The sequence below is a fragment of the Melospiza melodia genome, chromosome 8 (assembly GCF_035770615.1).
Source record: "Melospiza melodia melodia isolate bMelMel2 chromosome 8, bMelMel2.pri, whole genome shotgun sequence".
NCBI lineage: Eukaryota > Metazoa > Chordata > Aves > Passeriformes > Passerellidae > Melospiza > Melospiza melodia.
This window is the reverse complement of record NC_086201.1, coordinates 30,854,062-31,142,419: the sequence shown is the minus strand read 5'-3', so window position 1 is coordinate 31,142,419 and position 288,358 is coordinate 30,854,062. Positions and strand designations below refer to the sequence as shown.

The 288,358-nt window shown below is 38.5% G+C and overlaps 1 protein-coding gene and 1 long non-coding RNA gene across 7 annotated transcripts; one reads left to right on the top strand and one right to left on the bottom strand.

The window, feature by feature from the left end:
* Nucleotides 1-15,675: 15,675 nt before the first annotated feature.
* On the bottom strand, nucleotides 15,676-29,895 carry LOC134421018 (uncharacterized). The gene is made up of 3 exons (XR_010028494.1): nucleotides 29,857-29,895; nucleotides 16,835-16,910; nucleotides 15,676-15,715 (listed from the first exon to the last, which is right to left on the bottom strand). It is a non-coding gene; the product is annotated as an uncharacterized LOC134421018 (long non-coding RNA).
* An 89,826-nt stretch (nucleotides 29,896-119,721) lies between these two features.
* Nucleotides 119,722-262,970, top strand: GULP1 (GULP PTB domain containing engulfment adaptor 1). Of its 6 annotated transcripts, XM_063162547.1 has the most exons (14): nucleotides 119,722-119,816; nucleotides 138,910-138,963; nucleotides 186,871-186,958; nucleotides 199,151-199,212; nucleotides 222,026-222,097; nucleotides 231,148-231,246; nucleotides 233,393-233,530; nucleotides 234,885-235,001; nucleotides 235,381-235,473; nucleotides 244,587-244,811; nucleotides 247,625-247,763; nucleotides 254,356-254,450; nucleotides 256,223-256,233; nucleotides 260,954-262,970. In XM_063162547.1, the coding sequence occupies exons 3-14, from the start codon at nucleotides 186,931-186,933 to the stop codon at nucleotides 260,973-260,975; spliced, it is 1,101 nt and encodes a 366-aa protein (XP_063018617.1). In that variant the 5' UTR covers nucleotides 119,722-119,816; nucleotides 138,910-138,963; nucleotides 186,871-186,930; the 3' UTR covers nucleotides 260,976-262,970. The 6 variants fall into 6 exon arrangements, with proteins under 6 accessions (XP_063018617.1, XP_063018619.1, XP_063018614.1 ...); XM_063162549.1 differs by lacking the exon at nucleotides 244,587-244,811; XM_063162544.1 differs by lacking the exon at nucleotides 256,223-256,233.
* Nucleotides 262,971-288,358: the final 25,388 nt, after the last annotated feature.

Sequence of the window (288,358 nt, the reverse complement as noted above, 5' to 3'; positions counted from 1 at the left end):
CTGAGAAATTGTGAAGGACACTAGAAAATGTTAAATGCCATCAAAAGAGTAAAGTGGAGGGTGGGGTAGGAGGAAAACTAAAAATAAAGGACGATAGAAAACCAGATAAGGACTAAGAGACTGAAAAAGGGACCCAGAACTCCTTAAATCAATGCTTAGCCTGTGAGAAAGCAGCTCAGTGCTTCTCTAAATGACTTGCTCCTTAAGGATTCCAGTTCCTGCCCAGGGAGCTGTGCAGTGCTTTTCTGACACTTTTCCATGCAATCTTTCTCTCCCAAGTGCCACCTGCCCAAGGCTTCATATTTCCACATTTCCAAGCCTCTGGTTAGGTGCACACATTTGAAGAGACGAAATCACCATCAAGTAATGAAAATATAAAACCTACACCTCTAAGGTGACAGGTCATGCTTGACTGAACACCAGAATATACTTTAATGGCAGATACTTTAACTCATACTAGAATCAACTTGCTTTAGTTTTAGCCATACCAGACCATAGCTACTGATTTTTGGAGTGCTTAGGCAGATAATTTGGCTGACAAGCTGAATATTAATCAAGACAATTAAACGACAAATATGATGAGAACATGCAAGTCTGAGTTGATGTCTCAGGCTGTGTATCTCTGATTTTGGAATGAATGCCCTAGGCTGAATAAACAATTTATATCTGCACTACCCCCAATCAGAGACATCAAAACTCATTAATCCTTGTTAAGCAAAAAGAACCCTTCCTGTCAATTCCTTGCTTGTGTTGAAAAGCAAGTTCAGCAAAAGCATTATTGAGCATCCATGCACCTGTGCAATAGATGATTGTAGGAATTCCACTGCCTCTTATAAAAGGCAGTGACTTACAGGACAGCTGAGGTCGAGGAAAAAGCATACAGAGAAAAACATTAAAAGGTCCTTTGGAAGATATTGGATTTTTCTTCCTGCTTAGAGTTTTAGCAAATGCCTATCTTGCTCATATTATCTTGATATTTGGTAATCTGTGTACTATTCTTGATTCATACAGTAGTGTTTGTTTAAACCACCACCTTGAGCACACCACAAGACACATGTTTCATCTGATAAACTCTGTGTCGGACTGATGTTGGCCCCAATCCAGAGTTTTTCCCTCATCTTCCTGAATCCTGCTCATTTCATATTTAATTTAGCATAAAGTCTAGCCCTGCATCTCAGCTGCCAGCAGCAAGGAAGAGCTGCAAGACAGAAAAAGGCAACCTCTTCACCCACCTGTGTGACAGCTCCTGGTACCAAGCTAAAGCAGATTTTCCAGCACTGCCTGACAATGCAGGGAGAGCTTAGGTGGGACAAACTGCTCACTCTGAGCTGGAATGGGAATATTGACAGCCCATACAAAACCAGGAGCAGGCTTAGTGTCTCAGTGGGGACATTGAGCAGGGCTCTGTGAGGGCTGTGTCAGCACTCCCACACAAAGCACCCACACAGCTCCTCACAGCCAAATCACTTCACTGGGAATTAAAGAAGGAAGAGACACTCAGAAGATCAGTAATGCTTAATAATGTGAGCAATGGCTTTCACAAACCAGTACTTAGTGTTATTTTCAGCCTGAATTTCTGATGAATTTTGTGTTATTCCATCACCTCTTCTGACCTCCTTTTTAATATTTTGCAAAGTGCCAAATACTAAAAATTACAAAATTACATGGGAAAGTGAGTAACACTGGCTCATGTTCGGATGTGAATTTAATTGTACATGAAGACACCAGAATTACACATCTCTCTCATCAGTACCATTATGCTGAGACAGAAGTGAAAAGAGATTTTCTGACATAGGATTCCCTGAAGCCAACAGAAACAGTAGCGATCATTCAGCCCCTAAGAACATTTGAGAAAAAATACCAAAGCGTCAATAAACTTTGAAATTACAAGCTTATCTGCTGCTCTTTCAACTATTGTTTTTTCCATAGCAAAAGCCTATATGATGAAAGCTGTCCCAAAAAGCCCATCCATGGTGACAGTGAGCAGAGCAGCACACTTGGCTGCAGCGAGGCAGCCCCAGGAGCAGCAGAGATTTGTCACTGCTCACAGGGAGAGCTGAGAGCCCCTTGGTCACAGATGGCAGGGCACAAAGAGAGCAGCAGTGCTCTTGTCACCTCTGGGTGCAGCCCAAAATGTGCCCAGACTCACTCCCAGCAGCTCAGCTGCCAGGTAAACCCTGAGGTTTGTTCGTGCCTGTACCATGTGGATACTCAATCCCAAATTGAGAATAATTGGATTAAAGCTAAATTGAATTTGGAATGTATCTATAATCCTTCTATTGCCAGCAGGAATTACCAAGGCACTCACATAGACTGCTGCTCTAATAATTGCTATGACATTGTCCAAGAACTGAAGGTAAAAACATTGGTAATGCTGATAAGAAGCATAGAAACCACTTGAGATTTAACTCATAGTAAAGAGTGGCAGTCTAAATCTCTTACTATCATGTAATTTCTTTTTGTTTAGATTATTCTTTTCATAAAATATGCTCATTAATGTTCACAAGGTTTACAGTCAAGGTTTATGAACTTATTTTCTCAGTTTCAACATCTGATTTTTATTTCTTCATTTAATTAAAAACAGTGATGCTTTTTTCTATCACAAAAGATAAGAAGTGGGAAATGCAAGAAAATATATAGAGAATAAAAAGGTTATTTCAACCTGTCATGAACAATGTCTAGTAAAAGGCTAAATTTTTTTGTAAAATTTTTTAAAGCACTTTAATGTGTTAAAGTGGCTAATGGATGCAGAGGTGAACAACCAATGCTGTGCTTCTCAAGCAAAGTGAGGCACTTACATGGGAAGAATTTTTGCAATAGAAAGACAATTACTTTTTTCATATCCTCCTTGGAGCAATAAGGTTACTCTAACAATCTTGAACACAGAAACCACTTGTTTTATCTTTTATTCCCTATTGAATTTAATTTGCTACATTCTGGCTTAAAGTAGATAAAGAGGAAGGAATTTCACATACAAGTTTTCAAGCAAATTACTTCTGCTGTGAAAAGAAATTTTCATAATGTCAGTAGCAAACATCTTGGTTCATAAAAGCTTTCCAGGTCTCTACTTTTAAGTAAAAAGCAGTTGGAATCATAGGAAACTTCTGAAAATGTAGATTTTCCATAGCACTTGGCAGTGAAGTATGCATTATTATCTATTATGCATTTTTGCTGCATTCATCTTTGATATAAAACCAAATCACACATATATATATATATATATATATGTTCCTTCTCTTCCTGCATTTATATTTTTGACAGAAGATGAATGACCTCTTTCTCCCCAGTTCCATCTTTTATTTTTAATATTAAAAAAACACATTAAAAGCATGGTTGCTGTTTTCCTCCCTGTGAGATAGAAAATCATTTGCACTCACCCCTGGAGTGTCACAGGATAAAATTAAAGCTTCATAGTGAAAAAAACATAGAGAATTCACTTTTCCAGCCACCCAGCTGGAAAGATTTTTCTATGCAATCAATCATTAGAAATAGAGAGTTTGGAATATGGATAATTTCTAGTCAATTTCTAGCAAGAGACAGGAAGTATATTATGAGTATAGGATATTGAGAAAAAAATGTTTAGCTCTCTGATATCTAATTCTCCTGAAGTAGGCCCCCATAAGGCTGCTCTATCTGGAAGGTTTTTTCCAGTTTTGAATGACAAAGAAAGTTATTCCAGGGCTATAACTGAGGACAAAACCCTGTCCTCTAAACATTTATGCTTATAAATATGCTAATCTTGCTATCATTTTGCCTTAAAAGGCAGCAGCCTTTCCTTTACAGCTCCTGACATGCTTTGATGTGCTGCCCATTTAACTGGTTTAGATGGTATTTTAAACCAGAATTTAAGAGCATCAGACAACACTGTCACTGCCTTCAAAAAGAAGCTGTTGTTGCTGTAACCAAAGTTTAATAACCATGTGGAAGGGAGATGAGTTCAAAGCAGAGATGGGGAACCTGGGACCTCAAAAACATCTGGTGCCTTTTGCACAGGTCATGGGAGTTAAATTGCACAGCACTTCAGAGAAACCATTCTATTTGCTTCAATATCCAAAGATAATGCCAGCCACAGAGGATGACAGTAAGGTCAGGGATCCTGATAAATCAAGTATTTAGAACAGTCTATCTCTGCCTACAGTACCCATCAAAAACTTACCGGAGCTCTTGGGCAGAAAAAAACAAGATGTTTTTCCAAGTGCAAGGATCACTTGCACTAAATACTCCTGACAAGCAAATTTATCCCAGCATGAATATTCACAACACGTGACTGTCTGAAAGCAACCAGTTTTAAGAAGAGTTAAATACATCTTCAAATTAGTAAACACGTCTGGGAAGGTATCCATTTATTCAGTGAGAAAGAAATCTGATCCAGGGACTAATGGGGAGAATGAGATCCTTTCCTTTGAGTTCAGGGAATTTTTGTTTAGACCCTTGATTTAAGTTATTCTTTATCCTAAAATAATATCCAGTATTTAGAATTTTCCATGCTGCTTGGGAAGTATGATTAAAATATATCATAGAAAAAACAGTCCCCTCCCCTCAGAGATAATGGCTAAAAAACTCCAAACTCCTTTTTCCAAGTTACCTCTCTGTTACCCAAAAAAATGAAAAAAACCAAATTTTGTTAACTCAGATTAGTCAAACCCAACTTTGCACCTTTATCTTCGTTTCTAAAGAGAGAAAATAAATAACACTTAGTGCTTTCTATTTCTCCTACTGCACCTTCTCTCCTCTCCCACCAAAGCAAGCCAGAGCTGATAGGAAAAGCAGGTGATACAGTGAAAAGTGAGAAGCTTCATATTTCTCTCACTCTCAGGTTGGAGGGTTTATTATTTTCATACAGCTTCCTCCCCCATTTGTGGGCCTCTCTTACAGGAACAAACATTCAGCCTCAGGCTCTCAGACAGGCCTCAAGAGGAAGAGTGTGGATGATTCTCAGATTTGTTCCTTTCTCCCAACAGACAAAAGCCTTTTTATTTTTCTGATCATTCTTTATAGCAGTACTTGCACAACATTGCATTTTTGTCTCACTGACTGTCAGCTAGCACCAAGAAGCATCCTTCTTTTTCCTGGCCACTCCTAAAGCCAAATGGATTATGCTCAGCCTCTCCAAATTAGCTCCTCAAAGCTTATTGGTTGATTTTTTTGCTTCTAAGCTTTCATCTACAGGGAAATTTCACTTTTGGGAATTTATTCCAGCTGACTGAGCCAAGCATTCTTAATCATTAATTTATATTTCTGTTTCTGATTAAAAAGCCACCACAGAAATCAGGTCTTCATAGGATGAATCCTCCCTTAAGCCCCAGAGCACTGAATGCCATCACATCCTGACACTAACAGTCCTTTGAGGTGCATTTTACTGGGGAATAAAACCTGGTTAATTGTCTAGGTCTGATTAAAACTCTGGACTGGGACCTTCACTTACGAAAGACTTTTCTAGAGGAAAACCCTTTCAGAATTGAAAATCTTGTGAAAAAATAATTTAAACTATTTTCTAAAAACCTTAAAACTACATTTTCATAAATAACGTTGTTATAATATGTTATTTATTAACATATGATCTACAGTATGAAGAGCTTAAGAAATGGATCCTTCTCAATTCTTTTTTTTGCCATTTTTGGATCCTTCCCAATTCTTTTTTTTGCCATGTTTAGTCACCTGGGACTTCAGAACCGTTTGAAAATAAATTTAATATTTTCTTATTATCCAAACTGCTGTCTGGAATTAGAAAAAAATAATTTGCCACATAATAAATCTAGATCTATTTTTTCCTATTTAATAGACATTTAATAGCAAAAGCTCACAGAGAAGAAAACCTTCTGTGGCTTCCCTACATGAAGGAAGTTTAGGTTGGTTGTTGGAAATGGTTTCTCACCCAGAGGGTTGGGCACTGCACAGGCTGCCCAGGGAAGTGGTCAGAGCATGAAGCTTGCCAGAGTTCCACCAACATTTGGCAGTGCTCTCAGGCACAGGATGTCATCCCAGGGCTGTCCTGTGCAGGGCCAGGAGTTGGACTCCATAACCCTTGTGGGTCCCTTCCAACCCAGCATAACATAGTAAATAAATTATAAACAAAACGAAATAAAATGGAACCATCACATTAAATTCTTCAGGATGCTATCAGGGTTTCAAATACCCAGAAGCTGTAAAAGAATAACAGCGATTTTTCTCATTATAATACCACAAATATCACATAAAAGTTTATATTGGTCCTCTGGTGCAGGCATGGGAACGCAAGCACTTTATTACAGATGCAGTTCTCACTGCTCACAAAGCCCACATTCCGTGCCAGGGCTGGGAACTGGATGCCATGGCAGCCAAGGATTTATTCTCACACATACAATCGTTTGCACACAACATGATTAATAAGGTACAAGGAAGACTGATGCACATCCAAATGGGTACCTACTTTATTTTTTGCTTCTTCCTATTTTCAAATCAAACAGCACCATATGATTAAAGTAACTTTAACTGTTGAATGCTTTTGTTTGTTTACTTAAAAGTTTGTTTACTTAAAAGTTCTAAATTAATTAGAATTTAGGTTTCTTTCACTTTTCTTTAGAGTTTCAGTTCACAAACAGCATTGCCACTTGGAGTTCCTGCAGTAATCTGTGAAGACTGTAACAGAAAGGGCAAAACAGGACATAAGAGAAATTGGCTTTAACCCTAAATAAATCAATGGCTCATTCAAGGAAACACCACCAAGACACATCCAGCGCAGCTGGAAAAAAAGGGGTCACCAAACAGAGCTAGCCTGGGGAATTTCTAACTACAGAAAAAGGGTTACAGAAATATGTGGTGAACTAGAAAAAATTTTTTTAATTAAAAGCCTGAAAGAGTTTTCAAGAATAAGCCAGGGTTTATTCATGTGTTTCAAGTATGCTACTGGACAAGAATAGCTGCCGATGCTTTGTCCTTACTGTGTTCCTTGTTGTTATCCTTAAATTTGATCTTGCATTGATCAATGTAAGGCAGGACAGAGACCAAAAGCATCAGGATGCTTCAAGGACAGACTTTATGGAAATAGAGGGAGATAACTTGCAATAAATTTTATTCACATCACTGCATATGCTTAACATTTTTTCCAGACAACAATTTCCATTCACACACCCCTGGATGTAGGGAGAAGCAAAAACCCTGTGACCAAACTCCTTGTTTTCTAAATATGAATGGCACTTTGTCATGGACTTGTGAAACCACAAACGTGACTTCTTCCTCTCTTTTTTGTTTATTGTGCAGAAGCACATTTGATTCCTGACACTTTAGAATGTAGTAAATTGTAAGAAATGTTCCTCCATTTTGTGTTACATCACATGAGCCTGCTCCTACAAGGATGAATCACTGTGTCCACTGCAGTTCAAACACTTCCATCAAAACTGTTCAAAGCATGGCAAATCTATTTTTATGTTAACCAGAATCAAACATGTTCAGGGTAGGTTTGCATTGGACTTTCCTTAGGCCATGCTTTTTAATCCTTTGAAAATGTATTCACTGTCATTTCCAAGCATTTTCAGCCAGCTGATATTACACTGGCATTTTGCCTTCTCATGATGCCATATGCCAGTTTATGGAGACTATCATGCAAATTGCAAGAATTTAAATGATTTGTTACATCCTAAAGGCTGTAAGTCCCTTCTATATGGCACTGTCATACAACTGCCAGCTTGGCTGCCAGCTTGTTCTTGTTGATTTAGGAAGTTAGAAAATAAGGTAAAACGCGAATGCTAAAGAACTAGAATGATAACAAGTAAAATGAGATTATTACAATGACTGAAATTGAAAGGTAATGCAATTTTTTTGTCCATCACAGGCAGAGAAGGATTTAACCTTGAAAAATAAGTAAACACTTACACAGAAAGCAAAGGTTTCTATACTCACAAGGGCTGAAACCATACCACAGGGAAAGAAAACACAACTCTAGTTTTTACAACATCTCACAAGGCTATCCACAATCCTATTTTGACAGTCTAAACCATTCCAAAAAACTTTTAATCTAGTAGTTTCAGGAGTTTCTCTTCCCTGCCCCCTTCCAATATTGAAAAATCACATTGCTGGCTTTTTTCTTGAATAAATATCTACGTAACTAAACATCAAAATTAAGATGAATTCACAGTTCTTATCCTGACCCTCAAATACATTTAGCTGTACATAAGAAAAAAATCCAGCTTGTCTAGTATGGAAGTGAATATGATAAGGAAAATCATATATAAAAGAAGGAAAAAAAGCCATGAAATAAAGAAAACCCAAATCTTAACACAGCTGATCCTGCAATGGACAACAACAGAGGAAACCATCAGAAATATGCTAAATGCCAGCATATTTCAATCACTTGTACATACAAACACCAGGCCTATGCTAGAGCAGCAAGCAAAGCATGGAATATGACAATTGATCATATCTAGAGCAGCAAACTCGGTAGTGGCTCTGCCCTATTCTCCCCACCATTATCTCCTGCAGAACACATATTACCCATTTTAAAATAGCAACAGTATGAATATATCAACTCATTCACCCTCTTTGAACTTTGTATGACCATTCCTGAGGGGAAAAATCAAACCCCTCTAAGTGGCCTGGCCCCAGTTCACTGCTCTGTGCGTCACACAAGGGGGTGCTTATGGTGAGATGGATTGGATGCATTTCTAAAGCACACAAGGAGCAATGTCAGGGAGGTAAGATATTTTTAAAAAGAAAGTAAGCTCCTGCTGAAAATGTATCTGCTGCCCAAAAACCAAAACAGCATAAATGAATGAATTCCTATGGGTTGTTTACTGATCCCAGATTTACTCTAACAGTTCATCTCCCTGAAAGGCTCTTAGAGCAGCAGTAAGGGCAAAGCAGCTCTCTCTACATATTGACTCTGGGATAATGATACAAATTCAGCTGATAAATGGTAACACTTAACTTGCTATTGTCTGCATCCACTGGAGACTTAGTTATAGCTCTGAATATCTGCAGTAAATCACCACTTTAACTGGGGTGCTTCTTCACATTGATCTTGGTGGGTTACTTTTGAGTTTTCATTTTTTAAATAAGCCCCTCATTTTGTAGCTAAACAGATAAATCATTGTTCACTGATATCAAGAAGCAGGTCACTGTAATTGACCTCACATGAAAATAGGAGGGAAATATCCTTAATTACAACATTTATCCTGAGATACCATTCACTCCTGTCCTTGTGCAGTTCCTGAGAGCAGCCAGCATTATTTCATAGTTTAGTTATTTTATTAGGTGCTTTCAAGCATCAGTTGGTGAAGATATAGGTACAACTATACAATTCTGCCAACTCTTCAAAAACTATTCTCTAAATAACAAAAATCAGGAGTATGTGACCTCATCCTTTTCAAAGCATGTAAGCAAAAAGAGACTAATAATAAACATTTGTGTGATATGGTAATAGGGATAGGATGTTAAGCATTAAAAACTCAGTTATCTTGATACTCTGATATCAGCACTTATCTAATCAAAATCTCAGATTACCCTGCTAAATTCTGTAAGGGTTACTTCTTGTCTGGCTAACATCTATCATTAGAATAGATAAAGCAAAATTTGTATCAGTGAAATATTTCTAAATTCTAAGTCTCAATCACTGAGGAGTTAAGGTCAGCTCCAATGACTCTGTGATTTGATTCCCTAAGTGTCATAGTATAGACTGCACGGCAACAGTTCAGTCCTAAATTGCCACTGAAGCAATGACAGTATAAAATTCATTTATGACTGAAGAATGGTAGAGATGCCAAGTGCCCATTTAGCACATTTGTTATCCAAAAAATGGTGGTGTCTATTCTATGCTTGAATACATTTCCTTAAGTGGCCTGACTATTTGAGTGAATTGAATTTTAATTACTTTCTGATAGAAGATGATGAAACGTATTTAGGCACAGAATTTAAGTGTATGTTTTAATATTTCCCTTTCACTGAGGAAGTTAGTAAAATGAGACTTGAAGGAATACTTTCCAAAGTGTCTACTAATTTCAGGAATCACAATTTGAGTTACTAGGTTAGTGTATCCTGAAGGAACTTGAACAGTTGTACCAAAACCCAGCCAATATTATCTGAAGCATAAATAGCTGCTGCCTAGATTAGAGTAACCCAGTCTAAAGTTAAAAAAGAGAAAAAAGATCTGTTGGGCACCAAAGGATGACTTTCTCTGATGAAAGATGCCAGCTGAATTCAGATTGAATAAATGCAGCTGGAAACTATTGCTTAGTCAAGTAAGATAACTGCAGTTCATAGGACAGGAACCCAGTGTGATTCATTAGTCACATTGCAAAATAATTGATTCCACACAATTCCATTTCTAGCAATAAACAATTTGAGGATGAAGATATTAACCTTTTGGATCAAATAGAAAGCAGACTGTACTCCAGCATGCTAAAGAGGTTAGAGAGTGAGTAATAATTACAGAGAACTGAAAGAGACTGAAAATATTTTCCCTGAACTGCTTCATGTGTAAACAGAAAACCAGTGTTGGGGTTTTAAAATGATCAGCAAAGATAGCAATTACTTGTTTCTTCCCAGTGGCTGAGCAGTTTAAGAGCTCTTTTTGAGATGCAAGCCTGTGCAGAACTCTGTCCCTCAGTCCAAGAGAATCACAGCTGAAATTCTTAATTCTATAGTATTTTCCTAAATAGTAAATTAGAGGACACAGCACTGAGCAGTAGTCCCCATCACTGAGGGGTTTCCATTCCTCATCACAGGTGTGAAATCAAGAAAGAAAATCACTCCTTCTGCATCCTCTAGCAAAGGCATAGCCAGGGTAAAGTGGAATGCTTCAGCAAGAGAATTCACATAACCAACCTGACACTTGTCATGCCACACTGAAATTTTACCAGTGGGGACAATATCCAGTTCTATGAAGTAGCACCAAAATCTTTATTAACTGTCCAAATATGTCCAACTCCAGACTGTCCCTGGAGCCATCCATGCCTTATTTCTGTCCACCATGCTTATTAAAAAAATACCTCCTTTTGGAACAAAGTCAATCTGTAAATAAAAGCATTATGCAGATTGTTAAAGGTGCATTGCTTTATGAGTTCCTATTGGGTTTTCTTGTGGAATTTAAACTGCAGTGAACAGAATTATCCTGGGAATTATGGATTAATATGTGTATTTTGCTTCTGACACCTTTATTGAACTTGATAATGGCAGCACATGCTAGCTTTTCATTTCAACACCATGTTACAGTAATTCTCCTGATTTATTTTGCTAAGTGTGCCTTCAGAAGTTGACTCAGACCATTTTCTCTTTTCATTACCAAATACAACAAGGAAAGGGAAATAATTCAAAAATAAAATACCATCACATGAAACATTCCTGATGAACTCTTTTCTACCTCACTTCTGCAATCAAAACATAACCAACAATGTAGCTCAGTTTCAAAGAACCAAACTTGATTTCTAAAGTTCCTAAGGCTGAGTAAGGAGCTCTTTGCCTCCATGTTTTGATTTTTGCATTGCATAGAGAACAGAGAGCCCTAACCCTGAAGTGCTCAGCTGTACCTACTTACAGATTCACTACTGAATGCAGTATATATTGCAAAATTTAATCATGTATCAGAAAAAGCCAGCACTGCTTTTCATGCCAAAGTACTTCCCCACAAAATTGTGTTTCAGATTAAAAAAAAAGTCATTATCTTTGGGCAATGACATCTTCCCTAGCTGAATTGAGCCTGTCCTACAAAACCAAGCTGCCTCAGCGTCAGGATTACAGAGGCAGAAGTGGATAAAACCTTGCTCCTGGTAAAATAGTCAGTGGAACATTTGTGCCTCTAGCCTGGCTGCAGGAAAAGCAGGAAAATGCCAAGGGAATATGTCCAGTAGATGAAATTCCACGTGTTAACAGTGCTTAAAAATGCATTGAATTATTATGTGAATTATTGCCTTTCTGGCAAGTTGAAACAGCTGTCGCTGAAAAAAAGATTTCATCATGTGTAACATGATGAAACATAACAGAGGGGAAGTTAAAAACTCACTGTTCAGGTAGGTAAAGGTAATTTCTGGTACACTGCAGTCATGCAGTTACACTTCAGGAGTGTAAGACAAAACCACTAACTCTGTATGCTACAAATGGTGTGGAAAAAAATTCCTAATGCTCGCAGTGTTCCAGGGTACTAAAAACTAAAACAAAATCAAAAGCTTATTCATTAAAACTAAACCAAATTATTTTTATCAGGAAAATATACTGAACTTTAAACTTGTTCTTAGAGTATGAGGATAGAAATACAATTGACAGAAATACAATCTACCCAGGATTTAACCAAAGACATTTTTAGGGGGGAGGCTGGGTAGGGCTCTCATTTGCAGAATGCCAGGGACACATTTGGGAAGGAGTTCACCCTGTGCTTCCCTGTCCTGTGAGCAGCTTTGTGTCCCAGGACAAAGCAATGGGAACAAAACCTGCCACCCCCTAAAAGAGATGTCTGGATGTTTGGTTATTACAGAATATTGGTTATAGAGGGAAAGCTGTTGGATAAGATTGCTCTCACCTGTTAGATATTGAAATGCCTTTGCTTCAGCCTGATAAGATGACTTAAATCTGGATGGACTTTGAATCAGAATACTTACATAAAGAAATATTCTGATCCTATCTAGTTTATAGCCTTCTAACAGAATAAAAGAACTAAGAAACATCCTCAGAACTAGAAGAAAAAGAAGTATTCTCGCAGCACATTCTGAAAACTTCCATGAAGAAACTGTCCCATGAGTACATTGCTCTACCAGTCTGACATTTCTGTTCACTTGCAGGTGATGATTTCTGAGCAGAAATACATTTCAGCATTTAAACATTGGGGGGAGTTTTGAGACTTAATTTTTCATACACAAATCATGGCTGTGATGTGTACCTAGAAACATAAAAGAATTGAGGGTGGATGGAGGGTGATATTTAATGATCTGTAGCACATCTGTGGATGATCTAAAGAAAAAAGGACTTGGTTTTGAGATAAAGAAAGCAGGCAAAAGGATTGTATATGATGATTCACAATAGTAATGAACAAGTAAATTTATAGACTCTACTAATGTGATCTGGAGGAGATTTACACAATATATTTAAAGAAGAGGAATAGAAGTTGGTTTTGCAGTCTTCCTCAAGTACTTCTCCAGTTTGGCAGTTTAGAGGTGGAAGGTTTTTGTTCCAGCCTTGGGCCATGACCACTGAAAGCTCCTGCAAAGGAGCCCAAGAGCCCCAGCCCTGATGCTGATGAGCAGGAGCTGCCTGCACACAGCAGACACCCAGAGTGAATCCAAAGGGACTGACACCTGTGGGGTCTGGGGACATCAATTTTCACCTGGGCTGCAGTGTCCCTGTGTACAAGGGTGGCACTGGTGCAGCCTCTGCTGTGCTACAGCTTCCACTGGTGGCACATTCAGTATCAGCAGGCTCTGGGAGCAGATTCCTGTCCTGCACCACAACAGCAGCAATCTTTGGGAACAAGGTCACCAGGCAGTTAAATGCCAGATTTAACAACCCATCTTAAAATTGTTCAGTTAAGAAATTGTTATGTTTCAGCTCCTCCTGACTTTCATAAGAACTGGAAGGACTCAGGAAAGATAAAAATGTGCAGACATAAATAAGAGACTGGTTGTATTTGTTACAGCTGAGAATTTATCATGGTACACTAGGATAATTTCATCTGCAAAGAATATTGACAGACTTCCACAGAATTAATATTTCAAATCATTTCCTTGTTCCATCAGCACTTCTCTGCATTTGCCACTCTCCCACATTTAATGTAGTAGTGCCAGTCTGTAGGAAAAGATGCAGCTAATTTGTCTAGTGACCCTAATGAAAGAAACAAATTATTCTATTTACTTGAGCAGCATTCTGATTCAACAGCAATTTTCTCAGCACAGCAATTTCACTGCAGTTCCAGTGCAGAGAAATATTTTCAGCCAATGTTTAGTCATTCTCACAAGTGTTATTAAACACTGTTAGTCATACACCAGCCATCCGTATCTTAAAGCACTCCAATCTTGTACTAAGAATTGAGTTTATTATGGGGAAAGTCAGGGAAAAGAAGAGCAGAAAATATTACAAAAAATCCAAGACAGTCTATAAACTGAATAAGATTCCATAAGATTAGCTTGGATATTCTTTGAAATAAAATGTTAAGACTATTGCACATTGTTTATATTTGAAATTTGAGTATTTTCTGCAGTGATGTGCAGATAACCCTCATTTGTCCAAAATCATATCATTACAGAACAAGACAAAGAATTAATGAATAAAAGCCTTAATACTTCACTCAGTTTATAATCATGAAAGCAGAAACAGCATTGCTATATCAGAAATGATCTATAGGGGAACACATTTGTGAGATAGATTTAATTGTATAACCACATTAAAGGGTAAATTCAAGGTTAACTGCTTGAATGCCCTCATTAGAAAGAGTTTGTGGTAAATAGCTATCATAAAGTCACTGCTAGAAATTTGTTGCTGTTGTTTTTGTGCTGAACTAGATTTCTGATATTGTTGGGTACCTCTCTCATAATTCAGTATTTGACTGTTCTCTCTGCAATCTGATTAAGGCTTAAAAATTTAGGAGTGATTAATGATTGGAATGTAAAATTTATACTTAACAAATCCCATCTCTTTCACAAGATTGTTATTTGTATAAAACCTTTACATACATAACTTTGTTCCAATTCCAATACACAGGCTTTTTTTCTCCCCAAAGTCTTTTTTAGTCAAATAATCATAGGCTGAAATAAACAGAGCTTAAACGGTGTTTCAAAACCACCCGTGCTTAGAATGAAATAAAATTATCCCCAAATTAAACTAAAACAAAATTCATACGCAAGTATAGTCATGTGCGTGCAGCACATATAGAAACAGAAAACAGCCTTTTTCCAAGATATCACTGCTGTTGAGCTGAAGCATGCAGGGCTTTCACATCATAGTCTCCCCCACACTTCAGCCCTGCTCGCCACATCCCTTCAGGCTACACAAAAACACCACCCTAATTCAGAGAGATGGCATTCTACAAAGCATTGTTCTGATTCCTACAGTTAGTTTGTCACTTTGTTCATCTGACACCAAATTCTAGCACCAACCTAGATGATGAGCATGTATGAATAGCTGAAAATGACTTGTGGGATGGGGAAATATGAGCAATAAGTTAGGGGGAAATTCCAATTTCATCTACTTCTAAATGACAGGTATTTGCAAGGCTGCCCTTGAGGGTGTATTCATTTAGACATACTGACTAGCAACACAGGCCACTGCTGGTGTTTGTTACTGCACAAAAGACTATCATTGAAAGCTTCACATACTGCTGAAATTGTAGTTTCTGCCTCATCATTGTTTGACAACTCTGACAGAGGCCTTACAGAGGGCTTGGAAATCAAGCTTTCAATGGATTGGCCGTGTCACATATACAGATGGATCCCTGAGAGCTGGCAAACACACAGCAGTCCCCTAGCACATGAACATATTTAACCCAGGAACCTCAAAGCATTAGTAGTTGTTTAATACAACCCTGATGTTAATTATTAAGCTGTCACAAAGGGAAAACAATGCTTTTCTACTAAAATAGCTGTAACATTTACTCTGAAAGTGTTTGCACATGCAGAAATCATTTGTAAACACCAATATGCCCTTCAGGTTCATACCTGGAGTAACCATAAAACACCATTTTTTATTTGTTAGACATCATCTTACTACTGCTAAGATGCAACTCCAGACTCACCTGTGTGTTGTCATGACCACTTCAGGACAGCTGGTCACAAGGAAAGACAAGGGGCTCAATATGCAGATCCTGCAAATCCTTAAAACTTTTGATGCAAAAAACATACAAAAACTTCCAGAGAGAACACCTCCTAAACAGTTTTATCCCATTAAATTGTGAGGCTAGAGGCAGATAATGGAATTTTGGGCATTAGGCAGTGAAGACCTTTAGGAATCTCTCTTTAGGGCAGATATTTGGAGCAGGATTTATCCTTGCTTGCCACTGACAAATAAAAACACTTGCATTTTGGAGTTCTGAAACTTTCTCTTGTTCTAAGAATGTTTTAAAGCACCTCTAATAAAAGATAATTGAAAATCTATCAACTCACTAAGCAATTTCTTCTAACTACCTGGAATCAATGTTATTCTCATATTTCTTCAAAGGTTTAAGAGTGTGACTAAGTCTGGGGATTAACACAGCAATACAACTAAAATGCTTCAGTTTGAAAGAGTTATGGAAACTCTATCCAACATTATTGATAGTAATATGACCATTAATTTGAACAGCAGAGAGTAATCCAATTTGTGCTTTAAAGGAAAACTATTTGCATGATACAGAAATACATGTTCTTAAAAGAGCTGATGCCAGGAGAATTTAAAATTAAACTATCCTAATATATTACTGGTATATCACACCATTTAATGAGATTTATTATCAGATTTTCCTCCGAGAATGCTAAGTCAAATATTGGTATAGGCACCTTACTCATATCTTATTTATACATACTATTTGACATTAAGTATTTCATTTCACTTCCTTCCCCCAGACACGAATTTCCAATGATACTTTGCCAGGAACTTCAGTTATTGCCATTCTCAACAAAGGCAGCTAATATAAACTGGATTAAATATTTATTTGCATTTGATTTCGTTTATTCTATATTTCTATTTTTTGGTAGATTGTAGTACATATTTAAATACATGAGACTAAGTGAAAAATATCAGAGGCTGACTGCATCACAGCCACCGGAAAACACTTAATTGTTTTTTCTCTTTATTATTTAAGTATATTTTATGTAGCTCACATCACTAACCTTTTTCTTTGCTTTAGTAAACCAAACACAAACGCTTTCAGAAAATAACTTAGGAATGGAAAGATGAACTTGATTACCTTATGTATGTGAGACTGAAGCATTGCAAATCTTGCGCAGCTCTACAGCTCGTCTGTGTACATGCAAGCTCTTCACCTAGAAAGCACAGGACAAAGCAACAAAATAAAAACTGGTTTTGTTGACCAGTTTTACAGTTTGAAGTTACTACATTTAAATTGTTTCAAGGTTCTGTCACAGAATTGTTGCCTGCTGTGCCTTTATCACAAACAGCTGTGATCCACATTAGGACTCCGAGCAAGGGAAATGTTGGAGAGTTTAAAATCAGCTTAGAAACTAAGGACTGTTATCAGAAGCAACAGCCAGCATCACAACAGGTCATTAGCTATTCACAGGGAAGAATAAAAATCAGACCTTTTCAATCAACCTGTTAACCACTTTAGAAAAATTTTGTGTGGTAATCAAGGCAAATATCCAGAGTTCTCCTCTTAGTCTGTACCAATTTCTGTACCAGAATGTTCAGGACAGGAACAGGTGTGAACTCCCTGCTATGCTGTATATTAAAAAGACAGCAAACCTTGTAAAAAGAACCCAACACATTGAAAAGCATATTTTTGGTCCATGGGAATTAATTTCCTTCACCTGTTAGCTTGAAATTAAAGAAAAGAACTTTTGGGGTTTTTCCCCCAAGGGGAGATCCATTTTCTTGCAATTCCCCACATATTTTGAGGGGGAATAATGTTTTATTTTTCAACCTAAGAACCTATTTTTAGTTCAAGGGCTTGCAGAGCTGACTTGCAATATATTTTTCAGTTGCCCATGTGACATTTTCCATTTTGGACACTTAGATCCAGTGAATTTTGTTAGGACACCTTTCATATTTTTTTCTTTCTAATCATACCCATCATAGACTATGTAGCTTTAATTATTTTAAGAATTATGGAAAATTCTGTTATTTGCTTTTCTAATTCATTTCTATTACCTAAAATAGTCTATTTGGAAAATTTTTTATTTGGTATTCAGTTTCGCCCAGATGGAGTCTCTCATTTTACCTACTGTTGTTTCCTCATCAATGAGCTCTCTGCAATGATGGACTGCTCAGGCTGATCACTGACTCTAAAAGCTGCTGACTGCACACTCCTAGAGGTCCCTGCCACTTAGAAAAGGATCCAGGCTTCCAACCCTATAAAATTTTCTTAGATAACCACAAAAACATGCCACCAAAGCACTTCCTCACTTAGCAGATGCAAAAACTGAAAGAAAATTTGAAATACTTGATCTAGTCGCAACAACAGAGCTTAAAAAATATTTCTATCCAAACCTGCTTTTAAATTTAGTCAACTATCTGGATTTCATAATGTCAAATGTTGAATTTATAGTTAGCAAATATGTTCTTTGATGAGATATGTTCAAGATGAGAAATGATGCACACTGACACCATAGGAGTTCCCCCACAGATGCACCCTGTTCTTCATAATCCAGCAGCTGAAGATTCTAATGCATATCTGACTATTTTTTCATTATTTCATCTTCTCCCCTTATGATCCCAATCTGGTGCCCACTGAATTCAAAAGAAGCAGATCAATGGTTTCCTGGGGCTTTCCATCAGCTGCAGAGCTGAGATAAGGCTCGTTTCACAGAGCAGGCAAATGTCAGAGCAGGGAGAGGGGCAGCAGCAGCACCCCAGCCCTGGCAGCCCTGCAGGGAGGAGGTGTGATGGGCTGGCTGAGGGCTCTGCTGCCTTCAGCCCTTCCCAAGGTGAGCCAGAGGCCAGTGCTCTCCTGCCCATCCCTAACTGCCCTCCAGCAGGGCTTTTCTAGCCCTGTCTGCCTCCAGAGGAGGGAAATGATGCCTTGTGCAGGCTGGCCTAGAACAGAGACTAGACAGAGCTAAAGAATAAAGTAGGGATTTGTTTAAAGGCCTCAATGGATCCACCTTGGGCAGCACAAGAGCACGATGGACTCAACATGGCCACAAAATGCATGACTGGTCATGGGGTCTCTCACTTTTTTAAGTTCTGGTCCATTTGCATATTGGAATTAATTTTCCGACTACAACTCCAGCCCATGCAGTCCCATCCTTCTTGTTTTTCTCTCTTCAGTCCATGCTGTTTATGCTCTTGGGCCTGAGATTTGGATCCTTTGTCCTTGGTCCCCAGCTGGAGAAGGAATTGCTTTGTCTCCCTACTCTGTGAAGAGAGCTCACCATCCCCTAATATTACACACTAAAGCAGCACATATTCTGAAAAATATGAAAGCTAAAACCTGAGCCATCAGAAAGATGGCTCTGTACTCTGTCCACAGCCTTACCATCATTAGAGTGTTTTGCACAATTTGATACTCCTCGCAGCACTTTCAACAGCTGCTCTTCAGTGCCTACTATAAGGAGCAACCCTACTGGCACTTGTAAGAGTATCACATATCAAATAGTATCCTTTGCACAGCAGCCTTTTATCATAGCTGAGAGAAAACACAGTGAGACAATGACATTAATAACCCTAAAACAAAAATATTAGATGGAAAGAGCTACTTCATCCACCCAGGAATAACATACTGATGCTGTACATATGTACTGTGTATAATTAAATGAATATTTTGCTTAATCTATTTAATCAAAGTGCAGACTTCACATATAAAGCAAAATCAGAACTCAATATCTTCTCCTCCAGAGTGCTGATCAAAAGAGCAGTTGTTATGCATATTCATACAGCTGAGAATAGGCAATTCTTCCAGTTCAAAACTGGAAACTTTCCTTTCTTGCTCTTTGGGCTCACAGCTGAGATAAATAATGTGCATAGGAACAGAAACCACTGTTTCCAGTCTTGCAAGATCTATCAATTTCAAAAAGGAAAAGCTGGTGGCACAACTGCAAGGAAACCCAAACAATCACCCCCTGATGATGTACTTTATCATAAAGCACAGATTTTAAAAAGGATTTTGATAGCTAAGGTTAAACTGTCAGTCTTGATTCCAAAAATACAGAAACTTATTGAATAGATAGATAAATAGCACTAGAATATATAACCTTAAGGACAAAAAGCTTTTTGAAATACCAAAAGAAATCAAATTCAGTGTGTGTTCAACAGAATTAGCCCTTCAAAAGAAATCACTGAAGTTCAGTTTGGAGCAATAGATACTGACACATAGACAAGCTAATTGCACAAAGTTCATGTTTAAAACTTCTTTTAGAAATGGGAAATCTTGTACATTTTCATGCTTTACAACATGATTCAAATTCAATTCTACCATAACACTGTCCTTTATTGGTTAAAATGTTTCTTGGACAAGTCTGATAATTGCTATTAACATTTAAAGAAATGTAAAACACTATTAAATTTAGTCAAAACTGAATCTTCAATTCACTTTTCTTTCACAATTACTTAACTGATCTCAGTGAAGCTCCTTAAATTTTAATGTTTTATTAGGATTAATTCTGGACTCCAACTGGTGCAAAGCGTACAGTCTAGGGAGAAACAAAAAGTTTCTATTTGTCTAACAGAGAGAGCATAGAAAACTACTCACTCTGCTTGCTCTTGGATTTGATCCTTGTTCCTCACTCATCAAAGAGAGACTTCCTCTAAAGGCAGGGGATAAAACTCCTTCCTCACTGAGGTCAGTGAAGCCAGAGCTTTTAATGAAATGCTTTTCTTTCAACTGATGAAGTCCCCAGGCAGCACAAAGCTAAAAAAAGGAATAATCAGTTTCAACTGCATCTTTTCTGCTTTTGGTCCACAACTAAACCTAAAAACATTTTACAAAAACAGTAAGTTCCACTGTAAAATTAAGTAGTAAGTTTATTCCGGCCCAGGTCAAAAGCAGAATAAATTTCTCAGTGTAGACAGGCCTGTAACACTAACACTGTTTGTTCTGGAACCCTCCTAACATCCATAGCCTTTAACAGGACCTGGGGCTTTTCATTGACCATACACAACTGGGTTAAATCTTTGCCAATTCCCCTTTTTATCAAGTGTCTGGTAACATAAGAGTTATTCCATAGTCTCTTTGGATTTCATTAAAAACATTTCTTGGAGTGATCTCACACATTGCATCTCCTAGCAACTGAATTAACAACTACTTAAGTAACCGAAAAGACTGTCCCATAAGGCCATAACTGGGACGGGGGGAAACATTGGTATTCTGCAGTGGCACCCAGGGACTCTTGGTCCTTTCCCTGCTGGTGACATTCCTGCAAAGGCACTACCTGGCACGGTGGCTTCCTGGCTGTTTGTAGTGCCGGAAATAACGTGTCAGGATCGCTCTGCTTCCCTCCTTTGCTGCAGCAATGACAAAGGAGCTGCTGCTGTGGATGCAAATGAGGCCACAAGGATAAGCAGCACCACTCAACCTCACTGAAAAACTTCTCATGCTTCCCTGCATAATGTCCTGTTTGCCTCAGGAGTGAATCAGGCTCTTTGCAAAACACAGCATCACTGAGCACAGCTGAAAAATTCCTTGACTTGAGAAGGAGCACCTGTGGTTGTGACCCAAGTGTCACTGCTTAGACACACCCAGGAGAGCAGAGCAAGAGAACCAAAACCTGGAAAATTTCAAGTATAGCCTGTACTATTGCTAGTGTAATTAAAGCAGCAGTTCAGCAAACTGAGGCACAAACTGCATGGGTCCCTTGAATTGCCTGTCACATTACACACTGCAAAAAAGAAATGTGATAAATCTTCAAGGACATAAAAGGGGATATCCTGCAAAGGCCACCTAAACCTCATTGACATAATATCACATTGCATGTACTGCACACAAGAAACAAAGCATCAATAACCTCTAATCCACACAAAGGACTTATTGTGAAAGCACTTTTAGGCAGACTAGTTTGACAAAACCAGGCTGCACAGTCAACTTTTGCAAAGCCATGTAGGAGATAAGGATTTTCATTTCTATTTAGATAATTGTACTAAACTTATTGAAGTTTTGCTTAACTGGGGGAAAAAAAATAACATCCACCTGCTACAAAATGGAACATAATGTCAGACAACAAAAGGGCAATAAAAAAACACAGCATCAAAAGAGACAGACAAGATCTGGGTGACAAAACCACAACTTAGAGTATTTCTTCCCTCTGACCAATGCTATAGCTATTCTATACACACTAAATAAGGCAATAAGATGTTTGACCTTGACAAGAATTAGCTGGAGCATAGAATAACGTTTTGTGAATAAAAATTTACAGCAACAGCCTGAGCCATGGCTCAGAAAAGAGGCTCTGACAGGCAGTCCCAAGGGTGCAGCACTACTCAGTGCCAGCAAGGAGGTGATGTGGCAGAAACTGGGAAACAACACAGCAGAAAAAGTAAAAGTTAATTTTAAAAGGGTTGGATTACTCTGTCTGCCAATACACCAAATCCATGCCTGCTCTCATGAAGTAACCTTTAGAAGAAGGTTTTGTAGGTATCAGTCTCCCTGTGCAAGAAGCAACAAATGGTGCTGCAAAATAAGATAGTGGTAGTGGAGAGATGAAAACCCAACTTCCCAGCCTACCCCTCAGGGCTACCAAAATGGAGCAGTTTCATAGACCCATGACTCAGAGTTACACTCCCCTGAAAGTCCAAAATCAGAAGGGTCAAGATAAGACTGGGAGTCGTGCAAACTCCACAACCAGACTATTTAGAGCCCAAATGAAATAGACACAGGGATCTCTTCTGCATTGAAGATTTAAAAAGGATGAACAAATAGAACCCTCAGGCTACTGCTGCCTTTGATGCTGACCAGCATGAGTGGCATGCATAAATTTGTGATGTATTTGCCCTTGTTGCTTATTGAAGTTGCTTAATGGTAACAGTAAATTTCATTCCCTCATTCGCTAGAAAAATGCTGATCATTTTTGTATTTATTTCCTAAATTGAACCCAGAAGTTGTGAAAGATGCAAGATTGATTTCACTGTGTTTGCCAGCTGCTGAGAAGACAGCAGGACTTCAGCCAACCCAGAGGACTAATTCCACTGCTTATTACTGCAGACAAGCACCCAGAGCAGAGCCCTCTGCTCTCCCAGCCATAAGTCAATCACAAGAGTCAGAAGGCACTTTGCTCTTTGCTAGACTAATAGCCTGGCAATTATAAGCACACTTCATTTCTTGCTAGACATCCCATTTTTTCCCATGTTCCCATTTTTCACCTTGTTCAGAGTGCAGCCCAGCAGCTTTCACATCTTCATTTCCATTCCTAGGAAGGCAAACAGGAATCCTTGCAGAGGTGTTTTGTTTAAAGGGTTTTTCCATAGGGAAAACCTGCCCATCGCTGCCTGTGTGCACATCTTTCTATCATCATTTTTAATGGGCTGCATCAGCTCTACCTGCTTTTCTGCACCTGATTAACTGCTTTACAGACTATGACACCGTAATACCAACCACAGACAATGAATTACAGCCAGTGCACAGCTTGATATTTTACTGACATGGATGTTTTCTGTGTGAACCTTGGAAAAAATGCAGAGACTTGAGAATGATGTCTCCCAGAAACATTTACCTAAGAGGGTAAAAAACAGCAACTTTGTTACACCAAGGGCTTCCAGGGCATCACTGGCATTTACAGAGCAGTCCATGACCCAAGAAGATTGTTTCTGAATAAATCACAACACAACAATACTGAATTTAGACGTAAAATCTGGCAACCAGACGAGATTTCTTCAATCTTATTGGTGTCTTTAAGCCTCAGCTGCCTGCAAAGTTCAGCTGTATTTTAATGGAGTCTGTGAAAAACTTTTGCAGATTCAACAAAACTGGAAAAAATATACTTTCAACAAGTGAAAGATATAGAACAACCAAAGAGACAAAGGTCAAATAATTCAGTATAAAAAACACATTACAAGTCACGTGTAGAGATAAAAATCTGAAAATATATAAATAATGCCAAGGTATTTCTATATTTTAGACATATAGATGGCATAAATAGGATCTTCTAAACAATCCTAAAAAGCATCAATAGGTATTTTTGACAGGTAAACCTTAAATTGCTCTACTTACAGTTTCTGGGTTTTTTGTTTAATATTCAAACCTTTTTTAATTTGAGTTTTATAGTCAGACTTCTCCCCTTTTTTCTTCAAGACTTTTTGATTTCAGTGAACCAGCTAACCTGATATTTCACGCACTGTGGGCTGTCTGGCAAGAAACTGAACATTTTTGTCTACTTCAGTCACATAATCTAGGTCAGTGGCTCAGGATCCAAAGAAACATTACAGGTGCTCTATTATTTCCATCTTACTCCACTATACAAAATTGAAATCATAGTAAATTCTGATTTCTGAGCTCAGAAATGGGTTGTACCTATTATCTGTCCAAACACAGCCAGCAAAAAACTGATGGCCCTAAATAAAAACTCAGCCATCCACCTGAGGCAGCAGAGCTGGAAAGCACAAAGCATAGCTTTGGCAGTGACAAGAGTCCCCAGAACCACAGCCCAACAGACACAATTAACAAACTTTATTTGGTTCTGCCATCCTTGAAAATGCCTGTTTCCAAGTGGCTTCTTCCCTCTGTTAACTAGCAGAGGATCACATACGTGCAGATACACATCCATTGATGCGCCCCCCTAGCCTGTTTATTTGTGCCTTTCAGTACATAAAACAAGCTGAACTCTTACTCCTATGGTAGTGAAGAAATTATGTACTGCAGCTAAAAGGTCAACATTTTGAAGGAAAAAAAGTCAAAAGAGATTCTGATTTCATTGGAGAGAGTCAACTGAACTGTTGACTCCACAGCTGTAAAAATGATGCCATCTAGTTTCGCTCCATTCAGAGTGCTCCCAAAAACACTGGGAGAACTCAGACTTGCAGACCGAATAAAGAGAATGGAGCTCCAGGTCTCAGCCCCTCAGGATATTGCAACCACTCAGAATTAAACTCAGTCCTCAGGTCTGACTGCTCAAAGGTTCAGGAGGCTGCTGTAAAGGACAGGTGGGTTATTACAGGTAAACATTTTGGTAAAATAAGGCTAGGCTAAGCACTTTTGTTCCCAATGTAACACCTCCCAATGCCAACCAGAACTACCACTGCACTCACAAATCCTGGATGCAAACAGTCTTGAAGCAATAGAACACAGAGGAACTCCCTAACACAGAGGCTTAAATAGCTCAGAACAGCAGAGATATTATAACTATGATAGCACCATGAAATGTTATTTATAACTTTGGCTCTTCACACAGAAATAATGCTTGTTTACAGCAGTAACCCAAGCTATGGTTGCAGTTTCAGCTGCAGAAGTCTTTGTGTTCTTTTATTGATTTTAAAATTGCCTGCCACATGCCCTAGAAAAATAATTTGTAGCCTACAGTACTATAGAAAAACAAGTATGATTGGATAAAGAAATGCATTTGTACGCAAATTCTCTCCTCCTCTTGGCCTCCTGTTTTTCCTGTTTGTTAGCAACGTGATGATGATGATGCTACACAGCACTTGGCTATCTTGTTCCGATTTGATCTGTCTCCCTAGCTGAATTCAAAACCAAGTGAAGGAATTTGCTTGTTCATTTTGCTGAGCAGCAGGGAAAGGGTGAATCTCCTCCAAGCAGAAATTAAACTTTGCAATTCATAATTAAATTGCTGCAGAGAGAGTCCTAGCAACAAAAAGACTCAGCTTATAAAAAGCTTTCTATTTGTAGGCATCACAGGAGTCTGACTGGAAAGATTTTACACCTTTCTCTTTACTCTAAAGTAGTAAGTTTTAATTAACAATTATTTCTTGGCTTAGAGCATCCCGTACAAGCTGTGGCAAAATATCATTCTCCCATTTTGTTTTACAAGTATTTACTTTCTCTTCAAGTAACATCTACTGGAAAGTGCATCTTCAAAACTGAACTGTATTTTCCAATACTGAAAGGTAACACAGTTACATTAAGGTAAATTAATAAGCAAGCATGCTGGCACTGTGTGAATGTCAACAGGTCTGTGCTCAAATTACTACCTCAACTTTAATTACGCATGTGTAGAAGGGTGTTTATACATACATACACAAAAAAATATTTTCCTGTTATCCCATTCCCCAGTCCAGCTGTGGTTCTACTGAAAACTCATCTCTCAGATCAACTTCAAGTTAGTAAAATATTTAAGCTAAACAGGTCTGCTAGAAATCTCATCAATTCAGAGAAATGAAAAACATCCCCCTGAATTAGTACCCAACTCTACAAGCACAATCTAATGCAAGGCTGATTTTCAAAAGATGGGTGTTTATCAAGACATCTTTGCAGTGGGTTGCTAACTAGGTTTTAGCCATCTTTCACATAAAAATGTTTTTTTAATTATGAATTATCTTCTGATTTAACATTTTCCTTTAATTGGCAAATATTTGTAGCAATTAACTCCTCCAGATTGCCTCAGACAGTGTGAGTCATGTCTTCCCTTGGGGATTTAACAATTACATAACTCTGCTCATCCATACCACCACATATAACACCTGGATGTCAAGTTGCTGGAAGTGTTTCTATCCTTATAAATAATGCAACATCCTAATGCTGCTAATTATGACATGTACATAATTTACTGCTCCCTAGGGGCAACAGAAATTTCTCTCTCCTACAGAAGGCATAATATTAGTTTTTCTAGTGGCATTTTTGAGGGGAATTATCTCAGAGTAGGAAGGTGGCTGGAATTCTCTCTTCCTGCTTATGTTACACTTCCATGAATAGAGTGGGAATTTTCAGAAACTGTCTGATTTAGAACAATATTCAAAACTCCCACTCCTAAGTAAACATTTGTGCTTCCAAGTGAATCAATTTGCAAAGAATTTTCAAGAGCATGTTTGGCAATTTCTGCCTTTGACACCCCAAATTCACCAAGAGAAATTCAGTAGAATAAAGCATAATGGTTATGTTCAGCTTTTTTGGTTTTGAGTCTTGTTTTTCCTTTTTAGTAGTCCAAAAATCAGTGTACATTGAATCAGATCTGAGGAGAGGCTTCAAAGATCTAGATGACAAATTAAGTTTAAGATATTCATTACATCACAAAAAAAAAATTAATTAACATAGGAGGCTTATGTTGGTATTATGCAATTTGAGAGTAGACACAGTAAGTTGCAAGGAATTAGCAAATTAAGATTTTCATTAACCTGTAACAAACTGAGGCATGTTTAGTTTTCAATATGCAGCCTGAGAAATGTGGAAAAAATATCTGGTTCTTGATAAATAACTGTTTAACTTATTTCTCATCCACTACAGAAGGCTTCAATACTAAAATAAACTTTAATAACTTTTTTTAAAATTTTATATGAATACATAATGTATAAATGATAATATGAAATTTTCTAGAACCCAAGTAGGCGCATTTCCAGTTAGCTAATATGACAATCCAGCACTCCTTTGGTAAGAAAATTCACTGCGGTAAAAAAATCTGCAAGTATTTCATGCCAGCTTTTCCTCACAGAAAGGTGAGAAACCAAGACAAAGAACTGCTTGAAATTAAATTAAGAAAAAAAATATCAAGGTTTACAAAGTAGTCTTTTTTTTCTCCCAGCAAATTACTATCACCTCCTCTGAACCCTGAGGATCTTTTTGAATATATGCTTACTTCTGGAAAATGTCACTGAAAATTAATGCCTGCTGCAGCTAAATGGGAATATTTTCACGAATTTTGTCTAATTTTCTCATTATTACCAGGAAAATCTGCCTTTCCCCATTTATTTCCTGAGAATTTCATCAATTTAGTCTCTTAGGAATGGGTTTGGGGAGGTAACAGAGAGGTAAAATGAGGATGACACAATGATAGTCACCAAAGCTTTTTAAACAAAGCTTTCTAATACATTTACTGAAAAATAAATGGCTTTTTAAGAGCTTTTACAGCATAAACCTCACAATATTTGGAGTTCTAAACATCCAAAAAAGAAGCTATTTCATCTTAGCTAAGCTGCTTTTAAACATGCAATTACATTTTTCTACAGGTTGATGGGTTTAGCAGCCTATTGTCTCATCAACAACTATCAGAAAATATGCTCTTTGCAGGGCATGTGAAGTTTTCTTCCAAGCTAAGAATTCTCAGTTTTAGTCAGATTTTCTGTATAAAAAGTAGTGAAAGCACTCTTACCACACCCTCTATATATTTCAGTTTCTGTCTTTTCCAAGCCATAGAAAAGGGTCTATTAAATTAAACTCAAATATGTGTTTCTCCTATGTGAAATCCACAGGTGGATACCCACCCTTTAGTCAATTTTTTGCTACTGATTTCTACAAGAACTACATTTCAAACACCAAGTAAGCTCTTCAACCAGCAATTAAACTGAAAGAGATTTAAGGACTTAAACATATATAAAACACTCCTTCTGTCTCTTGCTCTAAAGATCTATAGGATACTTAATTTATTTCTGACAGTATCATGGTAATGCCATTAGGCACAAAATACAGCAAAAAATGGGAGGGAGCTCACCTATGATCCAAAAAAAATTGTCTCAATGTTTAAAATCAAAATTAATGTGCTAATCATTTATGGCTCATAGGTATAGAGACCTTGAAATTACCTCAATAAAGAAATGTTGAAGACAGTCTTAATTATAAAATGTGTCAAGAAGAAATTTTAAGAGCAGAAGGAAAGGTCAAGACAATTTTATTGGATTTTCTCACTGATTGTTAGATAGAAATAAAGTTATTCAGCACACCATTGTTGTTGTTTGTACATCATTCCATATACCAAGAAATCACAAGTTGCTCATGAAAAGGAATCTTGAGAGCCCTTCAATTCAAATTATCATCTACCACAAGCATGACTGTCCATTTGGACTGGTTTTACCATTGCTTCCATTAAATCTCCTTTCCCCATGCTAAATGAAATCAATGTCAATCAATTATTGTGTCAGACCAGGATAAGGAGACTGAGGGCAGAACTGCCTCTTCATTTCTGGGATTAGTACAGCACCACTCCAAGTCCTCTCTGACAGATCATTTATAAGTATTTCTCTTTGCAATTATATTCCCAGCTTGTTCAGTGAAATTGATTTTAAGCTAAATAATTACTTCAGACAAAGTCACAGATTTCTCCACTCTGACTGATACAGAGAGGCAGCTGAACGAGAGGCATTAATAAATTTGTGAACTACTTTGAACAAATTACACATATTGTTACAAGGGAGATTTACAGCAATAGCAGATCTAATTAAGTGCTTCATAAAGCAAAACATGAGGCAGATGTCAAACTGATAAATCAGGTTTTATTAGGTGTTATTCTGATGAGTTTTTACTTCTGTAAGGAAATATTTTCACCCTACATGACAATGTTGAGCTATCCAATGGTTCCTAACATTTGAGCAAGATGAAATCTGTAACTCTCATTTTGCAATTCTGTGTTTAGTGAATTGAAGTTCAGTTAAACATAATTCTTAACTCAGATGTAATGTAAGATAATGGTGTTATTTGTGTTTCAGCTGGTCCTACTCTATGCATAAACATAAGTGTCTTTTCTAAAAGCAGAAAAGCATCTATGGAGTATATTTACAAGCAAAATCTTTTACCTAGAAGCACAGAGAAAAGTTAGAGAATACATCTAGATAAATATGTTTTTATAATTATTTTATGAGCAAGCAGGTCAGCATTTTCACACCTCTAGTATTTACCATATTTTAATAGTATAGAATTTTACATATTTATAAAATATATCTATGTACATTCATGTACCATGGAGAGGATCAAAAAGGAATCTCAAACAAACTGTTTTGTAATAGTTCCACTGAAAGAAGGACAGAGGCATACTGGACTTAGATAATGAAAATAAAGAAAATTATGGAGAGGCTAATTAAGGTCTTAACTGAATAAGAATGTTTATATGACAGCAAAACTGTCACTTGATAGCCATTCACAAAAGCCTGAAGCAGGTAAATACATGTTAGGAGAAGATTACAAAAAGTGCTTTAGGAGGGGATGAATTGGAATAGAGTAATGAAGTAAGAAAACAAAATATATGTCATGAGTATATGAAAAAATATGACTGCAAACCCTTCAGAATAACTTTCTCATTCTAGAAAGACTTAATTTTTCAGTGCTGGAGAGCTGAGTTCACCTGTAAAGGTAATACTATTTCTTTCCAGCTCAATGGCAAAGATAAGGTATATATTTTTCTGAGGTTACTTACTGGTAAAGTCAGCATTGCACTTGCTCTGCATTACCTTTAAAATGAGAGTCTGTGACTTTCCATTCAGGAAAACCTTCAAAGAGAATACCCAAGAAAATGACTGCTGGCTCAAGAACAAGAAAAAAATTAAAAGGATTTCATGATCCAAATGATATTGTAGGAACGAGAGTTTGCATTCAGGGTAAAGATGCCTTGTAAAAGAACAAAGTCAATAGGACTATAAAGCCATACCCTGCCCATTTCATCATTGATTTGGAGCAGCCACAGAGAAAAAAGGAAGATTCTGAAAGCATCACAAAAGCAGAAGTCAGCAGATCTTACACAGACAAATATAAGTTTTAAGTAGAACACCACTGATCTGTATCATTGATTTTTCTGCCAGCATCTGCATATCCCAAAGGGCAGCCCAAGCATGAAAGGAAAAAGCATGCTAAAAAGAGGAAAGGACAAGTTGGGTGCTGAACCTCAGCCTTGTAATGGGGAAATGAAGCCCAGACACCTTGTTCTATCAGAAATGGGTAAGGAAAAGAAAGATTTGATGTTTTCATCACTAAAATGTTCACTCTGTAGAGCAGCACAGCAGCCCCAGTGTGCTGCTGTGACTCCAGCCAGGCTGGAAATACTTGGGCAATGTCAGTGAGGCAATGTCACCTTCCTGTGCCAAGAGTCACTCCCAGGCTTGTCCCAGGGGACCATCCCTCCTGCTGCTGGCTTCCCTTCCAGTGCAAAGGGCAGCTCCATGCCCTGGGAGGCTGCTTCAGGCCATGGAGAGGCCCTGACTCTCTACAGAGCCTGCACAGTACATGCAAATCAGTGCCTGCATTAATCAACAGTAATTATGTGGTGTAAATGAAACCAAGGCTCCAGCAGCTGCACTGCCACGTGGGCGAGTGTCCTGTCAGGATCTGTCACCTGTGCTGGTCACACTGGGCTGTGTGGGCAGGGTAACCACCCACAGCAGATGGAAATTCAGCATTATGTTTCTAGTCTATTACCTACATTGAAGCTTTCCAGGGCTGCAAATAGGGGGAAACTAAGTAAGACTTGGATCAGAAAGTGCAATAAATGAAACCGTGTTTCATATGTCAGTTTCCTCTGGATCAATTCTTACTGTTTTGCTTTCAGGCTGTGGTAGAATCTGCCCCATTTCGTCTTTACTCTAAAGACATAAAACAGGAAGCAGTTCTATATAGTTCTTACCTGGGCAAAGTTTGGGTACTTACCTTCCAGCTAGGCTGGAGTAGAAAAGCTGGCACTGGATGCATCACAGCTGCAAGGGGGCCCAGTTCAGGAGGGTTTCAGCTGAGTTCTGTGTTATTCAATGACATTTTGGGGCTCCAACTTTAAAAAATAAAAGGGTGCTTATCTCGGACAGTTATGTTTGCTATTGCCTCATGTCTTCTACTGTCTACATGAAGGGGAATGAAGGGAAGATTTTGGAGCTGGACATAATCTACAGACATACTGGAACTCTGCCACTAGAAATCTGAAGGTTGTACAGAGATCCACACAAGCTCCCTTATATGTGCTTATCGAGTTATTTAATCAAGCAAAGGCCATTTCCCCTAATTTTAAAACAGAGAAATGGATTTTTTTATTTGTATTCCAAGTTGCTTCAAGCTAAAAATATTTTTATTGAAAGAGATTCATTGGACAAAAAAGAGAACCCCAGCCAGATAAAGGCATAAAACATGAACTTTACTGTAAAGACTAAGGCATTTAAAATTCTTAGTCTATAGAATTCAGTAACATGCAGAAGGCTTGAAAAAGATGTAGGCTCACTCATTACTTGGACCTCTGGCCTAGGTAATTCTGACTCCATGGTTCAACAAATCAGGTCAATAAAAAGTAATTCCAGTGAGTTTTGAACCAAATCTATGATAACAGAAGGCACAAAAACCACTATATGAATGGCACAGGAATTTTAAGCAAAGAGAAGTACTGTGACCTAATATTGAAAGCCACAGTACAGAAAATGGTCCCTAAAAGCAAAAAAAAACCCAACACCTTTACTCATTAAAAACCTCAGAAAACCTCACAAACTTCTCCTCTAAACATCAGGACATTTTGTGGTTTTTACTACAGATTATAAAATTAAGAGGAAATACATTTCTCTAGTTTGTCACCAGGAGGCAAAAAAGTTTTTAAAGTTATTAAATACTTTCCAACAATCTTTTACCTCATGACCTTGCAGGATTTGGTTTCCCGGAGGTAAACAACTTTAAAAATAACTTATTCCTCTGATACTTCTATACCTTCCAGAAATGCCTAGAAGGCAGCAAACAAACCGAGCTCCTTGTGCTGACTTCTCATAAAGCACCCAGGTTATTTCTGTGTATTGTGCAGTTACTGTTTCTATTTTACTCTGAAGAACAAGAAAACCCGTTTATTTTCACCTCAGAAAGCATTAGAGCCATTTGTTCTAGATCTGTAAGATTTTGCTGTCAGTGGTAAAGAGTTATAAGGCTTCCATAGCATCACTCCTCCCCTGATTCTGAAGGTGTCAGATCTGCTGTGCCTTACAAAATCAAGGGAAAGAAAATCTGGAAGTGACAGTTTGCACTGAAACCAGATGATAACTCTTAGCAGCACATATTCCCTTCTCAAAAAAAAATTTTGCAGGGCTTGTGATAATGATCTTCAGAAGACTTTATTGCTGTTGATGCTCATTTGGAAACCAGGACTGGGTTCCAGACAGGAACTTTATGGCAGAGCAGGTCCAGGTTTCCTGAAATCAAATGTTCAGTGGGTTCCCAGATAATCTTCAGTTTGTGAAGGAGGCAGCTCACATTAAGTGACTTGTGAAGGGGCAAATGTTAATCTCATTTTACCCATCTTTTCACTCAGGAAATTATTTCTCTTTTGGCAATCGGCAGTGCCAAACAGATATGGATGACTAATAATGAAGGTCATTTGCTGAACGCTGTTCCTTTCTGAAGGAGACATTCATTTCTTAGGTGCCATGGACAAAATTAGGAAATTTTGTACAGCAGGCAGAATTTTAGGAAACAATGGTTTGAGGTTTTTTTATTTATAAAGACAGTTTCTTATTTTTAGTCTGTAATTGCAAATGTAAAGTCACAAACATTTCCACAAACTTAAGTGCAAGCACAGGTAATGAATTAACGCTTAATAGCTTAGCTGTCATTGATTTAATTCTTCAGTTATATTGATTTATTTGGTGAAAGCACCTCCGTCTATTTTACTTCTTTCTTAATAAGAAAGGAAATTTTATATAGGTATCAAATAATCATTAATGAAATTATTCTAAGGAAATTTTTACAGCTGTGTCCTCATATAAAATTGCACTTGTAGTTCAGCGAACTCTAATCATTCTAATTACCTCAGTGAGAAGCTGGTTTGAAAATACAATTTTCCTACAGTCAAGGAATCAAGCATGACAAACCTAAGGTAGAATTAGGAATTCCAGTGTTGGGATTTATCCCCAGCCAGCCACTAAGCCCCACACAGCTGGCCACTCCCTGCCCTGGCAGGGTGAGGGAGACAATTAGAAGGGTAAAAGCAAGAAAACTCATGGGTTGAGGTAAGAACAGCTTAATAATTTCTAACAATAATTTAGGAAAAAAAAACTCAAAAAGCCAAATCAATAAATTGTAATGAAAAGGAAAAAATACAACGAGAGAAATAAAATCCAAGAAAGGCAAGTGATGCAAATGAAAACAAACCATTTGGCTGATGCCCAGCCAGCCCTTAGGCAGCAGCCCACGTTCCCCTCAGCTGATACACTGAGCATGAAACCACATGGTCTGGGATGTCCCTTGGGTCAGCTGTCCAGCTGTGTCCCCTCCAGGCCCCTTGCTGGCAGCACGGGGTGAGGAGCAGAAAGGGCCCTGACTGTGCAATCCCTGCTCAGCAATAACCCAAACACTGCTGCAGTATAAAAACTGTTCCCAGCACAACTGCAAACCACAGCTCCACACCAGCTACTGTGAAGAAAATTAACTCTATTTCAGCCAAAAGCAGCACAGCAAATCAGTTTATTCTAAGGGGCGCTGCAAATTTGAAAGGTAGCGCTGTGCCTTTACACCCAGGCACAGAGACTCAGAGAAGAAAAAGCTTAGCCATTCTATCCAATTATAAGCTTCATTTTTGTTAATGGCATCCTCTTCTCAGATGCTTAATAAGAAGCTTTTTTTTGCAACTTGCAAAGTGTACAGTACACAAGAAAGAGAAGAGACTTCCACTGTAAACATGCAACAGTCTTACAGTTAAAATTATCTTTTTTTTCAAAGAATGCTTATTTTCTTCAAATAAGAATAAAGCATGACGGATGTTTTAAAGCAGCCTGTTATAGCTGCTAGACATGGTGTATCGCAGGTTGTCACCTTCCCAGCTCAAAGGGAGAGACTGACACAGCACTTTGGGACTCTGCCATGGCCTGGGGTCTGAGCTGGGCTCCTCACAGCAGAGCATCCCCAAAGCCCTGTAACTGCAGCTCTTCCAGGCATCTGGGCGTGCTCCAGTGACTCCTTTGGTCCCAGCTTCCCTACACATTTTTGTTTGCAGTGGGCAGACACAGTGCTGGCTCTGCATGGCTGTGTGCTCACAGTTTGCACATGGCTGGGACCCCATCCCAAACAGGCCACAGCTGTTTCTTCTCTGCCTCATCCAAAGCAAAATGGAAAAGAAAAAACCACACTAAAGTGGTTTTGATCATAAAGCAGCTATGCATCACAACTATGATGAAAACAAGCTGGTTTTCAGTTGTTTCAGTGTTTACTCAGAAAATAAAGCACAACAAAAAGAGCTGTGAATCAATTCAGTCTCAATTTATGGTTACACACTGTCCTTTTCCCAGAATGGATTGCACTGCTATAAGCTAACCCACAAGCACATAAAATAATCATAGAGCTCTATTTGCCCTGGCTTGTATTTCTCTGGAACTATTGAAGTAGCAACATATTATCCCACAGGAAAGACATTCTCAAAGATTAGAAAAATGCCTCAGAAGAAAGTAGATTTCTGTGTTAAGGCTGCTGTGATTTACCAGTAACCACTCAGTGAGAAGACTCCTCATATTTTATCACTGTGAAACAGAAAAATACCTTTTGAGCCTGTGCAACACCTTTAAATTTCCCGAACACTAAAACAAAACCACCAACACAATTTTACAACCATTTCATGCAAAAAGAAAATTGAAAAAAGATTGATTATCTAAAAAAAAAATTCATATTGTCCTGATACAGTTCATTCAACAGAGCATACCTAAGATGAGGTATAAATTTAGTATTAAATGCAATATTGATTCAACATTAAAATACAATTACTTTTTCTATAAATACATGCCTAAATATCAGTTTAACAAACTAATATCATCAATGTCCATGGAAAATTCAGAAAGAAAAAGAATAATTTTGGATATTTGAAAAACTCCATTGTTTGTGCATGTCCAGTGATTCAGAAAGAAATTGTGTGTGCATAGATAACCATCAGATAACTCTAGAGAGCTGGGGTTTTATGCTGAGAGAATAAAGAAAACAAAGAAAAATATGGAACATGAAGTTCTCCCAATTTGTTTTGGTACATATTTCTGGATCCCTCTTTCTTAAATAAAGAACATTTACTTGAACATTCTAGCTTCCACTCGGATTTTAAGCACAATTTTTTTCTTTCATCATCTGCTGGAGTTGACAAATCCTGACATCTCACCCTGTAATTAACAATTGGATCTAGCTTGCCTTGTTCTTTTTTGCTTTGCTGAATTGACAGCTTTTGAACCAGCTCTGCAGGGTAGCCTGAGGCTCTAGGGCAGAGAACACACAAAGAAAAAGTAACAGAATTAGCAAAACAAGAACAGGGTGGGAGAAACACAGTAGTGGTAGTGAGAGCATGGGAGAAAGGAAAAAGAGCTGTTCCACCAAATCAGGTGGCTGCTGGTTCCACTTTTGTTCACAGTAGAGGACAGAAAGCACTTCATGGTGCTGATGACCATAAGTGAATTTAAAAGGAGTGATGAAGCATCCTCCTCCACAGAAGTTATAAATTCTGCTCATCCCTGAAACAGCTCCATTGCTATTCATGTAAATGCTCTGAGTAGTAAAGTGCAAGTTTGAAAGAAGCAGCTTGGTGAATATTTTGATGAGGCGGGGACTAGGAAAATTGAATGCCATGAACTACAGCAGCTAATTCCAATTTCAAGTAGATCCTAGCTCTCATTAAAACACAAACGGACAAAATAATTTGGTGCTGCTGTGACACATTGAGATTGAGGTTGAGAGTGTTAAAATGGATGGAGTACCCTAGCAGTAAAATTTACAATTAAATCCAAAGCAAGATTTGGGTGGGGGGAGGGGGAGGGGAAGTGCCTTTTGCTTTGGAAAAAGAAAAACATCTCAGAGGGGGAATGGTTTCAGTGATAACCCCTCAAATGAGCAAGAAAGGAGATGATAACATGCTTAACACAGTATTTCACTCTATGGTGACCCACCACACACCACAGTCCCTGCCAGGGAATTCTACCAGGGAATTTTAATTGGCACCCAAAGCCAGTGTGCTGCCTGGAGCAAGTTACCACAAAATATCTCTTCTCATAATTCTTAACATCAACTTATTAAACAGAAATAGCTTAATACTTTTTTGATAAATGATTACTGTTCAGACCTACAATATTTGAAGAAGCAGTTTATGTTTACCCTTCCTTTCCTGGTTATAAATCTAGATGGAAATGTCACTAAGCAAAGCAGTGGAGAGGGTCACTGGTGGTGCCCAGCTAGACACTGAGGTGTGGCACAGGAGCCCCATCTGAGGCAGAGAACAAACCATTTTCAGCTCTTGCTGAAGGTCTCTGTGTCTATGCTCACAACCAAATATTCTCTTTGCATTTAAACAGTCTCTATTACAGCATCCTTGTATCATAAATAGGTTTCAAACCATATCTTTCACATTAAAGCCATAACAAAGCATTTTCACTTTTAGAAGTATTTAAAGAAAGCTCTTGGCTATTTTGTTCAGATTCTGCTTACTTTCAAGCATTTCAATATCACTTCTGACAGAAAACAAGACTTGATATCTGAAGCAGATATTTCTTCCAGTTTGTTTGCAAAAACTTGTAGAGCCTAGCAGACCATAATGTTAAAGCATAATATTTATTTGGTGAAAGCATGACAAACCTGACATGTAACACTTAATTGTAAACGTATTAAAACATTCCCTTTAATTGTGCTCAATCTAATAATGCATTTTAATGGTCCAGTTATTAATAGCAATGCCAGCTGAATCATTAAAGGCTGAAGTTGGACAAAAAGGACACATCAGCACGGGCTTCCTTGGAGGTGCTGTGCCAGCAAAGTGCACAGAACCTACAGAATCAGCACTACACAGAGCAGCTCTGTCAGGGATTACCTGTACAGCCTGCATTTTATGGCCTGTGTTTTTAGGTTCTGGGGACAATTTCATCCACATGCCCTCTGCAACTGAGTCTCACTGCAGGCAAACCAGGAAATCTTCAAAGAAACAGTAGAAAGATAGTAAGATGCACAATAAGGGAAATTACAACAGGCAAAACCTCGCTGCCATTCAGAGCAGCCTCTGAAACTTTTCTTACTTTATTTGTTAAACATCTGTCTAGTTCTGTTGTTATTATACTGTACCACCAACTTAAATTTATCTCTGTCAGATTTTAAACAGCACCTGGAGTGCAATTACATGCCTCATGATACCCTAGCAGCAAAAAGGGAATTCATTTAACATTTCCAACTTGTCCTTATGGGATGTTACAAGGGCAGGGTGTTAGAAGGAAAAGTGAACAAACAGACAAAAAACCCCCAACCAAAGAACTTTAACTCATGTTATAAAGTTCAAGAAATTAATACAGTTCACCATTAATACATAATCATAAAGCAAGAACATAACCATATATAGTCAAGAATATTTTATTGTCTAGCCTAAACTCTAGGTAGAAAGTTCAGTGAAGAATGAATATTTTATTTTACTTATCCAGACATCTTGTTTGTATGAGCAAATGCATGGAAAGGAAGACAACCTACCCAATTTCAAGAAACCAAATGGACTATCACACTCTTTGTGATTTTTGAGAGAAAAATAGAAGTGTATCAACAAAAATCACTGTTTTCAAAACCCAGCATATAATCAATGACTATTTGGGCATTGGTTTGTCTTTTTTATTTTTTTTTTTTTTTAATTGTTGCCCCTCTACCTCTGAGTTACAAGAAGTCTTTCCAATTCTAAAAATGCAGAAAAGCAAATCATCCTGGCTGCTGTGGACAAAGCCACACAAAAAAACAGATGCGGAAAGTCTTTAGATGAGCAAGGAAAAGCAACTGAACACATTTATTGATAAAAAGAGGGCCAGTGGAACAAAGGTGCACACAACGTCTAGTTCATAATAGAACAACTAGTAATTACAAAAGAACGAATACTGGCCCCAAAAGCCCCAGCTGGTGAAAAGGCTGGGTCATGACACAGCCCATGCCATGGAAATCAGGTTTAAAAAGGAAAGCTTTTGATCTAAATTCCAATATTATTCAGTGACAATACTAACAAAAGCTGACCTGTTCCTCTCATGCCTGGTGGTGGTTTGACTTCTGCAGAAACTTTGAGGAGGCAATGTAACAGCACAAGCTAAGCAGAAAGCTTTGGTGACACATTTCAACACATGCTCAACTTCAGGCAGAACCCCAGAAATTAACCTCATTAATGAAGTGCTGTAAAGTTCACAAGTGATGCAAGAGCCTCCAGAGCACAGACCTAGGGTTCCAATAATCTTGTAGCTCAGTGCAGAAAAATCTACTTATCTGTTTAAAAAAAGCCCCCACAATACTGATGGCCTCCACTGCCAATATGCCAGAGCCCTTAACCTGCATGAGTATTTGAATATTCAAGTAAAGGATGAGAACCCATCTCCTGTAATAACATATACAGAGCTTGTATGAGAGTAATTAGATATTCTATTTGTATCATCTTGTAGTTTCAAACCATGCAAGCTACCTTCCAGGAGTAGGATTTATCATCTACCTGCACTGGTCTTTGAAAGGAGAGGAAAAGGACCTTTTTCCTACTAAAGACCACAGTATCTGAAGGAGAACTGCAGCTGAGGGAGCCTTAGGCAAAGAACAGGAGAGGAATAACTCTGTAGGGTGCTGGATTGCTTACACAGTTATATTAACAACGCCAAGCTGACAAACCCTCACTGACAATGCATCAGGTATTCACTGCCTGTTCAAGCAAGAGCCCAGCTCCTGCAGAAAACATCCCAGAAATGTTACAAACACCAAGTGCTCAGACAAATTACATCAATTCCCCTTGTGGGGAACACAAGGCTTTTAGCCATCAATACTGAATGCAGTGCTGGAAGCTTTGTAAATCTCCTCTGCCCGGCCTTATCCCTGGCACTAATTAATCTCAGTGGGACTTTGTAAAATGGTGAGAACAGTAACTGTAAAATCACATTTAACAACCATTTCCAAACTGGCAAGAGTTACTTCCCCAGCCATTGCAATTTAAGGAACCCCAACTGCATTAAGAAACCCTCAATGCAAACTGATGGCATCAGGATGTCACACCATGGAAACCAAGCCTCTCCAAACCCCAGAGGGGCTCCATTTAATGGGGATAGGGGTAAAGGGAAATGGTTTGGGGCTTTTTGGTTAGTGGGGTGTTTTTCTTGACAGATCTCCTTTCAAGCAGGTGTTCAATGTTTCCTTTTGAAATAAGGCAGAGTACTACACCTGTACTACAGCAGGATTGTGGAATAGAAGAGGAAGAGTAATGATTGATGGGAAGGCAATAACCATGATTTGGGAGTTTTTAACTGACACAATTTAAAACGTATTTTCACTTGTTAATAAGTATTGCCTCAAATGAATATTACAAGAGACATGAGGCTCATTTAAGGGATAATTCTCATTACCACAGCTAGGGAAAGTATTAGTTAGGCAACCACTTTACATTATTTAAATCATAGCACAAACAACACCAATACATAAGCAAATATACATAATTTAAATATTTGTACAGGAAAAGAAATAAAATCACATTCCAACATTTTTAGAGCACACATCACCAAATACATTATCTTTTGATTGAAAATCCTATTAGTAAATTAAGAGACTTTTTTCAGCATCCATATTGCTTCGGAACAGGTAAGTTACTGTGAGGGGATCAACTTGCATGATCAGATTACTTAAGATCATGCAAGTTCATCACCATAAAATATGGTACAGCAGAAAAAAAGAGAAAAAGGATAAGGAAAAACCTAAAAGAATTTGGTTGAAAAAGGCCAGAAACACAGGGTGCAGATATCTATGAATTGCATAAAATTTACCTTTTCCAGTCTCCTTACCTTAAAATTTGATGTTGGAGAAGACTGTATAGTTGCAAATCATGCATAAAGTTAAACACAGAGACAGGGAGTCTCAGGAGTCTGTAAATTACAAGCAGTGAACAAAAAGCAGACTGTAGTGGGATTCTCTTCAGGCATAATCTCAATTTTGCTAGCATTTTAAAGGACAGTTTGAATTACCACTTCAGAGGTTCAGCTTTGCCTATAATAAAGGCTAATGAATTTTTGTCATCCTGATACATGTGTGTCACACCTTCAGTATCTGCACAGACTAACAAATAAATATTGGCAGAACCTGAACATAAATCTATTTACAAAAATCTGCAAAGTCAGTTTTAGATAACGAAACAAAAAAAATCTTCCAATAGATTTAAAAAGGAGGTCAAAACAGGCAGCATCCATAAACATGAACAGTATATGGCATGACCTTGATTTTATTTCAATCCAAATTGTCTCAATGGAAATTGAAAAAACACTTTAGTCTGTTGGCAACAGTTTAAGTAAAATCAACTATTTGCTTTCATTTGTAACTTGAAATATATTTGGGTAGAGGCAAACACATACACACATATATATTTAAATCACAGCTTCTGAAATACTGCAAAATTGAGCTTTTGATTTAAAATGCTTTAAAAGCACTTTACCAGCCCCAGCTGTGCCTGAGTAGTTTGGCCAGTGCTGAAAAGCAGCATGGATGGCACCTATCCAAGCAATAATTCTGGTATTTTATGTAATCAAAGTGGTGGTATTAATAAAAAACATCAATACTGAGCCTTACAGTTAAGTGTCTTCTCTTTCCTCCTGTTGCTGTGGTATTTACAGTGGCCCAGAAGAGCAAGGTGGTTTTTGTTTAGGAGCAATGTCAGATTTGGTAATGCAACACCAGCCTTCAAACCTTTATACTGCAATTTATACTTGCAGCAGAAGCCTAGGAAAAAGAAATGCTTTTCAGCAGCTTTTTTCACTGGTTAAACTGACATATATATGTTTTAATAGCAAAGAAAAAAATATTAACCACTTAAAGCTCTTGATACACAAACACAAGATCCCTGTCATTAAAATTGTTATTCTGCAAGGTTATCACATTCCTACTGCATTTTTGTTTATAGAGAGGCAAAGTCTCCCCTGACTCAGGTTTGTAGTTGCATGGCAAAGAATTCTTGTATTATGGGTCTTTATAATAAGACAAAGATCCCCTCCTGTGCTTCATATCATAATTCCCTTACACTACATAGAGCTCTCAGTGCCTTATCTACTTCAATTACAATGTCAGAACCCAATTTTATTGGGTATTGTGATTCTGTTAATGACAATTTAAATTAAGATCTGCTTGCATTTACCCCTGACTGAAATTACTGAGTGACAAAAGTATTTTTGCTTTCTTTGTATAAGAAACAAAGCCAACATGACAAGCTTTACTGCTTTTCCATGTTTCAAACTTCATACCCATGATACCAAGGGCAAGATAAGGCAAAACTGATTTAAATTCATGCATGCTATAAATACATAGTTCTCTGTCCAGAGAGCCTTATTCTAAGTGATAAAATCCCATACAAGAAGCATTTGAATAAATAATGCAACATGGCTCCATGGAGGGATTCCCATGGATTTTTTTTTCCCCACCCACCTTTCTATATCTTCTGTGAAAGTCCCAACCCTGAATTTTGGAAAAAATCAATGGAAAAGTCAAAATATTGCACAAATCAGCTCCCCATCACACAGCCTGACCCTAGCAATAAAGCCAACTAACTACTCCCCGGTACAGTATTTGAGGGAGAGAGCTACACATTTATTGTCCACTGGTAATTAGCTGAATCACAGTGCTACACACCATGAAAACCCATCCACTTCATCATCTAATTTCACCAGGCTACAGGAAAGCCAACTCAGTCAATAGTGATGCACATGAGGTGTGTAATTAATTTTTTGTTCATGGCTATAAATCTTCTGGTTTCAAATAATTTACTCTTGTCAATGGGACAAATGACAGACATGCTTGTGAGAAAAATTGTAAGCTAAAGATTAAAAATCTCCATGAGTAACTCAAACATTCTTTCAAACTTGTCAAATTTTATGCATTTTCAAAAGCATTCAACATAATTTTGTAATCAATGGTATTTGTCCAAACTCCCCTATAGATAAAGCTAGGCTAAAAAGTGTTTCTTCTCCACTTCATCTTCCCAGCCCATCACACATCATTTCTATTGCTCTCCTGAGTCCCTTACACGGTCTTCACCAATATAAAACAAATGGAAATAAGCCACATCAAAAATCTATACTTAGTCCACTGAAGTAATAAATAGTCTTTACATTCTTCTGGATGTTTTTCCATTATACCTGCTGTTGGGGAAAACCTGTGTCATACAAATTTATGGGCACATTAGGTAAAATAATTCTGTTTTGTATTTTATCTCTGCAGAAACACTATTAGGAGCTGTTCTAGTCATCTGAGTGCAATAAAACAGTTATGCTTTTAATACATCTTATTTGCCTATGAATAGCTTTTAGCAAGATAACTACAGGCTCCTTTTTATCAGCATATTAACATGTAATGTGTGTGTGGACTCAGGGCCTGTGTGTTTGTTTTAAAGCAAGATTATGACATTAAGATTTCTGAACTCCCCATTAGTGTCAGCAGGGAGCAGTTAAAACATGACTGACATGAGATTGTGTCAGTCACAGCTTTACCCAAGTTTCTTTTTTTTTGCAAGACATTCACTGAAAGATTTACAAGCAGGTGGTGCTTGCTCTGAAGAAAGTAATTTCTAAAGTTCAAAGAGAAATATCTCCATGGGCAAGCATCACTAATCGTATCCTAAAAGTGTTCTTTTATTTCAGCCAAGGTGAAAAAGGAGCAAAGACCTGCTGTTTGCAATTTAAAACTAGGTTAACTTTAAACTGGGTTCTTTAGCCTGGAGGAAGGAGATGAAGAGCCCAGGCTGGCAGGTCTAGGTTAGCAGTACTCTGCAGGGGGCTGCCTGTTTAAACAGGAGCAAGGTCTGTTCTCCCACTGACACTGCTGTGGGCAGGGTGCATGCGCTCACAGGGGAACTCAATTTAGCCCACAAAATAAGTGTGCAGCAGGTTAAATGCTGGGATAAACACATGCAGTAGCACCCAGCTCTAGAGGGACACCAGCAGCCAATGTATTCTCAAGGTAGCAAAGCATTTACATGCTGAGATTGACTGCGTCAAGCATTTCCAAGAAATGCAAGTTGACTTGAGGCACAGCTTAGCTCTATTTCAGAGGAAGGCAGCAGAGCTGGGAAATTGCAGGTGGTTCAGTCTAAATCAACTTAAATTCAAACATTTTGCAAATACTGACTGCATTCCTTTTTCATGTGCAATCACAGCTGCACAATTGATTGTGCACAATTGACTGTGCAGAGTATACATACACATGAAGGTAAATTTTGCTGAAAACAGTCCTTAAGCAAAATACTACGTAAAACATGGAACATGCATTAGTAAAAAGATGCATAAACCAGTATAAACTAGTTAGTTTAAACTTTGGGAAGTCAGTACAGTATAAACTTTGGGAACATTGACTAAGTTAGGCCTAAGCAGTCTCAGAACAGAACTGCTGACAGGCTAGCTAGTTTCTGTACCTGAGATAGTGCTGCAACATCAGCTAAAAAGAACATTCCAGCTGGATGAACAAGACTTGAAAATAAATTCAGTCATAACCAAACTCATTTTGTCAAATGTTGCCTTCCAAAGATTTAATATGCACTGCCTGTTGCAGTCATAAAAATTAGAAAGTTTAACTTGATTAAGGTAAAGATAAAACAGTTTGCAAATAGACAGTAATTATGGACCTATCAAAAAAAAAACTGATTTGAATAGAAGGGAACTACTCAGCCTTTCTAATCCTAATTTTGGTAGACAAGTACAACATATCATTACAAAACATCACATCGGTAAACTTATGACCACAGAAAAATAGTGGAATACATTAGAGCAACTGAAAACAATTCCATTCAAATAAAATTTTCTGTGGAAATCTGGACCTACAGACATGAGAATTCAAACATGGGTGACATGCAATCCTATTCCTTTCTTCTTTTTTATTTTTCATATGTCTACACTGATTAAAGTGAGTGTTTGCTGAAATTGCTGAACAATAATGGAACAAGCACAAAATCCCATTCTGATTTGTCACATCTTGAAAAGGTAATTTTTTCCATGATGTTACTGTAGAAATTTAAAAACCATCAGGGAAAGGCAGCAGAAAAATATTTGTTTTCATAAATAATGGATTTAATGCTTTTCTTCTTCTATTTTAAAAAGACCTTTAGTTCTTCATCAATGACAGTTACATTTAAGAAAAAAAGCTCATTCCTCAAATGTGCATTTCTAGACTAATAGCAGAAGCCAATATCCGGATTAATATCACATGAACGTTTCCATTATCATCTCAAGCTGACTGAAAAAATGAAAGCCTTCATAATGCCTATTTCCAAGTTCAGTGTGCTCCCCTTGTTTTTCTGTAGCCATTTTTTCCTTGATCCAAAGATTTCAGTGTTTCCCCTCAGAGCCTGCCCAAGAGATCAGTGCACGCAAACATGAAGGTTCTTTCCCTTGTTGGAGAGTTCTGATCACCTGCAGGAACAAGAGACTGAGACTGCCAGAGCTGCTTTCCATGAAGCTGCACAAGAATATTTGCTCAAGTCTGACCCCTATGATCAGCCCTTATATCAGTACCCTGATGCTTTAATTTTCCTCCAATTTTATTAGATCTTAGATAATGGATTCCATTGATTAATGACTCCTCTATTTATTTGAATACTAACCTCTTCATCACTCTGAGCTCAGCTCAAGTTGTAAAATGTCTCCAAAGTTGTTCTATATATTGCAGAAATACATTCAGTTTCGCATAGAAGGTCTAAATAAAATTCTGATTTATACAGCTGAAATGAGTACCAAAATTCCTTGCAGAAGTAAAGCTATTTGCTGCACTACTGATACAAAAGTGTTTTCTACTGAATAGTCTACATCAGTTATGAGAATTTGTGAATTACAACTTCTATTGATTCATCATCTTAACTAGTTTTTCATTTACATCAAAGAAGTCCTGTCCTTTTTTTTTGTACTTTTCCCAGAATGGGAGAAAATGGAACCATCAGTCTTGAAGTACTAGCGGTAAAATTAATATCCTCCTTGCACATACATTTCTTAATAGCTTTTTTATTCTGCAATGATATAAAATATTTTACTTTCACTGCACTTCTCAATTTTATTAGATGCCCTGAAACATTTTTTCAATGAAAAGACAGTTTCTTGTGCAAGAAAAATCTTCCAATATGCCTATGCTGTTTGCAGACCCCCTCTTTTCTCCTTCAACCATGCAAATTGAGGAAAATTCTTTCACTTAGTTTGCTTTAATCTGTTTCTAAAGACTCTAATTTTGTTTTTGCTATCTTTTTGAGAAGTCTGATGATGCTCATTCCTAAACAGTGATGTTGTAATGTGGTAAATTGTTAAAGGAACAAATCATTATTTAAAATCAGTAAGCACTGGAAATACACACAATGCAGGATTCACAAAGCAACATGCCAGGCATTTTGCATGCAGCAGACAGCAAGACACCTCACTTGGTACTATTTTTCATGTTCTTTGATTTTTTGAGAGTAAGGACCAAAATTGTCTGTCTTTCACTGCCTCTGATAGCTTTGGATGTGCCACGGAGCTGCAGAGATTCCTGACAGTGACTGATGGAAGTGCTGAGCACCTCTGACAGTCAGACCATGCACCTATTACTTTTCTGTTGTTTTTCCTTCCACAGAGTGTTTTTATGGCTTTCATCTCTGCACAGCTCATCTCTTTGCAGTTTAATGATGCATTTCCTGTATTTCTCATGAGAGTTAAAGTTCCACATTCAATCTCTTCCCATTTTGCCTCCAAACTTCTGACTAGAGTGTCTTCCTTATGGATTTTCCTACATTCTTATGAAGTTCAGCTTCTACAGAAAATATTTCTCGTGTTTAGAGCTATGAGTTGCAGCAGTTGAATTAGAGGCAGTTCAACATGACCTGTTTCAACCAATAGAAATTCCAAACTCCAACAGACTGGTAAAAGTCTCTCCTTGCAAGCTCAGGTCTCAGGACTGCAAATGGAGGACAGCTCACCATGAGCTCCTTCAAGGGGAGCTGCCCCAGCTCTGTCACTAGAGATAAAATAGACTTGCTAGTACTGCATCTGCTCAGCAAAGAGAAGATTCACTGAATAACTCCCCTTTCACACTTTCCAGGCAGACTTAAGAGGACAAATATTGGCTGGAACTAAAGATTTGAGAACTACAGCAATGCTGAAGGGACGGGAAGAGACAGACAGCCAAAAGCAGGTACAAGCAGCAACAGGCAAAGATTCATGCAAATCACAGGACTCCACTGTTCTCTGTATGTGATGAATCCACTCCTGGTGTTGCAGTCAAAACTGCAGGGTCTGCCTAAAGCTGAGTTCCTGCCCCAAAACTGCTGAAGACATTTATGCACAGCCCTCTTATTCTTCTCTGAGTAGAAATGCAGGAGCCAATATTAGTACCTTTCAATACAATGAGTTAAACAAGTGCTTAAAAACTTGGCCTTTGAGTATTCAAGGTTTCCTACCAAAAAAACCACCCAAAAATATTATGAACACAGACAGAGATATCAACTTTCTTTATATGCCAAGGGCCTCATTAGTAAGTGACAGAAGCATTATAAAAATGACATGAGAAGTTCCAAAGATTGGGGAAACACACAGATGAAGGCTGAAATGGTGTTAAGCTGACAAAAAACAAGCCACTTCCAACAGGCCCATTCCAATCACATCATGTCCTGAAAACATCAAACTAAATGCAACTGAGAAGTGAGAAAATGATAACAGCATTTTCAGAGTTTAAATCCAATTTTTCCACATGAGGTGAAACTAAATCAGGAATAAAATGAAGTCATGGCTGAAAGAGGTAATTTGTAAAGCAACATTATGGCTGGTACATTCAGAGTTGGTTTTTTTTCTGTAAAAAACCTAAAACAGGCCAAATTGTTAAGGAACAAGTTAAATACATCTGAATACACCTGAAGTAATGCTTTAATTAATATTTTGACAATACGTGCTGCAACATGAAAGAATTATGACAGAGCCAAGTACCTCCTGTGTCTCTGTAGTTGCTCCAAGCCTTTGTGGAATACCTGCCACATGATGTTGCTGCAGTGCTGAAACCATAAGGACTTGAAAAGATGCAGTGTAGTAACTCTAGAGCAAGTTTCATTCATGGTGAGGATGAAAGCTTGATCACACCAAACTTCCCAGAGTAATGGAATGAGTGCAGCACTGTCACCTGCTGACTCCACACAGGCTAGGCTGGCATCAAGGCACACAACTCTTGTGCTGCAGCTGGGATTTCATGAAGGTAGCTGGGAAGGTGTTAGCTTACACTGAAAGAAATTCAACAAAATGCTTCTCTTCTCAGACATTGCATAAATCAGCAATACCACTATGGGTATCAATCAGCAAACAACCTGGAGATCCTACAAACAATGACTGCTGTTAACCCTTGCAGTAGCTAAACAAAACAGCACATGGTGAAATTCTTTGAAGCAGGGCTGATGTATTCCATTTTTCAAGGCATTCCTCAATATTTTACTCAGCTTTCTCAAAATAAAATAATGCTGATTGAGGTCAGCACAAATTTAAAATCGTCCAGAACACTGTTCTAATGCCATAGAAGACATATGTATGATGTAGGAGGCTTTATTTGCCCATAACTGCAGAAAAATACCTATACTATTGGCATCTTGTTTGTGCATTTGAAGAAATTACAAGTTCCACACTTATTTGGGATGAAAAAGCTGAGTAACCAATTAGAATCAGTTTCACTTTATATTCTTGACACCTATTCAGTATTTTAGACCACACAGTGTACTACTAAGTATGCCATTAAAGCTCATGGGAAAATCAATATCAGAGTGATAAAGTCAAATCACCCTGGGTTTCTAGAAAAAAACTGATGATAGAAATGAAATGTACAAAACTAATTGTTCTCTGTCGTGGAACACAGAATCCAAAAGACTCAGCAATCAAATTTTGACTATGTAACAAAAGTGATTGACATTTGCTGGATTCTACCTAGAAAATGGTCTGGAACCTGAGAAGGAAGGGCAAAACTAGAAGAGGAAAAGGAAAACAAAAGCACAGCAAACATCTCACTGAAAAGTAAAGCGCTTCCTCCTGCATACTATTTTTGGAAGGGGCAAAGATGAGAAGATGAACATCGTATCCAAGTGAATAATCACGTATCCTACATCGAGACAAAGTGCCTGATCTTGAGAGCACTTGTGCTGATTAACTCCTGTGTACAACTGAAAGCAAGTGACAGTATTCTGCAGTCAGTGTCAATAAAATTGGGAAGGGAAAACTGCAGGCAATTGAGGTAATTAATCCTGGAATAAATCTGCTCAGAGGCAATCCAAACTGAGTAACTTTTCAGCTCAATTTTACACAGGTCCTCATGTAAGTAAATGGAAAAGTAATAGACATGAATTAAACATTTTGATTTCACAGTGCTAAGCATTCACCCATCACCCATGAAGCTCATTCCTCATCCCTTGGGCATCAATTGCAGCAGTGCCTGCTTAATAAATGAGCACCAATTATGCAGAATTATTAAGAAATGTACTCAGCACGTACTCCCTCTTTCACATACATCCAAGAGTGCAGAGCAACAGTCTGGCATGCAAACTATTAAGGCATAGGCAATCACAACAAATAAATGAACTTAAAGAAACAACAGTGCTAGTGACTATCCTTAGGACTGACTACACTGTTTGGGTTCTTTTTAAGAAATACAGTCTCAGAGGTAGAAAAATATCCTCAGAAGTTGTGTTACAAAAAAAATCAATAAAATTACTGCTGCTCCAATGGGTAACTTTTCCATAAAACATGCAAATATACATACAGTATCTTTTTCAGACAATTGCTGTATGGAACTACAAAATCAATATTTGGAATTAATTATTGTTATACCTTTTATAGTATTTCTTTGCACTACTTAATGAAAACAGTTTCAATTCTAAGACAACTATTCTATCCCCAACACCCCTGAACTTCCCAAGCACATGCTGCACAGCAAAAAGATATGGAAAAGATAAGAAAATATTGATTCAGGAATGCTTTTTAATGAAGAAAACCTCTTGACCTCCACTAGTTTTAAATTGTGTTCAAGCTTCCCCTCCATTGTTTTATTTCTGGATAATTTCCCACAACAGGAGTATAATGTTCTTCATTTAAATATTTAATATTTGCTAATCATTTGGCTAATCTACACCAAAACTGAAGAAAGTTTCAGTTTTAAGTCTGCATTGAATCAAGTCAATCAGACATCTTTTTAAGTAGTAAATACACATTTTATTCATCTGGTAAGCTATTACTCATTCCTGCAAGGAATACTTTTGTTTCAAGGAATTTTGAAAGGAGTCTTCCGGGGTCAAAAAAGCAATTCAAATTCTCTCTCTCCTGTTTTTCTCTCTAAGAGGGTGTCATTTTGCAAATGGAAAGGGTAATTCACACACATGCCTGTGCACTATGCAGGAATTGATCTAACAAAACCCATCTGAACCAATTTACAGTAATCTACAAACTCAGATTCCAGAGCATCTAGTTATTACTCTCTTATAAAGCAGTGACTAACTCTAAAGCAGGAAGTCCCTGAACCACAAATCTCTGGAATCTGCCAATGTTCCCTCTAGAAAGACTGGGAATTATTCTGTGTTTCTCTCCTCCTGCCTCTTCTCCAAACATCTGTTGCTGGCCCTTATCAGAGAAAGGATGTTGAGCAAAATAGACCCAGCAGGACTCTTATGTTATTTGTCACTCAGATTTATGATTGATTTATCTTCACTTCTTGAATATTAATTTGGATTCAATTTTAAAAATCCACACAATCAAAGTTGTGAAAGACAAATTTCATTTTTACAATGATAATATTTTTGCTTTTGATGCCTTTGTCTGCTAATGCAATGTATTTGCACATAAATGGAAACCTGAGTTCAAAACAAAGACTACTCAAAATGGCTCATTAAAGACGCTATCACTATTCAAATTCTATCTGATTTCCCTCTGCAGAGACACTCATCTCACAACTAATCAAAAGTGTTGGCACAATTTCATGATGCTTTCTTGTTCAATTGAATTATATCATCTCCAGAGTTTCTTTAACCACAGAGGACTTCTAAATTTTTAAACAGGTCTTCATTTTCAATCAGACTAACCTTCCTGAATTTATTCAGCTTTTCTCACTTTTTCATTTTTTTGCTTTTCAGCTGTCCCTACTCCTAAAAAGGATTTTCAAATCATCATTTCCTGAGCAGATCTCCACAGGAATTTTGGGTATTTAAACCACGCAGCCCTTTTCTGAAAAACCACAGTTGTTACACATCCATTACTCAAAGAGCTGACAACACAGAACCACCTCTGGGAGGCTTTTGAGCTCTGAACTGTGTCATTTCTATAGTATAAGAACACTGCAGTTACACTGCTACCATGGCCTGCAGGGGTTTGGTCAGAATTGATTTGACCATGACTATAGATGCTGATATTATTTTGTAATGCTAATTTAAGAAACATTTTAACGATTAGAAGAATTGACAGCACCACTTTGTATATTTTACTTCTGGGCACTCTTACAATTTGTCTGCTTGAGAATAAAAAAAATTACAGAACAGAGTGATATTTTCTAAGGTAATTAATGACATTATTAAATCCATGCAGACAGCTATCACAGGCAGATAATGATGGCACATAAGGGGAAAGCTTTCTTCACACATCACAGCAAACAATGCTATTTGGTGTTCTCCTGTAGCACAGTGCTGTGTCCCATATGGTGTAATGGCACACAAGTCTTCTGTTACTTTCCTTACACTCCTTTCTCATTCCCCCTCCCAGATTTTCCTGGTTTTATCTGACCAGGAGCATATTAGTGCCCTGAACATAGAGTGCCACAAGCAAACCAGGCTCTCTCACACCAAATGCCCAAATACTCAGAAATTTACAGTTTTAGTATTTTAAATTCAGAGAAATGTTCAGCTGGAATTTAAATTTAAATTCAGCTGGAAACATTTTCAAAGTCACAAGCTTCCAAAACACAATACTTGCTCATTTAGGCATCTCTTCATATGACTGCTGAGGAGACTCATCAGAAAACAGGCTACACTGTAAATCCTATTGCTCTCAAGAGGACTGCAGTTCCAGGACTAGTTTAGATGTCTCTCACACTGATTAAAATTAGCATTTAAAATACACACACAGGGAGTATTTTCTGAAAACTAATAGTCAGATTAAGGCTTTGTCTTGGTCTGCATTCCCCAGTTTTACTGATGAAGCTGCACCTGTTCAATTCAAATCACATATACTGCTCAGCAGGTTTTGCCTTCATCAGAATTTCTGATATAGACAATTTCCCTACAGAAGTGTTATTTTGCCTGATTAGTATTTGGGATGTTCTGATGGCATTTGCTCCATCTACACAAGAGGAATAACAGGGTTTGGCTCCAAATGCATCTGCAGCCATAGTTGCCTACATAAGATGGTCCAGCCTGTGCTTATCATTAGTCTGGCTCATAAAGGGTAATTAAATGGCTAATGAGTCCTTCCCAACCCATCTACAATCTGTGCTGAGTTCCAGACAGGTAAAGATAAGGCCAGACAATTGAAATTGAAGAAAAATGCAGTGGAAGTGCTGTGGTATCATTCAAAGCCTGCCATAGGAGCTTGCCTGCAGATACCCCGCACTGTGTCCACAGCACACTCCAGCTGCACTTGCAGTAGTGCAGACAGGGTTGTGTAAACAACTCCTATAGCAGAGGACATATTCCAGAACAGGGATAAAATGACCCTGTAGGAGCCACAGCATCCACTGGCTCAAAAATGACTGGGGTATTATGCAGTTGGTACAGCACAGGGCAGAGTGAGCCTGCTGCTCTCACGCCTTCCACAGTGTCCACTAAATTCCAGCACACATCTCCTTTGCCTATCAGATTCCTGACAAGAGACCATAGGATAAAAATGACCCTGGGCAGTTTTACTGGCTTGTGGATTTCTGTGACAATATTGCTCTAAGTGGCATCTTCATGTTTATATTCATTTTCACTTTGATCTTTCTGAATATTAATTAGAATTACTTCCTTCTCTTCATCATGTCTCTTTTAGCCAATGCAAATCCAGAAATCAGCAGGGGGTAGGGAGTGCAGCAGGAGGTTGAGTGAAATGCAGCAACATGAAGCATTCTGCAAAATCTTACAAGTGTGAATCGATTCATACAATACCCTGATGAGCAAGAGACATGTTATCCCATTTTATGGGAGTCTGAGACACAATTTAAGTGACTTGCCTAAAGCCACAACTGACAGACTGGGGATTAGAGGTCCTGTCTCCCATTCTCTTCCATTTACTATTCTGATTTATACCTGCAAAAGGGAGGCATAGCCTGACTCAAAAATAGAACTAAAGAGAAACCCAAAGAAATTCTAGCGCCAGAATATAACATATGTTTTGCCTTGCAGAAGATGATCAAAAATGTTTAAGCATCAACTTAGACATTAACAGTTAAAAAAGTTTGTGGATTTTTGCAAAATTATGCAAAACAAGACCTCTGTCAAATAGTTCAGTGTAAACATCAGACTTAAATTTTTATAGAGATCTGAAACATAAGACATCATTGAAAGACTAGAAAATTGTGTGGAAAATGGAAATGTGGATAGATTTTACAAGTTCTGAGAAGGCAGTGCTGAATATTTCTTGAAGCTGGTACTCCCTGCATCACTCAGCATTTGTTGTTTGCTATTGGCAGTGTACCTCTTACCTGATACTAGCAGAGAAAACAAAGATGCAAGTACCTGAAAAGACTGCAGCTGAGTTTCTTTGAACCATGTTCAGGAAAAGCAGTGAAGGGGATCAGGGCGCCTGGTTTTTACCTATGCTATTTTGTAGTATCTTTTTATAATTTTGAAGTCAACTTAAAATAAGCAAATAATTCAGTTTCACAATATAGCAATGCCAAGTAATTTTTCCCAAGCCTCATAAAATACTTTTTACAGATTTGAGAAAGAAAATCAAAGACAGAACTCCATCATTCCAGAATAAGGTACATTAGTACTGAATGCAGGATGCTAAGCTAACAATGATCTGATTCTGTTGCCATTTTAGTCCCCCCTTTTCTCCACTGCCCCCAAATCCTTCTAGTTTGTCTGACAAACTAGAGAACATCTAAGAAAAGCCACAGCCTTAGAAAATCCAAGAAATTTTGCCAATAAAGTTAAAAGAAAAAGTGAAAAATTTCTGCTAAGTTTAACAGTATCTACAAGCCCCCAAACACTCCTTTTTTCAGTACAAGTCAGTACATCCCAAATCTTACCTTCTGGGGGTTTCTATTCGACTTATTCCTAGACTCAGAACTTATTCTGGCATGGTCAGACCTCAGAAAAGAGGAGGGTGTGCCCCAACTAGGAACACAGCAGCATTCTCACAAAATTTGTCCATTTACAGAGAGAAGGAATTAAGCAGCATGTGGCTAAAAGGAAAAAGATGCAGAAAGAAAGAAAGAGTCTCCAGGGAAGAGCAAAACTAAAAATCAAACACACCTGTTGTGTTCTTCCTTCCCAGTACCCATGTTAGGAAATGAAAATTATTTTGCAAATAACTTCATTAAACTAAAAGCTTAAACTAAAAGCTGCAACACTTGTCCTTAAATTTGCCGTTATCTTGTCAAACACTTCAAACTTATCTTGGGCAGCTTTCTTGAGATCTCTTCATCCTGTCCAGTAAAGGGGTGCCTTCTCCAGCTGACCAGCCAAGGGCTGATGGCCACAGCAAGGTGCCACATGGGGACTGCAGCCTGCTACAAATGACAGGAGAGAAGCTCCTCTGCAGGGGAAAGACCCCATTCCTGTTATCACAAAGAATGGAAGATACCAAGATCCCTTTCTTCAAAAGCCTACAAGATTTCCTTTAAATTAATAAATAAAAGAAGTCTGGCTGCTGGATTATTTTTGTAGCCGCTGAGCCTCTAACTCAACTTTCTTCCCAAAAGAAAGGAAAAAACGTAAGTAACATAAGTTATGGTTCTTAACTGCCTCGGGAATAATTTTATCTGCAAAGAAAATGGCCTACAATAACCCACTGGAGACTGAACAGCATTCCAAGGAGAGGAAATGAGTGATCCATTTTGCATTTACAAGCTACATCCTGAAGTAATCATGAGAAGCTTTTTCTTTTTTTTGCATCTTTTGAACAAACCAGTCATTGATATAAAAAGCTCTGCAGGAAAAAATGTTAAGTGCCTGCTAAGTTCAAGAGACAGGAGAAGGAAAAGGGGATTTTCCTCCATGAAATTAAACTTGCCTTTGCTCCCCAGTAATAGGAGAGCTTCCAAGAGACCGGGTGTTACACAGACTGTTTCCAACTGAGTTGCACTCCTGCCATAATAGCAAAATCACATGAAATTAACTCTTCGTATAAGAACTTGAAGTTGCATTGCCCTTACTCCTCAGAAAGCCAGATTCCAGTTGTTCCATGAGATATCATAGGCAATTTGCAATAAACATTGAGCCTGCTCCAAAGATTTGTCAGGCAGTGTATTTTGTGTTAAGGAACACCACCAAATATTATGAAAGCAGCATCTGCCAGCACTTTGTGTAGTGCAGTCTGTGTTCCAATACCACATACCTCATACACAATGTTTAGTGTCAGGCTTCACCCACCATCAATTGGAAAATAACTTTCCCAAATCAATTCTGTCTTTCAAGTATGGTTTCCCCAGAACTTCTAAGCATATATTGAATAAAAGAAAGACTTCTATTCCTTCTTTTATAAGCAGAAAATGCATTTTAAGTAGAGTCAGTGATATGAAGGCAGGCAAGCACTCCACAGAGCTAAAGAACACATCACATGGAAATGTAGTCCTGCACCAATAAGCCTAGTACATTTTTTTACTAAAAAGCAGTAAAAGAAACAACAATGAAATTGTTGAAATGGCCAATGAAAATCTCCTGAAATCATTACAGAGACTAAAATGAAAATATTTCCTTTTTCTTATTGTATGATGTTTCTACTTCATTTTTTTACATGGAGTAGAGGTCAGGAAACGTGAAATGGAATGTACTTCTACTCATTAAAGAGAATTTGAGAGACAGACCTACAAGTTCAGCTAAGCACAGAAGACAGAGTGATTGTGATGTTTTTTTATACCTCACAATAAAAACACATGGCCTAGACATGTACAATATGATGAGACAGAAGTTCCCTAATGCTCAAATTAGCAGTGTTTACGCTGCATGTGTGACTTTACACTAACAGCACTGACTGACAACACTTCTGATAAAATGTTATTTCTTATTTGCTAAGATTAAAAACATGTTAAATAATATTTCCACTTATCACAACTCTTATTAGTGCTGCATTAAGGCAAAGAACAGGGCATGAAGTGTGGCAGGACATCAGATCAATGCAGAGATCACTGTCCATGGCAGAGCAATCAATATACAACATGCCAAAGAAGCTGCTTTTTATTTCCATGGCATCTGACATGTCTCCCTACAGGGAAACGTGCTCAAGCACAAACAGAAACAACCCCTTCTCTTTCATGCATTTATAAATTTCTTTCTTTCAAAGTGACAGTCAAGTCATTCTTATCATACTTCATCTTCAAACAATGGGCTGCTTGTAAACCACTCAGGGAATCACAGGGAATTAATTTTTTGGTGTATTAACATCTGCTCTTCCTTTCTTCAGTTTGATCCTAGCCTCAAACTACAAACTGTAGTGTCATTGCTACAGTGGGTTTATGAGTCATAAATTAGAAGGTTTCACATTTCATCCTGAAAATAAAAAAAAATTTACACAGGTCCTGCAATATTCCCATACAGAAAGTAAAGATTTCCCAAGTACTTTCAAGGGAGCAGGTTTGCAACAAAGAGTACATAGGTTTTAAGCTAGAGGAATCCTCTCTATTCCCCAAAATTACTTAGATAGGATTTCAGGAACCCAGCATTATACTGGAAGTTATTGTTATTTACTATTTTGTTCAAAAACTATCTAGGATTGCAAATTTGCATCAGTCGCTGTCACAGGGCTTTCAAATTCCTCTGCTAAGACTGGACTAACAAGCCAGCTGCTTTTATTTCATACCAGTGCCTGGAAACACAGTTGTTGTAGGTCTGTTATTGTGCCTGCAGAAGAGGAGTCCAACAATCCCAAATACTTCAAACATAGCTGGATACATCTCTGGAAAAAGGCATCAGAAAGCCAAAACAGGAGGTAAACTTTTGAAAACACTGCCCAAAAGTCATTTGATGCCCAGAAAGGGAAACAGCTAAAAAGGAGCAATTTTAGAAGATACACCTGCAATAGAACTTCTGCGGTTTGGAGTTTTTTTGAACTCCTGCTAATCCAGCCAGTGACCCAAACATCAGGCTATGTTCCTTTAGTTTATTCATCACAGAGATGTTGTAGTTCAGCAGTCAGCAGCAATGATCACACACAAACTGAGGAGAGAAGGATAAGGGAAAACAAAAACTATTAAAATTAAATGCAGGGTGAAAATCAGTTTTTCTATATAAATATTTGTCCACTAAGGTATGGGTAGTTTTAAAAATAAATGCATAAAGAGACAACATGCATTAAGCTGCTTTTTTGACTTCAAGACATCCTCACCTACACATTAGGAAAGGTACCCTTCACAGCCTGTTTTTGTAACCTAGCAAAGGCTGCACTTCAAGAGGCTCCAACAGCATTCATCAAGGAGGTTTCTTTAGCAGAAAACTACTAGGTGCTCTTGGAGCCTAAGAAACATAAGTCAAAGGCAGAGACATCTTCACAGCACCATGCTTCCCTTTCATTTTATCCCACAGGCCCCCTGTTCATGTTGGTCACCTTAAAGGATGAATGATGGCATAAAAAATAAACTGAATGCTGAATAAGGAATTGTGCAGCAAAGAGAGAAAAACCAAAACAGAAATACGCACACAAACCCCCCTTCACTGATGCAGAATTACATCCTGTGCTGATCAAATGTGCAGAGGTTATTATTAACATCAAAGCAATCAAGGGCATGGTGTTCCTTGTCCAATTGCTCCTGTGGTTTTGTACTGACATACGTTTTTCTGTTAGGAATCCACCAATCTAACTAGCTTTCACCAAGCAGTCATAACTAATATTCACATATATGATATTTAGTGCTAACCAGACTTAAGGCCATTGATCTTGCATAAGGCAATTTTTGCTCAGAAAATCAATCTCAGTGAAATTTGCAGATCACATCTCAGAGGATCAACCATGCTGCATAATACTGCTACAGCCAGTATTTGTGATTGAGCCATCCTGACATATGTGACCACTATTTCTCTGCCTTCCTTCTTCTGCTAGATTTATTCACATAAGTGCCCCAAGCATCCTTAATATATTGTAAGTGGACAGATGCAAATTCATGGAAATTAATAAGATATAGGAAACTGAAATCCCTGTTCTTACACCAAAGTATAAACAAAAACCTCAAACATAAACACTACATTCCTGTGTGAAACATTTAAGTAGACCACCAAACATAAGTGATGAAAACATTTCCATAAAACTGCTTTGGTTATTTACAGAAGACTCAAGTCTTTCATCTGAAAAGGATGCACTTTCCCTGAAATGATTCACACATTGAACCATGTGTGCAACACAACTATTTTCTTCTCAATACAAAAACATAAATAGTACTCTCTTTCCTTTCAGAGTAGCTGTGAAAAAATCATTTAGGGACTTTCTTTGAAATAAAATAGGCATGGAGATCAACAGAATTAGCAAATGGGTTTGCTTTGGGGAAGTTAAATCACAGTTGGAAAAAGTTCCCTACAAACCCCCACATGTAAAAAGGCTTGCTGGATAAAGGTTTGTCCTTTGGTGCAATCAGTGTACAAATATCTGTGTAGGTTTTGACCCCCAATGTCTCTTACTGTCCCCCTCTACTACCTGAGGAGTACCTGTTACAATGGCACTGCCCTGCAAGGTGTCAGAGATGACCATCTCACACATGACTGCTGCAACAGCAGCTGCATATTTTCCTCTTAGTTAAAACTGCAAGGAAATGATATAGACATCAATATATCCCACAGCACACAAAAATGATAACATTCATTTCATAGTATAACCATTAATAAGCATAACCATTCTTAGTTCAACCACTCCAGCTGAGACTGTTATTTAATTTTTTTAACCCCCTGCAACTCTTCCAATGCCCTTTTGATTACACTGTATTAATCTACTCCTAAATAATTATTTTCCTTTATTGATTATACAAACTGATACAGTATTTGAGACAGTTTACATTTCTGATCAAGAGCAGAAAGCCGTTAGGACAAAGAAAACACCAAGTAACCATAAATGAAATTAAGCAAATCAAAGTTTATGGTTTACACACTACTAAATTTGTCAAAACAAAAAAAATGAATGCTAGCAAGAGACATTTGAATTCTTCCAGATTTCACAATAGTCAACTTAACAGAACATTGTTTTCAGCAAAGATAACTGCACAACAGCAAAAGTAGCATTTAAAAATGCATTCCTGATGTGCAATTTAAGACCAAAATAGGAACTTGTTATTTTTATTGGTCTCCCCTATTGAAGGACAAAGAAAAAAATAAAATCTCAACACCTATTTGTACTACTTCTATTAATAGTGAAGAAAGCACAGACACTTGGTGGGTCACCAGGTCAGAAAAAGTATTTAAAATATAGTCATCTCTGGGCAAGAGGGACAGATCAGAGTTATGCAGCCAGCACGACCCAGTTCCTGGAAATTCTTGTGGGAAGAGAAGACCAGGCAGACCAGGGTCTGGTCTCTCCAAGAGCTGCAACATTGTCACAAACTTCAACTTTTCCAGTTGGTATCTTGACGAGATCTGTTAGATTGAATCTTTCCATGCAGCAAAAATGAAGAATAATTTCTATCACACCATTCAATTTCTACAAACTGCAGAAATTAGCACAGTAGCTATATTCCATTTTCCACCTGACATTTACAGAGTTTTATTAGCACATGAGGGTCAAGAGCACTCAAAAGTGCAGTTTAATTACTTCCATATCTATATCCACACAATAGTCATAGGGGATTCCAAGTTTTAAGTGTCCTTATCAGATAATTAAGAAAAAGAATAAGCAGTGATCTGAAGTAACACCAAGGCTATAATTGTCAAATGCAACTGGAAAAATAAATTAAGTTATACTATTTCTCTCTCTAACCAGCAGTACCTGGCAATCAATTCCTCGGTCCACAAGCTTCAGATATGATTTTATTCGATAGACCCTAAGACAAAAGAGTTTCATCAGACATGCATAATGCCTCCCAAGCAGTTCAAAGATAGACATCCAGTCCTTGCCACAGGGACACCTCCAAGATACTGCAGGAATTTCCATCCCAATTCCCATCACAAGAGTTGTGTGGCACAGAGCTTGCCTGGTTTATTCCCTCCCATGTTTCCCAGGATCAGCACTGCAGTTCCAGGGCTATTCACCAGCTATTCTACAAAGCTACCCCAGGGCTGAAGGCAGGCCTCATTAATAGGAAAAACATTAAGTTTTGCAACCACACACAGAGTATACAGCCCCATTTTCAATTCAAACAATAGATGACCTATGCTAAGTCAACTTCTCCAAAATCTAAGACTGTACTTTGAAACTAAATCTCCCCTCAGCTGAACAAAAAACACCAAACCTACAAGAATCACCTCTCAGCTCATCTCTGCTCTATTGTTTCTAAATACCTTAATTTTTACAACATGACATTGCCTTGTCACAAAGGTGACAAGGCTGAATCACACGTGGCTAAAGATGGTTTTTGCTGAAGTTATGAAGCAGAGTGTGAAACAAGGCTGGCCATGAATTACAGCTTAACCCCAAAACAATTCACACAACACCCTGAGCACAAAGCAAAGATGTCAATGCTGTCTACTAAATCCTGACCTAATTAGAACATCAGATAGCTAAAACTTTAGTTGCAGAACTAAAAGCTTGTTCTAAGGATTTAAGTGTTCAATTTGTTTGGTTTTATTTTTAATCCTGAAATCAGAGGCCATGACTTTAACCTCTACAATAGGACAAGAAGCATGAAAAAGCCCCACCTGAGCATGCAGGAAGTTGCATTGATAGAAATGAAAATTATCCAGCTCAAACCTGATTTAGAGACCAGCCCTTTCCAGAGCTTTTAGAGCTCTCCTGGTTTACATATGATAGGATCCAAATAGTGTTTATGCCAACTCATCATCCACCTAGAACCATGTCATAGCATTTACAAAGATTTTTTTGCCCAAGTCCACTTATTAAAACTACCAATGAGAAAATCTGGAATACCATTGCAAAATTTTTAGGCTTCTACTGAGATTTAAGTGGCTGAACTGTTTGCTTCAGAAGTTATTACAGCTGTGACTTCATTTGTGACCCAGTGTTGGGTAAATGGGAAACATGGACAAGTTTCTATGGAGTCAGCAAGATTCTTCTGTTTTCAACAACACATTTTAATTGCTGAGCAACATGCAATAAAAGTAAAAAAAGTAATGAAAAATAATTGTCTTATGCTAATTTCACATGCAGGATGTTGGCTGAACAATTTACTCATTTTGGTGAGACTTGAGGTGCATTTGCCCCATACACAGAGAACATCAGCTCTCTCTATACCACTGAACATAGATGACAGCTTGCTTTCACTTTCTCTATTAACAATAGCCTTGAAATTTGCTTCTTTAAATGAGATCATACTTCAAAGACTTTTCAATAATATTAGAAAGACAAGGAAAATTACTTTCAGTGAAATAAGTACTAAATAAAATATGCAGTTACACTGAAATGAATAGGTATAATACTCAAAGTATATTTAGACCAGCAGTGATCTCATTTGGTTCAATATTTTAATGGGTTTGTATTAGAATAAAACATGCTGAGGTGATAAGTTTGAATTGTTAATATAATTTTTACTTTGCAGGTAGTAAGACTTTTCACTATGATGCTTTACAAGTATATATCTTGTATTTAATATGGCTTTGTTATATATTCAATGCCACTACTGTAAGCAGTGATTTAAGTAAGCAAACTTAGCTAAAACTTTTACCACAAGCAGCAAATAGTTAGTTTTAGACACCAAAAATGCTAAAACTCACAGGTCCTACAGGTTAGTAGCCATATGAAAGCCTGTACAAACAAAGCAAAAAAAAAAAAAAAAAAAATGGAGTTGTTAAACTAAAGTGTTCAGTCAAATTTTGCTCATGGAGGTGTTAAACTAGAGTTAAAGTGTTCACTCCATTTTTTCTATGTTAAGGGGGATTTTTATGTACTGTGATACCATGGAAATATACATTCATAAGCTTCCCTTATCTGGCTGTCCACAAAGCCTCCAATAAAACGTAACCATTAGAGACACGATAAGATCTGAAGTTGCTCCAGAGAAATACTCAAATACTTTAGGAGGCTGCTTGATGATTATGCATCCAACAAGTAGAATGAAAGCAAGAGAAAAACAGACTGGTAGTACATTCAGTGAAAGAGATTTCTAGTTTTAGAAGTCTCCCAGAACCCATGGATGCTCAGTGTTTACTGGAAGAGCAGAGACCCCTGTAGATACAAGTAATTACCATCTGCACAGTGCCAGCCCTGTCACTCTTTTGTCTCACTCGGAGATGGCTTGGAGGAAAGTTGTGTCCCTGCAGCTCAGAGGGGATGGCTGTGGAGGCTGATACCATCTAAGCACAAATGACTATTCCCTACTGGGATAATTCCCCTCAGTGGCTCTGGTGACTGCAACCCCAGTCAGGTCACACTGGGACCAACCCCTATCAGAGCTGTCTCTGCTTTTATAGACACAGCCGTGACTGATGGAGACAATGCTCTGAAATTCACTACATTTTAGGGCATTTTCCTGTGATTTTTAAGTGAACACAATTCTAAGGTTAATTATTTAAGAGTTAACAGGAGAGAACAAGCTGTGTCCTTATTCTTCTAAACTATGATTGCCACAGTGGACAGCATTAAAGAAATATTATGTTTATATCAGGTGGCAAATACTTCCACAGACTTCAAAAAACTTAAATATCAAACTAGAGATCAGAGGTTTATTTAATCAGCTAAAAAGAATCTAAAGAGAAAAATAGCCTTTTTCTTCCCCCACAGTAGCTGTCACATCCCTCATTTGGAATACCTACTGCTGCAAATGTAAGCTTTGTTAAGCAAAGCAGGAGTTGGTCTGAAAATTGTCAGCATGACAGAAGATTAGGCATTTTGTGTCTGAGCCAGTGTTCATTGTTATCTGCTTATCTAGCAATCAGTAATTCCTTTTATCTACAGCACAAAACTATTCCAACATGAACTTTCTGCTGTCACTTATAGCACAGTTAGCAGTATGGAAGTATTTTCCAATTAAGCCCACTTGCTCTGATCTTAAACATATTAGTAGCCATAGGTCAAAGAAGCTGGACTTGGCTCTTACTATTGTCATTTTCTTAATAAAACCAAGAAAACAATGAATAAAATCATATAAACATGAAAAGAAAAATAAGGACTCTTCTTTAGGCAACAGCTTAATTCCTTTTAAGTGCAATTGCCTTAAAATAACCCTAAGTCCCATATGGCAAATAAAACTGGTCCAGGGGAATTAGCTAAAATCACCCACACCAACTCAAAGACAGGCGTACAGCTTTCCCATTCCTAACAAAGGCTCTTTAGCAGGGATTGTGCCAGAGCTAAATCTGTAAAAGCTGTACACTCCTCTCTTCAGCACAGGAGCACTTGGTGACACTAATATTTTACATGATCAATGCTAACAGGAAAGAGGGCAAAGGTCTCTGAGTTAAATTGTTCACTGCAGGCACAAAAGCAATGTTGACAGCTTTTTTTATTTTTATTTTTTTCCACCATCAAATTTACATCTCGTACTTGGAGCTGTATATTTGCTGGTCAAAAGGCAGACTCCTGAAATCAGAATAACTTTGATTCTCAGCACTTCTGTTGTTGTTGTTTGGTTTCAAATATGATAGAATTAATTCTTCAGAATCTGCAAAGGTTAAGGGGCTTGTAACATTCTCAATGAGCCCATAACAGTTAAAAATTCACAAGTTTGTTGGATTATGTCGCCATGTATAACATTACACAGCATCTCTAGGCACCACAAGAGGATCAAGTAGTAAGAAGGATTTTGAAGGTAAATATTGAGAAGAATTTCTGACTACTCCAAAAAGCAGCACAGGAAAAAGAAAGGAAAAACCACAGAAGTACAAGAATCCCTAAAAAGCAGTCAAACAAATGGCAAAATAAGTCTGGAAAGCTGGCTTTAGAGTTATCACAGGGAAGTAGCAGCCTAAAGTAGAATCCTGGTACTGAGAGGTTAAGGTGCACAAAACAACAAAAAGACCTAACAGCATGAAACTTTAAATTACTGTCTTCTTTTAAACAATATTTCATTATGGTAATTCAGTGACAAGAATATTTTTTGGCATTTGTTAGATGAAACACCATTTAATTTCAACAATTAATGCAGATGAGATCACATATCTTGAACTACCATATTTTGGAACCCAAAATTCAGAATTATTTCTCTTCATTGTGACTTATTACATGTTTATACTGAATTTTAAACATCAGCTTAAATGCAAGTATATATTAAAAGAGTAAAATAATAAATTAAAAATTACACTCTCTTGACAAAGAGAACTTTCTTGGATACTGTATCAAGATGCACATTAAAGAGGTGAGTCAGAGACTCTGCCAAACTTGTTAAAAACCAATTTGTCAGCTTCCAAAAATGCCTTCTGGTGTTCCTCACAGAAAGATGTGACAGGTACATTTAATGGGGTTTGTTTTTAAAAAGTCTGCAGGAATCAACCACTTCTGCAGAATTGCCATTCTGTCTTAACTTGCATAATTATTGTAATTCCAAGCATTTAGTTCAATGAGGTTCAGGAAAGATTACACTATTTCCACAGAGGAAATGAGCACAGACTTTGCACCTAACAAAAGTTAAACTGAAGTACTTTTACCAAGAGACACTTCCATTTACTCATTACAAAGAAAAAGAAATTGTGTCACAATTTGAGAAAAGTAATTGGGGGATGGATGTGAAGAGTGGGGAAATCAAGTAAAGAAACCCATCACTATTCTGCTTTAGAGCACACATTTAAAGATAGTTTATCAGCTCTTAGGAGTTTTGTCTCCACTTTCATTCACGCCCTTTAAGAAAAATAATATCTACATTCTTACCAATTTTCTATGCATTCTTCACCTATTCACATCCTTATCCAAACATTACAGTTGATTCCTTAAATATAGGTAGAACACCATTAATAATTAAGTGTATGCTTAAGACATCAAATAAATCAGGATTTATAGACTCAGAGCCGATTAATCTTCGCAAAAATCTCTGTGGATTAAGTTAAATCACATTAGAATCTAGGGACAGCATTTGGGAGGTTGTGTACAGGATGGTACAGTAAAGCATCTAAATAAGAGAACTTATTTCTAGAAGGAAAAAAAAAAAAAAAGGCAGCCCAATTTTTGGTGAGATACAAAAGAGAAAAACAATTTAGTCATAATAAGAGGGGACACTGCTCTTAGATTCAGCTGGGAAAGCAACCACCCAAAATTCCTTAAAGTACTCCTAAAGACATTAAACCTGTTCTTGTCAGATCTATAAAGTTACAAATCACCCTCAAGTAACTTTCCAGAAAAAGAAATCTTTGTGATAACATACCCAAGCAAACTTGCCCAAACTACCAACTGATGCATAATGATCCCATAGATGTAGCCAACCTACAAACCTATTAAATGCTTAGCAGGAGAAATCAATTTTGCATATGTTTCTATTAAAAAAATCTTTATAATTTCTATGATTATTCTCAACTTTATCATCAAAATCAAATGTTTTTTTCATTCATAAATCAGAATTTCCTGTCAGGAAAATACCCTGAAAACTTATTTTAATTTTTACTATAAGTATTTAATTATTCTGACATTTGTCTACATGGGTGGCTCTCTACTGCTAAATGGAATAAAGCAGTAAGCAGAAAAGCTACCGTAGCTCTTGCTGTAATGTCAGTGTAGGCAGTGACTGCAATTTGGGATGCAATAGAGTGCCAAAAATTTAACTCACTTATAAAATGCCTGACAGATAAATCAGGGCTTGGGCCATTTTAACTGTGATCACAGAAATTTATGGTCATGAAGTCTTGAAGCAAAATATAATTTATTTAATCCGGGATAAATTCATTCAGATAATTGTCATAATATTCAGCCCCTGAAGAGAAACCAAAGCTGAGGTTCAGTATCAGCTGATATTATATAAAGACTTAAACAGAGAAAAGCTGTTAGAATATCAACAGCATAAAAAGATTTTTACTTATCTCCTAGTTAAGACAGAATGGACTCACATATGAGTAATAAGGGCTTGAACTCTGGTAAAATATATTTAAGTGCTAAAAATGGCAAGAGGCTAGCTATTCCTATCCAAGCTGCCTCTGAAAGCTCCACTTGATACTTCACAAAATATCCAGGATTTAAAATGGAAAAAATGTACCTTGTTTGTGCTCATGTTTTTCCTGCCAGAACATTCTTGTAGCAGCATAAATGTTTTACTTTGTTTTGCTAGATAAGGCACAAGTGAGCTCACGTAAGTTCTTCTATATGGAAGAGAAGTAGCACACTGCCATCTGTGAAATAGACTGAACACTAAAAGCAGCCTGCTCTGGTATCCAGCTGCAAAGATACATCAGACCAATTTCAGTCCCAGTAAATCTAGGCCATGTTTCACTTTTAGTGCCACCTTGCATGGTGTTTTCTTCATGACAGACTCTTCCTACCCTTAATCCTCAAATAACCTCACTCTGTAGTTCTCAACCTGAAAATCCTGTAAATAGGGGTCAGCCTTAGTGTAGGCAGGAAGTTACTTCTCATTATCACCATGCTCAAAAAGCAAAATTGTGGGGAAAAAATGATTGTTTGCTAATTCTGTGGGGAGGAGGAAAACAAAGAAAAAGAGGAAAGCAAAGCAAGTAGAGTGCAGATGAAAAACCAATTCCAGACAGAGTAGATAATCAAGCAAATAATTTAGAGGAGAAACATGAACTACGAAACATGAACAACATGCCAATGTTGGAGGATTTGGGACTGAAGGAATGCAAACCTATGCCATGCTTCTTCCTTTTTCAGTTTCAATCCAGTCACAAATCCTCATGGGCTACCCCAGCAAGAAGAAAGATGCATTATTTAAGGAGGTGCCAGCATGCTGCTGCTGGGAGGAGCAGGTAGCTCACACATGTGAGGGTTTCCCTTTCTGCTGCACAGCACAGCAAACCCTTCTCAGGTCTGCTCATCCCTGTGCCTGTCCCCTGCCAGCATGGCAAAGGTGACAAAGGTGTTGCTGGTGCTTCAGCACCTGATCCTGGAGTGCCCCTGCTCAGCCAGCAGAGCTGCTGCCATGGCCTTGGCCCAGAGACCCGAATTTGGGCAGCCCCTCGCCAGGGCACCCCAGCGATGGGCACTGCTGTCACACCAGCATAAGGCTAGTCAGAAAATAAGAAGCCTGCTTCACATACAGAACAAGTATCTTTTTAAAGCAGGGGGGAAAAGTCATTAAATGTGCCAGCCTACAATTACAACTCAGCTTTTTAATTTAGTAGTAAATAATGCTAAGTAAAAATAACGAATCAGCTACAAACAGAAAAGATGTGAGGTTGTTCTAACCTTTGATACATATCTCCTGCCAGCCACCAGCAGCAATGTACCCTTTTCTCCTAAAAACCTTCCAAAGACCCTTGAATTACCTTGCACCATCAAGGTTATGAAGGCACCAAGACAAACTAGTTGCTTCAATTAGTGCAGGTCTCAGCAGTAGCATTACTTGGCTATAATTTGTGTGCTTGAAAAATGAAATCCATTCTTTTCCTTAACAGACCTAATGGATGAGTAAGATCCTTTCAGCAAATTTCAGTAATATTTTATAACCTTTTCATATTTTTAAGATATTGGCTGCTGGCAAAGCTTCTAGCTGGACAGACAGGCAATTCCCAGTCCTGTGAGGACATTCTTAAGTACAGACACACTTTAAAAGTGTTCTTAGTGAAGGACTCACTATACAGGAGGTTGAGCAATAGGCAGCTTTAGAAAGCAGTGCTGGATCTCAGTTCTCCAAGTGTGCTAGTCTGGTGTGCAAGCCCTGAAGTCAATCAGGAAGCAGAGCAATGCAGAGAAAAATTACCTGAGTCTGGAAAATTTTGGCAAGAGGAGCTACATCTTAAGGCAGGAAGCCTACAGGCCTTTTCCTAAATTTACTTTTATTACACACACAAAAACTTTTATTTATTTGATTAATAAACCCTAAAGTCAGCCTCAGAGGAGGTTTTTGATGTGAACAACTCAGTCTGTGTATGCTTTACATAACAAATACTGAGCTAAAAAAACAGCATGCTGTAGAGAGATTGTTCTAGCATTCTAAAATATCATTGCACTACACTAAGAAAGGTATTGTTAAACTCTTAACGGAGGCATTCTGGTAGTTTATTTAATAGCACTTATTTAAATTGTTCACAAGTGTGCCAAATGAGTTAAAAGTATTCGTACCCTGAGTTTGTGGAACATCAGCAGTGTACAGCAGCTCAAGGCTCACAGGCTGCAAAATTGGTGGGGAGCTATTAATGAAGTGGAGAGACTGCATGCAAGAGCCACATTAGTGCAATGTGACTGTACAGGCAGCCTTGTAACTCAATTTAATGCTTCCCAGAGAAAGCTTAAGCAGAACACAAAGCAGTTACAATAGACTTTCAAACTCTTTTTCTATTATATCTTTCCATTCTAATTGGCTAAATACCCCAAGGTACCAAGCCCCCAGTGACACAAAAACTGTTCTGTTAAAGCCTACCCAGTTGTGAATTACTGTTTTTCTTTATGCACCAAGCTGGTGGTTTGAATTACACAAAAATAACATTACAATGGCAGGAATAACAGTTTGTGAGACAGACTGACAGTGTGTAACCAGCAGTAAGACATAAGATGTTTAAGTAATTAATGGAATATTAACAGTTATTGGAAGAGTATGTTATGATATACATCAAATGAGGGGGTTTAAGGTTAATGCCACGAGTTCTTCAGTGCCTTTATTTTTGAAGTGCTTAACATCTATTACCTGTAGGAGAAGGAATGAGTTTTTCCTTCTGCCTGATCTATAATCCCTGAACATTAGGAAGAATCCAAGCATTTTTAAGTTAATTCACAGCAGAAGGATCTATTTTAGAACTGATAAATTAGTAACCCTATAGTGCTTTGAACTCATTGACAAAGCAATATATTTGTGTATTTGTGAACAGCTGGTATTTAAAGTGACCCATCAGAAAACCTTCAGCATCCAATAGAGACACATCAGGTTACATGTTCATTGCTTTATGAGGATGTCATAATACAGAACTCTGCAAAAGAATTAGACTGTGGAAATAACACTTGAATTTTCTTTAACCGAGGATGCTTACATTGCTGCATCACTGATTCTCACTAAAGTACTATTTTAAGAGTTTTCAGAAAGCATTTAACAGCAAATAAATTCTTCAGGTATGTGTTCCAGCTCCAAAGCGTATTCAGTACTTTTGGAGAGACACTGCAGTGCATTGAAGTGCAGCACAGAGGGATAACAGGAAAGATCACAGGTGTCAGACTTGGTGAATTTCTTGGAGGAAAGGTTAATAATAAATTAAATATAAAATATAAAAGTCATGGAGAAAATTAAAAAATAACATGGTGAAAAAATTAAATAACATGGTGGAAAGTAGAAAAAACTTCAACTTCCAATAGTGAATATGAACCAAGTATCACCTTTTCTTTTTTTAAGTACCCTCTGCTACAAACACCGTCTTTTTAAGAGCTGCAGGTGATATTTTTCAAGACATCAAGAACCAATTTAAGAACTTTAGAAGTGGGCAATAGACAGTGTGTTCCAGTTTTGTGTGCACATATAAATTATGAATCAAAACTATATTTGAGAAGAGCTGGCATGTATTTTACTTTTTTGGAAACTTGAGTTTTGCTTCAGATTTTTCATCTCCACTCAGGAAAAAGTTATTCTTGGTCAGAATCAATAACATACTGAACATGGGAAGGAAGGGAAGAAACAAAAGCAGAGTCCCATGTCAGAACAATTCCTATGATTGACATTTTTAAAATATTCACTTTCAAAACCCAGATAGTAAATAACAGCAGGAAATCTAAGAAGAATGGTTTGGTTTACCTGAAAATGAGGGGCTTTTGCCTTAAAGAAGTCCACTGCTTTTCAGTGAGCTTTGGAAAAATAGTTTTCAGATTTATAATTTACACAAATATTAGTCCCTAAATTGACTTTTTTAGTGTTTTATGAATTTAATCACTTCAGTATTGAGGAAAAAGAAATTTGCAGAACACAGCATTTAATGCAGAAGGTATTTTGGCTATTGCTGGCTTGCTGAATTAGAGTGGGCAAAGCTTCTCATAGAGCAGCCACCTGCCCTTGCTGTGATGCCTACACACCAAGGGGACATAGATCATGTTGACAAGTTTCTCTGTAAATGTATAAACGTGCAGTAAGGTAAAGCATGCTGCTGAACAGTAACACCAAATGTGGCACCTCAGGAGGGAAAATAATCACTCAGCTCTCTTCTGATTCATGCAGCCACTTTCAAGGCAGTGCTAACATTGAGCAGGCATGTAAGATTCAGGCCAGGAAGGCTGACTAACACACCAGAAATCTTACTGTGAGAGACCTAAGCTTTTCTCTAATGTGCAATAACTGTAAACATTCCAGAAACTTAAACAGGCAAAACCTTCAGTATTTTTTCTAGAAAATCTCAGAGTAAGGAGAAGCCAGACTCAGAGGGATGGGTCCAGCTGACAAGTGGCACTCTTGTAGCCTGAATTACAGAGCTGGTTCAAAATTGAGCTCAAGGTCAAACATCTGTGCACCCAGCACGCAGAAGCATTCCAGAAGGCTCCTTACAATTTCAGGAGTTAGGTGCTCCCTTCAGGAGGTGTCAGTGAAGTAGACTCAATGCCAGCCTACGACCCCTTGGAACACAGAGGAAGCTTAGCAACAGAAGCCAATGCTGGGCAATGAAGTTTGCACTGGTGTCTATTAATGAAGGTACACAACCACAAAGAAAGAGAAACATGGGTATTTGGCAGCCCCCAGGACATTAAAAAAAAAAAAAAAAACACAAAAACATGGTGAGAAATTAATTATTAAATCTTCCCAACATTCTTCCATCTTTCAAGCACCCAGGCCAGGATTCTGAAATTTCTGTGGCATTGTATTCAGATGTAGGCTCTGGAGTACTGAACAATAAACTTATAAATATTTCACTCAGAATTTTTCTGTTACCATATTGCAAGTGAAAAATCTTAATTCAGACTCCAACAGTCAGACAAAGGAGTATAAAAGCTAGGGATGGCATGAAAAAAAGATGCTTTGAAAGCCTCTCCCCTGTTGAATTAAAGAGCTTGGAAATACAGAAATACAGTATAACCAGAAAAGCACTAAAAATGTTTTTCAGTGTTTTCTTTTGTACTCATTCTTATTGTTCTCAACTGTAGAGAAGAAAATGTGTGAGTGGGAGTAGAAATGACAGAACTGTGAGTGATATATTCTCTATCAAAGGAAATTAGTGGCAATTGTCCAAGAATCAAGTGCAAAATATTTATAACCATTTGTAATCCACGTTTGTTAGATTGATTAGCTTTTACACACAATAGCTATTAACTTTTTTAAGTGACATATTTGATATACAAAACCATGCAGATGCAAGTATGAAAATCTTATGGCACAGCATGGATACTTAGGAACTTCCTGCTTGCCTGTCACTTGCTACCTTTTGCAAGGTGATCTGAAAATTCTCAAGTGCATGCAGCAGCAAAATTGATAGAGACTTCAAATTCATGAGAAATCCAATTGCTTTCTTTCAAACATTCTGAGGAGGTGGTTTATCTCCAAGTAAGGCAGGAATTGAGTGCAAAGGTTGTGAGCTAAAATGGGAATATACAGTTGTGAAGTAGCAGGGAAAGGATACTAGAAATGTTTTAGAATTGAAGTAATTACTTATAGTCTGTATAATATCTAATTCACTCCTCAATTAATTTTCTTGTTTAATGAAATGTGTAAAGACAAGCTGTGCTACACCTGTTTGACAGTCTTTTGTAGTTTCTCCCACACATTTTTATTTGAAGTACTTGAAATCTTGGTGTTTGTTCTCAGTGGATATCTCCAGAAACACTGAAAATTTTGGGACTAAGAGTTTAATTTTTAGTTTCATAGAAGTTAATCTTTAGGTGGCTGTATAGGATTGACAAAAATGTTTGGAGAGAGACTGAAAGAAAGCAGTAGTCCAAAATCTGAGACGGAGGCTTGGATTGCTTTCTTTCTCATCTCAAGCAGCATAATTTCAATACAAGGCTGCCAGTGCTAGATTCTAGAAACACTCAAAAATAAAATGAGTAAAAAGTAGTCAGAGAACAGCTCCTTCCTTCCCTCCCCCACTCCTCTCCAAGATCCACCGGGAGCATATCCTGGGAATGAGGAACATTGATGTGGAAGGTACATCAAGGGTAATCAGGTCTAGTTGCCTGGCACACTGCTGTTATTAATTATTGACTATCTCACAGTGACCTTCAAGCAGTACTTCAGAGAGAAAAGACAGTATGGGTCAGACTAAAGCTCTCAACTCCTCCGAGTGTTTTCTGTGCCTGCACAGATATCTGCGCTGTATAGCTGCAGTAATGAAATAAAGTGAAGTTACATAGAGTTTGGAGTGCACACTTGACCTGAAGACATAGCAACTCATCTTTTCTTGACATTATTCTCAAGTGAATTAAGAATTTAATTACAAATTTTGACTAAGTTATTCCATGAGAAGTAATTCAGGAACTCTTTCCTCTGAAGATTATGAACACATAGATAAGCTGAAGAGTTAGTGATAAAAGTGCTTCAAAATAGGAAAGAAGTTGTGATTTTTCAGAGTCAATTAGAGGACATTAATAGCCCAAGGAACGGAAAATAAGAAAATCTGAAGAGTTGAAAAAGCATTGGAAATTATTCTGTTGAATTGCAGTAAAAAGAATGCTATAGGCTATTCAATAAAAGCACACAGGGAGTGATTCAGCTCAGTTCCTAATTTATTCATAAATTACCTTAGCACTCCCTTAGAAATCATAATATAGGGCTACATGGAGCAAGGGCAGCATAATTCAACAGACCTTCATCTGTGCTTAAACTGGAAATACTGCATGCCTTACAAGAATTAAGTCATTCAAGTAGATTTCTCAAAGAGCTAACTTGGCTTCTCCAGCCAACTTTTTTGAAAAGGAGCAGAAAACCTACCTCACCCAGGCAACCACTACAACCCATTTTCCAGGGCAGCATAACACAACACAGAACTCAAACTTTTCTGTATGTGAGCTACTTAAAGGAGTAGATTGCATACTAAAATCTGATAATTGAGCTGATATCAAAGCTCATAAAGCTACTAGCCTTGTTCTGATCTGTTAAAGTAGATCAAACCACAGTGAAAAAAAAAAAAGCCAGGTTTCTTGATATGAAAATCTATATACTTAAACATGACATATCATGTTGTAGAAAAGCCTCCTACACAACTGAAGATTTAACTTCTAAAACTGCTTATAAATATTAATACAATATCATAATCCATTTAATTCTCAACATCTTTCTAAATTTGCAACAAGGATTTCGCAAGTCAACTCTTTCATCTTCAAATACGTGTTAAGATGTCAAGACAAGAGCTGTCACTTTAAACCCACCTGCAGGCTTTAAAAAAGACAGGGTGCAACCTACTGGTAGAGTTACAGTTAATTCCCCAGAAAGGTTCTTGACAAAACTCTAGAGGATCAAAAATCAGGTTTACGCACACATAGCCTTGAAATCAATGATTAAATAGGGCCAGTCTTGGATATCTTTGCTTCTCTGACACAAAAATAGTACCTGAACTTGGAGGTCTTCAGGTCGAGTTTACACAGCTTCATTACTAACAAAACTAACTTCTGCATTACTTGAATACATGTCCCAATAACAAGGACTGTCTCCTAATTTATTGTCAGAATCTTTGTGACAAAGCACAAACTTGCTCAGTTGCTTTGAAGAAGAATGCTCCCCTACTCCAAAAGGATCAGGAAACATGGCAAGTGATGAGAAGTTTATCAAAATTAGGACCAAGAATTAATAGTGTTTTTATCAACTAGATCTAGGTCTCCTATGTGACGTCATCCTATTTATCACATTAAAAAAGGCCAAAGTTAATTGGAACAATAACGAATTTCCCTGTTTCTCAATTCAAGAAACCAGCAGATGAACAATTAATACAACTTATTATTTTACTTGGCTAAGGAATGCCTCAGCAATTTACAAGAGACATCACTCCTAACTCCAGCCAGTGGTGTTTGCCTCCTTTAATAATTGAATAGTGAATTATTTGAATTATATACCTTTCTATATTAAGACCTAAGAGGTCTATAACTCCCATATACTTGGTTAATTATCTTTAGAGCTCTGGCTCCTATTAAAACTTGAAATAGGCATTAAAATGCTGTTTTGCATGGGGATTATGGTGCTATCTTCACACATAGAAGACCTCAGCATAATCATATATTTAATACATAGTTCATGGAGGGAAGCAAGAGAAGTGCAGCACATTTCTTTCTTAGCAAATACACACAACACAAATTCCACACTATATATAGTCTTAACTTGCAGCATAAGTCTTCCTACTGTTCTGTTAGTGTGAAAGTCATGAGTAATATGGTCATAAGAACAAAGCTGTTAAAATGTTCAAGATAAAATATTTATGCACAAAGTAATTTCCTGCCATGCTACCCTAGTACTTCAGTTTGTAAGGAATTAATCTGAATAGATGCAGGTTTAGGCACCAAGATGGTCCTGAATGTCAATCCAAATTATCTGTATATCTTCATCCAGCATCATTGACTTCTAAGTCACAAACACAGGCTGCCATTACATTCTGAACTGCAACAGTACCTCCAAAACACTTGCTTAAATGCCAGAGGCCAGGACAGTTAGTTTTGAAAACTGGCAATTCACTGATACAATCATCCCTCAAACAACGAAAAAAAAGAGTTCAGAATTCTCATTGAAAAGTTTGTAAATATTGCAATGTAGACCAGGTTTGAATTCACTAAACATTGCAAAATAACACTGTAATGTCTAACAGAGAAATTAAGTACTCCAACACCTTCTGTTGGGTTTTGGCAGATTTTGTTGTTTTTCTTTTAGTTTGGTGTTTTCTGTCTTTTTGTTTTTTCTTCCGCTTAAAGCACCACCATAATATTGTCTTCTCTAAAGTTTGTTGACATGAGTAGGTTGTGAGTGGTCTATTACTTTGATTTCTGGGGTTTTTGTTTTGGTTTTTTGGGGTTTGTTTTATTGTTTGTTTGGTTTTTACACTGTTTTATCAACATTCCTGTCCAGAGGAAATTTGAGACATTTGTCTTGAACATTAAGCATTCAAATGCAGGGTAGGAAAGAGAAACAAACAGGGTTCTCAGTGTAGAAAGGAAGACATTAGAAAGTTATTGAAAAAGTACAACTAAACTTCTTCACTCACATTACTAAGAACTTTCACCAGTTCTTCCACATAGTAGTATGATGGGCCCAGACATCTCAATTAATCACATTGCTTGGCACAAACAGCACAGTTCTCATGAAACTTGCTAACTCTGTAATTTCTGTGACTGAAAAGGCATAAACCAAAGTAAAAAGAGACATACCTCAGATAAATACAAAGCCAGGTGCTTGACACTTTTCTTTTTGGATAACAGTAATCTATTTCTGTATTACAGATGTACACACTACAAAGTAAAATAAACGAATGGCAAGATTTAGAAGAACACCAAACCCCAAACTTACAACTCCCTAATTCTTGCAGGCTGTATTTAGAGTACCACAGCAATTCCTTCAGCCATGCAGAGTGAGCAGCTATGGAGCAATGGCTGGAACATGTGAAGCAGAAATAGACCCAGCAGATTTCTGTTTCTCATTGGAGCAGTTTGTGCTACAAACACAGCTGCACCACAATTACCACTGCACTCAAATCAGCACACAGCCACAGTAAATAGAGGTGGCACTTCTAAAATTCTATTTACTTTTTGAGATGCATAGTATTAACCAGTGAGGCTTCAGCACAAAACTAGATATAACAGGTACAGATTACAACACTCCTTATACCAGATCATCAGCATTACTTCTGAGGAGATAATGCCACCCAAAAATCAGAGGCCCATTACTTTATGCTGGAAAAAATACATTTTGTGTCTGTACGACTACCAAGTATCAACACCAAATGGGACTATTACACTAATAAATCATTATATTTGAGGTATTACATAGTATTTTGTGGCTTTGAGTTTTTGGTTTGGTGCTTTGGTTTTTTAAACTCAGATACAAAGACTGTATTAGTCACATTCTTTTTTCTGGGAAACATATCAGGGAAAATAGAAATGTAAGAACACTCCCTGGCATTCATCCCTTCACGAAGCATGACAGAAATTTCTGAACTTTAAGAAAATGTCTTTTGATCCACTGAGCAGCAGTGAAAATCCTTTCTTTATTGGCACATTTATCAGAACAATGTTCTGGTTCTTCACATTCCTTGCTTTGTGCATTTACCAGAAAAAGAACAAACCCCTTTAGAATGGCTTCAGTCTCCCAGATGCTTTGTTTAGACATCTGCAGCGCCCTGTGAAATCAATCTCACCATGAACATGTCTATATTTAGACCCCTGAACTGCACAAGTGTTTTACTGCAGCGTGGCGCTTGCATAGAAATACAGGCCTAGGGCCACCAAAGCTTCGTCAGTTCACGCTCTGAACTAGAAAAAGTTCATGCCTCATTTCTTCTCACTACTTCTCTACCTCCACTGCCCACTCTTGCTGTAAATAAGTATATTTTGGCATTCTTGGTGCCTTCTGCCTCCAGCATCTCTAATGGGGTAGCTATTTACCACACTGCAGCTCATCAGGTGGCTGTCATTTCAGTATTGCTTTATGTGCTGCATGCGTCAGATTTTTCATTTGCTGGCAGGAAGTCTGAGCAATGTGTCCTCAGCAAGGATTCACTTATTTCCCTCATTGCTTCCTGAAGAAGTTGCAAGACATGGATAATCATTCACAGGATTTCTTGCTGAGTGCTTTGGACAAATGTGTCACATTGAGTTATTCTGCTCTCTGATAGATATTTGAACCTTAAAAATGTTTAAGCCAAGATCGACAGTTTGAAAGTAATAGATCCTTGGAGGAGAGCAGCCTTGAAAGAGAATTATAGGCTACAGAAGACACAATAAAAGCCCAGGCAAATCTTGTGGCAACTCTGTAAACATACCCAGAATAGTCATGAAATAGATATCTAGCAGTAATTTTGTAGAAAAGGGCAATTTTGCCCCCCTCCAAAGTTATTTTCCAGTACCAACTACCACAGAAGACTCAATTACAATTATTCACAATTCTCACCACAGGTGCTGTCATTTTCCTACAACACAGAGGAGATTATGGGTCTAAGTATGCTGCTGTCACAGGAAAGGATGTAGGGTTGGGACACCAATGGCTTGTCTTAAAAACATCAGATATAAGGTTCTGCACACTTCCTTTCCATAGGATAGCCACGTGGTTGGTTCTCCTTTAAATCACTAATAATTTATTAAGGACAACGGAAATCAGACTCAGATTATGAGTTTTGAGCCAAGAGTTAAACAACAGAAAGCACAATTATATGGCATGTTAGCATAAGCATAGGAATTCTTACCATCCATTAGTTTATTCCCCATTCCTTCCTTCATAAATCAATGCTCACAATGAGTTTATTTCTCTTAAATAAAAGAACAACTTGCAAAACATTAGAGCAATGAAAGTTAATCCTTACACATCTGTCAGCATAAGCCATTTTATCTCCCTCAATAAACATTAAGTGCAGAAAGTTGAAGAAAAGTTTTTTTTTTCCAATATTGCTTTACTAACCAAGATCAGATTCAGGAAAGGATTGCTTTACTAACCAAGATCAGATTCATTTCACTTTTGAGGAAAGTGAGCTGGGACATCAAAGTGAGCAGGACCTCACTCGCCAGCTGACACTGACTGTACTCACCTACAGCTAGAGAAACATCACACAGACATACTGATTTAACCAGCCTGTTCTAGTCACACCAACTGTATTTTGTTTGGATAACTCTATAAGTGATTCATTTGTAAGAATATATTGCTGTTATGACTTCATTAAGTATTGTCTTGTTTATGCTGTTAATTTCAAATTTAAGAGCGATAGTGCCCAAAACAAAAAGTAGCTTCAGAAGAGGCTGTTAAACAGATCCTTTAATATGTCTCCTTATAATTACACCTTTATCTTTAATGCAAATGCATCAAGAATAGTTTAAAGACCAAAACCATTCTAAGTAGCCCAAAAAATCCCACCTGAATAGGATATCAGTGAATAGCCATTGGAATCACAAAACATGATCATAAATGAATCAGAGAGATTCTGCCATCTCCATTGCATCACTCCACGGTTTCAAAGAGTTGTGTTCTAATAATCTAAAGTCATCTACAAGAAATTGTCAAACAGACTAGAAAATGTGAATTCAAATGTGATTCAAAGTGGAGCTCAGTGAAGTTCCAAAGCCTGAAGTAAATGCAGGTTTAGAACTCATTCTTTCAAATAAGCTTTAATTCAGGCCTATACAATCTACAACTGCAATTACTTTTCTCCCCCCTTTTTGATATTAGCTCACATATTTTGTCTTATATTAAATTTGCTGCTGACATCTCAGGTGAGGACAGTGGCTTCCTAAAGGTGATGCAGCATTTCACACAATGGGTACTTCAGTGCACTCACCTTTAACAGCACACAAACTTTGCACATTTACGTAAAGTTTGAGCAGGTACATTCTTTCAAATTCAAGTTTTTGCACAAACACCAGTATTGGGCAATTATCTCTGCCCTCAATTTATTCAAGCTAACATGAAATCCATCAGGAGTTTCCCACAAAGGCTAAAATCATGGGTTTTAGCATTTTATGACCACATAGCTCAATCTAATTCCTACAGTTTCAAATCGCTTGAATGAACTTCGAAGTTGAGCTAAGTAATAATGTCTTGGGTCATTAACTTGAACACTGCCAGCTTGCCCTCATGATTGCATTTACTTTAATTAATGTAAGGTAGTAATTAATGGCACACTTAACAGAAAGGACTGCTTTAGCACATTGCCAGTTTTTAACAAATAAAGCAATCTCAAAGTGTTTCAAGCAAGGCTGGAAATAATCTGTTGCAGGTGGCAAGTGCAGGGACAAAAAGGCTAAGCCAGTGTTTTGTGGGTTTTTTTCTAAATTTCGGTGCAGCAGGTTTAATTGCCATGCTAAAATCCTTGCCCACATTTTCTCACATTTCTTTTGATTTTTGCAATAATAAATTTGGTTTATAAAAAACACTTCAGCATGCATTCATTGGTTCTATGTAAAATTATGAAAGGGTTGGAGACAGAAGTATAGTTATTCTACCATAGTAATGAGGACATCAAAACAGAACTCATTAAATAACTGTGTACCAACCTCCTACTACCCTGAACAGCTCTTTTAACAAAAACACTTGGTATTCGGACCTCATTCTCCCCTAATCCATCTTTTGCAAGGTTTCAGCTTCTGGTGGAACTTAGACCAAGCCAAGCTTTATTCATGGGATGAGCGTCTTCAAAACCACTTAATCTTCCGTAAGTTTTTGAGGGGAAAAAGACCTAAAAAAAGATAGTACTTCCACTAGCAGAAATAAATTTAAGATATAAAAACAGCAGTTTGGTACATGATAGAAAATTCATTTTCTAAATACTCTGCTCCACAAAAACACTAATCCACACGATGACTTCCAACTTGAAGACTGATTACTAAATTTTCCAAAGCCAAGAGACATTGATTGTGTCAGCGTAGCATTTAAACAAAGTATTTGAAGAGAATACTCCTTGACAGACCTGAGTCAATTATTTGAACTGGCAGAGTGTACAACACAACATTCACATGAGACACAAAATTCGATGCTAGAACGAGGTATCAAGTATAGCTGATATACAAAACAGTAACACAAAAGGAAACTCATCAAGGGGAAAGCTCATTTCTTTGACTTTTCCTTCTCCATCCTGAAAGACAAACTGAGAGCATAGGCCTACTAAGGTCTGTATGACATTATCACAATAATCATTATCCCAAATGTTTTCACTGGCAGGGGATGAGAGAATAAAGACCTAGGAAGCAGAAAAAATAATTCCAGATATAAGATGACTTCTGGATGATTCAGAAAGAAATCTGTCTGCCAGCATTAAGAACAATTTTCTTTGAGAGCCATCTGTGGGGAAATAACTGCACCTGAAGCCTGGCAAAAAGCACATTTTTTTCTTAATGACTCATTAGTTCACTTTCTCCTCTGAAAATGATAAAGCTTCCATTCCTGTATTTGGTGATGAGGTTAAAATACCGGGAGAAAGTGAGAGAAAAATGGCAAAAAACCAAAGGGACAGCAAAGAACAGGTGGAAAATTGTTGCAGAGGGAGATGCACCACATGCTCCCAAACCTTTGTTTTTCCTATTTCCTTCCACAAGATTGCTCCCTGCATCACAACAATGGTGAAGGGTACATCTGGAGATGTTAAATATCATGAACAGGGTGGGAGTCCTTCCACACACGCATAACCAGGGAACAATCTCAGAAGCACCTCACTAAGTCCCCATCTTCTGGTCCATGTTCCATCCCTAGGTCTGCAGGCAGACTCTGACAGTGCAGAAGAATAAGCTCCACTCCCATTTGTGAACTTGTATTTTCTTTACAGCCTCAAGTACTAACAAGGAACACATCTGTTTAGAATAAATGCAGAGATTTAGTGTACACCGAAGTACAGTCTAATATATTTGGGAGTAATAGAATAATTATAAAAACATCAATAATCATAGAGAGTTTACTGGCCTGGCATCAGAAATCATATAATTGCAAATACTCAAAACCTCTAAATCTAAAATCCAGAGTGCATAAGTACAAGCTGGACCTAGAAAATTAGTTTAAACAGATACTTAAGGAGAGGAGAACTCTGATAAAGTCATGAATTAAAGCAGTCACCACAGGACAGACTGCAGAAATGACAAATAGTTATAATATTTTCATCCAGCTGTCAGTTCCAAGAGATATCACAGCATGGGGACCTTCTATAGTCACATCATTGTCATCTCATCCTGGCCTCTTCACTTGGTTATTGTCACCCTGTATCCTGACTACCCAGAAGGAGGTATAGTAACCAAGAGACTGCTGACCAGAGCATACAAGCTGCCTGGCACCAAAATCATCCACCATTCTCACTTTTGGATGTAATATCAGGCAATGCACTTCTGAAGGAACAGAGCCAAACAAATCAGACTAAATTAAAGTAAGGACAACTGAAGATTACCTTGTTAATAGACAAGATACCAAGACTAAAAAAACAAAATATAAATTATTATCTGTGTTCATCTATATGTATAGAAATAAAAGAAAATATTTAAGAGGAAAAACAGCATCCAATTATTTAGAATACTTTAAGCTGGAACAAAAAAAATGCTGAGCAATGAGCTGTAGCTCACTATCACATACACAGACAGGAAAAAGTCTCAGTGTCCATGACTTAAGAGGTTTCATCTCTCTTCTAGAAGTTCCGCCACTAGTCCCACCTAAGAGATGCACTTGGCAAACCGTTCCTTCAGGCATAATAGCAACTGGAGTGGACAGTAAATAATGAACAATAATCAGTAAAAAAATATCAGTAAATAATGAATACTATCTGACTGAGCTCACTCAGTCAAGGGGCATGATCTGTTTGCTGCACCATTGGTATTTTTATGATGCTATTTTACCTTGGTTTCTCACATATCTTTCACAGCTTTCATACAGCAGTATTAACCCAGCACTTTTAAAGTGGTTCCTTCAAAACTGCATGTTGGACAGCCCCACCCATCATGTTGGTGTAATTTCAGAGGACACACTTGGGGATAGATTTGGATGTATATGGCATCAAGCTCTGAACTAATGCTTCAGAACAGCTTTGTCAAACCGTTTCAAAAAATACAGTTTTTTTCCTTTCCTTTGCACACAGACCTCCTACATGGAGCTGAAAACCCCAGAGCTTCTAGCTAAATCATCTGGAAATCACTTTGCAGTTCAAACCACAGTGTAATCCTTCCCCTTGACAAGATGCATGCCAGGCAAAGTCTGACAACACACAAGGGCTTTCAACCCAGTAAATCCCAGGAAACTGTCCACAATGGAGTTTCTGACTCTCTGTAGCTCATGTCCTTTAAATTTCAGTGTAACATAGTTAAAATAGATATTAAATAAAAAAGTTAAAAACAAAAAAATAACCAAAATCCAAATTAAGCTAGTTTCATACTTCTGCTCCATAGACACAGAATTTAATTTGATGAAGTAGTACAAGATGTGATACATGCAGAGTGACAGAAGTCACCCAACTTCAGCATGCCCACATGTGCAGACCTCAGTGATGCCCACAGAGGCTATTTCTCATGCCCAATCACACTGAACATCAATGAACAGAGTCAGCTTTAATTAGTTCTTCACTGGCTTTGCAGCAGGGCTTGCATAGGTTTGTGTTTGGGGCTGTGCTTTTGTGGGTCGAAGTTTCTAACAGTGAGCAGAATTGGAAATTGTTGGCAGGCTTACAGAAATAACACAGATGAAGTGTGACAGGAGTCAGAGTGCTAAGCTAAGACTTGCTGTAATTGAAACATCAGGCAATGGAGAGGCTGATTAAAATCAACATTTCCATCTGACTATTTTGGCCCTCCAGGAGATGGTCCAGAGACCAAATTGCTAGAAATTAGTCATGCCTTGCTCATTACCCCAAAGGCACAGACTTGCATACAAGACTTTGAACACATAACTCAAAAAGCTCACTGTTGTCCAAATGGGACATTTTTAAAGCAAAGGGACATAAAGAACAAACACAAAAAAAATCCCAAATTCACCAAAACATACAAAAAACCTCACCAGATTTAGATAATATTTCCTTTGTTCCTTTCAAAAGTGTTTTTACTCAACATCTGTTGATTTAATACATATCCTACCCACATCAGGATAAAAATGCATAAATGATTATGTTTTGCCATCACTACACCCAGAAATAGTGTAGTCAGTAACTAAATTTTGGAAAGTCATGAAGAAATTCTGATACAGATTAAATTACTGGAAACCAGGTACACAGCTTTTATCTCCATTGCGTTTGTATAAATCCTAAAGTAAACTAAGTACATATAACATACACAAGGTGTCACAACATATGCATGAAATATCTAACTATATATGATATGTGTATCAAAGCTGTAGCAGGAGGAAAAATAAGTTCCCAAAACCTGGGAAAAATTCTCTTATTTTACTTGAAAGGAATAGTTTTCTTGAATTTTTTAATTTTAAGCTCTGCATACATCAAGTGAAGTCCTAAATTAGGTATTACCAAAGATCCTTTTCTGATCACTAGATTACCAAGGGATAAAGTTAGAAGTTTTATTAAATCCAGAAGTTTATATTATTCAATAATGAACTAAAGTTCAGGGCTTAAAATTTTTGGGGAAAAAATTAAGGCAATAATGATTCATGTAGTTGCTGAAATTTCTAGCATCAAACTATGTTTAAAATGTAATATAAAACTACTGAACAGCTTTTGAGTTACAGATAATGCCAGATGATTATTTAGCCTCTTTCGAAGCTAAGGAAAGGTTATATTTCCTAGACATTTCCCCCTCCTCTTTGAGTCAGTAAAAAACCAATAAGGCCTCAAGTCTAGAGAGGTTCCATTTGTTTCCAGACTCATTATTTGTAGAGCCACTAACTTCCTGCAAGAATCTTTCCTTTAAAACAAACATTTATTTGTCAAGGGCAGACTAAAATAAACTTTCTCTGTGATGCACACAATAAAAAATTTCCTTTGTGAATACAAACTAGTATCCTCAAAGCATGTTTCAACTGAAACCAAACAATGAATGCTAAGATCTCCTATTCTTCCTTATAAATATTGAAAATTGTACATAAAAAAAAGTCTAATGAGAATTCTTTTCCTAAGTTTGCCTCTAGTACCCAAGATGTACATGCACCAAGACCAACTGCAATGCATCAATATCACATTAACACAAAAAAAACCAAGATAAACAGTCAAAAATTAGTTTTGACACTTCCTCCCCCACAATTTTTAATTGCTCTAGCAAGTCCTCTACCAAGATTGGTATTCATTTCCTGAAAGCAGAGCTGTTGCATGACAAACAGCACATTACTTGTGACCAGCAAAGCAGTCTTTACTGCTCCTGTCTCATGAATAAATATCATAACCAACCTGAGAAGTGGGCTTCCATCAATATAATATGTTTATTATATATAATTCAAATGAGAAAAAGTTATGTTTCAATGATCCATGATATTTAAAATCATGGTGCTTGACTGCAACTATCAGCACCACAGCAGGATACCCAGTATGAAGCAAAAAACCAATTTCATTTCCAAAGGGTTCTCTGGAAACCAATTTTGAAGTTTTGAAGTAAACAAAAAAAACCCCACTGAAAGACTGCTGTAATAGCATTTTGAGCCTATTCTACCCCTGTGCACAACATAACTTCACATCTTAGCAGCCTGGAAAAGCAATACAATTATAATCCCAATATTGAGGGTTTGTTTTTTATTTTTAATACCCTGAGCTGGGAGGGATCCACAAGATTTCCAGAAATTTCCTTTCCCTCACTGTTAGTTTGGACTTGCCAATACGGAGGGACCTAGAAATAGTCTGTTGGTCAGGACAGAGCATTTTGCAATTTTTCATCTAAAACATTAAGAGGTTTTTACAGTGCTGGTCACTCCATTGTCACTCAGAGTCCAGCCCATATTACAAATTGTTTCTGAAGAAATAAAATTTGAACTGACATGCACTCCACTAAAAAAAAAAGGAAATAACCCCCCCATATGGTGTCTGTTGTAGAACGAAAACAAGCATCATGCCTACACCAGAAGTTCATTGTTAAATGTTTTTAGTATACTTAATTGCAAAGATGGATCAATAGTTCAGCTACTGATTTAATATTTCATTAAGCTAGGGGACACTACCCACTCTGGTGACCTGCCACAGAGAACAGATTTAATGACTGAATTGCATCTTCTGAGAATTCTTGATTACAAGGTTACTTCTGATCTGCAGTCAGACTGAGATGATCTTTTGTTAAAGGTGTGATTCTATAACACACAAAATTGTCATTAGAGAAGGCAGCAGCTTTCTGTTCAATAAAGACACATAATTTACATTTTAATTATTGAATCTGGAGACAGCATGTCTGAGGGGGAATCTGCAACACCATTTAAGACAATTTTTGCAATATCACTAAACTGCTAAGTTTATGAAACCACTCTGATTAAATGATAAGCATTTTCTTGTTGAACACGATGATACCAACCAAACAGGAAATTGGGGGTCAAATTCATTGTCCTTCTCATTCCAGTAAGGCAATCTAAACCAATCATGATTGCAAAGAATCTACAATTAAACAGAAATTACAGCACAGAGAATTCTTTATAAACATCACAATGTATTCAAATTCAGTTATTGTGATAACTTAGGCAGCAACAAGCTCAAAATGAGCAGTGTTTGATAACATCTACTCTGAAGCAATCTAGAAAAAAGAAACGTTTTCTTTTTAGCTCGATTTTTTGAAAGAGAGATATGGAATTTGTAAGGACAGTACATTTCTTATATAAAAAAACCAGATTGAGTTTTCAAGTATTCCTTATAAGAACAAACCCAAAAAAACCCCAAAACAAATGAAAAAACACTAAGCTGAAATTTTGATACAAGCACAGTAGCTGAGGAGTGAATAGGCAATGGGACATACAGAATCATGAAACATCTAAAACTCTTATATGGATCAAGCCATTAAATCAAAGGTTAGAACAAAACCATCCAGCAGTATATCCAAATCTCTCTAGAACTGGGATAATCCAAGGAACAAGCAAACAGACTCCCGCCAGCAGCAGGAGAAGGGTTACTTCCATGATGTCTTTACTTGCTAAAGAAATAAAGATACTGCACAAGTCACTATTTTTAAGACATTACAGCTCTCAGGAAATCAAGCAATGTGTTTCATAGGGTGCATTTAACAGAAATAATGACGCATCACTGATAACAAGGGGTTTGTTTCAGGGTTTTACTGTTCTGTTTCACTTGAGGCAGTTATTCCATCTGTTGAACAACACAAGGGAGAAGGGGAAAGGTGTGAAAAAAGGTAACCTTCCTGCTTCTCTTTTGAAAACTTTTTAAACCTCACTTGTGCTTTGTGCCTTTGAAGCCACTCCTCCACCCTCAACAACCAACAGATTACAACTACAGCAAATGTTACCTGCCATAGACATGGGCCAGCATCTGATGCCCAAAGACAGCTTTTGAAAATTAAAACATTTTTCCCCATACACATTGTAAAGTTTATTTCTTATTTATACCATAAGTGTAATCCTGTTTTCACCAGGATGACCATTGCATCAATTCTAATAACAATTTTAGTTTAATTTACAAGAGTTATTTACATTGAAAAGCAATTTCAGACTCTCTAGCCTCTAGGCTTAAAGCTAGAAGGCAATTTGCACTCAATATATTCCCTTAAAATCACATCCATTTTTCCCCCCAAGAGTGCTTCTTTTGTACTTCTTGTTCATCTTAATGAGATTTGAACAAGTTATTTAAGAAGCTATAAATCCCAATTGAAGATTTGACTGATTTTTAAGCAACTTAAAATACTTTATTGTAGAGCCTTAAGTCTCAGATAATAATTTTCTACATAATATTTAAATAATTAACCTGTTGCAAAACGTGCTCTTTATAAAGTAAGCCTCCAGAGCACAGCTATAAAATGACTTTGGGACTAAGAGAATGCATCATATTACATTTCTTCCATGTTGCAAGGTTTCCTCTTTTTTAACATCAACTTATTACTATGTACAAGTATACCACAAGCTAAATTTTTGTTGCATCTGTATTATAAACACTCTTATCTTCCACACTATTCATTTCAGATAATGCTCTCTTCAAAGAGCTGACTGTAGGCAGGGAGGAAAGGAAGAATTATCATCCCTGTGCAGGCAGGAATCAGGATCAGAGAAGCTTAGCTACCTGTTGGAAGTGATACAAGAGCCAAGCCTTCCTCCAAAGCAACCTCTGCCTCAAGACTGGCATTCCTTTCAAAGCAGTCTAGGAGGTTCCTAAAACACATCTTGAAATAACAAGGCAATCCACACCTGGATTCAGACAGTCACGGGTCTTTCTGCACAATCAAAATTGTTTATTAAATCTAAACCCAGCCCAAATTCATTTACTCGGGAAGTTACCCAATAGTCCGACCTGATTATGAACACTGAATGTAAAGACTAAAAAGCTACTGCTGAAAGGGATCAAGTTTTATGCTTAAAACTGTTCTCTTGATTTTGAGAAAAGAAAATTAACTGGAAGTCCTCTAAAACAAGTACCTTTGAGAAGTTCAAGATATCAAAATATTACAATATTTATACCTACAATATAGAATTATATATCCCCAATAAAGAACTCATTTTCACTGATATCACAAGAATGTTCCACATTCCCTCTGCATTACAAAATAAAGAAATAAATCACACATTAAGCCATCAAAGGCTAATCTCAGTCGATGATTAGACTATTTTTGCTTATCATGCTCTGTTCCTAGTTCTGCAGATTAAATATGATTTCCTGCTTTTATGAGTATCAATCCGGGAAGATGGCATGAGATGAAAGTATGAGATTGAGCAAACAACAAGTATTTAGAACACTTTCTGGATCACAAAAGAAAAAAATGCACACCCCTGTTCTTCCATTTACCAGTGCAGAATTTTTAAAAAACCACGCAACAAAAACACCCCAATCTACTCCCCCCTACACAAACAGTATTTTATAATTTATACCTATTCTTTAAATATGCTGTAGATAAGGAATTAAGAATGGAACAAACTTCCCAGGACTCAGAACCAGCCCCATATTCCAGGTCTAACATTGACACTGAGTGCTCACACATGGCTGCTGCTACTTTTGCAAAACTTAGTTCTAGAGATTCTGTAACATTTCAAGGTTAATAAAAAAATTGCTCGCTATTGTGTGAGATTTTTGCTTTCCAATTTTCAGGCAGGCAGGAACTGGCAAGTGTTCACTGATTTACTGCACTGTTGCCGAAAGTTTATTTTGAATATATAACAATAAGCTTCACCACAAATGTGGTGCTTTGTCTGTTTTGAATTTATATCATCTACTTCTGTTAAGGCTTAATTGAGTTAATATTCCACTTCTTGGAAGAGAAAATTGTGTGAAAGAAGTTTATAAACATACTGCAAATAACTGTTTATTCAAGCTATTTATTACTAGCATATTCTACATCACTTATGCTAACGCATCTTGTGTGTGGCATGATTTCCTCACAGCTCTTGACATAATTTTCTTAAATATGTTAGCAAACAATTCTGCTGGCAAGACTGGTTGTCCAAAACATGAGTCAAAGCTTTTTTTAAAGAAGCAAATGGACATGAAGGTAAAACTGAAATTATTATACTAGGTTTTTGCACTGGATCATAAAAACACTCTCTTGTTTTCCAGTGAAAAAATTACTACATTTTGAGTGCTGGCTCTGAGTATGGAATTTAAAATAGAGGGCTCTGCATGATCATTTTGCATTTTACCAACTGTGCAATGGAGATACCAATCCAGTAAAACAAAATCCAAATACACCCTGTGCCATTAGCTCATAAATCAGTTTGAGGAAACATCAAAAAAACTGAGCCAAGTTCAGATCTCGTTAAGTTTTACTAAACCTCTGCCTCTGTGTTTACTATAGATTCTTTATCTCTATGGGAAATACACTCTATTGGGAAACCTTGCTTAATTCTCTCAGCCCCTTTTAAGAGGGAGGAAACATCCATGGCTTAAAGCGTTCTCTCACTTTCCAAGATGTTAAACATTGGCTCCCATTGCACACTTCTTAACCTGAACAACGAAACCACTAATTCCAGAGGGCTGGTCTGGAATTAAAACTGACCCACACACTGCTCTTCTGCGTCAATTTGGTTTCTGTTAAGAAGTACAAGATTAAAAACACACTCAGAGGGTTTGAAATCCCCTTCCCCAAGCTCCCCAACAGAGCCTCCCCATGCCCAACCCAGAGCCAGAGCATTTCTTTGGAAGTGCCTCAATGTTCTCACCATGTCAGATGCTCACCTGGCACCCTGGCCACATGGGACTGATCAAAGGCCACTTACACACATTTGTTCAACCAAATTCTATAACTGGACATTTTTTTATTACTTTTCACCAATTACTTTCAATCTTCTTCCATGGTATTGTTTCTTAGATCATTCAGAGCAAAGCACTGAGCATCACCTACAAAGCATTTGTAATCATTTCTAGTTTTAGCCTGTGTGGGATTTTTTGACAAAGGAAGGGTTTTAGATCTGTTTTATCATATCCAATGCAATAGTCTGAAAACCTCTAACTTTTTACATTGAATGTGAAATAAAAAGAATAAAATCAATTTTTTCCTTTAGCAAAAGTACTGTCTGAAATCTAAAAATGTAAGCTATCAACTACAGCTATGTAATAAACCATCCCAACAGTATCATTCCAATAGAATATTTTTCAGATCTATTTAATGCCAAAAGCTATTTTTTCCTGACTTTTCAGGATCCCTGCAGACCTTTGGCTCTTCTGCACATTTTCAAACACTAAATTCATAATATTAATCTTGACTATGTGCAAATCTTTTGTGAACCATTAATGTCAATTGGTGCAATGAATGAGCCAAGAATGAGTTTCTCTAATCACATTACAAGGTAGCTTTGTTGTGTTGGGCTTTTTTTTTTAAGAAAAAGTGTACTTTTCCCACAACACACAGCTTGTATTCCTTTGTGACTGCTCCAGGAAAGGAAAAGAATGAGGAGCTGAACTTACTGCAGCTAACCAAATGAGTTAAGATTGGAAAATCCTTATCAAGCAAATCTTCAGGAAGCAAACTCAAAGAACACTAAGTGGCTTACTTTCTCCCTGGCACATTGGGAAGGAGAAGGAGCAGGACACAGCAACCCCTTCTCTCACATGAGAATCATTAGTATTTACAAAGTCTAAGCTTAGAGGGGAAGAAAGCCTTCCAGACCCATTCTGCAAAGGAAACCTTTCAAACCTCAACTGAGGGCAAATAAATGATGTGCCAAGTCTGGTACAGAGAGAAAACCTGGATGCCAGAAAGTTTCCCTCCCCCTTCCTTGGAGGGCAGAAAGAGACAGATTGTTTATGCCTACTCCTATCCTGAAGTTCCCAGAGAGCTCTTAACTCTTGATGGACCAACTCCAGGGTGCAATTCACCCTGAGCTGGACTGCTCTATCCAGCAAAGCCCTGAGGCAAGGAACAGGCAAAACCACATTACTCTGACTCCCAGACCAAGTGCAAGATGAAAGAAAGGTTTCAATGTTGAAAAGAAGGAAACAAGGCCTTGGAAAAGGAATTTACCCCAATACTAACCTTAGAACTATCAAGCCGGTAAACTTAGGGCTCACTGAAATCTTGTATAAATCTCTGAACTTATAAACACTGTAGTAGTCCATATCAAATTAGACCTTATTTTAGATTGCATTTTACTCTGCTATCAAGACCCAATTTCTAGGACAAAACAGTGGATATAAGAAGGAAAAAAAAAACCTCAAAGTGTATTGAAATAACAAGAATACATACCTAGTTTACGTTCCACTCTCCTGCTGGAAAAAAACCATGGAAATTGGGCAGAAATACTTTGGAAGACACAGAATTAGTTTTAGACTAAACTGATTTCTGATTATTGCTGAAGCTTAACATACACCTTTACAATGTAATCATGTCTGAAGTTAGTGTCTACATAATTTGGTTAGTCTCTCAAAATAGCAGAGCCTGTTAGCAGCCTCCACTTAGGAGCTCATTGAACAGTTCCCAGCACCACATTTCTTTTTTCCCTATTCTTGGTTCTGTCTGCCACGCCTCTGTCTGCAGAGTACAGTCCAGTAAGTAAAAACTTACTTTTAAAAGCCAGATGGCAAGTAATTGTTGTCTGCACCCTTTAGAGTAGAATTATGCCACTTACAAAGCACTCAGGTCCTTCATGCAGTTAATCAAGCCCATAGGAATAATTGCTGGGTCTAAATGTTTGTATACCACAGTCCCACATATTCAGTATTTCAGTGGCACTGCCATCAGTCTTAAACCAGCATCATCTAACTGGACTAAAAGCTCCATTTCATCCCATTTCTGCATTAACAGCACACAAAATGTAAGCTTGTTGCTACATTTTGGGGCAGAATAGAGGGATAAATAGTTTCTAGGCTTGCAGCCTGGAATTTGGAGGCAAGGATGTGTCTGATTACATTTTTGTGTGTGCCCAGAGAAGTTAATGACCTAAATGCATATTACTTAAAACCCAATTCTCTGTCATTAAATTTCCATTTACACAAACCTGGAACTGGCAGGAGTCTACATCCTCTAGTGAATATCTTATCTATCGTTCAGCACAATAATTAATGCAAAAGTTCAAAAGAACACTTTTGCTCATCTGCTCTACTCATAATTTGACTAAAAGATTAAGACATCTCTTCATTTGCAGTTCTGCAAGAAGATATTTCTTCAAAACTGACCAGGCAGTTCACTGAAATAATTTTGAAGCATGTGGCTATATATTAAATCTGGTGATTAAGCTTTCAGACAGACCTGACTAGTAGCTTTCTTCCAGACTCAGAGCTTTCACCTTGCATAATAATCCTTGGCTTTCTTGAAAGCACTGAACCTTTGTTGCCAGCCAGCACTAGTTACAGTAGTTAACACCACACTTAATTGTGTAATTAATTTATTGTGACTAAATTTGCGGCTGAAAGCTCTGTGAGTCACGCAGACCCTGCTCCACAGGTCTTTCCTCCAATTTCAATTGAAGCAAAACAAGCATTAAGCAGATTTGTTTTTAAAGCTCAGCATAACACCAACACAGAGCTACTCTAACAGCTTCTCTAACAGCTTGTAAGCCCTTCTGTGCTATTTCTGTAGCTCAGATGTGCAAGGACTGTTCTGTCACCAGCTTCCAAGCTGAACTTTTTTCATGGCTTAATTTTTTGGCCCCATGCTCACAAAAGAAGGGTCTTCTGTTCAAGATTGTTCAGATTGCAAGTTTTTACCCAACAGTTTTCATCCTCATAGTATTTTACTCTCCATAATCAGCAGTTCCCTCTTGCTCTGTAAGAGGACAAGCCCTTGCTCCCCACCTGCCTGTCCTGAGGCTCTAATGAACCAACTTGGTTGACTTTCAGTGTGCTCAGCTCCTGAGTGTGAGAGGCTTTGCTATTACAGACCCTGCTGCACATGACAGGTAAGAAGGGCAGACCAGGTGTCCCTGCAGTGCTGGTGTGTCACTCAGCCTTTACATGACAAACTCAGCTGTGTCCAGTGAGCACAACTAAAAAGGCACAACTTGCTTCAGCCACATAGAAATAAGTGTCAACAAACACAGAATCTGAGGCCATTTAAACAAATCTCTGACTGTAAATTCTGTTTCCTTTGTGGACAAATGACTAGCAAGACAGTACCTAGTCTTTCAGGATATTAATTGTTTAATTTCATTAATTCAGTTATTCTGCTGAGGCAAGGACCAAGCTCTTCTGCTTTCACCTACCTCCCCAAATCAGAATGTGGCAATATTGATTATTAGCAGCCATACTCACACCCCCTTCTCAGGTTCATGCCCCTAAACCTTTATCCTTCAGTAATCATTCAGTATTCAGTACAAAAGCAATTGCATCTGCTTTAATTAGACACTTTTGAGCAAAGCAATTTCAGGGAAGCAAGAAAAACCACAAGAAGCAAAGAAAGGAGTCTTTGGGTTGCCGTATAACAGGGTTATTGATGAACTATTTTTTTCATATAAACCATATACATAATAGTCCATGGCTTTAATTTTGCCATCCAACCACTACTATTCCCGTACTTGTCCTCCACAAATGTGTCAAATTCTGTCTCTGATGCTGATCACACCGTTTGAACCAGCTCAGATTTTTCAGCAAGATACAGAGCTAATCCTTTAGTGAATTCCTACTTGCCATCCATACCACTCTAGAAAGATCCTTAGCAGATTTCTTTCTAGCCATAACAAAACAGACTTTGTCTAAGACAAACCTTATGAACATGTAAATTTAATTTGAACAAAATTTAGTTCTGCTTTGCTTCCAGACATTAAGTGTTCCATAACACAGCTGCAGCATTGAGCCCTCCCATGACTGTAGCCTTTTCATTGCTAAGGCCTTTTTTTAGATCTAGACATGCAGACTTGAATCTTACAAATTCTTCTTTACCAAGTACTTGACCATAATTTTCATTGTGTTCTCTCAGACAAAAACATTACCTGCATGCACTGAACCCATGAAATGTGGCATTAGACCAGAGGCTCATCATAATTCATTTTGACTTCCATTTGGAAAAATAGAGCCTTAAACAATCTCCAAACCCTTACATGCTGGTGGCGCTGCCTGTGGACTAGCAGCACACATGAACTGTTCACCAAAATGGATGTGTTTGAAGTTAAATTTCCCTGCAAGATATGCAGCACACAATAAAAAGCCAAATACAGCCTGAGAGCCTCACCTCAAAGGGGAGGCTGAATTTCTGCCTGAAAATACCTCATTCTCCTCATTGGTCTGAGCTAGAAAATATTGTAAAAAAGCACACAGCCATGAATACCTGAAAAGATATTTCCTCAACTGATTATTCTTCCCTTAATTTTAACACCATCAATAAACAATAATGACTAATTTTGATACTCCAGTAAGTGGCACTTCTGACCATCTTTCTCCCAGTTTAACCTTCACTGAAGGTATTTACATGTTGAAAAAAAATGCTAGATTTTTCACATACAGATAGTACCAAAAACATCTAAAAAAATCTTTACCAAAACTACAAGATCTTTTCCTACACAATTATGTAAAGATTGCTTCTAGAGCAGTAAAAAACATGTTCACCATGAACAGAAATATGATACAGCTGTACTCTTCTGTCCTAACCAAAATTAAACAGGAATGATAATTCCTTCCCCATTATCAAACATATATTCATGTGCAAGACTATTAATTTTAAAAAAATAATTAACCCACAGATAAGTGCTGTTGGTAGTGCAATTCCAATGACAAACCCCCAAGCAATCAGTGTGTTAAGATATCGTTATAGATGTTTTCATCAGCAGCACCGTTATTAGAAGTATCACAAGTTTAATATCCCTTTCAAATTGTTTATGCTTCACATAAGTATCATTTGTCTTTGGTGTTCTCATTAATACTTTATTCATTGTACCCTGTGCAGTGCTGATTAACCCCACAGATGAGTCTGTTGTAGGATATTATATAAAACCCTTAGCTATGGTTCAGCACAGTTACACCCTGTCTTGCATCAGTCCCCTTTGTCTCAGAGTTGTGATTATTTTCTTTAATGCTGATTCTTAACTACCAAACCCTGGGTAAGTGCAGGAGATCTGATTTTACTCAGTTTTACTAGTTGAAATATATTGCTGAATCTCTTCTTCTAATTTGTATAATTCATTAAGATGGGAATAAATGGGTCATTCAAGATCCAAGACTCCCCATCACAGACATCTTTCATTAAAACATTTTATAACCCTTAAAAAAAACTTGTCTGCAAATATCTCATTTTTCACATTTCACAGCTGGACTTCCTTTATTAATTTGAATGCTACCTTCCTGTCAAAAATCCAGGCCTAGATCCTAAAAATATCTACACTCATGCCTAGGTTACAACACTTTACCTCTCCAGTACAATTCAGATGTACATAAACCAGAAACAACTACCTCTGAAAACAATATGAAAATATAATACAAAATAATTCAGAGAAAGACAGATCAATGCAAGCTTTACTCTTTATATTACTCTGTATTGCTGGTTTTTGCATGAAAAAAGTGCTTTACACTACTGTCTTGGCCTTCATGCCCTTTTGTGACTGCTTTTCTACAGCCAGGGCAGCCTTCACTAATGACTCCATTGTAAAATGAAGCAGAAATGGAAACACCACACATCAGGCAAATGACTCAGAATTGATTAGAACTTTGATTTTCTTCTTCTGCAATTTTTTTCATTTGCGGTCCAGTTTACTGCAGGATACTTATAAGCAAAACCTATAACTACAGTACTAACAATACTCAACTCTCCCACTAATTTTTGTTTATATAGTATTTTTAAATAAGGTGGATAGGAGAAGTGGGACTCAAAGCTAAGTCTAAAAGCAAAGAAGTTAAAAAGAAAGAAACTTATAGTAGATTTTTGTGATTTCTAGGCTAAGACTATCCTTTATTTCCCTACCTTAAATGTTTGTCCTTAAGGCACAAATCAGCATCTACCACAGCATGGTCCACAGAAATTTGTAAATTCACAATTGCTTCATAGGAAGCCAAAGAGAACAGCTAATCACTCAACCCCTCCTCTTCCCTGCACACATCATCAGAGCACCAGCTCTGTCCCCATCAAGGGGATAACTCAGCACTCCACAGCTACTTTATGAAAGTTATATGTCCATATAAACAATAAACAAGCAGAATTTCTTGGGAAGGGGAAGTTTAAAGATACAAACAGATAAAACCAACAGCTAAAACCATAATGTATTACTCATAAGTTATAAAAGGAAGGATTATTATAGATAATGTAGAAGTTCAAAAAATGTGTTTGGTCAGCAGCATTAGCAGCAGCTCAGAGAACAGTAATAATGGAAAGAGACCAATTCTCCAAACACAAATTCTTGAGGCAAGACCTTGCAATAAGAAAGAGCAGACTAAGAAAGATTGGCAAAGGCCACTACTCTAGTCTGGTTCCTTTGAAATGTGTAACAGCAAGGAAATGAGATTTCCCACTGGGAATTTTAACTGTCAGCATGGAAAACAAGTGTGGTTGGGGTTTTTTATTTTCTCATTATTTGACTTTTCCTTAGCTACAAGGCTAGCAGTTTAACCTAAAAAGGAGTCAAATGAAATTATTTAATGCAACACTCGTGAACATCTAAGATATTCTCATTTATTAACCCAGAGCAGTAAAGCTTAAGTAATCTTAGCTCAGAGATGAATGACCAAGATATACCAGCAAGCTTTTGCATGGTAAGGCTGGAGAATCCTCAACTGGTTCTAAAACTCCTTAATGAAGCATATCAATACATGAGTCTGCTAACTGGGTCCTTATCTGCACACATCTTAAAAGACTAGACAATTCCACCAGTTTATACATCTAGTTTCTGACATTTTAGATATTTAACAGCAGGCAGACTCTTTTGTTTATATGAGTTCCTGACCAAATCTTTAATTCTACTGTAGTAATGAATAGAAAAGTTACATTATGCACTCTGTAGGTCTAGTGCACCTTTTTAATAAGTAATAATACTTTACGTGGCTGTTTAGAGGATTTTGATGGAAAAGACCATGCAGTTCATACAGAAAGACATTGAAAGACTAATGAATATTCTACTTATGTTTGGGTAAGGCTAATTAAGTTGCAGAATCACAACCCCAGGTAGAACCCTTCCTGCACCATATACTTTTATGACATTTAGACAGTAAAAACAATTATGTAGGTAGCACAGTGAGTCTAGAAGTCTGTCATAAATCTAGCAATTAAATTAATACTATTAAAGTCACATTTTCCTGCACCTTTTCCTTCCTTAGAAAGGAGTTGTTCACAAGTACAGCTTCATTCTCAATTATTTGCTTAGGTCATATAACACCAAGGAACATTTGTTTTCCTGAGCTAAATCTTGAGTTATAAGAAACATTTCATTTCCTTCCTTGTCAAAGACAAAAGAAATGATAGCAGTATAATCAGCAGCCTTCCCATTAATAACATAACAGGCAGAAGATGATATTCACCATTTTTGTAAAGTGTAAATTCCACCTCCTTTTCTTACCAGTATTTCTCATGGTTTTAACAGCATCACCTCAACCATTCATAAACTATTCTAGCACTGCATTATTGTTGTATCCAAGACCTCCAACCACCACCACACCCTCCATCCCTCTTAGGTGAAGTTGATGTGATTCCTTGCAGCTGAGAATAATTAGCTAACCTGCACATTTTGGCACAGCTAAATAATGTCTTACCTGAAGCACTAATTACTTTTACTGTAGCTATCACCACATTTTCTCTGGCTGGCAATGTAAGTACAGGGAAAGGCTTCCTCCAAGGGATTTTGACAAACTCCTCAGTGGATAAACTGGGGGTGATTTGTCAGAGCTGGTGGCATATTTTATACCCTCTGCACTGATACTTCCCACTGGATTTGATAAATCCAGGTTAGTCAGAGAAATCAGAGAATTGCTCAAAGCAAACCCTATGTAGCTTAAGCTGAGAGTTTAATAGGAACCAAGCTGTCTTTGTGTCTGTTCAGAAGAAGATTAGGTTCAGGCTTGTGCAAATCACCTGAAGTACAAGGCTGCAGGACTTTTGACAGGGAGCTTCAGAATATGCTTACACACGCCTCATTCTTCTCCAATATGACTGTTAGTAAGGGCTTTGAGTCAAGGCTGATTTGACAAAATCCAAACACAAAGCCATGTCAAGCAGGTTTGTAACAATGCTCTATCTCTGATAACCAAAACAGGAACATTTTCTTTTCTCACCTGCTCTGAGACAAGCGTGCCTATCTAAAGAGATACATCTGCAAATGAAGTGTAACTACAGCACATTTACACTATTACTCAAACAGTAGTAAACCCCTGATATTGCTGAAAGAATCAAGCATCAGCTGCACAGAGCCAGTGAATCAGCATTTTAGCTGCTAATCCAGCTCAAACTCCGTGGTCACTGGTGTGGTTATAGCTCCCAGCAGTCAGCACAAAAATGCCAGAGCTAAACCATACTGTAGTGTTCTTACTTGAATATAGCCTAAAAAACACGTGCTTGCCTCTGAGTCCTGCTCAAAGCCTTTTTGCATGTCTCAAATCTGTTTCTGAACCTTAATCAGGAATTAAACCTGATATCTCCATGTGACTTTACTCCTAAAGGCACAAAGCATCATCCTTTGTCATTGCTTCAACACTTCTGATAATTCAGTTTTCAAAGCCATTGAAAAAAAACCATGCTATTTCTCTAAAAGAGCAGGTGAATACAACAGACATACACTTTAATGAGATTTTCTAGCTACAAAAGTAAAGCAAGCATCTTACTTCAAGGACCACATATATACTATTCTATATTATCTGCTAATAACTTTCTGTGACTATTTTATGAACAAGAAAATGGCTTGTTCTATTTGTTTTTGCTATAAACAACTATCATCTTCCTAACAAAAGCAGTATCCTCATCAGAAATAAAACAACGCATTCCAATGACCAAAATTGTCTAGAGAAATAAAATAAAGAACTTAAGAAAAACCCACAAACAAAACACCTGACAAACAAACAAACCAACAACACACAAAAAAATTCAAAGAACAAAAGGCAAAACAAAACCCAAAAACATCTCCCTTTGATGTCAAAAAACATATACTTGACTTTTACTGAAAGTGAACTCAAAATGCAAATATCAACCTTAAGTTTATCAAAACATAGAAAACCTATGAAGCTGGTCTATTTCAGTTACCACAAAACACATTGAATATCAGGAAATTCATCTTCTTAGGCAAATCAAGCTAGCTCATGGAGAAGCAGTTACAGGTACTTAAGACACTGCAAAAACAAATTCAAAATTATACCTCTGCAAGTATTTTTTACGTAGTTATAGAACTCTAGACTGATATACTAAAGATACTCTTACAATGACAAAACACAAAGCAAAAACACATTTGAAGAAAAAAAAAATAACGCACCATTTGTTGCGATAGCCATAACAGGCACAGTATCGCAACAAAGTTTGAGAAAGCCTTAAGCATTCAGCTACACAGAGCAACACCTCACCTCTTCAGAAGACAACAAGCATCTGTTCTTCCTTGTTCTTTAGCCCAACCTTTTATCCCCTCCTGTTGATGCCCTGCACCTGTGTGCCCTCTGTTCCCTTTGGTGGTTGGTCAGTGCCCCTGGGCTCGTTACCTTCAATATTATTCACCTGTCCTGCACAGCTGCAGCCCATTAGGGATGAGCCCCACTCCCAATCACCCCAAACTGTGTGCCCACAACAACAAAGAAGCTCGTAGAAAAAACCCCACCCCATTCTAAAGCCACCTGGCTCTGCAAAGACTCGACTGCCCCCGCACAGAAGGGGTGCAGCAGCACCTGCACTGACAATAGCAAAGTATTCACAGGCACAAGTGTGGTGTCACTGGGCAGAGAAATAGCATTGAAATCTCAATCTACATTCATGTTGTGATACCTGACCAAACTGAAAATGGGGTAACAGAATCCAGATGCGGCTTGCTTGACAGACACAATTCCTGAACTCCCTGCTGCACAATCTGCAGGGGAATTGGACATCTACTGCAGGCTCCATGTAGAAAGACACAGCACTCTCAGATGGAGTCACACACAAGAAGGTCACATCATCAAAGCAATAGAGCAAACACACAGCACCTGGCAACAGGGAGCAGGGGTTTGGGAAATAATTCCAAAGGCCCGAGTGCGTTGAGGGCCCTAAGCGGCCACACCTGAGGCCTTCCGCAGCCTCACCTGAGGCCTTCCGCAGGAGGTCTCCATTTAAACCCAGGCTGGGAACATGGTCCCTTTGCTCCTAAGGGACTGGGCTGTGGTCCTTGTGATATCCCTGGCTGGTTGGTGGCCTTGGCACTGTGTTGTGGCCCTGGGGGTCCCCAATGGTAGGTGAGATTTGCTTTTCCAACCTACCTGCTATGGGGAGCAACCACAGCGGGTGAGGCGGACACTGTGCTTAGCTGCCCTCAGAGACCGCCTTGGTCTTCCTGAGGGAACAATCCTGCTCTTATTGCCCACTTATGCATAAATAGTGTTTAATCTCGGTTTTTCTAACTAAATACATGTAGGGAGCAGCTCTTTCTGACCTAGTATCTAATGGCTCCACAAACCATGTGGAAAAAGCAATTACTGCTGTTCACTAGCAGGTTGTTTTGCCCACATAAAGTCCTCAAGTAACACCAGAGGTTGTGGCCGCTTTCCATTGGGAAATCTAGCCTGCAAAAGGTAAGGCTTCGGATATCTCCTGGAGGGGGTGGAAAAATAATTCAGTATGGATCAGAAAAGACAGTAATAGTTCTAGTGAAGTTAGATGTAATTTATAGAGGATAAGTTTTACAGTTTTTTGTTGTAGTGCTGACAGTAGTAGCAATATTCTTCCTGTAGCACCCCTATCTCCCCCCAAAACTGTCTCCAACAGCTGTTTTTACACTGGTGTGGTAGATGAAAATAGCTGTGTGTGCTCTCAGGGAGGTACCAGGTGAGTCCCTGGGGCAGGAAGGGTGTGAAGAGTGTTAGGGGAGAGACCCTGAGCACTGTTGGGGTAGAAAGGGGAAAGTAGGGTTGGGCTGGTGAGCTGCAGCTCAGGCACAGGATCAGTTGCTGGGCAGGGCTTTAAAAAACAGGATCAGCCTGTGAGCACTTAGCTGGTGTATGCTGCAGCTCAAAAAAAAAAGAAAAACCACAAAAAAACTGGAATCAAGGAGCTACACTGGAAAGACAATGGCTGAAAAAGGGTTTTTGTTAATATTTATTTCTAACTATCCTTTTCTACTTAGCAAGTTAATTATTCTTGGCTGTATAGAACTACAGTCCAGCCTTTCAGATATTCAAAGAGCAGAAGCCTGACCCTCACACTGTCTGAGGCTGTGGTGTGTAAGGAATGTTACCTTAGTTAGGCTGTGGCAGTTTTGAATATAATGAATAGTTTTATGTTATGGATATCTGTTGTTCTGATGGCTTTTGTTCATCACATGATAAAAAGGAAAGAAACTTTAAAATGCCATGAATGTTATACTGAACTCACAAGAGCAAGAAATTGCTCATGACAGACTTGTTTTACTAGATATCTCTGCAGAGTGGAATATTTTGCGTTTAGCAATGCTACCCTGTAGTTTGGGGGTCTTTGGAGAAGGTCACTGTCCTTGTATAGAGTCTGCTGAGGTGTTTGTATTGGATGTTCATAGTTCAAGAATCTGAGGCTTTCCATTTGGATTTCCTTGACTTGGTGATATGGCATTCAGAATGCTATTTAAGCACTTTTGTTTGCAAGGTTTTTTCTTCTCTCCAAGGCTAAAACCCAAAAGGTAAAATAATAAGGTAATTATATCCAAAGCTGTTTTCCTAAGCTAATTTAAATAGAAAAATTGAGCAACTTAATTGCTGTGCATTCCTTGGCTTCTTTGCAATGATCTGTAGCAGTCAACAAAGCAGATTGAAGTGGAAAAGGATTTTACTTTTGTAATGGGCTTTGCAGTAAGCTAATGAAAAAACAAATTGAAAACTGAAATCTAGAGAAGTTTTCATGCAGGTAATATTTTGCATTTAAAATTGTGTGGATTTGTCTTTTATGGAAGTATTAAAGAAGGTTCTGAGCGTTTGTTTGTTTTTTGGGTTTTTTTTTCCAGTTTGGGGTGAATTCTATGGCCTTTTAATAAGAAAGATGAAAATTTATATTTTTATCCTGAAACTGAATACGATAACATTTTAAGAAGGAAAAAGGATTTTCACTTCTGTAGGAATAAATGTAGGAAAGGGCTTTGTATTCTTACTTCTATGTAAGAGCTGCATATACAGGTGAAAAATAATGGAGTAGAGAACATTGTAGTTAGATGTTTGAGAATTGGATGGACTTGACTTGGGAAAAACCTTTCTTACTGCTTTGTGGAAAGACACTGCTCTATATTTGTCATGCTTTGTCTTCCTCTCAACAGTGCTAATTGCTACTCTAACTATTATGATCATTAATTGAGGTTCATGTGAAAAAAAACCCGTTTATTGCAGATTCTGCTGTAGGTCTAAAGAAAGATGGAAAAGTCCAAGTAGCTTGCAAATTGTTTCAATCCATAAATGTTTATACCTATTTGTCATACATTGCCCTGCTGGCTGAATGCAAGGTCCATTGACATTTAGGAGTGAAGTTTTTCATTTCAACTTACTCAATCTTGTCATATTTGCCTCCTTCTGATTGTTAATGATGAATAATTCTTCTAATGCATTTGGAACTGGCAAGAAAAAGTTTAATGCTGTTGTCCTCTAACACCTATTGCCTAGTATAATAAGGGTGTATTGTGAAGGAAAAAGTTGCTTAACTTTTTTCTTGGCACCAGGTGGAATCTGTAGCTGAACAGTCTATGACAAAGGATTGCCATCCATGCTAACCAGGACAGCAGGTATTTACTGACTTGTATTTCATGTTTCTCCAGCAGTTTGTTCTTATCTGAGACATTTAGTAAGGGCGTGATATTCTAGAAATAAAACTCCTGTAACATTTTCATTTTGAGAGTAAGACAGGCATTAAAAAAAACAGCCCTCCCTGTAGGGGGATACAATATAAGAAAGTAAAGTTAGTATAGAAAGTAATCTTACCCCATTAAGGAGTTGCAGCTGAGCCAATTAATAGAGATTGGGAACAGGCCTGATGTTTAACAGACCACAGCTGTAGCCAATAAGAAGAGTGTTATAAAAGAGTGGATGGGTTGGTTGAGGGGAACTGGAGTCAGCTGGCTGCTGTGGGGACAAGGAAGAGTCAGTGCCCAGAGGAGATGCCTACGAGAAACATCAAGGAGGTACAAAACTCTGGCAATATGGAACCCTTGCAATGTAATGACAATAGAAATCTCACAATATATGTTACAGCAGCCCCAATGATTTGATGGTTTTATTTTTTGTTTACTTCAAAGGAAGTATTTTTTTCCTGGTATAGATTATGTAAGAGAATTCAACTTTGTAGTTTTTTCGGTGTTCTAAAACAATAGAATTACTGGCTTATGGCACATACAAATTGCAAGTGCAGCCTGACAAATTAGGCTAAAATATTTGGCCTATAAAATTCATCCTGGTACTAATATATTGAAATCAATATGAAGTATTTGCAAGGTATTTATTTGGCAAAGAGTAACGGATGTGACTTTGCTCCTGGTGTAAATATAAATCTCAGTCCTGCATAGTGGCACAATGTTACAATTTTCACACGGCAGTTTGGTCAGTCTTCTCAAGGCTTTACCTTACATCTTGAATGGATTCTTATCACTGTAAAATACTAATGCTTTATGATGTACATGACTAAATTACTGCACTAGAAATAATTTCTTTAGGGCTACAGTCTGCAGGTTTCCAGAGACGCTGCTCTAAAGTGTTTGCATGTCTAGACTAAATAGAAAGCTTTTTTTAAAGAAGGTTTTGAGACCTTTGCCTGTGATAACAAAGAGTGGGTAATAGGGAATAGTCCAGAAGAGCAAACATGAGTGATTTTTATTATCTGGAATCTAAAGGAGAAAGAATAAAGCTCTTTGAGGAGACATTCTGCTTCAGGCAGGACAACAGCAATTGCTGGCATCTCCCACACTTTTCTCTTGTCCTAAAAAACAAACTTATGTAATGAAGTGTCCTAGGAGGACCATGCAACTAAACTGTCTATTTTGACTACACTATCTATCATATTTCATGGCCTGAAAAATTTGGGCTAAAGTGAATCTAGAAATTTCTGAATCCATTATGAAGCTGATAGCACATTTTGTCTCTTATTGAAATTCTGTCCTTTCCTTCTACCAAAGAATTATCAAAGACAGGTGTCCTTTATTCATATTGTATGTATGAACTTTTTCAAGAAACAGAAGGAAAAGTTATTTTTTTCTGTAGCAAAAACCTGCCTTAGGGAAGATACTTTTTTTCCTCTATTATTTGCTGTATTTTCTTTCCTTCCCTCAGTCCCTTAGATCCTTATGATCTGCATGTTTTTTCATGGTGTTTTGATGTACTTTGATACTCTGAAAAATCACAGGATTCTGTTAGAAGCACAACACAATGGCAGTTTGACCAATCTTTTCCAATTCTCTTAGTGCTTTCCTCTAGTGTCTTGATTCTCTTGATTTGGATTATAACTGTTAAGAAAATAGCCTGGAGAGCAGAGAAGAGTTTGGAGTTGGTTTGTTGCAAGTTCAAAGTTAAGAAAATAGTACAAAAAATGGCATCTTCCTAGGTACTTCACGTAACTCATTTAAAAACCTAAAAATGATTGATATGATATTTTTTTCAAGTTATGAAGAACCAATTTCAGAAATCTGGGCAGGCCTCTTGCCCATACCCAGAAAGAATTGTCTGTATTTAGTTTGCTTTTGCACTGAAGCAGAGCTGTTCCATCTCTGCTCTCTGGTAACCTCTACTTTTTTACAGTCCAGTATAGTAAAATATGCCAAACAAAGCAGGGGGAGAAATCAAACCACATTTGATATATCAGGGAATGCTACAGGGCATGACTATTTTCTTGGAGCTTATTAAGAGAAATCAATAAATTGTGCTGCTTTTCCCAGCAATATTCTTCAAAGGAGACAGTGCTTGCTTGCTTTCTTTTCCTTTGTTGTTGGGCATTGGCTTTCTCCTTTTACTGGGATACAGAAATTTGGACATGTCTAAAACTTGTTTCAAAAGGGACACGCCCACAATATTTGAGAGGGAAAAATAATTTTACTGGCTCCAAATCTTGTTTGTAACAACAGGAAGCATTATTATAAGCAACAGTTCCAACCATGAATAACAAAGATAATTTAGATTACTCCCTGGCAGCACAGCATACATCAATTGATAAATTGTTTAAAAATGTGTAGAATCAGTCCATGTTGAACTACCATATTCTGTTTTCTCCACTTGTGGGCTGGCAGAAGATTTTTCTCCCCATTTAGGACTTAGTGATGTAGAAAAATCACATTAGCCAGACACCAGTTACTTACTGCTGTATCGTGCCTGATTGATGGGAGTTATTTTACTAACATGAGATTAGAGATGAGGGGAGATGAGTTCAAGAGGCAGAGGAATTCTCCTGTTGTGATGTCTTGTGCCTAAAACTACCCCGAAGAGGATAATGAGGTTAATGCACAGCCAGGTACAAAGGTAACTTAGCAATTACTTTAAAAACCCCTGTGAGTTTGTGATGGAAGTATTGTGCCAACTGCCAGAGACAGGTAAGCAACTTTTAATTGATTAGCAGTTGGCTAGTTGCTCCTCAAACAAACATGTGAATTTCTGTTTTATTGAAGCAAGTGGTTATCCAGAGCAGCTATCATCCTGATAGCAGGCTGAGGGAGATTGCCAGCACAAAAGAGAATTTGAGCTTTGCCTGCTGAAGGCTCATCAAACAGTCAGGGAAGGCTGTGAATTGTATCTACAGACAGGTTCACTGAGCACAAAATCCAATTTGCTTATTTTCTGCTTGCTTTGTAGCACTCCATCCTGCTGGAGTTCATCTGAACCTCACTGTTCTTGATTTTCTCTGAGGATTTCCTGTAGTGGAAGTGCTGTAACAACTGCTCCCCTGGCTTCAAAATATGCTACATGGGCTTGGAAAGAGTTCAGATAAGAGAGGAGCCAGTATTTTAACTCCTGATAGCATTTTCTGTCTATGTTTAGGAAGTGACTTGCAGTAGGACTTTGACTTTTTGGAGTTCATTTGGTTGACAAATGTGATCAAAGAAATTATTAGAAGTTATCAGACTTGTTGGGCATCATCACACTAAGATTAACGAGGGACGTGTTTTTCCATGGTAAAAGTAGTGTGTAATCCTGCATTTCTCAAAGATACTCAGTCTTTTTGCTGAATATTGGAATGTGCAAACTTTCCCTCTCATTCCCCATTTCTTGATGTTTGAAAGCTGTGCAAATACTGTGACTGGCGAATCTAATTCAAGGCACAGGAAAGAAGTAATCTATTTTAGGACTAGGACACTAGGAAGTGAATAATTCAAATGATAAAATATTAAGACGTGTTTTGCAGCCACTGCAACAATGACCTAAAATTAATGTACAGGCTTTTACTTGCATAGAATTTGGGGAACATTAGAAGACATCTAAGAAATTCCTACTAGTGAATGCAGTTAATGTATAAAATCACAGCACACAGCTCTGTTCAAGTTAAATGTGACTTTAATCAGTTTCACAGTGGTGGAAGTGTAATTCAAATTAGAGTTTATACATGGTGCAATTGGCTTGCAAGGAATATCCAGTCTGTTCTGCAATCAAGTAATGAAAAGGGTCACAGCCTCATCTATGCTTTGGGCTTTTGATGTATTTTAAGGCATTTTGCACTCTGAGATGGTATAGCAGATTTTAGTATGAGTAAAGGCACTGATTTCCCCCTGTTCCCAAGAGGGAGAGACCTTTTTCTGAGGACATGCTTTGCCCAAGACCAGCCTTAAAGCAGGTTTTTGCCTGATTTCTTTTTTGTAACATAATTTATCTGCTTTAATAGTCAAGCCACTCAAATGCAATCATGTCAAGGGAAAAGTGGAGTTTTGCGATCTTTAGTAATAAAATATCACAAAGTGATCAGCTGTGTTGTGCAAATACTGTATTAATATTTCTTTATGATGAGATTTTTTTACTTTTACAAAAAATTGCTTCACTAGGAAATAGTTGAATCTCTCTGTAAACAGTCTACAGTGTTTACTTGAGTTTATTTTTAGTCTTAAATGTTTTTTTTTAAGTAGTGTTTATATTCTTTACCTTTTGTAAGAGTGGGGAGAGCAGGGATGTTTTGTTTTCAGTCTGCAGACACATCTAGAATGAGGAATGGAGTCCAATCCGTAGCTTTAAAATATTAATTTTAGTATTCAGTGCTGCTGCCAACAAAATTAAGGGCCAAAGTTCTTATGCATTAACATAATTTTGCAGTATTTGAACTGAAAATTTATGCAATTTTTGAATGCTGTTTTCTGATGGATTTTTAAATGCCAAAAACCCCTTTTGGCATATAGCAAGTATTGATCACCAGATTTTATTAAAAATTAAAATGGATTATTTTATTCCACCAATGCATCTGGGTTTTTTTACCATATTCAAAATGTCACTGGACTCTTTTAGCTGTAATCTTAAATGAAATGCAAAAACGTTACAGAGCACTTTACCCTCAGACAATCAAAGACCTATTCAGAAAGAATTGCCAGATGTTTTTAGTTTGCCCTTATCTAATCTGTAGTGCTTTCAGCATGTACAACTGAAGATATGAAGAAATTTACTCCTTAGTCTGCTCACATTTTACTTTTTTGAGGGTTTTTGTTCTGCCCCACACTTGGACCTTACTCTGGATGAGAGTATCCAAGAGTAAGACTTACTTTTAGACTCTCTCTCTAAAATTTGTTGCAGAACACAAAATCAAAACTCAGAGTTGTGGTGAAAATACACATCCAGGAGTACACTTTGTCCTAGCTAATAACAAATTTCTAACATAACACAATAGAATAATATTAGTCAGCTTACTGCAACCTGTACTCCGAAATCAGATTTGGTCTGAAAGGTCAGCTTTCTACAGCACAAAACTCTCCCAGCTCTTGGAAGAAATTAGTGTTGAATAGCAAGTTCAATTAAAAACCCAATGCAACTGAGGCTATCACCTTCCAAACACTTCAAATCTGGGAAGTTATATGAAATCTGGGGATTTCTATAAAGTGTCTCTTAGTCCCATTCCTAAGATTGTTTATGTGTTATGAATTAAAGAAGGAGGAAATAATGCCACTGGAAGTTTTTTCCTGATCAGGAGTATCCTTGCATAGTAGATAACACATTGCTAGCTCTGTTGGTTTAATGCAAGCCAAGATATAAAGGGGGAAAATAAAACAATGAAGATTTATTTTCAAAAAATAATTTAGAGATATTGATCTTATTTTCTGTTCTAAATGTACACTTTACAATTAGGGGATGGAATAGATTTTTTTTCTTTCAGGCTCCTGTTTCTAACACAAATCTGAGGTTTTGGGGCTTTTTAAAGCAGAATGGTCCTGTTTTTGTTCCTTTATGTTCCTTCAATAGAGCTGGCTGAAAGATTGGCTCTGTTTTGATAGAACAAGATAGTTTGGAAAGGCCTTATCCATCCATGGGTATCAATACAAGCTACTTACTTCCTTCGAAATATTAGTGTTTCCTAACCAAGGGCATCAAAGTAATTGTAACTTGAACTGCTGACTTGCAACTGTGGTCTTTTTTATTCTGGAAATTTTCCTTTTCTCGAACAAAAATAATTTTGCAGCAAAGTAAATCTCCTCTTTCTGAAAACAGCTGTTTAAACTTGTGATTCTGGACACTTTGTGTCTGTTTTACTCTACTTCAGTTAAATGTGAAAAGTTGTTTTTGGAAATGAATGCACAGATTTAAGCAGTATTTTTGACTGCTATTGATGTTACTTTGTTCAAACTTGAAACTTTAAAGCTGTTCTGTTTCTCATGTTCCCTTTTCCCTATTATTGTTTTTATAATGCTTTTTTCTTTTTTGCCACATAAAAATAAATAGACAACAGAACCTCTGTGTTCTGTTCTAGTCAAATGCTGAACACATACAGTCTTTATGCATTGCAAGTAGGACATGAAGTCCAGCTGGTGTTGATTTCAAAAAGGGGACACTCATCAACCATCCTCTTTAATAAAATGGTACAAGAACCCTCCCAGTTTTGTTGACATTGAAGATGTCCCCCAAATAAAGCTGCAACAAGATGGCAAAAATAGCTGTGCCTTTATGAATGTGCATTTTAAATTCATAATCTTTGAACAACTGCATCTTTTTTGGCATGGTGTAGTATGCAAGATCCATGGTGAAGAGACAGATGCAGTGATATGTGATCTTAGCTCCTAAATTCAGGTTCACAAACAATGCTGTGATTTTTTGTTATGAAAATCTCACTAAGGTGCAATGTTTCTTCTCTTCCTCTCCTTTATTATATTTTAGGGTTGTGATTTCAAAAACTTGTACTATGAAATGTATGAGAAGCAAGAGTGGAAAACAATAATGAAATTAGAAGGTAAATGTTAAGTAGTCTTCACTATTTAATTCCAGAACAGGAATTAATTCCAGAACAGAAACAGCCTTAGGACAGGGCTGGGTATGGCATAAAAGACAAGATTAGTACAAGGAAACTCGTAATGGTAGGCTGATATCCTCATCTCAAATAGACTGCCCTTTTTAATGAGATGGATTAACAATTGTCGGGGAGGGGAGCATCAACTTATTTTGCTGCTGAAGTTGAGATCTTTCCTCTAGCAATCTCTGATAGCAAACAGTGCATAAACCATAGGTAAAGTGTGTCCTTGTAAATCTTTATTGTGTCTTCCCTTGGGTCATCTGTTACATCCACTGTCCTTGTTTCCTCTTGTTTCCTAACTCTTTTCAGAGCCCCCTCCACTCTCTATTTTTGTGTAAGTACTTTGATAAAATTCCTTTCTATCCACCCTAAGCTTGTGGATGAGTGTTTGCTAGACTGCATTTCTTGCTGGCAGTGTTATTTTAATCTTTTGCTGTCAGCTGTACAAGAGGCTTCCTTTACCCCACTTGCTGGCATATGGCATAACCAGATTTCAGGCTGCAAGGGCGCAGTCAGACATGGCAACAAGTGGCTGAAAGAAAAGGAGATTTCTGCTCCAATTTCAACAGGAGCAAGGATTTTGATTTGTGTTGCTTTTATGCTTATTGCTTCCTCAGTTCTGGATATATTTTTGCAGTTTCAGTTTGAGTTGAAAAATCCCAAATACCTACGTGAGTTAACTCTTGGATTAATCTGGCTAGTTAACTCTTGCTGTACTTTCACAGAACTGTGAAGTTATATACAAAAAATTCTATCAGTTCTTATATTAATTTGCATTTAATATGACAAAGAGATTTATCATTAAAGTCCCACAGTTTTCTTTGGAACTTTATCTCTTTGGAGATGCTGAATCATTCTTTTGAAGTGAGTGTATGCTTGCTAGATTTCAAATAAGATAATAAAGAATGTTAAAATTTGCTTTAAATATATAATTTAAATGCTGTGAGTTCGCTAACATAAGTATGACTGACGTGGGTGTACACTGAGAAACAGTATTTCTAAGAAGAAAAGAACTAATTAAATCCTCCAAAATGTCACATTCATGATTAGAAAAGATTTTTGTTTGAAAAGAACAAAGGTAGAAAGTGAGCTGTTCATAGCTGAATTTATGGTTTTAAAACTAAAAATAATAACTTTAGAAACCTTGTCCCCCTCATTCAAATAGCTAACTTTTATCATTGACTTTGCAGCTAATACCAAGAAATTTGTTCATTTGCATTTCATGTAGAGAAGCCAACCCTGCATTCCTTAGGCATCTGTTTAAACAAAGGGTGATACCAGATCAAGGGCAAAGCTAAAACTGGAGTAATTTGCTTTACATGGAAGAGGTAAATAAATATCCCACTGTACTATGTCATTGCAACATATGACTCCTGTCAACCTACAGCTGATTTAAACAGCTCCTGAAATCTTAATCTGTTTCTTGTCTCTTCCAGTTGCAGTTTGCTCTCTCTAGCTGTCCTAATCAGTCATTTTTAAGACCCTGCTCTCAAATAGGCCAGTTGAAAAAGAAAAAAATGAACCCTTGTACTTCTAAGGTGCTCCTTTTAACACAGAAAATTGTCAAGAGGCCACAAAAACAGCTCAGCAGAAGAAAAGGTGAGAAAGCAAGTTTTTAAGGGTGAATAACAGTCATCCTATAAAATGCTTTTTGCAATCAGTAATCATTCTAGGAATTGCATAGTTTTCTTTGATCCTTTGTGCATGCCTTAAATTTCAGCCAAGCAGCTTTTAATGGGGGAGTTTTTCTGGTTTTTGTTTCCTTGCAGTTCTCACATTAATACAGAGGAAATGTATCCACGTTGAATGTGTTTCAGTATTATTTACAATAACTAATCCCAAGCATGCAATACTCCCAGCTAATGAGCAATATAGATTAAAGGCAGATGTCTGCTGAAACCATGAATTTGGCATTCATCTCATAGCAACATTTAATCTGTGCTGTATGTTTGCTTCTTGGTATGTTGGTTGTCAAGTGGTTGCAGTTCTCTTGTGTTGTGGTTTAGTTTTTAAAAAAGGCCTCCATCTTGGAATTGCAGAATCAGAGAATATCCTGGGTTCAAACAGGTGCACAAGGATCACCAAAGTCCAGCTTCTGTCCCTGCACAGGATACCCCAAGAATGCCATCATTTACCTGAGACCATTGCCCAAAAGTTTCTGGAACTCTCTCAGGCATGGCTCTCTGATCACTTCCCTGGGGAACCTGTCCAGTGCCCAACCACCTTCTGGGTGAAGAACCTTTTACTAATATTCAATCTAAAACTCCCCTGCAATCTTGTGCCCTTCAGACACGTAGAAAAGTAAAACTAATCAGTGTTTTGTGCTTTTAGCAGAGAACACAAGGAGGTCTGATAGCCAGAAGCTGCTTGAGGCTGAAACTCAGCAGGAATTTGATTCTGTGTAAAATGGCAGGAGTGAGCTGGAAAGTTTAACTTCAGAACAAGTTGTGCTCTTCTTGCTGGTGCTTAAATTATATTGAGCATGTTTTAGACTTCTCCAGCAGACAGAGAAGCAGGTGCATGTGTCTCTACTTGGAACAAAGTGTTTCTGAGGAACAGTCAGCAATTGGTCTGATTAGTTGTCATCTAACCATGCAGGAGATGCTCTGGTGCTGAGATCTCTGAGCTCAGGTCTAGTCAGTGTCAGGTACTGGGAAGTTGGTTTGTGTTGTGCTGTGTGAACATGAGACAGAGGGGATTCCCAAGAAAACAAGATATCAGAAAGCACTAACCAAAGGCCAGTATTTCATGATTTCCAATAGAAGAATAAAAAGAAAATGGGTAAGAGAAAAACAACTTGTGACCAGAAACAAACTGAAGCAGAAATAACCAGCGCTGGTTTCAGCTGAACAATAAGCAAAACTAGAATATGAAAAGAAAAACAAACAACTTAGAGGCATTGACACAACAGGAATTATTTGGAATTATTTTAAGTTAGAGGCAGAAGCAGAAAGACAAATTATTAGAGGAAGCTAGGAGAAAAAACACTTTCAGGGAAGCTTATTTTGTCTGATGGCGTTGGTGAACAGGATTGTGCTGTCCTAGCAGACATGCTTTAGCTTTGTTAAGGTAGAGAAGAGATTGTAGTCGGATGGTAGGAGGTTTTTCGGGGGCATTGTTGCTTTGTGCTGTTAATATTGGCCATATACTACTCTAAAATTACTCGCCATATGGGTACATTAGTTTTTTTCTTGACTATCAAAAGCTGAAAGACTCCAAAATGAGAACAAAGGAAGATAAAATATTGTGCTGAATTGTCTGCTTTGTTTCTACAGCAAAGACATGATTTAGAAAAGTTGAGTGAAAGGGAGGAAAGGAGATTGATGGGTATTTTACTGTTTTGATGTTTTCTTTAGGAACTTTATTCCTAGTTTTCTGCTGAGGCTATCTTTTGCTTGGTGGAACAAATAGGTTGTTTACTTGCTTATTGACATGGGTGGGATTGGCTACCCAGAGGCAGGTATTTAAATGAGCAGTGAACAGCAGAGAGCCATTCCACCCACCTGTGTGGGAGTGTGAAAGCACATGTTTGTTACACAGCTCTAAGGATCAATTGCTGGGCTGATAGCAGGGACCATTAGCATGCAAAAATTAATTTATTCTCTCTGCTTTACCTAGCAAGAAGTGGGTGGATGGAAAAATACCTTGTCATTGCAGAAGGCTAATGACTGATTACTGATGTCATTATACAATCAAAGACAGATTTTTTTCCCTTCGTGTCCTTAGGTGAAGGGAGGCTAAAAGGTGCAGCACCCAGAACAGCACATCCCTCTTTTTTTTTGGATGGTTAAAATAGACAGCTCTGCTTTGCCCAGCCACACATTTTACTGGCATAGTTCTGTGACCTGTTTGCTCTTTATTCAACAGATAAGCACCCATGACTTTTTTGAAAGTAATGCAATAATAACATGAAGCTTTACAAATTAGAACAGTTATTGCTTTCAAAGGGGTGCTTAGACTCCACTCTGAGGTGTGCTGAATGTTAAATAGTCACTAGGGGGATGTAGGAGTTCTGCGTGGAAGTTGGGTTCATCTTGAATGAGTTTTTATTGCAGCATTAAAATGTGATTGCTTCATCAAGAGCAATTTTTGAACTTTACCTGAAAATATTGCACTTCCTGTAATATAAACTTAAATACAACCTCCTTGGCATTTCTTTTGAAAGCTCAGCTGGGCTTTTTGCCTGAGCAGTTTCAGATTAGTTTTAAGCAATAGCTCTTTCAAATAGAGTCTCACATATGGCCCGAATTCTGGGACATGTTTACTCCTTTAACTTATTTTTTTTTAATAATGAAAAGCATCTGCAGATCATTATCATCAGCAAACCTTGCACTAAAATGCTAACTGCGCCTGGTGAAGAGAAGGCAGTTTTTAACCTCCACTGGATGGCACATGGATGGTACTGACAAGGGATTGCCTTGTCTGTTCCTGAAGGCAGGGGCATGAAAGACCACAGTGCAGGTCTGCAAGAATAACAATTCCAGCACAAACAACAGAGTTCAGCTCAGTACCAGTCAGAGATGAATTTGCAGGTATGTTGTAGGGTTCTCTGGATTGCACAAGTTCTTCACACTGTTAGCCTGTTTTATAGAATGCACTATTAATTTTTAGACAAGAGCTGAATTTTGCCTGCAACAAAAAAGTCCATTTATAATCTGCCAACAGGCTCAGCTGCTTTTCATTTAAAGCATAAAAAAGAAGGATTACTATTAAAGGAAAAACCCAGGAAATTTATGTGAGATACTTACCAAGAAAATGGAAAGAATGTATGGGTCTGAAATGGGTGGCAAAGAATAACACAAAGCTTTCATGGTCTGATAGCTATGGAAATGTGTGAATTTGTGCCCGGTGAAAGCAATGAAGACTTATGAATGTGTTCATAAATCACATGTATCAGTTATGAACAAAGGAATAATTCTGTTGTTCATTTCTCACTCCTGTAACTCACGAAGAACAGCTGAGAGCCTAGAGGGAAACATGGAGGTTGATTTAAATATCTGAGCAAGCCTGTTCCAAGTCTCTATTTGCAGATGCTAGCTCAGGGGCTTGCTTTCCTCTAAAAAGTTTGATGTTCTGTTCTCCTTGCTTGAAGGCACCTGTTTATGCTGGGAAGTTTATCCCAAAATCTGCAGGTAGAAATCTCAAACTCCAAAGTGATGCTGCTTCCTCATGTTTTCTACCTAAAAATACAAATTCATTGTCTGAAATTTACTGAGGATTCTTAGATTGCATCACCACTGGAAGAGACTAATGGCACTCTCTCTTTCTAGACAGGTATATTCCAAACAGAGAGCACACTTAAAAATATTTACAGTGCTAAACTTCTGTGAGTAACATGTTTTCTGTAAAAAATAAGAAAGCAAGAAATGTCATGATTTTGGCTTGTATTTATGAACAATGATGAGAGCAGTGGGTTAAAAAATGATGGTACAGCTGACTACAAAGGAAGCAGGTTCATTTCTGCAGCACACAAATAATGTTGATAATTCATTACCCTCCAAACTTTCAGCTACAAGGTCGTTCTAATCGGATGTTTATCCTTTTTCCTACAGATCACAAATGTGGTGTGTATCAGGGCTTTATTTCGTTTTGCAGTGTTAGGTTCTTTGTTGCAGTATTAGTCCCACGCTGCCTTCAGCTTTAATGTGGTTCCCCGTGCCTTTTAAAAGTATTACCAAATTTATGTTCTTGTAACTTTTCAGTTATACGTGAAAAGTAACCCAAGGGTTTTTAATGTGCACATTAAATGCATGCAGCACTTCTACTGTCCATCACCAAGGCTGTGATTTGTACCTAATGTGAATGAGTAAACTCAGCCTTAACTTCTTGTGCATCTACATCCAGTCTTCAGTAAAGGAGTATGCAGTAAATGAAGTATTACACAAGAAAAAGAAAGGGAAATTTGGATTATGACACACATATATAAAATATTGATTTGGTCCTAATGAAAAGTCTCAAATAATGCTCATGTTTTGTGAGGCCTTGCCTAGACTATTTTACTAAACCTTGAAGATTTCACTTTCCAATTTACCTGTTGGAAGGTGCTGTAGTGTTTATGTCAGGGGCTTAGAAATTCTTCCAGATCTCCTTCCAACATTCTGCCAATTAGAAGGCATGAAAGCAAAGGCTTTCTATTTCAAGGTTGTGCTCTTGTATAAATATTTCATTAATATATTGCTCTCTTTGAATTCCACAGGAAAAATCATTGTAAGTTTTGTGGGAGCTAACTTGAAGTTTTTCTTTGGTTTGCACCAACTTAGTAAATTTTTGTTGCACTTTTTTTCAAATACCAGAAATGTTTCAAAAAACTTAGCTCCATGTGCAGTGTAGAGAAGAGTAATTGTTTCTTTGATTCTTTCTGTCATAAGCTAGTGGTATGGTTATTGTTTTAGACCTCCTTAGTGTTCTAGGTTTTTGTCATAGACTAAGCAATTTAGACCATTCAGGTATTTTCAGAAGTAGATGTTCTACCACAATTCAAAGGATGACTGGCTAAGAAAAAAAATCTAAAAAAAACAAAATAAGCATTTCCTACTCTTGTTCTGTGCAAGGAATACTATATTTTTCCCTTTAGTTTTTAATAAAAATTCTCTATTGCTTCTTCCTTTTCTCTAAACTTTAGAATGAAGTGCCCCTTTGTTTCTCTTGGCTTTTTGATGGGAGGTTTATAACCAGCATTAGTCTGTGAAAAGTTCTACATAGAATATTGCTTTTCTATTTTAGCAATATTTTGTAAGGTTGACTAGAATAGTTTTAATGTCACATACTCCCAGAAAAAGCTTCAGGGAAACAGAGTCTGACAGCCTTTGGGATGAAAACTCTAGCAGCTGTGACATAAAGGACCTTCTTCATATATCTTGTTATTACACAGTGATAACCAGCTCAGGTTTGCAATGAGCAACAGTAAATCAGTCACCACCACCTGCACTTGAGCATTGTCAGCAGCTTGTTTTTCTCATCCGTTTGCTACTGGTTTCCTCAGGCCCTGAATGGGCTCTAACAACTCAATAGTTAAGACATCTGGTTAAAATTGTATAGCCTATGGCACCTACCAAATCAAAGTAATGTAATAGTTCTTTCTGCTCTTAAAGTTTTACAAAATGGAGAAAAAAGAGTAAGAGCATAACAAGCAGAAAAACTATCAAATAGCTGGCGAGAGTCTTTTAATAAATGGGAACATAAGAGGAGCACAAGAAATAGTGTGGTTTTGAGTGAATAACTCTTGACATCTTTGAAACATGATTACATTCCCAGTTAATAAAGCTAGACCAGACATCTACTCATGTTTTCCCTCTTTCCTAACTGTCTCCATATCATATCTTCTAATTTATAAGATTAAATTTATAAGCCTCTGTCATTAATCCTCTCCCAAAAGATGTTTTTATTTTGAAAAATCCAAGTGAAAGTTCAGGTAATATGGTGCTATACAGCTGCCTTAAAGAGATGAGCAGACACCCAAGCACATAACAAGGTAAGTCTATAGAAAGGAAAATAATTGGCAGGCTACTCAGGTCCTTCTGGCCTTTGCCATCTGTGATGCCTAAAATGATCATAGTGCTAATGATGTCCTTCCCTTTGCTGAAATAGAGGCTTTCTGCTGTTGTTCTTCTAGTCTAAGGTCATTAGGATGAATGTTGTGATATCTGTTTACAATGTGGAATTTACAGTTCTTTTGGCAAAGTGAGGAAAACTTTAAATGGGGATGTAGATTGTACTACCATAACATTAAAGGAGCTAGAAGTTAAATAGAAAATTGGCAATAGCTTCTCTGGTATTGTTTCTTCATAAGAAGGACTGAACAGGAGTTGTTTTGCTTTCTTGTTTCATGTCCTTGCAGAGTCATGTTAAGTAGCTTTTGGTCTATGAGAGGTGAGACAGGACCCAGAAGGGTGCAGAAACTTCTCAGGTTGTGTGATTGGAGCAGTTTTTTAATCTCTGTTTTCTCTAGTAACTATTTTCTGGCAAATCAGTCCAAGTGGTTGTAGGCACACAGTTTGTGGTGGTTGGGAGTGAGACTGAGCCTCATCCCCAATGGGCACAGCCGTGAGCAGCACTGACAGCAACGAGCCATGGAGTGCCCAGGGGCACTGACCAACACCACAGGGAACAGAGGGCACAGGGGTGCAATGCATGTATGATATGGATATAAAAGGTTGGGCTGAAGAACAAGAAGGGCAGGTGCTTGCAGCCTTCTGAAGTGGTAAGGTGTTACTCTGTGTGGGTTGAAGCTTTGAAATTGTGTGGTGATGTTCTGTGTATGGTGGCTGTCGTGACTGCAGCATGTGCTGTGGCAAGAGATTGGTGTTTTTCCTTTGATATTGACATAGCTACAGGTCTAAAAGGCTTCTGATTGTGCTGCTTTAGCTTGTCCTCTATGATGTCCACCCAGTCATCACCATCTGTTTACATGACTGATGTTTACAGTCTCAGAAGAATAACAAAACCAGACCATTCATGTAGGAGCCAGGGTGCAAGCCTGAAATGGAGAGGGACATTTCATAAGGGCACACAGTGATAGGACAAAGGGGTATGGCTCCCAGCTGAAAGGGGCAGATTAAATATGAGGAGGAAATTCTGAGGCTTCTGAGACACTGGAATAGATTGCCCAGAGAAGCTGTGGGTGCTGCAGCCCTGGAAGTGTTCGAGGCTGGTCTGGATGGGGCTTTGGGCACCCTGGCCTACTGAAAGGTCTCTGCTTTTGGCAGGGGATTGGAAACTGTTGTATGTGTTTCTGAAAGATTTTTCTTTGCTCTGAGTGTCCTCTTGTCATTTCCTGTGTGCATTTCTTGAGTCCTTTGCTCAACTTCTCTACAACAAGAGTGATAGTCTTGGTAATGACCTGCATTTGCCCTCTTGGATTGTGGGGGATCTAGACTGCTGAGCAAGGCAGGATTTGCTTCTTTTTGCTCTCTATCTTTTGCTTTATGGACCACACCAATTAAAAAACTAAGAGGAATAGGTATTAATGAGAGAGTTAAAATATTTTTCCTCTACTTTTCCTCTCAAATAATGTCCTTGTACCACCCTGGGGTTATCACTGTTGATGGAGGAAAAAACCAATCATAGAGGAAAGATGTCACATTTTCTTCTCTTTCCTTCAAATACTATGCAGCAAATTTAAGTTGAAAGTAGGTTTGCTCTACATTCCTTTTATTTAGGCATTTCAGTACAGATTATGTCAAAAATATAGCACAGAAGAACTAGAAAGCTCCCTATGTCCTGAGTATTTTTCTCTTGTGTTATAAAATGTCTCACTATCTTTAAAAAAAAATTGGCATGCAGAAGCGATTTTGAAAAATGTCCTTTCCTGACTAATATATTCTATACATGTATTTTTATTGCATTTGAAATGGTATAACTTGATTTTAGAAAAAATATACCCTGACTTCATCAAGCATATTTGACTTCAGAATATGTTAAACAGTAAGTAAAAAAACCCATTACTGCATAAAAACTTATTTTTAGCTTCCTCTGGTGTAAAATCTGCTATAGTACCAGAAAAAAAAATTAAGTGCCCCTAATTTTACTTGCTTTCTGCATCACCTTTGAAAAACTCATAGTGTGTATTTCAATAGCCAAAATGTTTTCTCTATGTCTAGAGTGTGCTCTGCTTTGCAGATGACAGCTGAGGTTGTCTAATCAAACTCAAATTGGTACACTTACTGAACAAGGCTGAGCACTTGTTTATGATCTGAACCAAAGAGCTGCTTTGGATGTATGTTGTGGAATGCCAAATGGATAAAGATGCTTCCTGACACTGAGATGAACTGCAGTTCTGCCTAAGGAAGCACTGCATGAACTGCCTTGTTGCTTTAAAAACCAACCACACAAACATGAAAAACGAGCAATTGAAGCCTAAATTGTTTTATCACAAACTTTGAAACTTATACTAGATGAGCTTGTGTCTGTATCTTTGAGAAACTCTAAAAAAATAACGTTCTGGATAGCAGCTGAGTTTTACTTTTCTTCAATGATTTCATACAATTCCTAGATTATCTCTCTTCCCATCCTCCCTGTCACTGTTTTTGACAGGGACAAGTGGCTGAGGAGATGCATGCAATGCAGTTGTCAGCTGCAACCAGATGCTGCAGAAAGGTGTAAGGGAATAGCTGTCAGTAACAACAACATTCAAAAAAGTTTATTTCTGATGGTGGCTCATGCATTATCTGTGAATGAGATGTGTTTTGCTCAGATTCTCCTTCAACTTTCTTAATATTGCTGTAGTCAGGTTTAGTAGTTTTCTTGTTTAGTTTTTTTTTCCCACCTAAACCTATTTAAGGTTTAGTATATAAAAACAGTAGCAGCAAATAATTCCTGGATTAGATGTTATTTGGAATTTAAAGTTCATACAATTTCCCCAAGTGTTTTCCATTTTTCTTCTTTCTCAGAACTCATTTTATATTCATGTTTTGGAATTTAGCTTGTTAGCTCCCTAGTAAAGTCTACAAATAACTCTAAAACAATGTGAAAAGTTTGTATTTGTTTCCTTTAGTTGAGAGACTAAACTGATGGTAAATTTCAGTCATTTTCTTACGTCTAGAGCAGAAAAACTACTAATTTACCTGGGTTTTGTGTACCTATTTTGGAGTTTGATTGGTTTTGGTTTTTATTTTAATCATGAATGGAAAAGGCAGTCACACTAATTAAATTTTTGCATATTTCATATTTATGCATGTAATTATCCAGAGCTTACTGATTTAAAAAGCTGCCTGCTCCTGACTTCTACTCTTCACGGGTTTTTTTCTGTCGTGAAACTTTTCACTCTGGACCATAAATTGCAACCCTGAACTGTTTTCCATCTTGTCTTTAAAACAAGAGTACACCTGCTGCAGACAAAACGCCTTTGCTTTGGTTTCAGTGACATGTTTTGTTCTGCTCTCTAAATGGCCATTCTCGAGGTTTGTCTAGTGATTAATGCAAAATGAAAGGCATCTTTCATGTGCTGTTAAGGAAAAACAATCAGGGAGGAATAATAGATGAGTTTCCTGCCTTTCCACAGGCACTACATGCCTTATTATTGGCAGAAGCCCACCAGGAAAAAAAGAAATATGGCAGACATGAATTCCTTGCCTTTGAGCAGGAAATGCTTTGTCCTTAACTTGCACATACCATGACTGTCATAAGAATGTATTTGGTGTTACGCTGTTGTGGTGTTTCTGAAGCACGTTTTAACGAGGAGTGCGTGCTGCAGACGTTCTCCGAAGTGTGATGCTGTTGGGTACATGTGATCTGTACCCAACAAGATTCATTGCAGCTTTAACCGAGACCAGTGCGAGCGTGTCTATATCTTTTCTTTAGGAGAAGCCTCCTTGAGGAGCGCAGTTACCAAACCGCGCTCCTCACTTTCTCAGCTGCCGCCTGCTCCTCACGCCTGCCCTCGCTGCCGCCGCGCTGCCCGGCAGGCGCAGGGAGGCAGGGGGAGCCCGGGAGCAGCGGCGGCGGCCCGGCCCGGCCCGGCGGCAGGCGGGGTCCGTGCCCGCCCGCCCGCGCTGACGTCAGGAAACTTTCGGGGCGGCCGTGGCCGGAGCGAGCGGCGCGGAGAGGCGGCGGGACGGGCACGGGCGGCTCCATCCCCGGCGGCTCCATCCCGGCAGGTACGCGGGGCCCGCGCCGGGGCTGCCCCTGCCCCGCGGTGCGCGGAGGGGGGCACGGGGTCTGTGCGAGGAGCGCCTGTTGATCGCCGCGGCAGCGCTGCCCCGGGCTCCGCCGCCCCGCTCTGCCGCGGGCGCGCAACTTGGCAGGGGCGGCTGCTGGGGCAGCTCCTCTCCCCGCGGGTCCCGCCTCACCTGCGGGGCCGCCGGCAGCGGCTGCTCCCAGCCCGGCGCCCGCACGGGCAGGGCTTGGTGAATTCCAAGTAGCTGCGAATAATGCGCTGCCTTTCATTCGGCGTTGGGGTTTTTGCCCGTTGTAAGTACAGTAAAGCCTTTATCCGAGAGGAGGTTTTGTTTTCCTCGGGAGGCTCCGCCGTGGCAGCCGGGCTCGCCGCTGGGGCTGCTGAGCGCTCAGTTGTTGTACAAGGGAGGATCTTCGGCTCGTAACCAAACCCAAACCACCGAGATAATTTTAACTCCGCGTGTGTCGGGAGGGTGGAGTGCTGGAGGAGTTGGCTCGATCGTCATGCGAATTGAGAGAAGTCTGAGCAAGGACTGCGTCTCTGCCTTGGAGTTGGGATGGAGATTCAGGGAGAAATTCTCAGCTTGAGAGGCTCTGAAAGTTGTATGACAATTAGAGGAACGTGTAAAAGTGTATTGTTCATTTAATTTCACTGTCCTCATTTATTAGGGGGCACTGAGAGCCAGTCAAAGACCCGTAAAGGTTAATTGTATTCTTCATACAAAGGAATTGGCTCCCTTCCGAAGAAATAGAGTTCTGGGGTCTTTTTTTTGAACTTGAGACACTTATTAGATTTCTAATTCAAATAGCATGCAACTTTTAAACTTTCCAGTTCCTACAGATCCATTGCAGTTACAAGTTCTTAAAACGTCATCTTTATGGAAAGAAGTTATCACAACTAAAAAGATGCTACCCCCCCCCCCCCCCCCCATAAACTGGAAAACAAGGCATACGTGAAGGTGATTATGAAGGTGCTTTGAATGTGCCGAGATTCACGTAAAATATTATAGCAATGTATTTAGTTTATGCAGTATAAATAAGCATCTGTATTTGTGAGTTATGTGAATACTTCTCCTTTTAGAAGTAATTTTCCATTATTTTCTTCTCCTGTATGTTAGATGAACGTGTAACGTGAGTGGTACCTTTCAGTTGTTGTAGGGTTAAGCAGTACTTCAGAGCTACTTAAGGTGTTAATCAAAATAAGACAAAACAATTCACCAGAGAGGAAAATATAGTTTTGAAGGTCAAGCTTCTATTTTTATGGTCATTTCAGAATGAACAGTAAGTTTTGCCTCTTAGTTGTAGATTTATTTGGTCGATTTGTCATGCAGTACTATGTCAGGTACAACTTCAAATATTTGGAGATTATCCACTTGAACTTAGAAACAACAGACCGGGGGGAAAATAATTCCATGGTTATTAGGCATACATACACTTTCCTGGGATGTGTTTTAAGTGTATGAATGTGTTAGTGATTACTGATCTCATTAAAGGCATATGTTTACATGAATGCCTTGGATAAAAAGTGATTTAGGGATTAAAAGCCGGGTGTTATGGCACAGTGCTGAAGGATGCAAGGGAGAACTTTGGTTAATACTTTGAGCAGAGCTACAGTGGGAGGAATATCAATGAAAGGGGGCTGGAAATAAGCAGAAGCAAATACAACTCTGGTTGCCTGAGAAGTTAGGATGACGTGATTGGGTGTGCCTTGTGAGTGATGAGTAAAGAAATTAAAATTATTGCAACAGTGAACTGTGATACAATGTTCTGTATAAAGCATTTTAAGTCTCATAGGAAATCTCCTGCTACTGGAGGACCAGCAAGGAGGAAGATGTAGCTAACAGGAGTGAAAACAAGAGGGGATGTTATACAAACTACTGGTTCGTACTGCTTCCTTAGTCTTTGGAGGTAACTTTGTAACCTTTTTGAGGGTTTTTCTACTGTTCGAAGATCATGCATCTATTGTTCTGCAAAGCACTCACCTGATGTGCCATTTCAGAATTTCCTTTACAAGGTCACTTTCATTTGCTAGTCTATTGCATGTAGACAAGGTGAAATTTGGTAGTTCAGTAGCAGTTTGTAAACATTCTTTGTAATGTACAATGTTTGGAAACATTGCTGGATGCTCTACAAGTCATCATCAGGAGACTTGTGTGAAGCACTTGAGAGGTTTAATACAATAAACTGGAATTTGTATTATAATTATGGAATTAGTTTTTCCTCTTGAGATAATCCCTCAAGAGTGTACTGCTTGAACATGTCATAAGAACATAATTAGAACTACCAGCTGAATTAATTAAAGGGCAGCTTCAGCTTGAACTGGGGAACATATAGCTTGAAAGAGAACAGAGGGGGAAACTACTATATCACTAAATTTTGGTCATACATGGTATAGCTTGTGTCAGGATTCTAATTCTGTAGGTTTTGTTTTTTTTTTTCAAGGTAACAAGTAGAACACTGAGAGCTGAAAAGTCCACCAGGTTCTGTTCAGAAAAAACTGCAGGTCCCTTAGACTTGTTAGTTATTGTCAATGGAATGCATGGCAGAAGTTGAGTCTGTGTTCCAAGTACATCAGCTTCTGAGACAGGGCAAAAAAATCATTAGTTCATGACTTCCTAGAGTTGTTGCACAAGAATATGCTAATTGGGCAGAAGTAAACATTCTCCCCGCCGCCTTTTTTGCCTTACTGTAATCTGATTTTTGAAGGGATAAGCTCCTTTAGAGACTCGGGTTGTAATCCAGAAAAGAGCGAACAATACTGCCCCTGTTAGAACACACAGTGCCTCTGCATAGCTAACAATGTTCTCTTTGGTTCTCTTACCTGCAGAATGTAGCTGTGCATGCAGATGTATCTGTCAATATCTTTGGAAGTAATTTCCTTCTTGCTATCTCTTGAATCCCTGAGATCAGAATGTTGGCTTTGTTCATGCAGATAGCTTTGCTACCTCACTGCCAGTGCTCCCCTGAACATTCCCTGTGACTTAAATGCTTAATCAAGCTGTTCTGTGCCTTTGCTGTTGTGGGACGGCCAACTACTGCCACTGAATGTGTAGCCTTGATCTGGGTTTACAGTCTCAGCCTGTGCTGGTTAGGGCTGGGAGGAAGAAGGAGGTAGGATTACTCCATTTTCTTTATTTTGTGTTCTGTCCCTTGAGGACAGTAGTGTCATCACTGCTCACCCTTTCAGTCTCAGGTATGTGGCTGTGGACCTTGCCTGTGCCACTCTGTTTGTCCAGGGGCACTGCAAAGACTCTGGGGATGGTCAGTAGTAGCTGTTAAGTCTAAAAAAATCTTTTTTCTTAAGCATTTTCATGCACTTAAATGCATTTTTAACCTAGGCTGCAGCTCCACTGCTTGTAACAAGCAGACAGTGCTCCCTTAAGGACCCCCTTGCTGTATGGTTTCACAGAACGTTTGTTACACTAAACTGAACATCAAGAGTCCAAAGTGAAGTTACCACAGATTGCATCCAGGATCCCAACAGAGAGTTTATCCAGCTGTAAACACATCATGAATTCCCAGGAAAGCATTTCCACTTTCATTCCTCCTCGCTTCTGCCAGTTTAAGCAGATGTTCTTATCACCAGGCTAAGAGGGTGCTCCGAGTTGAAATATGATTGTTTTATCAGGCTGAAGTGACTTACTTTTCTGATGTGTAATTACATAGCAGCAAAGACAGAGAGTATGTAGGATTTTGTAGCTGAAGGAAACAAACATTTGTAGAACAGACAACACCTGGGTTTCTGACAGCCATCTATGTGGTTTTCACTGAAGCAAGAAGCAGAACTCAGGCTGTAACACCTACGGTTTGACAGAGGCTGCTTGATAATTTGTCAAAAAGTACGGGAAAGCCTCTTAGATTAAGGCACTGAATGTCTTTAACTTCGGCAATATTTTTTTCTGTTTTGAAGGGCAGCCATTAAGAAAGTCTGTAATTTTAATTCCAGAGTGTGGCATATTCATCTTATTAGTATATAATCACTTGGTTATTACTGCATTTATTTTATATTGCACCCTAAGCTTGCATACTCTGGTTTTATTCTGAGAACTGAGCTGTGTTTTCTCCATTTACTATATCACTTGGAGTTGTAAAGCTTCAGCTACATCTGTGCAGCCAAATGTTTTTCTGTGTATTCTGTCAACAATACCTGATCAGCATCCTTGCCTTGCAATGGTGTGCACAAGTGTAAATTGATAAACAATTCTCTTAATAATGTGCTGGCTGGAGACTGCAGCTGGCTCTGTTGATAGAGTTAAAGTGGTTTTTTTTTTTGTTTTTTTGTTGTCACCAGAAATTAGAACTATAATCTGTGGTAATTCTGGTTATTCCTGTGCTGCAGAGATATCCTGAGCAATGCAAGTAAATAACATTTCTATGTTGGAAAATTTGTGAATTCTAGGGCAAATCTTTTGCTACTCAGAAGTGTGTGGTGGCTGTTTCTAGATTTTTTTTATTGCTTTGTGGAGAAGGGTATGTGGATACTCCAGTATTTGGGAATAGATATGGGTGCAGAAGCCTAATCTCTTCAATCTTCTCATCATTCCCAAAATAACATGAAAGCTGTAAAAATGCACGAAAATTCCTCCTCATTCTTTTCAGATAGAATGGAATAGTTTTTTGAGGAGTTGAGTTCTCTGGAACATTTTAAGGTCTTTATTGTGATTTTTTTTTTTTTTTTTCAATTCTTCCTCTGGTCTCTCCATCCCCTTAGTTTTAATGGGGAAAATTCTGACCAAAGGCAAAATGCAGCAGTACCACAATGGGCAAATCAGGATCCTGACCTAGTACCTGTCGCGGCATTTAATACTCTTTTCTGTTTCCATTTTTCTTCTTTTACATGCAGATATCCTATCTTCAGTTCCTTCTAGGCAGAGTGGAACATTAGGCACTTAAACATTGTGCTTAAACTTTCCAGGTGATCTACTCTAAATCCCTATAGTCTTTAAAGGCTCTTTCAGAGATCTCAAGCAGTCTAGGCAAAATCAAAATTATTTTCCACTAGACAAAAAGCAGGGATGAGGTTGCTCCTGCTGTGGAGAAAGATGTTTGGAAGGGAGGTGGTTGCCCATTCTCCCCTGGGTCTTGCAGCTCTCCTTGTGGCAGGGGTCCCAGGGCAGAGCTGGGTTCTTCCCAGCTGCAGGCTGGGTCTGCTCAGCTTTGGCCAGTCTCTTCTGTGCTAGTGCTGGCAATTTATATCTGCTGCCCAGTGTAATTATTGGTTTTCCTGCACACCAAGGTACTCCTGATATTAATGAATTGTTTTTTTTTTTGTCGGATTGGGAGCTTTTATTTCAGGGTGTGTGTCTGTGTTTGCACATTTTTTAAAGAAGGTGTCTCTTGAAACAGCAGCATTTTTTTCTTAATCTGTTGTGAAATCTTCTGGAACATATCACTGAAGTGAGGTAATGAGCCTAGATAAAGGACTGTGTTCCCAGTAAAATAGATTATTTTTCCTGCAGTCACATCTCAAAATGTTGTTTGGAACAGCAATCATTTTTGCGTGCCAGTTACATTAGGAGTTGTTTAAGAGAGTTTCTTGTGTCCTTAAACCTATTTTTTTAATGTTTGTCCAGGACATCTTTCCAAATGCCTTGCTGTGCAGATATGTGCAGTCTCTAATGCCTTCTTCCTACACGCTGTGTGTTGGCAGCTCAGTGCATTCAAAGATCATGAGTCAGGTTCCCTAAAAAAAAAAAAACAAAATAGTAAAAATGATGAGGTTTAAAATACTAGTGTCCTTGTGAACACTTAGTATTGTTTTCCTTCTTTAAAGCTTTTTCTTTACACAGGCATGAAGACCTGAATTTTATTTTTTATTAAAAACATTTTACTTTTCATACAAACTCCCGGTTTTAGGACTTGGGTTTTCAAGAAGAAGTATCTTGTGAGGCTTGCCCTTCTGCTGAAAATTGCAGCTTTTCTTATAGCTTTTCTTTTTGTCTGTTTCCTGATTGATCAAGTGGTAGAACCATCATTTCCAAAGCAGTGGACACTTGGGATCAAAGCTAAAGGGTGATTTCATGTTGGGGGGTATTGTATGCCCAAGTCATGCCTGCTTTAGAGTAACTGTAGTTATGATTAATGTGTGCAGACTTGTTAAAGCAAAAGTGAGAGGTGAAGTGTGAATGATGCTGAATCTTTATTTGGGGTAGAAAATAGCAGTAGGGGACTGACGGTGTAGCCAGCAGAAAGTTTGAGACATTAACCCCCACTGTGGTGCCTCTTAATCTGTTTCACATGTGTAAGCTCTAAAGCAGAGCCTACTGTGGATTTGTAAACACAAAGGTCTTTAATGTCTACGATAAGGACAGTCTTTTTCTTGATTCAAGCAGCCTGAAAATTGCATTACTAATTTTGTAAGTTACATGTTGCATTAATATTCAATTTATTATGTTGTGCAAATGGGCTTAGGATGGAAGAAATACTTTTCCAACAACTTGTGCACCTGGAGCAATTACTAATACCCTAATCTAATACCCTAATCTTTCTGTGCCCTATAGTAATTGCTCTTAATTGTTTGCTTTTGCTGTGTTTTATGGTGTGAAACTCAGTATGTCAACACTGCTGAGCAGGTACATCAGTGTGTGTAATGCTAACACTCCTAAAAGAGAGAACTTCCAGGTTTCACCTGACTGGATGAAACAGCTCATGTGTAGCTACCAATGCAGTGCTTCTTACTTTTTCTTGTAAATCAGTTTGTAGCTGGTTTTTCTTGGTGAGGGGTTGGTTTTGTCTTTGCAGGGTGGTAAGATAAGAGAGGGGCCAATGCCTGTGGCTGGGAAAGGGACATGTAAAGTAACATTTTCTTACACAGCCATTTGAAACTGTTAAACTGCTAGTGGTTAAAATTCTTGTAAAATTGCTTGCGGGGCTCTCCGCTGCTAATTCTAATTGTTGTTCTTTTAAAAGCATATTAGGTTTCTTTGGAGACCAAAAGAACTCACCTAGGAGCATTCCAGCCTGTAAAAATGATTCTCCACCTTCCCTCCCATCCCACTGTGAGGGGAGCTCTGTTTCTGGTTTAGTCCCCACAGGTTTGGAATTGTACCTAAGAAATCAGCCAGTCTTGGAGAGGGCACTTGGGAAGTTCCCAGGCTAAGTTCTCTCAGGGCCTATTGCTTCTGTCGTGCAAGACAGCAGAATCTGCAAGTTATGATTTAACCTGGTCATACTGACTGGCAATCCCATGTGGTTGCAACAAGCACTCTGCCATTAACAGTAAATGTGATAATCTAGAAGAGCATATGAGCTATATATTGTTTTCTCTTTCACAACTAAGTACATGTCCCAGATGTCTTGGTTCCAATCCCCTTGCTTTATGGCTGAGGATATTGAATGCAGCTATTAAGCTGTTAGACTGGTTTTGTATTAGTAATTTTCTCTGGTATGTAGAGTAATTGCTGAATCCAAATCATTATCTGGCCTTTCAGCCATGCCACACTGAATGATGTGCTTGCATGGGTGATACCCCCAGCTATCAGTACAGGTATGTGGCTCTTTTTTTTTTACTGGTTTTCACTGGGCTGGCATGAGACAGCTGGTGGCCACTGCAAATCTGCCAATGTGGAAAGCTCAGAGCAAGCAGAGCCTACGTGGGTGTAGCAGTGATCTGTCAGGAGACTGAAGTGCAGTTGACAGCACTGTTGATTATTTCTCTTAGAAACAAGCAGGTGTTTGCCTGGCTTTGGTGCTGATTGGCAAGGCAAAAATGATTTAACTGCACAAGTGACAGTGCTGCTGCGAGGAAGGAGGATTTGTGTCACGGCAGGCAAGGATAGTGTGCTGTACTTCTGAGGAACTGCTTAAATGCCTGGTGTTCTGTATAGTGTTTATTTCTCCAAAAGTGGAAATGCTGGTTACTATCCACAGCAGTAGATGTAAAGTTGTCACTCTGCTTAGATTTTGGCTTTTGTTGTTGGGTTTTCTGAGGAGGAGAAGGTATGACTACTTACCAGTAATATGATGTCATGGCACCCTGTTTCATGTAGCTATCTAATCAAACTAGATTATTAAGAAATAAGATTATTCTATATGGACATTTATTATTAGATGGCAAACCTGGCATGTACATGCTAATACACATATTTGTTTCTTGTATAACTGATACCTGTCAGTCTTCTCTGTTTCCAAAATGTATGATTTGCACCATGAATTCTAAACCCAGCCACAGACTCATAAAAGACTGACATGCTTTAGTGAAAAGTTTGCAGTCTTAGTCTTCTTTTCCCAAGGTTGAATCTAATAGAATGAAGGATGTCTTAGGAGCAAATGTTATTTTTTTTGAAACTAGAATGCATTTACAAAATATCTTTATCTGAATTTATTCTCATATTAGTCTGTTTTGTCTTTTAAATTCTCAGATTTCATAAATAAAACAATGACATAGTCTTTATTTTTAAATCTCCATAGATAGAAATGTAATCACTATAAAAATACATGCAACATCATTTGTTTGTGTATTTCATTTGAAGCCAGATAAGAAAATTATGTAGCCCTAATAAAAAATAGAGGTGGTATTGTGTGGGTAAAGTGAATCACTTTCAAGTGCTCATGGATGAGGCTTTTGATGAAGTGCATCATGTGTAGCCTGTGTCAGCCAAGGTGATAATTTAAAATGGAGTAGAAAGCTGCTTCTTCTGGAGGCTCTGTCACAACAGAGGCCTTTTGGGGACGCTTTGTCTGATTCATATGCCTTTGTGTCCAGGTATCTTTGCTGACCACTGATCCACTGATATATTTCAGGATTTCCTCATCTGTGATACTTTTGGCTTGAGTCTTAAATTTATTTCAAATGCCACTCCTGGAAGAATCTGGGGTACTTCAAACAGAAGTGCAATATAAGAATGAACAGTCACCATCTAAGCCCTTGACATCCAGAATTCAGAGCCAAGTCATATTTTGATGACTTAAGGATATTGTACTTTATTATGTAGCATTTTTCTTACCATTCCTGGAGGATATCCTGAGTTTTTATAACTTAATGGCTTATGAAGAATTCCTAAATAAGACTTTCTCCTCCTTCCCATTTTGGAGTTGTGTTTCCTCTGAAGCATTGTTAGACTTGATTAGGATCTAGGAAATTTTTGAGTAATGAGTCAGAAAAATAAACAAAATCTGAGCAAGCAAAAGGTGGGGAATGGAAAAGACTTCTGGTTTAGATGAGTTTAAATCCTTTCAGCTCTAAATTAGAGGTATAGTTTCCCTCTCCTGCATGCACACCTTTTCTTTCCTTTTTCCATGTCCCTTTGCTCCTCTTGCCCTTGTACTCTCAGAAAACCCCAGGAGAAAAGTTTGTTGTGCCTTACTGGAATTACTTTATGGGTTATGGCCTATCTGTGGGATATATGTGCTTCTCTAAAAGGCCCTGAAGGGAAAGCTTTCAACTGTAACAAATCTGTCCTGTAAAGGAAGCAAAGCAGTAAATATGCTTATAGTTGTAAACACTAGTAATTCCACAGCAGTCCCTTATGTACCTCTTAGTCAGAAAATTATCTTTGTTGTGATTCTGTGTGCTTTTCAGTTTGGGATTTCAGGTTTTTTGACATTGAAATGAGCCATGATTAGAAGGTATGAAGAAATGGACCATAAAATAGATGTTTAGTGAAAGATAAGTAAAAGCATACTTGATGGGATTAGTGGAATATGTTTGAGATGTGTTATGTTGCTGGCATACCCGTGACTGCTTAACCACTGAAATAATCTGTTGCTATTTAATCCAAATAAATTTCATTTGCTAGGTCGTCTGGAAGTTACTGAATAAGTTGCTTAATTGCTTAGCCAAATGGCAGAGGGGAAAAAAAAAAAAAGTCAAACTACTGAGGAAATATGCCTTGACAGTAAAGAAAATAATAAAATGCTAAGGATCTCAGTTCTGAAGGAAATAAGTGGTTGGCTGGAAATAATTGCTTGAATATTTTGAATTCATTATGGTGAAATTTGCCAGATGCTTTTGAAGAATATTTATGTGTGTTATTTGCTGTTGTGTTTCTTGTGCTTGCTGCAAGGCATGTGTACTTCTGGCTAATTTGATCCTGTTTGTTTATGGTCTAAATATTTCTTTCCCCCCAGACAGCAGTATTCAATTGTGTATTATTTCAGCTGCTATTTGGGAAACGTGACACAAATATAAGTCTCAGACAGTGTTTGTCTAAGGTAGAATCAAGTGTTTTTCTTCTTAGCTGACAAACTTGGTGAAATCTTGACATGTCTTGACAGACTCCTGATATTTGTGTTTCACGATATATCAAGGAACATTTTACGTGCTAAGATCTTCAGGGAGATGTTGCAGCTCAGATAAATTTGTAGCATGTCTGGAGAAAGCAACTTATTAACTGTACTCTGAGCTTCTGACACCCTCGAAGTGTGAAGGGTGAGGAGAGTGTTTTCTGCTTGCTCCTATCTTGTCACTTATCTGGAAACATGTCAATTATTTGAGTCTGCCCTGGCATGTGGATATTAGGAAAACTGGTATACATGGCAAGGAACTGGCTAGTGTGAGGGCTGAAATGTAGGAAATTGCTTTGTGATTGGTCATTTTATGGTTATTAGTTCTGTTTTGTGTTCATGCAGGAATCCTGCTCATGTCTATGTGACTTCTCAGGGTGTCAAGATGTTCACCCTGCAGTTGTGGAAGTCATTTACAGTCAAATGATGCTCCTGAGATGTTGGTTGAAGCACTTCTGCATATGCTGCCATCCTTTTCCTGTCTAGTGCACCATTCTGTGGGTACTGGCTCAGGTGTTTTTGGTATGGGAACTGATCAAGTATGACCAGGAATTGGGATTAAGAGTAAGTTAATTTAGACATGTTGAGTCTGACTGTGGAGCAAGAGAGTAAAATGCAGTACAGATGCTTTTCCTAATGGACGTAAAACCCAGGCACTGGTTTGTCATGCATTGGTTTCCTCGGTGCTTGCAGTGCAGTTCTTTGCTTACCCAACCAGAACACATTTATCCACATGGACATGGTCTCTATCTGGCCTTCACTTCACTTTCGTGCTCTTCAAGGCACCCCACTTTAATAAGTGAGGACGAGCAGTGCTGTAGTGCAGCAAAGCAGAAACCTTGTTGTTGCTCTATCCAGTTTATTTATCTTTGTTATGAATTCAGGTTCCTACATGGTGTGTATTAGGAAGTTTTCTCTTTTTTTCCTGCTGAGCTCTATCAGAACAAAACAAACAGAAAAGCTTTTTACTTGGTTGTCACCTCTCTTCAAAAATGAGGAATGTATTGACTTTTGAATGTGCCAGAGTTCAGCTTATCTTTTAACTAATAACAGAAAAGAAACAGAAGTTGCAGCAAACAGTGTGGAGTCTTGTCCAGTAGCTGTTCCCCCCTGCTCACCCCATTTAAAATATGCTGTTGCTAAAGATAGAATTTTGCCTTTGAATCTCCACTTTTGTAAGGTTTATCATAGCGTGGAACAACCTGCCAGAACTTAATTGCCTTTTGGCAGATCTTTTTTCAGTTAATGGTGTTGCTGGTGCTGGAAGAGAGGAGGATTCAGGTGTTCAAGGGACTGATCTTGAAAAAGAAGACAGGCCTGTTAAACTGGACTTTTTGAGCTGGTCTTTAGTGGAATTGGGCTGCAGCAGAGTAGTCCTGTTTTTCCTTTTGCCTCTCTCCCTGGCAATGATTTTGGAACTTGTTGGAGTCCTCCAATAAAATTTTCACACATTTCACAAACTCTGATGAATTGTTAGAAAACAGAGATTGATGTCACTGTCCCTGTAGGAGACATGAAGCTGACTGGAGTATGATGTGGTTGAAACAATGAATTCTCACTCATTACTCAAATCTGCTGAGTTTTAGTGACAGTTACCTGTAATAAAGCCTCTGATAAAAAGCTGATTTTGTTTCTTGGTCATGAAAATTAATCCATTAAGCTCTATCATAATGGATGCAACCTTTCCAGCACTTTATTTTGGAGTGGCCTTATAGGTTCACAACATTGTGAAGTTTATTTTGAATTATTTATCATACTCATGCAGTTCAGTCATCTGTTATTTTTCTTCTATTTTCATCACATTTTAGCACTTTGTGTTTTCTTGTAACTTTTGCTTTAGCCCTCTTCACTCTGTTTTTTCAGTAGACAGTCTTTTACTCAGTTGTGCTTCAGCAGAATTGGCATGTCACACCCAATGTATGTGCAGTATACTTAACTTTCCTTGGTTTTTCCATGTTTCTTCAGTGTTCCAGATTTTTTGGCAGTGGCTTATCAATCAAATAGCTTACCTGTTTTTCTGTGGAATTCTCAGTTTGCTGTAGGTGGCCTCTATGCATTCCATATGCTCCCAGGTTCTGCAGCCAATTTTTCTTCTTACAAATATTCCTTCAGAAATCTGGACAGCTTTAAAGCTGCATAGTTTGGTTGTGTTCAGATGTCATTTCAATATTCTTGGTTCAGCAATGTTCTGAATGACCTCTGCCTCTATCTGCACAAGATTCAGACTTGCCACATCTTTTGTATTTATTTTTTGGAGGTTTTATGGCTTGGCATGCTTTGGTGCATTCAAATGAAACCAAAAACTAAAGGAGGAAATCTTGTGTGCTGCCTCTGTCTGTTCTCCCCTTGCAAGCAGCTATGTAGTAATGTCCATCGGGAGGCTTTGAAGGTTGCTCTTATTACATGAAAGAATTTTAGGATGTTGTTGTTCACTGGGTTGCTTCATCAGCTGTGCTTGTTTGATTTGTACCTTTTCTATACTGCAATTCTGCTGCTTTTTATTTGTTATTTTGTCCATGTTTGCAAGGTTTTTTTTTTTCTTATGATTCATTTCAATTGGATAAAATTTTAAAACATTGAATTTGGCTTTCATGTATTTTTCAGTTAGCTGTTTTAGCTGCCTTTTTTTTTTTTAAATATTCTCCATTATTCCTTTTATACCTCTAATTCTCTGCCACATTTTTGAAACTGAATGTGCATGTCCATCTGCATCTCCCAGTTCATTCACAGAAGTTAGTGATAACCTAATTGATGAAATCAAGACTTGGGAGTCTGAAAAAATACCTCCACATTTGTTCTTTGTGCCTGATCCCCGTCTGGAGTTGCTCAGGAGGAAACAAGGAATAGGTGTGACTCAAACAATGAGGATGCAATTTCCATCTCTACGCTGTTTCACAAACGCTCTCTTCCTCTGACCACTGCTGTTCTCCACATACTCAGATTTCCATTTCTGATGTGCATGATAGGTGATAAAGATGTACCAAGACCTCCTGGGTTTAAATATGAGCTGGTGTTCTCCTCTGGATGAAAAGATGAGTCCTGTGCAAAATGGATTTCCTTTCATCTGCTGCATTGCAGTGATGTCATGGATGGGATGTTTTTAGCCCTTGTGATTTTTTTTTTTTTTTTAATACTTAATATGTTTTACAAAGGAGGTTTTTCCTATTATTGTTCTCTTCTGTGATGAGAAATACAAATGTCCTGAAGACAACACTGTGTATAATTTTAGCTGAAATACACTGCTGATCTAAACACCAAACAGGACGCTAAGATGTGAAGTGATAATATCTCAAGTTTCAGCCAGTCTTTTTGGAGATTTATGGTAACTATTACGGATAAGATGCTTAAAATATGTTTTCCTCCATTTTTCAAGTAAGAAAACCACCATCCAACAAAAAAAAAAATTATCTGTCTTTTCTGTCATAGCAGTAATCATAGTGGTGGGGAAGGTTTTCAGTTATAAAACTGTTTGCTTTATATGCAATATGAGTGAATGGAATACATGAACCCTGACATCCTGGACTTTGAAATAATGGTGCCATCAGTGTCCTGCTTCTTTTCCAGTCCAAAAATGTGCATTGAATGTGGTGATATCTGTGAAAGGAGAATATATGGGATTGTACAGAACTCTGGACTAAAAATTCAAAGAATATGATGGAAGTTTTCTTTGTGGTGAAACAAGGATTAAAAGACACCTCCTGGCTCAAACTGCACAAGTGAACAAATTACATGTTGTTATGATACAAAGTGGGACATTTGTGGCAGAGAAGTAAAGGTTTTTCCTTTAAGCTTCATGCACCTAAATCTGTGTAGTCCATTGGTTATATTGTTGACACAGCTTTAATTTATATTTATTGCTTGAAAATAGAAGATATTCTTAAGTCTCTCTGCATATTACATCCTACATGAACACAAAATTTAGTGTTTGGGCTCTGGATAACTTTTATCAGTGTGCCGAGCTGAATTGTGTATTACAGTCAAAAATTTATGTGAAATGTCTGTTCTTACTTACATTTGAATATTTCTACTTGATATTGTCTGAATACTTCATCACTGAGATCCTGGTTACTTAAAAAAAATATTTCTTAGTTATAATAAGTAGTCTATTTTACTTGTTGTATTTGTGAACTTCAGTGACAAATATTCAGCTCCCAAAAAGAAGCCTTGGTTTTTATAAATCCAGAATTTTCAGTCCTAATTTATATAGTCCAGGTGTAATAGAAATATCATTCCATGCTGCCTAGCAAGTATGTCACTAGGTCCAGTCTCGATTAGTAGACTAACAGTTCTTGAGGTGATGGTGATTCATTTAGAGGAGGTGCTTTTGTTAAGATAAATCTGAGTAGTTGGTAGCTTTGTAAGGGAGGATGGCTGTACATGGGGTGTGTCTAATGAAGGTTTTGATTTGTAAAGTAGTAAAGCCAATGTAATTTCAATTTTTGTGTTGTTTCTTGAATTGGTTGTAGGAGAATATATGTAGTTACACTATACAAGTCTTCTGCTGAAATTACTATCTGTAAGTCACTGTAAGATTTTTTCAGTGGTGCATGTGGTGCTTCTTTTTAAAATCTTATGTTGAGTTCTATTTGTTGAACCCTGACACTCCATGCAGCATTATCATATGGTTACCGACACATTCCTTAACAGGAGTAAAGAAGTGGGGAAATATAAATATGTATATAATGACAACTTTTGTGACTCTATGAAAAGTCTTCTAAATGAAGAAAAGTGTCCAGTCCCAATTCCTGTGGTTATGAACTTGCACTCCAGGGTGCAGAGAGAACTGAACACATCAGCTTGTGGCTTAAGCAAACCAGGAGCAGCTCCACTCCAGAAATGCTGTGGGTTTACCTCCAGAGCCATGTCAGCACGTTTCACTCCTGAGGCAATTCAGGAGTGTGAGGGTGTTGGAGGCATGGAGGTAACCAGTGTGAGGTTTCAGAGGTCATGTGGGTCTCAGGGCATCATTCCCAGTGGGGTGTTGAAAGGCAACCCATGGAAATATCCAGTTTCCATGCTGTGCCTATGCACTGCTGCCTCTCTGCTTATTCCATGTATAATTCTGTATTTCTTGGTGCCCTGTCTGGCTGTCTCTACATCCATTAGATTCTGACCATGTTCATGTACTTTTTACAGCTTCTTGACAGTTGTTACTGCTAGAGTTTTATTAGATTTTCTAGCGCTTGTGTCATTGCATATTTGATGTGTTGTAAGATATCTGGAGTAACTTAGTCATGAGTTATTTGAAGAAGCATGTTCAGAGGGGCCTTTAGGTTAATTTTCATATCAGCTAGGTTGTAATTTTAATGAAGAAAAAGGGTTCTGCCTGTATGTTAGGCTGAAGAAAACTGTGGCTTGATATAAAATTTGTGTTGCCTGGTTTGTTTTGGGCTGCTACTGTGTGAGAATTAGCTTAAAGATTTGATGTGGCTTCTCTGTGGGGTGGCAAGTTTTTCTAAAAAAATGTGTTCATGTATAAGTCAGTGTGCTCCCGCACAAACACAAATTCTGCCTTTCTATCCTTGCGTAGGACAGACAGAATTTCTTCCTTGAAAACCTATTGCCCTCTCCAGACCCTGAAACGGAACTTAACCAGTCAAACATAATTCTGGGGAATGTGATTCCCAACATCACCCTGTTTTTCCTTATTAATAGTGCTCAAGGTGCTGTAGGAAGCTTTTTGCTGATGTTAGAAATACCTGCCCCTCGCTCTTGGCTGTGATTTGAACAAGTGCTGACTCTCATACCTGAAATCAAGGGCAGCCTGCTTTGATCATGAAGTACTCCACATTTTATAGCTCTTTAGGAAATAACACCTGAGGGCTTGCACACGTTTCCTTGGCAGGTTGTTTCTGTAGTTTCTGCCAGGTTTTACTGCACCTGCAGCAAATCAGTTTGAGTGTAGCTGAGTTTAAGCCTCTCAGTAGAGACAGGAAAATGCTTGATGATCATTTCAGATTGGGAGCCTCAATTCTCTTCTGTTGGGTTGCCACACTGGCTGAATGTAAAATAAGGACAACGCTATTTTTGAAACACACTCAAGTTTGTGGACCATCAAGTGCTCTGGTGAGAGCTGCCAGAGAGCTGTTTCTTGTGGGTGTCCTCTGGACAGGCTGCATTTTGAGGGATTGGTGGCAAATAATGCACCAGGCTTTGCGAAGGACCATGAGACAAGATGTTCATTTGGTGACCTGCTTCTATTTTGTGTACTGAACAAGGCAATAGCCTACAGAAAAGGGGTCATTGCATAATCACACAGTGTCATTATGGTTACATGTAAGAGAATCCCAATTATGATCATATAGACAACGTTTTGCCATTTTACAACAGAGGACTTGCAGAAAATCAAACTACTTTTCTTCTCCTGGATTGTGCTGGTGGCCAGGCTTGCCTTTTTGTGACAGGAATTTTCAACTGAAGCACCCACTTCTTGCTGTGTCCTCTGTTCCTTTAGGAAGAGGCAAATTCACTGTATTATAGGGGAATTCCTTCCTTCTTCCTGTTGTGCAATCCCTGCAGATTTCTCTCACATTTGATTAACAGCATGGCTTCTGACACAGGAAATATTGGTAAATCCAGGATTTTTAACAACTTTACAGAAGCTGATCATGCTTGGAACACTTCATGTGTTCTTGTTCATAATTTAGATTGTTATTGTTAATATAGCTGAAGGAGTTGACAGTCATAGATATAATTCCTATTGGAAAGCTGGGGTTTGACAACACTATTGCAGAATCATTGTTTTTGGATCATCTGTTTCTTGTTCAGAGACCATGACTAATTAGCTTATAAAAAAGTCATTGAGCTAATATCTTATAGAGAAACCTGTGATGTCAGATTTGATCCCCTAATTGCTCTTATAATTGGCATTTATTGGAGCTCTTTCACAAGTCAGGGCAACAGACCTCATTTGTTTTATGTAGAATCTTGTAAAAACAATTGAACTGGCAGCTGATTACAGTTTTCTATTCAGTAAGCAATTTTGGAAAACTCTGGGCTAGACAGTTGTCTGACTTGCCTAGGTTGTAAAAGTTAAATGTAAAGAGAGATGAACTTTCAGCATATGGCTCTGTGTTAGCAATTACATGCATTAGTGGTTTAGCTGGTGTATTGTGTCTGCTTTATAAATGTTTATATTGCAGCATTCTGCTAATAGATATTGATGACAGGCAGTGTTTGGAGGCCCAATGTATGGCAGTGGCCATTAATTATGGCTCTGTAATGATCCATCTACTTGTGTTTGCCAGCATATCCAGTTATAACCCATGCTTGTGGCAACATCAACTATTCTGTTGTTCCCTAATAATTTAACACAAGGTCATTGTCAGCTGGGATGTAAATATTTAACATTTCATATTGAGCACATTCGAGTTTTAGAACTCTTTAAGCATAAGTGAGCCTGGAAATTAAATTATGCTGATGTTTACATGAAGCTTGTCTTATTAATTCTGAAATGATTTGGAATGTTTTTTTATTGCCTAACTATGTGTATAAAGGAAATAGGCAGTCTCTTTGTCTGCTCTGAAACTACAGAGAGCTCTGTGGTGAAAGAAAACTTTGAAATGTCACACTCCTGTCAAGAAAAAATAATTCATTGACCCTTGTCCATAAAAATTGGTAGGAAAATTGCACACTTCTGACCAGTCTCTGGATCTCATGTCTCAAAAGTGTGAAGAATGTGATAAGTTTGAATTCAGCTGTGATGGGTGTTTTGACACTAAAATATTTTACTTTTGCCATATGGCTTCTCTCAATTCTGTACTTCTTTCTCAGTTGCACATCAGCTCTGAACAGCATGGGGTTTGTGGAATCATCCCTTCAAGCTGCAGACACAAAAATGAGCTTTTTTTCCACGTATTTGTCAGTTAGAGACAGTCTAGGATGGTTAACATTAATTTTTTGTAATTGTAACAATGAATGTCTAATATCAATGAAAAGAATAAATGAAATATTTCTGGTGGCATTCATCCTGGAACCAAAGCATGATTAGCAAGTAATTAACTGTCACTGTTATGCCTTTGCCTGACTTTACTGGCTGGATCCCAGAAATACTGACTTTTCCTAGTGGTGAAAAAGATCAAGGGCTTCTCCTGGATGTTGAGTTCAGCTGGCAGAGAACAAATTGTCCTTTCCTGTGACAAGTGTGAAAAGTGACCTGTGGACCTTATCCCAGGCACATAAACCCATAGAGCAAGGACTGCTGAGCTGTTCTGTGCCCACTGTGCTGTGGTGAACACATCACTTTTTGCACTGGAAAGCTTTTAATTTCTCTGGGGTGTGTTGTTACTTTGTTTTTAACATGGACCTCTTCAGGCCACTTAAAATTATTTTCTGTTTTATTTCTCTACATTTGATAACTTAAGAGGAATATATATGCCTATGAAAACTCCCATTTTAATGTGTAATATTTGGGAAAAAGTGCATTTGCTAAGAGTATTGAACACTGTGCTGTTTGTGTACACAAAGCCTCTGTACTGGACATGGTAAAATTGCCCAAAGAAGGCACTTAAGTCATTTGTCATAAGGTCTCATAAGAGCCTTGGAAATTCTTGGGACAGTTGTAGTGTACATGTGTCCCAGAGAACACATGTCCCCAAAATTCTTGTATTTGTTCAACCCTTGGGAGTTAATTAGTCCTTGGCACTGGCAATTTTTTCTTCTGTGTGTTTAAAAAGGTTCACTTGTACCTCAAATAATCTCTTGGTTCAAGTTTGACAAATTATTAGGCCAGGTAAACTTGATGTCCAAAGTATTAGCAATATATGCAAGTATGGATTGAAGATTTAAAAATCATTTAATGAGTTACTGAGAGTTTAATCTAATGATTGTGATTTCTGAATTTTCTGACAGATAACATCAAGGTGAGATGCAAGACACGTGGAGTGGAGGGAACCACTAGATCAGGTTCAGTAATAACCTTTTCTGCTTTACTGTATATCTACATTTGATCAGACAAATGTGCTTACTAACACAAACAGCTAATCCCTTATATTGATCTGATGTGAATAGATTTAATTTCTTTGTTGATGGAACAGAAATATTCCAATAGGAGGTTTTAGTGTGCTGTTTACACAGATGAAAATCTGTAAACACCCATGGTCCTTTTGCTGTCTGAATGTTTCTGTTGTCACTGCAGGGCACATAAAACCATAATAATTGTGGAATGGTGTAAGCTAATCCTTATCCTGGATGATTGCAGTTAAAATCTTTCTTTCCAGCACATATCTATGTCAACTTTTATTACGAATTCATGGTTCCTTGATGTGCCTTGTCTTGACCATTATTTATCTCACTGGCACAGGCTGTTTATTTTATCTGTTGCTTTACTTTTATTTCAGTGCCAGACTGGGTTAGATCACAGAGCATGCAGATGTACTTGTCAGTGCTTTGGGTGATGTGACTTCAGAGTAAGTTTGTCATCACTGCTTTGAGAGAACATAAATCTGCTTTTTTAACTGGGTCAGTTTCTTGGGCAAGTGTAGTAATTAAAAATGACACTTGTGACCTTCTGTTGACTTTGTTCTGTTGATTTCATTTCCGTTGAAGTTGTTGCATTCTGGTACAAGGAACCAGTGTCACTGGCTAGGTCAGATGGATTTTGAAATTAATAGGACTGTGGTTAGGATTTCCTGTAGGATTTTGGTGGCTGGCATAAATTGCAGGCTCTGTTCTGGGGAGCTGGGAAGGGAGAATCCCTTCTAGAACTTGACAAGCAAATTCATGTGCTGAAGATATACAAGTAGCTAGGTAGGGATTTGCTCCTGATGAAGTCTTAGCAAGACTTACCATAAAACTGTGGTATTTTTATTACCTGACTTCCTTACAAACATTTTTATATTTTTTCTCTCTCAAGATGAAGCAGCATTTAAATCTGCATGGCTTCTGTTAGAAGAATATAATTGCATTTTTGATTCAAGGTATGTGATGAAATAAAGGAGTATGGGGTGAGAGGACGATGTACTCAATTACTGTGTCCTGAGCAGAAGTAAACAGTGTGGACTGTGCTCTCAAGAGTGGGGAATAAAACTGTGTAACAAGTGATGATGCTCTGGCACCTGTAAAGCATCACAGCTGAAGTTTCTAGATTAAAATATTTCTGAGAAATAAATCAGAAATAGCTAGATGTTCTGATACTCTAAATATGAGCTTTGGGCTCTTAGCTCAATGGAAATGTTATAGAAAGAGGTTGCTGAAGGTTTTTGAGTTATTTTGGACTCATTTGGGGTTTTAGTGGGGTTTTTTTTTCTTTTTCCTTTTTTGGGGCTTGTTTTTAACATAGATAAACCTTGTCTATAAAGAGGTGGTGTTTCAAGGCAGAATTTTTTGTCTCCAGCCCTTGCCCTGCTGTTCCCAGGCCCCAGATTATGTTGGCCTATGGCATAAATAGGGAGACATGATGAAGAGCCCAGAAATATGAGTTCTGCAGAATCAGCAGTATATTGAAAGTCTTCTGAACTTGAGATCAGGCTCCTAAAGATAGATTTCAGCGGTGATTGTTGGAGACAGAAATATAAATGGGCTCTTTCTGCATGTGCTTGTCACATGGGACAGTCACTCTTTGTGTAAGAGTCTGTGTGAGCTTCACTTACTTGCCTTTTTTTCTGGCTTTTGCCTCTCTGCTTAAGAATAAAGCTTCAAATTTTAGTACTTGCACTGTGAAAATTGTTAGATACATTTAGTTACAGTGAGCACTCTTCCAGGGCCTTATTTATTGGGACAGAATGAATAGAAAGCTGTTGTTTATATCTATATTCCCTGATTACTCTTACTAGCATGCCAAATATCTAATGAAAAACTGCCTTGTGAATTGTTGGTTTATTTATTTATTTCGTGAACAAAGCCTGGTGTGCTCTTATGGTTCCATAGGGGTAGGCAAATATACTGTAAGTGGCATTAATCAGAGCTCCAGCTCTGTCTTATTGTCTTTAACCCCACCTGTGGGAATAATGCAGGACTTTGTTGTCTTCCCCACTTCCCATCTGTCTTTATTATTAATTTGCACAGTAATAGTGGATGCTTATTAGGTTGAATTGGAAAGGAAGAAATCCAGTACTTAAGTTTATAAAAAGGCAAAGTCTGTTACTAATATTTTTTTCTTTTATAAAGCGGTGCTTGCATTTATCTAGAGTGAGAGAAAAAACAGTGGAGCCTGGAATGGAGTATGGAATGAAAAAGGAAGTTTCCAGTCCCTTCTACACATCCAAATGTTCTCACCATAAGAGAAGCCTTCACTGTAACAGATCTAATTTTGCATGAGTTATATTCATCCATTGGGTTGTCTAGGTGTGCTAAAGCATCTTTAAGGACAAGGTGGTAAACCTCTGACTAGCTTCAAGTATGGCAGCTCTTGATGATTTTTGAGTTGTACTAAAGTTTGGAGTAGGCAGTATCCCTTGGCACAAGGAGGATGTGTTGATAAACCTGTGTTTAGAACCTAAATGGTCCTTTCAATGTCATGTATGGATGCCCTTCCTTTTGATTTAGAGGCAATTTAGTTTAGTTTTCACAAAGAAAAACCACAAATTAGTAACAGTGTACTGAAGTCATTAGCTGACAGCCTCAATTAGCATAGCAAACAAAATCCAGAATAAATACAGGAAGAGCAAGACTGACTTAGCCTTGAATTTTCTGCTGTATCCATATTACTGTGCTACAAGGCTTCATTCAGTAGACCTGACAGACAACTGGAGACTTAAAATGTTAAAGAATAAATTCCATTTTAATCCCTTTTGGGGAAAAAAAGCCACCAACTTTTGGAACTGAGATAGTAATTAGGCTGAAGCAGCATAGATTAGCCCCACTTAATGTGGAATTTAATTACTTGAAAGCAATTAAATTAACATGGAGTCTGTTCAGCTTGGGGAAGGGTTTGAGTATAGGGATTTTTGGCAAAAATGATAATGCTGTCTCTGTGCTATTATTGTTAACTTTACATAACTTTCTTTTTGCAGTTTGTCATCAATTCAAAGGCAACTTGTTTTCTTTAAATGAAATAGGTCGTCTTGGTAGGAAAAAAAGTCAAAACTGGCTGGATTGAACTTGGGTTCCTAGTTAGCAACAACCAGGCAGATAAGATAACATTCCCTCCTTTATTACATTTGAGAATTCCAGCCCTTTGCTTCCCTCATCTTGTTTACTTCCTCTTTACTACCTGGGAATTGCCAATAACTGCAGCACAGCTACCAGGGAAGCAGTTTGTCTGGGATTAAGGAAGAGGTTGAGTCATTTTTCCTCTGAATTCTGTCAAGATTCACAAGCTGCACAGGGCATCCACCTGTTGTGGGGAGGTGAAAGCTCTTTGTGGTGTCCTGATCAATTTTTCACCATGGTTAAAGGAGGAAAGACACAAAGGCACACAGGTGTCAGGAAGGCACTGGGCAAAAAAAGTCCTCTTTGTATGAGAGGTGCTGAATTTTTCATTTGAAGAAAGGATAGGAATGAAGGAATCCAGGATTTAGTGGTCTGGTGCTACCATCCTTTGTGCAGTGGAGAAGAGGACATTGTTGGTCACAAAGTGGCCCTAGTTGTAGACAAGGTGAAGGTTTGGTGTCAATCTGGGGTTTCTTGGGAGAAAGGGCCAGTCCAATGCTGCCTGTTTGCCCTGGCTGCAGCTTTTTGGAGAGAGGCTGCTGCTTGGAGAGAGGTTGTCTCAGAGCAGCTGCACAGGAGTCCTTCGGTGCCTTGGGCTCCTCCTGCAAGTGCAAGCCCAGCCTGGGCAGGGGCTGCTGCTGCAGCTGCTGCAGGGCTGGTAGAGCATGGGGTATCCCTCTCATTTATCACTGAGCAGGGGAGGCTGATGGGCCATGCTAGGACATATGATTTCTGATTTTTCAAGCTGATTTCATGTCCGCTGCCGCCTGACTTTGAGATAAGAAATTGGTGCTGAAAATGCCTTGCTTTGGTGGGTATTAGGAGGGATCGTGCCATCACTTCCTCCCTCAAGAAACCCAAACCCACAGTGCTGCTTTAGTTGCTTTTTGCTATTTGACTGTGAAGTAGAGGACATGGCATTTTTTGCGGCAGCTTTAGTTTCCAAGTGTGTTGTGTGAGGGTCTTGAGAATCTTTTAAACTTGTGACTTCTGTTTTCTGCTGGCACAGTAGGTGTGTGACAGTAAAGAGTAGTAACATTTTAAGTTGGAAATGCCTTTGGAATGTGGTTTGGGCATATATTTTTCAAAGGAGTAACACAAGTTCAGATTTGTGTTTCCAGTGGTAGACCATTTTGAAAGACTGCTCAGTTTATGGATAATATTTCCAAGTTTTTCCTGCTAGGTTTTCACTAAGCAGGTTAATGGTGTGTATTACTCAGACAGATTGCAGTGGAAGTGCAAAGAGACCCAAACAGATGTGGTCATCCTTAACTTAGTGTGAAACTGTTTGCATGCTGGTGGCTGCATGAGTGAAGTTGGGATTTAAAGGGAAGGAGAGAAGAACTGAGCCCAGCTGGCTGTGCCTTTCCTCAGAAGGTGACTGCACTCTTGTACACAGACCATGAACAGAGAAGTGGTGGTTGTAATCTTCCTCCTTAGCCTCTTCCATGTCCAGTCAGGAAAAGCAAAGGCTATTCTATAAGTCAAATTTTGACCTGGATTTGAACAATGGGCTGATAGTCCTGACCTCTTTCTTGTTCTCCCTTTTTCTTGGAGGGGAAGGAGCTAGAACCCTTGGGATCCATCTGTTTTAATGCCTGTTGACTGCAAAAACCTGCTGTGTTGGTGGCTTTGCAGTGTGCTGTGCTCACAGGACGCTGTGGGTGAAGGCTTAACCTGGCACACCCTTCTGCAGAGTCTTTAGGGCAAAACAGGCAGGCAAAGGCTGCCTTTGGAGGGATTTGGGGTTTGTTTTGCCGTTGCTGATAAATCTGTTCTGCAGTGTGTTCATTGTGCTGCGAACGCAAGAGCGGATGTTTTGATTTGAAAGGGAATCTTGTTTATAATTCTTCAGTATAAACAAAGTGTGGGGAGGAAGCCTTACTGGAAAGCACAAGAGCCTTCCTAGACCATCTTCGGGTTCAGCAAGCAGTACCTCTCCTGGTGTTTTGCATCAGTGACAATGTATGTGTATATGTATTGTTAGAAGGGCTTCCAAAGGGCCCTTGCTGCATGTGGGTGTGTTTATGGTTCTGTCATGCAAACCATGGGATATTCCAGCTCTGCCCCCCTCCAGTTTAAGTTCCCAGCCTGGCTGGTGCAGGGAGTGAGGCTGGAAAATGATAGAGCTGTCTTCTCACCTCACTTTCCTCATAAATGGCATCAAATGCTAATTGCTGTTCATTCTGCTCTTCAGCAGGAGCAGAGTGATACACAGCTAGGGTTTGCTTTTCCCCAGGGTGCCGTGGGTGTGACGGATGGATCAGAGCCAGAAGAATTTGGCAAAGTAGCCGACTGTAAAGGGAATAATCTCTTTTTCCTGATGATGGATGGCACTTAGAAAGCAGCTGAGCCTAAAAGCCATTTCTCATGCTAAGGCTCTGCAATGTGCAGGTCAGCCATTGAGCAAATGCAAGGCTTCAAAATGAGAGCTAATAGCTTGGCAGGTTATGCCTGACAAGCAGCAAGTGATTTGCTTGTAGTTCTTTAGTGTGTGAGGTTTAGTAGGTTTTTTTTGTGGCTTGTAACATTTAGTAATTCTAATATGTTTCTATTAGATGATCATCTGTTTCTAAGTTCAGAAATATTTTAAAGAAAACATAGTTAATATGGAAGCACATTTTCATACTCAAATACAGTACTTTTCTATAATATCTAAAAATTTATTCCTATTTAACTGCTGCACCTGCAGCAGGTTAAGAATATAGGATAAAAAAAACACGTTTCAGCCCAGCAGTTGTTAAAATATTGGACCCTCACTTTCCTGTGGAGCAAATTGACAGCTACCTGGGACAGAGAATCGTGTGTTGGTCCCAAATAAATGGTCAGGGAGTTGTGGAGGGGAGATTTGAGAGGAAAATCCATAATGGAGTGAAGGTAGATTCATAGAGCATAACAGGAGGAAAAGACACTTGTCTAATTTGACATGCAACATTCATAGCTCTTGGAGAGCTGATGTTGTCATATTTACTGCTGACTTGGTAAAAGAAGAACGACAGAACTTCTATATGGAAAATCTAATAATCATAAAGTGTCTACATGTGCAACAAAGGCCTAAACCATTGTAAAATGTGGATTTCTCTCCTAGGAGATAGGCCTGTGAGACTCAGTATGTGTTGCTCTGTGAATACAGGCAGTTCTAATTTTTGAACTGCTTGTCAAGTGCTGCACTTCTCTTTGAAGCTTCAAGTTTTAAGAACTGTTCTCTCTACAACCAGATAAGTGCATTATTCAAAACACAGCCTTCACAAATAGATTTTGTTAGATTGTATTCATTAAGCAGCAGCATCTTGACAATAAGTACTTTGTGTGTCTGAAACTCCTTGTGTTTAGCAATTATCATCTGTGATGCTTGAATTGATTTTTTAATCACAAAGCTGGAGTTCTGTTTTACAGGAATGTATTGACACAGTAATTATAAATGCAAAGTTTTCATCTTTATTGTAATAAAAGTTTTATTATCCAGTATTTGAAAGAAATGTTTTCCACAACAGACAGATTCATATCTTGATACACATGTGCACTCTGTGCAGTTTTCCCAAGAAGTTTTCAGCTTAGTAGTGGCTTAATAAAGTATTCAGGTGAAGTAGGAGTCTCATTTAGACTTCCAGAGCAGCCAGAAAGGTGAATTGTAGCAAGAACTTTCCTCACAGTTTGAATTCAGTGGAACTGAATAAGGTTTTTAACTTGTTGCACGTTAGTTCAGTACAGGGTGGGAATCTGCTTCAAATTCCTTCTTCTATTTTATAAAGTTAATTATAGAGTTTAGGAGTTAAATACTTCTATGATCATAGGAAGAAGGGTTTGTTTAGATCTTATTTTGAATTTGCAAATACATTCCTGCTTCTTTTGATGCTCTATATCTCAATGTTATGAGAGACAACTAAAACTCTGTTGCAAGGTGTTCATATCCTCTTGTAGTAGTGGTCTGATCAAATCCTGTGTAAGACTAGGCTGTTTGCATCCAGAAGGGGTTTCTCCCTTCTCAAATAGTTGTGAAGTAACTAAATAAGCAATCTTTTTGGGGAGATCAGAAAGAGAATGTGGGTATGAAATACGTTTTGTGCCTGTGGTGGAAGGTTATCAACTCTGAACTTGATTAATGGGAAATAAATTGTGGAACAAACAGTAGATTGCTTGCAAATGGATGTCAGATTCATATAGCAATAATGTGTATATTAGTGTTTTATATGCAAAATATTGTGTTCTCTCTTAAAATTTAAAAAGTAGAAATCTAAAATGTTCAGGGTGATGCTTTAGCTAAAATTTATCCATCCAGTTGAGGATGGACCTTTGGCAAAATCTTTCTTATTTCTGTGTGTGAAAGAAAGTCATAGTTACACTGTTACATTTTAAGCCTGAGTTAGAGTAACAGATGGATGTTGGAATATGCAATTTCTGCTTGATTTAAGTTTACAAGACTCTTCAGAATTTATCTCTGATTTTTGAGGGGGTAACCAACTCAGACCATGGGAGGAGGAATATGGAATGTTCGTGCTGCATTGTCATAACTCTGCCTCTTGGTAGACTGATGCTCCAGACTTTGACTTTGTGCCAAAATTGTGATATATTTTTGGATCAAGCAGTTAAGACAACATTTTATTACCCAATGAAGCAATGGAGTGACATAAGGCATGCAGTTTTCTAGTGCACGTGGCATTGCCATGCTATTGTTTAGTGTGCTTTGGTTTACCAATACTTCCTTGTTTTTATAAACTCAGGGAATGCTGGCTACTACTATCTGCCAAGTAGTGACTTAGCCAAAAATTAGCTAAGGATTATGAAAATAACTCTTTCATTTTGCCTTTATTTGTACCTGATGCTTTCTGCAGATGTTTCTGTTGTTTCCGATATTAGATCTGACTCAAGTAAGAAGCATGAATTGTTTGGAAATTGCAATGAATATTGTTTGGAAGCACTCCTTAGTCATTTTCTGTGGTGTCTTGGTATGGCTGGCATTTTTCCTGGCTATGACTGTGTCCGCATTCAGAATGTGGCAGCCCCAAGCTGCTGTTCCTGCAAGTTCTGTGAGGTTTTCTTCATGGTAAAGTGCTAGTTTTTTTAACCAGTCTTCATTGTGACTCTTTCTGGACAGTTATGAGGAAAGAATAGGATGGCTTTTAACAAATTTCTTTTTTGAGACTCTAAAAAGTTGCCTTGCTTACAAAGAGTGAGTGATTGGTTGTCCCTTGCCTCTTGTGCAAGAGGGGCATTTGTCTTGCTGTGCAATGTCTGGCAAAAACATACTGAAAACATACTGGCATGTAACAGAAAAGGGCAATAGTGCTTTGTCCAGTATTTTTCTTAACAGGAATACCCCTTTCTTTCTATTTCTGTGAAAAAAAAAGTTCATCTCTGACAAGGTTTAAATGTGTCCTGGGTAGCCAAGGTGTAAATTTGGGCAAGACAAGGTAACAGGAGACTGCTGCTGCACAGCATGGACCCTGATCATCCACCCACAGTTATGCCTCAAGCAGTTTTGGGAGGGATGGCATTAAAAAAGGTAGCTCATTTGGTTTTCCTTCCAAGCGAATAAAGAATACTTAGAAGGAGCTGAAAAAATTGGTATCTTCCTAATAACTATGCTAACTTTGTGTCTTCATTGTATTGCTGATGTATTTTCTGGGGCTTGGCCACACCTGGAGGAGACACCACTTAGTGCTTTATTTCTGCTCCTCTCTCCTCATGCAGTAGTAGGAATGATAGGAACATGAACAAATCTGTTTATTTTACTGATCCTCTCTTATCAGAGTAATTGCTAAATAAGTGTTGCTGTAACTGCAGTAGTTAAAGTCACTTAAATTTGGCATCTGAGTCTTCCAAACTTCTTGTCTTCCCTTTCACAGCTGCTGGAGATAATCAAACTTAGGGAAATAAAGGATGAGCTTTTTCTTTTTATTGTGGTAAAGAGAAGGCAGAATTAAAATTTCAGGAGTACCTTATTAAACAAATTTTTTAGGCATGGCTTGTCAAGAACTTAAGTGTACAAAAAGGGCTTGCCCAACATGCACTTAGAAACCCCATGCTGCTGTATTGGGAAATACTCCTGTTAGAGGCAATTAAGAGGACACATGTAAAACAGTTCCTTTCTTTCTCAAGGATGTGTACTCACCATCATAAAAGTTGCCATGCATTATGGAACTTGAAATTCCAGAGGTGGTAATAAAAAAATAAAAATGGACTGCTAATCCAGTTTGCCTTTTCTTGAATTTCTTTACTGGTTAAAGGTTCAGTCAAAATGTTTTCTTGTGTGGTTAGAGTTGCTAGAGGCTGAGTTGGAGCTGAAAATCTACAGAGTGTCAGTACCAAGTGGAACAGCTCTATGTGGCACAAAGTTTATTTTAAGAGCCCTGTATCACAATTCTTCAGGCTCATCAGTTGTTCTTCCCCTTGATGTACACTAAGACTTTAATAACAGCTATGGAAATACTCTTCTGAGACTTCTACATTCTGAGAAACGTTATGCTTCCAAACCTAGGAGCTTTTATGTCTTTCAAGATGTTCTGAGAAGGGACTGGGAATAGTGGAAGGAGAGGAGAAGCCAAGCAGTGCTGCTACAGGAGTGCACTTCCATGGCTCACTAGGATTAGCACTGTCCCTGCTGTTCAAAGAAACCAGCAGCCTGAAGGCTGCAGTCACAGTATGTGTGGTTTTGTTTTGATAAAAGATACATGATCTTCTGTGGCTTGCTTGGATGAAGTTTAATACGGTCCAGCATCATCCAGGTGAATGACTCTTGGCAGCTGCTTCCATTAAAAAAGTTTTGTTTGTAGCCTCCTAGGTGGCATGTTTCATGCTGTTTAGTTGCAAGATCTTTGTGTCCTGCCAAAAAAAAAAAATAAAAAAGGAAGTATGTATTCCAAAATGTTCCTCTTGTTTTTTAACCAGGGAAGTGGAAGTGGTTTTCTGATAGAAAGGAATGAGGATTTTCAGCTAAGCAGAAATACACTACAGCCACTTTATGTCTGACAGTATATTATGGCATACTTGACAATGTTGGAAGCCAAGGAATTTGACTTATATTTAATGAACAGCTTGTTTCTCTCAAAATACAGCTTCTGTTTCTGTCAACTTTACGTAAAAGGAGTTAAATGAAACAGGTGAGTTCCAGCAGATGCTACCCCTGACTGTGATGACATGCAGAAGATACCTGTTCCTGTCCTAGAAGTTTCTTTCTTTACCTGGTTTTTTAGCAGTTGTGTGGTTTACTGTCTTCCAGAAGATCTGGGGCTTTTTCCGGCCCATATACATGAATGTGAGGTACTGTGTGTCTGGGTATGTTGGTGTCTCTCTGAATTACAGTTTTGTGGTTTTTTCAGTCACTGCTGTCTGAAATTATGGATCTCTAAGGAGGCTGCCCTCTGTGACACCTGTGAGTCTCAGCTGGAGGTGCATCATTGTTCTGTGTTAGTGAGAGATGGGAGAGAAAATGAGGTGAAATGGAAATAAAGTAGATTATTTTTGCTTTCTCTCCATCTTAATGAAGTTGAATTTTAAAATACAGCCATGACCATGATGCCTGCTTACCAAGTTCTTGAGAACATATAGTTGTATGACTGTAGAAAAGAGCCATAAAAATGTGCAGAAGATTGACAATTAGAGACTTAATGCTTTTGAGAAAGAGCAATTACAAATGCCTTTACTATATAGGAAAACAGCAGGTAGTGATGTTTGTGTTCATTTGCAGGGAGACACATACCAAGTATCAATCACTAAAACAGATGCTTAATAACTGGCTTTGGAGGTGAGGCATATGTTTTTGACAATGAAGATGATTCATCTTTTGGACAAGCTACCATTTGGGAAAACATTGTAGCCATCCATTGAGACCTTGAAATTGAAAATGTCAATTTTTGCTATAGCTTTTCAAAGGTGGAAATCCTTCCTAGATGAAATTTAATGGCCTGTGACAGGTGCAGCAGGTAATTTTGGTCATGAAATTTAGAAATGTTCTGCCTTCCTAGCTTAGCATTCTGATGTGTTGTTGCCTGTTCCATCTGGAGCAGTATCTTTCACTTACTGCTTTTTTTTCTCAAGTGTGATGTTGATCTAAGGGTCCAAGAGAGAAACTCCCAGAACACTTTCACTGGTCACTTATTGGCATTGCAGAAACTTCTTCCTTCTTAGGAAATATCTTGAATAGGCAGCTTCTCTTTTATTTGTGCTTCTTGATTTTTTTCACTTTGTTCAAAACTCAGTAACTTCCTGTGGTAGTGTTTTAGAAAAGAGACATTTCTTTGGCTTTTGACAGGTGTGGATGCAGTTTGTCCTTTTTCTTGTAATAAGCTATATTAGAAACAAGAATTTGCATTTAACTTTCTGATAGTTCAACTATTAATTATTTGTTTTTCAGGCTGTACTCAAATATTTTGATGCCTTCACCAATGCTTTGAGTTGGACTCCTAGTGTAATTCTCTGTAGCATTGAATTCTTCGTATTGTGGATTCTTCTCATTTATTGTAAGGTTGACAGCTCAGCTGTAATCTTTAAAAAGGACCTAGGAGATTGAGGGGATAGAAATCTTCGCAGTTTTTTTGTCGTGGTTCATTTCATTCCCCACTGCGTGGATTTTGATGTAGTATCAGAGGTAGTGTTTAAATTCCTTTAGCTGAGATTTAGCAGCAGAACTGAGCACGCTGGCATGGTGGCTGTGACTTGACAGACTGCTTTCTTCCCATTTCACTTTGTTACATGCCTGCAATCCTTGTCAGGAGAGTGTGGATCACAGGTGCTAAGTGGGAGATGGGCAGCAGCTCAGGAATTGGGCACAGGAATTTTCCTTTTGAGAGGAGTTCCCAGAGACAGCAGGACTCCTGGCAAGTGCTGCAGAAAGGCACAGCTCCCATAAAGTGATGGAAGGAGCAGTGAAGAGAAAACCCCCACAGACTCCATAAGGAAAAGAAGCAGCTAAATTAATTTACAGAGTGACAAACCTGCTGTGCCCAAAAGGTTTCACTGACAGGGAACCAGTGGGCAGGGAAAAGGCTCCTTTTTTGTATCACTCACAGTGGATTCTCTTTTCTTAGCTGACTTACAATAACATGCTTTGATGAAACTTAGATTTTTGGGTTTAGCAACCCCTGGATTGTTTTGGTAACTCCTTGTAGGACAAATTCAACTCTAGTCCAGGCCAGTTTGGAGTTCTAGGAGAGCATCACACAGCAGTTAAATAGGAGCAGTGGACTCAAGTGCTAGAGGACTTGGACAGCCAGGTCTGTAGTTGCTGTGGAATGTACTCATGTCAAGAGTTAAAAATGTTAATAGTTGTGTGGAATCAGATGAATACTCTTTGTGCCGTCCTGTGTGTAGACTCATTTTCTCCTTTATCCTTTATTGGAGAAGGTAAGAATGAAATAGCACACAGTTACTTTCTTAGTGATGTGTAAGTTAAGGACAACTTGGATCAAAGAAGATTTATTTTTTGCTTAAGGGAACTGGATGGATATTTTTCCCCTGTAGCTTTTTCCAGGCACTTTTTGACTGCTTGAAAATTTGGAACATGCAAAGCCATGAGCTTTTATCAGTGTCCAAGTTACAAAGTTTGTGTGCTTACATATTGAATACATAGGGGGAATTGTTACTGTAGTGCTATTGATACAGTTGCCAAACATCAGAACTGTTTAATTTGGCATATGGATTTTAATTGACTTATGAAGGGGTTAGTGGACATCTGTTCAACATTCCAGCACACCAATTGAAATAATTGGTTAATAGCTGGTCCTGGCTGTATGTTGGTTGTATAGTGCTACCTTTGGGGAAAAAAAATAAAAGGCATTTTTGTTCCAAGGCATATGACTTCTTTTTGTTCCTGTTAAATCATTGATGTAGAACAGGGGAAGCAGCTCTGAAGTTTTGCTAGTTAAGTACATAGTTAAATGGTGTGTTTCTTCCAGAGAAATGACAGGCAATGTAGGAACTTTCCTGAAGGAAATTGAGCACAAAAATGCAAATTGAATGTAATTCCATTGGGTAGGAAATCTGGTGAATAGCTGAATTGTGAGAGAACAGAGGTATTGTAGTGGCTGTTCAGCTCTTAATTAAAAATCAAAGCAGTAATATATTTTTTCCATTTCTATGCACCATGAAAAATGAACAGTTTGTACTTGATTTGTAAAATCCATACCATGTCTTTGTAGGAAAATGCGGGGGGAAGCATGCAACATCTTAGAATTGACTTAGTATTTTTGTGGGATTTTTGAAACAAATGGTTGCTAGAAACCATTTTGATACATCTCACTGTCCCATATTTTATGTAAGTGTAAGTTTGAACTGGACCTGTCGGAATTCAGAGGATTTGCTGATAGAAAATTGAGAGGGTCATACTGGACTTTACTTTTGGAATACTGGAATTTATTTGATTTATTTAGTGCTTGGCTTGTCATTTTCAGTCAATTGAATTATCCTTCAAATGAGGCTCCAAAAATTCTATCACTCTAGAAAGATGAAGTATGTGTACTCCAGGAAAAACTCCAAAACTTGTGTTTTTCTGGTTTGTACAGGGAGATTTTTGCAAAAATAAGAGAGGAGAGAAATGGGCTTGCAGCAGTTTTAGAAGTTTTTTGATATGTGAGCAGGGATATCTAGAAGCCTTAGATAGCAAATACCTTTCCAAAAAGGGAAGCTTGGAAAAGAATTTATTGTAAATGCCAAGATTAGATGCTGCACTCCTGGCAGTTGTTGAGACAGAAAGCAAAAAAAATATTTAGGGAGTTTGTGTTATTGCCACGTCTTCTTTTCACAGTTGCTGTAGCAGCCATGGGAAGGGAGCAGCAGCTGGATCACATTGGTAGTAGGAGAAAGGAGCTAACTAAAAACCCCCTTGATCTTTAAAACCCTGCTCAGAATGGCTGTACTGAAAGAGAACTTCATGTATAATACAGGAAGATTGCCTTCAGAAGCTTGCCGTGCAGAACAGCTTTATGCTGTAATTCCAGCGTTTTCAGCACAATACAAGTCAATGCTTGATCTGACTGGTATCACTTATGGAAATTGCATGTTCACAGCAACAGTTCTCACATCTTGTATTTTTGTTGGATCTCTAAGTCAATGTTTCTTGCTGTAAATCTGTTTAGTTTTGTTTATGTTTTCTTGCACAGCAAATAGCCTATTTTACTGTGATTATTTGTGGTAGTGGTATAGATTTGGTACACAAGAGTGTCCTTTGAGTTCTGTTCGGTTTACAAGTCTGGTTACAAAAAGCCCATTTTGATATGTGGCCACTAATTGGTAAAACTGTGATCATCTCATCCTATAGATATACCAAATGAAAAGTGGTTTTCAAATTAAGATAACTTTTTAATGATTATCGACATGTATATGTCAATCACTTTGAGAGTTGTTAATTGGAAAAAAATTATCTCTTGGGCTGCAGTGCTTTAGAAGCAGGATTCAGATTATAATTGGCTAGAGGGAAGGGCTTCTATCATCTTCCTCCTGTGCCTCAGTTACCTGTCAGGGGAGCTTAAAACCCATGGTTTTTAATGATTTCAGATGACATCCAGGGCATTTCTCACTTAGGGAAGCTGATAACCTGCAGAGGCTTTGATGAGCTGGTGAGAGGTTTTCATGTCTTGTTCCACCTTGCTGTGGCACATCAGAGTCTTTGCTTTGTTCACCCAACAGCTTTGCTTAGGGCTGGCTCTGTGTTAGCAGCTCTGTAGGAAGTTATCTTGGTTGTAACAGGCTTGGGTGTGGGTGTTTCTGCTTTTAAATTTTGAAAGCTACATTAGTGTTTTGCTACAGAATGTAGCCTGGTGAAATGAGGACAGGGGAGCTTTATTTAGGGTCCCATATTGGTCTCATGAAAGTTTAGGTAGGGCTTTGGTAGTTTTTGCAGTTCTGTCTCTGCTGGCCTATGTTCTCCCCCACTGTGGGAAGTGTGACTTAATAGCCAGTAAAGTAAGTTAAACAAGTGAAAAATGTACTATGGGACTCTGAAGTTTTCTTCATCAAAGACTTCACTGTTACAAAATGCTGATTCTATGTTTTGCTAGTCTTTACTAAGTATCTCGTATCCTGGATTTTCCCCAAGTGCACATATCTTGATGCTTTTGCAGTTGGGATACATTTCTCTTGGCTGTGACTGTATGGTCATTACTGTGCCCTAAGAGAAGGTCAGCTGCATTCTTTCAGCATTTTTTGGTTTTTCATACACTTGCAGTCCAGGCTTCTGTGGAGAAACATCTGTTTGCTGTCGGACTATGTGAATACATGCAGTCACCTCAAAACAGATTTAAAAATGCTGTGTTTTTCCTCTCTATGATAAGAATCAATTATGGTATTGTTCCTGGCTGTTTTAAACAGGTAGAGGTTTGCTCTGTCCACTGCAGGTTTACGTCTGTTTTTCAAAGCTGAAACGGAAAAATACAGAGATTTGGTGGGTGTTTTTGGTTTTTTTTTTGTTTTGTTTTTTTTTTTTTTTTTTTTTTTTTTTTTATGTGGTTATTTCCTGCAGAATTGCTTACAGCCAAAGATAGAACAGAGATCAGGTGGAATTTTTGCAGGCATATTAGAGGGGGCTTGTGTTGGGTCTGGAGTTTGTTTCCTTGGAAGGAAACAAACTCCAGACAAGCCATGCAAACCCCTTGGAGCTGGGCTTTTGTGGGGCTTCACTGTTTGGTTGCAGTGCCTGTACGACCATCACCTCTCCAGCCCTCTCGGTGGGAACTCTTGGAGTGGTAGGGTTGGAACACCTGGATCTTGGGGATTCAAACTAATGTCTGAATAGTAGAGCAGCTCCATCTGCTCCTGGTTTGGAGTCTATTTCTTGGTGTATACATTCTTTTGAGAAGTTTCAGAACTCAAGATGGGATTTTCCCCCTTGGCAGTTGTACTTTTGCTCATTATGTCTGTGCACGAGGATTGTCCATTGTTACAATGAAATACCAGTCTTGATGAAGGTGAATTCAATATTTTGTCTAACTGAAATTTAGGAAATGTTGACAAGGCTACAGTTCTGTAATACAACCTGAGATGTTATACCATTTTTTTTTTTCCTGGTGTATGGTAATACATTTTTCCTCTGGGCATGAAAAAGCAATGCACATCTTAAGGATTATGGCAGAATATCTAGCAACAGACTTAAGAAAAGTAGAACCGTCCAAATGAGTCTAGCAGGTTTTTACTGCTCTTTAATGTTTATGGGAAAGTGAATGGTTACAGGGTTGAACGTGTGTTTGAAATAGTCACCCTGTAGCATGCACATGAAGAGGGATGTTCTTTGACTCTTCTTGCTAGGTGGAAAGTGTTTAATCAGAAAATTTACCAAATAAAAGAATACCTGATAAACCTTTCATTTCATTGGGAAAGGAGGGATTGATCTAAACCCTAACCTGGCAAGAAGTTGATGGGCTGAAGCTATTATCATAACTCCATAGAAGGTTATGGAGTGGCAATGCAGGTTTTGAATCTGTCTCCCTATACAGCCAGTACAGCATTTGGAGCTTTTTTTTTTTTTTAACAGGATTGTGTTTGGACTGCATTTAGAAGTAATATTCCCAAATTTAGTTAAGTGTTTGCCAAGCATGACCTGATCAGAACTCCACCACAGTGGTGTTGAACTGGAGTAATATATTCTCCAAAGGCAGGAATGTCTGGTGAACAGCAGGTAATGCAAGGTCCCCTCCAGAAATTGTGGATTGTTGTGTGTATTGATTTCCCATCATCAGTCAGTACAAGCTGATTGCTGCTATCTCAACAGACAGAGATTTTTAACCAAGAAAACAAAGGAGGGAAAAGTAAAAGGTGAATAAAAAGTAAAAGTAAATGGCTTTGAGTAGGAAGAAAATAGGAGATCAGTTACTGGCTGCAAAATGAGCTCTAGAATCAAGATGATATTTCAGGAAGTTAAATTTACTGAAGAATATAAACAGTAAGAACTCTTAATTTCTGTGAAGATAATTTTCATCCATTTTAAAAGACCAAAACAAGCTTTAGTGATGAAGGAAAATGTTTAATGTTTTTCTCTCCCTATTTAGAGTGCTGCTTCCAGGACAGGTGAGACTGAATGCGTTTACAGTGCTGAATGACCTTGGCCTGTGCAGTCATTGCATCTAAATTGTGGCAAAGCCAAATACTGGGTTTCAACAGGATACATTAGGTGTTCATTTGGAACTGGAGTAAGATAAAGTGTGGGGATCAGGTAAGATAAAGATGGAGGATGGCTCACTTTGGTTTGAGTGGGTTACTCAAAACCAGAGAATATCCCTGTGAAATGCAGCTGGAGAGCTGTGCTGCTTTCTTAGAGGTCATTGCTGCAGTGGAGTTAAAGAGGAGGACAGAAGCATTTTTATGTACTCTACACGATCTTCTAACTGTGGAATCTGAAAACAGCCTCCCAGACAGACATAAAAACTACAGGATGCCTCTTCCTTCACCAGAACTCATGGGCTTTCTTGGAGAAGTTGCTTGAGTCCTTGGGGGAGGAGTAACGTGATACTCTCGTTTAGTCTGCATGGCCAAGTATCTGCACTCAGGTTGCTCAAGGCGTCTTTATTAAATGTGTGCAGTGTTGGAAAAAATGTTATACAGAGCTTCTTGTGTGTAGTGTCTAGACTTGGCTTTGCTTGAAACTTTTGTTTGTGGGAGATGTTTAAATTTAATCTTATTAGTAGATTTGGTTCAGGGATAATTTTTGAGCCTCTTATCTAAAAATTTTTTTCCATCGAATATATTTTCTCACTATGACTTAGGCTTATCTTTGCTTTATGTAATATGGTTTGAAAAACAGTTGGAGAATATCTGGCTTTTAGGTCACTGATTACAGCTCTTGTGGTTGAATGTATTTGGCAAATAAAAATCTGAGAGAGCTTTTAAAAATTCAGATGAAAATTGTACTTACCCACCTTAAATATATTATGCTTGTTAAGAATCTCTATCTGATGATATGGTTGAGAAACCCATCCAAAATACTTCTAAAGAGATAATTGTTCCACATTGTTTGTAAAAGGGTTTTTCCATTCTCTTTGAAATAGCTCTATTTTAGTTTAACATATGCAGTGAAGCACACATTATTTCCATCTAGTATATTTTGGTGATTGATCATTAATTGTAGGCTTGTAGGTTGTCAGTCTTGTTTTTTGTATTGCCTCACTTGCCTCTTCCTTAATACTTGTTGACATTTAAAACGTATCTCAAGATAGAAATTTCACTTTCTGTATATAACCTTGTCTACCATATTATCACATACAAATGAATGCTGATTCTTAGTTTAAACAGATGTTTGCCTTGTTTGTCAGGTAACTGTTATGCATCACCTGTGTCGAATGGCAATTAGGGTTTTTCTTAAAATAGAATGTCTCTGTGGCCAGGGCAATTTCAGAAGTTGCCATGGATGCCAGAAATGTTGCAGCTCCAGTGTTCCATGCATTATGCTGTGGACCTTGTAGTTTTGCACTTTTGTTCTTTTCTTTCCTGGGTTATTCCTGAAAAACAGGATGAATTACCCAGGATGAGGCTGGGTGGTTCTTCTAAAGTTTACACAATCATGCCTTGACCAAGGCAATCTTCTTTAAGATGGGGATCAAGTTCTCTGTGTGATGCTTTTGTGGTATTGGCAAAACTCTGAGATTGGAAGTGAAGCCCATGATCCTCATTCCTGCCATTGTTTCCATCTGCAAGGGCGGTTGTGGTTCATGTCCTGCTCTTGGTTGGGTGCACCATGCCTGTCATTAAGGGCAGTGAGGATAGAACCAAGGATATATAATACTATTGTGTCCTGTGGATAAAGTGGAGCCAAGAGAGGAGCAACTGAGAGGCTTTAAAAGCCATGATCATTGTGGAGAAAATACCATTGTTTTTCCAGAGTAATTTATTTTTTGTTACCTGATGCTTTCGGTCCCTGTTTACTTGAGTTTTGTGTTCTTTGTGTGTTTTCTTTTTTTCTTTCTTTGTTTTCTTTCCACTTAGTTTCTTGTGGAATATTATTTTTCTTCTCAATTTTGTGTTATTACATGATCATAACATGGAACAATTCAATAGAGATTGAGAATTCAGATCCTGTCCACTGTGCCTTGATCCAGAGGAGCAGCTCAGAGCTGTGAGAAAGGTGTCCTGTGTGATTCGAATCTCAACTGAGGTACTTGGAAGTATTAGGGAAATTTAGGCTGTGACTGAAGAGCTGTGCTGAGCTGTGCTTTAGACCCTTACAGGATGGCAAAAGTAATAAAACCAACAGTGGTTTTAAGTATAGTGAAGTAGTGATAAACTTGGTGTTTCAGGGAAATCTAAAGGGGTGCAGTGTTACAGCCCAGCAGAGACTTGGCCATGGGAAGAACTTTAATGTGGGACAGGCTGAAAGCTCAGGTGAAGGCTTTCCTCGAGGAGTACGTGGCACCAGCATTCCCTTTGTCATCTCAAATTACTAAGAGAGAATCATTCTACAGTTTGAATCATGTAAATTCAGATTTTAGGGAAAGATAGTATGTCAGATTACAACTTTGGATGTTTTTTCTATCTTCAGACGTGCACTGTTTTCAGTCTTTCTTAGCTGGCAACAGCTTGTCTCAGCTTGTCCATCCTGATTTGATTTTTATTTGTTCAAGGCTTAATTAGAAGTGATGTGCTGCTGGAGAGTCTGAAGGTATCGCTGTATCTCATAGAGGAATCTTGTTGGCTGAAATAACTCCCCTAGTCCTTCTTTACATGGTGCTCTTTATGGTTGTTGTAATGACTGTAAGTTGTTTGTTACTGATCAAATGAACCCTTGATACATATTCATGTGCAGATGGCAGGGGTTCATCTCTGAACCCTGCCAATCCTTTGCAGTTGGTTGAGTGTCAATATGCAGAATTTTCTGGTTTTAATAAGGCGTTTTTGATCAATAATCATGACTATTACTGAGTGTTGACATCACTTTTATTCATGAGTTTTGATAGGAGCACCAATTAAAGTAGCAGCATCTAATGCATCATTAGAGATAAATTTTATCCTTGGCATGGTTTCTGTACTGTGTGCATTTTCTCATATGAGGTGATGGCACTATCAGCTGCTCCAAATGCAACTCTGTATCAATGTGTTCACTATCAATGTTGTGATAAGAGATATCAGTTAGCTGGGGTTGAGTTATGTACAATTTAGAGATCTTAATCTTTTATTTACTGATTGGAAAACTTCAAATAGTTTCAGTTCTTTTCCTAAGTAAACCCAGGACTGAGCAGTTAAAGATTATATTTTGATGTTAAATGCATTTGCTTACTACTTTCTATCTGGATATAGAGCAAGTGTATTTTATTACTGGGAAGCAATATGTCCATTTAGAAAGTGACTTGGGCTACAATATTTTTGTTGGCAAATTTATTTTCCAGGCATAATGTTCTGGTTTTTTTCTATACCCATTTGAGGGAAGATGAAATCACCATTAATCATGTTTCAAAGGCTGTGATGCTGCAATTACTCTGCTTTATGCAGCTGTGGGCTGTAGGATGTAGGCAGACTGTCATCTGCAACCTGGCCTTCTTAAAGTAATTCCTTATAAATCACAAACATAATCAAACTTTTATCACCAGATAAAAACAATGCTTTTCTTTAAAACTGGCCCCAAATTACTAACCTGTCAGAATGTTTCAATCAAAATTGCCATCTAAACAGGAGGAAAAAAGGCTGTGCTTCCTTAAATCAACTCAAGGCAAGCAGGTGGCAGGCTTACAAAGAGGGGCTTGAATTCCAGTTTTGGTTTCATGGACTACTACATTAAAGAACCTGCACTGAGAAATTGTTGTGTCCAGCTGCTTAAATATAGTCTTGTGGCTGTTCCTCTGGGGGTGGGGAGCTGGGGTCAATCATTCCCCTAGCTTTTCAAAGGTTTTAAATAATGAAACTCTTGTAAGCCATAGAAAAAAGTTTATGCTTCCTGAAATGTTTAGGCTTAGTCTGTGTGATGGCTTGAAATATGTTTTTAGGCAGGGGGGCTGTGAGGTTGGACATAGGATTGCCTCCAATGTGCAGATGTTTGGAAGTCCAATCAAAAAGAAGCTAGTATACATGATGAGGCTTGTGTTAGCTATTTTAAAACAATCTTAATTTATTTACAGTGATTTGGGCTTCAGTAAAGCCTGAAAACCATGGAGGAGTGAATTATTAGTGTGAGTTGAGTAGTTTAATCTAACCACAGCATTGTATTTCTATTTGCATGTTAGTTTGGCAAGCTGGTAATTTTTTGACATTGCTCACTTAGCTTTCAACTTTGTTTAGTTAAGATACTAAGCATAAAATTATCCTTTTTGAAATATAAAATGTTTCCCAATGCTGGGGTATGAGGGAATCAATTTACTAAAGTCATGTACATGAGGTTCTCTCCCCACACACTTCCTGCATTGTTTGTGTCTATCCTTCACCTTCCCTGTCTCCACTAGCTCCATTTCCAGCTCTACATGTGTCTTCAGACAATGTTTATAATCACTGTCTTCTTTACTTAGTCATGTAGCAGATAATGTCTGGAGTACACACAGAAATCTCTCAGACCAACTGGAGTGTTGTTTGGGGCTCTTTGGTGATTTTAATCTCCAAATGAAATTTGTTACTGGTGTTTCATGAAAGTTCCCATTAAATGTGTAACAGCTCCTCTGAAATGTTTGATTCCTGGTTTGACACTTATGTGACTTTGCTATCCCTACACCACATTTCCTGGTCATAGGGATGGATTTGCAGCGTGTCCTTGTGGCACCACTGATGTTCCCTGCAGCAGGGACTGCTGTTTGCTCCAGGAGTGTGGCACATTCTGGGCTGACTTCAGCTGCCTGCATCCATTCTGCAGTCCACATCCATAAGGAGTATTTGAGCGGAATGCAGGCAGTGCTAGGACCTTGCCAGGCTACAGCAGCTGTATGAGGAAACCATCCTTGCCAAATGGTAAATCCTGCAGTGCCCAGGGTCACAACATAAACCTTTTCTTACAGTGAGGAGGCGCCCTGTGGGAATAAATTCAGCGCAGTGCACGACAGTTTTACAGGGAAAAGCTGCTCTGGGAGACTGAGGTATTTTTCCAAAATGGTCCTGCATGAGTCATTTGGAGCTGCAAGCAATACTATAATTACATTGTAAATTGTACAGAGGAAGGAGTTGTGAGTCCCAACTTCTAAATCGAGAAGTTTGTGTTTCTTGACTGCATAAAAACTGTTTTTGAGCTTTGCATTGTTCCCCTGTCTCAGTCCCTCTCCAGCTTGGAGTCAGGGAATAGACTAGCTGAAGGAAAGATTGCTTGCCTGCTTTTGTGGCTCTCCGGGATTCAGTACTGCTAAGACCCAGACTGAAGTACACAACACAGAAATTGTGTATTGGTGCACTCTGCATGTGTACACACAGAGGAATGTGTGTTGGCCCGTGCACATACTCCATTCCTAAAGACATTAGGGAAAGTAATTCACTGCGTTATGCATTTTTAGAGTGATGTATTGGTGCAGATTTATCACTGTTCTTTCAGTCTCACAAGGCTGTCATGATCTGCTTGAAATTATTTCATCTCATAGATGTTTTGGAGCTGGCATGTGGGTGGGCATAGATCAAAAAAGCTTTTTTTAAAACCTCCTCATGATTTAAAATGTTCCAACAATCAAAGGTTTTGGTTTCAGTTTTTTTTACTGATACCATAGGCTTTTTAAAGTTTCTTATCCTGCTGTTGTCTAGCAGCATATAAATATTAATTGGTCTGGGAATTTTTCTTGTGGCATCTTTTGTAATACCCATTAAAATGCACCGAGACAAGCTTTTGCCTTTGTTTGTAAACAACTATCTCCAGTAGATATATATCTGCAGATTGGCTTACATGAGAATGAGGGCTCTGTAGGTGTGCAAGGACTGGCTGTGGAGGGAGAACTTGTGTGATCATTTCTTAGATAATGAGCTCCAGGCTTGCTGTCCATTGTAAGGAGCTATGTGTTGGTTGTCCTGGCAGAACTCTGTGGCGTTGTTGTTTGATAACTGGTTTGATTCAATTCCTTGTAAGCATTTTTTGCTAAGATTAATGAATGAGGTATAGTAATGATAGATTTGTATTTGTACATTGTACTTGCATATCTACAGCTGAACGTAATCCAGTTTTTGTCAGTTTCCCTATTTAACTTGCACTCTCAATTAAATACCAACCACCAATAGCTGAAAACTCCTTTGAGTCTCCTTCCAGTATTTCCAGGAGTGTTTTGCTTATTTATGAAGCTTGATGTGCTCATACCCTCTGTTCTTCGTCTCAGGCACAGATGACATATAATGATCAAATAAGAAGTGTAGTACTTTATCTTAATTCTCAAATCTGCATTTTATGCTTTTTCTTTCATGTTTTTACGACAAACTCTGTTGTCCAGCATTCTTGCAGCATGTGCTTCGTCTATGTGGTTGTTTTTGAATGAGAATAAGAGTAGAACGAGCAGAAAAAACCCACAACAATGTTGCCAAGAAAAACAAGATTCACAATGTATTGTGTGAAAATAAGATGGGTTCACTGAGTTTTTGTTTGCTGTGGCAGTTAATTCAACGCTGGTCTCACCAGTGGAGGCTCATCAGTGAGTCACATAGAGCTGGCCTGTGCTGAGCAGAATAATTCACATTAGCCAGTGACTTTTGGAAGCTGACTGCAGTGCCCTGTGCTCATTCCCAGGATCAGTAGGGGAGTCCAAAGGAGTGATCTCTGGAGTCCCTCAGCTGCTGACCTGCCAGTGGTGATGCACTGCCTGAATACCTGGGGAGACAAACCAAAATGTGTGGAACTGTAGCAATAAAATTGAATGGTAGCATCCTGGGATATTGCTTGTCTCTCTAGTCCTAGAGACCTTCAGGATATCCCTGGCAGAAATGTCTCTCATGCAGAAGAACTAGGTAATATTCTACTTGGATGTTTCTTTCCTGTCTAAGAGTGACTGCATCTTTAGTCTCAGCTTTGCAGATACTTTATTACCTAAAGTGTGAGAAATTACTATGTCTAATTTGGGAACTTTATTTTCTTTCTCCTTTAGTCTTTTCTTTTTATAGAGTACAATGTGGTTTTGAGCTGCAAGAAGTCATAGCTGGTTTCCCTTGAGAAACACTCTTAACTTCCTGCTCCCTGAATTGACCTTAAGAAAATAGTTTGGCTTAGAGGATTTTGATTTTTTTTTTTTAATCAGTTGGTTTACTCCCTTTTGTTTCATTGAAAGCTTTTACCACCATGTTGCATACAGTATTTAAAGCTTGTGTGGGCACAGGTTGTTTAGACAACCCTCAGATTTGTCATGAGGTTTCTTTTAACTTGGATACAGTTTCTGATATCTAATTGATGTTCTGGCTGCTTCCTTCCATAATCTGCTAGAGCTCATTGTTTTATGGGACTGCTCTAACATTTATATTGCAGGGTGGTTTAATTCCTTTGAGTACAGCCTTGCTTTCTTCTATCACCCACTGTAGAATGTACTTTAGACCTTTACATATTAGCTTTATTAATTTTCCAGGATTATTTCACGTAACACCACAGATAAAATTGGGGTTTTTTTGCTCAGCATTACTCTGTGGATATGTAAGTAAATCCATTTGTAATGTGAAATACATAGGTACCACGTTCCTGAGACGTACAAGACTTTTATTCTCATCTGTAGAAAAGCAGGGTCTCTTGGGTCTGTTGAACCAGAGTATTTATAACAATTATTTTTATGACCTTGCAAAAGGAGGAGGTTAAATACTTTGCAGAACAAAGAGGAGATTAATAATCGCATTAAAATTCTGTAAGATTGCAATAGGGAATTCATCTATGAACTGAAGAAGACAGAGATGGGGTAAACAAATTTGTAAAGGGGAGTTTAGGAAAGACTGCTGGCTTAGCTGTAGCTGTGGAGGACTGTGGAAACTTTCCTGTGGATTTAAAGTTTGGAATTAATTTTTTTTAAATGGCATAATCCAAGGTAAGTATCAATGCCCCAGATGTGCTGTATAGGTCCACTAGGACAAGTGTGGTTATTTATCTGGAGTTTTCAAAAGGATAAGTTGAAATGGTTTGGAACGTTTTGCTCTGAGATGATGTCAAGCATAGTATACCTCACAGATTTTATAGCCTTCAGTAAATGCTGCTTGTTGTCTTCTAAAACTGGCATAACTTCTACTAAGCTATAATTATAAAGAAGCATCTTCCCTCTCTTCAAGGAAGAGGAAAAATTGAGTTTTTAGGAAGAAGTTATCCCACATCCTGGGACATGTACAATTTGAAATGTATTCTAAAAGCTGAGTTTCTTTCATGCTATTTTATGATTGTAGGTATGACTGAACCTGTGCAGGATTGCTTTGGATGTGTATAAGTGAGAGAGGACTGGTTTTGATGAAGACAGATTTTTGGCAACTGTTTGAGAACAAACACAGCCAAGGTGCTTCTGCGTCTTTCTCTGATAATTCAGTTGAAGAACCTCTCTGTGTGTGGTTTGTGCAATGTCTGTGCCTTGAATATAAAGAGTGAATTGCTGTAACTTTGTGCTGCACATCCAAGTCCTTTTGCTGACAGCTGCTCTGTAAATATAATTCTTGAAATATTGGTTACAGTGACTGTGAACAGCACAATATGAAGGGGTTTCTAAATAAGTTTTGCTGGCAGGCAGCTGTGCCAACAGCTTCAGGCACTATGGGGTGAACAGCAAATAAGCAAAAAAGGAGTAGAGCCATTTGAGTCAGTGTAATCCCAGTTCCACTGCTCCCTTTGATCTAACCTTGAACGCTGCATTAATGAGTGTTGCCTTCCAGAGTGTTCTGTGACCTTTTCTCTTGTTCTGCTTTAATATGAAATGCACAGTTGGGACGCTGTTACCATATAGTTACTAAAAAGCCTGGGAGAGCCAAGTAAAAGTGGTTACACTCTTTTTTATGAAACAGTGTTTGACTCTCATGGGTGAGGTGTCAATCTAGATGTGAATGACACTTAAATATGTGTTTCATTCTTGTCTTCTGGGTCAGATCCTGTGTGAGTTGACAAGAAAATGTTAGAGTGGATGCTGTCTGTAAAACCCAAATTTGCAGAGGGGGGAGAGTGAGAATTTGGAGCTTCTGCTGTCTTCAGGGGCACAGGAGGTGCTCAGCTGTAGAGTCACAAAGTCATTATGTGTGGAATAGTTTATGGTTTTATCTTCTGCCTGGAATATAACTCTTAAAAAACATAGTTTTAGCTCAGAAATAAAAATACATTTGTGAAAAAGCTGAAATTGCTGCTCCTCTTCCTTTACGCTTTTTTTAGTAGAAAAAAATGGAGTGGTTGAGTGTGAGTGCAGCATTGGTGTGCTGAGTTCAGTACTGTCATGATGTTGAAATGGTAGAGGATATATCTCACATCAGATGAAGGGACAATGCATCTTGTAGCTCCAGAACACATTGTCTTAGGCAAATGTCCTTCAGCATTTATGATCTTGATATCCCAATGAAGGCATGATAGAAGCAAGTGAAACAGGCGAGCGTGATGCATTGGATAATTACTAAAACTGACACATGTTTTGCTTGGCAGAGTAACAAAGCACTGAAATTACAGCCTTGTGGGGCAGTGTGCAGCCTGCTGGGGAAGCTTCCTGATGTTTCAGCACTGGGTTCATGTTCTAATAGTCACCTGTATCATTAGTTATACATCTGGGGTCTTGACCTCTGGGTTGGTGAAGTGACTGCCTGGATAACTGAGGCTATCAGCAACTTGCTAGGTGAAATCATTTGGGATATTGGGATTCAAAGGTAGTAAATTGTGTTTGGTACCTCTGACTTTTTCCCCAGTAGCATAAACAGAATAATTAAGCACCTGGTGCAATGTCCTGAAGCCGTTTTTCCTCCAATCTTCTTCTGCTTCTTGAGTCAACAAGAAGTTCCTTTGCCTCAGATAAACTTTAGGTGAGAGTGTAGGTCTAGGTTTGAGTAATATTTGATCATGGGGCTTCAAAGTTTGAAGTTTATCATGATCTTTACTTTCTTACTGAATTGAGACCACAATGAAAAACAGAATTTCCTTTTCATTGATATCAAGTGCATGTGTGATTATCAAGTCTTAATGATGACAAAAATAAAATACAATTCACTATGAATTTTATAGCATTTTATTTCACTATGAAATTTACTATGATGCAATATCAAGTCTGTAATTTTGTTTTTTTACTGTTTCTTCTTGTGTTTCTGTGAAGATGAAAAGGTGATCTAATGGTAAGAATTGCATGTTTGATAAGGAATTGGGTACTTGCAGATTTTATCACTTGTTTATTCATTGTACTCAGTAGGTATCAGGTTGCAATTATTATTGGTGGGCTTTGTGCTGTAGCTGAAAAGCCTTGGATATTTATGCTTCTCCAATTTGTGGTTAAAAAACTATTTTGAAATCCTTGAATGCAAGAACTTCATCATCTTAGTAACAACTGACTGAAAAAGAAAAAAGGTATATCAAGCTGTAGGAAATTGTTAAATAATGTGCTAGAGGCATTGGTGTCACCTGGCTTTACTTGCCATCTTGACTAATGATATAGGAAAAAGGGAAAGCATAATTAATTGGATTGATTTTGGTGAAACTCAGCTGAGAACTAATGAAAAAAACCCCTGTGGCAATTAATGGAGAAAATGGTACAGGGTGATGAAGGACTGCATAATACAAGTTCATGGTGTTTTCCTTAAAGCGAATGGGGAAAAAAGCAGCCAGGTCAAGGGAAGAAGAATGAAGTAGAGAAACAAGAAATGAAGGAAAAGAAATAGCAGGAATTCATATTCCTCACAAAGATAGTTTTTACACTAAGGCAGCAATAGATACATCAATGAAAGGAGTATATAGAGGATGTAAAGTCATTTATTCATTTAATGGATCAGGGAAATAATATTCCCTTGATGATAAGGTAAAATTCTACGTCTTGATGTCTTGATACTTGAAAGTTAAGGGATCCAAGAAGATTGAAGGAAATAGTATAACTAAATACCTCAGACTGAATCAACAAAAATGTCAAGATTCCTAGGATGGCTTATTCAAATATTCAGTGAAGGGCATATTTTCAAATCCTCAGTGCTGCACTAGAGGGGATTGAACTTCCTTATGCTGAAACAAGATATGGCACCTTTTCTACAGACACAGTTCCTACAAGCTGTGGGAGTGCAGTATTCATTTTTATTTTTCACTTTTATAGTTATGAAACTGCCAATCAGTTTGTCCTTAAAGGATCAGGAGTTCTTGTCTAATTCTGCATGTCTCATGCACTCATATTTAGTGGGATTAATTTAAGAAGTGGTCAAGCTTCTGCTCCGTTTAAGTGGTTATTTTGTTGGTGTAGGGCAGATGTGCATGAGGAAATTATGTTGAAATATATATATCATAATTCTTATTTAGAAGTACAGTTCTATTGCTCACAGCATTTTAGTTTGATTTACACTTCTCCAGCAGAACAGAATATTAAATTACATGAAACATATTTCCATTGGCATTACATTTCTTAAAATGAGATAACAATTATTGTGCTTTGATAATACTCTAGTTCAGAACTTGTATCTGTCATTGCGTCTTTTTATTCTGCTACATCAGAAACTATAAAGCAGCAGTAACAAAGGTACAAAAGTGTTGGCAAATGAGTGATCTATGAGAATTAGTGTCTGCTCTGTACCTTGGCAAGAAATTGGAATGCAGAAGGGTAAGCTGGTGATATTGTTGCTTTGCAGTGTTTTGCAGAAAAGGATTAAGCAGACATTTTAATTTTTTTGTGGTTGAGTAGAGGAAGGTTTCTAATACTGGAGTGAATGACTCCAGTTGGATTTTCTGTTTTCTTCTCCATATAAAGTGCTTGTAAGAAAGTCAAAGCTTTATACTTTGCAAGGGTTAGAGAGATGCTCCTTTTTCCCCCTGTATTAAACAGCATCCTTGCCACAAGACCCACTGAGTGTCTATCAGAACTGAGTTTTTGACCCAAAGCTGTCCCAGTGCAAGCATCTGTGTTCCAGGAGCCCTGCTGCTGAATGAGAGAATAATGCTTGCAGGCATGACACTTACAAACTGGCTTTTCCTTTTTTTCTTCCTTTTTTATATCCCTCCCTTGTCCAGAGCTGCTAACTCAGGGCTTAGATTGCAGACACTGCTGCAGCCCACTGGAGCTGCAGTCTCCCTGCTTCACTTCTCTGTAGTCTAGAGAGAAAGGCTTGCCTAGATAAAGGAAAGGCAGCAGCTGTGAGTTTACATTCATTTACTGGGGAAAAAAGGGCAAATTTTGGGATTCTGCAGCACTATGGTATATACGAGTTTATTTTTAAAAGTGACTGAAATATACTTGTGAAAAACATTAAATTCTTTAAATGATTTTTAAGTGGGGGTGGAGAGCTAGGAGCCTCTGGGAAACTGAATGTTTAGCTTTGTAAAGGAAGATGAGCTGAAACAATGTGTCAAGCTTTTATTGATCCTTAGCAAGGATAAGCAAAAGCATCTGTTTAGCAATCTAGTGGTTAACAAAAACTTTCTCTTGGCTGGTTTATTTCAGTTGCTTCAATGTGCTGTAGTACAAGTGATTAATTTCGTTATGAATCCCCAAATCCATCGAAGGACCTCTCAAAGCACAGAGCTGAGGATGGCTGAGGCTGTCTGGGAATGCTGCTGGCGTTTCCAAAGGTTATATCACGGGGATATCACAGCCTCTGCACAGCACTCCCCTGCTCCTGCACACACAGCACTCAGGTGCAGCTCCTTCCTGAGCTCATTGCAGCACCATGGTCTAGGAGGTGTGAAAATACTGTATTTCAAGTAAAAGTTCCTTGGATTTTGGATTACTGCTGTGGCATTATCTTGCAGAGTGACTAGACTGAACTGCTGGTTTTCAGAAAGTCAGTGTGAATGTTTATAACTTATTCTGTCTGACAACACCAACTCCAAATCTCTCCCATGGATGTTCTGGATTCACCTTCTAGCTCTGCACACAGGACTTCCAGATGGGTCTGTCTGTCCACAGTGAGGGGCAAAGCCAGGCCCATTTACAGAAACTGTTGTTGATAAGACTCTTTACCAGTCCAAAGCACAGAATCATTTTGTAAATATATACCTTTTTGAAACAGATTTGTCTAATATTCTTAGATACAAATTCTTTTGCTGATTTGCAGCAGGCTTATGCAGTGTGTGGAATTCTGGATTTTAAAGACAAATCTGGTGTTATTAAAAAAGGCTTTATTTAAAAAAAACAAACTGGTCCTTGGGCTTTTAAAGGTGTATATGCTTCTGGTGTCCATCATTTATTGAGTGAATGAAGCATGCATCATTGTAAAGTTAGAGCAGAAATTACATAAAAATGTAATTTCTACAGAAACCTTTAGGGCTAGGGCTGATCACTGACATTTTCAAAATCAGTTGTTGACCAGTGATGGGCTCTAAAAACTCCAAAATACCAAACAGGTTCTGACTTCACTGTATTAGAGTAAAAAGACATCTTTTAATAACTCAGTGATTTTGCAGTGGTTTAGAGTTTATTTTTACTCTAGCAGTCATATACTGCAGCAGCAAATGGTAGGAGGTTCTGGCATGCATGGCCTGGTTCAGCTGGGTAGCACTATTGATTTGTTTTTGCAGTGCCTCTGCTTTAGTTAATTGTAACTTTGTTTTCTGATCCTTGATTAGCTCAGTGGTAAGTTGTCATTACAGCATTCAACTCCCTGAGGACATGATCTATAAGGCAGACTTTTCCAGTGGAGGGTCATGATTCAGCTAGTTTACACATAATTTAAACAGCAGTTGGCCTAATACCCTGAAGTGGAATTTGAGGTACTTGTAGTCCAAGAGTGTAATACCATAAATTACTGTTTGTGTGAAGCACTCTTCAGAGACCTGCAGGAGAGGCCAGTGGGACATGGAATGCCCCTTGTGTTCCTTTTTCAGCAGGCAAGTCAAGTTAAAATCTCAAGGAAGATTAAGAAAGCAGTTTCACTTAGAGCAAAACTGCCATTTAACGTTTCATTGGGAAAGCTATGTTTCATCACAATTGCCATAATATTTGTTTGCCCAGATTCTGTATTTGGATTTGTTTTCATGCCTATTCCAATAATGAGCAGAATAAAAATGTCTTCATGTGGTTAGATTAAGCTAATGAACTCTAAATTTTGCACTTACTGGTGTTCTACATTTCGTATAAATTCAGTGCAGAGCTGCCTTCAGTTACTTTAAACAATTTTTAAGACACAGGGAACTTGTCTCTGCTGTAGCATCTAAATGGCTTTGTCAAGCAGAGCTGATGTCTCACAGTGCCTCTAGAGGCAGCAAATTGAGCATAAATGAGTTGAATTCATCTGTTTTCTGACTATTTTGGCACAACGTGTCTGTGGGCCGAAGTGTGACTGTCCCTGCACCTAAGAAGGGATGGTTATTTACTGAAAGATTTCTGGTGTACACAGGGGCTGGGATTTCCAGTTCAGTGCCACAGCACACGGCAGGGTGGAAGGTGGCAGAGACAGTCCTGCTGCTCTTCTGCTTTCCACTGTTTATTGTCAGACCTTTTTATAGTGTGTGATTAGAGAAAACTTCACTACAGTTTTTTGCAGGGCTTTTTCCTTTTTTTCCTGCACATTTTCCTTACAGGAACTGTTTGTGCCAGTGCAGAAGGGCAGTAGAAGTAGGAGTAAATGTTTGGACAGAAGGCAGCAAGGAGCACAACTGCTCCAAGAGTGTGAAAAATCAAATGCAAAACTCTTCCTGTGACTAATGATGGAGTAACATCAGATCTGCAGTGTTTGAATGGCTGTGTTGCTGCAAAATGCTTTTCAGCCTCTGAGGTAGTGACTAAGTTAAGTGCATTAGCGCAGGTTTTAAAAAAACAGAAACTACCATCTAGATTGTTGGGGTTTTTTTTAAATGTGATTGAGTCAAAACTCTAGAAAGCCTTCTCTCTTATAGGGTGATAACTAAAATTTTGGGTCATGGTTGAATATGGTTTTCTCCCAGAGGGTGGTTGGGAACTGGAACAGGCTCACCAGAGAACAGCATCAAGACTGAGTTCAAGTGGTTTTGGACAATTATCTCAGACACACAGTGAAATTCTTGGGGCTGTTCCATGCAAGGCCAGATGTTGGACTAAATGATCCCTGTAGGTCTCTTCCAACTCAGAAAAAATTTGAAGTAGTATGTTTTAATAAGCAATATTAATCATGTAAAACTAGTAAGTATGTACATTCAAAAGATATTTTTCCCTTAAAGCACTTTAAAAAATTGTGTAGAGAATGTGAATGGTGTTCTAAGTGTAAGCAAGATATATGAAGATGGTGTTCAGGTAGGTGGGCAGAGTTATTTACACAGACTTGATTCAGAAAATCTTTCCTATAGATGTTTAAGCCTACAAAAAACAGTAGTGAAATCGAATTTTAACTGCAAGGTGTTTGCATGACTGGATTTTGGTTTTCTGTTCTTGAGTGTGTTTGATTTTCTCGATTCAAAAATGGATTCTGCTTATAGGGGACGGGAGTTCCAGTGCACCCATAAAAACCTGTGTGCTCCATGCTGTTCCCCATGATGTGCTTGTGTAAAGCTCTGTGTCTCTGCTTTGCTGTGTGTGCTGAGCTGCCCCATCCCTGCTGTCTGTCTGCTGCTGCATCTCTGCCTCCCCAGCTGCCAGACTGGTTTTAGCTCTGCTTTGTCTTGGTTTCTTTATTGCCTGTGGTGTGGGCAAGGAGCCAGGCAAGGCTGCAGCCAAATGATTCAGAATGTAAAATGCCTTCCACGTCTGCTTGAGTGCTTTACCTTGAGCTTCTTGCAGTCACCTTTCCTACAGGCATCCTGCCATTTGGGAGAGTCACTCCTCACTGGGCCATTAAACTTCTGAAAGTTTGAGGGGGGGTGAAGCTTCTGCCACATCTCTAATTAATTTCTTCTTTATAGGCAATTATCTTTTTGTTTAAACCTGCATCTAGGCTGCATTATGCTTATTTTTTGTTCAGCATTAGGCTTTAGCATCTCTTAAAGTTGAGCAGTTAGATCATTTTAAAACATTTTTGTCTCCAACATTTTGGTGTATTATTGAAACAAATGTGTGCATTGCAGTGCCTTTTGGCGTAATATGTAAGGTCGAAATACAAGTATACCCTTTAGTTTAATGTATATTTGAGATGCAATTCTAGCTGCTTTATCCCTTTTAGCTTAAATAACCATAAGAGCAGTGTCCTCTGCTATGGAAAAAAGGGCTTCATCAATATCTAGATGTGCTCTGTCATTCAGGAGTGTCAGCAGCCAGGGAATCCCTGTGCTGCAGTTGATAAAGCTTTTGGATGCCCTGCCGCATCTTTACAATTTGCTGTCATCAAGCAGAATAGCCCAGTTGATGTTTTGCAGGTCACAGGGAATGAAATGATGTCCCAGCCATGTCCATTTCCAGTGGAGATAATTGTGTCTGAAGTGGTTGCCAAAAGTCTGAATACAGGTAATCAGTGACTAGAAAAGCAAACAAACAAAAATCTGGTGGATTTTGTTCCTGTGTTTGTCTTTCTTTCCAGTTGCCCTCCCCAAACCACAAATGTTTTTGGCAGGGTGTTTGGAAGGAATCCCACCATGGGCCTTTTCAGTGCTTGCTTGGGTTAATTCCATCCTGCTGTTTGTGCTGCTCCTCAAAGCCACTTGTTTTATTCTTTGCTTATTAGAAATACAGTGGCTTGCACTTTCTGCATTTATAGAGCTGCACTTTCTCCAGGAGTAAACAGACGAATCAAAGTGTCAGAGACCACCTCAAACAGGTTTGTGAGACAGCTCTGTAGTGCTTCGTAGTAGAGGTGTAGACAGAGGAGTTACACAGCTGCCCTCTACCTAACCCTCAATCTGGTTCTTAACTGCAACTCTTCCGTATTTCTGAGTCATGGCCAAGCCAATCCACCTATGGTCAGCAGCTCAGTGGCTGTGCATTGCAGGTATTTTTTTATAAGGTACTTTTTTTGTCTGATACTGGTTAAATGATACGTGAAATTGAGAAATTAATTCTCAACTTTCAAATGCAACCTCTTGCACTTGTTATTTTCATTTACAGGGAAATGACAGGAGCAATAAAATTTTGGTCTGTTAAAAAAAACTCTAAATTAAAGGATATCAAACCTGAATACCCAAATAAGTCATGTTTCAACAATGCAGAATAACAGAAAATACAGGCTTGCTGTGGTTTTTTTTACACTAGGACATTTTTTTGAAAAAATATTGAAGTGTCTCTCTGAAGTTTGTCACACCTACATAATAAGAGCATTTTGAGAAAAAAAGATTAAAAAAGCAGAAACTTGAAGACTTAACAGTATTTAAAGTTAAATTTTTAGCCTCTGCTGTGAGGTTCATGGCTTTGTGGTGGCAAGTAGGGATTCTGTCACAGGCTCTCTTCCTAATTCTGCCTGCATCCCTTGCATTTGGAGCGGGTTTTATTTTCTTGGGTGAATTTAATGCTTTCTGCAGACTTAGTGCTCTGACAGTAACTCTCTGGCATGTCCATTATCATGTGCTTGCTCTGCCATAGTGAACATTAATATGCAAGAGCCTTTAAAAAGCGTTTGTGGCAGAGTGCTCCTGCAGCTCTGGCAGCAGTGTCAGCAGCTCGGGTGAGGTGACAGCCCGAGGGGTGGCTGTTGTGTGACAGAGTTCTCTGCCACCTTTAAATAACTGCCATGGCTCGATGCTTTTGCAATTTTCCCTCACCAAGGCACTGTGTGTTTGCATTGCCAGTCACACAGCCTTCCAACAGATGCCTGAGCAAGTGTTCATCTGAAACTGCCAGTCTTAAAACTCCATTTATTCCTCCCTTCCTCTGAGGAGTTAAAAATTACAACATGCCTCTGAATATTCTTCTGCACCTCTTGATTGTTCTGCTTTGTGGGTGTTCACTCAAAGCACAGAGTGTGTTTCCAGCTGTTGGCTTCCCAACACCTGATTCTGCATTTTTCTACATGCTGGTAAATCTGGTCTCTCCAGTGTTTTATCCCTGAGTGCTAAACGGCGGCAGAAATGTCTTCTCTTGAGCATCAGTCTGTCTCTCTCCTCTCCAATTTCTAAAATGAAAGTGAGCTATGAAGGTGGCAGGTCTTTATTATGTGATTAAGGAAGGTGTCAAATATTGTGATGATGGCAGCTCTGTGGATATTTAAGAACTGATAGCTAAGCCAGGTGATTTTCTAGTAAGTCAATTGCTGTTCACCCTACAGAAATGATTTACTGTAGTTTAGAGAATTTCTGTTAATCAGATAAACCATCTTAATTGCAGTGATAATGGCTTACTGACAAGTACAAGATAAAACATGGGATTTTAACCTTGAGTCAAAGTGGCAATTAATTACATATGTAAAGGCAAGTCTATAATTTTTAGTTCTTTGCTTTGGAGAGTGGATCTCAGTGCTTGTAAAAATATCCCTGACTGATAACATGATAAGACTGACTTGTTATTTGCCAATAACACCAGAGTGTTTTGTTATACACCTTGAAGTGCACTCACAGTCATCCTTTGTGCTCAATTTTAGATGCTGCTGGGTAGATATGTTTTTACCAGCAGAAATGTAGCTTATTAACTCTTGCTGATGAAGATGCACAGATCTCTGGCTAGCAGTCTATTGAATAAAGATAGTTCTCAAAATTAGCTTTTCTCACAAGGAGAGGTAGCAGTGTCTGCCAGCAACTTTGCATTTATCACCAAGGAAATTCTATAGGATTTGGTTACTGACTTTTTGAGCCTTGAAAATGTACCATTTTGGAAGTATCACAAGACAGAGAAGTAAAAACAAGTATCAAAGGGTGAGTCTTTGTATGAGTTGAAAAAGAAATCATTTTGACTTGGAGAAGAAAAGTGCAGATCTTCTAACGCAATGAAATATTAATTGATTGTTTTGATCAGCATATTGTAAGGAGTACTCACAAAGCAGGCAGATCAATTGATGTAAATGTCACAAGTGAGTTGTTCATGACCCTGAGCAAAGCAAAGATTTGTTTTCATGTGAATGAATATTCAGAGCTGGAAACCTTGCACGTAGTGCTGGAATACAGCTGTGTACAAAAAAAGACCCCAAAACCCCCTATTCAATGTGAACTGTGAGAGTTGATGGTTTATGTGGATGAGAATTCAGGGCAGAACTGTGTGTCTCATAAAAAGTAATCTAAGAGAGGATACCCAGCTAACTTTTACTAGGTTTTCCATGTGTTTGCTCCCTTTTGCCTTAGCCAAAAAAGCAGAAAAGAAAACTTTCCAAGGCACCATCCTTGTGCCAGGAAGCTTTGTAGCAGGTCAAGCCTCTACTTGTATCGCATATTCAGACGAGTCTGCAAGGTCTTTATCTTGCTAATATTTTAAATAATTCAGTGCCTGGCAAGAGAGTGACTTAATATCGTAAAATAGAGATAAAACCACAATTAATCCAAAGTTGCACAACAGCCACAAATAGATGAAGAAAGTAGAATAGTAAATGTATGCTTGTTTCCTAAAACAGATAGTCGAGCAGATTTAAAGGTATGGTGGTGAATTGCTCCTCCTTTTATTTCAGGCATTTGGAGGAAAATCTCTTGGTTTTAAATTTCTTGGATGAAAAATAAGAGTATTATTTGTCCAGGACCTTGCATGAGTGAAATATCTCCTGTTCATAGAGCAACAGCAGGGAATATGAGCTGCCCTCAATATCAAACGGATTAATTTCAGTTTGGATGCTCAGCTAAGACCATTTGAAAGATGGAATACCTATTTCTGTCAAGGAAGGCATAGCATGTCACAGTTGTAAACATAGTGAAGTGAAGGCAGTTGAGGTTTGGCAGAGAGATGGGGATTTTCCATCCACAAATACCTTGTAGTACCTCCTGGCTCCAGTACTCCCAGCTTCCAACGTTGCTCCCTCTTCAGATTTGTTTCAGTTTATCAAGGCAAGGATTTTCACATGTAATTTTCTCTAGCTTAAGTAAGGAAACTGATAATTAGTCACTTCTATTTTATTCTCTTCCCTCCCCCTGATAATTCTTCATGTTTTTTTCTTTATATATAGAAATTTGTGTTGCAGTTTACATTAGTGTTTACACTGAGGTTTCCATCTTCAAGAAAGAAGGTTTTTCTCAGGTGATCTCGATGCTGCTGTTCTTTGGCTGTGTCCCTTTTCTTGTTCTAAAAGCAGAGTCCAAGATGTAGGAACTCAGTAGCAGTCCTTTTTGCCCACCTGCAGGAGACAGAGGAGAGTGCACATCTATGTATGTGCCTGTGTAGTAAAGCAATTTCCAAAGAAGGAGCTTTGCTTGAGTTTTCTTGCATACGTTTTCTTTTAAAACAGAATGGGTTTTAGACAAGTGTGGGAAACTATCGCTAAAGATTTGATGCATTTGACCAGGATGTTTATAACACTGGCCCGTAATGACTATTCCCTGTTTAAGAAATCCTCATATGTTTCTGCATTTCTCATTATTTTCTTTGTGTTCATTTTTTATAAAAAAAAAAAAAAAATTGCAACTGCAGTAGAAGCAAGACTGTTTATGATGGTAATTTCACACAAGCTTAGTTTTTTTCAGTACTCCTAGCTATTTCTTTTGAAATTAACTGTGAAATACATAAATACCAGTAGAAATGCACAGCTTGCTCTCTTGAATTGTCGTTATTTGACTGTAAAACAACATTAGAGGCTTTTGGAAAAGCAATATTGAGACAGTGTCTGTGAAGTTGTGTTTGTGTACAAATCCAAAACATCAAGTAATTGAGTTTTCTTTGTTGACTACCAATAGTACTTGCATGTGATTGTCCTGGAAGTAGCTCAAGGAATCTGAACTATTACTGTTGATTCATAAATTCAGCAATGCCAATGTATGTTGTTGGGGAAGGAGTAGAGGAGATGAGCCTGTGGTTTGGCGTGATTGTGGGATGCAGGCTGAAGTTTCACAATGATGCTTTTGTTTCATCAGCTGATTCCTAGGCTTGGCTTTTGAAAAAAAGCATTTTCTCAAGTGCATGAGTGCACTCTGTGATCTGTGGTTTCCCCCTCAGAGAGCTGATAACTGTGGGAGAAGATTGTCTGGCTGTGTATTACTGGGGTATCATGAAGGAGTCAGTGGAGCTGTGCTGTAAATGCAGGAGCACCGCTGTTAGCCCTGAGCTGTGCTTCCCAAGGACATCAGGCAGCTCTGGGTGCTCAGGTGCCTTGTGCCAGCTGGTAGGGACAGATGTTGAAGATCTGTGAGCAGAGTTGAAGTTCAGTTAGCCTGCAGTCTTCACCTACACAAACAGATTTGAGAATCTCACTCAAAAGGCATTGATACACTGAATTCATACAGTGAGTTCTTGAAGCCTTGGTAGTGAAGCTTTAGTTTATTAGAGGACTGAGCTGCTGCAAAACTATCATAGTTTTGCTTCAGTGTTTGCAAATCTATTCACTGTACCTAGAGCCATAGGACAGACTTGGTATCTCAGAGCTGCAAAAAAAAAAAAAAAGGGAAATGAAATGCCTGGCACGGGCATTCAAGGTATTCAGTATGAAACTCTGGCAAGGATCCATTTCCATTTTTTTTAAATATTGTATTTCCAAGCTTTGAGGCTTTGAGGTTTGGTGTTTTCTGATTTTGTTTTGTGTTGTTTTGGGGTTTTTTTTCCCTTTTCTGCCTGTGCTCCCACTTCTGTCACATTTCAAGAGGGTAACTTAAAAATTTCTTTCTTTGGAAACATAACAGGTGTTAGTACCTACTTTCCCCATCCCTCTTCTTTTACATCCAGTCGTTAAAGTTATGGACTCTGCCACAGAATATGGTCAGCAGGTGCCTAAATTTCCTCCCGACATTAAGGAGGATGAATCTCTATTTCTTTCCTCTGGTTCTGGAGGTTCAGCCCAGACTGATCCCTGCCTGGGGACAGAGCTGCTGTGTGTCATGGTTTAATATGCTTGTGAAGGGTGGGACAAGGCAGTCTTTCATTACCAAATATTGAAGTTGCCTCACTGAGGGTTTTAAAGCTGAACAAACTGTGAACATGACTTGCAGCACGTTCCAACAACATGGATGTTAATTGGAGCAGGGACTGGAACTGTCCCAGTCCCCAGCAGCCAGTACCATTGTGTGTGTGATGTGATCAGTCTTTCAGTCTAAACCTCATGGTCTCTCATGTTTTAGAAACTTACATCTTCTCCTTAGTCCCAACTGTAATAGGAGATACAGCTGGCACTTGATAGCTTAGAAATTCTCTTATGTAATAGTCTGGATTTCAGTATTTTCCACCAAATTACTCTGGGATGGATCACTTGCCAAAATCTTGAAATAAGATTAGTAATGACGGTAATAGTGTGCAAAACCTGAATGTTTCTCCTGAACAGACACGGTAATTAATTGAATTTGTCATAAATATAGTTTTGGTTCCCATGCTCTTGTGTCTCTTCCATATCTGTGAATTTAACTTCATACCACCACCTTACCAAAATGGTTGGATTCTTCAGACTATATGCAGATAACCTAAAGGAATGTCATGTGATAAATCCTAAAATCCAATATAATAATCTTGTTTTTCAAGATACTCCCTCTGAGATTCATTTAGCCCAAGTGAGAAAGTGCGTATTGCGAACTTTTCTCAATTTTGAAAAATGTTGAAATTACTTAATAAAGTCCATCTGATCTGTATAAATCAAACTTAATACTGTCCTTCAGGCTAGCCAGTTCAAGCCAGGAATCTGAATGTATTAATATTAATGAGAAATCTATTGATTTTAATAGTAAGGGATTGTGTTCAGTATCACAGATTTTAAGTCTTTGTGTAGTGAATGGCACTTCTTAAACTCTTAAGTGAAATGTCATTCTTTCAGAAGTATGTAATATGTTCATAAATTGATTATGAGGAGCTAAGTTATGAGAAATTTTTATGATAGTGATATTTTTTATCATGTAACCTTTAGCACTGGAGCTGAATGCTGGTAGGAATTGGGCTGTAAGGGACAAGAAAGCCAGCATTTATAGCCTGCATCGAAGTCTGTAGATTTTGTACAGGGTTCTGGCTCTCCTTTGAGGGACAGGTGTGGGACCAGGGACCCCAAATTAAATTACAAAAGTATGGACTTTAAGTCCTGCAGATAAATTAGATTTAAATAATGATGACAATATTGTATTCCTCATTTCCATAAGAGGATGATCCTTGCTAATGTTGTATCAATCTTTTACTTGAAAAAACATACCCCAATAAAAACAAAAGCCCAAAAGCTTTTACAATTAGAAGAAAACACCCAAACTGGTTTCAGAGACTTAGGAAACCATTTGGGATGTCATAGTTCAGATCCCTTGAGGAAAAGGTGATTACATTTTTCATTTTGTATTTATAAATAGGAATGAGCCTGTTGAGAGGACTGTAGCAAAGAAAATATCTAGAGTGTGCTGTGCAGGAGTAACAAAATTACAGGAGCATGTGTGGAGAGATGAAGGCACATCTCATTCTTCTCTTGCAGGTTGTTCTTGGTACCTACCCAGAAGTTTCTTGGTTGCTCTTGTCTAAACAGACATCCGGGGCTTTCTCTTCATCTTAATCATCTTTGGAACATTGGTAATCAGCTTTTGGACTTCAATTAAGGTTAATGCACATTGAGGGAAGCACGTGAAGTAGTCTTCTGGGACCTGTTGAGCATATGTGCACATTGGTATGTCTGATGCACTTTTCAGGGTTGGCCAAGTATACTTTGGTAGAAGAGAAAAATTATGTCTTTTATTAAAATCTTGTGCCTTTAAAACAGATCTGCTAAATATGATGAGTTTTTACTCTAAGTGGATCTAAACCTATTTCTGAAATTGGTTTAGAGATTTACTTTCAGAATACCTAATGAGTCTTTTGGTCTCTGCCTTTTCTGTCAGCACCACTTTTTACAATGTGATTACAAAAATGCAATGAATGCAGTAAATGTAGCTGGAAAAAATTCAGAAGGTTAACAGAAATTTGCTGCTGTTTTGAGACCTGGAAGTTTCAAGTACATTCCCTTCCCCTTAAAGAAAGTATGGGGGGGGGGGGGGGGGGGGGGTGTGAAAATCAATTGCCAGTAATTAAATAAATAGGTTATCCAGATTACTGTAGAGCAATAAGCTCTTCCAGAGGAGAAAAAATAGTGATGCCAGCATGGAAGTAACCATACTCTGTGTCAGGGAACGCCTTTATTTGACTCTATGTATCTATTTAAGCACGGAGTGTGTGTGAAATTCTGGAAAAATACTCCTCCTGTGAGCCAAAATCTCAGGTGCCCAGTAATCCCTTCCACCAGAGCTGGGTTATTTTTAAGAGCTGTTCTGTGTTTACCTGTCTGTGGTAGACCCCAGTGATGAACTCTGTTGCTGTGAAAAACAGAGCACTCACAAAGCTCCCCAGGTGCTCAATCATCCACCTGAAAGCAGGGGGACAGGCAGAAATCTTGTTCTGATTCCATCTAGCTGATCAAATGGCTAATGGGATGTGAAATACAGAATACTCTTGTCTGCAAGATGTTTGCCATCTGTCTGTCCTTTGGGAGCAGATGAAGGTGTCTGAGCTCTTTGGGAGAGAAAAAAAACACATAAAGCCCTTCTGCTGGCTCTGAGCATCTGACATTTTTAAGTTCTTCTACACTGGAGTAAGAATGTGAAATCCTTCACATTTGACTCACTGGTGCTTGTGGAATGCAGGAAAGAGAAAACTCCTCTCTTACATCTTGTTATGGTTATTTAGTCATAATGAACCTAATAATAGAAAATAGAAATAATAGAACTGGTTTCTGCAGAAGAGGATGCTCTTGTGTTTGCAATGAGTTTTTTTGCTTGGACAGTATATGTTTCAGTTTGTTCAATGAGTCATGTAATCCACTAATATGTATCAGCATAATTAAGCATAATAAAAAATTATTGTTTACCAGTAAATATGCTGAGAAGTGCAACATTTTTTAAAATTACATTGTTCCTAATGCTTTAAAAGACATCTAGAGAGCTATTTGTGTGGAACAAGTACACTTTCTATTTGTCTGGTGTTTTTAAAGGTCATTCCATTATCAGCTTGTCTGAGGATTTATTGGTGCTCGCAACAATTATAAACACATTTTCTTCCTGGTTCTGTTTCAATACTGAAGTTTATTCTTGTTATACTTATTGATGTTGATATTTCTTCTTGCTGTAAAACAAAAGTTAGTGATCACCTTGCCTAAGGAATTGTTTTTGCTGTCAGCTGAGTGATTTCCCCTTGTCACCGGTTTACTCATCTTTATTTTCATTTTTTCCCACTGAAAGGAACAGATTATTTCAGGAAATGGAAGAGTAAAAAATCACCTAGAAAAGTTTTGTGAAAACTGCTATGAAATGCATGAGTTTCATATAGATTTTCTGCTTCCTGGCCTCTCTTTGATATTGATATTTATAGCAAAACACTGCTGTCTCCTTGTCCTTGGTTTCTGCAAATACTTTTTGGCAGATCTGCTGTATGAGAAATGCTTTACCTGTAGTCTGAAAGACTCCTTGCTGTGGGCTGGAAAACACTTGCCACAACAGTACTAGGCTTGTACTGCTTGAGAGAGGGGAAGAAAAAGATGGGGACTATGTGTGACTCTTGTACCTTCCTGGTGGTTTCAGGAGCCTGGGGAGAGCAGGCTGATCTCAGTCAGACCACAGGAAGGTCTTCAGCTTTCAGACTGGGGTGTTCCTGCCCATTCCACTCACTGAAGGACAATCAGTGTGTTGGAAGGTGAGCTCTTTTCTTGGGCTGTGGCTTCCAGCTGCTTTGGTGTTTGCCCAGATCATTTCTGTCTGCTCTTCATTCACACCCAGTGAGGCCCAGTGACACCTCTGGGCACTTGACTCACACCCTGCAGGCTTGGGGGCCAGCAGAGCTGTTTGGGCTCTGTCCCCTTGGGAATTCTGTCATCTCTACAGCAGTGCCTGCTTTGGTGATGGGAAGATGGGAATTTTAGATAGAAGACCAGCTTTTCCCAGTCTGCCTTGCTCCATCCTCTGCAAAGCTGAAAAAATGCAAGAAGTAGTTCTGTATTTCTGCAGATTCACCTTCATGAGGAATGTATGGCTGCCACTTGGCTCTGGCTAATGAATGTCTTTGAAAATGTAGTGATGAGTAAAACTTTGAAAGTAAAGTTTTCTGGTGACTGACTATTTTCCTTTATACTCCGTTTATGCTTCTGTGAATTGTAAAGCACAAATGTAGCCCTAGAACTTCAGTTGATGGAAGGGTTTTCAGTTTTGGTGAAACCCATAGAGCTGTGTCATTTTAAAGTTATTTTTCCTGCTAGTTTTTGTAGTTCTAAATTCTGTTTAAATGCTGTTGTAGTTTACAGCCCTGCAGACTGTTCTGTTCTTGTTTATAAAGGGTATATGTGTTTTCATAACCATGATTGAAAGTGCTTGCTGCTCTCCTAGCATGACAGTGCAAGTTTGGGTCTGCATCAAAATATGTTCATTGATGTGCCATTTCTTAATGATTTTACTGTTTCAGAGGAAAAAGGGTTGTGGCAAGTTAATGTCTTAGTTACCTTCATACAAAAAGAAGGGGAAGTGCTTCCTGATATTAAGATGTTTCCTTTGGTGTGTGTATTACTCAATGCAGTCTTGTATTATGGCAATTTTTTTCTCTGTTATGCCCCATGTTATATTAGGGCAATATTTTCATGGAGTTTTGGTCTAAATCAGAAAAATACTTACAAAGCTGTTATTCTATTCCAGTTTCTCATCTTTCCTTCAGAAATAACTTTATAAGCCTAAGTTTCATTTCAAGTCAATGAATCACACATTCCTGTGTGCTGCGGCCCTTTCAAAACAGGCTTTAAGACATTTTGTGCTTCATTCTTTAAGGAATGTTACCCAGTGTGATTTAAAAGCTGGGATCTGAGAGGGGGAAGAGTCTGGATCTTCATGTCCTCTGAAGCTAAATTAGCCTTTGTAGGGAAACTTTGTGTGTGTGCAAGGGAAGGGACAGATTGGATTCTATTTTTTATTACAGGGAGTGGATGGGTACAAGTTGGACTTTTTAGGGAGGTTTTGTTGTCGTTATTTGTGGAATGAAAAAGAGGCATAGAATCAAGGACTAAGACCAGGTAATTGTTATAGCCCATGCCATTCGAAGCGACTGACTGGGGAGGAAACCCCAAATAAATCCTCAGGAATATTTCTAAGAGGAAATAAGAGACAAAGAGGATGAGTTACAGTCACAGCTTGTTTTTTCCCTTCTTAAGTGTGTTCTCTTGGCTTGTCTGAGACAGCTCTAAATTTAGAAAGGACATCAAACCCCGGCCCTCTGAAGGAGCCCGCAGGCGTGTGGAGGCACCGGTGTGGAAGTTGTTGTGTTGTTTCAGCAGGCAGGGAGGGCTGCAGCCCTGTGCTGGCAGCTGGAAGGCTGCCACTCCACCTCATTGTTCACTGCCTTTGCTGCATTAGCCAGAGGAGACAGCCACCAACGTGACTGCCAGTGTTAAAAAGTAATTACTCAGTAATCTCTGCTTCAGATCTTGCCACCCTTGCACTCCCCGGTCCAAATACTTGCCAACACCGAGGCCACTTGTTTCCCCTTGCCATTCTGCGCTTTCCTTCTTGCTGTGACAAGACCCCCCTTGGTGAAAACCAAGGGGTTAATGACAGTGAAGAAAAAAGGAGATGGTTGTTTTCTTGCTCTGTGACTGCTTAAAATTGGATATGACAGCTTAAACACCCACCTGCCCAGGACATATGCCCATGCGGGTGTTCAGACTGTGGGTGTCATGTCTTCTGCTCAGGTTTTTTATCTGTCATTGAAATATTTTACTGCACTAATATTATTTACTAAGTATTTTCTCTCTTTTATTCTTTTTGTTTCTTTTATCTCTGATATTTGCCAGATTTTCCCAAGTTGTACCTGTCAGAAGTCTTCACAATTTTTCAGTTAACAACTTTGTGGAATCCCGTGCAGGTTTTCTATTTCCCATGAGGGTTTGGTTTCTGGACAAAGCTGAAGCAAACTCTTTGGAGTAAGGTGGGGAAACATTCTTTACCTAGGTGTGTCCTCCTTAGTGATGAGTAATGGAATGGCTTGGTCCACATTCCTATTCCCTAATGCCTCTGATTGTTACTGCTTTACCCTTGCAAGTCAAGTGATTTATAGGTAGGACTCTCCCCTTGTCCATAGGGTTCCCTTCACCAGAATGGCATTCTTTGACTTGCCCTCCTTTTGGCTCCTTACAGGCTTTGAACAGACTGGTCTGTTCCAGTGGTTTGGCGTGCCGAGATTTGTCAGAAACTCAATTGTTTTCTGCCAGAAAACCGATCTTCCATTACCAGAGAACAGCTTGCTTGCTCCTAAGAGTTTTATTCTTTATCATTGGAAAATCATGGACAAAGATATTGCAGAATAAGTCTAAACTTAGCTTTGCTTTTCTGACTGAAAACTTCCCAGTGCTGTGTATGACAGTCTGATAACCACCCTTGTGCCCTAAGTCCCACTGAGGAGATTGAAATGAACCTGGTGGTGTTTGGCTTGGTCTTTTGTTAATAGCAAAATTTTATGAAGCATTTAATCATTTGCTTTTACAGCAACTGAGAGGTTGATGATGATGTTCATATCAGAGTTTGAGGGAATTGTAAAAGCAGTTACATGTAGCTAGTTCTGTTTCCGTATTCAATAACTTTTTTTGTATGAAGTGGAAGTACACTGATTAAGTGTTTTGATATTGTTTGTTGCCTAAACCACATCTGTGTTTTGTTCTACTGATGTTTTGGTGGAATTGAAGTGATGAACATAGTTTTGGCAGTACTGGCCATGTTTAGCTAAATAGTCAATGAATTTTGGCTTTTATTAGCATAGGTCACTTTGATGTTATATATCCATGCTCATGAGGAAGAATCATTCACTTAGTTACACTGTGTTTTAAACAAAATACTTGAATGGTGAGCTCTAGAAGTGTGGCCAGCCAGCTTCCCTGTGATGTGCTTGCAGTTTCTAATTAGAAGATGCTCTATGCAGTAACCATCTCAAATATGTTCCTTAGCAGTCTCTTGGATGAGACAGGAATACACAAAAAAAGACATTCCAAAAAAGGGCATGTTATGATCCCATCATGGAGGAGAACTCAAGTGTTTGCTCTAGTGCTCTGCATGACTTTATGTCAACTGAGTTAATTGTCCCCACTTACACTGGTGAAGGCCCCACACTGCCTGCCCTGCCAGGAGAGCTACTCGTGCATTCTCAGCTTTTGGGGTATTGGAATTGGTGTGTTGGAATTCCCCCATTAATGCCATTGCCCTTTCCAGGGATGCTGCTACAACCATTCCTAGGAGACCCTCATGGTGTTTTTTGTTTCACTGCCCCCTGTGTACCCCAGCTGTTGTGTGGTGCTGATGGTGGTGAGGGCAGGGGGTGGCTGTGGGGAGGGTGAAGCTTCTCCAGCCCTGCTGTTTGAGCTGCTGGGCACCAAATGCACTGTCTGGGCTTTGCATCAAAATCTTGGCATGGGAACCACATGGGTAACTCCTGCCTGTGCTATTTGTCATTCCCTCCCTTCTCAAATGCTCAGTAAATCTGTAAAACAGAGGTCTGATACCTGTGCTTTAAGGAAAAAATAGTTGGTTTCATGTCCAGGGCGCTGTGTGAATTTAATTCAAGAGGAATTGCCCCTTCATTCTCACAGGACTGTGTGGAGAAGTCCTGCTGCATCAGTGATTAGTGGAAAATAAAATTGAGGTTTTGATGTTTTGGTTTGTTGGTTTTTGTTTGTCTTTTTTTTTCCTAGCTGTAGTCTTTCATATGTTCCAATCTGAAAAGTATTAAATATTTACATGGAAATTTGTTTATAGTTGTTTTAATTGGTATTGAACTTAGTTGAAGAAGAGGGGTAAGCGCCACAAGAAATATTAATGACCTGCACAACCTATCTTAAATGTATTTGTCATCTTAATGCTGACATTTGAAATACTGGCCTAAGTTTTGTTTTTGTTCAAAGCAAAAGTACTGTTCTAGTTGATTTTAAGAAATCATCTGATAGCCAGGTGTTATTTTCTTTTTTTACTATCCCTTTTTTTGTTCTTTGACTGGATGACTTGGAGAGCAGAGAAAGAGAAATGTTTTGTGATAAAAAGTGAACTGGTGAAACTTGTGCTTGGAAGATCTGAACAGAATGAAAAGTAGTAATGGGAATATCTTTACATGTGTTAGTAAAAGTAAAAGCTCTGTCATGCAGAAGGGGGTGGTGTTGAATAGCTTTGCATGTAGTGGATTTTATTGGGTTTTTGTGTTGGTAAATAACAAAATTCAAAAATAGTATCATGAATCAAAAATTAAATAATAATTTAAGAGTGGATCTGTGTTTTTAAGAGAAGAAAATACAGATAATACTGTACAATCTGAGGAAAAGGGAGCAAGGATGTAGTAGCACTGATAGAATGCAATTTTATCAGTATTGAGTCCCTGAGTGAAGAGTCTATATATTGTGATTTTTTATTTTTTTTCCCTAGTGTCAAGCCCATGTGAAGAAGAAAGCCTAGCTTGAAATAATCTGACAGCCTAAATGACTCAAAACAGGGCAGTGCAAATGTGAACTGAGTGTTTTTATGGAGCCAGCTTTCATTTGAAAGCTTTCTTTCCCACCTATTTGTGAGTGGTATTTGTCTTCATGTACGTGTATAATGCCACCTGCTCTGTGCTTCTGACATCTTTGGGAGAACAGCTTAAAGGAACCTTAAAATGTCTGTCTGTATGAAGCACCTCTGGGTGTTTTGAACATAGATCTTCTCAATGTTGAAATTTCTTCCTCAGCAAAGCACATCCCCACTTTCTCAGCATTATTTCTGAGTTCTTAAGGTCATTTGCAGCATCTTTATATGAAGATAAATATAGCTTCAACTATAATAATGGAATTTTCTGTTTTCTTATGTGTGTTTTTCTGCAGGTTAAAGAGGGGAGGAAAAAACCAAACCCAGAAGCATCATTGACTGGGTAGATTTTCAACATGAATCGTGCTTTTAGCAGGAAGAAAGGTAGGTAGTTTAGCTTATATTTCATGGAGACATAAATGCCCTGTAAAACTTCTTTGGAATATTAAGAATTATACAAAGAAAAACTTAATCGTTGCACTGAATTATCTAGATAAGAATGAGCAACCCTTCTAGAAGATGTATGGAGCAAAGCACTCCGGATTGGTACTTACAGAGCTTTCTGCATTCCAAGGCTGAAGTTGAATTTCATGTATTTTTTATTGCAGGATGTGTTTACACACACACATATAAATACATAAACATAAAATACACATTCTGTTTTCTTTTTTTTCCCTGCACACACCAAAGGAGGTGCTGGAGGGTTTTAGAACTTCTAAGAATCAGTGACATTTCTTTATATATATATTCATTGGATTCTTGTTCTTGGATGAGCTTTTTTTTTTTCAAACTGTGTTTAATATACTTGAAATATATCGTGCAGCAGGATATTTTTAGCTGTAAGAAGTTATTCTGGATTTGCAGCGATCTGAAATGGCATGCTTTCCAAAAGGATATCAAAGCACTAAATATTCAGTGTTATATATGTTGCTCCTCTGGCTTGCTTAGTCTCCTTCATGAACTGCTTATGATTAAACATGAGTCTTTAGAAGGAGCATTAGTGGTGAAGCTTTTTTTACTGATAGCTTTGTTGATATTTACCCCATTTGTTTGTAAGGTAGAAAATACTCAGTAGATCTCATTTCTTTATTTTCCGTGTTTTCTGCTAAATGTCCTTGAGTGTGGCACACACTGAGATGAAGCCCTTGCATGAATAAGTAGGTGTAACCTCAGTTGGACTGAATGTGAATATTTTGTTTATAGAGCAAGAGTTTCTGCTTTGGTGTCAGTATCAAAGTTGGAAATAAAAGGAGTCTTTGTACTTAGGCCAACATGGAATGCCAGCATCACTGCATCCTTGTGTGCCCAGTGCACTTGTTCGTTAAAGCCAGGTGAATCAAGGTGAGAGAAGCAGTCCAGAATATCAGCACATGACTACAAAAGGAAGAGACACTTACAAAGGCTGCAAAATAGGATAAAAGATCTTTTAATACCCTGACAGCAGGAGGGAATAAGCTTAAACCCATAGCCGGTGCTCTCCTTAAGCACTGATGTGTTTTCTTTTGTAGGTAATTGTGACATTGCTATCAACAGATAGCACCTTTCAGGTGCTTGATAGTGTTGCCAAGCTCCTTCCAGATCATTTCAGAAACCATTTGATTATTCTTTAATTGTGGATTGATTTATCACAACTGAGAAAGAAACCTGGGGATTGTAGATTGTTTTGTCTAGGAGACCATGTAATTACTCTTTTTTTTTTTGCTAATGACTTCTGATAATGTTTGAAGCTCAACCTGTGATGTTTCAGAAACAGACCAGTTGTGTTTTTCTGGATATTTTCTCAGAGTTTGGAGTTGAACCCAGAATGCTAAAATGCTCTGTCACTATTTCATATTGCCCTTGGCAGTTTCTACATCTTGCCTTTACAATCAGGTGTGAAGTTGTATCCCCAGTTTCCTGGGATCATTTGAGGGGACTCAATTAACTCCTCTCTGTTTTCATTTCTTCATAGGAAAATCCTTATAAATTTCTCCTTAAGTCCTTACCTATATTTTTGGAATTTCATTGTTTTCAAAGACGTTTGCTTTGTTGTTCAGTTCATTTCTTGTGTTGTTTTCTTAGCCCAACAAGAAAAAAGTATCATATAAAAGCTGTCAGGCACAATGAAATGCAATTAGTGTGGATTCCTAATAATGATTCAGAAGATGAGGAGACAGGAATTCAATGCTGTCATCCATTTATTTTACTCATAGTAACACTCGTGACATTTCCATTCTCATACCCTAGGAAAAAAAAACAAATCAAGTTTTAGTTAAGTAATTGTCAAGAGTAAGTGAAAATTACATATTTCAAATTACATCTTTTTAATGCAAATTGAAGTTCAGAAGAACTTGGCTCAATCAGTATTCATGCATAATAACTGCATTTAGAAACAGTTTCAATTGCTGAACTTCCTAGATAGTATTTGATTTTTTCCCCCCAGATCTCATAGATACAGTTTTTTCCATTTCTTGATGGGTTATTTGTGGGTTTCTTCTGTCCACAAGTGTGTGGATGGTTTGAGGCATTAAGAGTGTGACTGCTGTGGCTTCCCAAGCAGCTCTTACTAAACCCAAACCAGCTTCCAGCTGGCTGTGCTGGCAGGGTTTGTGTGAGTTCCAAGTTTGCAGTGCTCTGTTACCTTGAAGCTACAAAAACAATAGCCTTCAATCCATAGGATTGTGAGGGGAATTTAAACAGGTGGAGGTGATTCTTGGATAATGGGCAGAGATTGTATCTGACTTGGGCAGATGCACAGAATAAACGTTCCCCAATGTTCTTGGTGATGATCACACATAGGGAAGGTAGCTGCTCATGCCATAGCTCCCATCTTTTTGAACTGGGTGCCAGAATGGCTGGGACTGTGCTGTTCTTGCTGATGAGCTCTGTTCTCATGCCATCACCTGATCCCAACAACGTGATTTTTTTCTTCTAAATGTTCAGGAAATTATTTAATTTGCAGACTTTGCTAGACAAGGCAAGAAAATAAGCACTAAAAGCAAACTTTCTTTAATTTTTTTTTTCCATTGGAGGCTGGATAGCAGCCTGTGCTTTCACAAAAGAATTGCCATGAAATGTGAGTTGCTAAGACAGAAAGTGAGCTCTTTTTAAAATTAATTCTGATCCTTTACAGTCAAAAGTTTCCTACAGATAAGATGTGTGGCATAAGTGTTTATGGAGAGAATCTGTTATGGGAACAGCAGATTTTCATAAATCGGAGCAGCGCTCTTGAGAGCACGTGTCTCCACTTTGAGCATTACCAGTATTTCATTTTCAGGCACAATTTTTTGCTACAGGTATTGTATCTGCAGCCAGTACCAGTGTAAGTTGATTTTTGAGGGGCATGGTTTGGACATGAAATAGCCACTTCAGCTGACATGGTGTGCTGATGCTCTGGCCTTAAAAAAGTGGTGCAGCCATTGCCTGACTCCCCAAGATTTAGTACAAACCAGCGCTGGTGAGCTTGCTTGTATTTCAGCTAGAAATTTTTACTTGTCTCATAGTCATTTGGGTTGAAGGCTTAATTGATGTGCTTGAATCTCAAAGTGAAAAAAAGCAAGCCATTCATCTTTCATCTTAATGGTGGAAGTGAAAAATATAAGAACATGTGGAGTTTAAGCAAATTCAGCTTGCTCCAGAAAGTACTTACACAGGTAATGATAAAAAAATGAAATATTTAAGCAGTCCAGGTTGTGATATCTGGTCTCTTATGTTACTCATGGGCTTGTGTAACAGGGAAAAAAATTGTAGGCACTAATATGGAAAAAAAAGTTAATTTCAGGTTTAAAGCTGATACCAGCAGTTGCTGGTTTAAGTTGCATGTTTAAATATGGATTTAAAAAAAAACATTCAGAATAACTGAGGCTCTCTCTTGGCTTCAGTAGAGTTTGGTTGGATTAAGAAATAGGTGTGTTATGTACAAAATTTTCAGTTGCAGAAATACTCTATGACTCTACAAACTGTACAAAAGCGAGCATTCTGTTTTCCACTCATTGATTAACGAATACAATAAATTACAGTGAAATTACAATTATCTTCTCTTGAAAAATTTCTTTGCTTCTCCTACAAAAAATTGATGAACAATATGTGTCCTTGTTTCCTTGTTATGACCAAGCTTGTGAAAATGTTTGTGTATCTATCACATTCTTGGAAGCTTTTCTATGTGATCCAGTTTTGGGGAAGGGGTTTTGAGGAGTCCTCTTTACTTTCCATTTTCAGTTTTTCCTTTAAAATCACATGTGGTATCGTTCTCACTTTGAAATGCTGTGGTGCAAAAAGTCTGTAGTACAGATGGAAGTCTGTTCAATTTGAAATATGTTTGCATTTTTGTAAATTTAATCACTCTTTTAAGTAGCTTAGGGATATTAATGTAATTCTGTAACAGAGATCTCTAAATGCTGTGTGGTTATGTAAATTTTTCTCATTCTTAGTATATTTGTATCTAAACTAAACTACTTACTTGTTCTTAATTTAGACTTGATTTTGTGATGAGATTTATTTGCATGAACAAAATGAAAAACATTAACTATGGGGATTTTGTTTTACTTATTTTAGTCAATGAAGTTGCCTTGCATAAATGGATTTGGCACATTTTACTGATCCTGCGTCCTTCCATTAAAAGATGCTAGTGTAAGAACTGGTGGATATAAATAAGGAAAAATAACTAGTGTTTCCTGACTTTTGCCACTTCAGAAATGAGAGAAAACTCCTGTTCCTCCCAGAGAGAGACACATCTGAATAAGGAATGGCTGTAATCCAACCCCTCTGCGAGCAAAAGATTGAAACTTTGTGACACAAACCAGTGCTAAAAATGTAGATATACATGTCCACTGAATTACAATGGCTGAAATGGGCGAGGCTGTGCAGGATGTAGCAGTTGAATTTAGTGTTGTTTTTTTTTCTTTATTGTGCCCCAATGGTCCTCCTTCATCCCATAAAGAGTGTCAGCCTTCCTTCTCTTATCACATGAAGTTCAATATATGCAGGAATCTAAATTTTCTAGGGTTTTTTTCCATATGAGAGCAGTTAATAAGGTGGATAATTGCTGCCAATTTTCAGCTCTTGAGATGTAGATGGTCTTTATAATGCTAAATAGAATATATTGAAGTAATGATCTGTTTTAAAATCATAAATTTCAGCAATGATGTTTCTGTGAAATGGCTTTTTATGATTCTTTTTTATGAAAGTGTAGACAGGTGCATTTAATGGGCAGGGGCTGACATATAAAAAAACTGCAATCAAAACTTATAGGATGCTCTTTTTATGTGAATGCACTGGCTGTAGCACGATCTTTATTTTTATTATAAACATATGCTACACTCCAGAGATGAAAACTATTTTGGTTTATATTTTATTTCTTAAGAAGACAGTAAGTGAAGGGCCAAAAGAATGATGGGGATAAGTGTAGTGCTAAAGTAAATGCTTTCCTTCTGTCAGAATCTATTTCACATCAGTGATTTAAACAAATGGCCTATTGTATGCTGGACTACCACATTAAGAGTAATGATAAAAAGCATAAAGAGGATATACTCACATAGTTTTAAAGAATGTAAGCAGTCACAGGCACCCCCACTGTGATCTTCAGAAATTCTTGTGGTTGCATTATGTAATTTCATAAAAGCATTCACCTTACAGGGAAGAGGGGAAAAAGAAAACACAAAAACCAGCAATTCAACAAACCAAACCTACGTCTAAATCTCCTCTTCTGCCTCTATGCAAAAAAGCTGCTTCTTGATTTTTGTAGGATTTTCTTGAACAAAATGTTTTTCAGGAGTTAAGGGTGTGAGGAAAAGAGGATGCTTTTTTGGTATAACAAATATTTCTGTGTTCAGCTGGTCTTGACACAAAAATCATTGAATAATTTCATAACACCTCCCCAAAGAAGTCATATGTATTTCAATTACTGTTCCTTGTCTTTCTAAACGTGGGGCTGTGTGGAAAACCAATATTCAGTGACCTAGTCCCTTTTTTGTATTGATTTTTGACTCTGTTTTTTGAAGTATTGTTTGTTCTATTGCTCTCCTCAGGCTGTGGCAGCACCCATTCAAGCACAGCAGCAAGGAGACCTGCAGGGTTTGCACCTTCGTTTGGCAATGACCAGAGGTCTTCTCTTGGTGGGAAAGGGCTGGGCTCAGTCTGACACTTTGTGTGTGTTTGTAAACATCTGTATGCAGCTGGATGCGTATTTGTGGTAGTATATTCACCTTCTGAAAGCAGAAGGTTCAGCTCTAATTGTTTAGGAGAAAAAAGGTTACAGGAGGGATACAGATGAGGAGGGTGCTCTGGAAACCTTCTCTGAAGGATTCTTGGTTCTGTGCAGCTGAGCCTGATTTTTCTTTTCTCTGTGGTCCCATAAGAAGAGGAGGATAATTTCCTGTTGCTTATTTTATCTGCGTTATCTTCAAAAAGGTGTTGCAGAACTGATCTTGTCTCTTGCCTGCTGTGAGGAATACTCTAGGCACGTTAATAGTGACATTTGCAGCAAGAACTATTTGTTACTTCTCCCAAAGCTCAGGAACTCCTCTCCAGAAGATGTGTGCTGTTGAGCCATAGGCACAAATACTGGGAGTCTGAAGCTTTTTGGCTTCTACCCTATTAAAATTTACACAGCCACAGCCTAAATACTTTTGTTACACAGGTGCACTGAGATTGCTTGATAGGTATCTAGTTAAAGATGAAATATCTTATCCTGTGTGAAATCAATTAGGGCTGTAACAACTAGACCTTGGTAGGAATGACAATGGCTACTTGATTTCATAAGAATTTGTCCTATAAAGCTGTTGGAAAATTGCAGTGAACATCCAAAATAGATCACTCATGAAAGCACAGTTTTGTGAAATCAAATCCTTCTGGGACATAAAGGGATGTACCTTAGGTACATAAGCAAGGAGAAGCTACAGATATGCATCTTTTAGTTGCTCTCATCGGTTGCTCAAACTCCTTTCTTCTTCTTCCAGTTTGAATTTAAAGAAAGCTCCATTTGAACTTCTATATCACATAATTTCAGTGTTCTGGAATCAGAAAATTAAAATTCTGTTTTAATTGTATATTGAGATTGTCATTTATGCTTCTTTTCCTTTGTTTTGATCTATTGACATAATGTTCTTTAACAGCAAGAAATTCTTCAAAAGCTTCCTATTTAAACATTTTTTTATGTTTAATTTATACTCCTCCAAATTTATTTATAGCAGTACTGGAATAGTTCATTGAACTATTTTTCTACAGAACTACAAAAGGGAAATATGAAGTTGGAGGTTTGGTCTCTACATATATCTTAGTGGAAACTTGCAAAATGTGATCACTCAAATTGTTATGCCAGTAATCTCTTTTTGACTTGAAATAGAAGCTTTTATCAAAGACAGGGGAGCTCTCTTGTTGTAACTAGAAGACTTACAGGGTATGAACTAAATAGTTCAGATTTATTTTTATTTTTTTCCCTTTGGTTTAGGAATATGAACTAGTTACAAGTTCTATGAACTAGTTACAAGTTCTTAACATCAAAAAATCTAAAGTGCAAAAGCTAAGATTTGCTAAAATCACTGGTCAGTTGCACTAACACTTTCATCCTGTTTTCTTTATTGTCAAAACTTAGATATCAGCATCCATATCTCAGAAACATATAGTATAAAATGTGTAGGCCATGCAGTGGAGGTTACTTTTGAGGGAAATGCAAATACCAGGCTTGTTTTCGTTTTGTAACTATGCCAACCCAGCATTCTGAGACACCATTCTGCAAATATAGCAATCAGCTGTTTAAAACCATTCACAAGGTACTAAATATTAGGGGAGAAGGACACAGGCAAAGCATTCTGCCAAGCTCACTCTGTTCTAGGGAGATATGGCTCTTTTCTTGGCAAAGACTAAATATGCATCCAAAACATAGCTTATGTTTGGGAAAAAAAGGGAAAAAAATAACAGAAGTATTTTTGAGCTATATGTATTGATGGGCATTTTTATTGATATGTTTCTAGGGAAGGTTCTGACTCATAATTTCATTTCCTTAGTCATAGTAACCTGTTAATAACTTTAATTACTGCTGTCAGACACCCAGATTTTACTCAGTCATTGCTCTAGGAGGTGGCTGGAACAAATGCTGCAGCTGAACAATGCAATAGTATGGGTAGATTTGTTTGTTAGTAACATTTTAGTGTTACATTCTGATGAAAACTCTGGTGCCAAGCATTGTCTCAGGCCTCAGCCTATCCTTTCATGTGTTACCTGCAGTGGTCAGGAAGTCAGATTCTACCTTGCTGTCTGACCAGCGTAAGGAGGCTTTGTGAGCACCTGCCTGTTTCTACTGCAGTCAGAATAAAGGAAATTATTTAACAGGGTGACAGTTCTTTCATGTCATGTTGTGAAGGTTTTCTTTCTTTACAGAAGAATAGATAATCTAGGAATAATGGAACAGAGAGCACTTGTGTACATACACTGAAGCAAGTAAGCTGTTTGTTCCTGAGGAAGTAATACCTAGATGTATTATGGATCTCTTAGGATATCTTCTTCAGGAGACTCTTATTATGCTGCTTGTCACAAAAAATATTTTTGTCATACCAAGTTTTGTAAAACAGGAAGAAAAGACAGTTCCAAGATTTCTTCTATTAACAATAAAAGCATCCATCAGTGTGAAAAGATGCTAATCCAGTAAAGAATAAAGGTTTTATTTTCTACCTTTTAGAAGTAGCTCTCTTTTCTTTATGGCACTGAAAAAGAAAAAGTTAAAACCAGAGTCCTTCCCTGTTCATTGTATTACATGAATGGCCACTAGGTCTAATATGCTTTGATAAACACTTTAGAGACATTAATTAAGAAATGTTACGTAATGTTAATGAATTAATAATGGCAGTGGGCTTTAGGGAGACAGTTAACTAAAGCTTCACTGTGAAAATGCCATTCTGCAGTCTCTTAGGGCAGTAACACGCAGAGAAATTAATCTCAGAGGGAGAACAGTTTCTTGGCACTGCTAGTGTTTCCTTTTTGGTAGATAAATGGTCACTGTGCTGTTATCTAACCTGCTGCCATCCTCCCCTGAGTGCAGCACAGCAGTTCAGGGCCCTTGGTGAAGTCCCAGAGTCTCAATTGCCTTCAGTGTGTGATTTGTCAGCACACGTGTCCCTCTGCCCTGGCTCTCACACGGGACCCAGCCAGTGTGAAGTGCACTCTGGAAAGCCACCTCCCCTTTTTGAGGGTAAGGGGCTGGCATGGTGCAGGGGGCTGAGAAAAGAGAGAAGGCTCAGTGCTGAGCAGCATAAATCCTCTGCCCATAGAAGTGCCCAGTGCCCAGCTCCCACCTCCACCCTTGCAATTCAATCTGTCAGACCCTGCCATTTACCCCACGCCCTTGAAATAACCCTTTTTTACACCTCTTGTTCCACACAGTGCCAGTGAGTGTGGCAAAACCACCACTTGCTCAGAATTTCTCAGTTAAGCATAGGTTCTATTGGACTCTGAATGGCTCAAACTCATAATTCCAAAGACTTCGTAATTCTCAAAAAACAACAGAGCACTTTTTAAAACTTTAATGTAAACTCTAAGGCAGCCTGGATTAAAAACTTCAGACAAGATCTAAAATGACTGTGGTTTTCATCTAGTGTAACAGCATGAGTCCTTTCACTTTCTATTACTGTTAACATTAGATGCTAGTTGTCAGGTATGGTTTTATCTGGGCTTTCAGTTCTTTCTTTAGGACCTCTTGTTTTATTTAGCTGGGAAGTGTCTGTGTAACTACTAAAATAATAATATGAACTGTGGTTTTCATTGTAGCGTTTCAAATTTTGCTTGTTGCTTCAGAATGAATAATTAAGTTTTAAGCTGTGAAAACTCTTAAAAAATTAAGTTAGGTGAGGGATCATGCAAACCACAAGCCATATCTACATCAGATATTTGACCAATACTTCTTTTATTGTTTGGTTTTTTTTCATGTTTTTCTGGTTTATTGCATGCAAAATGTCTGAAATGTGTTGTTTCTCAACTGCTGTGAATTCAAGCTAATTCTAAGCAGTATTTCAAGCAGCTGCCAAGGGTAGTATAAGTCCATAGTCAGACCTTACAATTCAGAAGGAGATGCTGGTTAAAAAACTACCCCATAATAGCTTGTATGATTTTTTGCACGTCTTTGCTATCAGGCTGAGTTTTGCCTTGGATTGATTTAGTTTAGCATTAAGAGCTCTTTCCAAACCATCACCATTCTGTAACTATTACTTGCCTCTAAGAAATGGACTTCCACTGTCAGAGGAAATCTTCAGTAGCTGTGTCTCAGTGTCTGTGGATCTCCATCTGAATGTTGGATTATTTTAGCCGATTTCACAAGACTCCTGGAACCAGGTGTCTTTTGATACCTCACTAAGTTACTGATTTCATTTTGAGCTGGGAGCACCTGTCCATATTTCCTGATCTTCCTCCCAGTCAGGGGTGCCAACAGTTATAGCAACACTTGCCCAGCAATGTTATTCCTTGCTGGAATCTGTCACATTACTGTTGGAGGCTGGTAGGCAACTTGATGATTTCACAGAAATTTTTTAAGTAAAGCTTTGTGCATGATAATAAAATTTTAAAGATTACCTGATGCTGAATTAAGACCAGCACTTCACACTTGACTCCCAAGCTAAATAACATTTTTTTCAGATTTGAATTTGTGCTGATGGCATGAAGGGAGGAAGAAACATTTGCAAGGAATAGTTTTGATGGCACCTGTCTAGCCACTTGTTTGCTTGTAAAATTGCTTTAGAAGCTACAGCTCTGTCACTTGTTTGTGGTGGTACTAGGCATAAAATGAGTGCAGAACTATTGCAATTTCCTTAAGAGGTTCAGTACTCTATTTTTATTAGATTTTCCCTTATAAATGTATAAATATGACCGCATCCCTACTGAAGCTAGTAAATAGAACTGTGGAGGAGCTAGGTAAATTAACTCTGGGTATTAGCAATGTGGCTGCACCTGGAGGAGCTGAACTTGGCCCTGTGCAGGTGTTCCCAGAGCAGGCAGTGAGCAGCCCTGTCCTGAGTGCCAGCTCCCCAAGCCCAGTGACCAGCTCCATGCCTGGGTTTCAGCTTCTCTCCTGGCTTTATTCTACCTGGCCTAACTCACAGATTCCCTGGGATGGTTATTTTGCACTTCCAGATAACATCAGCCTTTGATATTATGCTAAAGAAGAGATCAGGTTTCGGGTGTTAAAATATTCTGGGAAATGGTTTCTTGGTTCTGGCAGTCCAATCACAAGCCCCAGTTAAAAGGAAGAGCCTCTTTAATCATTCTCCTGGGTGCTGTTGAATGGGCAAATCATTCTTCCTTAATTAGGAAGTGATAATATCACTCTTCTGTAATGGAGCTGAACATTGCTGCCATCTAGAATGAAATTTGCTAAGGGGAAAAAAGAATTTCTCAGCTTTATAGTTCTGATCCTGTTACTGTGGTGGCTGGTGAATAACTGGGTGAACCATTTTCTTGCTCCTGCATAATCTGAAATATTTCATTATTGCTTTAGTGTCAATCAGTGTCACAGCTTTTGCTCTTCAACAGTTTGAAGTGAACAGAATTTTATTGTCCTTAAGTGTAACTAACAAAAAAGTTGGTGATTACTGTAACTGCAACGCCACGTAAAGGCAAATGGAATTGGGAATATCCAAGGGTAGGCTTTTCCTTTAAGCTGTCATTCTGTTACTTAACTCAATCAAGTTCCAGGTTTGTGACTTTAATTCATGCTCATTTAAACCAGGATAGTCTCAAGTTAGGAAATACTACTAAATGTTCTATGTATGTCATATAAAACATTAATGGGATTTACAGATTCTCCCAAATGCGTGGTAATGAAAATTAGTATTTTTGAATGATTTTGTTTTCTTAAATGCTCTCAAATGAGAAAGCTTGGAAAATTTGTTTCTAAGATTTGTAATAAAAAGCAGCTTTTCCTTAATGTTTGGAATTCCGTCTTAAATGGTGTAGAACATTCAAAAAGGCCATTCAAGTAAGAGAAGATGTATTTGACAAATAATTATAGAATTATGTCCATGCAGCAGGAAAAGTAAGAGAATAACACAGTATTGTAATGGCAAAGTTGAAGGGTAAGTATGCAAATTTGTTTAGCATAGGTATGGAAAAATTACAGATGATGTGAACTTATAAATCAGATTTAAAATTTACGAACCTGATGTTCATAATTTTACAAGGATTAGGGCTTTCTTCTGTCAGTTGCAACTTGTATAATTTTTTTGTTTGTCTCTTTAATGTCTTGATAATTCATCAGAAAAAGGACATAATTCATCAAAACAGCATCATTAGATGCACAAGATGCAGTCAGTGCTTTAAACAGCAGGATGCAAAAAATCCTGATCTGAGACAGAACCATTTGGGGTGAGGAATTGTAGTTCTTATGGAAAACCAAGCTGGTTAAAATAGGAAATGTGCCCAACAGAACGAAGCAGGTTCTTTCTTTTAAGTGTTTGAGAAGGTGTGAGAGATTTCCCTCCAGCCCCTCTTACTACTTCAGGCAGCTGGTTTTTGAGTGAGAGGGTGATTGTTGAACTTTTCCACAGAGATTCTGTTATACTTAAGTTAACAATTGAATAACCTATTCAGTGCTTCTTTTATTTTGCTTTTCTGTAGACAAAACATGGATGCACACTCCTGAAGCCTTATCAAAGCATTATATTCCCTATAATGCAAAGGTAAGAAAATATGAAGTTATTTTCTCCTCGTACCTTTAGAATGCAGCACATTCTATCTTGTTTTGACTTGAAGATTGCAGAGACATAGATTTGCCAGGTGAAATAATGAAGACAAGCTTAGTAAATGTTTGGTTTGCAGGTGAAAATGTTCTGTTTTTAATGGCCAGTTGATTCTTGTTCTGAGCTATGGTTTACTGGAAAGCAAATAAATGTTCCTTCTCTGCTTGATGATGTTTTTGTAAATGGATTGAGGTTTTGAGTGCAAAGGAATTTAACATCAGGCTGCATGCTTACAGTATTATTAAAATTAATGGCAAAAACTTCTTTTGAACAATATCAAAGGCAACAAGTAACAACCCTTTCTGCTGGATATATTGAAATGTCAAATACTCAGGAAATGGGGTAGAACAATAATGGCATTTTTGCTCAGTAAAGCCAGAAGCCTTACTTTAATTTTCTCATCCTAATTGCAGTGAGATAAGTTTATATAAGTAATGGTTCAATTTGTCTAATGATATCCTTTGACAGGAAATGCATCTTACCTAAATACCTCAGAACATAAAGGTACCTAAATACCAGCTTAAAAGATAGTTTGCTAAAAGGAGGAGAGAATATGGAGCCATCAACATAACTCAGAGTAAACTGAGAAATCTGCAATTATTTGCTCAAACTGAGAGTATAATTTATTAAAATTCTATTGTGGGCCGTTCTGGATGATGTTCTCTTATGATTGGTATTTCTTAATATAAAAACTTTTGTTAAAGTAGTCAATAAAAAAAAATCTATGTGAAAATTCCTAGTACCAAATTTTTTAATCTGTATGAAAAAAAATATTTGTTTCATGGGCCAGGACTCAGGTATATGAGTGTTCCCTGCTTTTGCATTTGCAATTTTCTTTTGTTTAGCATTGCCACAGAGTTTGTAGTGCGAAATGGAGTCTCTTTCTCACAGTTGCCAGGTTTTGAATGTGTTTTTATTCTATGTGCTCTCCAACTGAATTTTTGTCGAAAGGATGTATTAACATTTCACTGAATAGCCTTGCCAGACACCTTGGCTTTATATTGCACTTCTTCAGAGGGAGGATTACTTGCTGTGGTGACTGTGCCATGTGTTTTCAGGGCAAGCAGAAGCCACGAGTTTTTTCAAAGCACTGAACGATGTCTGTTCATTTCTGGTCTTTGAGAGGAAAAAAAGAAACCTCCTTCATCTTTCATGTTTCATTGTCTTGCCTAAGAGCAGATCTGATGAGTAGGTGTCAGTGCAGCTGTGCAGTAAAAGAATTAGAATAAAGGGGATGGTGCTAAGATGGTGGTAACTGTAGAAACAACAGCATCAGCAACTTCTGGAGCAGAAGAAAAGAAAGGAGAATTCCAATCTAAAGGAAGACTCTTGGTCCAAAATGTGTTTCCACTTATTTAGGCTGATATGTGCCTAAATGTCCTCTCCAGTTCTGCTCCTGTTTGTTGTTTATTCCAGGGCCTCCTCCACCTTTGTGAAGGCCTCTAAGGTCTGTCAGAATACTTGCAGGAAACTGAAATTTTAATACCACATATGTTGGGTTTTGAGTTTGTTTTATTATTTCTTTTTTAAGAAAGTTAAACTCATTTTTTTTTTCGTTTGGATCACAGTAGAAAATTCTTATTTAGAACTATCAGTCATTTGATTGAAAGTAAGCAAAAAATTGCTCTGCTCTGTAACTGGAGTGTAAAGGGTATGGGATTCCCTACCCTGTTTATTTATTGGCACCTGGAATAAATTCACTCAGCTTTTATGAACTCAGCTGGCATATGCAGGCATAACCATAATAAATCTAGATGATATTTCCACCTGAGTTCTCAAGTATCATTCTCATTAAGTTTTGCAGTATTTTTCACTTGAAGAGGAAAGTATGTATCTATCAGTACCTTATGTGGGGTTTGCAGCATTTTGGGTTTTAAGTGAAATGTCTCATTGATTCAATAACTTGTAGCTGTGTTGTGAAATTATGATTAAAAGCTTCAGAAAGCCTTCATTATACAAGAATTTAACAAAACTCATTGGTTTTTTTTCCCCAAATTGTTCCAATTCTCTAGCATTTGGTTCATGTATCTTCAATGTGTGTTTGGAAGAAAAGACAACGCTTGATCTAATTTATATTTATTTATATGTGAGTGAAGAATGACATGTTCAGAAAATCAAATTAGTTTGATGGAAAGTAACACCAGGGATGTTATTTGTCCATGAGCAAGTGAGCTGTATTCTACTCCACAGTTTTTTGGATGAAGATTAGTGTGGATGGAAAAGTGGTTTCTGTTCTTTGTAAGACACAAAAATAGTTTCTCTGACACTAATCTGAGTTGATCAGAACATGGGCACAGCTTACTGGGAAAGATGAGGTTTTGTTGATTGCTAAGACAGCTCATTGATAAAATGCAGTTCATGAGTTGACTGTTGTTATTAAAAAAAAATCCCAGCAAAGTTAACTGGAAATTAAAAGAAAGCTGCAGTATTGACAAGTGGCCTTTTTTCTCTACCAATTGGAGAGAACCTTTTTAACAGAGAATTAGTAATGTCATGTTATCTCTTAGAACATGCACCCTCAGGATGATTTATGGCCATAATCCTCTTTGCAAGAAAACATGAGCTGAGTTGCTTCTTCTGCAAGTAAAATCCAGGAAACATGAGTCTCCTAAGGAAGCCCTGAAATATAAAACTGTCTTGAATTTCTCTCTCTTTTCCAACACACCCACTCCTACTTTGCTGGTTTGAAATTAGCTGATTTTGGCATGGTTTTGCACAGTATAAACCAATGAGGCTTTGGGTTTTTTTTTATTTGTGGGAGGGATGGGACAGGGGTGTTTATTTTCCCTCTTCAGTTTTGTTTTGGTTGCTTTTGTTCTGTTACTGTTACTTTTTTGTGTTTAGTGGTTTTTCTTGGATCCTTTTTTTTTTCTTCTTATCTTACTGATATCTTGGTCTACCAGACTGCACTGATAAGAAGATTCCTCACCCTTCAGCATGCTCTGGATATGTGACCTTTGTTTAGTGAAGCCAGAATTTTGACATCAGTTTGTGGCCCTGTATTTTTTTAACTGTGTCACTACAAATTAAAGCATATTGGTCAAGCTTTTTTTTTTTTTTTTCCTCCCAGAAAGATAATTTAGAATTTTTATAATACAGTACCAAATATAGACTCATTTGGATGTGGCATGACAGTTTCAATATGACCCAGATATAACATTCTAAGGCAACCCCAAACTTCTCTGTGTTAATTTTTTCTGAAATTGTCCTTAATTAAGAAGGGATATTTCTGTTATTTTCTATACTGTAAAGAAAAAGCTCTCTTTTGCCCTTATGGCAATTCTCTTGGTTTGAGGCCAGCTTCCTTTCTGCAAAGCAGAAGTGACCAAAGTGTAACTTTAAAATGGAATGAGTCTGTAACCTTTAAATAGGGCTGGTGGTTGTCATCCCCTGAGTGGTGCCTTTCTGCCTTGGGAGGGTGTTTCACCAAGAGATGTCACAGCTCCCAGTGCTCACTGGCCTAATGCTTGCTTCACACTCACTTTCAGAGTTTTCATATTGTCAGCTGCAGATTTGATTCTTGATGTAGTAGTTTCAATTTGAAAGCTCAGAGTAAAGTTAAAAATTCAAAAAAGGAATTTAGTAATGGTCACACTTTATGATCTGGAAGGTCTTTTCCAACCCAAATGATTGTTTGAGTCTGTAATAAGAGACCTCCCTTGGCAGTACCTAAAACTCTTAGTCCTCACTGTAGGACAATAAACAGATTATTTAGATTCTCAACTATATGCTATTTCTTCTTCCATATAATTTTTATCATCATTCAATGGCAAATAATATTCGTATGGAGCAGGCATTTTAGTCAAATGATGTCACTATGGTTGCAGGGCTCTAAATGCATTTCTGTCTTTTGAATATCTGCATTTTGCTATCATTAGTGTACAGTATTATCAAAGCCACATTTTTGTGGCATAAACTGCACTTCTACTACAATTAGGTTTTTTTATTGCTATAGAAATTCTCTTTTTCTATCAGTCAGCATTTCAGCAGAATGATCATGACTGCATCATTAGAAGTAATGAAAAAATGTCAAATGGCAAATTGTATGTAGCTTTCCCAAGTCAGCAGAGTTACAAGGCACACACACTATTTAAGATATGTGGTGAAGATAGATATAGCAAGATATTTCAAACAGAGCACAAAAATGTTGAAAATTAGAAACTATTGCAGTAGAAGAGAAATGATGAGTTTTCCTGCTTTAAATTTATTATAATTAGAATTAATGACTTAATATCAATTAACTTTCATTAGGGTTCCAAAATGTCTTGCATGTGATCATAATTAATTTAGTGTTTAAGCACAAGAAAAATTAGTTTAGTGAAAACACCCAAATGAGATAGGAAAGCAAAAAATTGTAATTTTACAAGGCAATGAAAATTTGAACTTCTTAGTTATTTCTGATACATTACAGTCATTAAATTGGGGCTCATTATACTAAAGATGAATAAACATGCAAATGAAATCTAAAATATTTAAAGTCTGCAACAGGTACTCTCAACAGACTTGGTTTGATTGCTCTTACTCTCCAGAAGAGGGCCTCCTTCAAGAAAAAAATCAAATTTATGAGCAATTCCAGTGTTTCTTCTTTAAGTTCCATTTGTGTATAGTAATGCAAGGCAGTTTAGTACAATGGATGATGTTTTGTTTATTTCCTTGTTCTGGAAAAGGAAAAAATAAGGCTTATGTGTTTGAGTGAAATGGTTGTGGTAGGTTCCAGTTAGAAACCAAAAAAAAAATTTACAAAAAACACTGGTCATATTGTCAATACTTTATGAACTCCAACTGAAGGACAAGCCAGTAGTTCCTGATCTGTTCCCTATGGCTGCCATCTTCTTTAAGGTTCTGCTTGTCATCCTTTGGGCTTTTCATAAGCTCCACTTTCCTTGAAATTTCTGTGTCCTGTGTGACGTAACTTCATTTACAATTATGAAACATTTGCAGTACAACAAAGTTATGGGGGCTGGAGTTTCTTGCAGGAATCACAAATGCTTCATACCAATTTATGGCATTCAGCATAGGATCTGAAAAATAATTGGAGTCCCTCTCTCAATAATGCAGTAAGATGTTAAAAATGTCATAAATCAGGATGAAGACAGAGCCCCTTGTCTACATTGAAGCTGATGAGTGATCCACCACAGCCCTAAAGTATTTCCTATCCTGAGCAAGTTTTAGGTTTCCTTTGTATGCAAGCAGTTTGCTTCTCTCACATAAATTGCCATCGCATCCATTTATTTAGCACCCTGGCTGCTTAATTACACTTTTTCATCATCTCTGATTTAAACAGTCTAATTTGCACCTCTCCCATCAGAGAAAAAATATTTTTAAACACCTTAAGAGTTTGAGATAATTTTTTTTGGTAGAAAGTTCTAAAATCAGTTATTTCAGACATTGATATGCTTTCTAACAAGTACAATCTGGATTGAAAATACAAATCTGCAAAAGATTTAGCTCATAGTTGGATTTTGAAGTGCCCTCAATTTTAGGAAGAGGGAATGTCCTATGCATCCTTGAAGGTTGCAGTTGTCCCTTGGTGGTCCAGCATTTGGATTAGGATTTGCTTTGGGAATTGAAAGAATCTAGTGTAATAGAGGTTGGAAGGACCTCTGGAGATGATCCAGCTGATTCCCATCTGAGAAATTATTTCAAAGCCAGGTGGTACAAAGCAGAGCCTTATGCAATTGAGCTTTAAATGCCATAAAGGGCAGAGATTCAGAGCCTCTTGGCAGCCAGTTCCAGGACATAATTCCCTACCATTGTGCCTTCTTTTGCCTTATTTCTAGTTGTGATTTTGTGCAGCTTGTGACTCTCAGCCATGCATACACATGGACATGTGTACACCAGGCTCATCCCCTTCAGGCTGAACAAGTGCAGGTCCTTTTTTCCTGACCATCCTCTTCTCTGTCACATTCCTCACTGCTGTCAACCCCAGATGAGGTTTGGCTTTTCTAAATTCACCCCTGCATGCCTGGAAAAGCTGTCCATATTCCTCCTATGTTCCCTGTGCCAGTCCCCCTTCCACGCCCTCCCCTCTCTATCTCTGCCAGCTGTAGCTGGATGCTCAGGCAGCTGTTCAAGGATGCAGGAATGCTTTTGGGAATTAGGTAGGCTAACTGATTGCTGCCTGGCCTGTGGCTTTAAGAGGAAATGTGATGTTTTTGTCTTACTAAGAGGCTTCAACTACCACAGCAGTTGGTCTAGCAACCTTTCACATGGGTTAAGCTTCCAAGTATGAATGCAACTTAAGGGAAACAATTAAACTGCAAGGCCTTATTTTCCCTGCAGGGCCTGAAGAGTTTCCCTTTTGGGGTGCCCCTACAGGGAATTGCTGGATGTTGCTGCTCATGGAGAGCTGGTCTCCTGGTGGCAGAGGGCAGTGCTCAGCATTGGGAGCTAGGATTCCAAATGGCAGCTAGGATTCTGAAGTTCCTGGCGGCATAAGTATTGCCAAGTTTCACACTTTGCTTAGATATGGGGAAGAATTTGGTCTAGGTGTAACTTTAAGCCTTGTGTTTTATTTTACTTCAAGAATGAGTTATTGTTCTGTTTTGTCTAAGAATCAGTTGCAGAAGGGCTAGAAACCTGTGGCATCTATGTAACTTCTGGATTGTGTGGCACATAGTTTATACATGTATGGTAAACTTTTCTTTCTGGCTCAGAACTTTTTTCAACCTTGTACTTCAAATTTTGGTTTCCTAAGTATGTATATTGTTTTGGTTGAGTTGGAAAATCCACATCAGGACATTCTGTGGTGTTGTTTTCTCTGGCATAGAAGACTTATGTGGATGATGCAATTAACAGAGCACATTGGTGAACAACATAGCACCTGAGACCCAACCTATGCTAGGTATACTCTTTAGGTTATTTTTATTGTATAATTTATTATTCTTTATGTAGATTATAATTATTAGATTATTCTTCTAAATTGTGATTCTTAGTGTAGAAGTGCTGTTTGTTGGAATGAACAACCATGTGTTTAAGTGTTAATCCAAAAAGTTCTGAAAGTGGAATATATTTTTTTTAATAGAAAAGGCACTTGCAGGTTTTTCTGTAGTAGTAATAGCAACTCTCAGCAGCAGTTCTTCATAATATTGTATTTAGAGCACAAGTCCTGTGAGGAGCTGCTGAGGGAGCACCAGATGCTCCCCAGATTTTTTCCCCATGGACACAATGAGGTTGAAGGAAAACCTTACTGCCTGTTATATGTACCCAAAAAGAGGTTGTAGACAAGTGGGGGTTGGTGTCTTCTCTAAGGTAATAAGTGACAGGACAAGGGGAATTGGCCTCCAGTTTGCCAGGAGAGAATTGGGTTGGATATTAGGGAAAATTTCTTCTCTGAAAGGGTGGTGAGGCATAGAACAAGCTGTCCAGGGATGTGGTGGAATCACGAGCCCTGATAGTGGTCAAAAACCATGTGGATGTAGCACTTGGGACATGGCTTAGCAGTGAACATGGTAGTGCTGGGTTGCATGCAATGATCTTAGAGACCCTTTGCAACCTAACTGATTCTATGGTTTAGTGTTCAGCTCAGCATCTGAAGCATATTTCTAAAGAGACCATGTTAACAATGAGTTTAAAAGTATGTTTTGAACAGTGGCATCTCTGGCCTTCCCTGGTATTGTCTCACAAGAGGTGAGCAATGAAATTGTTGAGACAAAAGTCACAAAATCATTAGAAGCTTCATAGCAGCTTGTACAATGTCATTTTCCTATTCTTCAGAGAAAGACTAAGGTAGTATTTGAGTACTAATCTTCTAAAGTCTGTGATACTCAGAGTCATGAGTTCCTCAGCCCTGGATAAGAGCAGGCACTCACTGATGAAGGAGCAGTGAGTGATCTGCCTGTTCAAAATAAATGAATAAAGCTGAGAGGTCTGTCCAGTCAGAATTAACAGAGCTAGAAAGAGTGTGCAAAGACCTTAGGGTCAACAAAGATTTACTCAACCCTCCACATCCCTCCCTGTTGCTCATATTTATTCCCTTGCCTCTCCCTAAGTCTGCCTGGAACTGCCAATTAGATTCATTAGCATCTCCTCTGGGATTCCCTCTGCAGCTCTTTCCAGAGAGCTGGCAGCTGTGGGAATGGGAGGTTTCTGGAAAAAGGCCTTTCAGCCTCTGCACTGTCAAGTATCAAGTGAGTTGCATGTCTGACACTGGAGTTAGTAGGGTTTAAACATCTGGATTATTGTCCTTGTGGGCTAGGTGACCCACAGCTGTTTCTAGGTTGGTTTGCTTTTGATTAAATCAGGCCTGCAGGTGAATTACTCTTTCTTATCTCTAACATTCAATCTCAGCCTTTCTATAAACTAGAAACAGAGCTGGTTTATCGAGAATAAGAGAATGGCACAATATTCTTAACAGAAAATTCTACAAGGAGATAAAATTTTAAAAACAGAGCCGAGACTACAGGAGTCTGTCCAAAAGCCAGGCTGTTCACCATTCAGGAAAAGTTTCACATAAGCTGATCTCCATGAGGATTCTTCCTCTAATAAACCATCAGACAAACCACCAGCTGCAGTCCCTGACTTTATTAACTTTAATAAAATAGCAGTGTACAGTAGTCAGCTGCAGATCCTGGACTGCAATAAATATTTCAGAAATGCCTCCTTCTGATCACTTTGGCTCAGAAAGGGTAAAACAATCTTGGCCTGTTTTAAAAAGCATTTTGAACTTTGAATATGAGAATGCTAGGTGTAAATTAATAGAGAAACTGGTATTTTTCTGGTTTGGAACATAGCAGAGGAGAAATATTTGCATTAAGTTATTTGTAAAGCTTTGTTTAAATGTTTTGCATTTTCACTAGGAATTATGTGCCACTAAAAGGTAATGATGGGTTACATTGTTCTAAACTTTCATTTTTTTTCTTCAGTATTTTTTTAACTAATATTCTCTTCCTTCTGAATCTTTAGGAAAGTCGAAATGGGGCTGGTCCTATTGTTTTACAATTTGTTTTGCAATGCCTTGCTGTAGTATTACTGAAAATAGGGAAAATATGGAAATAAGGATGTCCATTAAATCTTTGAAATGTGCAGAACCAAGGGTTGCATTTGAAGGGAAAGATAACTTGAAGCATGAACTAGAAAAGTCCTTAAATCCTATCTTGTACTATTGCTGTAGCTCCCAATGCTTCTGAGTAGGAAGAAACTACAAGGGCAGATAAGTGACTCAACAAATCATGTTAATTAGAGCTAAAAGATTAAGTGGGAGACAAATCTTGTTTACTCATGAATACAGGTTTATTGTGGAAAAATCCATTACAATCAGGAATTTATAGGTCTTCTTAAGTCAGAGTTTAGAGGCCGTATCCCATATCCTCCCTTTATGAGGCACTGAGGACCTGAAACTCTCAAAGGCAAACACTCTCAAAGGCAAACATTCTCAAAATGAAAAGCATTCCCCAAAATTGCATGTGCATACTTAATGTTCAGAATAATCTTAAATCTTCAAAACTAGGTATGGGTTTAGTGGTTAAATTTTGGATTTTGAAGAGAGGCAGGTGGGAAGGTGGGACCTCTTCACGTGTTCTTTTTTATCTTTGAAATCTGCTGAAGCATTCTGTGTGCCAGAACACTTTGTTAATATTGTGCTGCTTATAGCTTTTTATTTGTGTTAGTGTTGGCTGTTTGATGTGTATGAGGAAGAATAGGGTCGATGTTTTATATTGATTTTCATCAGTAACACTCAGAGGTACTAACTGAAACTGCTGTGCATTTCCAAGGGGTTACTGCCATTTATCACAGTTCATTAGATCATAAAATCTTTGAAGCTAAGGGCTATCTTTTTGATGTTTGTGCAGCCTCTAGAATAATGAGAGGGAGGCTGTAGGTGCTACCCTGATGCAAGTAGTCATAGATCAAAGCTCAGAATAAGTAGGCAACTGAAGACCTTGGACTTCTCTCATGAGCTTTCTTCTCAGCTGGGATAATTAAATGATAATGCAGATAAGAAATTGGTGACTTATTATCCTCAGCTTAAAGATAAGGAACAGAGGTAATACTGAAGATTTTCCACATATCTGCCCCAAATCTCTGTTCTCAAATCCGACCCCAAATTTTGAACTCTGCTTTCATGCCTTGAGCTCAAGATTAAATGTCTTCTCAATACCTGTTCTATTAGTGAAAAGGATTAGGTTGCTATTTAGGGAAGACTCCATGTCCTTATGTGAAGGATTTTTAAATACAGAATCAGACTTTTCTGATTCTATGTTCACCTGATGATATGAGTATCATTTTAATGATCTAGTCCAGATTAATTTTACCACTTCAGCACCAGATTGAGGTCTTTTATTGAAAAACATAACATTTTTTATGAAGTAAGAAGTGAAAGCCAATATTTTCTTGGATTTATTGCCATTGTAAAATAATTTACAGATTACTTTCCATCTCAGTTATGTTCTCCTAAAAAGTTCATCCAGGATGTTCATCTCATCTGCTGGTAGATCTAAGGTCATGATAATGGTGGTTTCATTTCATATCTGATGTTGCCAGGTCGAAGTATTTTTACATTTTGCTAAAATAATCAATCTAATAAGAAAATTCAGCTTTCTATGTTGTGCTTTTTAGCGGGAAGAATATTTTCTGTGTTTTAGTAGTGCTTCACATTTGTTAAATGATAACATAAAGAGACAGTTATTTCTGTTCCAAATAATTTTTAAAATTACCTCATCCTATCTAGATTAAAAAAAAAACAAACCTCTGTTATGGATATTCTTCAAGTGCCTGAAGGCCAGATGTTGAATTAGGGTGATCACATCTGTTTTATAGCTGTATTTTATGAGAGATTGTGTGTAAAGAAGGGAGTTTCTTCTGAAAAACAGATTAATGAGAGACAATATAGACAGGCTCATAAAACAGAAATCATCACAGAGAAGACACTTCCAATTCTCTGGAGGAAAAGTGGAAGATCCAGTACAGCTAAACCAATGTAAGGAGTGCTTTTCTTGTTAAGGCCCATTGCCTGAATTGTACTTGTTCCCAGAATCAGTGCTGGAGTTGAAGAAGGGGGATTTAAAGTAGGGTTTGTGTTCTGTGCAGCAGCATTTCCACAGACAATGCGGCAGAGGTATGTTAAGGGTGCATTCCCAGCCTTGGGAAGGAAGATTTCCAACATGTTTATGTTTTCCCATAAAAATTTTGAATGCAATTCCCAAAAATCCTTGACCAGCTTACCTTGTGCTCTAGTTATGACCCCACAGTAGATGAAGACCCCGTTGAGCTGCTGTGGTTGCAGAGCCATTTCCTCTCCAGCCCTGCTCTTCATTTGCTTTTCCAGTTTACCTCCAGCTGTGCTGTCTTGTTGCTATTGCCCCTTTTCAGTCCAAATAATCAAAGCACTCAGAACCAGTGCAGGTGGCTCTGTCCTTTTTCTTTTATTCCAAGGTACCCACTTAAAGATATTTTGTCAGAATTTCAATCATGTTCCGGTTTTAAGGGCATCTGCTTTGTTGCCTGTGTGTTTATCTGCTGCATGGACCGCCTCTCCCTGCAGAATTAGTTCCTTCCACAAGTAACTAATTTGGTTTTGACTTGGCTATCCCAGTCAAATACTCTCTGAACATTTCTGAGAGTGTTCTGTGAATGTAGCAGGTGAGAAAGACGTCTATATGTGTCATTTGTATAAAATTACCAACACATCTAAAGAAGTAAATGGAGCTTAGGAAGTAGTTTCCAGGAGCCAAGAAAAATAAATTTTTTATTGGACACAGACATTTTCTTGTCCACTTTTATAAAAATGCTGATATTAATTTCTATGAATATAGTATTTAATTTAGTGTATTTAATTTAGCATATTCATGTACATTAGCCATGTGATTGTGAATTACACTTTGCGTACTGACTCAACATATTTTCTCACTGAAGTTACATTACTAATAAAACATTAGGCTTATTCTTTTTTCACAAATTAAGTGGTTCTCAGTATAGGAAATCTACAGTTTAGGGAAAAAATCAACCAACCAATGAAAAAGCAACAAAGTTTCACGCTTGATCTTCCTGTCCTTTAATGCTCCTCAGAACCTGTATCTGCCCTGTGGTGTCTGTTATCTTGCCCACAGAATGTATGTGTGAATTATTTACTGCACTCAAAGTTAAGATACTAGATTTTAAAGATTATCTTCTCTGGCAATGACAGCTTAAAAAAAAGAAATTGAGGCTCTGTCCAAAATTTTGGGTATCTTCAGAAGCCTACTAAAATTTATATGATATTTCCAAGCTGCTAAAGCATTAGCTGCATACATTCATGGCTCTTTCTTTAGAATAGCTCTTTTCTGGTGTGCTGCCTGTCCTCTGTTTGACAGCACATCGATTCCCTGAATCAAGAATTAAATCAGGAGTCATTTATTCTAATTATGGTGCAGAAAGCCTCGCAGTATTAAAAGTCCTGATTCAAAAGCAATGCAGTGTCCTTAAAATAGGCCATTTCTTATTTCACATTAAACTGGAAAAGGTCTTTAATAAACTGCGAGTCAGGGACAATAGTTATTTGTTCCTATTACTGAGGCTATTTGTGTTGGAATGAGGATTTTGTTCCTAACTGTGACTTCTGTTTTTTGTCCCACAGGGAATTCCTGTTTCTGTGTTTATAATGTCATTGCATGTTGCCATGGCAGAAGTTGTATTGCCATGATAGTACAAGTTCAGTGTTTAGTTTGTCAAGGACAAGGGAGGTAGAAATTACATCAAAATAAACTTTAACCACAAAATGGGAAACGTCTGTGCAATTTAATCTCTGTTTTTATAAGGTATTGTTAGTGTTTTCTGGTAAAAAAGAATAACTTCAATAGGTTTTGAATTTTATTTATTAACATATATATACACTAGATATATATATATATATGTATATAAATCCATCACAATTTCTTCCAGAACTTGTAGAATTTATTTACATTGAGCAGAGGAAGGCTGTAAGAATTTTGTGTCCAGCTTCAGTTGCTACAAGCTGAATGCTCAGAATTGCACAATCCCACCTTGAACTGGCACATGGAAACTCCTGGCTGGTCTGGTACATGTTGTTATGAAAGCAAGAATCTGAAGCCTGTGCTCAGAGCCCTTCCTAACAATGAACTCATCTGGGAAACATCTCTTGGAAGGAGCAGCTGCTCTCAGTGGTGCCATGGCCTGTTTGCTCCCCTGCCTCAGAGGTGCACCCCAAAACTTCTGCATCAAATGCTCCTGGGTTTAGAAAGCTTCACCTTATTGGTAAAGCAGAATGGTTCTGTCAGTTTTCTGAATTGAGATAGCTTTGTTATCAAATACTTGACAGCATATCTTGGCTCTTCATGAGGGCTTTTTGTCTCAGTTCGATTTCCACTCTTCTTTGGGGAGATAGGCACCTAATATTTGTAGGAAAAAAAAATCAGCAGGACAGATGGAGCTTAACAGAGTTCAAGCTTCAGCTTGCTGTATTTTGTAGAAAAATAGAGATGGTTTCAGGATGTTAATACAGAGCCAGCCAGTAGGTGCTGCGTTCAGAGGAACAGTGGGGTTGTGAAAACCAGGGTGATAATTCAGCAGTGCTAAATTGTGAAACCAGGACAGCAGCTTTTGATGGCTTGTGCTGGGTATTCAAGCTGCTGTGATGCAACTTGGGATCTTTATCTTGCTGTACCTTTAATTGTAGATTTTACTAGAGGTGTGTGTTTTTTGAGAGGCCAGTGGACATGGGAATGTGTCCTTTCCATTTGAGAGTGCTGAAAAAAAAAGATCTTTGACCTCAGCTTGGGTAGGGTAGTGGCTTTACACAAGCAGTAACAATTGAAGGTTTTCTCCTACAGCAGTGCAGTGAAGTTCCTGCTGAATGGCCAGAGTTGATGGCTGGCATCTGCAGAGGTGAAGGGGGAAGTGAAGCAAAGTGGCCTCTGTGTTCTGAAATTTCAAACACTGCATTTCACATCTGTACAAAGAATGTAGGAGTTGTTGCAAATTTTCAGTTTTATGTTTAAGGTAAATTAAACACTGCATTGGTATCTGGCTCATGGAAATAAAAATAAAAAAGCAGCAAATGATGTCAAATTTGTTACATTAAGATATTTGTAAATATCTAGGACTTAATGAAAAACAGTGTTTTAGTACATTTAAGGGCCAACTGTGACTTTACGATTTTCACGAAGAAGTTATGCTTGAGTTAAATTGAGTTGCTGTTGTGCCAAACGAAGTCTGTCTAATTATGAATGTGTAAAGCTGAAAAATCTGTCCACTCTGTTATTGTTTACTTCTAAAGTTCAAAAATTTGATGTATAAAATAGTGAATATGCATTATTTTTAGGTGCCTTCCTTCAGTGAAGATATTTTGTTTTTATTGGAAACAATCCAGTCAGGAATATAAATTTTCTAAATTGAAGTATTCAAGTAGTATGATGTGTCTTCAGTGAGTATCAGAGGCTTTTCACATTTGACTGTCCTTTCTAAAGGAAGTGTCTTGTTTGATAATTACATCTGTTTGTCCTATCTTGATACAGAATGGTTTGCGTGCCCACCTTCACTGAACCTTGCTTCAGCAATGAAAATTCTTGCAGAGCTGAAGATACACTGCATTTTAGGACTGACCAGTCAGTTCAGAGCTTCCAGTTCTTAATTCTTGGAGGGCACAAACTAAATGGAATCTAAACCAATGTGAGAGTAACAACAGAGGTTGCAGGAGCTGACAAGGATGTTATTGAGCATCTGTGGTTGGACAGCTCAGTCATTTCCTATGCAATTCAGACCATGTGTAGGGTCAAGCTAGACCACATTTGTCAATACTATGCTTATTGGATGGGTTTTCTCCTGGTAGTTACCCTCAAACTTTGAGGCAGTATCCAGCTGTGCCACAGGAGGCTCTGCAGAGTTGATGAGTAGCGGCAGAGGAGCAGATTTGATGCCATTGTTTGGTGTGTCAATAGTGTGTGGATTGGAGTAAAAGAGCTGTAATAACTTGAGGATGGTGCCTTTGGGTTATTCACAGACATCTCCTGCTGCAGCAAAAGGATCTGACAGTTTCTCCTACCAAAAAAAAAAAGTCTTTTCACGTGTGTAAAAAGCCAAACTGGAAACACAGAGTATGTCCAAATTTAAGCATAATAGATGAATTTTGAAAATGTGTCATTCTTTACTCCTTCATTTTGCCCAGCCTCTGAGCACAGGATTCTTGCATGTGAAGGTTGAAGAACATTGCCACACACATGAGGAAAGAAGGCCATCAAAAGAACCTGTGTGATCCAGACACAGACAGGGAATACATGATGAGAAATTATGTTCTCCAGTGATGGATTTGCTCTCACTGCAATTTTCTCCTGCCCTGGTTTATTACATGCCAAATGTTATCCTTGGTTTTATTTATCAGTCATGGGAAGTGTATCTGGGATTAGAAGGAAAACAGGCCTTCAGCATGATATACTACTAGTATTAGCATCACTGCCATTTGTGCACTGGCAAAGTGTTCCCTTTTTAAGCCCTTTTCCCATACATCAAAGTTTTTTCAGAATTTTCTAAAAGTGGCTTGAGTTTGTTGTCCTTTTTTTGCTCCAAGCTGGACTATCCCTAAGACATATCCCTATTACCTGCTTCCTCCTCCCCACTCAGGGCTGGAATGAACAGTCAGCTCCAGCTGAGGAGTGTGTGGATCAGAGCCAGGGAAATGTTCTCTGCTTTCAGTGCCTGAGGTGGGAGTCAGGCTGGGGCAGCTGTGCTGCTCTCAGCCTGTGTCTCTAGTCTGGGTAGCTGTGGGGTGGCTGCTGGAGGTGTGTGCAATGGGAGAACAGGGTACACCACCCCCAGAGCCTGCCTGATCTTGAGGTGCAGTCTGACAGCTCTTCAGGGCATGGTTCAGTTTGAGCTGGGCTTCTGAAGTGCTGGGGAGACTGATGGACTGAAGAAATGCTGGCTGGTTTCTCTTGTACAGCTGGTGTTTGCTGTAGTGACAGTCTTAACAACGTACATGTGTTACCTTTTCTCTCTTTCTGTATTCCAGCCTGCTCTTAGCTCCCCTGTGTGGGTCCTACCTGTATTAGCATCATTTTGTCTTTAGAATTAGATGCTTTAATACAGAGCACAGCTTTGATAGCTGTGTTGCAATTGGATTTGATTTTTTATTTTATCCTTGTTGATAGCCCACTTGGTATGTGACCACACTGGAGAAGATTTAAGTTTTGATCATATACCAAGTGTATCCTAAGGTCTTCTGAAGTTCTGCTTACAAACAAGATGGTTTTGGTAATACAAACATATATTTCTATGGTATTTTTCTTTTTGAGTGCCACTTTCCCTTCTGGCTGCAGTGGGAGTTGAGGAGGAATGTGACCTTGTGTAATTATCCTATTCTTTGGCCTTTAGGGTTACACCAAGCTGGAATCAGCTGACTTGATTTCTTCCAGTCAGCAATAATTTCTCTTTTTAGCATATCTGAACAGGGGTTAGGATGCAGGTGTAGGCGAGATTAGGGCTGCCACGTGCCCTCAGTTTCTCAGGTAGCTTTGACAGAATATCTCTAGGGGTTCCTGTTTTCAGACATTTGGGCAGGAGCCACAGCCAGGTGAGGTACACAACTCCAGGGAAATTTCTGTTGTCTCTGTCAGCTGTTCAAAGATATGTTGAGCTTTAGATATCAAATAATGCTCTTTATTACTGATTAATAGATCCAGACTGAAAGACTGAAATGACTGCTTGTGTATTTGAGGGTGGAGAGCTCTTAATTACTGCAGCTGTAGAGAATATAAGAAAGTACAAATTAGGCCAGTGGGACTTTTTGAACCTAATTACTTTATGATCATTTCTGTAACACTTTTTTTCTCCCCAAATAATTCAATAACTTATTAAATAGATTTTTCTTTCATCATATCTTAATTGCTATAAATATTTTCTATTGATGGACTAAATACCTGGTAATATTTGATTTCCATTAGATAACTGCCTTTTTAAATATGTTTTTAATTGTGCATTCATCTTTCTTCTTTGCCAGTAGTACTTGAACACTCCCTCAAAAAATACCTAGAATTTCTTACTTGTGTCAGGGTCACCACTTCTGCAGAGCATTAGATGTCAGACAAGCAGGGGATATTCAGGGAATGTGCTGATGTGTGTCTGATGCCACTTTGCCTCATACTCCCATGTGGTGAGTTGGATTTCTGCTCTCATTTGAGTGGCAGTCATGCCCAGGAGCTGTGTTCAAGGTGGCACTAGGAAAGTGCTCTCCAAAGGGGAAAAATCCAAACATTATGTGCTCTGGCAAAAACATGTCTTTGTAGAGAGCCAAGGAAGCTGCAGCAGGTGAGGAGCTGGACTGTGGGGTGGGGAAAGAGAAGGAACCCAAAATACCAAGTTTTGTTTATTTTATGGTCCCTGTTGTCCTTCTGCTGTTGGAGTGATGGAGAAGGCTCACGAGTGCAAGGCTGAGCAAAATGTCTGCCTGGGCTTATGGAGTGGTTAACAGCTTAGACATTTATTCAGAACTGGTCCCTCTTCTCTTTCATTCTTGTTTCATACTCTGTTGTTCTGGTGTTCTCACAATGTGGATACATTTGTCTTCCTTTCATCCGTAAATCAGCATCCCTGTAGAACTGAGGAGGCAGGAGGAGCTAATTTGTCAAAAGCTGCCAGCAGGTATCCAGTCATTTTGCATTGGTTTTTTTCCCCTTTCTTTATTGTATGATTTTGGTAAGTACTGTTTTCATGTAATTGCGTTTAAGTCTGCATAAAAGAGAACCATTAATGTTCAGGAATTTCAGAGTAAAAAAGAAATGTGGCACTGTGAAAGATTGGATTTTTTTAAAGATTGAAATGTGATGACAAAGGAAAACAGATGTTGTTTTATTATTAAAATATCCTACACTGCTCTCTACTGGAAGAGTGGAAGTCTACATTAAATATTCAGACGTGCACCTAAAACTATTTCTTAATCAAGAGTCAAGTTTGTTCATTTTTTGGGTGTGGTAAAACTAACTTTTCCTAAGCATGTATAGAGGTTTTTTCCCCCTAAGCTTTGAAGAAAAGCACCTGGATGTTCTTTGCATATAAAGCCAATAAAGTGTTGAGGATCAAATCTAAACTGCCAGGGCAAGAATTACAGGAGAGTTTCCTGCTGATGTCAAGGAAAGAAAGTGCACTGCTAACCTTAACAATTCACCTGGCTTTACTGAGACCTGCTGGGCACACCAGAACAGCAGCAGCCTTGTCAGGAATGTCAGGGATTCTGGATGCCTGAAGTTGTCTTTCATTTGAAATGACTTTTAATTGTGCCAGCAAAGTAAAAGATTGTTTACCTTTTGTTTTAATAGTTTCTCCCGCCAAAGTACAACTCTAAATACAATTTCCGTAACTTCACAATGGAATTGGACCAAAAAAAAGGACTTGTTCATGTTAGTGCATAGGGAAATGTCATCTTCCTTCTGACAAAGATATTCCCCACAAAGGGTCTGTCTGTTGTGTAAGACAGCCCTCCTGGCCATAACAGAGCTGAATTTTCTCTCAGTTGCTGTCAATGATAAAACCTCTGTTGCTTTAATATGTTGAAATAGTATCTGTTAATTCTTTTCAGCTGCATTATCTTGCAAATCTTTGCATGTGGAGTGAGCACATCTGGTTGTCTGCTAGTATTAGATTAGAAACAGTTTGAGCTGAGGAGTTTGTCTTGTATGTGGCTGGCCAACAGCTCACTTTCTTCATGGCAAACATCACTGTACATTAAAGGAACACTTAAATTGTCCTGACTGATAGGATCTGTTGGCCTCATAAGAGTTATTTCTGATTGCAGACAGCTGCAAGTGAAAGAAGAACGAGTAATATATTAGGAAAATAACTGCTCGTCACCTTTGTAGGGAATATGTTTGGAAGAATGGCAGACTGCAGTGAAAAATGTGTGGTAAATAACATTGTTTTAGCTTGCTTTATGTTACACAAAGTATTAAATGTCATCTTCTTCCAGCTTTTTTACATATCCAACACAAATTCAGTACGATCATGATGAACTTAATAGTAAACAGCACATAAATATTTGAGTCTCGTGGCATGCCTAAATTATGTATTGTGTCTGTTTGAGTAGGCATGTTATGCATGGAGTACACCAACCTCAGGAATAATCTTTTTGCTAGCTGCAGAAAGTAAATGGATGTAGCAGTCATATGTAAACATTTTTTGAGATGTATTATGTATTTGAGCACATTACTTGTGTAAAGAACATTTAAGCACTTAATGTGTTTATTAGTTTGCATTTAGGATAAAGGGAAACTGTTATTTTCTGTTTCCCTCTTCTGCAGTGAAGTGCAGGAATTGTGTTAGCTTGACTCTGAGGAGCCACTTTGGTTTCCCTATGCTGGTTGTTCTGCATGAGTCAGGTTGCAGAAGGGAACCTCAAATGCTGAAAACAAGCACTTGCCAAGTTCCCATCTAAAGCTCTGGATCAGTACTGCTCCCTAAAGGGGCCTGGGCATGGAAAGGGAGGTTTCACATTTACCACTTTTGCTCTGAAATTTTTCTTGCAGAAACTCTTCCATGCTGAATAATTGTATTATTCATGCCACAGCTGGACCAACTTCCTGATACAACAAATATTTGTTCTCTGTGTTTGTGAGAGTTTTGGTGAGAAAAATCTGCTGAAAGGACCATGATGAAATGGCCACCTTCCCATTTCATGAGGGTGGTGAGTTAGTTGTTGGTGGCTTCCCCCAGAAACCCTGGTGGCAGCGTGTCTGTTGTGCCAGGGGTTGTACAAACTGCACAGTGACCTTGGCAGCTGAAGCCCTAGCTTTGCAAATACATCTGTTTGCTTAGCTTAGCTATCATCAGTAATACCACAGTAATTGGTACCTCATATTGAACAGAAAATGATGATAGATGAGATGGAAAAGGTACAGAGCATATAGAAAAGCAAGCCATAAAAAGCCTCCCATTGGAACATTAGCTGTTTGTTAAAGCTTTATTGCATAGTAATTCTTTTGTTACAAACCTGTCTTGGTCTGAAATTCTGTCTCTATTTTTCCCCAAACAGAACAGTCCAATTAATACAAATATTCAGAATATCTCCCCTTAATTGCTGGTTCTCTTTTTATTACTCTTACCAAGGAATTAAGAAGGGAAGTCAAGCATGAAATGTGTAAGCAATTTTAACACACCTGAATTAACAAAAAGTACAGTTGCAATTGAAAGAATTAGAAATAGTTACAAACAGTGCAGTCCATAGTATAGCCTTGTAATTTTTCTTGGTCTTAACATTTAAGTTACAATTCTTCTTTGTATATCTGGATCAAATGTGTCTTAATTATTTTCCTGTGCTTAATAGTTTATTATGCACAAGCTTGAATTCCACATCCAGCTCAAAACTGGATTTGGAATTTGGATTGCTGAGAGCAATTGAAATTTTAGTGGTGATGCCTAATGTCAAAACCAACACTCATCTGGAAGAGAGTGAATGATTTATGGAATTCTAGTGGGTTATGTTCTGTAAATGCTGATCTAAGTCTCATGGTGTTTCTGTATTCTCAGAGTCTTGCTTGTTTATTTCTTTTGTAATTTACTGAGCAAACACAATGAGTTTTTCTTCAGGTTTTGTCAGTCTTTTAAAGTGCTTTCAGCCGTTTATCTTTCTGCTTTAAAATCTACTTCTCCCTCCCCTCCATGATCATAAACGCTAATTTCTGGTTTGGGGAACATTACGATAAGCTTTAAAATTCAGTGACATTTAACAGATTCCCCAGCCACAGCTGGGGAATTTGATTTTCTGAGGCAGTGGTGTGAATTATCATGAGGTACAAGCTTCTGGGAGAACAGTATTTGTGGAAGGTACTGTTTGTGGAAAGATTGGTCTGCTGCTGGGATTTACTGAATACAGCAAAGGTACCTTCATCCTTCTTGGACTTTGAAGCAGAGGAGAGTCCTGGGGAAATGGCTGATTCTTTCTTAGCTTTATTAGAGCTTGGTCATCTGGATGGAAGTAAGTAAATCAGAAATGTAGGGCAGCCCTGTGCCCTTCTGGAGAAGCAGCTGCAGGCAAGGCAGCATAACCTGGGGCATCTCTGTGTGTGCATGACCCAGTTCCACCAGAGGCTTGGCCCTGAATCTGCATTGGGAACTACTGGGCTGCTTACACTGGTGCTGCCAGTTTGGAAACAGTACAAGGATTAGGAACAGCCAGGGATGAAGCATCTGTCTCAGCTTCTCCATGGGCAGCAGCGACCTCTGCTCTGCTCACTGAGCCTTGTCCACACCTGCAGCTCTTGTTTCCTGTGTTTCTGCAGGATCCCTGCTCTGTGTATCACACACCTTGTGTGCTCACCGGCATACAGCAATTAAACTTCTGCCTCTTGTGTTCTGCCAGGTGTGGTGGATTTAGGTTTGCTTGTCTGCAGATATCTGGTTGGTGTTTCAGCCTTCCTCTTAGACTCTCATGTGATCTTACCTGCTGGTTTGGGGTTTTTTTTGCTAACATATATTCACTCCTCTTTCCCTTTCTGTCTCTGCAACGTGCAGAATCCATCATGTCCAAGAATCATTCTTCCTTCTCTACATGCATTTTGTGCAGCCATCACTTTTCCAGGCAAGATCACCCCCTCAGTCTCAAGTCATCAGAGATGTTGTGTGAAGGACATCAAATCAATAGCAGAGCCTTCTGCTCTGTTCTTCCAAAGCCTTGGTCTCCTGGAGAAATGTAATCATAGAGAGTATTGGCAGCAGATGTGTGTGGTGTTTTGATTTACACTGTTGTTTTCAAGGTGGCATGCCATATTTCAGTCAGTAGCAAATATCTAATGAGGCTTCACTGTGGGTGCAGGTGCACAGTTTCTTTGCAGGAGTACCTTGAGCACACTGACTGCACTAAAGATGTTTGGAAGGTTTAATAGAACCAAAAACTCCAGAGTTACTCTGTTTAAGTTGTCTGTATCTTGGCAAATTTAAATCCCTTTCAAAATGGCTAGGACTGAAAAATTGTACATGGCTCTGTGTGTCATGGTACACAGAAAGCTGTACTTTGGGAGAAAAGGGAGGGTTTTTTCTCTAGAGGTATTTTAGCATATATATGTACTTGATGTGACTTCACTGTAGTTCAATGTCAAAATTTTGCAACAGAAAATCAATTAGTGATCACACAGATGGGTTTCAGGCAGGATTATCATACATTTTGTAACAGTACAGTAGAAAAGTGTGATTGTACAGAAAACAAAAGCGTTTCAGTGTACAGATAAAGAAATGAGATCCTTTTGCAGTATTATGCTTTGTATATGAAAACATATGTTTGGTTTTCATTAAAGCCTTACTTGGTAAAAATGTGACTTGTAGTAGAAACTACTTGAATATTTTTCTTGTTTTACATAAGCTGAAGCCCAGTTCCTGTAAATGTGTTACTATACCGAGCAGTTCTGAGAGGAAAATCAGTTCTTTTAATTTATCTTACATCTTGTGTGAATGTTTAAGTGACAGAATACAAATTATTGGCTCATGTTTTTTCATGGGAAGAATCTTCCATCTGTATTTTGTGTGCATTTTTTTGTTATTTTCTAAAGAGAGTTATTACCAAAGTGGTAATTTCCCTGTAGAAAAAGGTACTTGAACTTCTCATTTACAAATTTGTATAGGATTTTTTTTAAGTCAGTTTTAATAATGCTAATATTAGTATAGAATGTAATTCTTATTATTTTCTTGAATAGAAATAGCTGTGTGAAGGTTTTTTTTATTTATCAACTACTGAAACAATTGCCTTTCCAAAATGCTGTTCAAAAATAATTGGAAAATAAGATTACTCAAGTTGATTAGGCCTTTAAATGCATAACTTCTCACAAATTGCAATTTTTTTCAGTTTCTAGGCAGTACAGAAGTGGAGCAGCCCAAAGGCACAGAAGTTGTAAGAGATGCTGTTAGAAAATTAAAGGTAAGAATTTTTAATGAGACATAAATTGAACGTATTCTTACCCTCTTTTCTAAGACACTTTGTTGGTTTTCTAGGTGAATTCACTGGCTCTAGAAGTATTGCTTTTACTAATCTCTTTAGTGTGTAGGTTTTTCCTTATTATGTCTGTATGGTCGGGTGTTCTGCTGTCTACAGTATTTAATTGTCCTACAGATTTTATGATCATTCAGAAATATTTATAAAGTTAATGTATTTCAATGGCTAATGCTTCTTCCTCAGGCTTATTAAGGACTCCATTAATACAAACTGAAGTAGCAAGAATTTGTTTTAGCTGCCATCCCAAGCTATGGCTGAGGAAATCAGGCTTTTGCAATTTCCTCCTGGCTATATGTGCTTGGCCACCAAGGGGACTTGGTGGACAACTAAAAATATCCGAGTGCAGGGACTTGCTGAGGGTTGTTTGTTTTCAGTGAACGTGGCTTTGCCTTGGCTGCTCAGAGCTCTTCAGACACTGAGCTGGAAAGGGAGTGCTGATTGTTCCAGTCCACTCCACTGCCTTGTTCCTGTGGAATTGCTTCATGCTTAGCTGCTCTGAGCTATTGGCCCTTCAGTTTATTTAGATGTAAAAAACCTTTCTCCCTGCTATTGCATTTTTCATAACTTTTTGCAGGCTTTGCATTGTTCATTTAAACAGGTTCCTTGGATATGGGCAGGAAACGTGGGGAGTCAATATTGAAAAAATTGATTGTGTTATTACCATACTAAAGAAATGCAGAAAGGAAACAAGAGATTACTCATGTAGCTCAGCTTTTAAGGCTCAGTTTTCCCTGGAGAAAGCCATCTTTACCAGATGGATCAGTAATCTTATTAAGGTATTGAAACATGTTCTTTGCTGTTGTTGTCCCTTTACCAAAATAGTACAGCTGCCTTTAAAGATTCATTTAGCTGATTCTTGGAGTGTTTTATGCCAAAAAGAGTTTTCTGTGCTGCAGATAGAGTCATTATTGCCCAGGGCTTTTCAAGTGTTTTAGGCTAAGTTTAACCCTTTTTTAAGCATTGCAGCATTCTATCAGTGGAAACAAAGTGGGTTTGTGTGCACCTTGTGTAGTTTGTCTTTATAAAACTCCAATACCCCCAGAAAAATCAGTTCTGTCCAGAAATCTGTCACAGTGATATCTTGCTATGGAGCAGCTTTGCTTTTGTTTTAAATGTGTTTTATTGGACTCCTGAATAACCAAATGCTTGAGTGTCTCTGTGTCACTGGTAGAACCCCAGGCTGGCCTGGGCTCTCAGTGATCTCTGGAGGCTTTGGGTGGGTTGCATGCTATGATTTCACACATGGAGATTGTTTCCTCTGATAGACAGTCCAAAAAGGATTTCAAATAAGTGCTCTCAGACATGTGGGCAAAGGCAGAAAAGTGGTGTGTGCAATTATGGTGTCACTGGAGTGTATAGATACTTTAATTTTCTACACACATTCCCTAAATAAACCACCTTGGAGATAGAAATCCGAATAGCTACTAGAATTGCATTATTTTATTCAAGTCTGGAATTTTGTAGCTTAGATATCAAGTATTGTGTGTGATCTTACATAATCAGAATTTTATTAGAGACCTTCCAAAGTAAATAAGCATGACTTTAGGAAGGACTTGCAACAGAATTTTCAGAGCAATGAAAATGCTTTTTTGTTTGAAACAATCCCCAATTAATTGAATACTCATTTGAAGACTGACTTTGGTTGTGCATCTGTAGTTTTTGAAGACAAGCCTGGAGGTAGTGGATTTTCTTATTAAGCATCTATCTGTAGTTTGTTTTTATAAAATGCTAATTGGAAATTTTTAAGCAATTTAAACAGCTTGAAAAACTAATGTCATATTGAAAGAAATGCTGAAGAAATAGAAGGTAGTTTGGTGGTAGGAGAGTTTTTAGAAGACGTGTAGCTTCTGATGCCGTATTTATATTTTTAAATTATCTGGATTTGCCTTTATTTGCAATGGTATTAATCATAATTTGTTTTTAATGAAAATGAATAGCTGGCAGAAAAACAGCTGACACTTTCTTAATGTTTAGAGCTATTTTTACAAGTGACATGCATCACTCTAATAAGCTTTTGAAGTCACATGCTCCAGTGATATACAGACCGTGAAACCCAGCCACCAGAAAGCATTTTTCTCTAAGCCCTCATGTCACCAAACTGTCGGAGTCAAGATTTGATATACAACTGTGTACTTCTCTAAATCATCCAAAAGCCCTTCACTCAGCACAAAAACTTGGGTTGCCCAGCACAGAAACTGCAGCTCCTGTGCTACAAACTGGTTTTTCCCAGCAGATGGAGCTGATGTTCTACAGAAAATAAAGTATCTTGGATGAACTTTTTTTTTTTGATACTTCATTCTACTTTTATCCCAAATACAACTTTTATGTTTTCTTGACAATTTTTCTGGGACGGTTGCAATTAGAAGATAGTTGTTTCTCAAGCAACTATGTTTAATTTTTCCAGAGGATTCTCCAGTGGCTTTATCTAGGTGGGATTTCCCCTTGTGCTTGGAGCTGTACTGCAGGAGAGAGAAGAAACTTGAACACTAATGTAAAACACTAATGTTTTACAATGTGTTTGTTTATTTATTTGTAAGATAAAATATCATAGTTTATTACAAAACATGTTTTCCTTCAAGTTTTCTAGTCAAACTGAAACCAAAGCTTAAGCACATGGCACCCAGATGCTGGATCCAAACATGCCTATGGTCCTCAAATGTCTACGTGTTGTCAAATCACACTTTATTTTATTAATTGAAATTATTACTTTCCTTGATTAATGAAGTTTGTAACTTTTCAGTCAGACTGTAAGAATGAATTTGAGCCTTCTTATAAAGTGTAAGAAGAGTTGCCAGAGGTGGAAACAGGTAGGAAGAGCAGCAGGACTGATGGAAGGGGCAGCATAACCAGAGCAGTGGTAAGAAAGCTGCATGGAGGGGTGTTAAGGAGAAACCAGAATAAACACCTGAGCTTTGGGCTGTTTCTTCTACAGTCTTCCAAGGGATATTTTGTGAGGGCCAAATTTAAGGCTGTTTGCTTCCCCAGCTTTCAATTCATTATCCTTTTTTTTCTTCCACTTTTATTCTGTAAGTGGAGATGACCAGACAACATGAAAATAGAATGAATCACTTTGAAACCACTTGAAATATTTTTCATCATGTCCTTGACCTCTGAGGATACACAGAGTGAAGAGTGCTGGTCCACACACTTCCACACGTGCAGAGATGCTGTCCTGCTGCTGCCCTTCAAGGACCATCTGTGGATATTGTTCTGAGCTCCCTCCCATGTTAAAGCTCATTTTAATTTGTTGTTGAAACGACAGAGGAGGAGGGTGGAGTACAGAGAGTCTTTTAATATTGGGATAAAGAGATTTGCAGCCAAGCCTTCCAGCCATGACTGCTCCCTTTGAAGTACTGCAGAAAGCACAGTTTGTGGTTCAGGACCAGTCAAGGACATCCTGAAGACCAAAGCAAGTCAGATGAGAATAAGAATAAGAGAATACCTGCTTACCCTGCCTCTCAGAAAAACTAAAATTAAACCCTGCCCCAAACCACATAAGAAAAAATCAACCAAAACTAACCAAACAGGAAAAAAAACCAAAGACCCACAACAAAAAAAAAAACTGCAACAAACCCCCAAAACTCCATGCCACCAGACAAAATGACCAAAATATCTCAAAACAGCAACAAAGCAGCCCACCCCCAAATAAAACAAAACACAGAAATTCTGTCAGGAAGTGAGAGATGGAAAAAAGACTGCCCTGTATTGTGTCCTACACTGTGGATAATAGATATAGTCTTCCTCTCAGTCCAGTGTGTGTCTGGAAAATAAAATACAACCTATTCCATAGACATACACTTCTGGATGGCTTTTTCCCTGCAAAGATGGTTATTGAGAGATTGAATTTTGCATGTCAGTGGCCTTTTCACCCTTTTCCTCCTCTTGACAGCTCTTTTACAGAGGCTATAATTTCACTATGCCCACATCAAATGCCCATGAGAGTTTGGACCATTACATGACCAATCAGACGACATGAAGGCACTGGAAAAAAAAATGGGGCCTGTTGGGTTTTTTTCAGACACGTTTCCTTACAATGAATGTTGTAATGAGAAAAAAGGATGCAAAGCATTTTCTCAAAGACAGATTACCAAGTTATCCCACCTTATCCAATGACCCTGCCCTAAGCCAGGGCTCTTTTTAGGTGTGAAGTGCAATGTCTGATTTGTCACTGGTCACCTGCATTAAATGAAGGAGTTGAACATCTCTTCGCTGGGATGAATATTAGTACCTAAATCACAGGAACATCTCCCTTTTGATGTCTCAACTATTTTTAATTTTATCTTGAATTGTGCAGGAGGTGTAAATGTTAAAGAGACGCACATAGTTTTGATTGCATGGCTTAAATCAATTTATAGATCTGTAGAGGTAATTAGTCTTAACAATTAATTCTTTAACTCCGATTCCTGGCTGTCTTGAAACATGATTTTCTTTTTCCTCGTGGCATTTTTGTTGGTTGTGGTTTGATAAGACTTGATACCTAGACACATCAAATTTAATTTCAATAACACACTTAGAGTATGCGTTTTTCCATGCTGCTGTGATAAATTACAAAAAATATGGATGTTTTTTCATTTATTTTATTTTTAAAGCTAAGTTAAACTGTAGAAAGTAGGTTTATTTGTATCTGTTCCTTTCCCTAAAAATGCCATGAAAATATCATGTTAATTCTGAAGCAGTTGAACATAAACTAGCCCAGCCCACTGAGCTGGACCAAACCTGGAGTTCATGCCTGAGAGCAGTATATGTATAAACTAACAGTTTAAGAATTTGGCCCATCCTGTCTCTTCCTAAGCCATACTGTGATTCATTATAATTTTATATAATTTTCCATTTTTATGCCAGTGGGAGGCTGCAGATTTTTACCCTCTTAAGTAATCCTGTTACTGTGTGAGATACAAATATTATTTGGTTTCAAATGTGTGCTGATAGGAAAATATAATGCTTGTACATCTCCCAGGTCCAGAGGTCCCTTGGGGTCCTCCTTAGGTAGAAGGAAAGACCAGAAATAAATTAGAGAAAATTCCTGATACCTGACTCAGTGATGGGATTGGCTGGTCAGACACCCTGCACAAGTCTGGGAGGTGGCTGAATGTGGCACTCTGGAGAATGTCAGCTATAAAAGAAATTGCTGATCAGTATCTGTGTGCTGCCTGTTATTGCACAGGACAGTGGGCAGGAAAAATACTAAGAAAGGAACTGCCACAGATTTTCTGAATTAATCTTTGTGTGTTCACTGCACCCAGTAAACCTTTGATTGAAAAGCTCAATTTGTCTCAATGTCTGCATGGAGGGGGTTCTTTGGTGCTTGGTTTCTTTCACCATTGGCCTGGTTTTGATTTTGTGGAATGTCTTAAAGTGGGTTTTCCAGCCCTCTGCTAACTTTGCTAAATATCCTGTGAATTTTTATCCCTTGTGTTGACATCCTTCTGCATTTGAAACCCTCAGCAGGTAACATTTGAGTGTTTTCTCACAAGCAGCTGATGCAGTGCAGCCATTCGTGTCATCTTAAGGATGTCTTTGAAACACCTTCCCAGTTTTGGTTTCATGAGAAAGTCCTCACTTAGTGGAAGTTCTGTTATGTTATCAAGACTTCATTCTTCATCCTCACAGGGTAGTTTCCCAAGAACCACAGTTTGTTGCCATGTGTGGGGTTTGCAGGGTTACTTGTAAGAAAACAAGGGGCTCTGTTGGGATACCAGCCTGTGCTGTTCTGGTTGACGAGGCTTCTCTCTGTTGTTTGCCCCTTCATCAGCCCTTGTGCTCTGCAAGTTTCCTCTGTAGCAACTTTAGATTTCAGATCATTAGTTTGTTTTCTCCCCTTTTTTTCCCCTCTCATTTTCTCTACTTGCAGATTTTATCAGCTTTTTTTTTTTTTTTTTTTTTTCTCCTGGTCATTGTTCAATAATGTCATGCTTAAGAAATAAACCCTGCTGGAATACATTAGAAACATATCTTCCCAATGACAATTTCCTGTTTATAACTACATCTGGAGACTAATGTAACTAACTTAACTCATACTTTCTTTCTGTTGCTTCACTTTCTTAAACATAAGTGGCATAAAAATGCAGATGCTTTGTCTACTTGGACAAGCTTCATTTTTTGGAAAATATTGATCATCGCTAATTTAATCTTACTTGACTTATGTAGTTATTGAACTGTATTTCTGCTTTTTGAGAGTGGAGACGTGGTAGGGTCAGTTTGTTCACCCTTTTTTTTGGAATTTGCACAGAACTGCCTTCTGGAACTTCCTCAGTGTTGTAAGTCTTCTTGACTACTTGGAGCAAGCTTTGGCCAGCTGTTCTAAAACTTGTGCAAGCTGTTCACATCACTTACTTTAAAACCTTTGTCTTTAAAACTTCTTTTCTTTAAAAACTACAACTTTTTCATGTTGTAGCTGTTGTTTGAGACTCTGACTGCTGTTGGAAAATCAAGCATTCCATCATCATTGTCAATATATACCATGAGTTTAATGCAGTAAAATCAAATAGTGTTTGTGCTTTGTCTTTACTGCTGCACAGAAATTCTCATGCATGGCTTCTTGGCAAAGAGACATTCCAAAAGGTCAGGATTTCCTGCAGTTCCAGGCTGTTTCAGGATGAGTTGTGCCCCAGAGTTGTCTGTTCCATGGGTGTCTTCCTTGGCACCATCGAGTGCATTGGAATTGAGATGTCCAAACTGTCTGGGTGATCTTTGGATTTTGTAGTCATTCAATTTAACCTGGCAAAGTGCAGAGTACTGAGAAAAGGGATCACACGTGTGCTCCAGGTCCCACCCACTGAGGGGACATCAGGAAATTACAACTCAAAGAGGAAAGCTGGTGGGTGCAGCTGAGGTATAAATCCATGGTCTGAAAATTACCTAAAGACATTTTAGGCTTTATCTTAATCTTGGAAAAAAAAATCTATGCTAATAAAGCAGTAGTTGCCCTATCTTTTTCCTCTTTAAGCACAGACTAAAGGCTAAATTTGCAGTATAAAATTTAGGACAGATTTTGTGTGGTTCAATGAGTGATTTTTATTAAATAAAACCTTTTATCTCTGTAGTGAATTTTAATTGTTCTTTAAAGTCAACAAATGTCGTTGGACAAAATGCTGTAAACCAGCAGTTATGGTTTTTAATTTTATTTTCTATAAAATTGGTTTTAAAAAATTAAAATATGCATATGGAATGGTATCTTAATAAATACAGGGATTAATGTGTATTAAAAGTGTGTGTAGCAAGACTTGGGCTTGAAGCTAAATTTGCAGATGGGAAAAGGATGTGTTGCAAGAGGCATATGCATGATGCTAAAGAGGCATCATGAACTAGCACTTATATTCAAGAAGAAAGAACTTATATTCAACTTATATTCATCAAGAGCTAGAAATTATATTTTCTTGACTCTCAACTAATTGTTTTTCACAAGTCCTCCTGTATGAAATTAAAATAATTTATATTTTATAAAATACTTGGCCAGTGACTGTAGCATTTCTAGATGTTAAAATGCAAAATAGGTATTTATATTTAAGAGTTGGTTTTGAGAATGACACAGAGTAGCTTGGATGGGGGAAAGTTGTTGTTTGGGGTTTTTGAGGTGAGAGGATGCTCTTTGTTTTACCAAGTGTGTGATACTTATCAACCATTGGGGTGCATTAATCAGTAATGAAGTGTCTGGGTAAGTCCTGTTACTGTGTGAAGTGAATGGGATCAATTATAAATTAATGTTTAGCTGTCAAAAGTTCAATAAGTATGCCTTCATAATGATGAATAAATTAGGGAAGAAGGGAAAAACGGGTTCATTTTGTGCTTTGGGGTGGTTCTGCAAACTAGTTAATAATTTGTCATGAATGAGGCTGCCTGTTAGCAAAATGAAATAAGAGATTAGCAGTCATGTCGTGTAAAGCACTTGTGTGATGGGAAGGTTTTGCAAGTACTGGATGGAAAAAGATCAAAGCAAAAATCCAAACCCTGAACTATCACTTAAATAAAAAAATAATTGTAATCAGAGATTGTAGGGATTCATGGGAGAGGTGTCAGTTGGCTACAGCTGAGCACCTCACAAGACAGCACCCTTGGTGGCACCCTGAAATCTTGATGGCACTGAAAGCCATTGTCCAAACTGGCTTCTGACACAGAGCATTTGTACTGGTGGGGATTACACACCCAGTTTATTCTGGAATGGGAAGGTTGAGGGTAATTGTGTTCCAACATAGAGCTCTGAAGCAGAGACTCCACCTTCTGGCCTTTAGTGGATCTCCACCTTATTTATGCATTTGAAAATGCCATTCCAGGCTGTCAAAGACTTGGGAGTAAAAGGGCAACATTTTACTCTGGCAACAGAGAAAAATATGGAGCAATCACATACCCAAATTTAGGGCACTTCTGAACTGTCATGCAGGGACAAATTTGAGATACTGTGCTGATTTTATAGGCAGTGTTCACGAGAGAAAGAGTGAAAGGTAAGGATGGAAAGTGTACTGGATAGGAATTATTACCTAACCCAGTCATATAAAATGCTGCCTAGCCACCATCTAGTGGGCTGCAGGCAGATAAATTCTGAGAATAAAACAGATCAAGTACGTCTTAGGTGTTGGCAACTGTAGTGCTTTCAAACTGACCCCATTTAAAACGACTGTTGGAATATCTTGTGGGGTACTTCCGGATACTCCTTTATGCCCAAGTGTGGGAGTGATGAGTATTTGAAGTACGCAAAACCTTCATTTAACTGCATAAAAACAGATAAAAGTTTCAGGGGAACATGCTAAGTAACTTTGAAATGCTTCTTCCTGAGTTTTAGGAACATTCTGTATTGTGCAGTTAGAAACACTGCTCTGTGCTCAACTGAGACTCTTGGAACAGTTGTTGTTGTTTATGGGAAGCTTATTGAAGAAGGAAGCAAACAACTTCAGGTGGAGGGAGTTGAGAGAAAATGAGAATTAATAAAAACAAACAAACTTTATATTAATGTGGTTGCTGTTGTGCTTTTTGTGTTGCAGTTTGCAAGACATATCAAGAAATCTGAAGGCCAAAAGACACCCAAAGTTGAGTTACAAATCTCAATCTATGGTGTAAAAATTCTAGATCCAAAAACAAAGGTAGGAAAGTTACATGGGGATTTTTTCATGCTAAACTAGTAAATATTTCTTTCACTGATTTTAAGGTTTTCATTGTTTTGTAGTTTTTAAAGTATTATAACAAAAGCCATTTTGTTGATGGAAAAAATCTTTTAAAATACTATGTTTTGTTGCAACACCTGGGTGACATCTTCCCAGGAAGGTACATGATAGTCCTGAAAGCACACTGTAGCTGATGTGGCATTCAATTTTTTTTTAATCCTTTAACAGCAGAACTTTTAAACTTTGGAGAGGATGAAAAAAATGGCCTAAATAATTTTTAACTCTGGATATGATAAAAAGCCTTCCATATATATGTTGAATATTGAATTTGGAAGATTCTTTTGTTCCTGCTTCTTAATTGTGGAGTAATTGCTGCGTTCAGGCAGTGGCAGTGCCTTTTTGCAAATGGTAGCTGTACTTCAAAGTTGGCAGCTCATTTTTGCTTCAGACTCTTCACACAACCAGAACTCAACAGCTCACACACAAGCAGAGTGAATAAGAAATATCCATGTCAACTTTAATTGGAGTTTTTACATCTTCCCTGTGCAGTAGGGCATAAGGAAAACCCCAAATCGTGGCAAAAACTGTTTTAAAATAACAGTTTGAAATGCCAAAAGATCTTAGGCCTCCTGCAGAGATTAGCAGAAATCTGTGGGATATGTTCCTGGGGGAGTAGGAACATTCTGATCTCTTAGCAATGTTGTTATTACAACTCAAGTAGTAATCAACTGTGAGCAGTCTTTTTATCTCCCCCACTTTGTTTCTCCTAGCTCCATGTAAATTTCAATTGAGTTTTCCTTCTTTTTTGCACAGTTTACAAATGCTTTACGAAATTCAATTTCATGTTATCAGCACTAATTAAAGTCTTTTTTGCAGTGTGTTTTTCAAACAAAGCACTTCAGTTGGAATATTGGGTTTTAGTCAGACAGTGACTATTAATGGCAGTAGGAACAGGAGCACAGCTCATCAGGACCTGATTCTATACTTAGCACTCAAAAAAAAGGATTATAGAAAAGTGATTCTGTCCTTAAATGATATAAAATAATTATATGGATCTGTAAACATCGTAGTGCTGGGGAAAGCACTTCTTGTTATTTCTGTGTGCTAAAGAGCTACAGGACAGGGATTTGGGACATGGCAGAAATTGAATATTCAGAACAGCTGTAAAGACTGAGAAAATGAACTCACTTGGGGCAAGGGGAAAAGATTGCCCATAGGGTGCATTTTTTGGCTACGGGGGTGTCTGCAAAGAGGGCATGGCCTTGTTTCTGGGCTTACAGCAAGCTGGGAACCCCAGTGCTGCGCATTTTTTAATAGACAGTAGTTCACATCTAAAAGACATATTTTCCTTTAAAGCAAATACTGCTTTCCCATGTAATAAGCCAAATAAAATAAAATACCAAGAAGAGACTTGTTGAAGAAAAACAACAAAAAAGATTATTGAGATTATTTATTTCAGTCTTGTCAAGCTCTTGCAACTGAAGAGCAGGGCCATTGCAACTTTTTAAATGGCTGGAAATTGTTTTTTAATGGAAAATTAGATACAGTAGCAAAAATATACAAATAATAATGCTTAAAAGCTGCTTATGTGGCACCTCAAGTAAGCAAGTATTTGTGTGTCAGATTTTTTTCTCTTTACTTGGTTAGCAAAGTCATTTTATTTCTGTTTTCCTTATTTAATGTAGCAAAGTAAAGACTCATTTCATAAATCCATTTTTAAAAATCTTGGGAGATGAGGAAATCTAAAGATCTTGTGCACCTGGAAAAAGAACAGATGGTTTTACATAATCAGGCCCTGAATAAATTGCAGAGGGATGCAAAGCAACAGCAAAATCAATTTTCTAGAACATAAATTACTGTCCAAATAAACACTTCCAGATAAATGCTGTCCAAATAAACTTCCTGTTTACATTCAGTAAAATCAGGAGCAGTTTTTAGATGAGTTTGCTAACTTCTGTTATGCATTAAGTCCATTTTTGGGCACTCTCATGTGCAATAAGAGGCATTCAAAACCATTACTGCAGCTTGCCTGCTCTTATGAGGAAATCCACATCTTTCCTTTGTGCATCTTTATCCTCAGTGAGTGCTGGAATTTCTTAAAAATCACCATTCTGTCTGTTTGCAGGAGGTCCAGCACAACTGTCAGCTCCACAGGATATCCTTTTGTGCTGATGACAAAACTGACAAGAGAATATTCACTTTCATCTGCAAAGACTCAGAATCCAATAAGCACCTGTGCTATGTGTTTGACAGTGAGAAGTGTGTAAGTACACGGGGGGCACTGCAGGGCTTGAGGGCACCGAGCTGCTCATGGCTCTGCCTTGGAGTCAGGGGGGAATGGTCAACAGGAGACTGCCTGCCTTTTACCTGGGACACAGCTTTTCAGGCCACTATGGTGTCTTGCAACTTAGATGCATTAAATTAAGGGAGAGTCCCTTTCTTCAGTGATCTGAGGTGGTTTTCTGGGATAATTTCTCTTACTGCCCAGATCAACATCCTGGGGGAAGCATCTGCAATATTCTCGGAGAACAGGCTCCATCCCACCAGGCTTGAGATGTTTGCACAGCTGTTTGCAAAGATTACTGCAGCTCTGGGGCTGAGATACCCTTGCAGGCTTTTCTGCTGATGTGTCAGTCTCTGGTTTTAGCGTTGAGGTTTTTGTGTTGTTCGTTTTTTGGGGTTTTTTATTATTTTGTCACAGCAAGGTTCTCCCTTCTTTATCCACCCCTTTCACTGCCACATCTCTCAAGTTTAACAACACAAAGCACTCCCAGACAAGTCGTTGCACCAAGAACTGACATTCTCTGGTGTCTGAGAGTCTATTTACTTTCTCTGCTAAAGTTCTGAGCAAATAGTGTATCCATGTGTTCACCTTTTATTGGTCCTGCTTTGGAATCACTTGCTTCTGAAACCTTGGTGTCCTTCAGCATCTTCCTGTGGGCTTATTTTACCCCCATCATTTTTGACAGACATATTCTGCACTGACTGTATGAACACATCATAACAAAGGATATGAATCAGCATAGAACTAGTAAATTATTATACTTCGCACCTACAAATGCAATATCTGTGGATTATTTTTTCGGATATTTGTAGTTGGAAATTATTGAGCAGTTAAATACTTGTCTGCAGTATCCTGAGTGAGCTTTTATAGTATTCACAAAAGTAAGCGTTGAAATCCAGATTTAAAATCAGTAGGGGTCAAAATATCCATTGGCATGAAAACATTATTTCATTAAATCTAAAAGACTTAATTTCATGATTGAACAGGCTGCAAATGCTTCAGAAATCATCAGGAAAAGCCATTGTGCAGTATGGTGTCCATTTTTATGGAAATTGAGGACATAATTTATACTGATAAATCTCCTTTCTTATCCATAGTATTTTTACATTCATTTTTACATATTTTTACATTCAAAATGCTTTCATAGCATTTTGCCAAGGTATTTTGCTGAAGGGTCCTTGTGATGCTCCTTTGTAGCGTTGGCTTCATGGTGGATGGGGCAAAGCCTTTGGATATGATGCATGGTATAAATTATTTTGTGATATTCTGAAATGAAAGGAGCTCCAGCAAATATTCCTAATTTACTAATTTCAGTCTTATGTTTTATGTAAAGGCAGAAGAGATAACTTTAACAATTGGTCAAGCATTTGACTTAGCTTACAGGAAATTTCTGGAATCCGGAGGAAAAGATGTTGAAACAAGGAAACAAATTGCAGGTTTACAGAAAAGAGTAAGTTCTGAACTTTTTTGTTCTCTCTAAGAGATAAAAGTACATGCTGCTGTATTTGTATTAGTTCTTTCTAAGAAATAAAAGTACATGCTGCTGCTTTTTATGGAAGCATAATTTCCAGCATTATTCTCAGATTGTGAAGGTAAAAGCAAAGACTGAAAAAAGATCTGTTAAAAAATATTTCATGTTTTGCTGTCCTCCAAGGATGTGAAAAACAAAGTTTGAAATATGGAGGATACTGAAAATGTTTTGTAGTCAGATAAAGAGTTAAAGCTTGATTCTAAATCACCAGATCTCTGATAAAACTTATGTTCAGTGGATGCTGTTGTTGAAATCCATGACTATCCCAATAGCTGTTGAATAACCACTTGCTTTATAGATTCAAGAATTAGAAACTGAAAATGCAGAACTGAAAAATAAAGTTCAAGATTTGGAAAACCAGTTAAGAATAACACAAGTGCACGCGTCTCCAGTAAGTACCTGACATAACCCTTGTGTCTGGGGTCACTGTATTTATAATCACTTGATGATCATTCTGAGCATCCCTGCTGTTCCCAGAGATTGCCATTGGCATGCAGTGATCAAGCAGCACATCTGCTGAAGGGCAGTGTCACTAACAGTGACAGAGGGACGAGCCAGCAGAAGTGCAAATTGCAGTCTGTGCAGCTGTGCCTCTTCCATACCTATTTGTTGCTGCCTGAGGACAGTAAATGCTCGCTCCAGTAGAGAGCTGAATGTGCCAGCTGAGGGTGAAAAACTCTGCACTGAAAGGATCTGCTTGGGAGCTCCTCATACCTTTGTCACAAGCACATGGTCACCTGTGGTGACAGCCTGCCTGCCAAGGAGTCCTTAGGTCTTGGGAGCTAATGCTGGGTGGTCAGGAAAGGGGAGCAAGGGTGGGCTCCTTGCTGGGAATCCCAACTGCTCTGCAGTTGCTGTGGATGATCAGGACAGAAGCTTGTTTAAATGGCTGGCTGGCACTTCCTGACACCCTGGCAGGGCCTCCAACAATGCAGGTTGCCCTGCAGACTGGTCCTCATGACTCCCCTCTTCTCACAAGAGTGCTCCATCTGTACAGCTTTAGACAGCTGTCAAAATAAATCCAATTTCTTGATGTAGGTGTGACAAAATCTTACAGGAGGAACTGCTTTTCAGCTGTGCCTTTTGGACTGCCTTGTTCCTGCCTTGAATGTTCACCATTTCCCCTTAAATGGATGTTCAAAGATGTGGGCAGTGTAAAAGCATGTTTGCAGTGGTGCTGACAGTTTCTCAGCAGTGTCTGTACACTCTTTATGTTGATGAGATGCTGGTTCCCATGAGGGACTGACATTTCATTTTATTGAAATCTACTTAGAGGAGAAAGCACCATAAATTATAAATACTGTTTAGCCACCACAGTGAACATTTTAAATTATGAATGTCTTCTCACTTATGAAGCATTCAGTGATAGGTAATCAATTTTAATGCTAAATTTAATATCAAGTTAGTCAATTCTTTCATCTTTTATTTTCCTCAATTGAGATGGCAGTTTGTTTTTATTTATTAATATAATAACTAAATGTATATTTGAATGCAAATAAATAGGCTCTTAAACGCATTTTCTTTCATTTAAGTTAAAGAACTTTGTCGTTTCATTAAGCAAAAAAATGAAAGGAAATTAATAATAGTGCCCCAAAAATATCCAGTAGTTTTTGATTTTTGGTGTCTTTTACGACAATGGTGCTGCATTCCATATTAAAGAGTTAAGATCTAAATTTGTTAATTTGATGGCCACTTGTAAACTCTCTCCCTGGAAGGTGTTTTATTCTTAATTACTATTGGTACAGTGAATAGGCATATTTTTAAATAGCACTTGTGCTGCAACAAAACTATAGAAATTATTGATATAATTAATTCATTTCAGTAATCACTGTTGGCTATTAATTTGCACTTTTATTTTATTGCTTTATTTACTCCTTCACCTTTAAAATGAAACCACCAAACATTTCCTGTCACAAATGTTTAAAACTGCAGTAGAAGCCACCTGAGAGCCTGTTCAACATCTGCATCCATTCTGACATGAAATATTTCTATAAATGGATGAAGGTTGGAACTCTCTGTACTCCTGGAGATGCTGGACCTTCCCTGAGGATGGTCCTCAACAGCCAAAAATTAAAATGAAAAACCACCAACCAACCAAAGCCAAGCTCATTTTTAGGAAAAGGTCTTACCCAACTCCAGGTCCACAGCCTTTGGCACTCCCCAAGAGGCAGCTTTCAGCAGGTCCTTTTAAACAGATCTTGTGGAGATGGTGAATCAGAGCTCTCAGTGTGCTGGTGTAGGAGGAACTCCATGGCAGTGCAACCCTTAGGCTGAGAATGAATGAAGGAATGGGCTGGTGAGGTTGTCAAGTGACTTCAGTGCAGAGAAAAAGATAAAAATATTACATTTATACGAATTAATGAATAAAATTAATATCTTTTATTATATTTTATTTATTAAAGATAAAATCATTATATTTTATATAAATTCTAAAATATTTGCACGACAGTTTGGGTCTGTTAAAAGGATTATCAATCAATGTGCCTGGAATAGCAGTGAATGTGATGACACCTATCTCCTTTTTTACTTTGTGAGCAACAAATATGTATGAAGGAACAAAATTACAAACAATTCATAAGACAATTGATTGCCTGTTGTAGTTTGCAATTAATTTTTTTTGCTTTTCATTCAAATCAACTATAATTTCAAGTATGATTCTGCACAGTCTCAATTCTTATCAGAAAAACAAGTGGTGTAAAAATTTCTTTCCCCCTATTTCCACATGATTTCTGTAATGAAAAAAGATCACTTTAGTTTTAAACTAAATAATTATGGACCTTTTCTGAATTTAAACTAAAAATATCTGTGTACTGCTGCTGCTTTGTCTTCAAAATTAAACTAACAGATCTATATTGTGATTATGTTGTCAGAGTAAACTTTTCAGATCTGCTGATAGTATTTTCTGAAATTAAATAGCCTTAATGAAGCTGAATATCCAATGTGGGGGATAATACCTTATTTGAGCCCCTTTCTAAGCGCTTTTGAGTGGATGGGGGAAGCTTTCTTCCATGCAGAAATTCTTGGTATTGCATGCTGTGAAAGTATGATAATTGTCCTTGTGATTTAGAACAGATTTATTAAACTGTAAGTTTTAAGTTTTCTTGCATTTTTCATATCACACTGTTGAATCATGCAGGGATGCCAGTGCCATACAACAGCTTTCTGAAGCTTTTCTTAGCCATAATAAGCATTTTGATTTATTTATATTTTTTTAATCTTTTATGGCTGGTGCTCCTTATCTGGCAGTCCAGCTCTTCTGCATGCTGAGGTCAAGGGGAAGGGATTGTTCAGTGGTCAAAGGAAAATTTAAGCCTTGATCCTTGATACTTTATGTGATAAAAGAACACATGCCTTTAAGTGGCATCACAGCAGTTTGTAAAGAAATGTTCAGTTTCAGCAGCCAGATAGAGATGGTTAAGAGTTGCTTCTGTTTGTGCTTGAACAGTACCTTGGATTGTCACAGCTTGTGCTTTCCTTTTTGTGTCTGGCTGTCTGCATGCTGTTTGTTCTCTCCCAACGTTTGCACCTGTGCTCCAGTGGCTCCCCTGTCCCACAGGGTGGTGGCTGAGCCCTTGCCTGGCCACAGCAGCCCCACAAACAATGGGATGGAACAAGGATCCCCTTCCCAGAGCAGCGGGTGCTGCAGGGGCTGTGCTGGCAGGGCACAAACGGGGCAACAGAAACATGGACATCCCCCTGGGCTGTGTCCTCTGCTCCCCCAGAGCCCATCCCAGCCAAGCCAGGGCGTCTCAGCAGGCACAGGGTCAGGCTGGCAGTGATCAGGGCGGTGATTTCCATCCCCAGCAGAGGAGACTTTGGGGCTTCTGGAGTTTATTGCACCTATAGTATGACACAGTGCTGTGACAGCCAGCACGTGATGTCCCTGTCATGCTTTCTATGGCAAGGTACTGATCCAGGAGAGGATGCCTGTCCCACCTGGCAGTCACTGGGAAGCCATGGTGCCATTTGTATGCAGTGCCAGTCTGTCATTTCTTTATTCCTGCTTCTGAGGTGCACTGATTCATCATTCTAGACACATTAGTCTTCCTGTTAGCTTTTAATGAAATGAAGGGAGAAAACACTTCAGGAAATTTGAAGTGCAGCAGGTTTTTTTGTATTCTATCACTGCCCCTTGATTTGTGTGGCTTGGGTTTTATTTGGTTTCTTTTTTTAAAAAAAGCAAGCCAATTCTGCTCTTTTTGACAGCTCGGTCTTCTGACTCACAGATCGTTTTCCCACGAGCAGAACCAGATTACATTTCCTGTTTTCACTTCAGTATCAAAAGAAAATAGAATGTCAGAGCATCTTTAAACTGTGGATGCATAACTTAATACGTGTATGGTTTAAGTATCTGGTTCACTGCACATTTAAAAAAAAATTGTTTCAACATGCTTCAGTTCTAAACAGATACATCCAGGCTGTCATTTGAAATAAACTTTTCTAACTTCCTCGTCACTGAAAATAGGTTTGTGGCTAAATAGGAAATAAAACCATTTGCTCAGGATCAAATGTAATACTATCCAGACTTGAAATTTAGATCCTCTTTTACTTTCAAAAGGTTTTTAAAACATTTTGTCTTTAGTTTCACAAACTATTGATGAAATTTGATATGCCAGGCTAGACTGCAATGTGTGGCTTTGCTGACAGATTTACATCTCTAAAATTCCTGTGCTCACATATGGAATTCTTGGGTAATAGTGTTAAACACTTTCTTTTGCAAAACATAATACTACAACACCTTAATTTGCTGATCTTTCACATCAAAATGTGTACAAATTAATGACCTATCCAAAAATCCATGGATGATCTAACTAAGAGAAGGAAATGCAAGCAGTACATTGTAAGCTTAAGGCTTCATTTTAACCACATAATCAAAACTATTTTGAGTTGATAATTTCATAAGAGAGAACATCTTTCCAGCTGAAATATATGTTACTAATTGTTTTAATTAAATATGTTTTAAGTAATAATAGAATTGGAGTATTAGGAAGTTTATTGTGAGTCCTCAGTTGCTCTATTAAAACCAAAAAAACCAAAAAACCCCAGAAAAACAGAAGAAATCCCACTTGCATATAAAAACTGAAAGTAGTAGTAATTAAAAAAATTAGGGATGACTTTTTTCTGTCCAGTTTATAAGCACTGCAAGTTAAAGACTTGATTTGGATGTACGAAGGGAAATGCAGTCTAAAACTCCCTTTGGGATGATTCTTGCATGTATTGCTGGTTTTTTGCAGGCCAACTAAGGGTTTATTTGAGGACATATTTTAAAATAATACTGACAGAGTGAAATGGGTGCAAAATATGTGTGTGAATAATGCAATTACCTACCCCTTGTATTTTTGTAGTGTGTAAATGGATGAAAAGCATTGACAGCAATTGAGTTCTGCTTTTCAGGGATACAATTGCCATCAGAATTCTCTCCTTGCTTGCTTATTAGTATCACTAGGAAAATTTTTCTGTAGCTGCTCTAAATCTAGCCATATGGCCAAATCAACATCAATCTAATTTAGGTGTTTTTTCTGTCAGTTCATAAACTCTATGGGAAAAATAAAATTTCTTTCTGAACCTATAAAAGAAGCCATTAAGGCAATGAGATCATAGCTGGAAATGAAAGAGGGAAAACTGGATTGTATAATGAAATACTTTTGCATGAAATACACTGTGAAATTTGAACATCAAATTATCAATCTTCACTCTTTTTCTCTCAGGATATTGTAGCTAATTAGATTTACATTTGCTCAGCACATTCAGTAAATAATAAACTGCTTAGTGATCATGTTTTCTGCATTTGGGTCAATGGTTTTGAGCAGTCCTCCTAGAACTTTGAGGAGAAGTTAGTCCCTCAGATGAGTGTGTTTGCCAATGCAGAAGTGTTATGCAACAGGAACTATCATTTTTTTTTGGTGTCCTGAGTGGCTCTGTCGAGGACATGCAATCCCAAACTAAGAGTTTCCTTAGTTTGCCTCTGGAGCTGTGCTTCCATGTGCCATGGGAAATGTTGGCATGGAACATTTCCTTTGTCTCACTCCTTTGCACGCACTGCTCAAGTTTCTGTGACTTGTGTATCTGTTGTTTACTTCTCATCTGTTGCAGTGGCTTGGCAATGCTTTAATCACTGATCTTTTTTGCATTTGGTCTTGATTATGTGAGGACCATTGGATTCTCATCCTGTTGTTTGCCTGTGGGGACCCTGCTGCAGTTTGTGTCCCTGGGAGGCTTTGGATGCTGCTGCTGTGTAACTGCAGCCGCCAGAGCTCAGCACAGCCCTGGCACAGTGGGCTCACATCATGTCTTACTTGCTGCTGTTCCCATTGCCAGTGCTGCCCAAAGCTGCCAGAGAGCACTGAAACATGGGCGAGGCAGAACTGGAGGGCAGCAGGAAGAGAAGAATGTTGGGAGAAGCAGCCCCAGAAGGATCAGTGTTCTTCCGTGCACCATAAATATTGCCAAAGAAGCAGGGTGGAATACATACTCCTACATGGAGGTGGTGCAAAACCCTTGGAGTTTTAAGCAGAGCATTAAAGACACTGATTGATTAACCTTTCTCCAAGGTTTTGTTGTGACCCTCATTGGAAAGCTTTACCACACTCACGGGAAAACCCCAAGATAGACGTTGGAACAGTATGCAGATTTCAAAACCCATTTTGGAATGTGTTTATGCATATCACTTGATTCCTGTTCCACCAAGATGGCCAAGTGGGAAAATGCACATGGTTTTTTTGCCTTTCTTCAGCTTGTTTAGATTTATAATACTCTGTGTTCAGATGTTTGAGCAGTTCTTTGTGAGGGTATAAGATTCTGCTGCATTTATAACATTAAAGAAACTGGATTTGAAATTCCCTATGGCATATTTCATGTCACTGAAAAAGTACTAAATTAACTGAAGATTTTGCAGTTAATTAATGGAACTGCTAATGTTTGTACAGTATTTAATGAATTAGCAAGTTATGGATTAGTGAGTGTTCTTAGTAGTCCCAAATCTCAGGAAATGAGCAGGTTCTTGACTAAATGCATAATTTTCCATTCAAGGCCGCTCACCGTTCCCTGGAATATTGCTGCAGTTTCCTGCTGTGGTGGTTCTATATTACCAATTTGAATGTCCAAAGGAACAAAACCATTTCCTAATTTTTTTCTAATTCCCACTTAAGTGATTGCTATGTGGCTGTGACACAGAAATTGCAATCAGTGTCTAGAGACACCTTGTAAAAAGAAACAATTTTGAAGTGATTTTCCAGTTAATAAAACCTCAATCATGTTACATTTTCTGATATGATGCAGCACAAGAGCTCATCTTCAGCACCCTTCTCAGCAGAATGAGTCAGAAATAAATCCTTTGCTGGCACTTAGTTATATCTAGCCATCAAAGAGACAAAGTCCTCTGAACTTGTATGATAATTTCATGAAGTATAATTTCTTGTTGTTTTCGTATGTTAATGGAATGAGGCCCAAATTGGAACATGTTGTATCCATCCCACCATTACTACAGGTCTGAGTGGCAACCTCAGGCAAAACATACTTGATGTATAAAATGACAATTTAATTATTTTAACTATATTTTCTTCCTTTATGTTTTGGTGTAAGTGTATTAATTTTCAGGAGCTACACCCTTCTCAGGTTGTATTCTTTAGAATAAGGGTCTCTGCCTTTCTCCTCCTGCACTTTGTGCATCTTGTGGCATTCCCTGTGTTCCGTAGTCGAATACACTTCCCTGCTGCCCCTGTGGTGTCTGTGGGCTGCTTGGCTCCAGAGGCTGTGAGCAGACAGCCCATCAGCCTTGCAGGTCCTTCTGGGCTCTGGGATGAGACACAGAGCAGCCCTCCCAGCACCTGATGGGTTCTGTGCTGCTCTCAAAATGAAAAATTCCCAGGGAAAATCCATGTCCTGAGCTGGTTCATTCCCAAAAGGCTGTAGGAAGCTCGCCACCCCATAGGGTGTGTGGTGTCCTAAGTGTCACTATGAGCCCTGTGCCTGTTCCAGTCCAGGGCTCGGATGACACCTGAGCTGTATATTCTGGTTTTGTATTGAATTTTTCCATTGTCTGGATTTGATATGTGTTTCATCACCCTCATGGCTTTGCTGGTTGGTGTCCTTTGTGCATTTTGCTGCTTTCTGTATGATTTTTCATGTGACATCCAGGCCTTCTTGTGAAAAATTCTTATTCTTTGCTGTTTTGCATTTCAGGAGAGTATTTGGCTTTCTTATTTACACTGTGTTTAATCTTTTTGAGCATTTATTATTCTGAGGGCTGGAGTTTTTTCCCATAGTTATGTACAGCAGCAAGGATTCCATGGCAGTAATGCACAATAGTACTGCAACTCTGCTACCTGTAGTCTGGTGATACACTTGAAATAATAATCAGAATTCTCTCCTGTAGGTTTTTGTATTTCTTTTAGTTGATTACCATTCCAAACCCTCCATTTCACAATTGCAGCATAGAAATTTTTGAAGTTGGGATGAAAATTTTTTTTTTATTATTTAATGCTGAATTGCATGAGTAGGGAATTTTGTAGGTTGTTTTGATATTCTCAAGTATGGCATTGTTACTATGTTTAGCCACGTGTACCACTAACCAGGTTAATCTGTAAAGAAAGAAGCTGAGACTCATTTTAAAAGGATGTGAAATGTTTTGTTTTCTACATAACATTGAAAAAAAAATAGTTTAAAATAACTGAATCCTGCTCTATTGAGTTATGCAAATTTCTGATGAAATAATCATGACATATCCATTGTGTAACACTACAAGGGGAGCAAAAGCAAGCTTCAGAATTCTTTCTGCACTCATCTGCCACTGCCTCAGCCTGGGCCAGACATAGGGGTTTAAGCAGGACTGGGTTTAGGGTTTAAGATCCCCAAAGATACCCAACTTAGGGTTTAAGTTTTAGGGTTTAGGACACCTCCAGCCCAGGTGCCATTCCTGCCTTCTCCATGTGGAACTCCCTGCTGTGGCCAAGAAGAACTTTCTGCACAAGTGTGCAATCCCTCCTGTTAAGATCCAAATATTAATCTGTCCTCTGAAGATTTTAGTTCAGTAATGAGCTGCTCTTTCAGCACTGGTGGGATATAAATGGTAGATTTTTCCTCAATCAGTTAGAGAAAAGTCTGACCTGTGCATTAACCAGCACAGTAACTCTTCTCCCCAGACTGGTGCCTACTGCTGATTTACAAGTGCAGATGTGAGAGATTGCTGATACCTTGTTGGATTTAGACATTTCTTACCATCTCACGCACACACACTATTGGAAAGATGTCTGACTTCATTTTATTTGGTGATGATCAAGGATCAAGCTGTCTTTGTTCCAACTGGTATTGAATTACCTCTTAATGTAGCATTTCCTTATATTTTGTTGAAGTATTGTCAAGTTCTGTATCTTGTAACTATAGCACTGAACAAGTTGCTGACAAACTTTTTTTGAAGTATGAAATGTGTTTCTTTTATTCTTCTTTCCCTGACATTACCACATTCTGTTCCTCAGAGTGTTTTCTCTTTCTGTGATTCCTTTTCAGCTGCTGCACATAAAGTGTGATAATGATGAACATATGTTTCAAAGACCCTCTACTTTTTTCTGGTGTAACAATGAGGATTCACCTCCTTGTTTAGATATCTCTTCCATTACGCTTACTCCTAGGAGTTCTCCTGACTCTAGACTACCACCTGGATTGTTAATACCACCACCTTCAAAAAGTGGTCTTCCAAAGCCTGCCAGTGAATACAGCTGCCCAAGACCTCGTGTAATCTTGCTGTGCAAAAGCTTGTTCAGTTTTAGTTTTCTTTATTTTTGGCTTTCTTTCGTTCTCTGTTGTGTATTAACTTGTATTAAAAATGTGCATTTTGTACAGTGGCTAAAGGATAGGGAGGATGAATCTTAGATTCTGTAGGGGTACTCTTAAAATATGGAATTTGTGAAGAATTACTTTTATTTCTACAGATCTTTTTCTTTCCCATCCTCAAAACATAAATTCTTACTTTTACAACATGTTTAAATTAATCCATTAATTAATGATCTCTGTTATCTGTCAATCTTTTAATAAAGTTTTTTTATATGAAGAATAGCAATTCAAAACAATTCTAGAGGTCCAACTGCAAGGGCTTCTTCCCCCCAGGAATTAATAGAAAAGCAATGACCCATTAAATAACTTTTAGAATACTTTATAAAAACTGTGCAAAATGAAGGTTGAAAATTATTCTCAAATATGAAACGGGCATATTGCCTCCTTTTTCATATTAATGTGCTTATACTCTCAACTTTTCTTCCATTTGCAAGTAATATTTGCTTTATTTAGCGACCATCCTGGCTTTCTGCATGTGTTCACTAAATAAAAATGCTTCTTGTGCTCATATGTATTCAAAATACACATTTCTTAATTCACTTACAGTTTTAATTAAACCATATCAGTAGAATCAAAATGACCAGGAAAGTGACTTCAACAACATTGAATGTAAATGGGAAATTAGTCTAAAATTTGGGTTTTCTTTTTGTGCCTGAAGAGCACATTTATAACTAAATGTAAGTGCTGTTTATCTGTCTTCTAGGTAGCCATAAAATAAGGTTCTCCATTAGCACATATGATCTCCAAGTCATTCTAGGGTTGCCCGTGGGTGTTGATGGAAATGGAGGCTGATATAAGCATTTATTTATGCCCTAAACCTGATCCCACATTCCTGATGCTGACAAAAGCCAGTCTATAATCAGAGCAATTTTGGATGAAGGAAGAGCTTTGCTTCTTTATTGTGTTTATTTTGGGTCCATCACATCCATTGCCCTGCTTGGAGTGGGAGCAGATGACATCCAGCCATCTGCCAGACCTGGATTGTCCTGGTTCTCTGCAGGGTTAGTGCAAGGTCCATGGACACCAACAGGAGCCTGTGGTGTCTGAACTCTGAACTGAAGTCTTTTCACAATACATGATCTTTGAAATGCCAATAGTAATTCAAGTTGAGGATAGTGAGAGTTCTGGATGTGTTAAAATCTTGAACGCTGGTTCTTTTATGAGGTTGATTCACCTATGGTCATGATTGGGAATAGCAATGACTGAGAGATTTTTTTTTTTTTAAGGCAAATGAAAGCAGTATGTTAAATGTAGATTTTTTTTTTTTTCTTGCTATGCTTCTGTATAGCAAGAAAAGTGAAGAAATAGCTCCGGTTGTTTTAGATATTGAATAGTTACAGATCTCTCTTAATCCAATTTAAAAAAAAATAATCCGAATTTAAAATATGAATTCAAAGCTCCTAAGAATCACAGAAGTTCTGAGAAATAGGAGATGTAGGACTTGGGAGCCCTGGGTTTTTTTTCCTCTTTTAACAGTGCATTCGGAGGAAGTCTGTGGATCAATATTCCCTCTCAGCAGCCACTGCAGAGAACCTCCAGAGAGAGATATAGTGTGGTTCAGGGCCACCTGTAGACTTGGCTTAGGGATCTGTGAGCTGTCTCAGGGCAACTGCAAGTCTGCAGCACAGGCACTGAGGAAAGCAGCATTCCAAAATAAGAATCCAACCATGTGACTCTCATGGACAAGCAGTACCAACCTGCTTGCCAGGTTATCATATTTGTGTATTCTGAATTAAAGGATCCATGTGACTAATTTAACTTGTGCTTCAACATTTCTGCGTGGATAGTTTGTGCAAACTGAATCTTGTTTCAAAGCTGCAGGCTTTTGCTGTGCCTGGCTGACCTTTCTAATACACAGGGTGTGGGGGTTTCTGTATTGTCTCAGCCATAACATGAACATGCAAACTAGTTTTGCCTTCAGCTTATCAGTCTCGGTTTTAATCTATTCCATCCTCTGTCCTCAGTGTTCAGTATATTTTAACTTGACTGTGCCTCACTTGTGCCCTGAAGTAGTGGGCTGGTGGCAGGAGGAATGAACCATTCAAACCCAAATATGGCTGTAGAACTGTAGTAATTGGTGGGTTTGGGGTTTCTTGCTTGCCCAGTATTTTTTTTTAATCCTTCTAAATTCCTGTGCGTTTTGAATAATATCTCTTCAGTTTTACCTTCAAGGACAACAGGTTTATTTTGGGTATTAATATTCAGCATATCACGTTTAGATCATTACTTGTGGAAAAACACATTTAAAGCTTTGATCAAACCAGTTTCTCTAAGCTGCCAAATAAGAGATCATGTAAAGAAGAATTAGTAAACCAAAAAATACTGGGATTGTATCTTTGAACTTGATTCTGTGCTCTCCAGAACAGAGCCCGTTGTTGTTGCCATATTACCTTGACTGGGTCTTGTGAAGGTGTCTGTGCTCATATGTCTGCAAGAGAGCTGCTTGTCACAGCTTTGTCAGGTGTAACTGGGATACATTTTCAACTGAAAATGGAAAAATTACAATGCTGCTTTTGTACTGGGGAGTGTTAGCATGTGTCAGAGTCTGTACTGCAAATGCCATTTGCTTGGTGTCAGGAGCTGGGGTTTGCATGCTGGCGGTTGTTTTTAACTTTTCTTTTCAAAATGTGACTCTTATCTGCATGCTGAAGAATTCAGTATTGTGATCTTTTTCATGTGAAACATTGCCCTAATATTTATTGTCCTTATTGTAGGCAGGCAGTGTGACACCTAAATCACCCTCCACTGACATCTTTGATATGGTTCCCTTTTCTCCCATATCCCCTCAGTCATCAACACCTACTCGCAATGGCACACAGCCTCCTCCAGTACCCAGTAGATCTACAGAGATCAGTAAGTTTTGTAACAACTGACCTACTTTTGCTTACATTATTTTTTTTATAAAGCATCTTTAAAGTTTACGTACGTTTTGCGTGAAAAGCCAAATGCAGTTTTTGTAAATCACGTTCGCTAATGCCGTTTCATCTTTATACCATCCTCCCAAAGTCCTTGATGTTGCTGCCAAGTTGCATTATAAACAAACTTACTGTGAAACTGTGACATATACACTTGGAAGGAGTTGGGTTGGGGATTTTAACTTGGCTTTTCTTTTGCAGTCTCTTTTCTGTACTTCAAGGAATACTTTAACTTCCTGTTAGTTCTTTCCTTGTCAAGCCACGGTTCTAGCACCTAGAGCCTGCGTTTCTGGGGAAGGCAGCAGGTGGAGTAAGTATGGTGATGGTGTTGCTCAAGGGAGAGCTGAAGAAACTCCTCAAGGGGACTTGGAATGCTGTTTTCAACACTGCTGTTCATGTCATGCACAGCTTTGTTTAGCTGTAGTTGATGAACCTCTCCAGATCTCCAACCACTCCTAAAAGGTCTTCAGAAGGTTATTAGCAACAGCAATTTTATTTTGCAAAGGCTTGAAAGCATTTAGGGTAAGGTTCTTGAATTCACTGGAAATTTTTTTGGAGTCCAGAAAGTCTTTTTAAAAGCTTTGGAAATCCCTTGAGGGAGAGGAGTGTGGGGCATGTTAGAGGTTGTGGAAATATGGGTCTGTGTTTGTGTCTTCTGTTCCTGATGCCTATTTTAGAGTGAACAAGGGACATTAATGTTACTGCCTGCCACCATATGGAACATATTTGAGGAGATTGTGCTGTTTTGGGGCATGCCTCTAGGATGGAGAATTTTCAACTGTGAATGGGAGCTGTGCACAAAAACAAAAATTCATTTTATAACTTCAGTGAGTGAATGTCTTCCCTCCCCAAGCCCATATCTGATGCACTCTTTGGTTGTATTGCTCAGAATGTCTGCCACCTTCTAAAGAGAAAGTAAATGTTCAGACTTTTAGTTCAATAAAGAGCCTTGTTTTTTTTAAAGAGACCAATTCAATATAATTAATGAACTTCTGTGGGATCTCCAAAAGGTATGCTAACAGAATTTTATGTCTATCAAGTATAGTCAGTATTAACTATTTTCATATAATTTAAAAGAATATTGGAATATTCTAATAGAATAGAACAGCTCTATTGAGAGAATTTTATGCCTTTACAATAAGTAAGTGAAAGGTTGCTTCTCTGAAACTATTATAAGTGCCATAAAATAGATCTAAATGTGCATATACAGCTTCAAGAATGGCAACTTAACTTGAATTGAATTATAGTCAAGATTTTAATTTTTTTACCTCTTGACTTACCTCAGTTCCATCGGAATTGTGGCCCAGTTCCATAGAAATCTTGTGGGACTCAGCACTCAGATCTTGAAGGATCTTGAAAATTCCAGCTATTTGGGATTTGTAATACAAGGGGAAAGAAAAAAATAGTTGCTTATTAACAGCAGTATTTATTGTTTAAAATAATTGCTGCTTGTGCACTTCACTGATTTGACTTTCTGAGATGATGTAGTTCAGAGATGCCACTTCAGGGAGAGATTACAAAGCCCATCATGGTCTTTATACTTTTGATCCCTGCTCTTTCAGTCTGTGTCAGGATACTTTCTGTGTTGAAAATTACTGTGTTCATGAGCTATTAATGCTTTTTGGCATGTTTCAGAGCGTCATTGAAACATGAGAGGAATATTTTATCATCAAACAAGGGCTTGACTGTCCCAGATGAGAAAGTTCAGCTCCCATAAGCTCATTCAGGCTGTGAATGTCCCCTTGCTGTGGCGATGTGCAATAATGCATTGCTTTGTGGTGTCACTGCTGCCAGAACCAGCAAGCTGGCATTTCTTTCTCCAGTACAAGTCAGAGGGCTGGCAGCCAAGAGGAGTGAAAGTTTGGAGTCTGTATTTTCTACATAACCTTTTCCTCTTCCTATCTCTACTTTCTTTATCACTGCACTCAAGCAGAGTTGATTTGGTGAAAGTACTGGGTGAATTTTTTGGATTTTATAATTTTGTAACTTTCACCTTTCTCACATTCAGTAGTAAAGAAGGAGAAAGATGAGGGTTTGCCATCTATTTGTTAGTATCACCTCATTTTGTTCCTTTTGCCTAAGTGGAGCCTGTTACCCAGGCAGGACACTTGGGCTGCTCAAGCAAAATGTGCTTTTAAAAGTTCATCTTATTCATCCACTGGCCAGTTTGAGAAACCAGCCAAAAATAACAGTGCCCCAGAAAGGCGTGGGCATTTGTAAGAAACCTGCAAAAATACAAAGCACTTTGCATTCTTCCAAGGAATAGTTACATAGGTGATTTCTGGCACCAGGATGACAGTTCAGCTTCCCATAATGACAAATGCCCAGAGTTAGAATTTTGCTTGCCAGTTCTTCCCTTGAAAATTTCACAGGGAAAACAGCTGTAGGGTGATAAATGGTACCTCTGGCTTTGCTGAGCTCACAGCGTGTAGTTCAAGACACCTTTTAATACTAGAGCAGAACAACAGTGACTTTTTAAATTTTTTTTGAAAGACAGCTATTTCCAAAGCATTTAGGCTTTAAAAAATTATTTAAATCTTGAGATTTGGAGTACATATTCAGCAGTGTTCCAACAGGGCTACTCAGTAAATGTCTGCTCACTACTGGCTGCATCAGCAATAGCAAACAAATGGGGTTTACCTATTTTACCTATTTAAAGGAGAAAGTGGCATAACTTTTGTGCAGGAAGTTGCAGGTTGGTTAAATGCATGCTGACTCTTTAGGTAATAATTGCGACATAGTGAAATGCAACCAAAAATGCAATGCTAGAGATTGCATGCTGCTTCCTCTTGGAGTAAGGGGTTGTAAGTTCTTACAAGTTATCTGAATAGTCAGAATTAGCTCATTAATTTTATTTCATTAAAGGAGGAATTAACTAGGTTTCTTGTTGGTACAGCATTCTTTTCATATCTCAGAAAAGAACTGGAGAGGATTATTCTCTACTGAGTTGTTCAGTATTTATTTCACACAAATGCATCATGAACAATCCAAGGTCACAACTGGCAGATGCAGAAATCTGCTCTGAGGTGCTCTTTTTCTGCAGATATTTAAGAGTATTTTGTCAGAATAATGGCTGTAATAATTTCCAAAGAAAAAAATATGGAGTAGCCTGCAGCTAAATGAAAGGCTTTCTGGATTTTCCTGTCTCAGTTTATTCCAAATATTTCTTTGGATGCTTATCTCTAAGTGTGATTCATTTTTGTCACCACAGCTGCTCCATCTGGGCAAAGCATATATCAGCATAGCTGTGAGCCTGGATGAGAGCTGAGATAGAGATTGGGATGTGAACTGCAGCAGAAAAACCAAATATTTGTATTTTTGCTTAGTCATTGCCAATTTTGATTTTACCATAGAGTGCAGGTTGCTATTCTCCAGTATTTGTTTGTTCTCCTGAATGTCAGGTCCCAGAATTTATCACTTGTTCATGTTATCCTGTGGTTTGAGCTGAGCATCTAAAACATCAACATTTCATGGTTTTTGAATTTGTGGGTCAATTTTGCAGCCTGTGAATTTAATTCCATCCAGAAAGGAATGAGAAAGGGAAAGGAAATTATTTCAACTGTTTGAAAGGATAATTTTCAAAGGCTTCCTGGTTGCTGTTTATTGGAGAAAGAAATGCCTGTCTATGGTACAGTGATTTTGGGGAGTGTGCAAGACAAGATATTCTTGTTATAGCTAATTTCCATGCAAATATTCTGGCCTAAAACAAAAAGTTACCAATTTATCCCATCTGTGCTTAAGAGGAGGCCCCCTTTCATCATGAGTGGAGTGAACACTGTGGGTAAGCCTATGGATATCCCAAGGAATATCCCAGCCCTGCAGGGATGAAATCCTCACATTTCTCCATTTTACACATGTTCTTCAGCTTTTGCTCTCAAGGCAAATAATGACAAATAGTGCTACTGAAAGTATTCCATGGAACTTCGTGCTTCCCTGACTCTTAGCAGTGCAGCCTCTCTTGTAACACTCAAACTTCAAATGCAGAAAAGCAGTTGTTCTGTGAACTTCTTCAGCTGGAATGGATAGCAAGTTGTGATAGAGATAATTCCCCAAGTAATAGCTTTCCTCAGAAACCCTAGGTAATGCTAGGTAATGCTTCTTTATTTTGAATTTGATTCTGTGCAGGGTTTACTAGGCTCTGTCACTTGGAATAAGTCACACTCTGGTTGTTTTAAATTCTGCTTTGTATACAGTATAAATTCAGAAATCTTTCCCATTAAAGGAAGGCGTCACATTAAAGGAGTTAAAACTTCTGCTTTTCTCCTGCTAATGAGCTCAAAAGGGCTTTCATTAATACAAGCCCAATAATAAGGCATGAATGAGATAATAGCCATAATAGTGTACAAAATGCTTTTAAAAATAGTCAGAAGTCATGATTCAGTAAAAATTACATGCAGGCATTTTGTCCTTCACTGTTTTATCCTAAATACATTCAGTACAATGTTTGCTGAGCCCTCGTGTTGGAACTGTCTGCTTTCAATTGTCTGACCACAGAGAAAGCTGTCAACTCCTTTTAAAGGTAAAAGGAAAGAAAATGGACCTACACAATGACCCACAGACTGTTGAGGGTTATAAAGTAGAATCACTTTTTTGCCTGGTAGAGGTTAGATTGCAACTCAAAGCTGCTACACATCTGAAGGTTATTTGCTGGGAGCATCAGAGCATTTCAGGACACTGGTTATACTGAAGCAGACCCATTTTGGCTGTGAAAGAGGCAAAGGATGAGAGAGAACCTAATTTTTACATTCGATTATCCGAGTTCAAGTCTCTCTTGCACGCAGGTGGTCTGCCTTTGCCAGGAAAGACTGGATTTCTTCTTGGCTCTAGAGGACTATTGGAATAAGGCTCTCTTATCTGGGCCATCTCCTGGTCCCATGTGACAGTTTGTAGCTGCTTAGCCACAGTTTTTTAAATATGTAATCAATCAAGTGCTGCTCAAATTTCTGTACTTTATTATGGGAATTTCTGTGCTTTATTGTGGGAGCAAATTCTGGTACTTGCCAATAATTTAAAATGCCTGCTGTGCAGCCTGATAACACCTAATTGATAAGGGCAAAGCCCTGACAGACTAATATGTACAATAACTGTTGAAGAGCCCAGAGAACACATGTGTGAAATTCTGTCTGCAAGGATGCCAAAACCAAACCAGCTGTGCAGCTGTAGGCAGGTGCTGCACCACTGATAACAGGACTGGGAATTCTGCAATAGGGGGAGTGGTTCCAGCAGTCAATTGTCAACCAAACCTTAGGTGTGAAGGGTGAATTTTGTGCTGAACTGCTCAGTCACTTCAGGGTTAATTGCCCCTCTTACCGTCACACTCAAAAACTAAATTTGTTTTGAGACAGGTAGAGTGCTTGTCAAGTTTCTTGCTAGGCAGCCATGAATGTTAGGAGAGGGGATATCTCCTCGTGGTTCAGGTTTTCTCTCCACCAGTGACAAGGCTGTAGAGGAACTCGGTTCTGTAAATTCTGCAATCAGTGGGGTTTGGTTAGCAGTTTTATTTTTTTTTAACTGCTGTAGTTTAATCCAATGTGAGATGGGAAATGTGCCTAGAGATGGAACTTTTACCTGTAGGAAAGAAAAATCTATTACTAAGGAGGAGGAAAAAACACCCAAAACCTGAAAAACCAAAAAATATTTGAGCAGGCAGATATAAAGAACTATACTGGTCTAATATGAAAAAAGAACCCAAAAGAACTCCAATTGTATTGGAGGTGTTTCTTCTTAACCAGACAAAAACAAGAAACATCATCCTCCCTTTGACCACTAGAATGCAAACTGCAATTAAGAAAGAGTGAGAAACTTTTGGTATTGAGAAAGTGAAAATTTGCAATCATTCTATTTATGCACCCAAATTTAGTGGTATTTTAGTGTGAAAATTCATGGTCCTGTTGTGGTTTTGGTTTTTTTTTTAAATTAATTTTTTCTTAATGTGGTTTTCTCCAAGATTTTAAAACTCTGATGGCTTTTAGTTTTAATTACTGCTAGTTGTTCATTGAGGAACTGTATCAAATAAAGACCTCACCTTGCCTGAGTAAGAATATTAGCTTCTCTCACAAAAACATCCTTAACCTGAGGAGTGGCAGACAGGGAACACGAAGATTAATTGGTTAGTAATTTGTTGTTGACAGAATGTAGAAATGAAATTTGGCAACTCATGTGCAGTTGCTTCCTCTTCATTTTTGAAACTCCTGCACAAAGACTCCAGAGCACTCGTCAGTACATGGTGCCCTCTTCCAAGAGCAGCAACTCCTCACCGGATCTCTAGAAGGCACAAGCACTAAAGGAAGCTAAAGAGAGGCTTAAACAGAAGTCCAGTGGTGTTCTTGGGAAAATATTTGAGTATTAAGGTTTGGGAAACTGCCCAAGAGCTGGCTTGCACGCTGGGATGTTAGAAGTTGTGGTTAATGAGTGCCATATCTGGTGGTGCTGTTGCTTAGCTCTGGTGGAGATGTAAGGTGGCTTTTTCAGAGCACTGTTGTTGCTGTCCATACCTGTTCTCCCAGTGACTCACGTTTCTGTCGTTGCAGAGAGAGACCTTTTTGGAGCAGAACCTTTTGACCCTTTTAGCTGTGGAGCAGGAGATTTCCCTCCAGACATTCAGTCCAAGCTAGACGAGATGCAGGTAACTACTGTCTTATGTGCATTTTGATGGCTGTGTGCCTATCCTTGAAATACATCCTTGCCATATTCTATAAACGTGTTCCACAAAGCACACACTAATGCCCAGACAAACCCCTGCTTCTGACCATTCCATCTGTATAGAATGCTGCTGCTCTTTGAGCTGCAGTTTGGGGTTGTCTCAAGAGCCCCACCTGGTACCAATAGAGTCAGCTACACTAATGAAAGGTTTCTCAGCAGTGTAACCAAAATGGTTTGGGAGCTGTTACCTGGGAAGGGACTGACAGAGGTGAAAAAGAGAACTGAGCCCTCCAGATCCCTTGATCTTTACTGCAGCAATCTTCCCCATGCCAATGTAGCCTCCTCTTTCCCTCAGTTGGCATCACGTTGTTTTTTCTCAGCATTGGACAGTCTTAGGTGCTTCTGAGGCCACGACAATTTTTTGCTGCCTTTAAAAACAGCTCTGTGGCACCCTGGAGCAATTTAACTCCTGAGAAATGGTTCAAGAATTCTGAATCGTTGTGTTTTTATCAGAAAATGTTTGTTGATTCTGAAACACTCAACATTGTCCATTCAGTTATTGACCCAATTGTGAAACAATTCTAGGAGAAAGTCCTCAAGTTTTGGAACAAATGATGCTCTGCAGTCAAACTTTGAAAACTTCTAGTTCCTTGCCAGCTTATCTCTAGTATTTTTTTAAGCAGCCTGCCAGCAAAAGAAGATGCTGGAAATAATGGAAACTTGAGTTTCTAGGATCCTGGCTCCTCAGCAGAAAGTATTCCAAGGGTTTCCAACCCTCTTTTCTCTTAGGAGCCCACAAAGTCCAAGAGCATTTGCTTTCAGGCTCCTTCTGTTCCTGTCTCCTGCCTAGAGAGCAGCAGAGGCATTTTAAAATGGCTTAAATAAGATTGAAAGACCATTTCATTTTCCTGAGTACATTTTCTTTTCTTTGTCAGTTCAGGATGGTTCCACTGACAAATTCTACTCACAATGAAGCAAGAAATTTAGCTTCTTAGTCCCCTGTATCATTTCAAAGAGCAGCTAAAAGCCAAAACTGTCTTCTTTGCAATTCCAACAACATGCTGGTATTTTGTGAATTACATAATGTTGTTACCAAGCCCTTGAACACAACCCCCAAATCTTATAGCACCTCCCATTAAAATATTACCAACATTTCCATGGTTTTAGGGAAAAATAAATTGTAGCAACTGTGGTTACCACTAATAATGGTATGTCAATATTTTTAAATGTTGCATATTAAGAGTTCCTATACAGGTAATATTTTGACAATATTTGGAATTGTTTGCCTATAACACTACAGAGTGCTGTCACCTCATAAAACATCAGGGAATGGAGTAGTAAATATATTTATCAAAGATGTTTGAAGTAATGAAATTAAAATCTCACATCATTGTTTGTACTCTCTTGATCTAAAAAAAGGAGACAACCAATCAATAACAGAACCCCCAAGCACTGGAGTGTTACTGTGTCCTGTTGTGAAGAAAGGCACTCTCCCCCAGCATATCAGCCATTCACTAAGAATTAATTAGTGAACTTTATGTAGGCACAAATCTTGACACTTATGATCCTGCTGAGAGCAAGTGTACAGCTGAAAGGGTATGAAAAACCCCCATATTCTAACCTGAGCCAGAGCAAAGGCTCTGTACAGCCTTTAAATACAGACTGTATTTTACTGTGTGATTGTTGCAAAATACAGCTTGAAACATGTTTTTCCTAATGTCTCTTTTATCTTCTTGTGCTTTCCTGGGTGCACAGCGTCAGCGATGGTTGGTATATCATATTTTAATAATGGTATTTAAAGCATTTACAATTGAAATGTGCACGTGTTTGTCTTGTGTTTCTATTTTTATGTATAAAAATTTCAGTATTTATGTTTTGTGTATAAAACTCTTGAGTCAGTGCCATTTTCATTTTTAGGGGCCCACAATTTCTATGTTAGGCACAGCTGATGGTTGTTTTCTTTACTGTCTCTTGCCAGGTGCTAATACTAAGCCTTTGTTTTCACTGCTGTTTGTGATCCCTGTGTACTTGTGATATCTCCAGTTGTCATTATCAGATTGTCACTAGTGAAATGGTTTAACCAAAACCTTTAGTACAGAGATTGTGTTAGTATAATCATGTTTGAGAGCAAGTCTTTGTTTGGACAGGGTGATTTAAAACTTTTCAAGGAGCAGAAGCAGCTGTGCTAGTCTCAACAGCTGTTAGACACAGCCTTTGAGGAAGGTGAGGGCACAGAACATGTAATATGCTCTGGAAATCCAACAATGAGAAATGTGGAAGAAAAGTGTGAGCTTCTCTTTATTTTCTGAAATGCAAAGTGAATGAGTCTGTCATCTTTGCATTATGGAAGCACAGCCTGGGTTTCAGTAACTCTGTGTTCTGTTAGGTCTGTGAAGGTAACTGTTTTACAGGCACCTAGCAAATAGTTCCAGGTATGAACTTCCTGCACCATGGTGTTAAATGCAGCTCAGCCTGCAGTGAGGATGTGCCAACCTGATTTTGGAGCAGCCCAGTCCAGACTCTCTTAGCCTGTTTCTTGTGAGGAACATGTGAGGTGCCACAGTCCTGTGCAGAAAAGCTGCCCTGATGTGGCCTTGTGCTTTGGGGAACAAAGTGGGAGAGGAGAGCCCAGCGCAGAAGAGGCACTGGAGAATCAACTCTTGAGTAGTGGGTGCTTTTCCTCTGCATCCTGCATTCTGAACTTCATGAGATCAGATAAGGTTCCCTGGCCTCTAGGGGAACACTCTTATTTTTAAACTTCAGTGAGGATCCAAATTTCACAGTTAAGCTTTCCATTCCGTTTCTCAGTCCAATCTCTGTTGATCTTTTTGCAGAGCTTAAAACTCAAACATTTGCTGAGATGTGACATTTATAGCTCAGGCCTCTCTCTGATGGCTGTCCAACCTCCTGTTTCCCTGCACCCTTATGCTGAAACATATTTTCATCTTTACTTTGACTATGTCCAGACATTAATAAAATGAATGTCTACTTTCCCAGAAATCTTGCAGTGAGGAGAAGTTTCCCTGGATCATGAATCACACTAGCAGCAGCTGCTATAATTTATTAAAATCTCAAGGTAGTTAATATCAGAAAGCTTCCAGGAGCTGTAAGCCACTCTCCCTGCATGCCCTGAAGCAGTCAGTAGACTTGACATCTTTCCATCTCAAATAACTTATGCTCAGCCCTCTAAATGTTCCTCTCAGAGATATGTAAATTTGTCATTGCTTCATTGGGTTTGTGCTGACTTAAGCTCATGGAGTGAAATCACTGTGAAGTGATAAGTGAATGAACTTCTCAGCCATAAGGTTGATTCTGGCAAATTTATCTCCTGATAAAGTGCAAGTTCTTTGTGTTGTACTGCTTACTGGTTTTAACCAGAGTAGCTCACATCTTTTTATCCTTGACTCCAAAAAAAGGCTGCTTTTGGAAGAGGGATTATTTCTGAGCTGTTTCAAGTGGAAACAAACTTTGCTCCTCTTTTTAGGGCATCAATCACGTCCCTTAGTACAATACCATTACTTAGTAGATATCTAAACTGCTCAGTCCTTGTGTTAAAATTCCTCTCAAGTATAAAAGCTCCTTGAGGTGGACACAAACACAGAAAAACAAGGCACAATATAGATGCACACTTCATAGCCCTTCTTGTTCCCTGTCCTGGCCAGTGCCACAGGGTGGCCTTTTCCAGCATTCCCTGAAAATTCACTTCATGTCTTCCACCTAAATACCCAAGAGAAAAAAAAAAAAAATCTAGATTTTACATTCCTTTAATGAAAGGAATGCCCATCTGGTCACTTGGATTGCTTTGATGTCCTCTCTATGCAGTTGGGCTTTTTGGCCTTGTGGTTTTCATGGAAGTTTGAGGCTGCTTGGAAGTGCAGAATCTGACAGTGATGATTGTGGGTTTGTTGTGGCTCAGAAGTGACCATGGAAGTGCCATGTCCCTGTTACAGACAGGAAAGTGCATAAGCCATTGTTCTCAGGAGCAACACCTGGCAGCCACAGCACTGATTTCTTTCAGGACAGACAGTTCATTTTGGTAACAAATGTTAAAAAGCTTTTTTAATCATTATGATCCATAAAGAGCAGCAGTCTCTGAATGGATTAGCATTGATCACATTGCAAATATGTGGAAATGTAATTGTTTTAAATTTAAAATATCACAGCTTGAGAAGGACTAAACAGCACTGGGGGGAGGTAGCAGAAGGAAAGGAGTGAAGCTGCAGAAGGAAAGGCCAAGGAGGCCATGGTTCTTCAAGAAAGTGGAAATAGTTCTAAGTCATAGCAAACACGAGCAAAGTGCTAAGTGACAAAATATCAGTTTGTGTGGAAAAAACTTGACATGCTCAACATAAGAGCAGTGAGATGAGTGTACTTCCAAAATGCATCATCTGATTTGCTCTTCCCTTGCTGGAAAGAGGGCATTGGAAGTGAAGCCACTTAAGACACCAGCAAGCTGTGCTTAACAGTAAAAATAAGATAAAAATAAGAGTGGACAGGAATGGGATGGATGTTCAGTGAAGGCTCTGGCTGGCTCAGGATGAAGGTCTCTATCCTTGTCAAACCAGTTGTTGGTGGTGTTCTGTTCTTGGAGCTCATCAAGCATCCTCTGCTTGAAGCACCAACAACAGTCCCTTGTTGCTGTGTCCCTTTGCAAGCTCAAAGCCGGAAGCAGCCTTCGGGTACCTCAGAAGTTGAGCATCCCTGGCACCCTGTAACTGCAGGGTTTAAAGTGTAACAGACCCTAGGGCTAATCTCTGAATTCTCCTTCTGGGTAAGCAGTCCTCCTTTGACTGCAGTTACATCAATTAATTTACCCTTTGGGGAAATGAACACTGTTTGTAACAGGATGTGTTTCACTTGAAATTTCACCTGCTGTTTGCTTGAAATGTCTTCTGCATTTAATGTTCTTCCTTTTAATCCTTTTGAAAATGCACAGAAAACAAAAAAAAAGGAAAAATATTAAATATACTAGTGAGCCTTGGCAGCACTGTGTCACCCAGGTAGAGTAAACTGGGTAGCATGGATCTGCCTTTAGGAAAATGAAGCTTTTACTTGGAAATTCTCAGACCATTTAATAACTATTGCCAGGAGGTTTGTTCTGTTTTTCCACATTATTCTCCTGATAGCAGTAGCTTGGCAGGGTTATTAGATATTCATACACTTTTCAAGTGTTAGCCTGTGATTTGAATTTGTTTGAAATTAAGCTGGTTTGACTTGGGATTTATCTTCTAAACCCAAAAGGTATGGTCTTGAGGTACTGCTGTGCATGTGAGGGAAAGACTTGAGTTTGTGCCTAATCCCTACACAGATGGTTTTACAAAAAGATTTATCTTGTTTACAAGATATTTCCTTGATGAAAGGAGCTGTTATTGATTTCATAGCACACAGTCAGCACTCTCACTGAACAGAGCACTGCTACACCTGCCACGGAGTTGATGCTCTCATGGCATTTCTAGTCAGAGCCCCATTTCCAATTGCTTAAACCTTCAAAGTACTTTCACCCTAGAGACTGAAATTTTCTTGACTCCAAGGTGACTTTTAAGGGGTCAAGCCAATATTATTCAGCTTTTTTTAATGCAAAAAGAGAAGTGAAAATAAGAGTAGTTTTCCTGTATTAAAAGTGCAGTTGTTTAGGACTGGTGTGAACAAAGTACCTTTAGCAAACCAAGCATCTATGAAAGCATACAAAATAAAAAGTATTTATAGAAAAAATTTCTTTTCCATAGAGGAGGTGGTAGCATCCAGCTTATAATCTTTTTTGTTTTTCTATTAATAAAATGAATGTGAGCAGACTCAAGAATTTTGGTCTGAACTTTTAAAGCAACTCACTGCACTTTCAAAATACCACTGGGTTTTATTTTACTGAGTTACACGCCTTTAAAATGCACAGTTTTTCATTTGCAGTGGAGCAAGTATGGTTTTATCTGCCTTTTTCATGAAGCTCAGATGGCAGTGGGCAGTAAATATCAATTTAACTGCACTGGGAGCAATTCAGAGCAGCCCTCTGAGTTGGGGTAGTCAGCACTTTTTGTTGGGCTGCTCTTACAGCACCACAGAATATAGGAGACACCTTGTATTAGTAACAATGCCCATGTCACACCTCTATTTTTCAATATAAATCTTGAATTTTACTCAGGAACAACATATTGCAAATTAAACTTGTTTGGATTTCTGTCAGCCCATGTACAATATTCAATATTGTTATTCTATAGTATTTTCCTCACTTTATGTACATACTGTAGCTATGCTGTTGTAAGGTGTGCATCTTTTATGAGTTAACCACTGAGACTTACTAAAAAGTGGCTGACCAATTAACGGAAATATTTCTGAATTCAGTTTTGAATTATCATTGAGTACTTCAATTTTGAAGTATCATTGCAGTTTGTCTGCCTAAAGATATGCTTGGATTTAAATGTTTTTACAAGGAGAATGTAATCCTCCGGAACTCACTTGGCTCTTTACTAATGATGTCTTGTTTCATTGCAGGAGGGGTTCAAAATGGGATTAACTCTTGAAGGCACAGTATTTTGTCTTGACCCACTAGACAGCAGGTGCTGATGCCAAGAAAGTCAATGTGAATTTCCTCCACAGTGTTTTTTTTTATTTTTGAACATGTACTCACAGATACTATCCATGTGCCAAAAATTGCTTTTTTCAACATGTAAACTCTTGTGAGGCTTGCTTCTGTAAAAATTCAACTTATTTCCAGTCTTTCCCTGTACAAATGTAAAAAGTTGTATTTGTTTATGAATTATGGATGAAATTACGCTGTTGTGTTTCTTTCTGTCACATTTTGGCCCGAGTTTACTATGCTTTATGACTATTAGCTTGGAGAAGTTCTTCAGAAGGGTCACTCATACCTCTCTCTCTGTCTCTCTCTGCAAATGTGCAGGCATGAATTCTACATAGTACTTTACCTGGCAGCGTTTTGAAATTATGCTTTTAAGGTATTATTTAATATTCAAGCAGTAAAATTATTAATATCTGCTACAAAAAAATTCAATTTGCAGTGAAAAAAACATAAAATACTAACCATTACTATATGCTTCAAAAGTAAATTTGGATGCAGTATGATTGATTTCCATCACTGTGGTTACTGCCCTGTATATCTGCTGTCATTGGTTTATACAATCCAGATTTTAGGTCCTTCATTCATGGTTTAGAAATTAACAAGTTGCTAGTCTGGTAATTAGTGCTTAATGAGCCTAGAAGAACTACTAAATTGCAGAATGGCAAAGCAACCACCCTTTGTTTTGATATTTTATAGCTGAAGTGTAAAGTATGTACCTTGGAATTCATTACGTGCTAGCCATAACTTAAAAGGAAGATTATGGTCCTGCATTTTCTTAGGAACTTAGGGAATTTTGTGTATATGCAGGCACTGGGCTCAGTTCTGTAATTACTTTCAGCACCCGAGTGTTTACAGCCAGGCTCTGTTGAGTATAATTCTGTTACTCTCTTCTTCACTGTTCCATGTCTTTAATTCCTGCAGAGAAACAGCTCTAAGTCCTTTGTACCCACTGGCTGTTCATGTTACAGAAATACCTGCACACCAAAATTCTCAGCTGCTGGTGAGATGAATGCTGACATGTCTATGCATACTTTTCATTAATCTTTCTCATAAGCAATAAAACACCATCTTAAACCCATCTCAGAAAATTATCATTAATTAAATTAAAAAACTTTCCAACCTCTAGTATTTTCCCTTCAAAGCATAAAAACGTGGAAACCCCCCTGCCCCTAAATTTTCAGATTTTTTTTATGAGAGGCTTTGTGCTGACACTTACAGTTTTGTCCTTCAGAGTCACAGTTTACACCAAAACCACATTTTTCAGTTTCATGATGGGTATTTTTATGCCTTGTTCAACAAAGTACTTGTGCATGTGCCTTTGGAGTCCTCTAAAAGAATGGGATTATTCCTTTGCTGGGTTTGACACATCCTCAGGTACCTTGCTGAACTGGGGCCTTAACATCCAACATTGCATTTGTCTTCCTCTCTCTCATTCTGAGTTCATCATTCATATAGAGTATTATAGAGAAATATATATTAAAATATATGAAATCACTAACAAATAGAATAGTATATGTTTCATAAAGAAAAGTCTTTATAATTTTGTTTGTCATATAGTATTTTCGAATTTGTATAATGAGGATGTTTAGTAGCCATAGCAATGGCCTTTTTTAACAAATAGAATTTGTATTTTTATTGTACTTTAAAAAGCTTTACATAATAAGCATCTATTTAGTGGTCATTTATTATCAATGGTAACACTAAGATAATATTTGCACATTTTAAGAAACCTTTTTCGTTACTGATTTTTATGATAGTTGACTGCAAATGGCATGGTTAAATCTTATATACCTGATCAATACATACAAAAATACTTAAATCAACACAACAGTGCATTTTTAATTTTTATGTGATCCAATTGGAAACTGTATTTCTATGTAATCTCAAATGTCTGTTTAATTTTGCCTAAAATAAATGTTTTTAAATAAATTGCCTCCTGGAACACAGTGTTCATTCACTAAAATGCCCAGCTGGAAGGTAGGATGGGGTGGTGCTTTAATATTGGGCTGGATCTGCCACAAAAGGGTTTAGTGCTGGAATGGGTTAAAAGTCACCTTTGGAAAGGATCCAGTCTCAGGGTAGAGTTACTTTATTACTGAATTTGGGCTAATCTGCAATCAGCAGAGAAAAATCTTGTTCTAAATGCAGCTGTATAATACTGACAATTAGGGAGTAACTCTGCAGTGCTTCCTGTATTTAATTGACTTTTCTTTTTGTCCTTTTCTTCCCCCATACTTCTCTGCTCAGTATACTTGGCTGCTGACTGACTGTTTAAGAAGGGAAGGATAATAATTGAAGTTTTTCTGAGCCTTAGAAAACAATCTAGCACACATCACCATGTCCTGTGAGCTGTGAGCAGGATCTGTCCCTCCCTGCTGCTGTCAGTGTTCCCTCCCAGGCAGGGCAGCAGCACCTTGTGCCACATTTTCTCTGCTGCTTTGAAATACCAGGCTGGGAGCAGCCAGAGGAGCCCAGGACATTGTTCCTGCTCTGCTCAGAGGGAGGGGGGTGCTGCTGCTGCTCACAGCACAGTGTTGGCTGTGGAAGTTGTCTTGCTGCAGAGAGACACACACACCATCTACTAGGTTAGAAATGTGGTGCTAATGAGTCAGGAACAAGACTTTTTTTATTTTTAAATTGCAACAAAAAATAGTTCATGTGTTTTATTCAGCTTCATGCTGCCTGTTTTGCTGACACTTTTTTCTTTCTTTTGGATGCCTTTTCTTTCCATTTCTATATTTTTCTTCTATAAACTGTGATCACTCTGCTGACCATGCTAACTGTGGCTGTATGACTTCTGGACATGTAATAGTAGATTTTGGTTCCACTTGAATGTCCAACAACTCTCCTGGCCTGTCATCCCAAGCTATATTAACACCTAGAAGCAGGATTCCTTGCTTTATATTCCTTGTTTTCCTATGATATGAACTAATTCTTTCTTCCTACCTGCCTATCCTGGTATACCTGAGTAAATGAGCTGCTTAGTTTAGAATTGTGAAGTCAAACAGCTGAAATATGGTGAGTTGGTGTTTCCTTTTTTTAACCTTTGATAAATCACTGAGCATCAGGGCAGGATGTTCTTGGCCTATCTCGTCTTTACTTCCAGCGGGTCTGCAAGTGGCTCTTGCCCTTCCATGTAATAGATGGGATATGTGCTAAACATAACATTGATCAAATTGCTCAAAATGGTAAAGACCAAATCTTTCATGTGGTGAAAGGAATTATACTCCATTCTGGCTTCACAGATGGAAAAGAAGAAAAGAAGGAGAAATTCTCACACTTGCAGAAGCGTGGTCGTGTAATCCCAGAGGTGATTCAATGTGCCAAGGAATGGGGCTGGCTCTGAGAGTTCATTATGAGGATTAATTTTCAATTTGTGGAACTAAGCATGGTCTCATTCTCACTGAGCAACTCTGCTTCACAAAAAGAGTCTCTTCTGCAATGGAGGAGACAGTCATTGCCTGAGAAATCTCTGCTTAAACACACAGAGCCCTTATCTGCACTGTATCTCATTTGTCACTAGAGATTGTCACCCTTTGGACACCCTCTAAAGAGAGGAGATGTGGCAAGAATTGCAGGCAAGCTCTCAGTTTCCTTATTTTCACACTTTGGGGTTTTGTTGTTGCTTTTTAAAATCAGAGGATGTAGAAGTCACATGTAAAAAACCCCTCAGAATAACTGGCCATATGTTTTAAAATGCAACTGAAAATGCCTCCTGGTAGGTGTTTGGTGAGCTTCAGCCAAAAGACAGCAAGTGAGCCTTGGTACTTTATTAGCCTGCTTATCCCCTTTTTTTTTAAGACAAATTCTTAATGAGAGACTGAGGCATGAGTTGCACTGTGAGCTGGTGAAAAACTGGTGAGCGGTTGTCATAAACGAAATAGAGACCAGGATTTCAACTCTCTGGGTTTGTTCAGTTGTTTTAGAAGAGTAAAGCAGTGCTTTATCTGAGGGAAAGCCTGACATTTGTAACATGTGCTGCCTTCCTGGGATGCTTCAGCATGCACTCAGTGGTGGTGCATAGATTAAAGAAACTGCACATTTATTTATTTATTCTTCAGACCAAAGCACTTTCTGGAAGTACAAGTACAAGTGGGATTCATGGAGTGCATATGTAGTTTGTGTGTGTGATGGGGTAAAGCTTTCCAAACATATGAATATGTAATTTAACTTTTGTGTTTAAGAAATTTCCCAAGAATCTAATTTCTATATAGTTGGGGATAATAAACCCTGAGGTTAATTCTGCTAAAGTGGACTCTGGAATGAACTGAACTTATTTTAAGTCTCATATGAATGACAGTAACCAAAGTCAGCAGATTTCAGCCTTTAGACTCTTTTTTTTCTTAGAGTTTTTTTTCCCCTCACATTTTCCACTGTTTATTTCAGCAGAACTTATGCCTTGCAATAAAGATTAAGAAGGAGCAGAGACAGATTAGGAAGGAAGTATAGAAGAAAATCAAAAAGGAACAAAATATCATCTTGTGCCAACATTAAGCAGTTCAGTCACACTGCATTTTTTGTGAGACTTCACTGATGCGAGAACTTCTCTCGTTCTGCCCCATCACCTTTTATGCTATCTCAGAGTCGCACAAGGGCTGCCAAGAAGCAGATTTGCCATGTCTGCAGCCCCCAAGAACTGCTCTTGGAGCTGTTGGTGTGTGCCAGAAGCAAGGAATATTGCCCCACACAGAGCAGGTAACCACAGTGAGCCTTGTCCACGATGCTGCTTGCTGCAAGCTCCAGTCTCTATGTATTTTTCCTATTTTCTAGTAGTTTGTACCATATTAAAAACCTGGCTAGGTTGCAGATCTGACAAATGCTTCCAGAAGGAAGCTGTACTAAGCCATCACAAAAGTTCTTTAGCTAATTGCCTTTATTCTAATACTGATTGGAAGGGATGACAGTCATCCATATTTTCTAAATGCCTGTTAATAAAACCTTTATATAAATTATTCCCCTTATAAGAACTTTGCCAAAAGAGGAGTCTTAGGATAGACCCTTTCAAATTCTCATTGGTTCAGTTTCCTTTGCAGATTCATGCTACACACAAACTTCTCTGACCAAAAAGAAATTCAGAAATTCTGTTCAACCTGAGTACTTCTAAAAGCTGCCTCTGGTTTTACCACATGTAACATTTAAATTGTGGCGAATTTTATTTCTTTTATGATTGTATTCTGTAAGCATTTTATTCAGTAAAAACAAGATGCTTTTTGAAGCTTTGCACCATATTAGAATTGGAATATATTGAGCATTTTTCACTGAAAATAACTGAATGAGCTCTCCAGGGATCTAAACTGGTTGGCTTTGGAAAATTCTTGTGCATTTAAAATATTTTGGTGTTCTTGTATTTTGGGGGTTTTAAAACCCCCAAATCTTATTTAAGTCTGAAACATGTGACAATTTGAAACTTCATTGTTTTCAAATAAAGCAATCCTTGACAATGAAAAGACAGAAAATCCTTCTGTGCACTACAATAGGATAAGGCTTTGAAGATAATAAAGTTCATTGGGGGGGAAAAAGCAACAAAACCTATTTGAAGGGCCTGAATAGATTACAAATCTGAGATATTTTCTCCTCTTCATTAATATGTGGAATATGTTAGAACATTATCACTCCTGTGCATACTTTGCTATTCCCCCATAATGGCAGATTAAAGTCACCTACAGTGCAAACAATGCAGAAAAGGGGTTCCCCTGGTTTTGTCACAGGGAAACTATGAAAAAGCTAGAATAAATCTAAGATTTTTAAACACTGCAACCCTGTAAAACAGTGACACGATCACATATCATCTGTGGTTGATAAACCTGGGATGCAAAATGAGCAACTACACTTGGCAACAAAGGTAAAGTTTTCAAGGTAAGTGAGTGAGAAATTGTACAGGAGCATGGAAATGCTCTGAGGGATTGTTTGTGTGATTTGGCTCAGCTGTGCTGCACTCATCAGTCAGGCTGTATTTATGTAGCTTAGCTGATGATCTGCTCTACTGCTGCTGAGAAGTAAAAAAAAAAAAAAAAAAAAAAAAATCAACAAAAACATTTAATTCCTTGATGGTGTTTCCAGATTTTGAGTCAGATTGTCTCCTGATGAAAAGTGTTAATATTGACTTTACAAGTTGCTTGTCTGTTTTCACATCTCTAAGGTTTTAGTGAGTCTGCACTAAAAGCTGTCCCTGAGGGTGTTAAGGATTTTTAGCACTCACTGTGTGTATTTTGATAGAACCTGTAGATTGTGTAATATCTGATGTTAAAAGACTGAGCAAGGCTGTGATCTGTGTCATCACAGTTGCACGTTGTGGTAACGTGGCAAAGGCTTGATGGATGAAATTTGGAGTAATGTAATCTCATAAAAGATTCCACTATTTAATAGCCCTTTTCAAAGTAGGTATTTTAAAATAATGGAATCTTATTGAAGTCTGAAACATGTGACTGGAGATTTAAGTAAACAAGATAAATTGTCTCTTGGCATTCTAATAAATAAAGCAGTAAGGCCATTAAAGCCACATGAGTCATAAAGCCATAATGAATTTACTTGAAACTTAGCAAAACAGCAATTTGTTTTCTCAGGACCACTGATCCAGTCTCTCACAGACCTCCCTGGCTAGGAGGTTGAATGCCAAAGGGAAAAAAATCCCACACAATATTCTAAGCAATATTTTATTCTGGTGCAGGGGTCATCCTGAATCTTGGTGTGTGCTCATAAGAAAACTGTTATTGTGGGAAAGATATAGGGAAGCTGTGAGAAAGCTGATATAAGATGAGAAAATGTTAGGTTATAAACAGGAAAATCCTCAGTCTGCATGACCCCACAGCCCACAGAAAACACTCACATGATGCTTAACTGCTCTGAGAAGACATTCAGAGCATCTGTGAATGTATAGCTAAATGTTTCTGAGCAGCACCTATCAAGGGTCTAAAACTACTGTGTTGCAGATGGCTTTCATCTTTCAGAAAAATCTGTGGACAAACTGTTTGCAATATTTCAAATGATATTTGCTCATTGATCTGTGCATACTGGAATGGGAATGCTGCACACGTGCAAAACAGGGGCTCTGCAAGCTTTCCTTCAGAGGCTGCTGCCTCAGAGGTACCTCTGGAGCCAGGAGGGGCTGAATTGGGAGGTGCTCCAGCCCTGCAGCTGCTGACCAGGAATGCAGATTAACAGAGCTGACCGGGCTTGTGGAAATGTCAAGTCAGTCTCCATCAGGAGTTCAAGCACAAGGCAAATAGGGGCAGACAGACATTGAATGCACTCGACATTGGCCCCTCTCTCAGCTGTTATAAAACAGAGAACATTTAAAACTTGCTTTTTCTCAGCCTGAGGGGAAACCCATGGGAAAAGGGACCTTCAAGTACATTCTGGCAGAATTTAAATTAAATAAGGACACATTCTGTGACTCCCTAAATTTGATTAAAAAGCAGAAAAACAATAAGCAGGAGAGAGTTTAATGAAACCTATAAAAAATGTATCATCCCTGTGTTTTATAAATGCAAGCCCTTATCTGCAAGCCCCTAGAGTATTCTAGCTTCTATTTGTTTGAATACTACTTATTTCTCTCATAATTGCTTGGGTTTTATGAATTAATTTTCATTTTTCCATAATTTCACTCTTCCTAGAGAGCTATCTGGAAGGCTGTGAAATATGTAGTAGGTGCATATCTCAACATTTTGAGATTTCTGCCTAGAAACAGTGGCAGGGCTGTTTTTTTCTTAAAACCTAACATCCAGCCTTCTTCCTGGGAATCACAGATTGCATGTTGGTGTTTCAAAGGGCAAATAAGCCTCCAAGAAAAGTTGGAAAAAACCTCCTGTGGCTGGCCCCAAGAAGCAGCCTGCTGTTTTCCAGGAATGCTGGATTAGTTTGTGATCTACAGCTCCCTGTTCCCTTAGAGCTGTGCTTTTCCTCCCCACACCTTATGCAACAGCATCACACGACTTGAGCTCTGCCTAGGGCTGATCTAAGGCTACACTCCTGGAAAGCAGCACTTGAGGACACTCCCAGGAGAACACAGCTGGAGTTTGTGGGGAGTTTGTTCCTGTGGGCACCCAGGGAAGCATCCTGAGACCTGACCAAAGGCAGGGGAAATTCAAGATGTGGTAATGACTCAAACACTTTTTTAAGAGTCATGTTGGTACAACCTTGTAGTCTACCTTTTTTTTAACCAACCAGCTAATGACTATTGTTTTTATTCTGGTGTTACAGTTTTTGTCCCATCTGTGCATAATAAGTATATGGTAGAAAAACCCTGCCAAATTTAGAAAGCAGGTAAACAGTGCCATACCTTTATTTTATAAAAATAAGTTCTTACCAGAATTCTTGTGTGCTGCTCTGGGATTGTCCTCTACAAACTGCCTTTTCAGAGCTGTTTTGTTAGGGGGAACTGTTTACCTTCCAGTTGCACTTCTATATTGAATGTTTCCCAGTTATTTTACCACTGTAGGTATGATGAGATAGAAACAAAAAAAAAAAAAGTTTCTATTTCTTTTTCAGTCTCTTGGTGTCAGTGGATGCCAGGCCATTCCTTTATCTTCATATTGAGATTCAGACATGAATAAGATTTTATGTATAATTTTTATCTTTTTATATTGTTCCACTGCAGTGATTGTGGTTCCTTTGACCTGTCAGAAGTACAGGATTAGGGCATTCAAGGCCCTCTGCTGTGCAGCCACATTCCAGCAGGCCCCAGTGTCATCACGGGGGTTCACTCTGGCTTTGGAACCCCAGTGCACACCTCGAGGGCAGCTATGACCTCTGGATTTGTCTGTTCAGGCGACCCTCTGGTGCTCTGCACATGGGTGTCCAGCTCTGGGAAAGAGGAGGAGGAAGCCCAGAAATTCCATCCTTGTTCAAGGACTCTGACACCCTTATGTGCTATGGTGCCTTGCATAAACTGGTGGGGTGTCTCTCCCCCACTCTGAACTTAAATAAGCCTTTGGATTCCTCTCTTTTCTTTCTGCTCTCCTCTTCCTCCCCCAGCAGTCTCTGTGCCCACACCTGAATCATGTTTACATAGCCACAGCCATTGATTCATCTGGGCTCTTGAACAGTTTACACAGGACTTGCTGTTCTGCTCCAGAAAAGAAATCCTGTCCTGAATCTCACTTGATAGGCCTTAGTTGGTGTTTTTTTCCCCTCAAGCTTAAATTGGTTCCTGTGGAGAGTCCTGCTGAGAGGGAAACCAGCCTTCCAAGCTGCACTGCCGTAGGACTTGTTTGAAGCATGAATATTTAAACCTCATGAAAGGCAGACTAGATACTTCTGATGAATCATTCCCAGCTTCCCATTAAAGTCTGTCTGGAAGGACTTTCTTTGTGTGGCTGCCATCATGGTCCTCAGCAGTTCATTTGCTGAGGAGATGCTGCTTGAGGCCAAGCCAAATGTACTCCTGCTTTCCACAGGGCTGTCTCAGGACCAGTCTGTGGCTATGGCAGATTGAATGCACATGGAAAAGTGAATTGCTGCCCCACAGACTTGGCTGCCTCCACTATCCCAACTCTGCCACCCACACAATTCTCCGTGACCAATATTCCTGTTAATACTTTGATCCTCCTGTGGATTGCTGAAGGCCCGTATGCTGTGTCCTAGGAATTCCAGAAAAATGACCAACAGCAGTGCCTCCTCCAAATTTATGTCTTAACTCAGGGTAAGACCACCCATCCAAGCTCTGGATGCTTCCAGTTCCATCTCCAGCACTGACTGATGAATTAATGTTCATATGGGCCCTGTCATAGCAGTCTCCATTCCCGGTAGCTCCAGGACACTCAGGATCCAGTGCAAGTAGTTCTTAGAAGGTTTCTGTAGTCCAGGCCTTTGCACAATCTTCTTCCCTCTTCAGCTGCATTAGGCATAAATAGTTTTTCTCCTGAATCTTTGCCATTGTGGCCAGGGGCTCTCCTGACCTCTGCTGAGGGGGAAACGCTCTTTAGTCAGAGGTGTCTCTGTGGAGAAGAGGGCAGTGGGTGCCACAGGGATGCCACCTGTCCATGCACAGTCTGCCAGGCCTTGGGCTGGGCCAGGTCAGGTCCCAGCAGCTTTGTCAGCTCCCTCTGGAAGTTGTGGCTGGAGCTGGTGTCTGGACACTGTGTCTGGGCAGTGTAAGCATAGAGAGCTGGAGAGGAGGTTGGGGTGGGGACAAAAATGACAAGCTCTCACATTAGCAGCCTGTTAGTGTCAATAAAAGGGAGAGGCACAGGAAAGACATGCAGCTGAGGATAGAGCAGGGAAAGGCAGGAGGGAAAGCTGTGCAATTCCGTTGTTCAGTCACTTTCCATCTTGTGTCAGCATTTGCAGCAGCTGCCAGAGAAGCAATGAACCTTCTGTGTGAGGTTATATGTGCACAGCACAGGGATGTTGGACTTCTGTGGCACTGGGGCATCCACCCTCTCTGCCTTTCCAATTCTTGCTGCCTGATTTCATATCCAGTGATTGATGTGTTTAGAGCCCAGGGCAATGCATGGGGAAAGCATTCCTTCTCCACTTTGTGCATCCAAATTGTGGCAATTTTATCTGCAAGGAAGCCCTTGCTCAGAGGGACACAGATTTATGGTGGTGAATGGCAGTGTGTTTTTATGTGACTCTTTCATGGATTATTATGCATTTAATTTAATTGGTATTGTTTCACACTAACCTTTATTGACAGAGTATAATGAATTTCAGTGTGACAGTGGTTCTCCCTGTGATTGTCCCATAGGTACCCTTAGATACTTGACAGATAATGTAGAAACTTAGCTCCTCCAGGCTTGGAAGCCAGCTCCTTCCTGGAATAATTAGCAAAACATATTTCTGATCCCATCTCCAGGAAATTTAGTTGGTTCTTGTTTTCCCTTTCTGAAAGAAAGAAAAAATAAGTATACATTTCGTAATTATATCATTATCTCTGCCTATGTGAAATCAACCTGCAGTTTGGAAAAGGAAAAGAACCTTTTCCCTTTCTAATATGGCAAGACTGGCTAATCAACACAGTAAACTCCAGCTCTTGCCTTTAATCATGCAAATACTTATATATGCATTTGTTTACATGGAGATGCTTATATAAAGGTCTATATACGTACCTTCAAAAAAAAAAACCCACAGAAATCTTTTGAAAAAGCCCATAGTAACAGAGTGAGTAACCACATGAAATGGATGTAAGAGCTGTGGCCTTCCTTGCTCCACATCAGTGATGCTGCAATCTACAAGCTTAGAAACCCTAATGACTTTATTTATATACATAGACATTTATATATATTTCTTATATACATTTGATATATAGTTTATGCCAACTTTGCTTTGTGAATATGGTCAGAGTAGAAGAAAATTGAAATATTTTTATTTACTCTAGCATTTTCAGTGAAGACAAAAGAGGAATTTGAGAGAATGGGATCAAGGATGCAAAGTTCTTGCCCCGGTTGAGACGAGTTGTGAAAGATGTGTGACATATGCTGTTATTCTGAACTGGCTAATGCAGCCTTACATAGAAATAAAAACAAATATTACACATCAGGGAGTTACAGTGAAAGGGCAATTGTGTCAAAATAAGCACCATATTTTGAAAAGGTTTTGTTAGAAGACAAGTCAGTGCATTACAAGCAGCAAAACTAGCTCCAATTATGTGCAGGTTATGTTCTCTGTTCCCTGTATCTGGTTTCAGATATGTACATCCTAGTACTTAGGTTTTATCAGACAAATTGTGAGCATTAGAAAGAGTTATTTGCCAATTTTCTCACTCAAATCATCCCAAGAGTCTCGTGTTCCAAAGAGCCTGTGTTGTGGTTGAGCCACAGAGAAGTGAGGACTCTCCTCAGCGTGACTGACTGGTCAATTTGCCAGAACCAGCTTCTAAATGTAATGTGTTGTAAGCCCTAGACCTCCTTAACTAAGGCTGTTCTTTCTCCTTCACACAGGGCTGCCACGGAAAGGGCAGAGTAATGGAGCAAAGAACAGGGGGGAAGGGGTGCTTTAGGGAAATAGGAAAATAACATGATTAGGATGTTATTCTTTCTTCAAATATACCCAGAGCAGCTTTAAAAAATGCTCAGAAGGCTTTTTTATATCTAATGGCATGAACATAATTTTAATTTTATCCTTTAACTATACATTTAATCCAGCTACAAAATATGTGGGTCATTTGCAGCCAGTGTTTTCAAGGCAAAAAAGCCTAAACCTCCAAAAGCAATGCAAGCATTCCTTGGTGTTTTTTTCTGTTGAGCTGAATTACTTTGCTCTGAGTTGATATTTTAGCTGCCTTTATGTATCTACTTAGCAAACTTTAACCTAAGTTAATTTCATTATTACATCTAGGCTGCAATGTTTTTTAGTCACATATTGGAGAGCTTTTTTACTTCTCATGATATCTGAACCCAGCTCTGAATAAAGCTTTCAGTGTGGTCACTGGTAATCTGACCTCCTTTCACATGACATGACCACAAACTGAACTCTGCAATGAAGATTTTACTTCTTTGTTTCATCTGTCATCTGAAGTGATACCAAGTTTCCGTTGTTTCTGGGAAAACTCAAATCCAAGCTAAACTCCAACATGCTCTGTGGTTTTGATCTAAGTCAGAACATGCAGTTTGCAAATCTCAGGCTGCTCTGCTAGGAAAACATTGACAAGCATCTGCTTCGTTTTACTTACCAAAATCCTAGATTGTTTTAGTCACTGCCCAAGCTTTTGGCACACCAGGGGAGTCAAACTGGCCTGTCCTGTTTCTGCACTCTTTTAACAGCTTATGGCAGAAAGAGAAGCTCATACTGAACTGGTCATCACTCACTCTACAGCAATGGCACCACAGCAGTGATTTGTTATTTTTTTGGGATGTCCCATCCTATCTAAGCACACAGCAGGAGGCTGAAGAGGGCTGAGAAACCTCCAGTGAAAGCAGAGCCACAGAAACCCTTCCAAACCACACAGGTGCCACAGACTCTGCCCTCCAACAGCTGCAAACAGAAATAACTTTGTCTTACCCACCTCCCTGTGGCACTGTCAGGCTGAGACAGACTGGAGGGCTCTGCAGGACAGGGCCATGGCAAAGACACAAAACCTGGGTGTTTGTGCTAGTGGAGAGCTCAGCAGCAGCGCCCAAAGGCAGAGGGGAATTCAGGGGAGGCACAGGGGGGTGAGGAAAGATGTCAGCTTCTCTGGCTCCTGATCTTTGCAGGGCAGCATGGAGTGTGTCCCCTGGGCAGTGACAGTGACATCCTGTGGCTCAGGGGATATTGGGGAGCAGCAATGTCCTTTGTCATCCAGATGTGCTAAAGCTGCAATGATGGGGTTTGTTGCTGGGTTGATTTGGCTTTTGGATAGGGTTTTTCATTGTAACAGATGAGGAAGGGATCTTCCCATGGGATTAGGAGTGAAGCATTTTGAAGGGAGGGGAGTTGGGCAGGAATGTTTCCTTTACAGGAAGGGAGGACAGAAAGGAAGAAAGATGAGAGTTAGAGAAGACAGCTAGGAAGAGCTCAGAGAAAAACAGCATTGCCTCTAATCTATAGATCTCACTAGAGCTGTAAGCAAAATAATTCAAACCACTTGCTATTAAATGAGGAAATTTAAATCCTTTTAAAGACAACAGTTAGAAAAAACCCTTTTAAAAACGTTAGGAAAAAAATGAAAGAAAAAGTTGTCCTAATAAGATATCTTACGATCTTATGCTGTTTTAAAATAATTGTGTTTCCTGACATTATTTTATTGCAGATTGAACAGGAATTAGTTAGAAATACTCCTATCAGAAGAGTCCTGTATGTAATTCTGGTTCTTTCAAGACACTGAAATATCTGTAGGCCAGTTTGTCCTACTGCTTCAAAATGCCTGTAATGTGTTAGCAGAGTGCAGCTTATTTTGACACTGAAACACTCTTACTGAAACCTCAGTAAGAAGCTGCACAGTTGTGGACAGCATCAGAGAAAGGAGCAGTTAGTTCTGCTTAAAATCCTAAACTGACCCAGGATCTTCAGTCCAGTTGTTTCTGTTTCTCTGGATGGATTGCCCATTTTATCCCACTGTTGTACATCTCTGCAGTAAAGCACATCTTAAACAATTACATTTACAGACCCCCAATCTAATCTTTCTAAAGAATTGACTGCTGATATGTTAACCACAAGGCAGTCAGTTTGATTTCCATCACATGCAGATGTCCCTTGTTGTGTGGTTTCCTTTGCTGCAGCAGCACTCTGCGTCAAGGTGACACTGCACCAAACTACCACATGAAAAAATGTCGTGATGTGCTGATTAGCCTCTTCTCTTTGGGTGTTAGCTGATTTTTATTTTATTGATGTCCTTGGGGAAAATCTGATGTGTTTTTTCTCAGACTGCTTTGGATCTAAAACTAATATTGTCACAGATTATTAAATTATCTGGGCACATCTGCTGTTTCCATCTGTTAAGGAAAAGTGCAACTTCCTGCTTTTATTCTTTAAAAGTGCCATTATGTGGTTCACTCAGAAAATTTTCTATCTGGAAGAGTCCTTATGTTACAAACCTGAGACTTCTGAGCATTTACCATTGTCAATACTGCATAAAAAGCTACGCCTTTAAGGTGTGAACCCGCTCAGATATCCTTACTGTGTAAATTGATTTTTTTTCCTATGTTCTTCCAGTGGTTTTCTCATGACTCAGTGGGAATTCAGTATACAAGTTCCACAGAAATTCAGTGAAAAATACCAGACGGTATTTTAAGTTTAGGTGGGGCAGTGTAAAATGAGGTGTTTGAGCCACCTTCTTCCACTCCTGGACACAGGGAATTGAAGCCTGAAAAGAATGATTTGCACAAAAGCTTTGAGTGTTACTTTCAAGATTCAGGATTTGTAGGCTCCCCTAAACCTGCTGGAGGTGATGTCAACTCTTCTGTATCTGATCATGCTTTCCCTACAGGGAAACAAAAATAAAAAAAGAGTTCCTGTGTAAAGAATTTAGCTGGAAGTAGATAGAGCTGGACAGTTTGATTTTTTGATTTTGAGGGAAAGCTTCAGAAAACAAGGCATCTGCAATAAGGAGTCTTCTAAAACCCAGCCTTGCTGGGTGTCATGGTGCCAAGTTTTGGGTTTTCCTGATGGTACCAAATGAGGTATTAATTACTTATTTATTTGTTTTTAATCCCTGCTAAGGAAAAGGTCTTTTGCCATCTATTTTGGTACATAGTGGATTTCTTCACTGTGGTGAGGCAGAGATGGAGTATTATGCCACAAATCAAATTACTGAAGTGTAATTGAAAAACCAGCACTGCCATTAATCTATAACTCTCACTAGAACTGTAAACAAGATAATTAAGACCTTGCTATTAAACATGAAATTAAAAAAAAAAAAAAACTAATAATGGGAAAAAATAATGGAGTTAAAAATAAAAAGAAGTGTAATGGTAAAATAGTTATGCCTAGAGATACTTCACCAGGGTTTTCTTGATTTTGAGATCTGTAGAATACTCCCCCATAATAATTTCTAATTTCTTTTCTCAAGTAATGATTAGCAGAGGCTTCAAGGAATTCTGACTTCCCTATATATTGTGAATCTCACAGTATAAACTATTGTCTTATTGAACATGTCCTACTGTTTTATATCAATATATTACTCAAATCCATGGTTGTGCTAGTACCCGACAGAGCCATTAAATAATAACTTTGCTCAGGTTCTTTCATTATTTTCCATCTCTCGTTTCCCACTTAGTTTGAATGAGAATACTTCACCTGAACTGTCCCATTAACCCATTTTCAGGTTGCTGTCACTGCAACATTGCATGTGAGTGACTCTGTGAGCCAGAGAATAAATACTGGGAGAAACCCTAGCAGAAAACATGTGCAGTGATGAGTGACATCCAGAGAGTACCAAAAACTAGATAATGTAAAATAAGGTAAGCAAATATAATGATTGTGGTCTTGCAGTTGCATCTGCTTTCAACTTAAGCACTGTAAATAAGTGCACTAAGTATATAAAATCACAAGTGAGATAATAAATAGAGTCATAAGAACATTTACATTTCCATGCTTATAGAAAGCTATTCTGTACTTCTTATGCTGTATCTATTTTATGAGGTATCTTGTAACTAAAACAGGAACTCTGCATAATTGTGTATTCAAATATGTCAGTAAAAATATGCAAGAATTAAATCCTCTAGGATTATCTAAATTAAATTTTTTAGATTCTTATAACATTTCTGTTGAACCTTATTATTCTTTTTAATAAAACCACAGAGATTACCCAGAGACAGTCAGTTGTAGAAAAACTCCACAGCATTGCAGAGATTGCCACAGATAATAATAGCCATCCTATACAATCTTTTATCTCCATCCAGATCTCCATTTAAAGATTGAATACTTGGAGAAGTTTTAGACAGCTATGCAGAAAATCTGCAGTTTCTGGGTCATGGTTTCTCTTTTTTTCATCTCATGGTTCAATGTAAATAATTTTCTTTCCAGTTTTCTCTTGCCTCTTAAAATTTTTTTCATGAAAGTCATCAAGCTAATTTCTTATGAAACAATTATCTTCTTCCAGAAAATTCCTTACTAAACAAATAAACAAAGCCCATTTTTCTTTTTGAGTAACAGTTTTCTGTGTGTTGTTCAAGAAATAAGCGATGTCAATCAGGAGAGGGAAAGGAGAAGAAGTTATAAAATGCAGAGATCTCTAAAGGCCATGTGGAAAGAGGGTGCTGAAATTCTAACAAAAGACAGGAACTGGGATCTAGGACAAAGTTTTGTTGGATACTACTGCAGGACCAGAACAAAACCCAGATAAAATAATTAGAGTTTGGCCAGTCGGTGCAGTTCAGGATGAATGTGTAGAAAACAGAATAACTTCTCACATCCAGGAGATGATAGAGAGTCCAAAACAGTCCAGTTGCAGAAATTTGAGGCCACAACACAGAACGTATCACATGTCATGTTTGTCGCAGCACACACAAACCAGAACAGCAGTCACCCTCTGGGGAAGCACATGGTGGTTTGGAAGGGCCAGGAGACAGATCAGTGCATTGGCAGTCACGTGAAAGGAGCACTTTTAGTTTAGGAAGGGTGACAGGAACCCAAGCCAGCCAAGATTTTGAGATCTGTCTGCACCCTTGTTCAAAACAAACAGACAAAAACAGAAAATCAGATTTGTTTGTATAATATCTGGAACAGGGTCATATATGAAACAGAGGAAATTCAAAAGACAGAGATAAAAATAAAAGGATCTGAACACAGCCTTTGCCAGCCTTCTTTGACCTTGAAAGAGAGCATGTGTGCCTTTTCCCTGCTCTCAGTTAAGAAACTTTCTATTGCAAGAAATTTACAGAGTTTCCTTGCGGAAAAAGGTTCTTGATGTCCCCACGGAGGCCTTGCCATGTCTCAGTGTCCTGCCTGCTGCCCTGTCCCTGCTGTGGGCTCACCCTCTGTTCAGCCCATGCTCCATCCCTTCCCTGTGGTGCCCAGCAGGCTGCACACAGCTCCAGGGTATCTGCAGGGCTCCATGGACACGAGCTCCAGAGCATGGTGCAGTAGAAAATGGAAAGTTTCTTGGTTTTAAACTGAACAGAGATCTGCAAACCCTAATTTCATTGTCCCCATTTTCTGGGGACAATGAAATTAAGAGAACAAGAATCAGATAGTCATCAGATCCAGGGGGAAGTTGGAGCACTGAACAGAAGGACTAGGGGCTCTAAGTGACCTTTGAGCATCTGGCAAAGAAAAAAACCTCATAAAAAGGTTGCTTTTTAGCCCCAGTTGTGGAAATTACAAGTTGGACACAAGGATGTGAGATGTCTGATAGCTGAAGTTCTTCCTTGTGTGTGGCAAAAATGTACTGACTTGAGGAGTGAGAAACTACATGTCTCAAGTTTATGCAAAAACTATAAACCTGTCTAGTCTGGACTCCAAACTGCAATTTCTGGAACCCCTGTGAAGGACAAGACAGAGAAGTGGATTGAATTTATGAGAGTAGTCATAGTCATTAGACTACAATATTAGTTCTTAGCAGTCCTAGATGGATTTTTTTCCAACAACACTATTGATTCTGAGAAAAATGTGATTAAATTGCCATTTAGGGGTCATTTAAGGATTGGGATATATAATAGATGGCTTACATTGGCCCTAAATAAACAGCAAACGTCAAGGAAATTATTAAGGTTTTTGCTCGTGCCAAAGATTATAAAAAAATCTCTAAGGAGACCATGTCAGTACAATTCCTTGGAATAAGTACAGATAAGCTTAGACTGGGGGTGGGGAAAGAAAAGAGGTATTTGGCTTAATCTCAGACAGTAAGAATATACTTTCAAGACCTTGTTTAATCAAATCCACTTTTGCTGTATGCAGTGTATTCAAATGAGTGTCTGGCAGATGGCAGCAGTTTAGTGAACAACTTCACAGTTTTCTGTGTAGCATGAGGTAAATTCTAAGTATTTTTACCTTCAATCTAGCAGGTTGGTAAGAAAAAGATGTTCAAACAATTACTTATCAAAATACTAAAAAAGGCAACGTGAATAATTTGGCCAGCACTGAGCCACGGTGTCAGAACTATTAAAATACTTTGCACAATCCCTGGGGAGTGCAGCAAAGAGAGAGACCCAGCAGAGGAAAACACAAGAGGCTGAGGTCCAGGAGCTTCTATTTGATGAAAGTTGTATCTGTGGCAGCCTGGTGGGAAGCAGGGTGTGAGGGCTCAGGGTGTGAGGGTGCCACCACTCCAAAGGGCCCCTGGGGCTGTTTGGGGTGAAGCCAGAGGCACAGGGAGCTCTGGAGTGCTGGGGCCACAGCGTGTGGCTCATTGTGTCTGCCAGCACTGGTGTGGAGATGCATCCACAAGTGCTCTGTGCTGCAGGGCATTCACCAGGAGCAGTCTGTGTGAGAGCATTGAGGTTGTTGGCTGTGCTGTGACACCTTGGTGACCCAGGGATTGCTGTGATGTTTGGCAGAAAGCAGCTCAGCTAGCTGGGATCTGGGCCTTTGGGAGGGCACTGGGGAGGAGAGGTGGAGGCCTCTCTGGTAAAGGGGTGCAGGTAAGTGGATGCTCTGCAGGTGCAGAGAGCTCAGTGGTGATGAGTGGAAGGGCAATGAGGACAGAAAGCAAGCTTCTGGAATGCACATTCTTTAAAGGTCTGATTTTTAGTTACCTACAAAGTGTGGTGTCCCTGAATCCAAATTTCTTCCTTCATTTCTTTTAGAGCTTGAATAACTCCTTAGAACTCCTTTAGAGCTCCTTTAGAGCTCTGTAGAACTCCTCTGCTCTTGCCTGGCTCCCCCTGTCCCAAATGGTCATATCCCCTTCCTCCCTCACCTTCCAAACATTCTCCATCTCTCCATGTATTTCCTCAAAGCCTTCAGCCTTGCACCATGGTAGTGACTTTTAGTTCAAGGGTGACTTTTTAATGCTGCTAACCTCTTTTAAATAGGGCAGACAAAAAGGATGTAGCATTTAGACCAATTTTCTTATTTTCTTTCTGGGAATAAAAAAATCTGTGATCACCCACAGTGCAAAATCAAACAGCTTAATGATTTCTCTGGCTGAATAACCTTGGATCATTTTTAATATGACCGGTTGATGCATTGCACATCCCTCTGTCCAAATGGGAAACAACGTAGTCAGAAGCCAGATTTGCAGCTGATTTAAATTGGCATGGTTTGATTCTATTCAGCTGAGTTTTGAACAAAATCTAGCTATGCATCTAGCTCTCCATCCTGCTTCCTGCTCTCAAAACATTATTCTCAAAAAAATATTTAGATATATAACTCTATATTTTCCAGTTAATAGAATAAATTAGATTAAGGTGTCATTTTTACCATGTCATTTTTAATTCTATCATTTTTAATAATAGAATAAAAATGTCATTAAAATAGAATATTGAATTTTAATAATAATCCAAATATTATTTCACAATCATATTTAAACCACATACAACTAATTAATGCAAAGCATATCAGGAAATCCAGTTCCCACAGTTTTTTTAATAAGATCTGAGCAACTGGGCAAACAAAGGAATATTGTTTTATCATATTGATATAAAATCTCCACTCATACTAATTTGCTTAGTGAAAATCTAGAGGAAGTGTTGCATGGGGGTTGTAGGAGACTGCCTGCTGGATCATCTGCATCCAAAATACTGTGCAGTTTCCTCCTCCTTCTCAGGGAGGTGCTGATGCCTCAGAGAAGCATCAGACAAAATTAGATCATTATATTTTGTCAGGAGGAAGTTCAGCAACCCTTATTTTTGTATAAAAGTAGGATCTGCTTATTTTACTGTGAGTTTGTGCCTTTCCACATTTTATTTTCAATGTCAATCTTGTCCCTTTGTGACATCAAACTCAGTGATCAGCTGCATGTTAAGGTCTCAGTGGCTGGGTGAGGAGTGGAACCACTAGGACAGGAAGATGGATTCCAAACTGCAGTGAAGGAAAATGAGAAACCTTGGAACAACTGCCCCTCTTGTTTTCACAATGGATTACTGCCTATGTTTGGGTCTTCCATGAAAATATGAGCCCTAAGGAGCCATGCATGCAGAAAGAGGAGAGGAATATAAAAAAACGGTTCACTGACTGCAACTTGATTTTTTGGGGTTGGGGTTTTTTTTCTTTCCCTGCAGAACAGCCCACAGAAAATGAAAACAGTGTTTATGTGTTCAGCTGCAAAAAAATTACCATTATTTGCCATGAGAAGGTCAATGTGACCTAGAAAGAAATCCAGCAAGGACTGTCTGCTGTCCTTCTTTCCCACCACCACGGGGAAGCTGTCATTAACAGTCTGGCTTTGTTCCTTCCTGGGCACAGGACCAGAGTGAGACCCTCCCATCCACCCTGGGTGACACCAGCCTCTCAGAGAACATCACACAGTTAAAGCCCCCCTTTCAACCATGCCTGCTTAGGAAAAAAGGCACAGAAAAGACACGTGGATTTTCTTGTACATGTCAGTATTTAAGGGTCATTACATAAGCTGGCACCAGTGTCTTGGCTTTCTAGTCTCTGAGAATTGTGGTGACCATCTGTAAGATCTGAGTTCTGCAGCTGTATTCAATAAGACAGTGTTGGACTAAATCTTGGAAAAAAGTGCCTAATGCCAAATTGTCTATCACTGTCAATTTGGCTGTGCTTTAAACTTACAAATATAAATTTCCCTGAACAGTTGGGAAAGAATAATAAAGTCAAAATGTCTCATTAAGCAATGCATGCTTCAGCCTAATGAATGTATCACTCAGGAGATAAAGGATGGAGCATAATTAATGACACGTGATAACACAGAGATTGTCTGGACCACACTGACCTGTCTTTCAACTTTAACTCTTAGAAGAAAGAGGTTGCTTTACATAAAAAGGGCAAGTTCATCCAGGGCTTGTCCAGACCAGCAGTGCCAAATAAACCAGATGATGATAGTGGTGTCATGCAGATAGCAACTAAGCTGGCCTTCCATAAATTTGTAGGACATGAGAAGGTTTCTAATTTACTTTATGAGGCAGAGAGCTGCAGACAAAATCGAATGCAGCAAGTAAGAGCCTTCCAATTGTTCAGGTTTAAATCAGTTCTTGAGTCCCTGTGGGGGGAAAAAGCACATTAGGAAAGAAATCTTGAAACTATTCTTACTCAATATTGATGAAATTTAAGGCTGTCAAATGTCTACAGTAAGGTGGGAATGAGGCTGATCCTACATCATTCAATACCAATGAGATTTTGTCAATTGACTTTTTGCATTCATATTTAGATGCAGCAGATTTTGCCTTCTGATGGTTAAAGGTAGAGCTATCAGTTCTAACATAAAAGCATCATCTAGTAAAACTCATTGGGGAAAAGAAAACTGAGTGAAATGTTCTTGCTTACTGGAAAACTTGTGTTGGTACGTATTTGCTGTTGTATCACTTGAGTTGTAAATCTTAGTTAAAACAGGAGGCAAATTAATATTTATGGATGGAAGCATAAAAGCTAATGTAATATTGACACTTTTATTTCCTTTCAACTGGTATTTAAATCATGTATCATCTTTTTTGAAAGTGCAGCTGCTATTGAAACTTAATTAGCAAGATTAGCCTAAAGTGTAATGGTAAAAAGAGTAAACAAATGCAAAGTGATTATTTTTTCCTACTACTTCAGGATCATATTCATGTTATAAAACTGCTAAAAATACTTCAATTTTGGAAATTTAAACTAACAGGCTAGCTTTTAAACGAGCAGGCTAGCTTTAAAAAATAGAAATATAAACTGTCTTAGGAGGAGCTGCAGCTTGCATTAATCTGTGCTTGTGTGTTGTTTAGGTTGCTCCAAAACATTCAGCTTGAGGTGCAGCTCTGATTTTTTATAGCTTCATTTTGCAGTAAGTTCAAACAAAAATATTGGAAAAACATTTTGACATATATATACATATATATACGTATACATATATATATAAAATATGTATGTATGTGTATATATGTGTGTGTGTGTGTGTGTGTGTGTGTGTATTCATGCCTCAACTATGTAGCGAGTGGAGATTGTTTCTAACTGAGCCAAAATCAAAGAATTAGAATAAAGGACAATAAAATTTGCAGAAGAGGCATTCTGACTCTGACTAATGCAATGAAGAAATCTTTCACTATTCTGCAGTTTTCTCATGACAATCCTTGAGTCCCTGGAAGTCTGATTCTAACCAGCAGCCCAATAATCTCTCCGAGCCATCCTGTGATTTCCTCAGCCTTGCCTGTGAGATCTGCAGCCCGTTGATTTACAGGAGTTTGCAGGGGCTTTGGTGAGTTCTAGCTGCCTCTCCCAGCCCTTCTTCCCCCTCCAGGCATGTGTAGCCCAAAGCAGCCTCCCAGGCAAGGACGTGCTGGAGCAGCAGAGACAGCCCGTGCGGAGCATCTGCTTGGGAGCCTTGCTGGAGGCACATCCCAGCCTGATGGCTGCTGATGGAAAGCATCTGCAGGAACACGGAGGCCGTGAGTCATGGAACCTCCTGGGGCTCCATAACTGTGAAGCAAAGTGCCTGGGTCCTCCCCCCTGGCCAGCTGCTTTTACAAAACAACAGGAGGAGCGTGGAGCAGAGGCGCTTCTCAAACGCCCGCGCAGGAACGAGCGGCCTCTGCTCCAAACGCATGGCTCCCGTTTGCGTGGGCCCAAGTGGTGGCCCACTTATGGCTGTGAACAGGAGGCACAGGAAAAGAGGGAACATCTCTGTTTCTGCACAGCAGGAAAGCAGGCAGTACAAAGGGGATGTTCACAGTGTTCAAAGCAGAGCACAGGTATCAGAGATAGTTGATAGGCAAAGGTAGCTTTAATATGGCAAACCTTGTGGAGGGGGCAGCGTGACTGCACTAGAATTTACCCCAAAGGCATTATAAATAATCATGTCTGTTTTCTAAATAAGTGAAAACTCTTGTGGCTTAAGGTAACATCAGCAGCACTTTACAGTTGCCAGCATTGTACCAAGAAACCTGCAAAACCTGGTGCAGGACTTACATAACCATGATTAGCACATTCATCCCATGCAGGACAAAATGAGGCTCTGCCAGGTACTGTGCCAGCCCTTCTGTCCACAGCTCAGGGCTGAGTGTATGGGCATTGCTTTGCCACGGTAATGTTAACAAGAAAACCACAATTATCCTGCACAACTCTGTTTCTGCATCTAGGAGAGGTGTGTTATATCTTGTAAAGAAACAACTTGCTGGTGAAGCAGGGATAGATTTTGTTCTCAGTATCAATAGCAAGGATGCGTTGCAAAAGGATGGCATTTTTCTGCAGTTACTGAGCCACAGGGATGTATTTTGTGTGAAGTAATGTATGAATACTTTTCATCCATTTCTGTTGCTAGAGATTTCTGAAGCAATATCACCACAGATGAGCACAGTACCTATTTCCCCTGACTCTTTCCTAAGGTCCTCCATATTGACACAAAAACACATATCAGACAAAGGAATTTTCTGTGGTTTGGAGCCAAGATGAATATAGCAACTTGGTAAATACCCAAGACTACTCAAAATTAAGAGTTTAGAGAAGTTTTCCATATGGCAATAGTTGAGATACCACAAAATTTCCTGTTTCTAATGCAAGGGCATTGTGTGGAAGCTGTTGACAAACATGCTTTTTGTACTGGAAACCCCTGTATTATGTCTGGGTTTTGAACAAAGTTCTTCCATGCTTTAGCATGAAAAGATGTGACATGGTCATAAAGCAAGCATGTCAGTCATTTACAGTCTCTGGGCTACGCAGCGTGACTACAAAGTATGTGATGAGGCTGGGATCCTGTCAGATAGATGAAAGCTGAAAATTAGTGTCATTGGGGAGTGACTCCTGAAGGGATAGGCTAGAGGTCAGGCTGGAGAAAGAAAAGAAATGCAGGAACCCCAAGGCAGGAGGCAGATAAGGAGAATCTTCTCCTTTTTAAAAAAATGCTGGAAGACACACTGAAAGAAAAGCTGAGAACACAGAGGCTGGACTGTAGCCCAGGCTGAGTCCCACATCCTCAAGGAGTCTAAACAGACAATATTTGGAGTCTAGACATATCCAGCTGGTTGAGGGAAGTCATTATTCCTTTCCATGTGGCATTTGTGGAGTCACATCATAAGTATTGTGTCCCATTTGGGGTAAGCCAGGACAGGAGGGATGCTGACAAGTGGTGGGGATCCAGCAGAGCTCCACCTGGATGGTTTTGATGGGACCATGTTCATGTACAGAGGGGCTGAGAGGGATGGACTTGCTCAGCACAGAGAGCAGAAGGCAGAGAGCATTTTTTTGCTTCCTTCAGCTCCCTGGGGGTGAATGTTACAGGGAGAAGAGAGCCAGGCTCTTCTTGGAGATGCAAAGCCAAGGAATGAGACAGAAAAGTCATGACTTGCAGCCAGGGGAACACTAAACACTGCCTGTGCCATAATGGGGAAGTGGGGAATGAGCCTTACTACACGTGGTAACCAAAGGGTAAATGTCTCAGCAGGTGGTCCCAAGGCCAGGGAGGAGGAATGAGGAGTAAAACTCTTAAAACTTGCCATATTTTTATGCTGCCTTGTTTTTATACTTCCACCAGAAGTAAAACAGCCTTGTCTTCAACTCACAAAGCTAAACACTACCTGGCTCTGTTTGTGGTTGCATTTCAAGTCAGGATTGGGCATCTTTGAGGGGATGGTCACCAGCTCTAGTTTGTCATAAATGGAGAAAAAAAAATTTGAGCCAAATTTGTGATAATCAGCTTGTCAGAGTGTTTGTACTGAATATTGCTCATTGCACTATTTCTATGCTTGCAGATGGAAAACCCAAATAGGGCCTTGGCTCTGCTTTGGACACGAGTGCAGATGTCAAAATTGTCTGTAGACAATTTCTGATGTGGCCAAAGAATGCTATCTATAAATGTACACAGTCATTTCACTGGCATTTATTCTATTGTTTATAAAGAAATAGACTGATAATAGAATGAGAATTTGCATGCTTATAATTTGTTGGCCTGTAGAAAATTGTTTAAGGAAAAAAAATCATGAAGTATGTGTAATAAGCCTGTTCCATTTTATTTCTCAGTCAAATTTCATTTGGGCTGTTTATTTATTTATTTATTTATCTATTTGATTTTCCTCTCAGCTGTACATTCTGGAAAATACTCATGAGATGTGTGTTCTGAATGCTTTTGTTTAGCCTTAGCTCTCATGGCCATCTCAAACACAAGCATACTTGTAAGTTGATAGACCTGGTGCACATACTTTGTGCTTTATAACCTGGTGTGGCATCTCATTCTTGAGGTGTGTTTTGTTTGAACTCTGGTTTCCTTTCCTGTGGTGTTTTTTTTTTTTTTTTTTGCTAATCTGTAAACCAAAGTAATCCTTCTATCCTTCTGCTTAATTTAGTTCCTTTGTTGAGAAAACTAGAAGGTTTTTGAATTGACATGTTCCTATGTGTAAAATAGGCTAGTGTTTCTTGTCTTGAGGTGTGTTTTGTTTGAACTCTGGTTTCCTTTCCTGTATCTTTTTTTCTTTGCTAATCTGTAAACCGAAGTAATCGTTCTGCTTAATTTTGTTCCTTTGTTAACAAAACTAGGTTTTTGAATTGACATGTTCTGATTTTTAAAATAGGCTAGTGTTTATTTTCTTCAGCTGTAGTGTCCCATGTTGTGACCTGCAGCCACCTACAGCTTTTTCTCCTGCTCAGTGCTTTATTACTGACTCACCTCACTCCAGCACTGTGTGCTAGTTAAAAAGCAGCAAATGGGACTGAGGCAAATGGGTTTGGCTAGGGGTCAGTTTGGAAGCACATTGTTAAGTTTTCAGTGGTTTCCATTGCAGACTAAAATAAACAAAAGGCCTGTCCACTTGCATGCATGCTACTCATGTGAGTAAGGGATCTTAAAAGGTCTACTTCTCTTTTGTAGATTGGTTTTAGGTGACCAAAAAGGAACTGTGGATTTTATCCTTGTGCTAAATATAGTTACTCCATGGTCTTAAGTGTGTAGATTCAACTAAACTGTCTTAAAACCTTCAATTAACTTCAATTTAAGCTACATGAGGACTTACAGCTATAAGCATTTTTGATCAGGAAAATCTTTTGCTCAAAGTTTGATAAAAGCATAAAGAAATGTATTTCTCAGAGGTTGCATATATCCACAATAGCAATTATTTCTGTCAACCACAGCTAAGTAAAATATGGCGTCTGTTTTTTGAAAGACATCATTACCAAGCAAAGCTGTTATTTTGTGCTTCAACATCCAACAGTGCTTGGATACATTATTGGCTTGTATTGAATGCAGATCATTTCATTTCAGATCCTTTTGGCTTTCATAGAAAACTGGCAAATGGAGTAAATATAAAACACTCTTCTGGCCACTAAAGCTTTTTATGAGTAGATATGCATAAACATGCAAGTTTCTTTTGGAGTTCCTCCCTAAACATCTCAGTCTCATGGAACAGGGTCAGACCCTATGGAAAATGGGCAAGAATTTGAGCCAACAAACCCCATAATTGTCCTGATTGTGTAGGAGGCCAGGCCCAGCAATGGGAAAGATGACTTTGTGTCAGCTTGGATTGCTGAGACCAAATCAGACATCTGACAAGCAGAAAATCCTCCTCATCTGCATCAGAATCCTGTATATATTGCAAGTTCCACTAAAATTGCTTTAAGGGACACAATTCACCCCAGACCACCTCCTAGAAAAGACTCATATTGAAAGCTCAGGATATGTACAGATCCATTTTACAAAACATCCTGAAACAGTGAATTCAATCTTTTTTCATCTGCGCTCATTTTTGTGCTTTATTTAATTTGCATTTTTAGTCATTTCTTTGAAAATGATCAATATTAAAATACACTCTATTAACAATTTTGCTAACAAACTGGATACTTCAGCTTTATTCTTTAATTTGAAACAAACAAACAAAAAAAAAAAAACCTAAAAAACCCAAAAAACTCTAAAAAACAAAACCCACCATCTGGGATGATTATAACTGTTT

Excerpts from the sequence above, each read along its gene's own strand:
- GULP1 (XM_063162544.1), top strand. The coding sequence starts at position 186,931 with ATGAATCGTGCTTTTAGCAGGAAGAAAG. Across the intron at positions 235,002-235,380 it reads TTGCAGGTTTACAGAAAAGA|ATTCAAGAATTAGAAACTGA; the intron begins GTAAGTTCTGAA and ends CTTGCTTTATAG. Across the intron at positions 254,451-260,953 it reads CCAAGCTAGACGAGATGCAG|GAGGGGTTCAAAATGGGATT; the intron begins GTAACTACTGTC and ends GTTTCATTGCAG.